Source organism: Geotrypetes seraphini, chromosome 8 (genome assembly GCF_902459505.1).
Source record: "Geotrypetes seraphini chromosome 8, aGeoSer1.1, whole genome shotgun sequence".
In the NCBI taxonomy this organism is placed as follows: Eukaryota; Metazoa; Chordata; class Amphibia; order Gymnophiona; family Dermophiidae; genus Geotrypetes; species Geotrypetes seraphini.
In genome coordinates, this window is record NC_047091.1 from 187,558,985 (window position 1) to 187,802,777 (window position 243,793).

The window sequence follows — 243,793 nt, forward strand, 5'->3', positions numbered from 1 at the left end:
CCAGTATCTAACTCTATCCTCGTCCCTCAGTCTAGCATGTGCCCTTTTTTCTTTCTCTTCCCCACTTTCTTCCAGTGTCTGCTTCCCCTCTCCCTCACACTTCCATTCAGTGGCTGTCCCTCCTCTCCCCCACACTTCCATTCAGTGTCTGTCCCTCTCTCTACCCCTTCCATCTACTGTTCACCTTCTGTTTCACCCCTTCCAGTCATTGCCCTCTCTGCCCTTTCCATCCAATGTCTGCTTTCTCTCTCTTCCATACATCTTCCTTCTTTCTATGCTCCTTTCATAACTATCTATCCTGTGCCCCTTCTCTCCTTTGTACATGATTGATTTCAGCTCTGCCACCTCTCCATTTTTTCTCTCTGTCACCAACCCATCCCCTATACTCTGGCATCTCTATCTTCTCCTTTCTTTCCTTCGCACCCCACAGTCTGGTATCTGCCCTTCCCTGATTCTCTGGCATTTCTCTCCTTTCCTTCCATCTTTCCCTCCCCCTCCATGCTCCGAGATCTCCCCCTTCCTTTTCCCTTAGTCTGGCATACCTTCCTCCTTCCCTCCAAGCCCTGGCATCTCCTTTCATTCCGTCCCTCATCTTCCTTCTCCCTCCAGCTGGGTACAGCAACACTCTCCCCTGCAGCTCTGGACTTCCCCACACCTGCTCCCCCCAAATTGCCAATGCTTCGGTTACTCTTCTTTCTTCCTCCCTCCCCCCAACGCAGGACCCTGTGGCACCATCAGCTCTTAGTCCCTCTAACACCGGCCCTGCAGCTCCGGACTTTCCCATACCTGCTCTCCCCCCTCCCCCCCCGATCGCTATTATTTTAAACGTTATGGCAGCCGCGGCGCTGTATCCATCGAAGGAGACATCTAACCTCGGCCTGCCCCGGAACTCTTCCTGCAACAGCAACTTCCTGTTCCCGCCTAGGCGGCGGTGCCTGCAGGAAGAGTTCCGGGACAGGCCGAGGTTAGAAGTCTCCTTCGATGGATACAGCGCCGCGGCTGCCTAACATTTAAAATAATAGCGATCGGGGGGGGGGGGGGAGAAGGTGTGGGGAAGTCCGGAGATGCAGGGCCGGCGTTAGAGGCAGTGAGAACAGCCGGCTGTGCACCCCCCCAAGGCGTGCACTCGGGGCGGACCGCCCCCCCCCCCTCCCCTTGGTACGCCACTGGTTATTGGAACAACTTTTGGGAAGTTAATAATCTGCAGATTATATCTCCTTATGGAATTTTCCAACATTTCTTTTTTGAAATGTAAACTCGCACTATCTTTAACCCAGGTTAAAGCTTGCGCTACCAAAGTTTTCATCCGAATTTCCAAATCATCAGATTTATTTTCCAAAGTTGTTACTTTATTTTTAAGTTCCAGATTTTCTGAAAGTACCTTAATGCACTGATTGGAAAGTTGCTGTATTTGGTTCCCCAGTGAGACTTGTATATTATCGATAGCACTCCAAATTGATTACCTTATATCTCTGTAGGGGAAAAAACTCAGTTCTAGGAGCCCCTGTTGCAACCAAATTACCTGTAGCTACAGCAGCTACCATAGAAGTTTCATGAGCCGGCCGTGCTCCTCCCACCAATCGCTGTGATGACAAATCAAACAGCTCCTCCTGCCTCAGACCAGAGTCGGATCTTCCGCTCTGCTTAACCAGCAGGAGCATGTCCCAGGCTAATGCTTCTTCTGCTGCGCGTGGGGCGGGTTGGTGGACTGCGCTCATCCGGGGACAGAGTGGCACTCTGTTATTCCTATGGCTACGAAGGCTACGTGACATGTCTCCTCAAGTCTGCTTGCTTGCTATCCTGACCGTTGGAGAAACCAAGAACAGTAAAACCAGGGGTGTCTGAGTCGTAGTTAAGGAATCTGTTTCCTGCAGAAATTCAGCTTCTGTAACCGTGAACTCAGCAGTTCTCACCCTATATAAGAAACAGGACTTTCCAACAGAATCAAAATCCATCTTGTTGCAACTGCAACTGTGATCTTCCCATCTATCAATTGAAAGGGATTCCCGATTGTGAGGAGTGGTGATGCCCATGATTGCGGTGAAGTTATTCTCTTTTTATATTTATATATTGTGACATTTCCGCTCCCCGAGACGGTCATGTCAGAGTGAAACCCCGGTCTCAGTCTCTTACTCGAGACCAGACTCTCACTGAGAAGTATCAGGAAGAGGATCCTGAAAGCCTAGCTGCCTATCCTGAGCCTTCTAGCCTAGAGCAGTGCCCTGAGGATAGGTTAACTGCCCGGCCCAGAAAAGCTTCCAGTCACACTAAGGGATTTAATCAAGCTCCCAGTGATATTCTGCCCTGTAGCCTGAGGGGGAGCCCAAGAACACACAAGCTAGGCACACGATCACCCAGTGTAGGGCGTGGCCCTAAGCCTGTTAAGCAGCTCTCCAGAGCATTAAAGGAGGCTGCCCAAGAGAGTCTGGGGGGGAGAGTTCTCCGGGCCAGGAGAAGGCCAGACCTCACTCCAGAGCCAATGGAGTGTGAGGCTCCAATGCCTCAGGAACCAGCAGAGCAGCTGGAGACACCAGAAAGCATGGACCTGGATGAAGGGTGTATGCTGGAGACCGATATGGAAGAAGCCATGGATGTGGGCTTGGCAACTTTCCACTAAACACTACAGGTACAAGGCTGTACACGAATAATAGTGGAGAGGAGTTTTGGGAAGAACTGTTTTGATTGTTTGTGCTGTAAAAACAAGCTTAGAGCAGTGCTGCACCAGCTTGATTGGATTGCTACATTGCAGCTGTGCAGGAGCTCAAGAGAAGCCCAAGGACTGTGAGCTAATCAGGGCTGGAAATTTAGGAGCCTGCAGTAAGGCTTCAGTTTTTGTCTTTTGTTTTTGGCTTAAAGTTTACTTTATATGCAAGACTGTAAATACCTGGTGAAGAACTTTGGACTGTGTTGGTTAGTAAGCCCAGGACCCCAGCTCAAGGCTGGATAAGTGCTTAAGAGACTAATTGTTCAGTGTTTTCCAGAGCCTGGGTGATCAGGCAGAGCAAGCACTAAAACCTGGACTGGAAGTATAACTGATAGCAAGCTTGCTGTGCTTTCACTGGACTGGGGTGAAAGTTAAAAGGCTTTTTGTTTTCTGTTTTCTTTCTTTTTGCCTTGTTTGGGGAGAAAGGAAACTTGGACTATGATAATGGATGATATGATTTATGTGACAAGTGATTAATTAAACTTTGCACAGTATTTTGTTCAACTTGACTCACGGTGCTTTATTTTTAGCAAAGCCCAAAATAGTGAGACACCAGTGAGGTCTCCCCCTTTGGGAGCCACGTCAGGAGTGTGCTACCCTCTACCGGAGGTCTTCTGAACTGTACCAAGACCCCGGCAGGTGACAAAATGGTGGCAGCGGTGGGATTTTGAGCACACTCTACTGGTGGTTTCAAGTTTGAACCTATAAAGGAAAAAAAAAAAAAAAACGAAATTTTGCAGTTTTTTTTTTTTTTGCTTCATAATTTTTCTTTTGGAGTGTTCCCGTGACGCAGGACGACGCTGCCGGAACCACGCCCGGCTATACTTCTGAGGGACCACCGGAAGGACCAGACCAGAAGGAAGTGCCTGAGTCGGGAGTAACAGGACGTACAAGCACAGCCAGAACGACTGGAGGCCAAGGAGGCCTATTTACCAAAGGCGCAGACTCGTCAGTACCTCAGGTAAAGAGTACCTAGGGAGGGGACTGACGAGGATACGAGAGGTATCGGTTAAGATACTCCTCGGGGTTAAAACAAAGAGGGATAGTTTACTCTCTCTGGTGAGACCGCACTTGGGTTTCCTTTTTTGTGTTTGTCTTTTTACACAGGTCGGAGGATGGACCCACAGCAATTCCTAGCGGTGCTGGCGCAAGAAAGACGTCAACATTCAGAGGACATACAGAACCTGATAAAAGCGAATCAGGAGATGTGGCATTCTGGACAGCAAGCCGCGAGGCGGCAACATGATGAAATTCTATTGGCCATGGGCGAGCAGGCCAATGTCTGGGCGCAGACATTACACCCTATGGTGACCAACCCAGGCGCAGCGAATCCGCCGGGTCCTCCGGCGCAGCCCATGGTAGGACAAATTCCATTACACACATTGAATTTGTGCAAAATTTCTCCTGGGGACGCGCCTGATGAATTTTTAAACGCCTTCGAGCGTATTGCAACAGCAGCCGGATGGCCCCCTGATCAGTGGGCCGTGCGTCTGTTGCCTTGCCTGGCCGGGGAAACTCTATCTGCCTTTCAGACTCTCAGTCCTGAGCAAGCTAGTAATTATGCCACAGTAAGAACACACATCTTAGATTACCTAGGATATACCTGTGAGCACTACCGACAGAAGTTTAGAGCCACGCAGTTACTAACGAAAGAAAGACCCAAAGCGTTGGTACAGAGGCTGTCAAAACTGGCAGAAAGGTGGCTACAGCCTCACCTGTCGGATCCTAGAGCCCTCTTTGCGGAGGTGGTGAGAGAGCAGGTCCTCGAAGCAGTCCCCAAAGATTTGAGGGGATGGATCCGCAGGCAAGGCTGTCAGACTTTACCAGAGGTAGTGGAGGCAGCCGAAGCCTTCATAGATGCTCAGAACTCTTTTGAGGAAGGAAAAGCTGATAGGCCCAGTAGAGGGGAAACATGGAGAGAACAGCCTCCATGGTCCAAGTCACTGGATTCCCAGAATTCCTCCCAGAGGAAACCACAACCCAGTACTCCTAGGAAGACAGGGCAGGATACGAGCCTCCGGTGCTTCAAGTGTGGGAAGCAGGGGCATACCCAGCGATATTGTCGGGAGAAAAGAGACCTCGTAGTGTGCAGGGCCTCTGGGTTAAACCAGACCGGACCTTACCAGGTGCCCATCTTGATAGCTGGGAAAAGGGTTCAAGCTCTAGTGGATACTGGTGCCGAACAATCTGTGATTTCACGCAGACTGTGGAAACAGATTGGTAAGGCAGGCCATCCTAGGGAAGGGCCCGAATCCGTCTTCCTTGCCTGTATACATGGGGACTCCCGGGAATACCCTCTCCACCAAATGCTCATAGAGACGAAGAGGGGAAGTTGGGACATGAAGGTAGCGGTGGTGGACTTTTCACCATATCCAGTAGTACTAGGGAAGGACTGGGCAGGCCTAGCCCAACAGGTCGCCCAAGCTGGAGAGGCGGTGCGTGAACCCCTGCACAAGCAGAAATGGGTGATGGGGGCTAGAGTGGTACGAAACCAGTCCCAAGGTTACTCATGGGGGAGGAGAGAGAGTACCCGGGGGCCAAGTACGAATTGGAAACCGGTGATAAGATGGGCTCCCTTATCTGATAAGGCCCATATTCCTACAAGGGCTTATGACGGTGCCGCAGGGTACGATTTGTACGCCGCCCAAGAACAGGTAGTCCCAGCGCAAAACCGGGCACTGATTAATACAGACATACAGGTGTCCTCGCCACCGGGCTCTTACTTGAGGATAGCGCCGAGGTCAGGGTTAGCTCTACGGCACGCTATTGATGTGGCCGCAGGGGTGGTTGACCCGGACTATAGGGGTAACTTAGCCGTGTTGCTAGTTAACCAGAGCAATACTGACTATAAGATCTGCCCCGGAGACCGAATCGCACAAATGATTTGTGAGCGCATTTGGCACCCGAAATTGACAAAATATAAAGAACTTCCCGATACTCAAAGGGGAGGAAAAGGGTTCGGATCCTCAGATAAAGGGCAAGCAGGGGAGTCCCAGCCACCGGGGAAAGGGAAACAAACTGAACAGGACCAAACTCTCCGGGAAGAGATAAAATCCTTACGAGAGGAACTGGAGAAACTAAAGGCAGGTCAGAATCAGGCAAGCCCACAGATAATTACACCCGAAACAGCTAGCAACCAGGCCAGTTCAACAGGAGCGGAGGTAGAGAAGTTACAAAAAGACCTCGCTCAAATGTATGGGCAAGTGCAGCAAGTAAGGAAACAGCTACAGGAGGAACAAACTCGCGGCCAAGATATGTTGGTGAGGCTTAAAAAAACGGAAGAGCTTAAAGACCGTCTAGCGGGAAAAGACACAGAGGCTCAGTTGCTGGCCAAACAAAATGAGGCAGGTCTCGAACGGTGGGAACGCCACTTCGGAAAGATGGCGGAGTCACTGGACGAAGCAAGTGAGGATATGGACAAGCTACAGCAACAGGTTAATGCCCTTCGGGAAAAAGAGTTAGGGGAAGTCAGACAGGCAGTGTCCGCCCTGGCTCAGAGAATGGACGTGTTGGAGGAGTCGGGTGGGGAGACTAGCCCAGGGGTACAGGCAGGGTATGAAACTCCAGTACTGCAGTGGCCCGACGATTTCATGGATCCTGACCCATTACCTACTAATCAGGGGAAGAAGTTTAATAAAACCCGTAGGCGGTATTGATGTACTAGCTAAGCTTAACGCCAATGTGGACGTTCTGTCTAGAATGTACGAGACACCCCAGCAGAAGCCTCAGACTAGGCAGCCTTTAAGTGAGGGGGTATGTGACATTTCCGCTCCCCGAGACGGTCATGTCAGAGTGAAACCCCGGTCTCAGTCTCTTACTCGAGACCAGACTCTCACTGAGAAGTATCAGGAAGAGGATCCTGAAAGCCTAGCTGCCTATCCTGAGCCTTCTAGCCTAGAGCAGTGCCCTGAGGATAGGTTAACTGCCCGGCCCAGAAAAGCTTCCAGTCACACTAAGGGATTTAATCAAGCTCCCAGTGATATTCTGCCCTGTAGCCTGAGGGGGAGCCCAAGAACACACAAGCTAGGCACACGATCACCCAGTGTAGGGCGTGGCCCTAAGCCTGTTAAGCAGCTCTCCAGAGCATTAAAGGAGGCTGCCCAAGAGAGTCTGGGGGGGAGAGTTCTCCGGGCCAGGAGAAGGCCAGACCTCACTCCAGAGCCAATGGAGTGTGAGGCTCCAATGCCTCAGGAACCAGCAGAGCAGCTGGAGACACCAGAAAGCATGGACCTGGATGAAGGGTGTATGCTGGAGACCGATATGGAAGAAGCCATGGATGTGGGCTTGGCAACTTTCCACTAAACACTACAGGTACAAGGCTGTACACGAATAATAGTGGAGAGGAGTTTTGGGAAGAACTGTTTTGATTGTTTGTGCTGTAAAAACAAGCTTAGAGCAGTGCTGCACCAGCTTGATTGGATTGCTACATTGCAGCTGTGCAGGAGCTCAAGAGAAGCCCAAGGACTGTGAGCTAATCAGGGCTGGAAATTTAGGAGCCTGCAGTAAGGCTTCAGTTTTTGTCTTTTGTTTTTGGCTTAAAGTTTACTTTATATGCAAGACTGTAAATACCTGGTGAAGAACTTTGGACTGTGTTGGTTAGTAAGCCCAGGACCCCAGCTCAAGGCTGGATAAGTGCTTAAGAGACTAATTGTTCAGTGTTTTCCAGAGCCTGGGTGATCAGGCAGAGCAAGCACTAAAACCTGGACTGGAAGTATAACTGATAGCAAGCTTGCTGTGCTTTCACTGGACTGGGGTGAAAGTTAAAAGGCTTTTTGTTTTCTGTTTTCTTTCTTTTTGCCTTGTTTGGGGAGAAAGGAAACTTGGACTATGATAATGGATGATATGATTTATGTGACAAGTGATTAATTAAACTTTGCACAGTATTTTGTTCAACTTGACTCACGGTGCTTTATTTTTAGCAAAGCCCAAAATAGTGAGACACCAGTGAGGTCTCCCCCTTTGGGAGCCACGTCAGGAGTGTGCTACCCTCTACCGGAGGTCTTCTGAACTGTACCAAGACCCCGGCAGGTGACAATATATATATGTATATAAAGTATAATAAAGGGTTATTGTCTATGCATTTATATTGTCTGTGTGCTTTTCTGAGTGTCACTAATCATCCCATTTGACAGAAATAAATGGCAGAACACACCCTCAAAAGAAAACTCCTGTGCTCGTTCTCCAGCCGAGGAGGTCCCCGGTTGTGGTGTTCGCGAGCTATGCTCGATGAAGACGTCCATTGGGCCAGTCTGCAGCATAGTTTCGTCCGAGAACACCCGGATCTTTGATTTCCTCTTTACCATCAGGTAAATAAGCAAAAACTCTGAGATCTACCACGACGGCATCTCTCCGAGGACCGAGGACCACCATCTTGGTCAAGCTCCGCCCATTAAGGCTATTCTTATGTATGAAAGAGACAGTGTATGCAAATCAATCTCATGTATATTCATTATGGATATCCTAAGACCTGACTGGCAAGGGGGTAGGCGAGGACCAACTTGAGAAACTCTGTTCTACCATACCACTCTTTAACTTTTTGGCAGAGGCTAGAACTGCCATGCCAGTAACTCCTATTAAACTAAACTAAATCTTAAGTTTATATACCGCATCCTCTCCACAATTGTAGAACTCGGCACGGGTTACAAGAGCTTAATATAAGAAGGAATAGCATAATGGGGTTGGAGATTGAGTACAGGGGGTAAGAGAGGATTACATTTTTGTGAAAAGCCTAGTTTTCAGGTGCTTATGAAATAGTTGGAAGGAGCCCAAGTTCCGTAGCGGGGCAGTGAGATTATTCCAAAGCCCTGTGATTCTGAAGAAGAGAGATTTACCCAATATTCCCGCATAGAGGATACCTTTTAGCGAGGGGAAGGATAGTTTGAGTTTTTAGGTGGGCCTTTGGTGTCAGGACTCGAGGAGTTCCAAGATAGTGGGATTAGGGGAGGGAGGATGCCGTGTAGGATCTTATAAGCTAGGCAGGCGCATTTGAAATGAACCTTGGACCAGTTCTGGATTTCCGATTTAAAAAAAATGATGTGGTAGCTGTACTGGTCCATTTTAAATGTAATGTACAGAAATAAAACACAATCCTATATAATAAAAGGCTAACTCGCGCATGCGCAGTCCTATTTTCGTGTTCCGTGCGCTGTAGGTCTGTGGCCGAAGGAGTGCGCATGCGCGCGAATACGTCACCACCCGATCGCCTCCACAAGCCGGACCGCAGCCAGACGACGTTATCCGTTTCTCCTGTCGCCGCCGCCGATCTCCGTTTCTCCTTTGCCGCCCACCCCCTTCTCTTCCCGCGGGTCCGAATGGCGATTCAAGCAGCGTGTACATCAGTCTCCACACGCTGCTTCGGGCCCTTCTACTGCCCTGATTTGCTCTGCCGCGTCTCTGATGATGTCATCAGGGACGTGCCAGAGTAAATCAGGGCAGAAGGGCCCGAAGCAGCGTGTGGAGACTGATGTACACGCTGCTGGAATCACCACCTTTGTAGTCCGGCCCGCGGGAAGGGGAAGGGACAGGGGCGGGTAGAGGAAACGCTAATGCTGCTGCACAGGGAACTGGTGGGGGGGGGGGGGGAGGGAAATGGAGGGGAAGGGAATGCTGCTTTGGACGGACAGACAGACAGAGAGAGGAAGGGAAACACAAAGAAAATAAGAAAGACACAGGGGCAGGTGCACAGGGAACTGGTGTGGGGGGAGGGGGATGGAATGCTGCTTTGGACAGACAGACAGAGGGAGGAAGGGAGACAGAAAGGAAAGAAGAAAGACACAGGGTCAGGGAGATACACAGAAAGACAGACAGGCAAAGGGGGCCAGGGACAGAGACAGACAGAAAGGACAGCGGGAGCCGCGTCAGGAGGGGTGCGGGATGCGGCAGTGGGAACTTTTCCAATGGGTGCAACTGGGCAGCTGTCGGGAACCTCTGATCAGGGGCAGAGCAAGGTAAGAGTATCATAGGGATAAGAAGGAGGAGGGAGGATAAAAAAGGAAGGGATGCCTACTGCTGGACAGGGGGAGAAGGAAAGAGATGCTGATGGACAGGGGAGGTGAAGAAAAAATAACGGAGGACTAATGTTGGACAGGGGGAGAAGGAAAGAGGTGCTGCTGGACAGGGGGGAGGTAAAACAAAGGGAGAAGGGCTGCTGCTGCATAAGGAGAGCAGTGAAGGGGTGGTGGTGGACACAGTGGAGGTAAAAGGAAGGGAAAATGGACAGGGGGAGCAGGCAAGGGGTGGTGATGGACAGCCAAGGAAAAAGAAAGGCAGAAAAAGAAAGCGGCTAAGGAGAGAGAGAGAAAAAAAGACAGACACACACACATATGTTCTAGCACCCGTTAATCTAACGGGCTTAAAGACTAGTAAAGGAAATAATACCTTTTTTAAAATTGGACTAATAATCACATCAGTTGGACAACACTTCAGCAAACCAGAACACTGCATCAATGACTTTTTATGGTGAACATACTAAAAGGAAATTTTAAGACAATTCAAGAACTAAGGGCTAGATTCACTAAGCCCACCAATCGTATATCGACCCAATTCACTAACCTCTGTGCCAATCATCCTCCAATCCAATCCGATCTGTGCATGCAAATGAAGGGGAACGGCATGCAAAGTAGGAAGGACACGATTCACACAATTTCAGGAACACCGACTAGGCTGGCCGATCCAAAAACAAGCGACTGCTGAGGACTAGTCGCTTGTGCAAAAACCCTGCTCTTTGCCCCGATTCTCCTGTTCTTGCCGCCCTGCTCTCTGCGCCGACTCTAACCCCGTTTTAAACCCGCAGATTAAACCACGGGCTCGCAAAAGTTTCCAGCTCTTTATTAAAAAAATAAAATAAAAGTTTCCAGCTCTTCCTTCGCGGTGAGCATGCGCAGACCATCTACAGGCAAAGAAGATGGTCTGCGCATGCATCAGGATCGCTCTCCAGCGATCTGTGCGATTGGTGGGAGGTGTGTCTCCAATCGCCTCCATTTGCATGAGGACGCGTTGAGAATTCGTCGGCCTGCCACAGATCGCACATGATCGGGCAGGTGAGTGAATCTAGCCCTAAGAGCTTTGAAATCAAAATGATACAATATTTTGACACTCACCAGACAGGGCTTAAAGACTTTGGGTTTTTATTGCACTACAAACCACAAAATTATACTTCTTTGTCCTCTTCTTATCACCCATCCCACCTCCTGGAATGCTTTTATGTTTTGTTTTATTTGTTTATTTAATTTTTTTTCTATCGTGTTCTCCACAATGAAGTCAGAACGGGTTACAGGTTACGGGTTACATAGAATACAGTCAAGACAGATTACAGTTGGATTTACAAACCAATATGTTCATCTTAACTTGATCAATATAGAGGATCTAGTTCCAATATACAGTAGTACCTCGGTTTACGAGTGCACCGGATTGCGAGTGTTTTGCAAGACGAGCAAAACATTTGCAAAATCGATGCCTCGGAAACTGAGCTTGGCTCGATTTACAAGCACCCCCCCTGCGATCTGGCACCCTTCCCCCCGGTGCGATCCGGCACTTCCCTCGACACGATTGGGCACCCGCCTGATGCGATCTGGCACTCCCCCACCACTTCATACCGTCATCTGGGCACTGGCACCGGCATGTCCTGTGCTTGGTGCCATTGCTTGAAGATCGGCCTCCTCTTCTGCTGGGCCTTGAGCATCTGCGCAAGCTCAAGGCCTGCGAGTAACGTGAACTTGCAGGCCTTGAGCATGCGCAGATGCTCAAGGCCCAGCAGAAGAGGAGGCCGATCTTCGGGCACCGGCGCCAAGCACAGGACATGCTAGTGCCCAGATGACGGTATGAAGCGGCCGGGGGGGGGGGGGGTGCCCAATTGCAGCGGGAGGGTGTCCAATTGTGGCGGGGGGTGGTGGTGCCGGATTGCGGTGGGTGAGTGCCCAATTGCAGCGGGGGGGGAGGGTGTGCTGGATTGCAGCGGGGGGTGCCCAATCGCGGCGGGGGGGAGGGTGCCGGATTACAGGGGGGGCCTTCGGGGGGAGTAATGCCGGTTCTCGTGGGGGGGGGGGGAATGTATCAAAGCGAGTTTCCATTATTTCCTATGGGGAAACTCGCTTTGATAAATGAGCATTTTGGATTATGAGCATGCTTCTGGAACGGATTATGCTCATAATCCAAGGTACCACTGTACATTTCTTCATTGTTATTTATAAAGTTATATACATTTCTTTCTTCATTGCTACTCATATAGCAATAGGCAAGGGATTAGGTGAAGAGGTAAGTTTTTATTGCTTTCCTAAAGTTCAGGAATCCTTTGATCTGCAGGGGTAGTTGATTTTACTTACACGAGTATGTACTGATATTTGTCAACATTTGCTTATTTCTGATCAGAAGAAGAAGGGTTGCCTTTGAAAGCTAATAAAAATTAATGCCTGTACTACCTTATTCTTTTGTTTTATTTCTATATATTACCTGATAAAAAAAAACTTTTTTGTTGTACACGATCCTTTAATCAAAATCCTTGCGACCAGGCATATTTCAGTTCTTGGAACTTTTCGGATTTTGGAACGGTAATGTTAAGTCAGAAAAAGACAGACCATAAGACAATAACATTGTCACCAAACTTTTTTATTCAAAATTAGGGAAATATTTAAGCACTTCAAACACAAACATATCCCAAACTATGGGACTGGAGCAATACCTTCAAACATCAATGAAGTGCCAAATTTTGGGTTTTGGAATTCTGGATAAAGGATCTTGTACCTTTATTAGCGGAACTACAGCACTGATTTTAGAGGCTCAATGAGATGTATAACGACCACACTACTTTTGGGATGCCCCAAAGAGTCTCCCTCCTAGAACTGGGTAACCTGGCAGCTCTAACACTTTCTTTCCCTGTGCTGTACTGTGGCTCTCCAGTACTTAGGGGGTCAATGTTTACATTTCAAGGTTTCAAAGTTTTATTAAAATTTGATTTAATCGCTGAAATAATTTCTAAGTGAGGTTACAATATAAAAAAAAAATGCCATTAACAATACCATTAATACTTACAAAAAGAAAACAAAGAAACATCAACTAATAATTGGCATATAGTACTCCCCCGATATTTGTGGGGATTCCATTCCAGGAACCCCTGCGAATCTTGAAAAACCGCAAATACGGCTTTCAGCGGGGGAGACAGGAGAGGGCAGCCGGAGTGCCGGCGAGTGAAGGAAATCACTCGCGGTATGCTTCAACTGCCTCTTCCTGCACTAAAGTTGGGCCTCACCAATCAGGAGCTGCTTTGACATGCACTATGGTATAGTATACCGCGAGTGATTTCTTTCACTTGCCGGTGCTCCGGCTGCCCTCTCCTGCCCGGTCATTCTCGGTCGGAAAATACCGTGAATGACTGGGACCGCGAATCGCCAACCGTGAATGACCAGGGGAGCACTGTATTAAAAAGGGATAAATGAGATTGACAGATGGGAGACAAAAGGAAATAGAGTTAGAAATAGAATTAGGATAGGAACGAAAGACAAATAAGGAAAACCCCCCCAAAAGGAAAGGGCTGGTTGCTCCCCTCCCCACCAGCATCAGCACATCAGAAGCACCCTGGGGTTTTGAGATTCTAGCTCATTTTTCAGTGCCTCGCCAATATGCTACTGGTTCCCTTCCCTATTTTAAGTATTATAAGTATAAGAGAATGAATACGGAATGTTTAAGGTTTAGTAATACTTTTAATAGGGCGTGGAGCCCAATGACTGCATTTGTTGCATCGTAATAATTGTCATGTATCTCTCTTTTTATTAGATTTCTTTACACATCCAGGGGTGGGGGATGGGAAATGTATTTTGATTATTAAAATTACTTGATTATAATATTGTAATAACATGTCTTCTTGTATTAATAATTGGGAGGAGGGGGAGAAAATGATTGTTTTATGTATTAATTGTGTATTTAATAGTGCGTTTTATGCAGTGTTTATGTTCAATTAATTGTATTGTAAACTGTCAAAGTTTGAAAATCAATAAAGATTTAAAAAAAAACAAAAAACAAAAACCCCAACTCAGAATTATGTTATGACACGTTTTAAATGAGGCACTAAAAATAAATAGCAGGGCGAAGGATCTCTGAAGGGCCTTTGGGGAAGGCGTTCGGGTGGGGGCGGGGCTTCTGCACCTGGCCAATCACAACTGGGTGGAGAAGGCCAGGAAGGAATTCAGCTTCCGCCTACCGTAAACCACCCAATGAGAACCCGCCTCACCGGAGCACGGTGCATCCTGGGAGCTGTAGTCCAGCTGCAGCAAGGGCCCAACCCGCTCTTTTTCACCGCCCGCCACACAGGCGCGAGCGGGGTGACACGTTCGAAGCGACGGCGATGGCCGGGGAAGGCCCCCTCGAGGAGTTCCGCAGGCAGTGGCGGGCAGAGCTGAGCGCGTCGGCCGCTGGGTCGTCAGGGCAACGGCGCGGGCGCGCGAAAAGAAAGCGGCGCGAGGCCGAGCTGGCGGGCGACGGGTCCCCGCGGGACCCCCGCGGCTATTTCGAGCTGGCCGAAGGCCTGCTGCAGGGTCGCGGCCTGTCGTGGGAGAGAGGCCGCGGGAGCCCGGCGACGGCCAAGGCTGCGGCCCCGAGTTTGGTGGAGCAACTCATCAGCGACTTGGTACGCCTTTGCCTCCTTTTATGGGATTGAAAGCGCTGGACAGCATCAGGCACTACAAATCCCACACTGCTTTGCGTTTCTAGCCGGACCTGGGGATTTTCTCCATGAATATGCATGAGATCACACAAAAAAGCTGGACAGTCGACTCCACCTAAGTCAGGGATCTCAAAGTCCCTCCTTGAGGGCCGCAATCCAGTCAGGTTTTCAGAATTTCCCCAATGAATATGCATGAGATCTATTTGCATGCGCTGCTTTCAATGCATATTCATTGGGGAAATCTTGAAAACCCGAGTGGATTGCTGCCCTCAAGGAGGGACTTTGAGACCCCTGACCTAAGTGCACCTCGGTTATTCGCACCCTTTTTTACATTAAAGTCCATGGACGCAAACTCCGGATATTTGCAATTCGGATAAGCGCACGGTCCGCTTACGTTCACTTGGGTTCAGACTGCGAATGGCTAGGCTTCACACAGCACCTTAAGCGCTGGGACGGCTGGGAAAGTCACTTCTCCGCTTCCTCTCAAGCTGTACGTTAGTCTCCAGCAACCCAGGCGCCATTGAGCTGGCTTAACTACAGCCCCTCCTCCCCACCACCTGGAACTTTTTGGGGTATGGCGGTATATAAGAATACAAATTATTATTATTAAGTGTACATCCCATTTAAGCCAGGGATCTCAAAGTCCCTCCTTGAGAGCCGCAATCCAGTCGGGTTTTCAGAATTTCCCCAATGAATATGCATTGAAAGCAGTGTATGCACATAGATCTCATGCATATTCATTAGGGAAATCCTGAAAACCCGACTGGTTTGCGGCCCTCAAGGAGGGACTTTGAGACCCCTGATTTAAGCGCACATGGTGACCCGGTCCGAGGGGTGTGCATTTAAGCGGAGTCGACTGCATAAGAAATATTTTCATTTATTTAACCAATCTTTATACATAATCATTACACCATGCTCTATAAATAATTCAGTCGACACCAGATGCTGCACAGTGTAATATGTTTTATTTTGTCATGTCTTATTGTAAATTATGTTATCTCTGTCCTGTCTCAACCATATTGTGAATGTACCTTGTAACCCATTCTGGGCTCCTGTGGGAGGACAGGCTAAATAATTGAGCCCATAAATAAACAAATATCCATTTAACATTATTATTTATAAATACTTATATAGAGAGCTACGGCCTCTTTTACAAAGCCGCACAACAAAAGCCCCAAAGCCCTTTAAATCTCTATGGGCTTTGGGGCTGTTAGCGCACCTTTGTAAAACAGGTGGCTAGAGTCCCCATCCTAATTATAATGACTAAAATAAATGTCCTGCACTGTTCTCCCCAGAAATATTTTCCAGCCGGGTGGCATGAAAACGTAGCCGGGTGGGGCAGGACGGGGAAATTTGGTGGTGGGGAAAATTAAATGTGTACTATTTCTATTAGTTAATTATTATTTTCCAGTGCTCAATATCACTTCCTTTTTAAGATTTCACACTTGTGCCAGAATATTTTTACTAAATTTAAGAAGTATCCAATTCTAGAAGTGAATAATTAGATATTTGCCCTCTTTCAAATGGTATAGAAGTTTAAAAAAGGGAAATGCGTTAATGAAGTCATTAGGTCATTTATTTCTGCATGAATTTAAATAACTGAAAAAAGAGATAAATATAACTCATCCAGTCATACAAGAAATGGCTCTACAACACCTCTAACCATGTTTTGATCACTAGGTTCCTTCCTGAGGCCTCACTGAGGATATGAAATAGATGCGATCCCCACTTCCAGACCTCTTCCACATAATTTATGGAAGTGTTACTGAGCCTTGAAGGAGACATGTGTGATTGCAGTACAGCAAAATAAAAAAGTAGAAGATAAAGATCAAAGTGAGAGCTAGGGCAAAACAGTTTAGGTAAAGATGCAGGTAATAATTAGCAATGTATTAAAAATATTTTATTTTTATTTGCTTATAATGTCATTTGAAAGCTGGTTGATGTTAACACAACTTTAATTCTTTGTAGTGTGTGTGTGGGGAGGAACAACATCTACATTAACAGTAAAGTTAGAATAGGGTTATTAAATCCAGTGGCGTACTTAGTATATATGACAGCCAGTGCTGATCATTTTTTAACAACCCCCTCCTCTATATAAAAAAGATATTTTTAGTAATAATCCATGAGTTACACAACAATGGTGCACCTAGGAAAAGGCAGCATCTTAAACACTGCAGTGAGCACTAGAACACCAACACACGCATTGTAAAACTAAACAAGCCAGATCCTGCACAGTCAATTGATCCTGTACAGTCGATGCTAACAGAAAGCCATGTCCTTTTCATACACACAGAACAGAGATACACCCTCGCCTAATATGGAATAATCACAAACTAAAAATAGAAATATGTAGACAAAAGTTAAACTGAACCGCCAAGAAACCAGACTCTGCATACAGTGCAACACCACAACAACAGTAATACATGTCCTCTAATACTGTGCAAAATATAAAGGCAGTAGATGTAAATTTGAAAAAACTGCTTCATAACAATCATCACTTTACAAATTAATTAATAGAAATAAAACAAATAATGAGAAATAAGAAAATACCATTTTATTGGACTAATCCATTTTTCAATTAGCTTTCAGACCAGTGGTCCATCTTGCCTAGCAGTTCGCTCACGCGGTGGCCCTTAGGTCAAAGACCAGTGCTCTAAATGAGTCCAGCCTCGCCCGCTTACGTTCCAGTTTAGCAGGAACTTGTCCATCTTTGTCTTGAATCTCTTGAGGGCGTTTTCCCCTATAACAGACTCCGGAAGAGGGTTCCAGTTGTCTAGTGCACCTTAGTAAAAGGAGCCCTAAGTAATGTAATTAATGTAATGTAATTTATTTCTTATATACCGCTAAACTCCGTTAGGATTCTAAGCGGTTTACAGAAAAATAGACAATAGGGTGCATTAAAATTATAAGTAAAATAGGTACTTAGAAATTCCCTTACTGTCCCGAAGGCTCACAATCTAACTAAAGTACCTGGAAAAATGACAATTAGTAGAGTAATGAAGAAATAAAATAGAGAATAGATGAGAAAAATAAGAAAATAAGACTACAATGATCTAAAGGACTTTGAAAGGTTGAAAAAAGAAGGGAGATAAGAATAGATGCAGAGGGAGAACCGTTGAAGTAATAGAATTCTGGGGAAATTTGAATGATAAAATAAAATAAAATAAGTGGTAAAACAATAAGTGAGATTAAAAAATATATCATAAACTAAAAAGAATTGAAAATAAAATCAAAACAGTCAAAACTGAAGTCCAGCTTGAATGGGCCCCTGAGCCAACCGTTGGTCCGATGGCCGGACTGCAGCCCTCCTCTGTCGGCTCTCCCCTGCTGGAATGGGGGAGGAGCGAAGACAGTGTCGGGTGTCCCGCTGGAACGGGCCCCCAAGCCGACCGTTGGTCCGATGACCGGACTGCAGCTCTCCTCCATTGGCTCTCCTCTGCTGGAATGGGGGAGGAGCGAAGACAGTGTCGGGTGTCCCGCTGGAACGGGCCCCCAAGCCGACCGTTGGTCCGATGACCGGACTGCAGCCCTCCTCCGTCGGCTCTCCCCTGCTGGAATGGGGGAGCAGCGAAGACAGTGTCGGGTGTCCCGCTGGAACGGGCCCCCAAGCCGACCGTTGGTCCGATGACCGGACTGCAGCCCTCCTCCATTGGCTCTCCTCTGCTGGAATGGGGGAGGAGCGAAGACTGTGTCGGGTGCCCCGCTGGAACGGGCCCCCAGCCGACCGTTGGACCGATGGCCGGACTGCAGCCCTCCTCTGTCGGCTCTCCCCTGCTGGAATGGGGGAGGAGTGAAGACAATGTCGGGTGCCCCGCTGGAACGGGCCTCCGAGCTGACCGTTGGTCCGATGGCCGGACTGCAGCCCTCCTCCGTCGGCTCTCCCCTGCTGGAATGGGAGAGGAGCGAAGACAGTGTCGGGTGCCCTGCTGGAACGGGCCCCCGAGCCGACCGTTGGTCCGATGGCCGGACTGCAGCCCTCCTCCGTCGGCTCTCCCCTGCTGGAATGGTGTTAGATGGTGTTGCAGGGTTTGGTTTTGGTCTTTTGCTTTTCCCATCTGTAGCAAATACAGTATCCAATGTAAGTTGTTTTCTTGAAGCCATCTGAAATCACTTTAGTTAAACTGAAGGGATTAAATAGTTATAAAATCTTTAGTGAGAATGTCCAGGGAGAGGAGCTCTGCACTCAAACTGCCATCCTCCTCGCCTCCAAGTTCCAAGTTAAGTATGCATAGGGGTGCCAGTGTTGGCAACTTAGGAAGGAGCGGCCAACTGTTGAACTGAATGCAGGAGTGTCTGGCACTTTTGGGGAGATCTTCAGCTGCTAGAGCTTGAGGATCCCCACTAGCTCAGGTACTTAGAATTTATTTTGAGAAGTTTGAGTCTTGGGACAGGGGTGGTGAGTACATATTTTTGGGCCCATCCAAAATCCACATTCTGACTCTGCTATTGTTAATAACAGCTCTACCTACAAAAAGGCAGCAGCACCCTAGAATACCAGTATACTTCCTCCTTCAAAAAAAGAACAAGTCAGATTGCTACAGATCCTTACACTGAAAGTAAAACTAATAGAATGCCTCACAGAAGCCACCTGCAAGGAGAGTACCATACCTTGGTCACATGCACAAAAAATAGACCCTCAAGAGATATTAATCAAGGGACCACATATCAATAATGGAGATATAACGGCAAAAAATGAACTGGAATTTTCAAAATGTCAAGACTTGCTTGAGGAACAGAAACTGAAAATTTAAAATATCAAAGATATGCATTTGCCAAAACTGACACATTCCAATTAAATTCAGAATAAATATTGATTGTTCCATTTGCTTTGGTCCCAGTGTCTTCTGTTTTTCTCTTGTCCAGATCTTCTATCCATTTTCACATTTTATCTTTCTCCATCTTCCCTCTGTGTTCCTTATACATCTCCCCTCTGTCCCTTTCTGTTCTCTATAAATCAACAACGGATGGGAATGGAGATCTGTATATATATATCTCATAACCATCAAAAACTGCTGCCCTTTGTTAGTTCAAGACTAATGTAAATACTGGAGAGAAAATAATCTCAGAATCCCAGCAAACAATCCAATCAGGATAAATTTAAGTCTGCTGTAGATCGGGTTCCAGTTTCTATCATCGATCAAAAAACTCTCCAGCTCTTTCAAGCTATATTTTTGTCTTTTAAACTTTTTATGTAGATTATTTTTAAATTGTGTAATTTTTGAAACTGGTACACAATTCTTAAGTCATAAACTTAAAGACTTATCTTAAGCAACGCCAATGAATGGCCTCTGCTGCTCGGTGGAGTAATTTACTGTTCTCTGCTTCCCCAACGGGACCCGTTTCGCCCCTCCAACGGGGGGGGCTTTATCAAGGGTCTTCGCAGGAACTATCTATAAAATAATCCAATAAAATATCTTAAAGACAAGCAATAATGTCTACAAAAAATCATATCTTAAACACAGTTTCCATCTTATTAATCATTAATCTCTCACCACTAGTTTAAAGCTAAGCGCGGTGTCTCCTAGGCAACTCCTGCACTGACAGCAAAATCCACACCGCATGCGCTGGCATCTTTTTAATCATTCTGCTCTCAGAGAGCGTGCACGCTGGTGTTATGTAGTTGGCTCAACCACAAACAGTAAGTGAGAGATTCATGATTTATCCGTTTTCTCCATACTGTACCTTTCTTCCTTTTTATTGAAAGTGGTTTCTGCCTTCCTTGTCAAACAGGAAGTTTGTCTGCTTTTCCTACCGCAGGCTCGGAGCGAAAGGATTGGATCTTGCGCAAATTGGCTGTCAGGGGAGTCTTGCTCCACTGTTTGGAGAGGACTAATGTTTTCCGGCTGTATGATCACCTATTTATCCTGGCTGCTGCACCTCGCTGTGGCTAAGGCTTTGATTGCTCGGTGGATTTGAATGGCCATTTCCGTGACTTCCATCACCCACGGCAAGCAGTTGCCGATTTCGCTTAATGCCCACTTGACTGGAAGTGAGGCTGCATCGTGGGCAGAGTCGTGCAATTCATCCTGATGAACTTTGCAGGGCAGCTACTTGGTCCTCTCTTCATAATTTACCCGTTTTTTACCAAGGGGATGTGGTCGCTTTTTGGGACCTCGGTGTTGAGGGCAGGTTCTGTCCCTCCCTAGATGTTACCTTTGCTTTGTTACGTCACCTAGCATATGGAATCCAGAAGGGACGTAACAGAATGGAAGATTAGGTTTATACTTTCTATAATTTCTTTTCTGTTAGTTCCTGTAGGATTCCATACAACCCACCCTCCCTCTTTGTATACACTAAGTTGTTTGGAATAGCCTTCTTCTTTCTGCCTTGATGATTATCCTTACAGGCTTGAACGCTTTCCAGCCAGATGACAGATCCTGTGGGGAGTTTCTGTGAGTATGCATTACCGAAGGCCTTTCTGGGGTGCTCGTTTCCCACAGCAGGTTAGTTCTACATTGTTCCTCAATATTTCTGAGTTGCCTTTGTGCCAGTTTATCGCTTATTAATATATTGCAGAGCAATCCAGTTCAAGAATTACTTATGTTGCTGGGGATCCTCCCCCGAATCCCCTTGTCATTGATTTGTCCAGGTATGTTGCTTGGCTTTGGGACTTAGCTGGATATGTTTGCTAGCTCTCAGGCTAAGGGGGTGGAGCTTGTGGTCAGAAAAGTTTGTGGATTTCTGCAACTCCTGGATTGCGGGTTGGGATTGAACACCTAGCATATGGAATCTTTCAGAGACTAACAGATTATTGAAGTTATAAACCTAATCTTCCATTCTCATACAATAGGTGTATCATTCTGGTCAGTAGGGTATTCTCCCTATGCTCGCTAGCTGTGTAGAAGAAATGTGTTCCAGGTTTTCAACTTCTCCTCCTTCTCCAGAGGACTCTGCTGCCCCCTTCAGTTTTTCCTTTTACATGTGAGCCGGAAGGTGTCTTTCTGTTCTGCTCTATACATTATTATTTTCAGACTTTTTCTTGGTTTGTTTTTTTTTGCAGCTGTCGGTGCATCAAAGATCCCCAGTGCAGGAGAAAGCTCTCCTGCGTGGAGAATAAGCAGACTTGGGTCTGCAGCCATCAGGTTAATCTCTTGGGGACCTGTTTGGCCAGCCTGCTGAAACTTTGTGGAGTTTGGAGTCCTTCCCTCCCAGGTTCAGTTCATCTCTGCCTTCCTTCCAGCTGTCCCCTCCCTCCCTTACAGGTCCAGTTTCTCTCTGCTCCCCCCTTCTACCACCCCATTATAGGTCCAGTACTTTCCTTTCCTCTGCTGGTGCAGCACATCGCAGCTTCCTTTTCCTTCTCTTCCTAACTCCTGCTGGTGCTGCAGTGCACTTTGCTTTTGGCGCTTCACATAGGCCTTCTTTGGGGCCTGCTCTGTGCTGTGGCCCACCTAGCCCCAGAGCAGGCCTGTGTGAATCCCTTGAAAGTCCTGACCACACACCTCTGTTATTTTATCATCTTTTGCTGATTCTTCATTGAAGAAGCTTGTCAAAAATATTATGTTTTATTTCTATTTATTCCCTTTCTTTAGAATACTGTGGCTAATTCTGGATGCTATAGATATCTTCAAAAATATAGTGATAGATGGTCTAAATCACCTAGCATGACATCATCCACATGGTTGTCTGTCTAGTGGGAAAGGCCATGTGACATATTCTGATGCCCAGCACAGAAACGTAGGATCCGAGGAAACACTAAAGGCAGGTCTTGTCAGACAAATCTGATCAGTTTCCTTGACTGGGTGACTAGAAAATTGGATAGAGGATGTGCGCTAGATGTGGCACATTTAGATTTTATAGGCATATGAGTGCTCTAAGGATGGGCCCCAGAGTGACAAACTGGGTCAGGAACTGGTTGAGTGGAAGGCAACAGAGGGTACATAAGAACATAAGCATAAGAACATAAGCAATGCCTCCTCTGGGTCAGACCTATCGTGCCCAGCAGTCCGCTCACACGGCGGCCCAACAGGTCCAGGACCTGTGCAGTAATCCTCTATCTATACCCCTCTATCCCCTTTTCCAGCAGGAAATTGTCCAATCCTTTCTTGAACCCCAGTACTGTACTCTGCCCTATTACGCCCTCTGGAAGTGCATTTCAGGTGTCCATCACACGTTGGGTAAAGAAGAACTTCCTAGCATTTGTATTGAATCTGTCCCCTTTCAACTTTTCCGAATGCCCTCTTGTTCTTTTATTTTTCGAAAGTTTGAAGAATCTGTCCCTCTCTACTCTCTCTATGCCCTTCATGATCTTGTAAGTCTCTATCATATCCCCTCTAAGTCTCCTCTTCTCCAGGGAAAAGAGTCCCAGTTTCTCCAATCTCTCAGCGTATGAAAGGTTTTCCATACCTTTTATCAGACGTGTCACTGTCCTCTGAACCCTCTCGAGTATCGCAATATCCTTAAGGTGCAGCGACCAATATTGGACGCAGTACTCCAGATGCGGATGCACCATCGCCCGATACAATGGCAGGATAACTTCTTTCGTTCTGGTAATAATACCCTTCTTGATTATACCTAGCATTCTATTTGCTCTCTTAGCGGCTGCTGCGCACTGTGCCGTTGGCTTCATTGGGTAGTGGTCAATGGAGATTGCTCTGAGGAAAGGGATGCTCCCAATGGTGTGCCTCAAGGTTCAGTTTTTAAAAACATTTTTGTAAATGATATTGCTGAAGGGCTTACTGGTAAGATTTGACTCTTTGTGGATGATAAAATCTGCAATAGAATAGATACCCCTGATGGTGTGGAAAACATGAGGAAGGACCTAGTGAAGCTTGAGGAATAGTCTCAAATTTGGCAGCCAAGATTTAATGCTAAGAAATGCAAGGTCATGCATTTGGGCTGCAAAAAAATACAAGGGAACGGTACAAGTTAGGGGGAGAAGAACTTTTGTGCACAAAGGAAGTGTGGGACTTGGGTGTGATGATCTTAAGGTGGCCAAACAGGTTGAAAAGGTGTTCTCTCAGGGTTTCAGCAGCTGACATGAGTCCCAGTCAGGTCAGTGAACCCACTGTTTCCAAAGTCACACTGCAGACTTCAGCGCATACTAAAACTAAACTAAACTAAACCTTAAGTTTATATACCGCATTATCTCCACGGATGTGGAGCTCGGCACGGTTTACAAGAACTTAAAATATAGGAAGAGAAGGAAAAAAAAAGGTTTACATGAACTTATATATAGAAGAGAAAAGTAAGGGGGGGGATAGAATTACATTTTAGTGAAAATACATGTTTTCAGTTGCTTACGGAATAATTGGAGGGAGCCCAGGTACCGCAGTGGAGTAGTAAGGTCGTTCCAAAGACCTGTGATTCTGAAGAGAAGGGATTTTCCCAGTTTGCCTGCATAGCGAATACTGTGTAGAGAGGGGAAGGATAGTTTATACCTTTGGGAAGGTCTGGTAGAGTCAGGACTCGAGGAGTTATAAGATAGTGGGATTAAGGGAGGAAGGATGCCGTGAATGATCTTAAAAGCCAGGCAGGAGCATTTGAAATGGTTTCTGGAAATCACTGGGAGCCAGTGAAGTTTGGCTAGGAGTGGGGAGACATGGTCAGACTTGTGTTTTGCAAAGATCAACTTGGCTGCAGTATTCTGGATTAGCTGGAGTCTTTGAAGACTTTTTTTTTGATAGGCTTAAGTAGATGGCATTGCAGTAGTCTAGTTTGGAGAGGATGATGGATTGGACAAGGACGGCGAAATGTTGTTGGCGAAAATAGGATCTTACTTTCCTCAGCATGTGGAGGCTGAAAAAGCATGATTTAGCCAAGGAGTTGAGGTGGTCATTGAGGGAGAGAGTAGAATCGATAATGATGCCAAGGACCTTGCTTGAGAACTCAAGCTGCAGTGCAGCGCCTGAGGGTTGTGCAAAGATGGTGGGCAGGTGTTCTAATTTTGGGCCGAGCCAGAGTAATTTTGTTTTTGATTCATTCAATTTCATCTGTACTGAAAAGGACCAGGAATGGAGTCTCATCATGCAAGCTGTAATGTTCTCGTGGAGGTTGGTGAGGGTCTGGTCTGTCTCATACCCTGAAGAAAGCCACAGGATAAGGGTTGAAATGTCAGTATCTACCTGACAAAGAAGCAGCGAGACCTGGAAACTTGCAATAAGCAGGTTGAAAAGGTGATAGCAAAAGCTAGAAGTATTCTTGGGTATATAATAAGAGGAATGGCCAGTAGGAGAAAGGAGGTATTGATGCCCCTGTATAAAACTCTAGTAAGACCTCATTTAGAATATTGTATACAGTTCTGGAAACTGCACTTTCAAAAAGATTTAAACAGGATGGAGTTGGTCTAGAGCAGTGGTTCCCAACCCTGTCCTGGAGGAACACCAGGCCAATTGGGTTTTCAGGCTAGCCCTAATGAATATGCATGAAGCAAATTTGCATGCCTATCACTTCCATCATATGCAAATCTCTCTCATGCATATTCATTAGGGCCAGCCTGAAAACCCGATTGGCCTGGTGTTCCTCCAGGACAGGGTTGGGAATCACTGGTCTAGAGTAAGGTTACTAAAATGGTCGAGGTTGGTGGTCTATGTCATAAGGCGTTCGGAGACAGACTTTAAAAAAAATCTCAATGTGTATACTTTGGAGGAAGTTTAAATACCTACATGGCATAAATGCGTATGAGATGAGTCTCTTTCAATTGAAAGGAATCTCCAGAGTGAGAGGGCATGGGATTAAGTTAAGAGGTGACAGGCTCAGGAATAATCTAAGGAAATACTTTTTTACAGAAAGGATGGTAGATGTGTGGAATCGTCTCCGTTTGAGGTAGTGGAGGCAGACTGTCTGAATTTAAGAAAGCGTGAGACCAGCATGTGGGATCTCTTAGGTTGAAGAAGAGATAGTAAATGCTTTGGATGAGCAGGTTAGATGGGCCATTTGGCCTTTATATGATATCATGTTTCTGTGTTATTTTAGAACTGGGTTTTGAAGGAAAGCTTGGACCTAGGGAAAGGCTTAGCATTTAAAAAAAAAAAAAAAAATCTAGTTTTGAAGTTTGGGTTCTTAATTGAGCCCCTTTGGACATACAGTTTTCCAAATTCTGTGCTTTCATATTTTCTTTTGGAAAAAGACTTTTATATGTCACCCATGGGGGCCACTATGGTTTCTTCAGTGGCAAATCTTTTTATGCAGAAATTTGAAGAACTCTGAATCAAAAAATTGCCCATTCTCTGATTATATGCTGACCTGGTGGGTGAAAGCACAGTGCCAGACAGTATGACACAGGACCTACTCTTACTGGAACATTGGTCCACGACTTGGCAACTAAGTTTCAATGCCAAAAAGTGTAAGGTCATGCACCTTGGCAGCAGAAATCCATGCATATCTTACACCCTAAATGGTGAGACCTTAGCAAGGACTACAGCAGAATGAGACTTGGAGGTAATCATTAGTGAAGACATGAAGACGGCCAATCAAGTGGAGAAAGCTTCATCCAAGGCTAGACAAATGATGGGTTGTGTCCGTAGAAGTTTTGTCAGCCAGAAGCTGGAAGTCATAATGCCATTGTACAGATCCATGTGAGACCTCATCTGGAATATTGTGTACAGGAAGATAAAAATCCAGAGCCTGCAAAAGCTCCTTACACTATTCTCTCCGGTGCCAGTCCAGCCTCAGTATACTACGGCTCTGACAACCAGTACCGGTGCTGTTATAACAGAGCGCTCTACTGCGAGTCAATGCTCCACTTCCCAGCACCGCTCTTCTCCACGTCAATCTTCATCGATCAGACGCTCAGACTGAGTCTTAATGGTCCTGCAAAAGAAGGCGTTCTAAGTCCTCGATACTGGAACAACACTGATCAGGCAAGGTGTCTAGTAAACCGACTTGGTCACTGACTCTGGAACCGCGTCAATCAGGCAAGGTGTCCAGCAAGCAGAAGCACTCATAAACACGCCGGACCAGCACCAATCCAGAACCAAATCTCTGCTTCATGATTCCAAGTTGGTGGGTGATTCGGACCCAGCTCCATCTCTTTCGTCCACGGAAGCTGAACATCCTGAAGCAGATGACTCTCCTCACTGGCCCCCAATTCGTGACACTTCTCCTTCTGAAAAACTTTCTTTTTCAAAATTTATCAGGATGATGGGGAAAGATTTGAATATTCTACTGGAGGCTGACTCCAAATACAGCAAAGAGTTTCTCAAAACTCTGGATTATGACCAGCCTCCCAAATAATTTTTGAAGCTTCCTTTTCATGGCATCTTGCGGGAGACCTTCTATAAGAATTTAGAGTCACTCTTTCAGTACAGATTGCTCCTAGGAAGTTGGAGTCTCTATATAAAGTGATACCTCTCCTAGGTTTCAATAAACCTCAACTTCCCCATCAGTCTCTGGTGGTCAAACTGACCTTGAAGAAGTCTTCTTCCACAAATGTTTATACCTCTGTCCCTACAGGATGAGAAAGTTGGATTATGGACAAGTTTGGCAGGAGACGTTATCCAAATTCTATGTTGGCTAACAGGTCCATTAACTATAATTTCTATTTCTGCTATCTGAAGCATCTCATTAAGAAATTACCTGCTCATCAAAAGTACCTACCTACCTGTTTTCAGTAGATGCTCTCCCATGATTTCCAGCTGAGGAAGTTTGATACGCTCAGCTTATGATACCTTCGAGCTTACTTCCAGGGCTTCATCCATGTCAGTAGCCTTGAGGAGGTTGGCTTGGTTACGGGTTTCAGATATGGACATCATCAGGATTGTCTTGCCAACATTCCTTGCTTGGGTGATGAGCTTTTTGGAGACTCAACTGACACTGCCACCCAAAAGCTTTCAGCCCATGAGACCAGATGGGACACTCTAGTTAAACCTAAAAAGAAACCAGTCCCATCAAAATCTTTCAAGCCAACCTCTTCTTATCAGAGGAGATTTTCAGCAAAAGCTTCTGCTCCACCATGTCCTCAACAACGAAAGCAGAAGCAGAGGCAACAATGTCCTGATAAATCTCAGCCAGCTGCTCCAGCCAAGTCCAGCACAGAAAGGAAGTGGAACTCAGGTTGATCTACTATGCTCTCAAAGCTTTTCAACATCTTCTCGAGAATCAAGTCCTCTTGTTTTGCATGAACAATCAAGTAGCGATGTACTATATAAACAAGCAGGGAGGCACAGGTTCTCTCATTTGTCAGCAGGCTCAAAAGATTTGGCTCTGGGCAACCGCTCAATACAGCTACCCAAGAGCAGTCTACATTCAAGGGGAACAGAATTGCTTAGCGGACAAGCTCAGCACATAAGCCTTGGTAGTATGTCCCAGCATGGCAAATGCACCGCAGCCCATAGGAATTGAATTGGCTGCATCTCATTTGCCATGCGGGACTTGCTACAGCTGCTTTGCAAAAGGGGCCCTAAGGGGGAAATTTTATAAGAGGTGCATAAATAAATAGGCTCCTAAAGTTAAGTGCAAACTTAATTATTAAATTGGCTTTAATTATGAACTTTAATAAACTCATAATTGAAAAAGATAAAAATCAATTAGGTGATATATGCATGATTCTATAAAAGGTAGGTGCCTATTGCATAAGACATAGCAGTGCCTAACTTCAAAGTAGGCATGTTTAGGGGCAGAGAAGGACTTAGGCACTCAAGATGCCATTCTGAAGAGGCAAGCCTGCCAGCCAGAGGAAGTAAGCATCCCTCCTGCCAGGGATTGTTTTGCAGTTTGCGGCAGGAGGGAGTGGGCATCCCTCCAGCCGTGGACAGTGTGTACATGTGTGTGTGTGTGTGTGTGTGTGTGGTGAAAGGGGGGGGTGTTCAGGGGTAGCAGTGGAAGGGAGTCGGCATCTCTTCTGCTAGCTGAGTTGCGGTGAGGTTTGGGGGTTTCCTGCCATGGCCGTTCAGCTGATTGGGGCAGGGAGATTTCCTTGCTGCGATCAGTTTATTGCGGCCCTAGGGTGACACCTAGGGCCACTTAAGCTCACCTTCCGGGCAAAAATGATACCCACGCCCAGTTGGACAAGTTCCTGCTCAACAGGAAAGCACGCAGGTGAGTCTGGGCTCATTTAGAGCACTGGTCTTTGACCTAGGGGCCGCCGCGTGAGCGGACTGCTGGGCACGATGGACCACTGGTCTGATCCAGCAGCAGCAATTCTTATGTTCTTCTTATGCAATTCTTCAACCTCACGAATGGATGCTCAACTTGACAGTTCACTGCAGGCAATGTACAAGATGCAGGCAGGATTTATGGTACCAAATTAAAATGCAGTAATATAAAAACCTTTTTACCAACCAAGGGACCCGACACGGTCCATGTTTCGGACAGTACACCTTCGTCAGGGGTCCTTGGTAAATAAGGTATAAGATATACCGCAAAGAATAAGGGTAACAACAAATGCCTGTGTGTTCAATTCGCTAAGGGTCACTGCCAGAAGTGAAGCGCCTCAAAAAAATTACTGCATTTTAATTTGGTACAATAAATCCTGCCTGCATCTAGTACATTGCCTGCAGTTTTCTGTTGGTTTTTCCGTTTTGGTGATTTTTTACTGCAGCTTCAGTTGGATTTTTCTGTTGTTGCAACTTGACAGTTCTCCATCCAGTATTTGCTCAGTGGGGCAATCCTCAAGTGGACTTATTTGCGTCTCCTCTCAATAACAAGTTGCCCCAGTTCTGCTCCAGACTTTACTCACCTCACCGTCTGGAGGCGGATGCTTTTCTGCTGGACTGGACACGCAAGTTCCTCTATGCGTTTCCTTCTACTTCTCTCATTCTAAAGACTCTGTTCAGTGTCCAGCAGGAGTCCGCCACTATGATCCTCATAGCTCCTCGGTGGCTCAGGCAGCTTTGGTTCTCCCTTCTACTTCAACTCAGTTCCAGGGAGCCCAGTCCTCTGCCGATATTTCCTTCTCTTCTTATGCAGAGTCAAGGTGCATTACTACATCCCAACCTCCAGTCTCTACACCTGACAGCTTGGTATCTCTCGGGCTGAACACTGCTGATCTCCATGTTTCTCATCCAGTGAGACTCATTCTGGAAGCCTCCAGGAAACCAGCCACTCAACAATGTTACCAACAGAAGTGGCCCTGATTTTCCTTCTGGTGTCTTCAACATCGCTATGATCCATAATCCATTTCAGTTTCACTGGTACTGGATTATCTTCTCCATTTATCTGATTCTAGTCTTAGATCTATACCTCGGTGTTATCTACACCTCAGCACTATCATATCTTTTCACTATCCAATAGAGGGTAAACCTTCTTACTGCTCATCCTTTGGTTTCCAGATTCATGAAAGGACTTTTCAATGTGAAACCACCTCTCAAGCCTCCTCCAGTAGTCTGGGACCTTAATGTTGTTCTTTCCAGACTGATGAAGCCTCCTTTTGAACCAATGGCTACGGCTCATCTCAAGTATCTTACCTGGGAAGTAGTCTTTCTCATCTCTCTCACTTCTGCAAGGCAAGTCAGTGAGCTTCAAGCATTAGTAGCACTTTTCACACTGTTCTATCATGACAAAGTGGTTTTTCGCACACATCCAAAGTTTCTGCCAAAAGTTGTCTCCAAATTTCATCTCAATCAAGCGATTGTGCTTCCAGTGTTTTTTTCCCAAGCTTCACTCTCACTCAGGAGAAGCGGCTCTTCATACTCTGGATTGCAAGAGTGCTTTGACCCACTATCTCGACAGAACAAAGTCACACAGATCTTCTCCTCAACTTTTCATCTCCTTTGATCCTAATAAGTTGGGGCATCCAGTTTCCAAAAGAATGATTTCCAATTGGTTGGCATCTTGCATTTTGTTCTGTTACGCTCAGGCTGGACTACAACTGGAAAGTTGTGTCATAGCCCATAAAGTTAGAGCTATGGCAGCGTCTGAAGCTTTCCTTAGGTCCACCCCTATTGAGGGAATCTGCAAAGCTGTCACCTGGTCCTCGGTTCACACTTTCACCTCACATTACTGTCTGGAGTCTTTCTCTAGATGGGATGGGCACTTCGGCCAGTCTGTATTACAAAATTTGTTTTCCTAAAGGCCAACACTCCCACCATCCCATTCTGGTTAGCTTGGAGGTAACCCATGTGTGAGAATGTGCTGCCTGCTTGTCCTGGGATAAAGCACAGTTACTTACCGTAACAGGTGTTATCCAGGGACAGCAGGCAGCTATTCTCACAACCCACCCAACTCCCCTGGTTGGCATCTTAACTGGCTTATTTGAACTGAGGGACCGCGTGCCTATGTTGGGTGGGAAGGTACTCGCGCATGTGCGGTGCAGGCTGTTGCGAACTTTCTGAAAGTTTTAAAGTGGCGATGCACTTTTGAAGTGGTCCGGCTGGGTCTCCGTCAGTGATGTCACCCATGTGTGATATCTGCCTGCTGTCCCTGGATAACATCTGTTACGGTAAGTAACTGCGCTTTCTCAACAGTCTTTGGAACACACTCAGCTAGTTGGTATGCAAATTATTTCATGCATATTCATTGTGGAGATCCTGAAAACCAGACTGACTGGGTGTGCCCCAAGGTTTGGGTTGAAAAGTATTGGAGTAAGTAATGCTTTTGCTCAGCTGTTGACTCCAAGGTAGAACAAGATACTTTTGTGTTTATTAGATAGTCTTCAGGAATTTGTTGATCTGTAAAGGAAACAGACCTACTACTACTACTACTCTTAATTATTTCTAGAGCACTACCAGATATACGCAGCATTGTACAGAATCAGAAAAGAGACAGTCCCTGCTTGAAAGAGCTTACAATCTAAACAGACAAGACAGACAAACAAAATGCCAGGATGGGGATACAGCTATCTGGCTTTTAGAAAATTGTTAAAAACATATTTGTTTGACAAATTTTTCAACTAATGGATTGTGATTCACTGTGGATCTTTATTCTGTAAACCGCATAGAACTAAGGTATACAAGTATATTGTTGTTTTATGGTTAATCTGCTGACTAGGGTGGACAGAGGGAAGCAGGGTTATGGATTGAAGGCTAAATCAAAAAGATGGGTATTCAGTCTGCTTTTAAACAAGGAAAGGGGCAGGATGGACGAACTCAGGTAGTTTATTCCAAGCATACAGGGCAGCTAGATGAAATTAAGTATGGAATTGGCAGTGGAGGAGATGGGTAAAGATAAAAACAGCTTATCTGAGGAATGGAGTTCTTGGGGAGGCATTCAAGGAAAGATAAAAGAGGAGAGGTACTGAGGGGCTATGGCATGAACACACTTGTAGGTTAGTAACATGAGTTTCAACTTTATCCGGAGGCGGATAGGGAGCTAGTGAAGTGATTTAAGGAGAGGGGTAAAGTGAGTGTAGCAAGGTTGGCAGTAGATAAATCGTGTGGCTGAGTTTTGCACTGATTGCAGCAGGGAGAGGCGGTTCAGCAGGAGACCTGTTAGAAGTAAATTGCAGTAGTCTAAGCGTGAGTGTGGCCAAAGGTGCGGGTAGTATACTCAGGGAGGAAGGGCAAATTTTGGTGATGTAGAGATAGAAGTTTTAGCAGTTTGTTGGATGTGTGTAGAAAATGAGAGGTCAGAGTCGAAGATGACTCCAAGGTTGCAAGCAGAGGAGACTGAAATGATAATAGTATTATTTACAGAGATGGAGATGGAGAGGAGCAGCTCAGTCTTGGACATGTTTAGTTTCAGTTGGTGGTGAGACATCCAGGCCGCAATGTCTACTAGAGAGGCTGAGACTTTTTCTTGGACTTTAGGTGAAATTTCGGGTGTAGAGAGGTAGAGCTGAGAGTCATCAGCATAGTGGAAGCCATGGGAGGAGATCAGGGCACTGAGGGAAAAGGTGTAGAGAGAGAAAAGAAGAGGTCCTAAGACAGAACCCTGGGGTATGCCAACTGCTAGCAGGATATTAACAGAAGACCCACCAATGCATACACTAAAGGTGTGTTGGAAGAGTTAGGAGGCAAACCAGGAGAGGACAGATTTGCGGAATCCAAGCATATCAAGGAGTAAGCAGTGGTTAACAGTATCAAAGGTAATAGACAGTTCAAGAAGGATGAGGATTGAGTAAAGGCCCTTAGATCTGGCCATGAACATGTCACTGCAGACTTTGGTGGCCGTAAGTCTCTGTGGAGTGTTGGGGGTGAAAGCCTGATTATGGAGATCAAGAATCTGTTGAGATGAAAGGAAATCAAGGCAGTGATAGAGAACAGCACACTTGAGTAGCTTGGATAGGAATGGAAGAAGGGTGACAGAGTGATAATTGGACAGGCGGGTGGGGGGGGTCTAGCAAAGGTTTTTTGAGAAGCGGCTTAACCACCGCATGTTTGATGGCATTGGGGACAGTTGCAGTGGAAATGGGATAGGTTGAGGATATGGCAGATGGGAGGGATAACAGTAGATGAGATGGGGGTCAAGTAGAGGGGTGGAAATAAGGTCTGAAGGGCATGTAGTTAGCTTGGCTGACTCTTCTACTTTGTTTGAACTTGAGCTTGCAATCTATGAGGGAAGATAGGCTTATTTTCTTTCTTGAACCTGAACTATACAAATTAAGGTTGTTGCTGTCTTTAAACCATGGTCTGGCTGTGTGTTTAAAGGCTCAGGACACCAATGCTCACTCGTGCTATCACATACACCCTAAATCCCTGGTGGTGACCTGGCACTTATGTGTGCCTCTGAGCAGGTGCAGAAACTGGCACAGAGATATTTTAAAGTATACATGTATTCCCTTTGTAAAATGAGAATTACACTAATTATCTTAATCATGGTAGAGAGAGAAAAGGGAGACAGCAGAGAATCCTCTTTGGGCTGCAGCCTTCTTCAGCAATGGGTTTGTTGGACTCATATGTTGATGAAAAGGGCTTGCTGGATCAATATCAATTTGGTTTTAAACTTAAAACTGAGACTTTATTAGTGTCTGTTCTTGATGATATTAGTATTGTTATCCTTAGACAAGCAGGCAGCATATACTCACATGTGGGTGATGTCATCCGCGGAGCCCAGTACAGACAGTGGTAAAATGGTACTATCACTTTAAGATTTTAGCAAAGCTTCGAGACTGCCCGCATACGTAAATGCCTTTCTGCCTGACGCCAGCTAGTGAGGTCATTAGATTTTCATTTTCTGTGGAATGAAGACATATCTCAACTTTGTTTCCCTGAGTTTGCCTTTCCGCTTTATTTTTTCAGTTATCCTGTTATTTTACTTGTTCATTGGTTTTTATTCTCCACCTTATTTTTTAACTAAAAATAAATTTCATTGTCAAGGAGCCCGTGAGAACGGGCTACTGGGCTTGATGGACCATTGGTCTGACCCAGTAAGGCTGTTTTTAAAGCCTTTGCCCCTTACCGTCATCTCTTTCATTCTCTAAGAGATCCCACGTGCCAATGATCAGGCCTGGCTACTACCTGGGTAGCAGACCACCTGACGAAAGTATACTAGATACTATAGGCTAAGAGGTCTCATGTTGGGTGGCAGTGACAACAGTGGAGCCACACTGCACAGGAGAAGGCAATGGCAGAGCATTCCTGTACTCTGCTGTGAAACATTACAAGGTGGATTCCTCACTGTGTATGTTGCCATGAATTAGTGGCCAATTCAGTGGCATAATCCATCCGTCATCTTTTCATTGCTTCTCAATGCTTCTTAATCCAGAATTTTATGAGTTACCAGCTATGACTTCTGACCTGTCTTCACACATACTATTGACTGCTTCTTGGAGCAACTGGTCCGGGAACCGACAAGAGGGGGTGCTATTTTAGATTTGGTCCTTAGTGGAATGCAAGAAATAGTACGGGAGTTAACTGTGTTGGGTCCGCTGGGAAAGAGTGATCATAACGTGATCAAATTTGAGCTGATATCGGGAGTAACGTCGCAAAAGAAATCTACTGTAGGGGGCATTTAATTTTCGAAAGGGCGACTTTGATAAAATGAGGAAAATGATTGAAAAGAAGCTAAAAGGATCAGTTGCAAAGGTTAGGACTGTAAACCAGGCGTGGATGTTATTTAAAAATACCATCATGGAAGCCCAGACCAGATGTATTCCATGTATCAGCAAAGGTGGAAAGAAGAGGAAACGAGAACCAGCATGGTTAAAAGGTGAAGTGAAAGAGGCTATTAGAGCCAAAAAAACATCCTTTAAAGAATGGAAAAAGGATCCGAATGAAGAAAATAAGAAGAAACACAAGCACTGGCAAGTTAGATGCAAAGCATTGATAAAGACAATTAAGAAAGAATATGAAGAGAAACTTGCAAAAGAGGCAAAAACTCATAGTAATTTTTTTAGGTACATCAAAAGCAGAAAATCTGTGAAGGAATCTGTGGGACTGTTGGATGACCAAGGAGCGAAAGGGGTGCTCAGGGAGGATAAGGCCATAGCGGAAAGACTGAATGAATTCTTTGCTTCAGTGTTTATGGAAGATGCAAGAGATCTACTTGAACTGGAAATGGTTTTCAAGGGTGATGATGCGGAGGAACTGAAAGAAATCTCGGTGAATCTGGAAGATATACTGAGCCAAATTGATAAGTTAAAAAGTTATAAATCGCCAGGACTGGATGATATACATCCCAGGGTACTAAAAGAACTCAAACATGAAATTGCTGATCTGCTGATGTGATCTGTAACCTGTTGCTAAAATCGTCTGTAGTACCTGAAGATTGGAGGGTAGCCAATGTTACGCCAATTTTTAAAAAGGGCTCCAGGGGAGATCTGGGAAATTACAGATTGGTAAACCTCACTTCGGAGCTGGGCAAAATCTTGGAAACTATTATAAAAAATAAAATTGCGGAACATGTAGACAAACGTGATTTAATGAGACGGAGTCAGCATGGGATCAGCCGAGGGAGATCTTGCCTCACAAATTTGCTTGACATGTGGATAAATGTGAGCCGGTTGATACAAAATTTTAAAAACGGGAATTACATCCGACGTTTTGGCTCATAAGAACATAAGAATTGCCGCTGTTGGGTCAGATCAGTGGTCCATTGTGCCCAGCAGTCTGCTCCCGCGGCGGCCCCTAGGTCAAAGACCAGTGCCCTAACTTGAGTCTAGCTTTACCTGCGTACGTTCTGGTTCAGCAGAACTTGTATAACTTTGTCTTGAGGGTGTTTCCCCCTATAACAGCCTCCGGAAAAGCATTCCAGTTTTCTACTACTCTCTGGGTGAAGAAGAACTTCCTTACGTTTGTATGGAATCTATTCCCTTTTTAACTTTAGAGAGTGCCCTTTCATTCTTCCTACCTTGGAGAGGGTGAACAACCTGTCGTTGTCTACTAAGTCTATTCCCTTCATTATCTTGAATGTTTCGATCATGCTCCCTCTCAGTCTCCCCTTTTCAAGGGAGAAGAGGCCCAGTTTCTCTAATCTCTCACTGTACAGCAATTCCTCCAACCCCTTTACCATTTTAGTCGCTCTTGTCTGGACCCTTTCAAATAGTGCTGTGTCCTTCATGTACGGCGACCAGTGCTAGACGCAGTATTCCAGGTGGGGGTGTACCATGGCCCGATCTGTTTGTGATCCCCTTCTTAATCATTCCTAGCATTCTGTTCGCCCTTTTCGCCATGGGCTTCATCGACTTGTCGACCAGTACCCCCAAGTCCCTTTCTTGGGGGGTCTCTCCGAGTACTGCACTGGACATCCTGTATTCGTGTATAAGATTTTTGTTACCAGCATGCATCGCCTTACACTTATCCACATTAAACCTCATTTGCCATGTCGCAGCCCATTTCTAAAGCGTGTTTATGTCATTTTGCAGGTCCTTGCAATACTTCTGTGTCTTCACTACTCTGAATAACTTTGTATCGTCTTCAAATTTTATCACCTCACTCGTCGTACCAATTTCCAGGTCGTTTATAAATATGTTGAAGAGCATGGGTCCAAGCACCGAACCCTGTGGCACTCTACTTGTGATGCTTTTCCAGTCAGAGTATTGTCCATTTACCCCCACTCTCTGTTTACTATCCGCCAACCAGTTTTTAATCCATGGAAGTATTTCACCCTTGATTCCATGGTTTGCAATTTTTCAAAGTAGTTCATGCGGGACCTTGTCGAACACCCAATGTCAACCGGGTCACCCTTGTCTATCTGCCTGTTAACTCCCTCGAAGAAGTGCAGCAAGTTCGTCAAGCAAGATCTTCCTTTGCTGAAGTCATGCTGGCTGGTCCTCATCAGATTTTGTTGGTCAAGGTGGTCAATGATGCGGTCCTTTATCAGCGCCTTTACCATCTTTCCCGATACCGAGGTCAGACTCACTGGTCTGTAGTTTCCCGGATCTCCCCTCGAACCTTTCTTGAAGATTGGCGTAACATTCGCCACTTTCCAGTCTTCCAGAATCCTTCCTGATTTGATCGACAGATTGTCTATTAGTTGAAGCAGTTCAGCTATAACCCCTTTCAGTTCCTTGATTACCCTCAGATGGATGCTGTCCGGTCCAGGGGATTTGTCGTTTTTAAGCCTATCAATCTGCCTGCATACCTCTTCTAGACTGACTGTCATTCCAGTCAGTTTCCCGTCTTTGTTTCCTGCGTATAGCCTGTCGGCTTCCGGTATGTTGTGTATCTCCTCTTCGGTAAATAAAGATGCAAAAAATGTGTTCAGTTTGTTGGCGATGGCTTTGTCCTCCTTTAGCACTCCCTTTATTCCATGGTCATCCAACGGACCCATCGCTTCCTTTGCGGGTCGTTTCCCCTTAACATATCGAAAGAACGGCTTGAAGTTTTTTTGCCTCCTTGGCTATTTTTTCCTTGTAGTCTCTTTTGGCACCTGCTTTGATGTTGTTTGTGCTTTTTCCAGTTTTCATTCGTTTTTGACCTTTTCCATTCCTTAAACAAAGTTTTCTTGTCTCTGATTGCTTCCTTCACCTCTACAGTGGGCCACGCCGGTTCTTTGTTCTTTTTCCTCTTGGATCCCTTGTTGATACGTGGTATATATAGATTTTGCACCTCGGTGACTGTGTCCTTAAAAAGATTCCATATTTGCTCTAGTGTTTTTACAGTGCTTATCCTCTTCTTAATCTTCTTCCCCACCATGAGTCTCATCCCTTCGTAATTCCCTTTTCGGAAGTTCAGTGCTGTGGCCGTTGTTCTGGATCGATGTTTTGCCCCTGTGTCCAGGTTGAAGCGGATGATATTGTGATCACTGCTTCCCAGTGTCCCTTCTACTTCTATACTTTGTGCCGGACCAAACTACATCTCCTTGAAAATACTGCATCCCAGGCATATACATACATACAGTATATATTAATCATTTTCTGAAGCTTCATACAAGTGAGTTGATATTACTGCTCTTGTGTACTGGGCGGTAGATAAAGTTCTAGAATAGACTTGAATAGAATTGAACATATCCATGGTGCTATTTACTTATGTAGCTGCTTCTAAAACAACCTCCTTAGTCTTAGGATGTTATCCCTGTTTCTATTGTGAAATATTTTAAGATCTTCAAACTTACTTCCAGGGGATTATAGTTATGAGCTTAGTTGGGAGGGGAGTATTACAAATATGCTCCAGCTCATGTTTCTAATATATTCTTAGCCTCTTCTTAGGTAAGTATGTTCCTAAAGTTCTCTACTGATTTCTAGTTGTTTTACTGAATGTATGTAGCTTTTTTGGTAATTCATTAGAGGCTAGTTGACATTTCTTGATACATATCTTTTAATTTAGCAAATTCTGATCAGTGAAGCAAATGGAATGCTTTCCTTCAGAGAAAGCAAAGTTACTTTATTATAGTAGCCTCTAACGGTAATATTTTTATGGGTTATATAATGCATTCAGCTTCCCTCAGGGAGATGTACTTATTGTTCTCTTTGGGTGTAAACTTGTTTGGACTGTAAGGGTAGAAGCACTGAACAGATGGGAGCCTCTTAAGAGCTAGAGTCCTAAATTTATAGAAATTTAATCTTTGAAGGTTCATGAGAGCCTTGTGTAGTAGGTCTAATGAACCACTGTTATGAGTTCATGAAGATGCAATAAAGCGTTGATTATCTCTTTGAATATCAAAGTGAGGGAACTCTTCATAGCTGTACAAAGGCAATCAACATGAGCCTTCCTGGCTGCAAAAATGTCTCAAAAAATCTATTTTCTCCTAACAAGTTTAAGTTTCAAGTTTATTCAAGTTTATTCATATTATTTGATTAAACGCTTTCTCAAATTACAAAGCGTTGTACAAAAGGTAAAAATATGATTTTAAAGAAATCACATATACATAATTCGTTACCAGACTTACTTGGGGAATTTGCTTTTTAAAGCCACGGGAAACAATAGGAAAGAGGGGAGGAAATACAATTTTGAAGAAAAAGTACATAAAAGGGAAAGTACATAAGGAGGGTAAGAAGAAAAGGCTTGCTGGTGGGGATGGGGTCGAATAAGAAAGCTATTAAAATCTTAATTTGAAAATGGCTGAAATCGTAAGATATTACATTTAGGTTGGACATTATATTTTCAGTTAAAGGCTTCTTTAAAAAGAAGGCACTTTAAACTACTCTTAAATTTCTGCAAATCTTGTTCAAGTCTTATATATAAAGGAAGAGAATTCCAAATCATTGGAGCAGTTACGGAAAAAATAGAAGCACGGCGTGTTTCGATAATTTTCAAGGATGGAACATTAAGGGTAGACTGTGAAGTAGATCGAAGAACTCTCGATGAGCTCTGTGGAATCAAAAGCCTGTCTATAAATGCCGGAGCGTTGGTTTGTATGGTCTTGAAGACTAGAAGAGCTATTTTATATGTAATCCTATATGTTACTGGCAACCAGTGAGCTTTTTGCAGTAATGGTGTGACATGGTCAAATTTTCTTGAACCTGAAATTATCTTTATTGCTGTGCTCAACAATCAAAAAATACAAAGACGAGTAAACCTTTAGTCCCTTCATTTTGAATTTCTAAAAGCATCAATTCTGAAAACGAACCTAGCTGCACATAATTCCAAAAGTGGTAAATTGACCCTTAAAATCAGATAAGAGTTAGTTGAGGGGGGTGACCCGCACAAAGTCAACCGAAGGTACAAGGTGTTATTGTTGGGAGACAGGACCCTGCTCCCTGCAGGAGATTCAAGAGCATCGGAGGCTGTTTATTTGGATTGCTCTTAGGTTAGTTAAAAAAATGATAGTAATATTTTGGACCAATGTGGGACAACTTCAGCCAGAATCTGGGAGAAAGCAATGCACGCGACGGCAGAGTGGGAACTCAGGATGGTCATATAGAAACAGTACTATGCTCTATAGAGATACAGCAGAAATTTTTACATGGTTTCATTTGAGGCTATAGGGAACATCCACACACAATTTCATTCAATTTGGAGGAGGTTGAATGGGGATGATTTTTAATATTAAACCACTCTAAAACCGCTAACACACCTTAGGAGCCCTAAGTTTTGGTAACTATGACCTAACTGTATTAACTGTGCTGATCTACCTAGCAACTCTATTGAACATCTGCGTCAAAGTGCCCATTTCCTGGGTAACTGACCTAACCCGACCTTAGGCAGAATAGAATACCGGATTAACATAATCAATATTTGCATAATTTGTAGCTCTCTGGAAACTACGAACAATTAAGAAATATTTTGATACAGTTTCCTTCAGTCATTGATATTGAGTATTCTTGACTACTTGGGTGCCTATAAGAAAATTTTCAAAAAACTAAGGGCTCCTTTTAGAAAGCCGCGCTAGCGCACGCTAGCTGGAAATCTACCGCCTGCTCAAAAGGAGGCAGTAGCGGTTAGTGCGTACTACTCCGTGCGTTAAGGCCCTAGCGCGGCTTTGTAAAAGGAACCCTAAGAGTGGTTCAATTGATTTTTGGTTTGAAAAAATGGGAACATGTTACTACTCCCTATTACCAAAAATTGCATTGGTTACCGATAGAGGCCAGAGTTTTATTCAAATTTTCCTTCAATTACTCAAACAAGCCTACACGTAAAGTCCAGTTACTTACAGACCCTCCTGTCAAATTATGTCGCTTTAAGATATTTTTAGAGAGAACTCAAACTTTTCAGGCAGCTAAATTGAATACCTAGTTTGACAAAATTATGCTAGAAGTTCCATCTTACTATAATTTTAGAAAATTACTAAAAACACAACTATTTGATAAATTTGTAACTTAAGTATTCTAATGTTAATGCTTTTAATCTATAGGCATTATGTATCTTCTAGTAATAGCTTTTCTTGTACAGGTAGTCGTCGACTTACGACCGCAATTGGTTCCTTCCAACTGTTAGGTCGTAAGTGGATCAGGATGTAAGTCGGCCTATGTTAAATTAAGGCAAGAACATTAGACTGGGTAATATTTTAATCATCTTAAAGCAATCTGTTAACAACATTTTTTTTCTTCGGAGAGCGGAAGTCGCGTTGTAAGGTCAAACAGTCGTAACTTGGATAGGTCGTAAGTCGACGACTACCTGTATTGTAAATCGGCTGGATATTCAGCCTTGCTGTGAACCGCCTAGAACCTTTTACTGGTTTGGCGGTATACAAGAAATAAATTATTATTATTATTATTATTGCTATATAATACAGACATACAGTTATTATTTGCATATGCATTGCAAGCAGTTTTAATTCTTTGGTCTGCAAAGGATTTTTTAAAACTTAAGATTTAAAGGGTTGAAGACCTAATTGCATCTGCTTATTATGGCCAGATAGACCAATTTAGAAAGGGTTCCCTGCTGCTCATTTAAGACTCTCTTTTTCTTTAAAGTCTGTGGGAAAATGAGCAGAAAGCAAATTTAAAATTTCTTTGAAAAGAAATTTGTGATATTTTTTTTCATGTTTACTAACTCTAATGTCTGCTGGCTCCAAATGGGAAGAGAAATACTGTTGGTTACAGGCTTCATGACATTGTAATAGGCTTTTTTCCTTTTTGTAATTTTCTTTCCTTCAAAAGGAATTCTGTTAATTATTTTTAAGATTGCTTTGCATGCTATTAGGCTTTATTTATTTATTAGGATTTATGGACAGAGGTGTATTAGAATGATAGATTGGTATGAAACATGAAAATATACTTGATGATGCTTGGATCCCTGTGTTTCCTAGCTTAGTGAACAAGAAAAAAGGATGCTTCATAAACTTGCAAATGCTAATCTGACGAATTCAGAGCTCAACCAGTCATACATGTACGATAGAAAGGGTCCTTGGTTCCTTTCCTTACCTCTTTCCCCTTACTGCCTACATTTTATAGAAACCGCTTAGATCATAGGCGGTATATAAATTTTTTAAAATAAATTTGTTCAAAGCTTTTTTTTCTTTTTTTAAAATCTTATCTGTTTTGGATTATCACTATTTCTTCTACAAGGTTGTTAGTGGCATACAGTAAACATAACCCAGACCATTGTGTTGAAGATGGATGTAGCAGAGCATTATTCTCTGTATAAGGAGCATGATATTCCCCCCCCCCCCCACCTTAGTTCTGAACTGTCTCCAGCTTAGAGGAATTGGAATACATCTGTGCAGATGGTTAAATAAAGGGGGCAGGCAACTTCATTGGGAGCTACAGTGGAAGGGCTGCCATCTCTTACTAGTGAGGCTTGCCAGATTGTAGAGATATGATCCAGTTTTGCAGTTGTGACACTGGGCGGTTGCAGACTTGGCCTAGCACCAACAAGAATCTGAGGCTGGACTGGATAGCTTTCTGAATTAACAGTTGGCTCATGCTGCAGATAAAACCTTTGCTAGCATTTAGTGCCAGAGATCAGCAGCTGCTCATAGAAAGTCTCTGTGCTATTGGCTAGTGTCTCCTCCCAGCAGTAACAATAAAAATTGCCATACTAGGACAGAGTGAAGGCCCATCAAGCCCAGTATCCTGTTTCCAACAGTGGCCAACCCAGGTCCCAAGTATGAAGCTAGATCCCAAGCAGTAAAACAGATTTTATGCTGCTTATCCTAGGAATAAGCAGTGGATTTCCCCAAGCCATCTCAATAATGGCCTATGGACTTCTCTTTTAGCTAACTAATTTCACCACATTCTCCGGTAACGAATTCCAGAATTTACACGTTGTGTGGAGAAATATTTTCTCCAGTTTGTTTTAGATCTACTACTGAGTAGCTTCATCAGGTGCCCCCTAGTCCTAGGGTTAGATTCTCAAAACTCACCAGTAAAATCCAGCAGGTCGATATAGTGGCTAGAGTGGGGGCGATTTTTCTTTTACTGATGATTTTCAGTATAATAGCATGCAAATTATATGCATGCTGTTTGTGCAGAGAATTGCTGGTAAAGGTGGGGAGGAACTGTGCCTGGCACTTGCTCAGAAGAGTATTTGCTAGGTACAGCTCCTCCCTCCTGTCAAGGCTGCTCTCCCTGCCCCGATTAAAGGTGCTACAGGTCTCCTTGAGTCCTGCCAGCTTAGCTGATTGACTGTCAGGAAGAACAGCAGAAGGAAAAGTCACCCCTCCCAACGACGTCCCTTCTTGCCTGCTATTGTCTGTACCCCCTACCCAGAGAAGATTGGTAGGAGGGATGCCCACTCTCTGCTGGCCAACTGTTGGAATCCCCCAACAACATCTCACCCCCCCCCCCATGCCTTTAAGTTGAAGGACAGCAGGAGAGATGCCCATTCTCTCTGGCTGGCAGGCCCTGTTCTTCAAAATGGCAGACCTTCCCCTTCCCAGTGCATCCTAAAATGCATTAGGAGGGGCCTAAGGCCCTGATTGGCTCATACGGTTAAGTCCCCTCCCTATCCTCTCCCAGGGGAGGGGCCTTAGGCACCAGAGCCAATCAGGACTTTAGGCCCTTCCTAGGAGCTATAATTGACTAACTTTTAATTTTTATTGTGTCTATCAGCAAAATTTAGTTCAGCAGATGGTCAAAAATACATACAAGTGAGAGGGAGGTCAAAGATGTTTAAAAGGAAATTTTTCACTGCTACACCAGTCCAGACAAGTGGTTTATTCTCTATCCAGAAGATGGAGGCAGAGAACACTAAATTCTAATGATGGTTGTCATCAGTAGTATAAGCAGTGGTGCATCCTAGAACTAGCCAGTGTTTCTGTGCTTCCATCAGCAGAAGACAAATGCAATTAGAGATAGAAGTGTGGTAAACACTGATAGATTTTCAGAAGACTGAGTTCATGAGGAGCTAGCTAAACTAAAGGTGAACAAAGCAACGGGGCCAAAAGTTCTGTCAGCTCTGCTGGTTGACCTCTTTAGTGCTTCTCTAGAATCAGGAGTGGGACTGGAGAAGGGCGGATGTGCTCCCTCTTCACAAACATGGAAATAAGGAAAACGTATGGAACTACAGGCCGGTAGGTCTGACTTCTGTGGTAAGTAAATTAATAGAAACACTTTTAAAATAGAGAATAGTAACATTTCTGGAATCCAATGGATTACATGACTTGAGGCAACATAGATTCACTAGAGGCAGGTCTTGTCAGACAAATCTGATCAATTTTTTTGACTGGGTGACAGGAGAATGGGATAGAGGGAGTATGCTAGATGTGGTGTATCTAGATTTTAGCAAAGCCTTTGACAGTGTTCCACACAGGCATCTAATGAATAAACTGAGTGCCCTCATAATGGGCCACAGTGATGGTCTGGGTCAGGAACTGGTTGAGTGGAAGGTAACAGGAGGTAGTGGTCAACGGAGATCTCTCTGAGGAAAGGAATGTTACAATGGTGTGCCTCAAAGTTTGGTTCTTGGGTCTGTTTTTTTTAACATTTTTGTAAGCAATATTGCTGAAGGGTTGCCAGGTAAGATTTGCCTCTCTGTGAATGATAACAAAATCTGCAATAGAGTAGGCACCCCTGATGGTGTAAATAACATTAGGAAGGACCTAGTGAATCTTGAAATGCAAGGTCATACATTTGGGCTGCAAAAACCTGAGGCAATAGAACAGTTTTTAGGAGGTGAAAAACTTTTGTGCATGAAAGAAGAGTAGGACTTTGGTGTGATAGTATGTGATGATCTAAAGGTGGCCAAACAGCTTGAAAACGCGATGATGAAAGCTAGAAGGATGCTGACGTATGACCAGTGGGTAAAAGGAGGTATTGATGCCCTTGTATGAGATCTTGTTTAGAATATAACATAACATAACAGTTTATTTATATACCGCAGGACCGTGACGTTCTATGCGGTTTACAATGATTAAAAATGCTACAAATTGAGTAGAACTAACAAAGTTAGAGATTGGTGATTAACTGTTCTAGAGATCAATTGTTGTGGGAGATTGTGCAGTTCAGCTATCTAAGTACTTCCGGAACAGATATATTTTTAGGTGTTTCCTAAATTCCTCATAGTTATTAGCATGCATAAGTAATTGTTCCAGATCTTTTCCCCATAATGCAGCTTGATAAGAGAAAAGATGTTGATGATGTTTTTTAAAATTTACATCCTCTAATCGGTGGTGAGACAAACTTCAGGTGTGAGCTTCTCTTATGTACAATTCTGGAGATCACACCTTCAAAAAGATACGAGCGGGATGGAGTCGATCCAGAAAACTACTAAAATGGTCTTCATCATATGACGTATGGGGACAGATTTCCTCTTAAGAAAATTGGCCTAATACTTACTGCCTTAATTCAGCTCAGAGTTTATTCATTCAGAATTCAATGAAAACCATCATCAAAACATTCTGCTTATAAAGAACAGTTCATTTACCTACCTTCATACAGGCATTGTAAGCCAGACTACTTCAGATCAGTCCTCCTTCATCTAGCCTAATGGCTCAGAGAGAATAAAAAAAACCCTTTTAATCTTCAAGCCTTGCTTTAGCCATCACAGTTCCTAACATGTGACACTGAAGCTCTTCACTGGTTTTAACAACTGTGTAAAACCAGTGCATGGGATCTATCCACCCTTATTGATCTGCTTTTAAGGGTGTCAGGTCAAAACCGCGGAAGACAAAGGCACGCGCCGACAACTGAGCGCAGCGCGGAGGTGCGTGCCGAAGAAAATAACTGTTTTTAGGAGCTCCGACGGGGGTGTGTGGAGGGGGGAACCCCCCCACTTTACTTTATACAGATCGCACCGCGTTGTGGGGGCGTTGTGGGGGGTTTGGGGGGTTATAACCCCCCACATTTTACTGAAAACTTTACTTTTTCCCTAAAAACAGGGAAAAAGTTAAGTTTACAGTATAATGAGGGGGGGTTACAACCCCCCAAACCACCCACAACGCCACCGCGATCTGTATTAAGTAAAGTGGGGGGGGGCTCCCCAACGAAATCCCCCGGAGCCCCTAAAAACTGTCATTTTCTTCGGCGCGCGCCTCCGTCTTGCGCTCAGTTGTCGGCGCGTGCCTTTGTCTTCCGCGGTTTTGTCTATGAACCAGAACCCAAGTGTGTGAAGCACATCTAAAATATAAAGAGCAAAATGGGATAATTTATATTTTTGGGGAGGGATCTTAAAAGCGGTTCATAGACAAAACCGCGGAAGACAAAGGCGCGCGCCGACAACTGAGCGCAAGACGGAGGTGCACGCCGAAGAAAATGACAGTTTTTAGGGGCTCTGACGGGGGGTTTTGTTGGGGAGCCCCCCCACTTAATTGCCTAACTCTTCACTGTGATTCTGGCAACTAACAGTCTGAGACAGGCTTTGCTTTTCATTAGGAATCCAAAGAATAATTCCTCTTCAAACTTCTTTGCGTTCCTGTCTTCCTTAAACATAAAGCTCTCCTATAACATTTAGCTTCCCTTCACTTTGTTAAAGCAGTGCCTTAGCCAGTTAAGCAGTGTCCATTCCTACTTCCTCATTAGCAGCTAAATCTTCATTATTATTATTTCTACACCAGCTTAAGCCGTCTTCCACTTCCATGGCTTCCTCAAAGTCAGAATCTTCAGACAATTCCTCCCATTGCATCTCCCTATCAAAAGGGTCTACCTGGGCTTCAGGTTCAACAGGGTTCCGCTGTTTCCTTGGAACTGTGGTAGCACTCCTGCTCCCTCTTGGCTTGGCTACAGGCTGTTTTTGATGCTGCTCTCCTTTGCTGCTAAAGGAACCTTCCTTTTCTTTCCCTGCAATGTGATCAAGGTTAACCCCTGGTGTGACTCTCCCTTTGTTGGCTGCCTACTATTCATTGTAACTGCATTAGCTTTGGTGTTTAACCCTTCCTGACCTGTTTTACCTAGAGCAGCGATGGCGAACCTGTGGCACGCGAAGGCCTTGCAACTGGCATGCGGGAAGGTCCGCAATAGAGAGCTGCACGGGTTGCGGGGATCCCGTGGGGACGCCTCCGAGGGTCACGGGGTTCCTGCGGGGCTGGATGTACTAAGTCGCGCGGCTTTTCTCCCTACCTGCTCTGCTTGCAGCACAGAGCTGAACGGAAGTCTTCCCGACGTCAGCGCTGACGTCGGGAAGACTTCCGTTCGGCTCTGTGCTGCAGGCAGGGTAGGTAAGGAGGAGTAGCTCGAGTGGCTCGAGTGGCTACCAAGGGAGGGGGCGGTCTGCTCCGCCACGCCCCGGGTGCAGCACAGCCGGCCAGGTCCCCTTACTTTTGTGGAGCTAACCCGACCGACCGACCGACAACAGCCCTGGTCCGACAAACCTTCCTGCCCTTAACCGCGAATCTAAATTACCTTCTTACAGCAGCTGTAAGAAGGAAATTTAGATTCGCGGTTAAGGGCAGGGAGGTTTGTCAGACCGGGGCTGTTGTCGGTCTGTCGGTAGCGGAAGCGCCACAAAAGTAAGGGGACCTGGCCGGCTGTGCTGCACCCGGGGCGGGAGAGAAGGAGGGGGGAGAAGGACGCTGAAAGCACTGGGGAAGACAAAGGGGTGAAGAAGGACGCTGAAAGGCCATGGGGAAGACGGGGTGGGGGGGGGGGAAGGACACTGAAAACATTTGTGGAAGACAGAAGGGGGAGAAGGACGCTGACAGGACATGGGGAAGACGGGGGAGGGGAGAAGGACGCTGAAAGCACATGGGGAAGACAAAGGGGTGAAGAAGGACGCTGAAAGGCCATGGGGAAGACGGGGTGGGGGGGAAGGACACTGAAAGCATTTGTGGAAGACAGAAGGGGGAGAAGGATGCTGACAGGACATGGGGAAGACGGGGGGGAGAAGGACGCTGAAAGCACATGGGGAAGACAAAGGGGTGAAGAAGGACGCTGAAAGGCCATGGGGAAGATGGGGTGGGGGGGGAAGGACACTGAAAGCATTTGTGGAAGACAGAAGGGGGAGAAGGACGCTGACAGGACATGGGGAAGACGGGGGGGGAGAAGGACGCTGAAAACACATGGGGAAGACAAAGGGGTAGAGAAGGACGCTGAAAGGACATGGGGAAGATGGGGGGTGGGGTGGAGAAGGACGCTGAAAGGACATGGGGAAGATGGGGGGTGGGGTAGAGAAGGATGCTGAAAGGCCATGGGGAAGACAGAGGGGGGAGAAGGACGCTGACAGGACATGGGGAAGATGGGGGGGAGAAGGACGCTGAAAGGAAATGGGGAAGAGAGAGTGGGGAGAAGACGCTGGCAGGGAAGAAGACAGAGATGCCAGACTATGGGGGGAGCGGAGGGAAGAAGATGGGTGCCAGACCAATTTGGAAGGGGGGAGAAAGGGAGAGGCACAGTAACAGAGCAAATGGAAGACGCAGAAGGAAGAGAGACAGTGGATGGAAGGAACTGAATGAGAACATGAGGAAAGCAGAAACCAGGCAACAAAGGTATGAAAAGAATTCTATTTCTTTTTTTCTTTGCTTCAGGATAAAGTAGTATATTAGTTGTGTTGATAAAAATTTATAAACAAAAGAGGCTCTGGTAGAAACCCGTTTACAAAATGTGTATTCTTCCCAATTAATATTTCCAAATTAATAAAGTCTTTTTGCTTATTTGTAAATGGGTTTCTACCAGAGCCTTTAATTCAGTAGCATAATTAAATGAAATAACTATTTCTGAAGTTTATAGGGACGTGCGGGGACAGAGGGGAATTCTCACGGGGACGGAGGACATTCCTCGCGGGGACGGGTGGGGACGGAGGGATTCCTCACGGGGACGGGTGGGATTCCTCACGGGGACGGGTGGGGACGGGTGAGACTTTGGCGGGGACCGGTGGGATTTCTGTCCCCGCACAACTCTCTAGTCCGCAATTAAGATATGCGGCGCGGCGGGAGGCGAGTGTGCCGGTGTCTGCTTTGCAGCTCACCTGGCAACAGGGCCGGACTGGCCATTGGGAGGACCGGGCATTGTCCCTGTGGGCCGCGGCCCATCCTCCTGTGCTGGCTGCAGTCCTGTGAGTGGATGTTTAGCCTGCCTGTCTTCCCCTTAGTATCCTATGAGCCAAGCAGTGTGTGAGGGGGAAGTGGGGGGAGGAAGAGAAGCTTCACACTGAGTCTGTCACAGGAACTCAGTGAGGCTGTAGTGTGACTCCACATGTGACATCTGTAATCAGGAACAGTTCCTAGTGCTCCCATGCTAGAGAGGTGAGGATATGGGGGGATGTTAATGTGTCTAATAATGTGCTCCTCTGTAAAAATCTCTGTATCTTCCATGGGGGACATGCTAAATTCGAGGAAATAAAAAAGCTGCTTATGATGATTGCATAGAGAAGTTCAGTAAGCTGAGAGGAGGGCTGGGCTCTCTGTGAACAACCAACACACTAATCCTCTGCGCTGTACCTTATGGAAAACTCAATATAGCAAAAAACAGTAAAGTGTATATGTGGCCCTTCACAGTGCTTTTGTAAACATCATAATAAAATAACAAAGGCTCCAATAATGAAAAATAAAAGTCCTTTTCCCATACACTCAGGTTGCACAAGTCCGGTTTTCACCCGGACAGTATATTTTTTGACCAAAACGGATGTCTACAATTAGTAAAATTCCCCAATCACATATTTTTTTATGGGGACGGATTTGTATACAGCACTTCATTAGATTTTTTTTATTATACAAATTTTATCTTTTTGTAGACTTGAAGTCTTGAACAAAGAAAATGAGTACAGCAAAAAAAGCAAAAACAGATAGTGGAAGACCATTCCAAGAGGCCTGGACAGAGTACATATGGAGTGATTGAACGCAGTGGGAAAGCATTGTGTATTATGTGTAATGAAAGTGTTGTGTCTCGCACATCAAGTGTCAAACGTCACTTTGAGACCAACCATAACAGTGTTGCTGAACTTGGTTTAGCTCAAAGAAAAGAGTTCCTTGTAGGAAAATTAAAGAAATATCACTCCCAATCTCTTAGTTTTAGCAACTATCTTTCAAAAACTAATCATCTTACAGTTGCCAGCTTTCAAATTTCACTGTGCATGGCAAAACATGGTAAGCCCCTCTCTGATGGAGATTTTATCAAAAAGGCAATTTTGGCTGGGAGTAATTCACTCTTCCATGATTTCCAAAACAAGGATAAAATTGTGCAGCGCATCTCTGAGATGCCGCTAAGCAGAAATACTGCAAAAGATAGGGTTCTGCGAATGGCTGCTGATGTTAGTCAACAGCTTACTTGCGACTTACAAAAAGCACCCTTCTACTCTATGTGCTTGGATGAAAGTACAGATATTACTAACCATGCAAGACTAGCGCTCATTTTGCGTTATGCTACTGGTGACATCATGAGAGAAGAGCTGGTAAAACTGCTGTCTTTGCCTGGAAGAACAGAAGGGATAGATATCCACAATGCTGTGATGGAGGCTTTTTCATCACTAGCCATAAGTCCAGAAAAAGTACTTTCAGTTACTAGCGATGGAGCACCTAGCATGGTGGGGACAACATCAGGATTCATTCATTTCTTTGCTAAGGAAGCAAAACATCCACTGATTCAATTTCACTGCATAATACATCAAGAGGCTCTCTGCGCCAAAGAAAGCAGCAAAAAACTTGACGATGTCCTCAAAGATGTAACAAAAATGGTGAACTTCATCATGGCGCGTGCTCTTAATTTTCGACAATTTCAAGCCCTTCTTGATGAGGTTCGGGCACAATATAACACTTTACTGATGTACAATAATGTCCGGTGGCTGAGCAGAGGACGAGTGTTAGAGAGATTTGTGGCCTGCTTGGAAGAAGTTAGCCTATTTATGAACGAAAAGGGGGAAGACTATCCTCAACTCACCAATATGGCCTGGCTTACCAACCTCATGTTCTTTACAGATTTTACTAACCACTTTAATGTACTAAACAAAAAATTACAAGGCATGGGAAAAACAGCAGAAAGCATGTTTAGTGACATCAAAGCTTTTGAGAGAAAATTGCATGTTTTTGAAAAAGACCTTGAGAGTGGACAGCTAAAATATTTTCCCAACCTAAAAATACATTTGGATAATTCTACAACATTTGTGGACAGTCATAAAAAACACCAGGAAATCCACAAAGCATATTCCACCATTGTAGCTGAAGCAAAGGAGAATTTTAGTAAAAGATTTTCTCAGTTCCGTAAGATGGAGACAACCCTTTCATTTATAACTTCCCCAGAAAAGTCCACATTTGAAGATCTTGATCTTTCCTGCTTACAGTGGTTGGATATTCAAAATTTGGAAATGGAGCTACTGGAATTTCAAGAAAGCTCTATCTGGAAAAGTAAATTCAATGACCTGCGTGCGGCTCTTGAACGTATTGAGTGTGAAAGGGTGACAAATGAAATCACTGCTAGCAGTTCTGAAAATGAAATCCTAAAAGCGTGGAATTCTCTGCCAGACAATTTTAAGTCCATGAAAGCACTTGGGATTGCTCTTCTTACTTTGTTTGGGTCATCCTGTGCTTGTGAGCAGCTGTTTTCGGCTTTGAATCATATAAAATCTGATGCTAGAAACAGATTAACGGATGACACGAGTTCTGCATGTGTTGCTCTGAAATTAACGCACTATGAGCCAAGGATTGACAAGTTATCAGCATGCATGCAACAACAAAAATCACATTAATTTTTTTCAGAGCATGCCCAATGCATATGTTTACATGAAGCAGTGTTTTCAGTTTGCAGATAAGACACTTTCTAAGTTATTTAAATATTATTTAAAGATGTTATTTAAAAAAGGGACTTTACATGGCCCTGTTGTATTCCAATCTGGAATTTCCAATAAAAATGGTTGGTTTAATTGAAAGCTCTTTTGTTTTCTTTACATCATATTATTAGAAATGTAATGATTTAACTATTTTCTAATTTGATTGTAAATTTTACAAAAAAACATATATAGACTCTTTGGGAATACACACCGAGTCTTGACACAGTTAACAGTTTTAAAAAGTTTATCTTTTTTTTTACTCAGGATACATTTGACATGTTATGTGAATAATACATTTAAAATATATTGTGTAACTGAATCAAATTCTTCCTAAATTCATTAAATTGAATGAAATCATTAAAACATTACAAATTGCCAATAAATTGAAATGAAAACCAAAGGATTGTGAATCAAATTGATTCTCTGACAATACAAAGATTCCAACCTTTAAAAATGATGTTACATAGTTCAGGCAACTTTATAAAGAGTTTTTAGATACTAAAATCTTGTTATTAAGGTTTAATTGACGTGCTGGCACTTTGAGGAAATTCTTTGGTTTTGTGCGGCAGTTTGGGCACTCGGGCTCAAAAAGGTTAGCCATCACTGACCTAGAGTTTTCAGCCCTGATATAATGGGTTTGGATTTAGTTCTAGGAAATGATAAACAGATAGATTGCTGCTTAATACCCAACTGTGCAGTATTCTTAGGCACTTTCCTCTCCCTGAGTTCTAGCCTGAGTGGTGCATTTATTTGTATGCTGTGCAGCATCTGAGCACATCTGCAGGGTTTTATGTCTGTCACTGGCTTCTGTAGGATTTTGGAGGAAAGGTGGGAGAGGGGAGATATGATAGAGATGTTTAAATACCTACGTGGCATAAATGCACATGAGGCAAATCTTTGATTTGAAAGGAAGCTCCAGAATGAGAGGGCATAAGATGAAGTTAAGAGGTGATGAGCTCAGGAGTAATCTTAAGGAAATACTTTTTTATCCTAGGACAAGCAGGCAGCATATTCTCACATGTAGGTGATGTCATTCGTGGAGCCTGGTGCAGACAGTGAAAAATGCACCATCACTTTAAGCTTTGTGAAGCTTTGCAACCTCTGGAAAAAAAGGCAGCTGGATGTCAGGCAGTATTTGCGTGCGAGTGCCTTCCTGCCTGACATCAGCTTGTGGTTCCTCAATCCTTGGTTTTCCATGGAGCAAAGAAGTTGTATTTTTTTTGGACTCCATCCCAAATTGTGTTGCCTCCCTGTCAGCGTTTGTTTTTTCCTTTGTTGTTAGGTGCTATTGACTCATGCTCGAGTCCTAGCGACTTGATGAATTGCATATCTAAAAAGAAATCAGTTTTGTGCTAGTCCGGAAAGGTCCTTTAGACTTTGTTAATTTCTTGTTTTATTATAGCTTTCTTTGGTCTGTGTTAAAAAAAAATAAAATATATATATATATATATTTCTTTGCCTTTTTGTTCCCTCAATCAGGCCTTCAGGCCCCCCTTTTTCCCCTTCACTGTTTTATGTATTCAGTGTCAGCCATTGAACATAAGAATTGCCGCTGCTGGGTCAGACCAGTGGTCTATTGTGCCCAGCAGTCCGCTCACGCGGCGGCCCTTAGGTCAAAGACCAGTGCCCTAACTGAGACTAGCCTTACATGCATACGTTCTGGTTCAGCAGGAACTTGTCTAACTTTGTCTTGAATCCCTGGAGGGTGTTTTCCCCTATAACAGCCTCCGGAAGAGCGTTCCAGTTTTCTACCACTCTCTGGGTGAAGAAGAACTTCCTTACGTTCGTACGGAATCTATCCCCTTTCAACTTTAGAGAGTGCCCTCTCGTTCTCTCTACCTTGGAGAGGGTGAACAACCTGTCTTGATTGAAACATTCAAGATAATGAAGGGAATAGACTTAGTAGATAATGTCCCCTCTCAGTCTCCTCTTTTGACTTTGCCTCCAAGATTTTTCCTTCCATGTTGAAGCCTTCAAGCGGCTTTAAGAAGTGCTGTTGGTGCCAGTGCCCTAATTTCCATCACTCAACTGTATCCAGCAATAAAAGCTCTTTGCATTGACCATGGACTCCAGTGATAAATCCAAGCAATCGGAACCGGCGGTACCAGCATCGACGCCTCCATCAACATCGGATGGTGTTCCTCCATCAAGTAAACTGGCTAAGAAGCCATCCTTCAGATCCATCTCCTCTTTCTCCCAGACAAAGATCTTCTTCAGAAGGATTTTCATTTACCAAATATATCAAGCAGGTGGGAAAAGCTCTGCCTGTCAAATTGGAGTCAGACACAAAGCCCAGAGCAGAGCTCCTTCAGACTTTAGATTTTGATGAACTTCCTAAGGAGCTTGTTGTTGCTTTCTTCGCAATCTACTTAAGGAAGCACTCTTTAAGAACTGGGAGATACCTCTCTCTACTACTATAGCTCCTAGAAAGATTGACTCTCTTTACTGAATATAATCTTGTCCTGGATTTGATAAACCACAGTTGTCACATCTGTCTTTGCTGGTTGAACCCACTTTTTAAAAATCCTACAGCTCCAGGGTCTATGCCACTGCATAGTGAGGGCCGTAATATGGATAAGTTTGGACACCGTCTTTAACAGAACTCTATTAGCCCACAGAGTTGTCAATTACAACTTCTATTTGTCTTTTTATCTCAACTTTTTATCTTCTTATAAAGAAGTTGGCTGATTTTGAACAGTATATTCCATCTGACCGCCTGCAAGAGTTTCAGGAGACTACTTATGTTCTACTTCACTCTGCAAAACATCTCAGCAAGACAAATGATGCCTCTCATAGGTCACATGGCATCTACAGTTCATGTCACCCCCTTCGCACGACTTGATCTCAGATCAGCTCAGTCGACCCTAGCATCTCAGTGATCTCAGACCACTGATCCCTTCTCTCAAAAGATCAAAATCATCTCATCTCTTCATCAATCTCTTCAGTGGTGATTGAATCTGACAAATCTCTCCAGAGGATTGCTATTTCACATCCCTTCACATGACAAAGTACTCATGATAGACGCATCCATGTATGCTTGGGGCGCTCACCTAGATGGTTACCGGACTCGGGGAATGTGGTCTGCTCAAGAGAAGAAATTCCACATCAATCTCTTATAGCTGCGGGTAGTTCACAATGATCTCAAAACATTTAAGGATTGTATATCCAACCAAGTCCTCTTTATTCAGACAATCAAGTGGCAATGTACTATATCAACAAACAGGGAGGAACGGGCTTTTTCTCTGTGTCAAAAAGCTGAGCAAATTTGGAACTGGTCAATTCCTCGCAACATCTTTCTCAAAGTCTTATATGTGCAAGGTAAACAGAATGCCCTAGCTGACAATCTAATCAGATTTATCTGACCACATGAGTGGCCTCTCAACTCCAGTCTTGCGCCATATCTTCTCTCTTTGGGGGACTCCTTAGATAGATCTGTCTGTGTTTCCCCATAGCCACATGTTGTCTCAGTTCTGTTCCAGCCAGTACTCTCCTCATCATCTCGAAGCAGATGCATTTCTTCTATTTTGGATGAACAAGCTCCTCTATTTGTTTCTGCCATCCTTCTCATTCTGAAGATTTTAGTCAGGCTCAAACAAGAGTTAGCCACCAAAATCCCGATAGCTACTCGGTTGCCCAAACAACCTGGATTCTTCCTTCTACTTCAACTGAGTGCCAAAGTAACCATTATTTCTTCCTCTCTAGGAGATCCCACATACCTATCTCAAGTTCTGTCTCCACCACTTCTTCCGGGAGACTGTTCCGTGTATCTACCACCCTGTCTGTAAAAAAGTATTTCCTTAGATTACTCCTGAACCTATCACCTCTTAATTTCATCCTATGCCCTTTCATTTCAGTGCTTCCTTTCAAATGAAAGAGACTCGACTCATGTGCATTTATGCCATGTAGGTATTTAAATGTCTATCGTATCTCCCCTCTCCCGCCTTTCCTCCAAAGTATACATATTGAGATCTTTAAGTCTATCCCATACGCCTTATGATGAAGACCACGTCTTTGTAAATGATTGTGTATGTTGCATGTAAACCACCTTGGTTTTTAAGTAGGGTATACATTTTTAAAGAAATAAATGGGCAGTTGGTGAGTCTGCTTGCATTACAGCTTATTCTCAGGAAGTTTCTGTCTCTCTTTAGGTTGCAACTTGGCCTTCCAAGAGGTAGATTTGGGTATAGCTATTTTTCAGTGATGGTGCCACATGCTGGAGAAGGTGTATAGCAGCCACTTGTTTTGGTTGATGCATCAGGCGGGGTCTTTTCACTTTCTTCTCTGTATAAAGAGGGTTTGGTGAAGGGCTAGCCCTAAGTTTTTATCAAAGTATAAACGGTAATTTGGTGCCCCATGCTTTTTGCAGTTGGGGTAGGAGTTGTTCAGATTCCTATCCAATCTAGCCTAGTACTGCCTCAGTCGAGATTTAGGTTGCTCCTAAACACTTTGCCAGAGCTGTGGGATGTATCTCTGAAGACTTTGTCTTGGGGTCTTCTGTCTAGTTAGATGCAATTAGAGTTACATGGGAGCCCTCATTTTCTTTTTCAGCACATTGTATCTTGAGGGTGGTTCTGCCACGTTTGTCTAAAGATGTTTTGCCTTTTACTTAGTTTTTCCTCCAGTTTCAGGTGTATCAGGCAGGAGGGCCCATTATATTGTATATATTCATAGGATCTCTGCTTCTCAGTTCTATTCTCTTATTTCTCCACACTTCTGCCAAACTCAGAAATGGCAGTGTGTTGCTAGTACACCTCCCCACTAAAGGCTACCAAGTCATTTTTAAAGTCTCTGTGCCATGCTCAAAGCTTATTGTCCTTTCTCTTCACTTAAGACCTTGTAGTCATTCTTCTACAGCGTTCAACCTTGATTGTTGCTGTTAACCAGATTTGCCGCCAATATTTCAGCCATCATGCTGTGGCTTTCTTCAGGGTATGCTGTGAGGTCTGCAGTTTGTCTTTATATATAGTGGGTCCACTGACCTGAATGAGAACAGGGAGGTCTGCAGTTCTCAATCAGGTCAGTAGACTCACTATATATAAAGATAGATTGTAGACCTCGCAGCATACCCTAAAGAAAGCCACAGCATGATGGCTGAAATGTTGGTTTTACCTACCTAGACACGACAAGACCAAGACAACATGACAATCATGACACCAACAATGGAAGCTTTAAAGCAGACTGAAAGTCAGTGCAGTTCCTTTAAACACAGGCCTGTGCTCTGCGTCTCTCCCCTTTCTGACACAGGAATTCATGTGGGGAAAGGGGGAGAGGTGGCCTGGTGCCTCAGCACCCTGAGGTTGTGAATTCAATTCCAGCCTGTACCCTGTGACTCTAGGCGAGTTACTTAACCTTTCATTGCTCCAGGTACCACAGTTAGATTGTAAGCCTGGCAGGACAGACAGGGAAAATACTTCGAGTACCTGATTACCACTTTAGGTGAATCTCTTCATGAAAAGGCAATAAACAAACAAGTGGCATTGCTCTGGATTGAGTTTACTTTACAATTTTGCACCAGGTCCAGAAGAAGGGAGAGATGCTATATGTGGGAATAGAGAGTGGAAAGGGGGTTGCTGGCTTCTACTACATTATATCATTTGGTTAATGTACATTAGTTTCTTATAAGTTGGGTTTAATTGTTTGCTGTTTTTTTTTCCAGAATGAAATAAATGAGATTCCCTTCTTTGACATCCAGCTGCCTTATGAATTGGCACTACAGATATTCCAGTATCTGAACAGGGTGGAACTGGGAAGGTGTGCTCAGGTAAGAGCTGCTGCACACACATTACTTTGTCATAATCTTTCAACCAGCTGATTTGTTCTTCAGTCCAAATTGACTAAGATTGCATTGCTGTAATTTGGTCTGGCAGTTTTCCTTCTACTCCTTTGGGCTTCCAGCTCAGTTGAAACTTTCTTTGAGTCTTGGCATGCCATCATTTCTTGGGGATTTTCTCCTTTTTTTAATATTTCCCTCAATTCAGTTATAGCAGCTGAAGTCCTTGGCCAGGGAACACAAAATATGGCTTCTTCAAGAGTCCAGCTAATGTGGACCATAATTCAGCCACAAGGTGAATCTACTGGGTAATGGCTGAAAAATTCCTCTCTACCCCGACTGTGGCTCAGGCTCAAGAGGAACTGATTGGGCTGAAAGTAAACTATTCCTCCCCCCCCCGGTGGCAGAGCAGCGCCTGGGGCGGTGGTGTCCCTCCCCTGCCCCCTGCTATATGCGCACCCCCTTCCCTTTCCCTTTTTAACTTCTCCAACATGAGCAGCATGCTCACATCGGTGTCGGCTCACCCTTTGATGTCATTTTTAGACGCGGGTGCCGGAAGTGACGTCAGGAGAGAGCACCAATGCCGATACAGGCATCAACCTCGCGCTGGGATAGAAAGAAAGGTACAGGGAAGGCAAGGGGCGTATGCACGTGGCAAGGAGAGGAGCGGGGGAGGGAGGAGAGGAGGAGGGGTGCTTCACCCTTTGAAGATGGGCTCGGGACGAACTGCCCCCCCACCCCTTACTATGCCACTGCCCCCCCCAAAGAAGACACAGTATTCCTGGAATTTTGTACATAAATTATATGAATCACAGAACTATACTGAATTTTTTGTGCTTGATCTCTGGTCAGTGTTTTCTTTTCCTTGTGTAACCCTGGTATTAGAGTGTATGCCTAGGTGAGTGCCTAGCATTTGCCCTATGGGATGGGAACATAAGAATAACCATATTGAGGCCTAGATGCACTAAAAGGATCGGTAAGACCATGTGGGTCTGCTATGATCCAATTTTTGGGCTGATTTAGAAAGAGCTATTGACGTACTAAAATGTTTGCAGGCAAATAATTTACGTGGAGGTTCATCGTAATCCCCGACTCTCCCATCCAATTGATGGCTGTGAGAGCGACACTCACACATGCGCAGAGCTGGCAGGGGAAGCCTAAATAGCTGAGAGATAGGGGAAAGCCTCCTGCCACTTAGCTGTTCGTGGCAGGAGCCTTTATTTTTTATTTTTTAATGGGAACATATGCCATGTGTGTTACAAATGCACAATATCTGCCTCATTAAAAAAAAGAAGGAAAAATGCACCACCTCCCACTGATGACGGCCCTCCCTGACGCACCAGCACTGCGACGGTAGTGTCACAATTGCAGGCATTAGAGTGGATTGTCTAAACCAGGGCTGCCCAAGTCTGGTCCTCGAGATCTACTGGCAGGCCAGGTTTTCAGGATATCCACAATGAATATGCACGAGAGAGAGATTTGCATACCAAGAAGGCAGTGCAGGCAAATCTCTCTCATGCATATTCATTGTGAATATCCTGAAAACCTGGCCTGCCAGTAGATCTCGAGGACTGGACTTGGGCAGCCCTGGTCTAAACTAAACTAAAACTTAGCTTTGACTATTGGGTCTTTAGCCAGAAAGGAGCTCGACTCGGTTAACAGTAACTAAAAAGATACTGAAAAAAGTAACAATCAGAAAATATTAATATGACTGGTTTGGCAAATAAATTAGTTTTTAAAGATTTACAAAAAAGTTGAAAAGGACCAGAACCCCTTAAAATGAGAGGAAGTTTGTTCCATAGTTGAGAAAATTTGAAAACCAAGGATTAACTGAAATTCTTGACTTCTTTGATTCCTTTCACTGATTGTAATCCGTGGCTATGTTACATCTGCTGCGATATGTATTGTAACTCTTCACTGTTACTTGTAATCTACTCTTCTCCTGTAATGTAATTCTACTGGAAATGCCCAGATATCATCTTTATTGTAATCCGCCTAGAACCGCAAGGCACAGGCGGAATAGAAATCCCTAATGTAATGTAATGTAATGTAATGTAAGAAGAGCAATTTGATGCCCTCCTAGTCCTTGGAGTATCTGGGGCTTCTCTTTGTTACCAAGCAGGGTCATGTGTTTTTTTCCCGAAGCATGCAGACAGAAACTTCAACAGCAGATCAGAGCTCTTCTGGGCTGCCCGTTTCACACGGCCTGGCTGTATCTTCAGGTTTTGAGGTCCATGGCAGCCTCTTTGAAGATAGTTTCCTGGGCTTGAGCGCACATGTGCCCATTCCAGGAGTCCCTTCTCTTTCGGTGGTCTTTCAGATGCCACTCCTCTGGATGGAGCCAGCTCGCAGCAGCCTGACCTGTTGGCTTCTGGGGGAGGCTGTCCGTCAGGGCAGGCTTCTTCGGATATCAGAATGGATGACTCTCAAGATGTTTGCCAGCCTATTGAGTTCAGGTGCTCACTGCGGGGAATGATCCATTCAGGTGTAGTGGAATCATCGTCAGAAACATTGGTCTATCAATTGTCTGGAACTCAGGGCAATTCAGCTGGTGTTACTTGCTCTCCAGCCCATTCTAGTAGGAAAAGCAGTTTGGATATTCTCTGACAATGCCATAGCGGTGGTTTACATAAATTGTCAAGGTGGCACGAGAAGCGCTCCCTTAGGCGAGGAAACTCGCATGCTGTTTTGTTGGGCAGAAACTCATCTTCTGTCACTCTCAGTGGCCCATGTTGCCAGTGTCAACAATGTTCAGTCAGATTTCCTCAGCTGACAGACAGATTCTGGACCCAGGAGAATGGTCCTGCTTGTAGAAGGCATTTGGTCTGATTGTTCAGTGCTGGGATCAGCCTCAGCTGGACTTTATGGCTTCAGCAGAGAACTTGAAGGCACATTTCAGTTGAAGAACACATTTCGGAAGCCTAGGGTCGGATGTTTTGGTGCAGCTCTGGCCAGTTTGTGAACTCCTGTATGTGTTCCCTCCGTGGCTTCTGGTTGGTCGTGTAATCCGCCGTTTAGTGACGCATCCTAGCCTGGTGATTCTAGTGGCTCTGGATTTGCCTCGCCACCAGTGGTATGCGGATGTTGTAGATCTTCAGTGGGATGAGAAGCTCCGTCTCCCTCTTCATCGTTATCTTCTCAGTCAGGAACCAGTGCCTATGGAAAACCCACGGCCTTGATGAAGCAGGGCTATTCGGGGGTAATTATCTCGAAGAAACCCTCTACTATGGCTTCTTATGCCAAAGCCTGGAAGGCTTTCCAAAAGTGGTGTGCTAGGAATCAAGTGGATCCTGTGAAGTCTTCCTTCGGAGCTGGCAGTGGCCTTCCTGAAAGTTCAAGTTGCAAGCCTTTCGTGTTTTCGAGTTTGCAAAGGCACTAGTGTGCTTACTGCTCATCCAGATGTGACCAGGTTTATGAGGGAGTGCTTCATCTGCATTAGAGAATGGCACGGTGACAAAATTCATCACCGTTCCCGTCCCCGTGGATAACCGCAGGAAATAATCCCATGTCATATTTTAGTGTCTATTTCAACCTCAGTCCTTCTATACCAGCATTCTTCAAAGCAAAGCTTGAGGGTCAGTGGTTGTGGCCATTCATATTCTGATTCTTCCCTCGCTCCTTAAAGAATGATATGAAGATGTTTTCCCGCGGTTATCCGCGGGGACGGTAACGGTGATGAATTTTGTCACTGTGTCATTCTCTAGTCTGCATCCTCCCTTGCATCTTCCTTTCCCTTTGTGAAATCTTAACATCATTTTGCAGGGCCTTGGAGAGGACCCTTTTGAACCACTGAAGGATGCTGTACCTAATGATCAAGACTGTTTTTCTAGTCGCCATAGTCTTGGCATGGCATATTTTGGAGGTTCAGGCTCTTTCATGCAGGGAACCCTTTGTCCATATTTCAGATGTGGGTGTTTTCCTCCGTACTGTACCTTCCTTCTTACCGAAAGTGGTCTCGGGTTTCCATGTCAACCAGGAAGTTAGGTTGCCTGAGTTTCATAAGAACATAACATAAGAACATAAGAATTGCCGCTGCTGGGTCAGACCAGTGGTCCATCGTGCCCAGCAGTTTGCTCCTGTGGCGGCCCCTAGGTCAAAGACCAGTGCCCCAACTGAGACCAGCCCTACCTGCATACGTTCTGGTTCAGCAGGAACTTGTCTAACTTTGTTTTCCTCTATAACAGCCTCTGGAAGAGCGTTCCAGTTTTCCACCACTCTCTGGGTGAAGAAGAACTTCCTTACGTTTGTACGGAATCTATCCCCTTTTAACTTTAGAGAGTGCCCTCTCGTTCTCCGTATCTTGGAGAGAGTGAACAACCTGTCTTTATCTACTAAGTCTATTCCCTTCAGTGTCTTGAATGTTTCGATCATGTTCCCTCTGTCTCCTCTTTTCAAGGGAGAAGAGGCCCAGTTTCTCTAATCTCTCATTGTACTGCAACTCCTCCAGCCCTTAACCATTTTAGTCGCTCTTCTCTGGACCCTTTCGAGTAGTACCATGTCCTTCTTCATGTACGGCGACCAGTGCTGGACGCAGTATTCCTGGTGAGGACGTACCATGGTCTGATACAGCAGCATGATAACCTTCTCCGATCTGTTCGTGATCCCTTTCGTAGTCATTCCTAGCATTCTGTTCACCCTTTTCACCGCCGCCGTGCATTGCGCAGATGGCTTCATCGACTTATCAACCAGAACTCCCAAGTCTCTTTCCTGGGGGTCTCTCCAAGTACCGCCCCGGACATCCTGTATTCGTGTATAAGATTTTTTTACCGACATGCATCACCTTACACTTATCCACGTTGATCCTCATTTGCCATGTTGCAGCCCATTTCTCGAGCGTGTTTGTCACGTTGCAGATCTTCGCAATCCTCCTACGTCTTCACTATTCTGAATAACTTAGTATCGTCTGCAAACTTAATCACCTCACTCGTCGTGCCAATTTCCAGATTGTTTATAAATATGTTGAAGAGCATGGACCCAAGCACTGAACACTGTGGCACTCCACTGGTGACGCTTTTCCAGTCCCAGTATTGTCCATTTATTCCCACTCTCTTTTTCCTATCTGCCAGCCAGTTTTTAATCCACATGAGTATTTCACCTTAGATTCCATGGCTTGCAATTTTTCGAAGTAGTCGTTCATGCGGAACCTTATCGAACGCCTTCTGAAAATCCAGAAATACATTGTCAGCCGGGTCACCTTTATCTATCTGCCTCTTTACTCCCTTGAAGAAGTGCAACAAGTTTGTCAATAAAGATCTTCCTTTGCTGAAGCTGTGCTGGCTGGTCCTCATCAGATTTTGTTCGTCAAGGTGCTCAATGATGCGGTCCTGTATCAGCGCCTCTACCTTCTTTCCCGGTACTGAGGTCAGTCTTGCTGATCTGTAGTTTCCTGGATCACTCTTTGAACCTTTCTTGAAGATCGGCGTAACATTCGCCACCTTCCAGTCTTCCGGAATACTTCCTGATTTGATCGAAAGATTGTTTATTAGTTGAAGCAGTTCAGCTATAGCCCTTTCAGTTCCATGATTACCCTCGGATGGATGCCATCCGGTCCCAGGGATTTATTATTTTTAAGCCTATCAGTCTGCCTGCAGCATCTTCTAGACCAGTGTTCTCAAGCTCAAACCCTTTGCAGGGCCACATTTTTCGTTTTGTAGGTACTTGGAGGGCCTCAGAAAAAATAGTTAATGTCTCGTTAAAGAAATGACAATTTTGAATGAAGTAAAACTCTTTATAGTTTATAAATTTTTCCTTTTGGCAAAGTCTTAATAATAACAGTGTAATTTATAGCTAAAGAGACATATGATCAAGAAACTTTTATTTTACTTTTGTGATTATGATAAACATATTGAGGACCTCAAAATAGTACCTGGCGGGCCACGAGTTTGAGACCACTGTTCTAGACTGACCGTCAACCCTGTTAGTTTCCCATCTTTGTTTCCCGCATATAGCCTGTCGGCTTCCAGTATGTTGTGTATATCCTCTTCAATAAACACAGATTCAAAAAATGTGTTCAGTTTGTCGGCGATGGCTTTGTCCTCCTTTAACACTCCCTTTATTCTATGGTCATCCAACGGCTCCACCGCTTCCTTTGCGGGTCGTTTCCCCTTAATATATCATAAAAGGAGCCCTAAGTCATTCACAATATGATACTTGCTTATCTTTTACCAGAGGATGTTTTTCTAACCTGTTGATGTCCTGTATAGAAGCCAACTGATATAGCTGGCCAAAGGCTCCACTGTGTACTGCACTTTCTGCACCAGTTGAATTTCTAAAATACAAGAAATGATTGTTGCATGAAATGGTTAGATAATGAGGAAAACAAACAATGAAATGTGCCTTGTCCTTGAGTGGTATTGTTTGTAGAAAAATTGCTTGTGCTAAATGGAACATCCTGCTGCTTCATAGTGCTATTGAATGGGTTTTATATGAAGAGACCTTGAGATTTTAGTGAGATTGGGCTAGGTTTATGGAATTGGCATAATGAACTATGTGAGTGCCCTTGGAGAAAACCTTCTTGCTTAGTTATTCTGCCAAATTGCTGTTTGACAGACTAGGCGGACTGTAGAGTCCTTTTCAAATTCAATCTCTCCTCAAACACTCCTGGAGAATTTTGTTGAGATTCACCCTTGCTGCCCCTTGATCTGAATCTGCTCATTATCAGAGATGTTTTAGCACATGGTGTTATGGACGCCATAAACTATTTGCATTAAGTGGGTTCTCTAATTTTCTTTCTAAATTGGGGTACAACTTCCCACAGACACAATAGTATACTAAGTGGAAGAAAAGAGTAAAAGAACAAACTATGAGCTTTGGGGAAACATTGGGATTTAATTGTAGGGCAGTTGTGTCTCTTGAATTTCTTTGGTGCTCTTTATTCCAAGAATAACTGTCTTAACTGTATCTTAAAGGAGGCAAGTTATATGTTCTCAGTGAGGCTTTGAATCTATCGTTTTAACTCTTGTACAGAAGTTCGTTCTGGACACTACTAATTTCTTCTATCTTCCAACTAGTGTTTCTTGGATTGTGATAAAAAAGGTAACCAGGAAAAGTTAGACAGAAACGATGAAGTTAAAGGGAAATGAAAGAGAGAGGTTCATAGGATCAAAGAACATGTTTTATAGCAAGGCTGCTTAATCTTGTATCAAAATAATACTTTCTAGACCCGATTCTATATATGGTGCATAAAAAGTCGTCACCTGCATGATTCTGCAGTGTGTGCATACCTTTTATGTAATCGTACTAAGGCCCTGATTCTCCAAAAGTGCGTCCCGATTTTAGGCAGCTGTAGGCGTCCTACAGCTGTCTAATCAGCCAATCGGGATGCACGTTTTTTTAAAAAAATGCTCCCCAGGCAGGCCTGAAGGCACCTCCGGGAGCCTAGGGAGACCCGCAAGACGCCTAAGCTCGCTTAAGGGCCTTAGGCGAACCTAGGTGGCCCTACGCGTCTCCCTAGTAGAGGAAGAAACCTTAAAATGTAGGCCAGCAAAATGCTGGTCTACATTGTAAGTAGACGCAGCCGCTATACTTATCGCGGCAAGGGATCTCTCTGCCGCTATAAATATAGCGGGCCGCGGCCTGTCCGATCGGATGCCCCCCCCCCGACACTACCAACCGCCCCCCCCCGACATTACCGATCTCACTCCCACCCCGACACTAGCGATCGCTGGCAGGAGGTGTCCAATCCCCCCTGCCCGAAGACGCACCCCCCCCCCGCTAACAACCTCCAAACTAACCTGTTCTTCAGGCCAGACGGTTCTTGCCCGCCTCGTCGAAATGAGGCGGGCTTGCCCCTTCCCGGCCCATCCCCGCTAAATCTAAGGCCTGATTGGCCCAGGCTTCTAGAGCCTGGGCCAATCAGGCCTTAGGCTTCGGCGGGATGGGCCGGGAAGGGGTGAGCCCGCCTCATTTCGACGAGGCGGGCAAGAACCATCTGGCCTGAAGAACAGGTTAGTTTGGAGGTTTGGGGGTTGTTAGCGGGGGGGGTGCGTCTTCGGGCAGGAGGGATTGGACACCCTCCTGCCAGCGATTGCTAGTGTCGGGGTGGGAGGGAGATCAGTAATGTTGGGGGGGGGGGGGCGGTTGGTAGTGTCGGGGGGGGGGGGGGCGGTCGGTAGTGTTGGAGGGGGGGGCATCTGATCGGACAGGCCGCAGCTCGCTATACTTATAGCGGCAGAGAGATCCCTTGCTGCGATAAGTGTAGCGGCCCGTGTCTAATCTAACCCGATTCTCTAACCAGTGTCTGTAACATGGACGCCGGTTACAGAATCGGGGTTTTAGTGTAGGCCGATTCTGAATAGGACGCCTCTCCCGGGCATCCTATACAGAATCAGGGCCTAGGTGTCTTGCGGGCCTCGCCTTCAATATAGACGGCCTACCTGGGGAGCATTTTTTAAAAAAAACATGCATCCCGATTGGCTGATTAGACAGCTGTAGGACGCCTACAGCTGCCTAAAATCGGGTCGCACTTTTGGAGAATCAGGGCCTAAGTGCCAGTGTGTTGTATAACTTTTTAGGCCAGCTAAGAGCAGGCCTAGATGCTGTGCATAGTTGAGCGTGGATCATGCCGATCAGAATGTGCTGAGCATACCTTCCATCAAAAAAACCCTAATTTTTCCGTTGTAGCTCCAACTTTATGGAACGCCAGAAAATTCACTCGACAAATTCATGATTAAACTAAAAATGTTTTTATTCCAAGACGCATATCGTAGCATTTAAATATTTCTTCTCCAACAGCTGGCAAATTAAATATGAACCGCTTTTAAGAAGCGATTCCCTTTCCTGATCTTATACCCTCCCCCTCTCTTCCTAATGATGTAATTATTAACTTTCCCTTCCCCCTTGACCCTCAAGCTCATGTTCATAGTTGTAATTTGTCCATTTAATGGTCACATTTCCCCTCCCCTTATCATTTCGTTTTTAACAGGTGCTCGGCGATGGTCAGTATATTAAAATTAATCAACTTGAACTATAACAATGCGCATAACTTTTAGGAACGCCCGTGATCTGCTGACCACACCCCCTTTTCAAATTCACGTACTGCATCCTTTTTTTTATAGAGTTTTACTTTCCCAAGTTGTTTTGTGAGTAACTTTTAATGCTAATTACTGTTAACTGCCAATTATTAGCACCGATTAGGCAATTAAGATATGTGCGCAAATCGGCTGTGCTCACCAATTTCTTTGCACAACTTCAGGCGCCACAATAAGGGAAAAGTATATTTAGTAGGTAAGCAGCTTAGCCATAAGATATGTTCTGTTGGAAACCCTGAGTCTAAAAATATACCCTTTTCACTTTCTTTAAACTAAATGTTTCTATATTAATTTCTGGTTGACATTTACATTTTGGGCCTGATTCCATAAACTGTGCCCAACTCCTAGGCACCGTTGAGTGTAATTGTCAATCATCTGCTAAATACCATAGAATTATTGCATCTAATGCTGCCTAAGACATTGAATTTTTATGTGCACTATCATTTAGGCCAGAGTTTTCTTGGACTAAATGAGTGCACATAAGTTAAGCGCCTACTAGTGCCTGTCATACCATGCCCAGAATCTTCCCCTAACCATGCCTACTTGCTGGTAGACGCCTCAGTGTAGACACCTACCTTGAAGTGGTATACGTCTACCAAGTTAGGTGCCTACCAGCTAATTTAATTTCTTAAATTGATTGTTAACTTTTTTAATGGTGCTTTCAATTATCAACATCAGTTAAGCCAATTAAGAAAGTTAAGTTAGGCTCGGCGCCTAACCTTAGATATCATTTTAATCAGGGCCTTTGTGTTTAAAATTTGTGACTCTTAGTTTTTATATTGGTTGTCCAAATTATTATTATTTTATTTATATTTTCAAACAAAAATAACCAAGCATTCAATATCTTGTACAGAAAGTTAGATTAAGGTGATATGGATTTCAAGTCCAAAATAAGAAGTTAAACATAATAGAAGAATTAAAGTACTGTATCTTTTATTATCCCAGGACAAGCAGGCAGCCTATTCTCACATATGGGTGATGTCACCGACGGAGCCCGGATGCGGTCAGCCTCGCAAGCAGACTTGCTTGTAGAAACTTAGACGTTTCGAGTCAGCCACACCATGCGTGCGCGAGTGCCTTCCCGCCCAGGGCGAGTCTCATCAGTTCTCAGTTTTCCATGGAGCCGAAAACTTCGTCTTTGACTCTCCGCATTCAACTTTGTTACTTCGTGCCTTCTCTCACCGCAGTTTGCGTTATTTTCTTCACGAATCGCTGTTTTCTTTTATTTCTAGTTAAAAAAAAAAATTTATTTTCTTCCGTTTGACTGGTGGGGCAGGCCGCTCGGCCGCAGCCCAGGGGCTTCGACTTTGCTGCGGCTATTTTTCCTCCTATGTCCCAGCCAGCAATGGGCTTCAAGAAGTGTAGCCAGTACCAGCATGCGATTACCCTCAGAGACCCACACCGTCGGTGCCTTAATTGCCTTGGGCTGATCAACAGGCGTGATCCCAGAGGATTGGAAGCTAGCTAATGTTACACCCATCTTCAAAAAAGGATCGAGAGGTGATCTGGGGAACTACAGACCGGTAAGTTTGACTTCGGTTCTGGGGAAGATGGCAGAAGCGCTGGTAAAAGACAGCATCGATGAGCACCTAGAAAGAAATAAACTGATGAAAACAAGCCAACATGGCTTCTGCAAGGGAAGATCGTGCCTAACGAACTTATTGCACTTCTTTGAAGGAATTAACAAACAAATGGACAAAGGGGACCCCATAGACATCGTATACTTAGATTTCCAAAAAACCTTTCACAAGTTACCCCATGAATACCTACTAAGGAAACTGAAGAACCATGGGGTGGAAGGAGACTACATAGATGGATCAAAAATTGGTTGGCGGGTAGAAAGCAAAGGGTAGGAGTGAAGGGCCACTACTCTGACTGGAGGAGGATCACGAGTGGATCTCGAGGCAAGGCATTAGCGGATCAGCTATCTTTCTCTTCTTTTCTTCGTCAGATGGCTGCTGACTTGGACCTTCAGTTGGATGCTGGTTCTAAATACTCTAAGGAGTACCTCGAAGTCATGCATCTTCCTCAACCTCCTGCAGAGTCACTTAAGCTTCCCCTTCATAAGCTTTTGTCTCAGACTTTTACACGATGCCTGGAGCCTCCTTATGCAATTCCTGCTGTTCCAGGCAAGTTGGACTCCAGATATAAAACTCTACATTGCAAAGGATTTGAGAATTCGCAGTTGTCTCACCAGTCCCTGCTTGTGCTACCGTTCCTCCTGAAAGGGAAGGGAAAACCATGGACAAGTTTTTACGTCGCCTTTACCAAATTGCCATGATGTCCTCCAAAGTCCTCAATTATAATTTTTATTTTTGTCACTTATTTCAAGTTCCTCATTGATCTTCTTCCTAAATTTTTCTGCTATTTAGATACACAAATGCACTTCGAATTTCAAGAAGTCATAGCTACTCTGTCACAACTCAGATTATATCTTCTCCAGTCTTCTTATGATGCCTTTGAGTTGTCTGCCAGGGCGACTGCTTGTTCTGTAGCAATGCACCGCTTAGCCTGGCTTCGCACCATTGACATGGACCCTAATCTTCAGGAACGCTTGACTAATGTTCCTTGTGCAGGCAATTACCTCTTTGATGAATCTATCGAGGCAGCCACCAAGAAATTGTCTGAACATGAAAAATCCTTTGCTTCTATTGTCAGACCAAAGCCTAAGCCAGCTCCTGCCAAGCCTGCACGCCATTCTCCAATTTTCCAGAGGCGTTTTGCTTCAAGAGCGGCTCCTTACACTTGTCCGCCTCCCAAGAAACAGCAGAATCAGAAGCAACAGAAATCTCAACCTTCTGCTGCACCTAAGGCTGCGCAGCCTTTTTGACTGTTTAAAACAGAGCATAACCTCCACTGTTCTGTCTCTGTCCTCTCTTCCCCCCATTGGAGGTTGTCTCCATCATTTTTATCACCGATGGGAAACAATTACATCCGATCTCTGGGTGCTGTCAATCATCAGGGAAGGATTCTCTCTTCATTTCACTCAGGTTCCACCAGAGCTTCCTCCAAGAGAGTATCCTTCCAGTCCATCCCAAACCGCCCTTCTTCTTCAGGAAGCTCAAGCTCTGCTTCGTCTCCATGCCATTGAACCAGTTCCTTTGGAACAGCAGAACAGGGGGTATTACTCCCGTTACTTCCTTGTTCCGAAATGGGCGATCTGCGACCCATTCTGGATCTCAAGGCTCTCAACAAATATTTAGTCAAAGAAAAATTTTGCATGTTGTCCCTGTCGTCCCTTTATCCCCTTCTAGATCAGAACAACTGATTATGCTCTCTGGATCTCAAGGAGGCTTATACTCATATTCCCATTCATCCGGCCTCCTGTCAATATCTCAGATTTCGGGTGGGGAATCTGCATTATCAATACAGAGTGCTACCCTTTGGCCTGGCTTCATCTCCCAGAGTGTTCACCAAGTGCCTGGTGGTGGTAGCAGCAGCTCTAAGGAACCATGGTCTTCAGGCATTTATCTACCTAGACGACTGGCTCATCAAGGATGCCACATCTCAGGGGATTATTGTAGTGACCCAACAGACTACGTGGTTCCTACAAAGTTTGGGATTCGAAATCAACTTTCCCAAATCCCAACTTCAGCCCTCTCAGAATCTACAATTCATCGGAGTTGCTCTGGACACTATCCAACTCGGAGCATTCCTTCCGCAACAACGTCTGGAAGCTCTCCTTCAACTCTGTCAAGCAGTGTCTTCCCGCTCTTCAATCTCAGCAAGACACATAATGGTACTACTAGGTCACAAGCCAGTCTTCACTTCAGAATTTCTCAGTGGACCCTGGCATCTCAGTGGACACAGGCTTGCGATCCACTCTCTTGACACATTTCAATCACTCCTTCCTTGAGACAGTCTCCCCACTGGTGGATGCTCTCTTCCAATCTCGCCAGAGGCTTGCTGTTTCAAACACCCCCCTATCAGAAGGTCCTCACAACAGATTCCTCGACTTATGCTTGGGGCGCTCATCTCGATGGTCTCTGTACTCAAGACCAGTACAGATCGTCAGTCTCGCATCAATCTGGAACTCGGAGTGATTTTCAATGCTCTCAAAGCTTTTCAACATCTTCTTCACGACCAGGTAGTCCTCATTCGGATGGACAACCAAGTCGCCATGTACTATGTCAACAAACGGGGGAACGGGATCTCCCTCCCTTTGTCAAGAAGCTCTGAAGGTTTGGGACTGGGCAATCCGCCACAATACCTTCCTCAAAGCTGTCTACATCCAAGGAACGAAAAATTGCTTGGTGGACAATTTGAGTTGTCTTCTGCAACCTCACGAATGGACACTCAATTCCTCACCTCTTCATCACATTTTTTCGCAGTGGGGAACGCTTCAGATAGATCTCTTTGCAGCTCCCCACAACCACAAACTGCTCCAGTTCTGCTCCAGGATATATTCTCCTCATCGCCTCGAGGCAGATGCTTTCTTACTGGAATGGACGAATCTCTTCATATATGCATTTCCTCCATTCCCTCTCATTCTCAAGACTCTTGTCAAGTTGAAGAACGATCATGTCACCATGATTCTGATTGCTCCTCGGTGGCCGAGACAACCTTAGTACTCCCTTCTACTTCAACTCAGCAGCAGGGAGCCATATCTTCTACTAGTTTTTCCATTTCTGCTTACACAGAATCAGGGATCTCTGCTTCATCCCAACCTGCAGTCTCTGCACCTGACAGCTTTGTATCTCTCAACATAACTCCTCTTCAGTTTTCTCAATCTGTAAGAGGCTTCTAGACAATACTACCACCAAAAATGGACTAGATTTTCTACGTGGTGCATTTCTCAAGATAAGGAGCCTCAAGATTCCTACTTATCTTCTGTTCTGGATTATCTTTTGCACCTATCCACCTCTGGCCTCAAGTCTACATCGATCCGAGTCCATCTCGGTGCAATTGCTGCTTTCCATCAGCCTATTGAAGGGAAACCTCTCTCTGCTCATCCGGTGGTTTCCAGATTCATGAAAGGACTTTTTAATGTCAAACATCCTCTTAAACCGCCTCCTGTGGTTTGGGATGTCAGTGTTGTTCTTGCTCAATTGATGAAGCCTCCATTTTAAACCAATGTCTATGGCTCATCTGAAGTATCTCACTTGGAAAGTGAAGTTTCTCATCGCCCTCACTTCTGCTCGAAGAGTCAGTGAGCTGCAAGCTTTAGTTGCTGATCCACCTTTCACAGTTTTCCATCATGACAAGGTGGTCCTACGTACTCATCCTAAATTCTTATCTAAAGTGGTTTTAGAATTTCATCTCAATCAATCCATTGTACTTCCAGTGTTTTTTCCAAGACCTCATTCTCATCCTGGAGAATCAGCTCTTCATACTCTGGACTGTAAGCGTGCTTTGGCCTTCTACTTGGAACGCACCAAACCACACAGATCTGCTCCTCAACTTTTTGTCTCCTTCGATCCAAACAAGTTGGGACATCCAATCTCTAAGCGTACCATCTACAACTGGATGGCTGCTTGTATCTCTTTCTGCTATGCCCAGGCTGGACTACAACTACAGAGTCGAGTCACAGCTCACAAAGTCAGAGCCATGGCAGCTTCAGTAGCTTTCCTCAGATCTACACCTATTGAGGAAATTTGCAAAGCTGCTACCTGGTTCTCGGTTCATACTTTCACCTCTCACTATTGTCTGGATGTTTTCTCCAGACAGGATGGCTATTTTGGCCAGAGAGTATTACAAAATTTATTCTCCTAAGTTGCCAACTCTCCCACCATCCCATTCTGGTTAGCTTGGAGGTCACCCATATGTTGAGCATAGGCTGCCTGCTTGTCCTGGGATAAAGCACAGTTACTTACCATAACAGTTGTTATCCAGGGACAGCAGGCAGATATTCTCACAACCCATCCACCTCCCCTGGTTGGCTTCTCTGCTAGCTATCTGAATGAGGTGACTTGCCCTGCGCTGGGCAGGAAGGCACTCACGCATGCGCGGTGCGGTTGACTCGAAACTTCTAAGTTTTTACAAGCAAGTCTGCTTGTGAGGCTGTCCACATCCGGGCTCCATCGGTGACGTCACCCATATGTGAGAATAACTGCCTGCTGTCCCTGGATAACAACTGTTACGGTAAGTAACTGTGCTATCTATCTCGTCCTCAAATTTAACATCAGGATCCAAGATTAAATCAGAGTGATTATAAGGACAAAAAAGGCATTAAGAGTAATTAGGTAAACTGTAGTCTGCAGCTGGATGAAAGTCTTTTCTATTCTTTAGAGGCTGTTGTAATTTCTTCTTTTCCAAGACGTTTGAGAGATAGAAAACTAGACAACTGAGATGGTTCTAGGAAAACAGATTGAACCTTAGTTCAGAAAATTCCTTAAACAAGTTTAAAACACTTCTTAAGACATTCCTCTTTAAAGACACTTATCAAAATTCCAATTGAGTCCCCCAATAAAAACGGGAAAATAAAAACGCTCCCAGGAAGCGATACCCCATTTTTTCCTCTTGTTTTCTCCTCCCCTCATTTCATTTTTATTTATACAATGTAATTTAAAAACTTTCCCTTCCCTTTTCTTCCCTTTTGTCTCATACCCTTTGTAAGCAAGTCTTTGTTTCGATCTTATCCCCCAATTATCATTTAGATTTTCTATTGTCTCTTTTTTTTAATATATATAACTTTTCATTATTTTTTATTGTAAACTGACCAGATACTTGTGATGGTCGCTATATCAAAATATTAATAAACTTGAAACTATTATACACTTGCACGGAAACCTAAGGAAAAAGATTCCAATAATTGAGGTTACGGCCGGTCTTAATATCAAGAACTGTTGCCTCTTTTTTTGTGTTTCCTTAGAAACTTCAGGATAAATCTGGATTTTATGTCCCCAAAACTCTTTAAAATACATTCTTATAATCCATTCTTTATCAGGCAAAAGCGCCACTGAAATGTTGCTGGAGTAGCAACACTGTCATCTGAGGCTTCCAATAAATTGGTAATGTCCAATGGTATATCTTGTTGATTTATACTCTCTTGCCCTTTTTTCTTTGGAATATAGTACGCTCGAAGAAATGGAGGAATACACTGCTCAGGTGGGTCTATTTAATACTTCTTTAAAACTGAAATCGTACATATATGCAGATGACATTACAATCATCATTACCATAATCTCACTGACAAAAGAGACAGAACAATTCACCTCATCTATCCTCACTAGGGTAGAACAATGGACTACACAATTCAAACTAAAACTTAACCCAGAAAAAAACCAAGCTTTTCCTGGCAAGTCCCAACCACAAACTAATGAACCCCTCCTTGAAATTAAACGGGTTAACTTACCTAATCAACTCTACCATCAAAATTCTTGGAGTCATCCTAGACCGATCCCTGTCTTTTGCTTTGGCACCCTCTGGAAACTTCGTACCATCAAACACTATTTTGACTTCCTCTCTTTTCGATTGCTGGTTCAATCTCTAATCTTAAGCACCTTAGATTATTGCAATATCATATACTTGCAATATAATATACTTGGGTTCCTTTAAGAAAACCTGACTGAGAATCATTCAGAATGCTGCCGTCCATCTCATCTATGGTCTCAAAAAATCCGATCACGTAAGCCCGTATTACAGAAAACTACACTGGTTGCTGATGGAGGCAAGGGTCATCTTCAAGTTTGCCTGCCTCTGCTTCAAAACTATAACTAGTTCATCCCCAATCTACCTCTCCACTTGCACTCGTAATGGCTATCTGTTCGCCTTCCCCTCCCCGAAGGGCTGTATCTACAAGAGATTCCTTGATAGATCACTGTTATTTCAAGCAGGCAAATGGAATAAATGTCTAACCAACCTCATTTCCAATTCACCCTCCTACCAATCCTTCAGGAAATCAATTAAAACCTATCTCTTTGATAAATTCTTCTGACTTCTCCCTGCCTTGTAACATCTCTGAAACACTTCTGGATATACCTAACTACTCCCAGCTTACCAATGTAATTTGAATTTTTTCTCTGTAACATCGCTGTCTGTGTACAGTCTCTTCCTCTGTAAACCGCTCTGAACTTCTTGTGGTATTGCGGTATACAAAAATAAAGTTATTATTATTATTATTAAAATACCACTTAAACATAGCAATGGGAGTTATCATAGGTAATTGTGGAAAGTTCAGCAGATGTAAATTATTTGCACAGCTTTGATTTTCTAACATTTCTAACTTTTTCCTTAAATTAGAATTATCTATCATCAATGCTTCCTGAATCTTTTTTGTAGATGTTACATCTGTTGTTATATTTTGAGTTTCATTTTTGGATATAAGTAAATCTTGTTTTAAAGAAGAAATTTCCTCCTTTTGCTCCTTCTAATTAGTCTCAGTTAGGGTGCTGATCTTTGACCAGAGGGCCGCCACATGAGGAGACTGCTGGGCACGACGGACCACGGGTCTGACCCAGCAGCGGCAATTCTTATGTTCTTATGTTCCTAAGTTTATAACAAGGTCCCAGAGGGCGCTCAAGGTAACCGCAGAAGGTTTATTTATTGAGGCAAAAGCTCCAAGTGGCTCCAAAGATTCCACAGAGTATAGTGGTACCTCTAATTGATCTTGGTCCATCTCCATAATCGCCGTTCCCTCCTCAGGCAGCTTCCTGGGACTGAAAAAGTCCCCATCAGCACTCGACAGCAAGCCCTCTGTTGTAATGGCTTCGCAGGGCGAAAACATTGCCTCTTCGGATGTGTTCAGCTCTCATGGGGAGCTTGCTTGCTGGGGTTGTGGAGGTGGAACTCTGGTGTCGGGGCTCAGAGTAGCATCGAACCCAAGCAGTTCCGCCATGGCGTCACTCCCCGCCGGCATCTCCAGCGAGCGATTCCTTGGCATGATTGACTCACGTTGTAGTTGCTGCAGGATTTCATCAATAGTACCGATAGAAGGTAATCCGCCTAGAACTGCAAGGTACGGGCGGAATAGAAGTCACTAATGTAATGTAATGTACTTCCGAGCGTCGGGAGGCTCCGCCGACACTCTTTCCCTTCTTTTCGGCATAATGGATTCAAGCAAATCTCAGAAACAAGGTAAAGTTCTATGGCCTCTCCTCAGCTACAGGTTGCAACGGCCATCTTGGATCCCCCGGTTGTCTAAATTATTTAATAATTTTGTGTCTCCTCCCCGCTCTCCACCATCCAGTTAGGATTGTCATATCCCATCTTAGTGCAGACCACAGTAAAAAAAAAAAAATTTAACATCTTTTAACAGCTCATGTTCAGTATATAGTAATGTTGGATTTTATGCATATATCCAAGTTTCCAAGTTTTGTTTTTTTTTTTGTTTTTTTTTAAATTTCAAATTTTCTTTTTATTAAGAAAAGAAGTATACAAAGAAGTAAACCACAATCCGAATACAAAGAATCAGGAACAAAGTAAAACACCAGACTAGAGGGTCTACCGCGTGGTTTCTGTGCGGAGACAAAAGATACTCAGCAAAAGCCAAGAAGAACCCACCCCCCAAACCCCCCATCCAACCCTACTCCACACCCCCCCAAGCACTCCAGTGTCAGAAATTCAGAAGGGCACTTCGGGCACCCGGAGACAAATTGTCCCAGACCGGAGCCCAAACCACTCGGAATTTCCTCCATTGACCAGGGCCACTCTTTTTAGTATCCAAATATTCATACTTCAGCAAAGTAAACAGTTCATTTTTCCACATTGTGAGGGTAGGCACCTCGGCCTGCCTCCATAACAAGAGGATACATTTACGAGATAACAAAAAAGCCTTCTTCAGCAACAGGGAATTACCCCTAGAAAGTCCCAAAGAGGTAAAGTGATAAAAAAGGAAAACCTTCGCTCCAAGGGGAAGTCGTTTCTTTAAGATCGTCTGTAGATGAAGGCCAACAAAAGACCAGAAGGTTTGTATTCTGTCACAGGACCAAAACATATGCAACAAACCAGCAGGGGCAGCACGGCATTTAGGGCATTCAGCATGAGTTGCAATAACAGCCACCAAGGCCTTATATGGGGAAATGTAAAGTTTCCAAGTTTATTGAAAATTTGTTAATCCGCTTATCAGAAATTCTAAGCGGTATATAGAGTTTTAAAATTAAGGCATTACATAAAATAAAACAAATAGACATACAAAAAACTAAAATAAATCAAACAGACATACTTGAAGGACAAAAAGGGAAAGAGGGGGGAACTACATCCGTTATAGGACACAAGAACAATGAAGGGAGGGAACCCATTTGTAAAAAGTTGTAATAGAAATCCACTATTTAAACATTATAAGTCAAAGGTGTCCTTGAATAAGAAATTTTTCAAATTAGCTTTGAAACGCTCTGGTGCAAATTTGATGGAAAAGATATTCATGTGCATTGCATTAATATTAATGAAGGGATCAATGGCAGATGTTGTGCGTTTGATCGCAGGGATCTTATGGGGGTGTAAGGAATGAGAAGCCTATCTATAAATTCAGGGGCATTGGATGCTCGCACTTTAAAGGTTAGAAGAAGGATCTTGTAAGTAATCCTGTGTGAGATTGGAAGTAGAGAATGACATGGTGGTAGTTACTCGCGGGTAACCCGCTGAAACGGTGTGTTTGTGTGTGTGTGTGTGGGGGGGGTAGTGCTCACTGTGGGCACGGGACAAGGCCATCCACTGCCCCGTGGAGCGGTGAATGGCCTTGTCCCCGCAGTTAAGGGAGGGAAGGCACATGGTCACCTCTTACCTCCAGCCAAATCTATCTCCCTCCCCCCCCTTAACTTTGTGGCTCTTTAGAAAAGAAACTGAAGCCGGTGAAGCCTGCCTGTGCCACCCTACAGTCGCGTGTGGGCAGAAGCTTCTCTGACGTAACTTCCGGTTTTGTCAGAGGACAAGCTTCCGCCCACACACACAAAACTGCAAGGCATCTGTTTCTTTTCTAAAGCGCCGCAAAGGTAAGGGTGAGGGAAATAGATTTGGCTGGAGGGAGCGAAGGGGCCGCACGCAGCCTTCCCTCCCTTAAGTTTCTTTACGCTGCAAAGGTAAGGGGGGAAGGAGGGAGATTCTGGGCTTCTGAAGGGCGGTGAGGTGGCGAGAGGGAAGGGTGGATGACTAAGGGGACGGGGCGGTGAAGGGGACGGTGGTCCAGTGACGGGGACAGATTTTTTCCCCTGTGTCATTCTCTAATTGGAAGCCAATGTGCATTCATCAGGAGTGGTGTTACGTGGCCGAATTTCTTTGCTTTTGTAATCAGTTTAATTCCCGTATTTTGCACAATTTGCAGACGTCTCATTTCTTTTTGTGTAATACCTTTATAAAATGAATTTCAATAGTTTAGCTTTGAAATAAGAAGAGAATGTATTAGGATGTTTATTGAAGTTTGTTCAAAAAGATTTGTCAGAATGTATCATGCGCAGCCTATAAAAACTGTTTTTAACAACAGCACTGATCAGATCATGGTAGGTTAATTTATTGTCAAAGATGACGCCTGAAATTATAGTCAATGTTACTGTTTGTAAAGGAATGGATTTAAGATGGATGGGGTAGAAAGGGATAAACCAGCAGTCTCAAACTCAAACCCTTTGCAGGGCCACATTTTGGATTTGGAGGGCCGCAGAAAAAATAGTTAATGTCTTATTAAAGAAATGACAACTTTGCATGAGATAAAACTCGTTATAGTAACTATAACGAGTTTTACCTCATGCAAAGTTAGAAACATAGAAAATGGCGGCAGAAAAGGGCCATAGCCCACCAAGTCTGCCCATTCCAAGTATCCGCCCCCCTGAATTCACTCCCTTAAAGATCCCACGTGAGTATCCCATTTTCTCTTAAAATCCGTCACGCTGCTGGCCTCAATCACCTGCAGTGGGAGTCTGTTCCAATGATCCACTACTCTTTCGGTGAAGAAGTACTTTCTGGAGTCGCTATGAAACTTCCCTCCCCTGATTTTCAGCGGGTGCCTTCTGGTGGTCGAGGGTCCCATGAGACAGAAGATATCATCTTACGACTCGATACGACCCGTGTTGTACTTATATGTTTCAATCATGTCTCCCCTCTCATATAGTTGTAATATAGTTTATAAATCTTTCCTTAATTGCTTCTGATAATTTCAGCTATGCACAGCTGAAAGCAGTGCAACTTGCAGAAAATGAAAAACTATCAAAGTATCAACTGCAAGAGACAAGATTTTGGATCAACTATTTTGAGACCCTCGGTATTATAAAGAATGATTCTTTATGGAAAACTTGTGCCTTAAGTGTCCTGCGGTCGCGTCCGCAACCGCCTTCAGCTCTCACCTCCTCCATCACTGGACACACGCACAAGCTGCACTGCCTCCAAGGGTTACCTTATGTTCTGGCGTTGCCCGCCTCACTGCTGTAACCTCACGCAAGCGATTTCCTGCGTCAGCACATGATTGGACTCCACCTCACAATTGCGTAAAGATGCAGGAAAGTGCTTGCGTGAAGTTACGACTGCATGACACTTAAGGCACAAGTTTTCTATAAAGAATCGTTCTTTATAATACCGAGGGCCTCAAACTAGTACCTTTCGGGCTGCATGCGGCACATGGGCCACAAGTTTGAGACCACTGGGATAAACCTTCTTTACATGGAACATTCACTTTTTCAGTAACTTCACTTTAATTTCCTTGTTTCCTGGGAGAGCTTTCATGTTGGCAGAAGTGTTACAGATGATATCACTTGCTGGATCTGGTTTGTCCATGTTGGCAGTAAAGTTCTTAATGACCTCATGCATACTGTACGGGCCAATTTATAATGATAACAATTCTAGATTGCTGCTTTCTGCTTCAAATATATATGTTCACTAGATTAAGCAGAAGCAATATTTCTATAATGTTCTGTTGTAAAGCTCAAGCACAAGGTGGCTTAGAATTCAATATACTTGCATGTGTACAACACAAAGATGTACGATTTGCATGTGAATTCCTTTCTAAAGTTCTGTTTTCATTATAATGTAGTACACCTCTTGGGCTACTGTGTTTGTTCATTTATATGCACACGTATTGAGAACCTAAGAATTGCCATCCTGGGACAAACCGAAGGTCCATCAAGTCTAGTATCCTGTTTTTAACACTAGCCAACCCAGGTCCCAAGTACCTAGCTAGATCCCAAGTAGTAAAACAAATTTTATATTACTTATCCTACCGTGTTTCCCCAAAAATAAGACACTCTCTTATATTAATTTTGGGCCCCAAAAAAGCACTAGTTCTTATTTTGGGGGTAGGTCTTATTTTTTTCATGTACAATTATCTCTCCTTTCTTCTCCTCCACCCCAATTCTTCCTCTTTCCTTTCTCTCCCCCACATGTGCAGCATCTTTCCTCCCCTCTTACCCATCCCCTTGTGCCTTCCTTCTGCAGCATCTTTCTATCCTTCCCTCCCTCCCATCCTTTGTGCAGCAGAACCCTTGCACTTCTTCAATCCCTCCCTTCCTCCCATCCCCCCGTGCAGCATCTTTCTATCCCCCCCTTGCACAGCTGAACCCCCGCTGACCCTTCCATCTCTCCCTCTGATCTGAACCCCGCCAACTGCGAGACTGATATACCAGCAAACGAGCACACGGAATGCCCTGGCGGGAGAAGGCCACAAAGCAACCTGATTAGATTGCTGCTGATGCTGCCGTTTGCAAGGTATATCAGTCTTGCGGTTGGCGGTGTTCTAATGGGAGGGAAGATGGAAGTATCAGCAGGGGGGGTGTGGGGGGGAAGCACTGCTGCCGGTGACTAGGGCTTATTTTGGGGGTAGGTCTTATTTTTTTCATGTACAATTATCTCTCCTTTCTTCTCCTCCACCCCAATTCTTCCTCTTTCCTTTCTCTCCCCCACATGTGCAGCATCTTTCCTCCCCTCTTACCCATCCCCTTGTGCCTTCCTTCTGCAGCATCTTTCTATCCTTCCCTCCCTCCCATCCTTTGTGCAGCAGAACCCTTGCACTTCTTCAATCCCTCCCTTCCTCCCGTGCAGCATCTTTCTATCCCCCCCTTGCGCAGCCGAACCCCCGCTGACCCTTCCATTTCTCCCTCCGATCTGAACCCCGCCAACTGCGAGACTGATATACCAGCAAACGAGCACACAGAATGCCCTGGCTGGAGAAGGCCACAAAGCAACCTGATTAGGTTGCTGCTGATGCTGCCGTTTGCAAGGTATATCAGTCTTGCTGTCGGCGGCGTTCTAATGGGAGGGAGAGATGGAAGTATCAGCAGGGGGGGGGGCATGGTGGGGGGAAGCCCAGAAATAGCTAAGAAGAAAAATAAAAAAAATGAAAAAACTTTTTAAATTGAATCAGGTTGGGCAGACTGGATGGACCATTCGGGTCTTTATCTGCCGTCATCTACTATGTTACTATGTTACTATGTAAGCACTGCTGCCGGTGACTAGGGCTTATTTTGGGGGTAGGACTTGTATTAAGACCTACCCCAAAAATCATGCTAGGGCTTATTTTCCCAAGTCATCTCAATAATGGCCTATGGACTTCTCTCTTAGGAAATCCAAATCTTTTTTAAACCCCACTAAAGCTAACTGATTTCACCACATTGTCTAGCAATGAATTTCAAAAGTTTAAATACACGTTGTGTGAAGAAATATTTTCTCCAGTTTGTTTTAAATCTATACTTAGTAGCTTCATTGCACGCCCCCAAATCCTAGTATTTTTGGAAAGAGTGAACAAGTGATTCACATCTACCCTTTCCACTCCACCTTTAACATATCACCCCTAAGCTGACTCTTCTCTAAGCTGAAGAGCCCTAGCCGCTTTAGCCTTTCCTCATAGGGAAGTCGTCCCATTTCTTTTATCATTTTCGTCGCCCTTCTCTGTACCGTTTCTAATTCTGCTCTATCTTTTTTGAGATACGGTGACCAGAATTGCACGATACCATAGAGCAATACATGGGTATTATAATATTTTCAACTTTGCTTTCTGGATAATTCCTAGCGTTCTATTTGCTTTCTTAGCCGCCGCTGTCACACATTGAGCTGAGGGTTTCAAAGTATTCTTAACAATAATACCTCGATCCTTTTTCTTGATGTGTGCATTGTGATCATGTCTACATAACCAGCTTGTGGTATATCTAACTCTCTTCTAATTTTCTTTAATAGTTTTGCTCTGCTTTACTAATCTTTTCCCTCTCCTTTAATTATTTTCTCCCTCTTATCCTTCTGCTACCTTCTCCCATTACACCTGTAGCAATTCACACCTTACTTCTCCTCCCTGTACCTGCTTTTTAACTCATTCAGTTATGTATTTATGTAAACATTTATATTCTGCATATCCTGCAATTCTGTGCGGAATACAATAATACATCCACAAAGTAAAAGATATACGGTAAATAACAAATTACAACATTAGCATACTAATTATGTTACATAAAATAATAAAGAAAACAAACAAACCAAAGAGGGAGCCAGAACAGCTGCACTCATTTCTGGTCCTGAAGCTTACATAAGAATAGTTATACTGGGCCAGGCCAATGGTCTACCTAGTCCAGTATCCTATTTCCACAGGAAAGTGGATTGTTTTTACAGCTGCAGATGGCCATTCCGGAAGTACTGGATTGGACTTCTTAGTTCAGCCGTGGCCAGAAAAGGAACTCTTATACATGTTTCCCCTGTGGTCCATGATAGGCCGCATAATCTGCAGGATTGTAAACCACCCAAGAGCAGTAGTCTTTGTAGCCCTAGATTGGCTGTCACGGCCTTGGTAGGTAGATCTGATTCATCTACAGAGGGACATGTGTCTCTGGCTCATAGTACATCCAGAGCTACTGGCTCAAGAACCAGTTGCCTTAGAAGAACCAGAATGCTTTGGTTTTATGGCATGGCTCTTGAGTGCACGGAGTTAAAGCACAAGGGATTTTCAGGAGTAGTTATTACTACTCTCCTTAGAGCAGGGGTGTCAAAGTCTCTCTTCGAGGGCCGCAATCCAGTTGGGTTTTCAGGATTTCCCCAATGAATATGCATGAGATCTATTTGCATGCACTGCTTTCATTGTATGCTAATAGATCTCATGCATATTCATTGGGGAAATCCTGAAAACCTGACTGGATTGCGGCCCTCGAGGAGGAACTTTGACACCTCTGCCTTAGAGCCAGGAAGCCAACCACAATCTCAGCTTATGCTAAGGCCTGGGAAATGTTTCAGCACTGGTGTGTTAAAGACAAGGTGGAACTGCTGTGAGCTTTAATCTCAGTGGTGCTAGCATTTCTCCAAAATGAAAAGGAACTAGCAGTCAGTTCTCTTAAAGTACAAGTGGCAAGTATTTTGTGTTTCAGAGTCTGATTTAATGTCTTCTTGGCCTATCATCCAGTTATAGCTAGGTTGTGTTTGCCAGTTCGTTGGTCTGCTCCATCGTGGAACCTTAACATTGTCCTAAAGGGCCTGAACAAGGCCCAGTATGAGCCTTTATAGTGGGCATATTTGATGGACCTCTTGGTGAAGACAGCCTTCTTAGTAGCTATCAGCAAGAAGAGTTTTGGAGTTGCAGGTGCTTTCCTGCAGAGAATCTTTTCTCAAGACATCGGATGTAAGGATTTTCCTGTGCATGGTGCCTTCCTTTTTGCCAAAGGTAGTTTTAGCTTTCCACGTCAATCAAGAGGTACGATTACTGGCATTTTTCTTAGTTTTTTTCTTAGTTTTATTATTGTTTGATTGAACGCTTTTAAAATTTCAAAGCGTTTTACATAAATAAAATAAAGTGGACTTACTTATACAATTACAATTCATATAAACAAACTGGGAAACAACTTTAGACAAGAAGACAGCTGATAACAATGGGAAGGTGGGGAGGAAATACAATATTTGTTAAAAGATTACATAAAAGGGAAACACATTGGGGAGATAAGGGGAAAAATGAGAGACCGAAAGGATGTCTAGAAAAATGAGAATTTGTAATCTGTCAATTAAAGGCTTCTTTAAAAAGAAGACATTTAAGGTTCTTTTTGAATATTTTTAAATCTTGTTCTAATCTTAAATACAAAGGAAGAGAGTTCCATAACATTGGTGCCGTAACGGAGAAAATTGAAGCACGGCGGGTTCCAATAATTTTTAAAGAGGGGACATTTAAAGTACATTGTGAAGATGATCTGAGAGTTCTAGAAGAACTGTATGGGATCAAGAGCCTATCTATGAAAGCCGGAGTATTGGATTTTAATGTCTTAAAGACTAAAAGAGCTATTTTGTAAGTAATCCTATAAGAAATTGGCAACCAATGAGCACTTTGAAGTAAGGGTGTAACGTGATCAAATTTTTTGGAACCTGAGATAATCTTTATTGCGGTATTTTGAACGAGTTGAAGACGCCTTATATCCTTTTGGTAAACTCCTTTTAATAAGGAGTTACAATAATCCAATTTTGAGATAACTAATGAGTGGATCAGTGTATTAAGAGAAAATGAATCAAGAAGGGGAGCAAGTGAACGGATCATTCTTAATCTGTAAAAACAGTTTTTAACCGTTGCACTGATATGTCCTCGAAAAGTAAGATTGTTATCTATTAAAACCCCCAAGATTTTAGTATTAGTGGTCTGAATGAGGGGTTTATTATCAATTATAATTGGACTTGTAAGTTGAACTCCTTCTTTCTCTGAAAAGAGTACAGTTGTGGTTTTATTAATACTTAAGGAAAGTTGATTATTGTTTAACCATTCGTGAATTTTTGCTAACTTCTTATTAATTTCTGTTATGTCTTGCAAACTATTGGGGTCAATGGTGTGCAGGAGTTGGAAGTCATCTGCATAGGCATATACTGTGAAGCCTATGGATTGACATAGTGTTAATAATGGGGCCAAATAAATATTAAACAATAATGGTGAAAGTATGGACCCTTGTGGTATTCCATAATTATTTTTTTGATTAGGCCTAGAAAAGGAATTTTTAAAGAAAACATTGGAAGATCTATCTGTAAAGTAAGAACGGAACCATTCGTATACTTGATCTGTGAGACCTATAGAAGAAAGGCGATGAAGTAATAAACAATGATCAATTGTATCGAATGCAGCAGCTAAGTCAAGAGATATGAGAATAACAGATTTATGTTGATCCAGAAAATAGTGAATAGTTGTAACCAGGCCTAATAATGAATGTTCAGTCGAATGATTTTTACGAAATCCTGTTTGATTAGGGTGTAGTACCTGAGTTTTGTCAATGAATTCTGATAATTGTTGAAATACTACTTTTTCAGTGATTTTGGCTAAGAATGGAAGACTCGAAATTGGACGATAGTTAGAGCAGTCGGACAAACTGGTTTTGGTATCCTTGATAATAGGAAGTAGAACAGAATGCTTCCAATCCGTTGGAACTGATGAGGTGGACAGACTTGTATGTATAATTTGAAGGATAGCTGGACCAAATACAGAGAAGTAACGTTTGAGAAGAAAAGGTGGAAAGGGTTCAGATATAGACCCTTTAAGTTTTAGACCTTGAAAAAGCTGTTTTATTTCTGTTAAAGATGGAAGGGTAAAGTTGGAACAAGTGGCATGTAGGGACCTGGTTTTTAATTTTTGATCTTCATCTAAATCTAAATCTAAATTATCCGTTAAGTCTTTGGGTGAAGATGCACTGGCATTATTAGTTATGTTTGCTCTTATTGATATTATTTTGTTATAGAAAAAGTTGGCTAAACCGTTAGCAGAGGGGGTATCAGTTGAGGAAATAATAGGTTTATGTTTAAAAATTGTAAGTTGTTTTAACATTTTAAAAAGCGCTGAGGAGTTCTTTGTCATAGAGATTTTATGCATGTAATATTGTTTTTTTGTTTTATTGATCATTTCACGGTAATGATATGACTGTTGTTTATAAGTGTCTTGATTGATTTGAGTTGGATTTTTATGCCATTTACGTTCAATTGATCGCAGCTGTCGTTTTAATAAAGCAAGGGAAGAATTATACCAGGGGTTTTTCTGCTTCTTAGGAGTGATAGTTAGCAATTTTATAGGAGCTATTTTGTCAAGAAGTGATTGACAATTATTATTCCACATGAATAGTTGATCATTTATTGATAAAGATTTAAAGTTGTCTAAATCAATTATTGGTGAAGTGATTTGAGAATCATCTATTTTTTGAAACTCTCTTATCTTAACTACTTTAGTTGATTGTGGTAAATCGTGGTTATGATTTAGTTCTAAAACTGTTTGAATAATGCTATGATCCGACCATGGAACTTTTAAGGTTTCAGGTTCTGAAAAATTAGGAAATAGTTCCTCTGGAGTAAAAATCATATCTAAAGTATGACCTTTTAGATGAGTTGTTCCTGTTTTTAATGGCTTAAGGCTAAGATCACTTGTATGGAGAAGAAAATCTGAAGTATATGGATTAGATATTTCGTCCAAATGGAGATTAAAATCCCCCAATAGAATTGGAAATGTTGATGTAGTGACAAAATTTGAAACAATTGATAATAGTTGAAAAAAAGTAGATTGATTAATGGGTGGTGGGTTGTATAATAAAAGTAGCTTAATATTAGGGTTTGTTCTAATTTTAAATTGAATGTATTCTATTGTTTCTATGGCTTGAGTTATTTCCACAACTAATGATAGATTAGATCTATAAATGACAGCAAGACCACCACCCTTTTTGTTTTTACGATGGTTAAAACAAAAGTTGTAGTTTGGAGGGGTAGCGTAAGAGAGATAGGCTTCCTCACCTTCTGATAGCCAGGTTTCCACAATGCAGAGAAGATCGTATTGTTGGTGACTTACAAGATCTTTGATGATATGATGTTTTGACCGTAGGGATCTAACGTTAATTAAGCCTATTTTTAGAGAACTGAAAGAGGAGGGATAAGTTCTTTTAGGTAAGATAGAACTAAATATCCACTCTACAGGGTCAGAAAATAAATGGTAAAGTTCTGCGGTTGCTGGATGTGCGGAGAGTAATACTTTGGTATCTCAAGGACACTAATGAGTTTCATCTCTTTGATCATTTATTCATGCTCACCAGTCAAGCTAAACTGGGCAAGCTGGCATCTAAGGTTACTTTCTCTAGATGGATGTGCATAGCCATCGAGTCAGCTTGCATTACCTACAGGAAACAGACGCCGATATCTTTGAGAGCACATTCAAACAGAGGCCTGAATGATTCCACTTGAGGAGATTTATAGGGTGGCTACCTGGTCCACTCTTTGTGATTTTACAAAGTTCTACAGAGTGCACATAATATCGAGAACGGATGCAGCCTTTGGGTCCTCAGTGTTGAAGACAGGCTCATCAATCCCATCCTAGGCTCTAGGGACTGCTTTGGTAGTTCCCCTTGTCCAGAATGACAAACCTGTTTGCAGTAGAAAGAAAGATTAGGTTCTTACCTCATGTGACAGGGTGAAATTCCTGTCACTAGCCAGCAGACGAGAGTCTGAGCAGCAGAAAGAAGGAACTAATTTGCAAATGATCCTGCAAAGGCCCCTGGAATCTGTCCACTCACCTTGAGTGAAGTAAGGTGCTGAAAAGGACAGTTCCCAACCTAAGAGCTGAGAAAAGCAGAAGCTCCTTTGGGAGCCAAGCGACTCTCAAGGGGAGGAATGTTGGCCTAACCCTTGGTAAGCCTAATAGGCCATCCTCCCCAGTAGAGCTTAAATTCCAAGGGTGGCTCAAGCTTGATGACTGGCAGGGGGCCTGGTGGAATTGTGTAAGTGACCAGGAGAGTAAGCAATAGGAGATCGGGAAAGTCCTCAGGACATGAGTCTGAGAAAAGATGACTGAGGGACTGGAAGAGTCTTCAGTGTATGAGTCCGGGAAAAGATGCCTAAACAACTGAAAGCAGGCCTTAATGGAGTAGTCGGAGGGCCCGGTAGAGCTTGCAGCCAGGAAGTACTCAAGCTTGATAACTGGCAGAGGGACTTTTGAAGAGTATCTAGGACCCATAGGGACCAAAGAGTAAGGAACTAGCGGCGGCCTCACAAGAAGCAGGAAGAGTTTGAGCTGTAAGGATTAGGGGGTCTGGCAAGTGACCGGCAGAGGGACTAGTGGCAACTGACAGAGAGACAGATAAATGGTACCGGGAGCTAGCAGAAGACTTACTAGGAAGCAGCCTGATAGACCCTGAAAATATTGGCCAAGGGTGACTGGTGAGTGACCAGTGCAGGGACTGGTGCCAACTGGCGGAGAAACCAGTAAATGGTATCGGAAGTTGCCAGAAGACCCGGAGGACCAGTGAAGGTCAAGGAGGACCTGAAGAAGGAGGACTTGGTGGAGACCAAGAAGTGCCTTGAGGGACGTGATCACGTGTTTTAGAAATGTTTTAACTATTATTGTTGTTGTTTTAACAGTAGCTGGGGACAGGTGTGTGATGGCTAATGATCGATCATACCTCGATTATCTTCTTTCTTGTAAATAGGTGTGTTATTCTGGAACCCCGCCCTGTGCTTCATACAACTTGTCTGCTTACTGAGTACTATCTTAAACAAAAATGATAGTTTCTAGTCTGAAATTTTCAGGCCAATCAGATTTAAGGGGTACAAACACTTATGTAATTGTAAAAAAGAGAAACAAACGTCATATGTTGGGGAATGTATGAGCTCCATAAATAATAAGTTTGCAGTTGTTTTACACTGCTGTTTTTATTGGTTCACATTGTTCATAAATAGTGTTTAGTATACTTATTGCAGAGCAGAATAGACCTGTGTTATCGGGGAGCGTCCCCACACCCCTCCTCCTTATATTCTGTTTTGAGGGCTTTTGCTTTGGTACAAACTGAAGGGGGCAGCACATTCCACTGAGGAAGGAAGAGTTGAAAACTATAATTGATACCTTCTGCAAACTTGTGTATTTACAGTGCAAGAAAGATATTATTGAGGTAAGAACCTAATTTTTCTTTCTTTCATTTATTTATTTATTTAAAATATTTATACCCCGCTTGAAACCAAGTGGCTCACAATAAAAAAGAAAGCCAACATACATAGTATTATAAGATATCTATATAATTCTTAAGACATTCTGTTTCATTTTTTTTAAAAAGTATTTTGACACAATATTCCTTCTAAAATCCATTACCTGAGTGTTTAAATCATTTGTATTGGCATAAAACGCTGAAAAATGCAAAATTCCACAAAATGTAAAACCGAAGGTCAGAATCAAAAGGGGTACATGTGTTGAGTGAATTGTATCAAAAATTTAATTTTTAAATGTCCAAATCATGAGAGAAACAAAAATCCCCAACAAACCCACCATGCATTCCAATGACATCAGTGATGCCACTGCATTCTCCCAGCACCTATTAGGAGAGAGTGTAGAGTAGTGGTTAGAACTGAGTGAGGTTGTGGGTTCAAAACCTGCGCTGCTCCTTGGGACACTGGGCAAGTCAGCTAATCCTCTACTGCCCCAGGTACATTAGATAGATTGTGAGCCCACCGGGACAGACAGGGAAAATGCTTGAAGTATCTGGATGTAAACCGCTTTGTGTGGTTATAAAGCTACAAGTCCCAAACCCTTTCCCATTATATTACAAGATTAGATAGATAGGTTGCCTAGAGTCGCAAGGAGTTGCAGTAGGAATCAAGTTCATTCCCCCTAGTTCACTGGCCACTGCACTAACCACTCTTCCACTGCTTCCCTGTTCCAAAGGAACTTATATCTAAGTTTTTGTACCTGAAGTAATAGAGGTTTCCAAGTTTATTAGTTTTTAATATCCCGACCATCAAACGAATGTCTGGCCGGTTAACAGTAAAATTTAAAAAGGTAGATATAAATGGAGTGAACATAAATGACAAAGACTACACTGACTAGAAAGTGGGGGTAAAAGGGAAGGAAGGGGAAAAGTTACATAATTTAGATGAAAAGGAGAAAGTGGGGTCAAGGGCATAAGGAATGTCAGTGGGATTTGAACCTTTGGCTCTCTGGTTTACAGCTATTGCTCTCAATGAGGAGAGTGTGGTGCAGTGGTTAAAGCTACAGCTTCAGCACCCTGAGGTTGTGGGTTCAGGGTGACCCTGAGCAAGCCACTTAATCCCCCCATTGCCCCAGGTACATTAGATAGAGTGTGAGCCCACCAGGACCGACAGGGGAAAATGCTTGAGTACCTGAATAAATCCATGTAAACCATTCTGAGCTCCTTGGGAGAATGGTATAGAAAACTGAACAAACAGTGTGAAAAGTTTCAGCCTCTGATAACCAAAGCTGGTATTGTGACATCATAATGCCTGATTCCACCAATAAGAGCCAACCTCATCAGTGATGTCACAATGGCTGGATTGTCCTACACTTGGTTCACTTTGACTACATTTTGATTTCTAGAGTGGGACAGTGGTTAAAACTATAGCTTCAGCACCCTGAGGTTGTAAGTTCAAATCCCACACTGCTCCTTGTGACCCTGGGCAAGTCACTTAATCCCCCCATTGCCCCAGGTACATTAGAGAGATTGTGAGCCCGCCGGGACAGACAGGGGAAAATGCTTGAGGACCTGAATAAATCCATGTAAACCATTCTGAGCTCCTTAGGAGAATGGTATAGAAAACTGAACAAACAGTGTGAAAAGTTTCAGCCTCTGATAACCAAAGCTGGTATTGTGACATCATAATGCCCGATTCCACCAATAAGAGCCAACCTCATCAGTGATGTCACAATGGCTGGATTGTCCTACACTTGGTTCACTTTGATTTCTAGAGTGGGACAGTGGTTAAAACTACAGCCTCAGCACCCTGAGGTTGTGAGTTCAAATCCCACGCTGCTCCCTGTGACCCTGGGCAAGTCACTTAATCCCCCCATTGCCCCAGGTACATTAGATAGAGTGTGAGCCCACCGGGACAGATAGGGAAAAATGCTTCAGTACCTGAATAAATTAATGTAAACCGTTCTGAGCTGCCCTGGGAGAACGGTATAGAAAATTGAAAAAAAAAAAATAAATGAGAGTTGAGATCAAAATATTTTTTTCTTTTTGTTCATCTGCTCTGAGATCAATCAATGCTAATCTAGACAGATATCAAGTGGCATTGTTTTAGGTGGATAAGCAACAGGGTGCAGGCTCCCTTCAGCTGGGTTGGAAGGTCGCTTGGATATGGAACTTTGTTTTTGATAGAAATGCAAATCGGCCAGTGGACAGTGTCAGTGCAATTGTTCAGCCTAAAAAATAGTATTTAAATTCCCAAATTTTCCAAGACTGGCATCACCACTGAGAAAGCGCTGTCTATTCCAGTGCATTATTCTCACCAACAATGTCGATTACTGCTGCTCTTTAACTCTTTTAATTTATTGTATTGCATAGTTTAATGGGTGAGAAGACACCGTAGATATACTTCCTGTATGCTGAGGTGGTGTGTTTTAAGCTTATGGATATAGGACCAAATTCTATATACTCTCTGTTGCCCAAACCTCAGCACTTGGCGCTTATTCTATAAACTGCCTCCAGAATTAAGATTTCTCAACAGAAATCAGAAAGACTAATATAAAAATATAGCAAGTTTTTGGTTGCAATTATTGTTGCTTTAAGTGGTGCAATCAGGTATTAAGTTTAGGGGGCAATTACTTTTTTACATGGCTGTTATGGGTCTTGGCTAACTTTGTTCCTTAAATGAAGTAATAATTAAAAACTATACATTTCCCTTTGTCTAATACAGTGGTCTCAAACTCGCGGCCCGGGGGCCACATGCGGCCTGCCAGGTACTATTTTGAGGCCCTCGGTATATTTATCATAATCACAAAAGTAAAATAAAACAGTTTCTTGATCATATGTCTCTTTAGCTATAAATTACAATATTATGATTAAGACTTAGCCAAAAGGAAAAATGTATAAACTATAAAGAGTTTTACCTCCTGCAAAATTGTCATTTCTTTATTAAGACATTAACTATTTTTTCTGTGGCCCTCCAAGGACCTACAAATCAAAAATGTGGCCCTGCAAAGGGTTTGAGTTTGAGACCACTGGTCTAATACGATATTACATTTTGCCTAAAGATCAGCAACCATTCATTGTGACAGACACAATAATAGTAGAAATCAGGAGGCGTGGAGGAGCAAAAAAGTTGTACATTAAGACCGAGATGCATTTGGAAGCAAAGTACTGGATAGAAGTTGGGATTTAAGGGAATTTCTAGGATTCCTAATGGAAGAGAACAAACAGGTTGCTATCGAGTTAGGCTTCAGCTGTTTGGGCAGATGTATGTCTGGGTCCAGTACCGGAACAGTTCAGTTATGTGCTGGTCTTGTATGTGCTTAACTTGTGTTGCTTGGTCACTTATTTTTATAAACATTAAGCAGTGACACAAAAGGGACAGAAAATGCTGGAAAAAGAAATCTTACCTCCTTCACAAAGCATCTGAACAGCATTCTAGTACTTTTGTGCTTTTTTTGAACATGCAAATTTTAGCAGAGATAAAATTGACTGAAAGCCAGTGACTGATTTTTACACACCATCTCACAGTGGTGCTGTAAAGTGAAATGCTGGAGATTGTTTTATTAGAGACTTCTTGCAGCTGCGGCTCACTCAGTGGGGCTTTTACTGGCTCACTTCTTGCCAACTCTAGTACATTAAGGGATATCTACATTAAAGATCCTTTGGAAAATTGAAGCTAATAACTGACATTGCAGAATTTTATCTAATTTGATTTAGAACTAAACAAGATTCTTGATAAGATTTCTCTTTACATCTTGAATATTTGTCTTTATGGGCCTGAATGCTTTGGCAGGCTACGCTAATAAGGTCAATTAAAGATTATAGGTATTTTTGATGTGTAGGCCTGCAGTTCTGGGGGGGGGGGGTCCCATTATGCCTAGTGTTCTGGTTTTAGACAAGTATTACGGTAGTTTTCTAGCTCTGCAGAACAGGGAAGATGTTGTTGGGTTTTTTTTTTAATAGATAATTCTGATAATAATATAAAGTTGATTCCCCGTGTTTTAAGAACATAAGAATTGCCATCTCCGGATCAGACCCTGGGTCCATCAAGTCCGGTGATCTGCACACGTGGAGGCCCCACCAGGTGTACCCTGGCATAGTTTTAGTCCCCATATCACTGTATGCTTCTCAAGGGAGATGTGCATCTAATTTACCCTTAAATCCTAGAACGGTGGATTCTGCAATTACTTCCTCTAGGAGAGCATTCCAGGTGTCCACCACTCGCTGTGTGAAACAGAACTTCCTGATATTCGTCCTAGACCTGTCCCCCCTCAGCTTCAGTCTATGTCCTCTTGTCCGTGTCACACTGGACATTGTAAATAACTGCTTTCCCTGCTTTATTGTGAGAAGTGACTTAAATTTGAAAGCTGCTGCTTAGATGCTTTCACTACAGTAGAATCCCAATTAACCGGTACTCAAGCAACTGACACTCACCCAACTAGCAAAAAAAAAAAAAAAAATCACCAGCAAAATTTAAAAAAAAATCCTCCCTTTAGTTCCCAAAGTAATAGCAGCAGCAGCAGTCCTGACCCACCAACCCCCCTCCCTCTAGCCCCAAAGCAGCAGCATTCTTGACCCGCCAACCTCCTCCCTCTAGTCCCAAAGCAGCAGTGGTCCTGCCCCTCCAATCTCCCTCCCTTTAGCCCTAAAGCAGCATCAGTTCTGACCCACCAACTCTCCCCTCCCTCTAGCCCGAAAGCAGCAGTGGTCCTTACCCGCCAACCTCCCTCTAGCCCGAAAGCAGCAGCAGTCCTGACCCGCTAACCCCCCTCCCTCTAGCCACAAAGCAGCAGTGGTCCTGACCCGCCAATCTTTCTCCCTTTAGCCCAGCAGCAGTTCTGACCTGCCAACCCTCACCTCCCTCTAGCCCGAAGAAGCAGTAGCAGCAGTCTTTACCCTCCAACCCCTTCTCCCTTCATCCATTCCTGAAGCAGCAGCAGCAATCCTGACCCCCCCCCCCCCATTCCTCCCTCCTTTACCTGAAGCAGCAGTGGCAGCCGGTCAGCAGAGGACATGGCAGAGGAAAGGCACTGCCGGATATGGCCGTGAGCAGCCTGTTTACAGCGCTGCCTCTGCTGACCGGCGGCTGCTGCTGCTGTTTCAGGTAAGTGAGGGGAGGCCAGACCCAGGAGGGAAGGCAAACTAGAAGTGGGTGGGTGTGGGGAGGGTCCAGCAGGGTGAAGGGCAGGGGAGGAGAGATATTTTGATGCTGGACCCATAAGTGTGTGTGTGTGGGGGGGGGGGGGGGGTGCTGGGCGGGGCAGAATGTGACCCGGACCAGAAAGGAGAGAGGGAAGAAAGGATCAGATGTTGGACCTACAAGTAGGGGTGGGGAGATGATAGAGAGAGGAAGTGAGTAAGGTGGGAAGGGAGACAAAACTGTTTGTAGTTATCTGGCATCTGCCAATCTCCTCACTATTCCATCTTTAAAACATATTAATACTATGCGATTTAATATCTTCTCTATTACCGCACCCTCCCTCGAATTCCACACCAAATTATCTAGGAGAAGAAACAACCCTAAACCAATTCAAATCAAAATTGAAAACACATGGATAGATGAGCAGGGAAGACATGGAAAAGTAGATAGATTTTGAGAAGAAAGTAGAAAAATGGAACAAAGTTGAATGTTAAAAGCTAATTCTAAAGATGGATGTATGGTAGAAAGTGAAAGAGAGAAAAACAGCAAATGGATAAGGTGGTCCTGGATACACAGTTGAGCACAAACAGAAGGAAGTGCAGCCAGAGACTGGTAAAAGATGGTTTGAAAACCAAAATCACCAGACAACAAAGGTAAGGAGAGGTGGTGGAGATGAAGATGGTGATGGAGTTCAAAAAAGCGTGGGATGAACACAGAGGATCTAGAATCAGAAAATAATAGTAAATATTGAAGAACTAAGGCCAGTACTGCGCTGACTTGCATGGTCTGTGTCTGTATATGGCCATTTGGTGGAGGATGGGTTGGGGAGGGCTTCAATGGCTAGGACGGTATAGATGGGCTGGAGGGAGCTTTGACAGAGACTTCAGTAGTTGGAACCTAAGAACAGGACCAGGCATTGTTTTGGATTCTTGCCCAGAAATAGCTAAGAAAAAAAAACCCAAATACAAATTTTTAGATTGAATCAGGTTGGGCAGACTGGATGGACCATTCGGGTCTTTTATCTGCTGTCATTTACTATGTTACCATCAATCTATGATTGAATTGTGCCAGTTCTGAGAATTTACATCTGCTATCTATATTTTGCACTGTTAAGGAAGAAATTGATTTGTTTCTTTCTCTGGGGTTGTACTGGATGCAGAGTCTTGCATCTTAGGGTTTCGTTTGTATATATTAGTACTTTTAATTTGTGGTCCTGTATTTGCATAGGGGTTATCTGTGTTCTGGTAGGAATGAATGTTGAAAAGCATACAGTGAACATAAGAATTGCCGCTGCTCTGTCAGACCAGTGGTCCATCATGCCCAGCGGTTCGCTCACGCGGCGGCCCTCTGGTCAAAGACCAGCACCCTAACTGAGACTAGTCCTACCAGTGTACGTCCTTGTTCATTATAAACTTGTCTAACTTTGTCTTGAATCACTGGAGGGTGTTTTCCCCTATGACAGACTCCGGAAGAGCGTTCCAGTTTTCTACCACTCTCTGGGTGAAGAACTTCCTTACGTTTGTACGGAATCTATCCCCTTTCAACTTTAGAGAGTGCCCTCTCGTTCTCCCTACCTTGGAGAGGGTAAATAATCCATCTTTATCTGCTAAGTCTATTCCCTTCAGTATTTTGAATGTTTCAATCATGTCCCCTCTCAATCTCATCTGCTCGAGGGAGAAAAGGCCCACTTTCTCTAATCTTTCACTGTACAGCAACTCCTCCAACCCCTTAACAATCTTAGTTGCTCTTCTCTGGACCCTTTCAAGTAGTACAGTGTGCTTTGTGTAGTTTAATTTTGTGGTTAACCATTATGTGTTGTTAATAACATTATATTGTGTGTACTGTATATATGAAAAATGAATGGAAAAAATAGTACATTACAATTAGTACTATTATGGGGGTGGGGTCTGGGGCGGAGCTTTCAGGCCCCACCAAACAAAAAAGCTTTCCGCTGCCTATACCTAGAATGACTATTTGAATAAAGTTGGGATTAAGTATGATAACATCTATGAGGTGAAAATAACCAGGTGAATTGCTGGAATGGTGTCTCAGGGTGAGGAAGGATCTATACTTCTTAATAAAAAAATTTGGCTTGTAAATTAGCCTGTGTGTTAGATTTCAGCCCCTTATGTGATTGAGTTTGACATCCTTGATCTTGAGGACCCAGAGATTTGGGAGTGGCTGTAGGGGAGGAGGAGGCCACTACATCCTTTTTAGGATGTGTTTTTTTCTCTTTTGTACAAGTCTCTGGACTGAAAGTTTCTTATGCACAGTCTAAATGTAGACATTTCTGCTTTCTAATGTCAGTACATTCATTTATCACAGGATAAGCAGGCAGCATATTCTCACTTATGGGCGACATCATGGGAGATTTTGCCTATGAGGCACTGCAAAACCAGGGCACGATGGACAGTGTGGAGGTACTGTAGTCGACTCTGAAATCTACCCTGCAAGAAGCAACCAACCTCTACATAAAAACCGTGAGTAAAGGACGGAGAAATAATAGTCCCCAGTGGTTCTCGACAAAGATCTCAGAACTAGTAAAGCAAAAGAAAAAAGCATTTGTATCCTACAAACAATCACAACGACCGGAAGATAAAGAAACCTATCTGGTAAAATCTAGAACTGTTAAAAAAACAGTTAAGGATGCCAAACTCCGGATGGAAGAAAATATAGCTAGGCAGGTTAAAAAAGGGGATAAATCCTTTTTCAAGTATGTTAGTGACAGAAGAAAGAACACAGATGGGATTGTGTGCCTAAGGAAACCAGACGGTAACTTTGTAGACTCGGACTCAGATAAAGCCGAACTACTCAATAGCTATTTCTGCTCAGTCTTTACCTGTGAGGCACCGAGATCCGGACCGCAACTACAGACAAGGGGGTGCTCGGAGGACCCATTCTGGGATTTTGAATTTACTGGGAGCAACGTCTACCACGAGCTATCGAAGCTAAAAGTGAACAAAGCCATGGGACCGGATAATCTACACCCCAGAGTACTTTGGGAATTGAGAAATGTCCTGGCAGAGCCGTTAGCCGCGCTTTTCAATCTTTCCCTAAGCAAGGGAAAAGTCCCCTTGGACTGGAAAACTGCTAATGTCATTCCGCTCCACAAAAAAGAATGCAGGTCAGAGGCAGAAAATTACAGACCGGTGAATCTCACATCAATAGTGTGTAAACTTATGGAAACGTTGATTAAAAACAAATTGGATACGATTCTGGATGACAAAAGACTGAGGGGATCCCCATCAGCATGGATTTACGAAGGGAAGGTCTTGTCAATCCAATCTGATAAGCTTCTTTGGGTAATGAAACAACTGGATGGGGGAGAGTCCCTGGATATTGTGTATTTAAACTTCAGTAAGGCTTTTGATAGTGTCCCACACCATAGTTTATTAAACAAGATGAATGCGTTGGGACTAGGAGAAATATTGACTGCGTGGGTTAAAGACTGGCTTAGTGGTAGACTTCAAAGGGTGGTAGTAAATGGTACTCCCTCAGAAACGTCGGAAGTGACCAGTGGAGTGCCGCAGGGCTTGGTCTTGGGTCCGATACTATTTAATATATTTGTAAGGGATCTGCCTCAGGGACTTCGAGGTAAAATTACACTATTTGCCGATGACACTAAGCTATGCAACGTTGTGGGCAGTGCAAGCGTGCCTGACACTATGACGCAGGACCTACGTTTACTGGAACAATGGTCTAATACTTGGCAACTGAGTTTTAATGCCAAAAAGTGTAAGGTTATGCATCTTGGTAGAGGTAACCCCTGCAGAACATACACCCTAAATGGTGAAAACCTAACAAGAACTGTCGCAGAACGGGACCTGGGTGTAATCATTAGTGAAGATATGAAAACTGACAATCAGGTGCAGAAAGCTTCAGCCAAGGCTAGACAAATGCTGAGTTGCATCCGAAGAAGTTTTATCAGCCGAAAGCCTGAAGTTATAATGCCGTTGTACAGGTCCATGGTGAGACCTCATCTGGAGTACTGTGTTCAGTTTTGGAGGCCTCATTATCAAAAGGATGTGAAGAGAATGGAGTCGGTTCAGCGAATGGCCACCAAGATGGTCTCAGGACTTAAGGATCTCCCATATGAAGAACGTCTAAGCAGGCTGCAGTTATATTCTTTCGAAGAACACAGAGAGAGGGGAGACATGATAGAGACATTCAAATATCTCACGGGCCATATTGAGGTGGAGGAAGATATCTTTTTCCTTATGGGTCCCATGGCAACAAGAGGGCATCCACTCAAACTCAAGGGTGAGAGATTTCATGGTGACATCAGAAAATATTTCTTCACCGAAAGGGTGGTTGATCGATGGAATGGTCTTCCATGTCAGGTAGTTGAGGCCAGCAACGCGCTCGACTTCAAGGGACGATGGGATAAACATGTGGGTTTGCTCCGGGGAAATGCTTAGAAGGAGGGTTCTTGTTGAGGGAGGGTTCTTTGAGTGGGCAGACTTGTTGGGCCGTTGGCCCTTTTCTGCCGTCATACTCTATGTTTCTATGTTTCTATCATCCACGGAGCCGAGGTAGGGACAGCTGCAAAAGTGCATTGGCACTTTAAGATCTTTAGAAAGTTCGTAATTGACCTCTCTGCACGAGTGTCTTCCTGCCAACATCTAAGGCAGGGGTGTCAAAGTCCCTCCTCGAGGGCTGCAATCCAGTCGGGTTTTCAGGATTTCCCCAATGAATATGCATGAGATCTATTTGCGTGGACTGCTTTCATTGTATGTCAATAGATCTCATGCATATTCATTGGGGAAATCCTGAAAACCCGACTGGATTGCGGCCCTCGAGGAGGGACTTTGACACCCCTGATCTAAGGCTTCAATTTCCAGATGGATCTGCATAGCTATTTTGTCTGACTACAACATTAGCTGTGGCAAACAGACTTCCGCCCTGTCAGATATCAATTTAGCCTGCTTCCCGTCTCAGATAGTTTTGTGTGTCTCCAAATGCTTCCCTTGCAGCAGCCAAGAATATGTAGATTATTTTTTGCTTGTCTAGCCAGTACAGTAAGTGATGGAATAAGTCAATATGGCAAAGTCCATGGGAGAGCCCACGAAGGGCGTTCAATAATTATCTATCTCAGTAGGAAAGAAAAGAGTTTTCCAAAAATTTTTGTTTTATTTTTCAATATGGTCCCCTGATAGATCCATATACTTCATCCACTTTTTCTGCAATGACTTTAACCCCTTTGAAAAGAATTCTTCTGTTTGACCTTCAAATCAGGACATCACAGCTTCCATGTCGTCTTCATCACTTGAAAACTGCTGTCCACGGAGAGATTTCTTTAACACTCGGAACAGGAAATAATCCACGAGAGCCAGGTCAGGACTGTAGAGTTGTTGATGGTTCAGCTGCTGAAACCCACATGATTGTTGATTGACTCACGTGAAACATATTCTCCATGGTTATGATTGTTTTGTGTAACATGAACTCTAGAAGCAAAAGTCCTTTATCATCCCAGAAGACAATTGCCTTGACTCTCTAGCCCACTTGAACTGCTTGCTTCAAAATTTTACTTTATAGGATGATGGGGCAGACTCACCATAAACTGCAGTCATGTGTTCATGGATCTCCCTGGTCTTTTGTAAGAAGTTTTATCACTGAACAGGGCTCCAAATCTAGCAGTTTCTGACTTGATTCACACAAGGACTCTCTTAACATCCTGTCCCTTGGAATGTTAGATTCACAGTGAGCCTCAACTGTTCACGAGTAACCTTGAGACATGTCACAACATGTGAAAACCAAAACCACCTGTAGAAATCAAACCATTGTTTAGCATAAGGGGGAAAAAAACCTCAGAGGCCTTAAAAAAACCCACAATGCTACTTAGATTTTGGCATTTGAAGCAGGTCATGTCTCAATCACTAGTTATAAATATAATTTTAAGTGCTCAGTGCAATATAAATTCAATAAAGATAGTCCCAATATTCAAAAGTGATATCTTTTAATAATCATGGTCTGGATTATGTCATTTAATAATAACCGTTGATACCTTTCTTGGTTTAAATAGTTGTAGTTCAGGAAAGTCTGTTCTTTTAGTCATGTGTATTTCTCTCATGTTACTGTTTAGGTAAGCAAAACTTGGAAAGTTCTTGCAGAAGATGAAGTCCTTTGGTACCGGGTGTGCAAACAAGAGGGCTACTTGCTTGACGCCACGATCTCAGATTGTTCTTGCTGGAAGCAGGTGCTTCAGGACTGCCTCATAAAAGAGAACACTTTACGAACCAACTGGAAGGTAAACCACAGTTCAATTAACCTACATCATGTTCAAAATATGAATAATTATTATTTATTTATATGCCGCAATACCAGGGAGGTACTAAGCAGCTCACAGCATGAAAAAAACAATACAGACATTTCGATAAAATTGATCAAAATGGAAGTTGCAAACCATGCAGGTAAGAAACGTAGAAATAAAATGCAATAATGTTAAAATGAAAAGAAAAAGACAAAGACATTATGATATCAGCCTATTAAATAATTGAGTCTTTAGTAATTTCCTAAAATCTAAGTAAGAAGAGGCTTCTAACATTATTTTTCCGAGCCATATATTCATTTTAGCGGCCTGAAAAGTTTTCTCAAGGAACCTCTTCTGTGTCTTGTAGTACTTGACATTTCTATTTGTTATTTATGACTTTAATATTCTCTTACATGGATATTTTTCTGTTCCTTACATAATACTTATATTGCTTATGCTGATACCATATATACCACTATTACTACTGCTAAATATCTGTGTTTCTCCCACCCCCACCTCCTCCAGTGTCACACCACTGCTTATAGAACTACACTGGTTATTGATAGTTTGAATTCTATTTTTTTCTATGCTGTTTAATAATAATAATGATAATAATAATAATAATAACTTTATTCTTATATACCGCCATACCCATCGAGTTCTAGGCGGTTTACAACAATTAACAAATGATCTGCCTTGACAAGCTTATTTACAACATGTTACAAGCAGATTTACAAACAAATTACCTGCAGATTTACAGTAGATTACAACAATTTTCAATTTACAATAGTCAGCAATGAAGTTACCACAATTTACAGTAGTCTGCAATGAAAGGAAGATGTACAACAGTTTAACTGAAAATTGTGGATTAGATCGAACTAGACAAGGGAAGTGGAGAGAGGGTCAAGGGGGAATCAGGTGTGGGAGGAAGGGGTTGGGGGTGGGGCCGGGGTTATGTGAGGTGAAGGGATTAAATAGGAGTCGTGTTTGTTGAATAGGTAAGTTTTTAGTAGTTTTCTGAAGGCAAGGTAAGTGGGGGCCTCGAGTATCATCTGGGCCAGCCATGGGTTCAACTTGGCTGCTTGGAAGGCGAAAGTTCTTTCGAGGGATCTTCTGAGAAGGCAGTGTTTTGGCGAGGGGAAGGCGAACAGTTGAATTCTGCGAGCTGTCCTGTTGTTGCAGTAAAGGTTGAAGTGGGTATTTATGTAACTTGGGGAAGAACCGTTAACCGATTTGTAACAAAAGCATGCAAATTTAAAGAGAACTCTAGATTCTACTGGCAGCCAGTGCAGTTGGTGATAGAATGGAGTGACATGTTCCCATTTCTTTAGGCCAAAAATGAGGCGCACTGCGGTATTTTGAATTATTTTTAATCTCCTGGTAGTTTTCTTTGTAGCGTTAAGGAAGATGATGTTGCAGTAGTCGAGAATGCTGAGGATGGAGGATTGTACGAGTAGGCGGAATGCAGTGTCGTTGAAGTATTTTTTTATGGTGCGAAGTTTCCAGAGTGCCGAGAAGCTTTTTCTAGCGATGATGTCGGTATGGTTTTCTAGGGATAGGTTTTTGTCCAGCTTGACTCCCAGAATTTTTATGGTCGGGTCGAGGGGGAAGGTCTTTCCTTTTAGTTGAATTGTGGTTTCCTTGATTTTATCTTTGGGGGAGGCTAAGAAGAATTTTGATTTGTCGGGGTTTAATTTCAGTCTGAATGAAAGCATCCAGAGCTCTATCTGGTTGAAAATGTTTGAAGTGTGTTCAAGTAGTTCTTGAGAAAAGTTGGTTAGTGGGATGGCTATTGTGATATCGTCTGCATAAATAAAGAATTTGAGATTTAGGTTGTGTAAGAGTTTACCTAGGGAGGCTAGGTATACGTTGAATAGGATGGGGGAGAGGGGGGAGCCCTGCGGGACCCCACAGGTGTTGTCCCAGCAGTAAGAGAAAGAGTTATTCATGAATACCTTGTATGATCTGTTTTGTAGGAAACCCTGAAACCAGTTAAGGACCTGGTCTGAGATGCCAATGTGAGCTAGGCATTCAAGGAGAATGGTGTGGTCGACCAGGTCAAAAGCACTGCTCAGGTCGAGTTGTATGATCAGGGCACTTGAGCTTTGACTGAAGAGCGTGTGGAGGTGGTCTAGAAGGGAGGCTATGACGGTTTCAGTGCTATGGTCCGCGCGAAAGCCTGCTTGGTTGTCACATAGAATGTTGAATTTTTCGAGGTATTCGGAAAGTTCCGCCTTTACCATCCCTTCCGCTATTTTGGTAAATAGGGGGATGCTGGCGACCGGTCTATAGTTAGATGGGGAGTTAGGTGGTTCTTTCGCGTTTTTTAGAATTGGGGTGATCATTATATGACCTTGCTCGGAAGGGAAGTTTCCTGTGGATAGTAGGTGATTAACCCATGTCATCATTTTTGCTTTAAAGTGGGGGAGGGGGGGCAGTTTTCATGATATTTGGAGGGCATGTGTCCAGGTGGCAATAGGAGTGTGTATACTTGTTGTAGTAATGTAGTAATACTTGTTGTAGTTTAGCATTTAAAACGCTATACGGTGATGTCCCTAATAGCTTCCCCAGATTTACTGAACCTGATCCTATCATTCCAAAGAAGGGAAATTGGTAAAACTGGAAGACATAAATTGAGGTTGCGGGGGTAGTGGATGCCTGGAAGGCCCTCCCAAGGGAGGTGGTGGAGAGTAAAATGGCGATAGAATTCAAAGAAGTAGTTGGAACCTAAGCACAGTGAGTCGTTGGCCCAGAAGAAACAAAGAAAAAAAGACACGTTAATCATGACATTGTAATGCATGTAATTAAAGGGCAGACTGGATGGACCATTCAGGTCTCATTTACTGTGTTACAAGACATCTCAGAGCAAATCATTCAACCACCAAATAGCAAAAGTGTGGAACTCACTTTCCATGGTAATTTGCAGAACCACAAAAAACATGTTTTTTAAAGAAATCCCTACCAGGGGTTCAAAGAGACTCAGACTAATAATACGAGTCATCCAAAACAAAGACAATGATAGTGGCCAACTGTCATCGTTAATATATTACTTCAGACTTTGTAACATGTTTAACTCTATAACCCACCTAGAACTCTAATTAATGAGGATTCTGCAGGGTATAAGATGACACATAATATACCCAGCCACTCAGCTTTTCAGGATATCCACAGTGAATTTGCAAATCTACCTCATGCATATTCATTGTGGATATCCCGAAAACCTGACTGACTGGTGTACCTCGAGGAATGGATTGAGAAACAGTAGTATAGAGTCAAGGCATATGCAGCATTGTACAGATACATGAGAAAGAGTCCCTATTCCATAGTGCTTATAATTTAGACCCGTGGTTCCCAACCCTGTCCTGGAGGACCACCAGGCCAGTCGGGTTTTTAGGATAGCCCTAATAATAATAATAATAACTTTATTTTTGTATACCGCAGTACCATGGCAGTTCAGAGCGGTTTACAGGGGAAGAGACTGTACATTTACAGCAATGAAACAAAAAAGACAGCATTGTTACATACAAGACAGTGATAATACAATATTTGCATGCCTGACACCTCCATTATATGCAGATCTCTCTCATGCATATTTATTAGGGCTATCCTGAAAACCCGACTGGCCTGGTGGTCCTCCAGGACAAGGTTGGGAACCACTGATTTAGACCACAGATGGACATTGAGGACAGGGTCACTATAGCAAGTCAGAGATCTTTGTCTTTTGAAGTCAGAAAAGCAATAGGAAGCTCTGTCTGGATTTACTGCAAAGATGCCCATAAGACTATTTGATTCTGCTCCTTCAGTTTGATCAGCATTTTCTTTTTCTTCTTCTTTCCTCCTTTTTATCCTTCAGCAGGTAAATAGGATGCACTGAGGTATATAATAGAAACTACATTTTTATTATAAGGGCAAATAGAGCAAACCAACTTCAGTTAGGGAAGGCAATCACAATGAAGATTATAAAGAGTAGGAGCAATGAAGTTGAAGTTTCAGTGACTTGGAGAGAAGAAAGAGCAAAGTTGGTGGAGATTCAGGAAGTGATAGCACCAGAGTAGGATTACTACTGCTACTTACCGTTTCTATAGCAGTGCTGTATGCAAAACTTATAACAGAGCTTACAATCTTTTCAAGGCAAGCAAGACAAATAAGGGATTAGAAAATTATTTATTGTGGGAATGATTAAAACAAACATGAATACTGAAAAGGTGGATAAGGGTCTAAAAATCTTCAGGTTGTGAGATCATTACCTGCTATTCCTATAGGTTCCCCTCCTAAACAATACTACCCGCTATGGAATTCTAGTTTTCACTGGTTCCTTCTCATGGTCTTCATTTGATATTCCAACATTATATTCTGTCTCTCTCCCTGATCCTCAGTCACATGAGACATTCTGTAGTGAAGACATGGGATTCCATACGTTAGCTGTTAACTTCCCACTAGCTGCAAATCTGCAGAAGGGTACCACTTTAAATCTCTCAACTCCTCCCCTTTTGCAGTGGAGAACAGCTCCCTCTTCAGTTTTTTCTTTTGCAAGCAAACTCAGAAGGTATGCTCTGATTTGCTTTGCTTCTTTTTGTTATTTTTGGATATTTTTGCTGTGGGCTTTCAGATTTTTTTTCTGTGTGGCATTGGTGCTTGGAGGTTCCTTTCTTGGGCTTACTCTGTCTGGGAAAGGTCAAGGTCTCACATAGATTGACTGCTGCTCCCAGGCCAATCTCATTGACTACCTGAGGAGCCAACCTGCTTTGTGTCCCTTTGGGAGCTCAGGGACAATTCCCCTGGGAGCTGCTTGCTTTATGATTTATCAGAGGTTTGAGCACAGGCTGCAAACTTTCTCTCCCCTTAGCGTTGCAAGAACTTTGGGGGTAGGAGCCTGTTGATGAGGTCTGTGCAACTGGCAACTAGAAGATCTTCTATGACAGACTTGTGCTGAAACGATCCCTGAGGCAGAAATCCTTTCTCTGCAGGCAGACTGATTTAAGCTGACAGGCACCAGAGGCCACAGTGAGTACTCCTATTATTCCCTATTGGTGGGGGTCAAATAAATTCAGTTTCAGGGTTTCTGGGGTTAGGGCTAGATTCCCCCACCTCCAAAACCCCTAAATCACTATTTTTTATTTGTTGGTTTAACTTCAACAGACCATTTTTGGCGCACATTTTCTGGTGGCAGCTATCTTTGATTTTTTTTTTCTAAATTGTATTTTCTGCTTCAAAACCCCTTGTTTTACCTAGGAACCATCAGTAATAGATGCTCCAGGTCAGCCTAGCCCCAATTACTGTGTTTTTGGGACAAATGTACTGGATAATGTGCATCTGTGATACATTTTCTGTGGGGTGTGGGAGTAAGGGGTGGGAGCTTTAGGCTCAGCCTCTAATTATTCCTTCAGGGCATTTGAACCCCCAAAAGCATGGAAAGCATGGTCTGCGGGGAAGAGATCTTGCTCAGAGATCTCAAGTAACAAGGGGGTGAAACACAAGCACGTGGTGGCAGAGGAGAACTTGATTCCCCAGTCTGGGGCCTTACAGGGGCCTTCAGGGCCTCTGGTGCAAGGCTTTTATGACTTTGTTAGTCTTTTATGGAAAGCCTAGATTTAAGAGGTCCAAGAAGCTCTTCGCTGCCTACAGGTGCGCTGTCTCCTCTTCAGGGGGGATCCTGCTCCAAAGCAGGCATCTCCACCTCAAACCACACTGACTCCCAGAGTCTGTGACCCTTCGGAGCAGAACTAGGATGATTGGAAGTCTTTTGTGGATGATTTGGGTCTCTTTCGAGGTCCTGAAGTCAGGAGACAGGAGTGGCTGTAGATGATCCCTCAGTGCGTCACCTTTTCAAATCAGCTTCCGTTTCTCATGTCATTTCTGAGACACTGTCTGCATTGAAACTTGAAGCCCAGCAGCCTTCCACCTGTCAATGCTCCATTATGAGTGGCAATAATGCACAGACGTCCTTTTTTCTTGCTCATCTGGACATCACTACCTTAAGTCACTGACCAAGGGGAGTCACCTGAAGGCTCTCTGAAGGTGGCCAATGCTAGTCTAAGCTCTGTCCTATGGCTCCAGACTTGCAACAGCCAAACGTGGATTCCGCAGTAGCGCAAATGACCAAGCACATCTCTCTTCCTAGTGAGGGAGGAGTGATGCTGAAGGACGCAAAGGACCATAAGGTGAAGTGTTGGCTTTGGGTATCAAAGCTGCAGCAGCTGCTTCCTTCGTGGTACGGGCCTGTCATACCAGATTGGATTTATTTTTCATCTGGGGTTTTATTTATACACTAGTTTTTTAGCCCATTACATTAACGGAGCTAGAATAGATATATATAGGAATTTTTCTTTCTTTCTTTCTGTCTTTCTTTCTCTCTCTCCCTGCCCCCTTTCTTTCTTTATGTCTGTCTTCTCTCCCTGGCCCCCTATAGGTCTGTCTTTCCTGCCTGTTGTCTGTCTGCATTTATTTCTTTCTGTCTATCCCCCTGTCCAGTAGGAACCCTTCCCTGCTCCCCCCTGTCCATAGCCCTCTCCCTTCCTTTTACCTCCCCCCTGTGCAACAGCAGTATTTCTCTTCCTCCCCCAACCCCTCCCGCTTCCCTGGTCTTTCTTCTCCCTCATTCCCTCTGTCTCCCCAAAAGGGTGCTGCTGCAGCATTCCCTCCGTGGTCTCACACTGCCATCGGCAGCGTTTCTCATTCCCCTCCCCCTTCCCAGGTCTCACACAGCCATTAGCAGCGCAGCATTCACAATTTGCTGCTCCTGCTTGCTTCGGGCCTTCGTCGCTGCCGGGCCCCACCTACTTTCTGTTTCTACGAAGGCAGGACCCGGAAGCGACGAAGGCCTGAAGCAAGCAGGAGCAACGAGTTGAAGCCTCCCTCTCTGCCCTATATTCATTGAATGCCACCCTAGCCAGGAAGTGACTATGGCCATGCTCCGGGGGTTCTAACACTGTGCTTGCCGGCTTTGCTTCTCCTCCCTCCCCCTGTCTCTGGTTTCGAAGGAACAGGGTCGGGAAGGCAGCAAGCACAGCGTAGTCAGAAGTCAGCTGGCGTCAGAGATCAGGAAATCAGCTGAGGCAGGCACTGCACATGCGCGGGCACGGCGCCACGGATCACGGACCAACCAACTTTGAAGTGGGCAAGCGCGCTAAGGGAATTATTATAGCGGATATTCAATCGTTTCTATAAAGCAGTTTGAAATCTCAGTGAATCTAGAAGATGTAGTAAGCCAAATCGACAAGTTAAAAAGTGATAAATCATTTGGACCAGATGGTATACATCCCAGGGTACTAAAAGAACTCAAACATGAAATTGCTGACCTGATGTTAGTTATCTGTAACCTGTCGCTAAAATCGTCTGTAGAATCTGAAGAATGGAGAGTGGCCAATGTTATACCAATTTTTAAAAAGGACTCATAAGAACATAAGAAATGCTTCTGCTGGGTCAGACCAGAGGTCCATCGCGCCCAACAGTCCGCTCACACGGGGGCCCATCAGGTCCAGGACATGTACAGTAATTCTCTATCTATACCCTTCAATCCCCTTTTCCTTCAGGAAATTATCTAATCCCTTTTTGAAACCCAGTAGCGTACTTTGTCCTATCACACCCTCTGGAAGCATATTCCAGGTGTCAACCACCCTTTGGATGAAGAAGAACTTCCTAGCATTGGTTCTGAATCTGTCCCCTCTTAATTTTTCCGAATGCCTTCTCGTTCTTGTAGTTTTCGAGAGTTTGAAGAATATGTCCCTATCCACTTTCTCTATGCCCTTCATGATCTTGTACATCTCTATCATGTCCCCTATAAGCCTCCGCTTCTCCAGGGAAAAGAGCCCTAGTTTCTCTAATCTTTCAGCATATGAAAGGTTTTCAATACCTTTTATCAATCGCGTTGCTCTTTTCTTTTCTGAACCCTCTCGAGTATTGCCTTATCCTTCTTAAGGTACGGCTCCAGGGAAAATCTGGGAAATTGCAAACTGATAACCCTGACTTCAGTGCCATGCAAAATGGTGGAAGCAATTATAAAAAAATAAAATTGTGGAACACGTAGACAAACATGATTTAATGAGACAGAATCAGCATGGGTTCAGCCAAGGGAGATTTTGCCTCACCAATTTGCTTGACTTCTTTGAAGGTGTGAATAAACATGTGGATAAAGGTGAACTGGTTAATGTAGTGTATCTAGATTTTCAGAAAGCTTTTGACAAAGTTCCTCAAGAGAGGCTTCTGAGTAAATTAAAGAGTCATAGGATAGGTAGCAAAGTTCAGTTGTAGATTAGGAATTGGTTATCTGATAGAAAACAGAAGGTAGGGTTAAATGGTCATTTTTCTCAGTGGAGGAGAGTAAACAATGGAGTGCCACAGGGATCTGTACTGGGACCGGTGCTTTTTAACTTATTTGTAAATGATCTGGAAATTGGAACAATGTGTGAGGTGATTAAATTTGCAGATGATGACATTAAACTGTTCAAAATTGTTAAAATGCATGCGGATTGTGAAAAATTGCAGGCAGACCTTAGAAAATTGGAAGACTGGGCATCCAAGTGGCAGATTAAATTTAATGTGGACAAATGCAAAGTGATGCACATTGGGAAGAATAACCCAGGTCATAGTTACTAGAAACTAGGGTCCATCTTGGAGATTAGCGCCCAAGAAAAAGATCTGGGTGTCATTGTAGAAAATACCATGAAACCTTTCACTCAATGTGTTGCGGCGGCCAAAAAAGCAAACAAGATGCTAGAAATTATTTAAATGGGGATGGTTTACAACACTAATGTTATAATGCCTCTGTAAAGCTCCATGATGCAACCTCATTTTGAGTATTGCATTCAGTTCTGGTCAAAAAAGATATAGCGGCACTAGAAAAGGTTCAAAGAAGAGCGATCAAGATGATAAAGGGGATGGAACTCCTCTCGTATGAGAAAAGACTAAAGAGATTAGGGCTCTTCAGCTTGGAAAAGAGACAGCTGAGGAGAGATATGATTGAAGTCTTCACCTGTGAGGCACCGGGACACGGACTACAGTAGAAGGCAAAACAAATTGCAGAAGACCCGTTTCAGAATTTTGAGTTCAAGTTTATTAGGATTTATATACCGCCTATCAAGGTTATCTAAGCGGTTTTTACAATCAGATACTCAAGCATTTTCCCTATCTGTCCCGGTGGGCTCACAATCTATCTAACGTACCTGGGGCTATGGAGGATTAAGTGACTTGCCCAGGGTCACAAGGAGCAGCGCGGGGTTTGAACCCACAACCCCAGGGTGCTGAGGCTGTAGATCCAACCACTGCGCCACAGACTCCTCCACACACTTCACACCTGAAGACGTCTACAGCGAGCTGACAAGGCTCAAGGAGAACAAGGCCATGGGACCGGACAATTTACACCCAAGAGTGCTTAGAGAATTGAGAGATGTTCTGGCGGAACCGTTGGCCGTGCTCTTCAATCTCTCACTAAGCACGGGGAAAGTTCCGTTGGACTGGAAAACAGCCAACGTCATTCCTCTGCATAAAAAGGGTTGCAAGGCTGAGGCTGCGAGCTATAGACCGGTGAGTCTCACTTCAATAGTGTGTAAACTCATGGAAACACTAATTAAGCATAAATTAGATACGGTCTTGAATGAGGGGAATCTCCGGGACCCCAATCAACATGGATTCACCAAGGGTAGGTCCTGCCAGTCCAATCTTATCAGCTTCTTTGACTGGGTAACAAGAAGGCTGGACTCGGGAGAGTCCTTAGACGTCGTATACCTTGACTTCAGCAAGGCTTTTGACAGCGTCCCACACTGCAGACTGCTGAACAAGATGGAATCGATGGGGTTAGGAGTAACACTAACTGCATGGGTTAAAGATTGGCTAAGTGGCAGACTTCAGAGGGTGATGGTTAACGGTACCCTCTCTAAAACGTCGAAAGTGACCAGCGGAGTGCCGCAGGGCTCAGTCCTGGGTCCACTCCTCTTTAACATATTCATTAGGGATTTGACTCAAGGGCTTCAAGGTAAGGTAACCTTATTCACTGATGACGCCAAACTATGCAATATCGTAAATGGCTACAATCTGCAGGATACTATGGAACAGGACCTCCGTGCTTTAGAAAGTTGGTCCTCTATCTGGCAGCTGGGCTTCAGCGCCAAGAAATGTAAGGTCATGCATCTCGGAAATGGAAATCCATGCAGAACTTACACCTTGAATGGAGAAACTTTGACCAAGACTACGGCAGAACGAGACTTGGGAGTGATCATCAGTGCAGACATGAAGACTGCCACTCAAGTGGAGAAGGCTTCATCTAAGGCACGGCAGATGATGGGTTGTATCAAGAGAAGTTTTGTCAACAGGAAGCCTGAGGTCATGATGCCATTATATAGAACCATGGTGAGACCTCATCTAGAATACTGTGTGCAATTTTGGAGGCCACATTACCGTAAAGATGTGCTCAGAATTGAGTCGGTTCAGCGGATGGCCACCAGGATGGTCTCGGGGCTAAAGGGTCTCTCGTACGAAGAAAGACTGAACAAATTGCTGCTCTGTACTCTCGAGGAGCGTAGGGAGAGGGGAGACATGATTGAGACATTTAAGTACATCACGGGACGGGTCGAGGTGGAAGATGATATCTTTTTTCTCAAAGGCCCTCGAACACAAGAGGACATCCGCTCAAACTCAGGGGAGGGAAGTTTCGTGGAGACGTCAGGAAGTACTTCTTCACGGAACGAGTGATAGAGCATTGGAACAAGCTTCCAGTACAGGTGATCGAGGCCCGCAGTATCCCAGACTTCAAGAATAAATGGGATACCTATGTGGGATCACTGCGAGGGTCATACCAATGAATAAGATCGCTAGGATATAGACTTAATAGAGCAGGTCAGTAGAGTTAAGGGGGCCAGTAGACTTAAAAGGGGGTCAATGGTATGGGCAGACTTGATGGGCTGTAGCTCTTATCTGCCGTCATCTTTCTATGTTTCTGTGAAGTCTACAAAATCCTGAGTGGAGTAGAACGGGTACAAGTGGATCAATTTTTCACTCGGTCAAAAATTATAAAGACTGGGGGACACTCAATGAAGTTACAGGGAAATACTATTAAAACCAATAGGAGGAAATATTTTCTCACTCAGAGACTAGTTATGCTCTGGAACGCGTTGCCAGAGGTTGTGGTAAAAGCGGATAGTGTAGCTGGTTTTTAGAAAAGTTTGGACAAGTTCCTGGAGGAAAAGTCAGTAGTCTGTTATTGAGAAAGACATGGGGGAAGCCACTTCTTGCCCTGGATTGCTACTCCTTGGGTTTTGGCCAGGTACTAGTGACCTGCATTGGTAGTAAAAAAGGAGATGACTGTATTAGGAGTTTGCTTGGATAGTTGGAAAAACAAATATTGAAAACAATTTGGTCAGAATATATGCAGTTGCAATTGTTATACAGATTAAAACCTATGCTACCAGCATTCGACTTTCGTAGGGTGGATTATTGCAATACAGGATTGATTATTGGTGTCTCAAGAAAGACTCGCATAATCCCAGTGCTGAAGCAATTGCATTGGTTACCCATTCAGCAAAGAGTTCGCTTGAAGATTCTTTCAACTATACATCAGATTTTTTTATCATGTTTATCCAGTTGTTTTACAAGGAATTTTTGAAATTTATCAGCCTAGAAGGTGTCTGAGATCAGAAATAGTGTGGAACTGAGCTTAGATAGTAAGATGTCAATCTTGGTGCTAAGCTTTGGAATGTGTTGCCTGGAATTTTGTGATAATGTTAAGAAAATGCTGAAAAATCATTTGTGTTCGTTTTTTTTATGAGAGCTATTCTGCAATTGTGTCTGTCTGTGGTGTTTAACTGATCATAATTTTTGTAAACCGTATAGTTAAAATAAATAGTCTCTGAAAAAGAACGTGCTTGAGTAAAGAGAGAATGATGCAGACATAGTGCCAGGAATTTCATATCATTTCTTTATGATTTTTCAGAACCGAATTGGTGCTGTGAGCCAGTTGCAGTACGACCTGGGGAAAGTTCTCTGTGACGTCCATTCTTTTGATGGCGTTGTTATTGCTGGGTAAGTAATGTGGCGTTGACTTTGCGATCATTTTGCACATGGAAGATGGATGAGCTGAATTTGAGCTCCGTCCAAGAGAAGTGTTCTTCTGGACTCCTTTGTTCTTTTAAGATTATTAGGATGTAGATGTCTATTATTAATGATTATTGATGATTATATTAAGATTCTTAAAGCATTTTATGCATGTATGTGAATTTATTAGATCATATGAGTAATTTATTTAATATACTGATAAATGTATGAATAATCGTAGTGTTGAAGGTGGGTATAGTTGAATCCACTATGTGTTTTTGAATGTTCTTTTTCTCTCAGGGACTTTGTTTTCTTTCTATAACAAACATTTATATCATGAATGGTTTTTGGCCACAGTAAGTCAATAATTACTTAGCGGAAGAGCATATATAAGGTGTTTTTTAAAATTAGAATTCACTTTTAATATACTGTGGAACCTTGGTTTGCGAACATAATTTGTCCCAGAAGCTCGTAAACCAAAGTGCTCATATATCAAAACGAGTTTCACCATACAAAGTAAGGGAAACTTGGATGATTCGTTCCACATCCCAAAAAGACACCCCCCTCCACATCCCCCAAGGCCACTGATGCGCTTCCACCCCACCACATCCCAAAAAGACACACACATCCCCCCCCCAAGGCTACTGGTGCGCTTCCACCCCATCCCATCCCAAAAAGACCATCTCCCAAGGCCACTGATGCGCTTCCACCCCATCCCATCCCAAAAAGACCATCTCCCAAGGCCACTGATGCGCTTCCACCCCACCCCATCCCAAAAAGACCCTCCATCCCCCAAGGCCACTGATGCGCTTCCACCCCACCACATCCCAAAAAGACCCCCCCCCATCCCCCAAAGCCACTGATGCGCTTCCACCCCACCACATCCCAAAAAGACACACACATCCCCCCCCCAAGGCTACTGGTGCGCTTCCACCCCATCCCATCCCAAAAAGACCATCTCCCAAGGCCACTGATGCGCTTCCACCCCATCCCATCCCAAAAAGACCATCTCCCAAGGCCACTGATGCGCTTCCACCCCACCCCATCCCAAAAAGACCCTCCATCCCCCAAGGCCACTGATGCGCTTCCACCCCACCACATCCCAAAAAGACCCCCCCCATCCCCCAAAGCCACTGATGCGCTTCCACCCCACCACATCCCAAAAAGATACACACATTTCCTCCCCCCCACCCGAGGCCACTGGCGCGCTTCCACCCCACCTCATCCCAAAAAGACCCTCCATCTCCCAAGGCCACTGATGCGCTTCCACCCCACCACATCCCAAAAATACACCCCCCCCCCCGCGGCCAGTAGTGCGCTTCCACCACACCCCACCCATGGGAACCAGCTTCGCCCTCTTGTGGCCCAAACCCTTACCTTGAGCGGACAGGACACCGGCATGCAGCACTAACCCACAGGACATGCCGGTGCCGAAAGAGCCTGCTGTGCCTGTCGCTGATCTCTGCTGGGCTGCTGCGGGTCCTTGAGCATCTGCGCATGTTCAAGGCCTTCTGGCTACCACTCTCTCCGAGATTCTCCATGGATGACATCACCCACATGTGAGAATATCTACCTGCTCTTCCCAGATAACACCTGTTACGGTAAGTAGTGAAGACACAGAAGGATTGAGAAGACCTGCAACGTGACATAAACACGCTCGAGGAATGGGCCGCGACATGGCAAATGAGGTTTAAGGTGCCATTTCCACTTCTGGAAACAGTCCTTAAACACATCTTCAGGAATCGCCAAAAGTTGCTGTGTCGGATTTTGCTTTATGTCTTCAACAGTGTTGAATCATTTTCCTTTCAGCCTGGATTTAAGTTTAGGAACAAGAAGTCAGCAGGAGCCAAGTCAGGAGAATAAGGTGACTGGGGAAGAGCTGTCATCGCATTTTTGCGCAACATTCGTGAATTTTGATGCATTAAAAACACCTTCCATGACTTGTTACATGTTCCCCATAAGCCACTTTCAACATTTCATAAGTTTCTGTAGCGGTCTTACCCAATTTAAAACAGAACTTCACACTGTAGCGTTGCTCATCAAGGTCGCACATGATGAAAAATAGCTGATCACTAAAACATACTTTCACAAAAACTGCTGTAGCTCGGAGAGGAAAACAGATATCAATAAACAGAAAAAATACATAGTAACATAGTAGATGACGGCAGATAAAGACCCGAATGGTCCATCCAGTCTGCCCAACCTGATTCAATTAAAATTTTTTTTTTTTTTTTTAATTTTTTTTCTTCTTAGCTATTTCTGGGCAAGAATCCAAAGCTTTACCCGGTACTGTGCTTGGGTTCCAACTGCCAAAATCTCTGTTAAGACTTACTCTAGCCCATCTACACCCTCCCAGCCATTGAAGCCCTCCCCTGCCCATCCTCCACCAAACGGCCATACACAGACACAGACCATGCAAGTCTGCCCAGTAACTGGCCTAGTTCAATATTTAATATTATTTTCTGATTCTAAATCTTCTGTGTTCATCCCACGCTTCTTTGAACTCAGTCACAGTTTTACTCTCCACCACCTCTCTCGGGAGCGCATTCCAGGCATCCACCACCCTCTCCGTAAAGTAGAATTTCCTAACATTGCCCCTGAATCTACCACCCCTCAACCTCATATTATGTCCTCTGGTTTTACCATTTTCCTTTCTCTGGAAAAGATTTTGTTTTACGTTAATACCCTTCAAGTATTTGAACGTCTGAATCATATCTCCCCTGTCTCTCCTTTCTTCTAGGGTATACATATTCAGGGCTTCCAGTCTCTCCTCAAACGTCTTCTGGCGCAAGCCTCCTATCATTTTCGTCGCCCTCCTCTGGACCGCCTCAAGTCTTCTTACGTCTTTCGCCAGATACGGTCTCCAAAACTGAACACAATACTCCTAGTGGGGCCTCACCAATGACCTGTACAGGGGCATCAACACCTTCTTCCTTCTACTGACTACGCCTCTCTTTATACAGCCCAGCATCCTTCTGGCAGCAGCCACTGCCTTGTCACACTGTTTTTTCGCCTTTAGATCTTCGGACACTATCACCCCAAGGTCCCTCTCCCCGTCCGTGCATATCAGCTTCTCTCCTCCCAGCATATACAGTTCCTTCCTATTATTAATCCCCAAATGCATTACTCTGCATTTCTTTGCATTGAATTTTAGTTGCCAGGCATTAGACCATTCCTCTAACTTTTGCAGATTCTTTTTCATATTTTCCACTCCCTCTTCGGTGTCTACTCTGTTACAAATCTTGGTATCATCTGCAAAAAGGCACACTTTTCCTTCTAACCCTTCAGCAATGTTACTCACATACATATTGAACAGGATTGGCCCCAGCACCGAACCCTGAGGGACTCCACTAGTCATCTTTCCTTCCTTCGAGCGACTTCCATTAACCACCACCCTCTGGCGTCTGTCCGACAGCCAGTTTCTGACCCAGTTCACCACTTTGGGTCCTAACTTCAGCCCTTCAAGTTTGTTCAACAGCCTCTTATGAGGAACTGTATCAAAGGCTTTGCTGAAATCCAAGTAAATTACATCTAGCATATGTCCTCGATCCAGCTCTCTGGTCACCCAATCAAAAAATTCAATCAGGTTCGTTTGGCACGATTTACCTTTTGTAAAGCCATGTTGTCTCGGATCCTGTAACCCATTAGATTCAAGGAAATACACTATCCTTTCTTTCAGCAACACTTCCATTATTTTTCCAACAACTGAAGTGAGGCTCACCGGCCTGTAGTTTCCTGCTTCATCCCTGTGACCACTTTTATGAATAGGGACCACATCCGCTCTCCTCCAATCCCCAGGAATCACTCCCGTCTCCAGAGATTTGTTGAACAAGTCTTTAATAGGACTCGCCAGAACCTCTCTGAGCTCCCTTAGTATCCTGGGATGGATCCCGTCTTGTCCCATCGCTTTGTCCACCTTCAGTTTTTCAAGTTGCTCATAAATACCCTCCTCCGTGAACGGCGCAGAATCTACTCCATTTTCTCGTGTAACTTTGCCAGACAATCTCGGTCCTTCTCCAGGATTTTCTTCTGTGAACACAGAACAAAAGTATTTGTTTAGCACATTTGCTTTCTCCTCATTACTCTCCACATATTTGTTCCCAGCATCTTTTAGCCTAGCAATTCCATTTTTTATCTTCCTCCTTTCACTAATATATCTGAAAAAATTTTTATCTCCCTTTTTTACATTTTTAGCCATTTGTTCTTCCGCCTGTGCCTTCGCCAAACGTATCTCTCTCTTGGCTTCTTTCAGTTTCACCCTGTAGTCCTTTCTGCTCTCCTCTTCTTGGGTTTTTTTATATTTCATGAACGCCAACTCTTTCGCCTTTATTTTCTCAGCCACTAGGTTGGAGAACCATATCGGCTTCCTTTTTCTCTTGTTTTTATTGATTTTCTTCACATAAAGGTCCGTAGCCATTTTTATCGCTCCTTTCAGCTTAGACCACTGTCTTTCCACTTCTCTTATGTCCTCCCATCCTAACAGCTCTTTCTTCAGGTACTTTCCCATTGCATTAAAGTCCGTACGTTTGAAATCTAGAACTTTAAGTATCGTGCGGCCGCTCTCCACTTTAGCCGTTATATCAAACCAAACCGTTTGATGATCGCTACTACCCAGGTGAGCACCCACTCGAACATTAGAGATACTCTCTCCATTTGTGAGGACCAGATCCAATATCGCTTTTTCCCTTGTGGGTTCCTTCACCATTTGTCTGAGCAGAGCCTCTTGAAAGGCATCCACAATCTCCCTACTTCTTTCCGATTCCGCAGACGGAACATTCCAGTCCGCATCTGGCAGGTTGAAATCTCCCAACAGCAGAACCTCCTCTTTCCTTCCAAACTTTTGGATATCCACAATCAGATCCTTATCAATTTGCTGCGATTGAGTCGGAGGTCTGTAGACTACACCCACGTAGATAGAAGTTCCATCTTCTCTTTTCAGAGCAATCCATATCGCTTCTTCCTCTCCCCAGGTCCCTTGCATTTCGGTCGCTTGGATATTGATCTTTACATAGAGAGCTACTCCTCCACCTTGAGGTTACTTGTGAGGTTTCAAGCTACTTATTGCTGCTGAGCATGTCTGAAAAGAACTTCCCGTTGGTGCACAATTCAAACTGTCCTCAAACTTTTTGAACGACCTCGTATTTATTCTGGGCTTTCAGGAAGGTGTTTTTTAATAACATCTACGCCTGGTGTAAATTTTTGACCTTTGCAACTGTTCCTCTAAGGTTTTTTTGCCATTCTTCCCTTGTTATCCTAGTCTCCCTTTTTGTAAAGTTAAATGCTATTTATTGGATTGGACTTTCCTGTGTGAACTTATTCCATATCAAATCTGATTATGTTATGATCACTGTTATCAAGTGGCCCCAGCACCATTACCTAAGAGCTACGTCTAGAATTGCTTCTTTGTCTTGGGTGAATGATGGGCTTCTTTCCTATCTACACGATGGCGTTCTTTTCCTTCAAAATTTTAGATTGCATTACATTAGTGATTTATATTCCGCCTAACCTTGTAAGCTGGACATTATTACCAGAGGAGGTAGAGGATAAAGAACAAGTTACAGAAACAGAGAAAAATGCGATACTGTGTTAAGTTGTTTCTGGTTACAGGCATAGTAATAAATTTTGGTTCTGTGTTAAGTTATCCTGACAAATTTTCTGAACAGTATAGTTTTTATTTCCCTTCAGTAGGTTTTGTAATCTGGTGTTCTTATCAGCAGGTTGGAGAGGTAACATAGTAGATGACGGCAGATAAAGACCCGAATGGTCCATCTAGTCTGCCCAACCTGTTGGATTTTTTTTTTTTCTTCTTCTCCTCCTTAGCTGTTTCTGGGCAAACATCTAAAGCTCTGCCCGGTACTGTTCTTAGGTTCTGACTACTGAAGTCTCCGTCAAAGCTCACTCCAATCCATCTACACCAGGGATCTCAAAGTCCCTCTTTGAGGGCTGCAATCCAGTTGGGTTTTCAGGATTTCCCCAATGAATATGCTTTGAAAGCAGTGCATGCACATAACATAGAAACATAGAATATGACGGCAGAAAAAGGCTATAGTCCATCAAGTCTGCCCACTCTAATGACCCACCCCCCTGTCTTTACTCCCTTAGAGATCCCACGTGAATGTCCCATTTTCTCTTAAAATCTGACACGCTGCTGGCCTCAATCACCTGCAGAGGTAGACTGTTCCAATGATCGACCACCCTTTCTGTGAAGAAGTATTTCCTGGAATCACCACAAAATTTCCCTCCCCTGATTTTCAGCGGATGCCCTCTGGTGGTCGAAGGACCTATAGGACAGAAGATATCATCTTCCACCTTGATACGGCCCGTAACATATTTGATCTCATGCATATTCATTGGGGAAATCCTGACAACCCGACTGGATTGCGGCCCTTAAGGAGGGACTTTGAGACCCCTGATCTACACCCTCCCAGCCCATCCTTCCCCAAACGGCCATATACAGACACAGACCATACAAGTCTGCCCAGTACTGGCCTTAGTACTTCAATATTTACTATTATTTTCTGATTCTAGATTCTCTGTGTTCATCCCACGCTTCTTTGAACTCTGTCACCATTTTCCTCTCCACCACCTCTCTCGGGAGCGCATTCCAGGCATCCACCACCCTCTCCGTAAAGAAGAATTTCCTTACATTGCTCTTGAGTCTCCCACCCCTCAACCTCAAATTATGTCCTCTGCCTGTGTTGCTAGTAAGCCATCGTACATTTTTTTGCGCAGAGTGCCCTTGAATAGGCGGTGAGTAAACGGTGACTGGGTTCTTCTTTGTTTGGTTGAGTTGTTCCAGATGAGGAGTTTCTTCAGGTATGTGGGGGCAGCACCATTTAGGGCTTTGTGTAGCAGGCATAATATTCATGCTTGCATTGGGAGCCAGTGTGAATCTAGGTATTCTGTGGTGATGTAGTCATATTTGCTTAGTGAGTAGATCAGTCTGAGGGCTGTGTTTTGAAAGGTCTGTAATTGTTTTATCATGCCAGCGGAGAATGGTAGGGAGAGGACATTGCAGTAGTCTAGAATACCCAGGATTAGGGACAGAACTAGGAATTGGGATTGTTCCCTGTCAAAGTATTTTCGAATTTGTCATAGGTTGCGCATTACTGTGAAGGATTTCTGGATGGTCTCGTTTATTTGTAGTTACATGGTGCAACATCTGTCTATCATCACCTGAAAAATTTTTAGGGCAGGTTATATGGGATATTTGATAGTGTTTATTTCTATTTCTGTAGTGGTTGGAGTTTTGTCTTTTTCAAGTAGTAGGAATGTTGTTTTGTCTGTGTTCATTTTTAGTTTGTGGTCTGTCATCCATTTTTCAAGTGTTTCTAAAGTTTTTTAGCAGTTTTTTTAGTATAGATGAGTGTTGATTGGTCGAAAGGTAGGAGAATGGTAATATCATCTGCGTAGCTGTGTGATGTAATGCCTAAGTGGTCTAGACTGGTGCTGAGGGAGGTGACGTAATCCGTTTAGTTCTGTCCTGTACAGTTGCAATGGTATAATAAATGTAAAATGAATAAATAGACTGGCTCCACAGCAGCTCTAGCCAATGCAAGGATCAGAAGATGGCACTGCATTTACTCGTAGCGATTCTGGAAAGGTCTCTAGAAGGTTAAACATAAATACTAATCCGATCTAATCTCTAAACATTAGCTATTTTACAAAGTGTGAATCAAGATAATTATGTTATTTCAAAAGCCTATGTGTGGTGCAGTGGTTAGAGCTCCAGCCTCAGCACTATGAGGTTGTGGGTTCAAATCCCACGCTGCTTCTTGTGACACTGGGCAAGTCACGTAATCCCCCATTGCCCCAGGCACATTACATAGAAACATAGAAAAAGACGGCAGATAAGGGCCGCGGCCCATCTAGTCTGCCCACCCCAATGACCCTCCCCTATTTATCCCTGTGCAGAGATCCCACGTGACGATCCCATTTCTTCTTAAAATCAGGCACGCTGCTTGCCTCGATCACCTGAAGTGGAAGTCTATTCCAGCGATCAACCACTCTTTCGGTGAAAAAGTATTTCCTGGTGTCGCCGTGCCATTTCCCGCCCCTGATTTTCCATGGATGACCTCTTGTCGCCGTCGGACCTTTGAAAAAGAAGATATCTTCTTCTACCTCGATATGGCCCGTGAGGTATTTGAACGTCTCGATCATGTCTCCCCTCTCTCTGCGTTCCTCGAGTGAGTATAGCCGTAATTTATCCATTAGATGGAGTGTGAGATAGGGGAAAATGCTTGAGTACCTGAATGTAGTATATAAATCCTAAAAATAAATAAATAAACTTTCCAACCTGATTTTGTCCATTAGCTGCTTTGTTAATTATTTCTGAAAAGTCATTTTTAAAAACTGCTTATTTTCAGTTAATAAAGAACAGCTGGAGCATATACAAATATCTGTGACCATCCTACATAGATGTGACCCCCCCCCCATCCCCATCCTAAAACCTTTCTCTTTACATTGATACTACACTCTTCACAAATGTATTCTGTTCTTCTCTTGACTATTCAGTGTCTTCCTCACCACCTCTATTCTATAATTCGCTGACCATCCAGCCCCTTTGATGTAAAATGCTTAAGACTATACTGTAACCTATTTGTAACCTGTAAACACTGATTACTCAGTGACTTCCTACCTGTTCTCGCCTTGTAATTCGCTGATTGTACAGCTCTCTTTCATTGTAAACCGCCTAGAAGTCGCAAGATTATGGCGGTATAGAAAAAATAAAGTTATTTTTATTATTACTTTTGTAAATCTAATAGCATGCCCGCAGGTGCAGTCCCACCCCACTCTGCCTCCTGGAACGCCTCTTCTCATCTTGGATAAGAATATGCATGGAATAATGTAATTATATATCAAATCTGAGCAGTTGTATGAGCTATTTCTGTGCTTAGGCTTCTATTTCATGCACAGAAATGGCTTTCAAAATTATCCCCTTTGTTGTTTGAAACAATCCCTACATTAGCCACAATTTCTGTTTACAAATATTGTAACTAGCTAGAAGGAAAATAGTGAATCCTTCTATCCTTCCCCTCCCCCCCCTTTCCACGCTTACTTATTCCTTGCCTGGCTGCTGAGCTTAACAATTATTTTTCTTCATTCAAAGTATTTAGAGTTATTTGATGATGCTATGCACATTTATTGGCAGTCTCAAATAGTTTGGAAAAAATCCAGTTAAATATGTACTATTGCTTTATCACAGATAGGAGCAGCTTCTCCACATCTGACCCCTGAGATTCCCTGAAGATGGCAAATATTGATTTTGGTGCAACCTGAGCTGTGTCATAGCAGGCTCCTAACATCTCTACGTTCTAAGAGTGCCTTACATTTACGGCCAAAGATTAGCTAATTGAACCTTGGCTGTGTATGGAACATCTTTTGTTTATCATTAAACTTTTATCACCCAGTTACGATGCTTGTTTTCTGGGTCAGACCTTGAATTCCTTTTCATTTGAGACAGCGATGTCTGCGGTTACCTCACTCTAATCAATTTTGTATACACACCAGCCTTTCTATAGTTACATCTCTCCAAGGATATTCTTAAAGACATATAATCTTTTATTATGGTATGTGCTTGTTGCTTACAACTGTGATTTTTCTCTTGTAATCAGATGGGGGAATGGGATGACGATCCTCTGATTCTTTGTTAAAGTCTTGTCAGTTATAAAATATAACAATTCTAAACCTAAACTAGGCAGGCTAAACTTTGGCATGCTTTCTTCAGTAATGCTTTAGTTCTGTTTTGTATAAATACAGTTAAGTGGCCAAACCATGTTCATCAGTAGACCTTAAGATCCCACCTGACTTTCTTGACATCACATACAGTCTCTGTCATCACCACCTCTACCGAGAGACTGTTCCATGCATCTACCACTCTTTCTGTAAAAATGTATTTCCTTAGATTACTCCTGAGCCTATCACCTTTTAACTTTATCCTATGAAAGAGACGATTCTTGTGCCAGATGATGGTCCTGCATCAACTAGACTATTGCAACTCTGCCTACCTTGGCATCAACACTACTCTTATCCACAAACTGCAACTAATCCAGAACACAGCCGTTAGACTAATCTACAAATTAAAGAAATTAGATTCAATCACAACCTTCATCAGGCAACTACATTGGCTCCCAATATCATCCCGAATAATTTTCAAATCATCATGTATCCTACACCAGATTCTTTTTTTTTTTTAAACATATTTTTATTGATTGAAAGTGAAAAAAGTCACAACCAGACATAATACAAAATGTATGTCAGGAGTGTGAAAACAAATACAAAAGATAAGCATCAAGAATAATAACATCAATCCCCTCAACCGAAGCCCCCCAGGATCTCAGAAGAACAATTGAACAAAACAGAGCAAAGCTCGGCCCGTCCAGGGGAAGCCCAATATTACAAGAAAGTATGGTAAAACAAGACATCAAGTGTCGCAGCCTTTCACCATTTTGTATTTAAGCCTCCCCAAAAAGGACCAACTACTACACTCACCACCACACTCACACCAACAGCCATTCCCTGCAACAGAACATACATACCCCCAAACAAACCAGAACCCCCCCTCCCAGCCCATCCCCAAGGTACCAGCGGGAGTGGGGCTCAACATGAACGAATTACTGACCCAAGAAGAGAAGAAAGAAAGGAGGGGAAGAAAAAGAGAAAAAAGAAAGAAAAAAAGAAGAAGAGGAGGGAGGAGAGTATGGCTGTGCAAGGACACCCCCTACATGCTGTTACCAACTCCCACAGTCGCTCCCACAAGCGAACGTACTGCCGCTTAGCCAGATGCGGAGACCTAGCATAAGACCAAATCTCAAGCCGGGCCAACTACAGGAGTCTACTCATCCACTGAGGCACCAGAGGCGAGTCCTCTGACATCCAGTAAGTCAAGATCAGTTTGTTAACAAGAAGAATAACGTGTTAGAAGAAACGGCACTGGGGGTTAGTAAAACCCTGATCCTGGAGGGAGGTCTGCAAACCCAGTAGGAGGAACTCAAAGTCCCACTCAACCGTGCGGCTCACGGGCGCTCTCCAGAAGGGGAAGTGCCTCCTGTCAAATACTCAGTGTGGGACATTCCAGGAAGGAGTGAATATAAGTGCTGGCCTGACACTTGCACTTAACGCAAAGGTCACTGTCCCAAAGCCCCAAACGCGCCCCCCCTCTGTTTAGTAAAGTAGGCTCGGTGAAGGATCTTAAACTGAAGTTCCTGGATTTAATATAGGAGTAAAGGGTCTGGAAGCAGGCCAAAAATTGCGGCTCGGGGAGGTCATGCCCCAGGTCCAACTCCCACCGGGATCTCAATGGTGTAAGCACAGATAGGGAGATAGAAGATTTCAGTAAACGATACCAGTGGGCTAGAGTGTTAGCTGATGCTGGAGTTGCTGAGAAAAGGACATCCAAGCGCCCCTTGTCCCAGACCCCCACCCGGCCCCGGTGTTCAATATCCCAGTAGTGTCGAAGTTGGAAGTAGGAGAATAGATAATGAGAGGGGAGACCTCACTTATCCCTGATCTGTTGAAAAGAAGGGAAACCCTCGGGACTCAACTCAAGCAGTTGTTCCATAGCCACACAACCCCAAGCCGCCCAATCCCAAAACACTGTCCGGCCCCAGCCCAGCAGAAACTGGGAGTTACCATCAAAGTGCAAGAAAAGAGAGATCTCTGGATGCAGGCCCTGAATATGCCGCCACCACCGCCAGGCCATCTGGAACGGTCGAAGAAATCGAAAACAAGGCTGGTACCGCCTCTTGGGGTCCTCTTGGAAGTGAAGCAGATTCAGAAATTGAAAGGGAGAACTCCATCCCACCAGCCAGTCCAAAGGGGAGTAGCGAGTGCACCCGGTGTAGCCTTCGTGGATCCATCATAAAAGCACGGCTACATTATACAGCCAAAGATCTGGGACATTGAGACTACCCAAACATTTATCCAAGGTGAGTTTAAGCAGCCCGATCCACGGAGCCCTAGATCTCCAAATAAAGCGAGAGACAGCAGTTTTGAATGAAAGTTCGTCTTGATGCCGAAGCCAGAGTGGCATAGTTTGCAGAGGGTACAAGATTTTTGGGACCATAACCACCCTCCCCAGAATGCCCAGCGGTAACTCCTGCCATGCCTGGCAGAGCTTCCCAATAGCCGCAAGTGGTCATTTAATGTTGGCGTTGTAAAGAGTAGCTAGGTCAGTACTAAGGAAGATACCCAAATAGCGCATAGGTTTAGTCGTAGGGGGGATAGGCATCAAAGCATGGCAAGGTGCCAGGGGACCACCCCCCAACGATAGAAGTTCTGACTTGCTACAGTTAACTTGCAGACCAGACAGTGCTCCAAAAGCTTTGATCACGTCCAAAGCTCTATGCAAGTGAGGAGTGACCTGGACTAAATAGAGTAAGATGTCATCAGCAAAGAGACTGATTTTACACTCTTGACCCCCGACCTGAATCCCCCGGATATCCTCATCCTGCTGAATCTTAGCAGCCAGAGGCTCAATGGCTAGGAGAAAGAGAAGCGGATACAGGGGACAACCCTGTCGCGTACCCCTCTGTAGCCCAAAGTCTACTGTAAGTCCCCCATTAATCAGGAGGTGTGCCCTAGAGTTAGTATACAAAGCAGTCACCCAGGCCAAAAAGGAGCCCTGAAAACCGCCCTGACCTAAAACCCAAAAGAGGTATTCCCAAGATATGCTATCGAATACCTTCTCCGTGAATAAAACCCGCTACCGCCTCCAAACCTCCCCGGTCAGACCGAGCATGAATAGCACCCAGGACCTTCAGCAAATTCATAGAGGCATAGCGCCCCGGCACAAAGCCAATTTGGTCAGTGTGGATAAGGGCAGGGAGAAAGCTGTTCAATCGCCTCGCCAGTGTCATAGCCAAGAGTTTAATATCCTGGTCCAGGAGGGAAATAGGCCTAAAGGAGCCCACCAAATCCGGGTCCTTACCGGGCTTGGGGATCAAGATTATATGGGCCATATTATCCGGGAAGGCACCCCCCTCCGCTGTCACACCATTATACATCTCACACAAGGGCTGTGCTACCAGGTCTGGGAGAATCCGATAATATTCCGGGCCAAACCCGTCCGGCCCAGTCGCCTTTGTTAACTTGAGAGACTTAATGGAAGCCCTCAATTCCTCCTCGGAGACAGGCTGACTCAGGAAAGCAGCCTGATTGGCGTCCAGCTGCGGCACTTGGAGATCCTGGATAAAAGTATCCTGGGCATCCCTATCCAGCGGCCTCCGTCCATAAAGGGCTTCGTAGTACTAGACAAACTGATCAGCTATCTGCCTCTCCCCCTCGTGCCGATTCCCCTTGGTATCACGAATAGCAGTGATAATTTGCTATTTTTTAAAAGGGCGAACCAGGTTGGCCCTACACCAGATTCTATATGGAAACTCAGCAGCCCCTCTCATCCAATTATTCTCTACTGTTTGGTCGACATCAAAAAGAATCCTTAACAGAATCCAACTAAACCTGCCATTCACAAAATACCTTCACTACAAGCAAATTTTCCAGTGGCGTACCTAGGGTATGTGGCACCCGGGGCCCATCATTTTTTGACACCCCCCCCCCCCCTCATGGAAAAATTTTTTTTTTTTTTTTTTTTTTTGCAATAACCATGAAATGGAATAAATGGTCAGAATAGAAACAGGCAGTGAAAATTTTCTTTTATTGAACCTCATTTATGTAACCATTATTCCAAACATAATATAACATAAATTATGTCGGAATTGTCATGACATCAGAAGTACATATGGAGTAGTTGCAGGTGATGCTTGGGACAGTTCTGATTATGTTAGTTTGGTTTTATGTGTTTTTTGAATAGAAGGGTTTTTATTTCTTTTTTTAAGGTTTTGTAGTTTGTGGTCGAGGTCAATAGGTTGTAGAGTTGGGGGTCAAGTGTTGCAGCTCGAATGGCTAGGAGGATGTCGAACAGTTTTTTTCTTTTGACGTTTTTGGTTGGAGGGTGTGTGAATGGTGCGTGAGTTCTCCTATGTCTGTTTGAAGTGGATTGAATTATTTAGCTGAAGAAATTAGTTACCCCCCCATTCCACACACATTAATTCTCTTCCATTTTTGTTCCCATTATAAAAAAACACTGATAATTTCCCAGGAAAAAAATACATTAAAATAAGAAGTGAAAACAAAGGCCCCTACAGATGAGAACATAACATAAGAATAGCCTAACTGGGTCACACCAATGGTCCATCATGCCCAGTAGCCCATTCTCATGGTAGCCAATAGTGCTGCCCGATTCAGAGAAAAATATTTCATTCGATTCGATTCACCCTGTTGAATCGATTTTTCGATTAGATTCACTGTTAATGACACCGCTTTTTAAGTTTAAACAAAGTATAACAATAAATTTCACAACAACAATAAATTTCACAAAGTACTTAAAAAAAAAAAATCACATTTTTCCATTAAAGCAGTTCTGGAGACATTTGCTTGAACAGTCTTTTTTCCCAGTCCATAAGCAAGCAATATGAAAAAGATTTCCTTAATTATCTACTCAAACATTTTTGCTATTTACTTTCATTGTACCTAGACTATTATTCAGTAGAAAAAATTTAGTTTGCTCAATCAAGCAGAACATTCACTCATAGAAGTCCAATGTCCACACAGGATTTGATTGAACAAACCATATTTTTTCTACTGAATAATAGTTTAGGTATACTGAATAGCAAAAATGTTAAAGCCACACAGAAAAGCAGTAAAAGTCAATAGGTTCTCCAAGTGGGAACAACCTGATGTCTCAGCACTTGAGGAAAAGACCACGTAATAATGTTTATAAGATAAATCATATAAATGATTATACTGAAGCAGGGTGTCCTCAGCGTGAGAGGTAAGCGAGAGGAGAGAATTCTCCAGTGCTTTACACAATAAGGCTCCTCTGCCTGCAGTGCACACCATCATAGGACACCTCAGGTGTGCTCAAATTAATCAATGTGATAAATTAAACAGTGATAAACAATTGGTCAATCACAAGAGTGCAAGATCAAACAGGTTGTTCCCACTCAGAGAACCTATTGACTTTACTGCTTTTCTGTGTGAGTAGATAATTAAGCAAATTTCTGATAGCCTACAGAACTGATTCTCACCTTCCATCCCCAGCCCCCAAGACTTACCAGACCCCCCCTGCCGATGAATTTACTTACTGCCTGAACTGGATATTAAATCGTGGGGAAGAGAGGAGAAATGCGGGGAAAGAGCCAGCCAAAACTAGTATTTGTTGCTGCTGAGTGCACCAATCCAGGGCAAGCAGACGCTTCCCCCATGTCTTAATAACAGACAATGGACTTTTCCTCCAGGAATTTGTCCAAACCTTTCTTAAAACCAGCTACGCTATCTACTTTTAACATAACTTCTGGCCACTTCATTTTTAAGCTTAGATCTTTCCTTCCAAACAGAGACCTTGCTAGATGTCAAATACAGCACAAGGTAACTTCACATGGACTTAACTGTGCAGGAAATGAATCTCCTCATACACCCACCATATAGTGCAAAAATGTGCAAAGGTCTGTTTTTTTCTTTCGATCACTACATAGCCTAATGCCACACAAGCAGCGCTGTTACAAACATATTCTGAAGGTCAATGCTAAGGTTGACAAAGTTTCCTTCCTTGGACCAGAAGGAGATACTGACAAACCACTGGAAGAGATTCTAAAACAACTACCCAGAAATAACACCCAAAGACCCACTCAGTGTGTGATCCAGTTGAGTGGAGTGGACTAACTGGGGGTGGAAATGGGCCCAGAGTTTGCTCAGCAGAATTTCCCAGACTACCTCTTCCTCTCAACACACTGACATGCTACCACCACCACCAACACTAGGAACACCTCACCGAGTATGCCAGCAATGCTTATAAACTTTATAAAACACATTATTATATTTTCTTATAAAGCATATATTTTAACTGAACTCAGCCTTGCCATTCACAAAAATAGAAAAGTTCCCATTTCAAGCTGTCTCATGTACACTTTTCAAATTTAACATATTGTAATCACAAAACAGAAAATAAAATTATTTTTTCTACCTTTTGTTCTCTGATCAATATTCAAATCTTGTTGGTCCCAGGCTCTTGTTGTCTTGCTTGCCAGGGTCTCCTTTCTCCGTGCTAACCATCCGTCTGCCATCTCTGTTCTCCCCTTCCGTTTCCCTTCCCTCTCCCGGAGATCTGGCATCTTTCCTTTTTTTTGTCTCCATCCACAGATTCACCTTTTCTCAACTCCCTACCACCCCAGGATCCACCATCTCTCCCTTTCTGTTCCCAACTATCCTCCTATCCAGTATCTCTATCCCCCCTCCACACCATCCCCTGTTTCCAAGTTCTCTCCCTTTCTGTTCCTTCCCTCCCTAAATCCCATTATGCACCATCTCTCTCCCACTCCTCTGTTTTTAGACCCATTATTTCTAACCCCCAAAGTCTGGCATATGCACGTATCTTTGAACCCCCCCTTCCCTCTCTCCCTCTGTGTACTTTTACACCAGGACCCCCCTCCCCCGAAGGTCTGTCCCCCCTCAGAAGGGCTACACCCCACCCCTGAAGACCTGCACCCCCCGAAGGACTTTACCTCCCACCCGAAGGTCTGTCCCCCTCTGAACGCCTAAACCCCACCCCTGAAGGCCTGCACCCTCCCCGAAGGATTGTACCCCCCACCCGAAGGTCTGTCCCCCCTGAAGGCCTGCACCCATCCCGAAGGCCTGCACCCACCCCGAATGCCTGCACCCACCCCGAAGGCCTGCACCCACCCCGAAGGCCTGCACCCCCGAAGGCCTGTCCCCCCCCCCCTTGAAGGCCTGACCCCCCCTTGAAGGCCTGCCTGCTTGTCCCCCCTTGAAGGCCTATCCCCCCTTAAAGGTCTGCCTGTCCCACCCCCTTGTAGGCCTGTCCCCCCTTAAAGGTCTGCCTGTCCCACCCCCTTGTAGGCCTGTCCCCCCCTTGAAGGCCTGACCCCCCCTTGAAGGCCTGCCTGCTTGTCCCCCCTTGAAGGCCTGTCCCCCCCTTGAAGGTTGGCACCCCCCCAAAGGCCTGCACCCCCTTGAAGGCCTGTCCCACCCCCTTGTAGGCCTGTCCCCCCCTTGAAGGCCTGCCTGCTTGTCCCCCCTTGCAGGCCTGTCCCCCCCCCTTGAAGGCCTGCACCCCCCCTTGAAGGTTGGCACCCCCCCAAAGGCCTGCACCCCCTTGAAGGCCTGTCCCACCACCTTGTAGGCCTGTCCCCCCCTTGAAGGCCTGCCTGCCTGTCCCCCCCTTGAAGGCCTGCCCCCCCTTGAAGGTCTGCACCCCCCCCCGAAGGCCTGCACCCCCCCCAAAGGCCTGTCCCCCCACTTGAAGGCCTGCCTGCCTGTCCCCCCCTTGAAGGCCTGCACCCCCTTGAAGGTCGGCCCCCCCCCCTGAAGGCATGCACCCCCCCCTGAAGGCCTGTCCCCCCTTGAAGGCCTGTCCCCCCCCCTTGTAGGCCTGCACCCCCTTGTAGGCCTGTCCCCCCCCCTTGTAGGCCTGTCCCCCCCTTGAAGGCCTGCCTGCCTGTCCCCCCCTTGAAGGCCTGCACCCCCTTGAAGGTCTGCACCCCCCCCCCGAAGACCTGCACCCCCCCTTGAAGGCCTGCCTGCCTGCCTGTCACCCCCCTCCCCCTTGAAAGTCTGCCTGCCCGCCCGCCCGCCCCACCCTGAAGGCCTGATGCCCCGACCCACCCCGAAGGACCATTCGCCCCCCTGGCCTCCCCGCACTACCTATGAAGCAGCCGCAGCAGGATCGCGACGTCAGCTATCTTTGCGCTGCTTAGGAGCTGCTTCCTGCGCCGGGCTACCTTAAGCTACTGCCCCCCCCACGCCCGAAGGACCGCTCGCCCCACTGACCTTCCAGCACACCTATGAAGCAGCCCGCAGCAGGATCGCGACGTCAGCAATCCCTCAGCTGCTTGGGCGCTGCTTCCTGCGCCGCGGTCCCGCCCCCTCCTCTGACGTCAGAGGAGGGACGGGACCGCGGCGCAGGAAGCAGCGCCCAAGCAGCTGAGGGATTGCTGACGTCGCGATCCTGCTGCGGGCTGCTTCATAGGTGTGCTGGAAGGTCAGTGGGGCGAGCGGTCCTTCGGGCGTGGGGGGGGACTGAGCGGCAAGGCCGGGAACACCCCCTCAGGGCTGGTACCCGGGGCGGCCCGCCCCCCCCCGCCCCCCCCCTAGGTACGCCACTGAAATTTTCCACTCTATGTTAACTTATCCGGGTGTAAAAACCTGGAATGACCTACCTGAAGCTATCAGGAGAGAGACAAACTACACCACATTCAGAAAAAAACCTGAAGACTCATCTCTTTGACAATTAACTGTCTTAGTTTCTGTATAGCTCCCCCTACTTCTATGTTCACTCCTCTAGCTTCTCCATACTCCCTTCCCCCTCTACTTTTCCTTCTCTTTGATCTGTCATCTTGAGCCTTGTATAGGTATGTGCGACTCACAAATGGAAGATTAGATTAGATTAGATTACATCATGTAGATATTTAAATGTCTCTATCATATCTTCCCTCTCCCGCCTTTCTTCCAAAGTATACATATTGAGATCTTTAAGTCTGTCCCATAGACCTTATGATGAAGACCACATACCATTTTAGTAGCCTTCCTCTGGACAGACTCCATCCTTTTTATATTTTTTTGAAGGTGTGACCTCCAGATTGTACACAATATTCTAAATGAGGTCTCAACAGTCTTATACAGGGGTATCAATACCTCCTTTTTCCTACTGGCCATACCTCTCCCTATGCACCCTAAAATCCTCCTAGCTTTCGCTGTCACCATTTCAACCTATTTGGCCACCTTAACATCATCACATACAATCACATCCAAGTCCCACTCTTCTGTCGTGCACATAAGTTCTTCACCCCCTAAACTGTACCGTTCCCTTGGGTTTTTGCAGCCCAAATGCATGACCTTGCATTTCTTAGCAATAAATTTTAGATGCCAAATTTCAGACCATTCTTTGCCAGGTCTTTCTTCATGTTACTCACACCAATCTGGGTGTCTACTCTATTGCAGATTTTTGTATCATCTGCAAAGAGGCAAATCTTACCTTATAGCCCTGCAGCAATATCGTTTATAAAAATGTTATAAAGAAGAGGCCCAAGAACAGAATCTTCAGGCACACCACTAGTAACATCCCTTTCCTCAGAGCGATCTCCATTGATCACTACCCTCAGTCGCCTTCCACTCAACCAGTTCTTGACCCAGCCCATCACTTTGGACCCATCCCGCGGGCACTCACTTTATTTTTTTTGATGTCTGTGTGGAACACTGTCAAAGGCTTTGCTAAAATCTAAATACAGTCAAACCTCAGTTTGCGAGTAACGCGGTTTGCGAGTATTTTGCAAAATGAGCAAAACACTTCAACAAACTTTTGTCTCGCAAATTGAGAACTGTCCCGATAAACAAACTCTTACAGCTGCAGGCAGCACTGCTTCAAGGAGACGCCTCTTCCGTCCGCCAACCTTCCGCAACAAGTGCCTTCTGTACCACGTTGGAGAACCCCCACGTAGTCGAGTGCCGTCCCACATGCGCATTATGTATAAACACACACAATGTCGATGACGCATTCATTGACATTGTGCGTGCTTATACGTAACATGCTTATGGAATGGCGCTCAGCTAGGTGGGCTCCGGGGTTCTCCAATGTGGTGCGAAAGGCACTTGGTGCAGAAGACTGGCGGACGGAAGAGGCATCTCCCTGAAGCAGTGCTGCCTGCAGCTATACAGGGACCTGTAGGAAAGAGGAGAGAGAAGGGAAGGGAAAGAGAAGATGCTGAACCAAGGAGTTGAAGGAAGTGAAATACTGAACATAGCAAAGGGAGGGAGGAAAGAGAACAAAAGACATATTGTTGTAAGGGAGTATGAGAAGGGAGAAGCTGGACGCAGGGAGATATATGAAAAAAAGGTGAGATCCTGGAGAGTGTATTAAGAAAAGACAGAAGGAAACAGAAACCAGAACCTGAGATCAACATGATTTGAAAAATAAAATGACCAGACAACAAAATGTAGGAAAACATTTATTTTCTATTTTGTGATTAGAATATATCAGATTTGAAATATATATCCTACCAGATATAGCTAGGGACCCCAAAGCCCACTAACAGGCTATGTCTTTTTCAGCTTCCAGTGGCCAGTTGCCCTAGTTGCATTACCCTAACACTATTTGTGCCATATGTGACTGCAGTATTTTGTTAGCATGATTTTTCTTTGTAGCATTCTGTAGTAATTTGGCTTGTTCAGTTTTCTTGATAGTGGAGGGGATATTTGTGAGCGGGAGGGGTGACAAGGTTTTGTTGGCCTTTGTTTTGTATTATATGTGATTTATAAAATGACAATTGTACAGAATATTCAATATAAAATCATAACTATTCAGGGCTTGTGCGGATGGATCAGACAGTTTGTGGGGATGGGGACTGAACTCACGGGAACGGGGACAAATTTTTCCCCGTGACATTCTCTAGTCGGTAATACCGATCTAGTTCTGGCATGCAATGTTAGGCCATCGATCGGATGGCTGGTTTTAATATTAATTATCTCATTTGCATGCCAGAATCAGAGAATGTACGACCACATAGAAAACCATGTGGCGAGGAGCCATTTTCAGCATCGGGTCAGAAAATTCCATCAGTACATGATCAGATGGTTTTGGCTCTATATTATCCCCTTTACTGTTCAATATTTACTTGGCTCCCCTTTTAACTCTCTGTCAATCGATTGGATTTATCGTGTATGCTTATGCCGACGACCTTCAAGCCACAACGATATTACCATTATTAATCAAAAACTAGCCAAAATTCACGATTGGCTAAATGCCAACATGCTTTCTTTAAGCATCTCTAAGACTAGCACTGTTCTTTTCTCATGGAAAGAAGGGGGTACAATTAACTGCCCCAATTTCAATTTGTGTGTCTGGGAGGGAATGCATGGATGGGAGAACATCGCAGGGGAGGAGACATAGGCATCCTGGGACTGTCGGCCAGAAGAAGCCCTTTCTGGATACGTCAATCGCTCCTCCTAAACTTACTTGCTCCACTTCATCACTGACGCTGACCCATTCTGCTTCTATTCCTTTCTCTCCTCTCTTCTACCTTCCAAAGTATTTAGATCAATGCTGTCTTGTTAAAATGTTTATTTTATTTTTATTTTTCCTCTAACTCTACTTTTCACTTCTCTATTACCCTCCAGGTACTTTAGTTAGATTGTGAGCCTTCGGGACAGGAAGGGAATTTTCCAAGTACCTTTCTTATTTCTAATCTTAATGTATATTTTCTGTAAACCGCTTAGAACCTAACGGATGTAGCGGTATATAAGAAATAAATTACATTACATTACATTACATAATATACCTCTTACACCAACCACTACTATCAAAATTCTTGGCGTCCTTATAGACAATAAACTTACATTTCGTCCACAAATGAGTGCAGTGGTTAAAAATTGCTTTTATAAGCTGAGGATGATTAGATCATTGGTCCCCCTTTTTGATGCTAATTCCCTTAACGTGTTAATCTACTCCCTTGTAATATCCAAAATGGATTATTGCAATTCCTTATTAAAAGGGATATGCCTAAAAGATATAAAACGTCTTCAACTTATCCAAAACACAGCCATTAAGATTATTTCAGGATCTAATAAATTTGATCACGTAACCCCACTGGTTGCCTGTTATACATAGGATAACATATAAAATTGCTCTTCTGACTTTTAAAACTATACAAACTAAAGCCCCAGCTTTCATAGACAGACTTTTGATTCCGTACGACCCTCCGAGAGCCCTCAGATCAACTTCACAGCAGACCCTTAATGTTCCCTCTTTGAAAATATCGGTACTCGTCGTACCTTTATCTTTTCAGTGAACGCCCCAATGACCTGGAATGCTCTTCCTCTATACTTAAGATCTGAACAAAATCTGCAAAAGTTCAAAAGCAGTTTAAAGTGTTTTCTTTTTAAAGATGCCTTTAACTGACAATATGATATATATTTACCTTAACAGTGTCTAAAATTTCTCTCTTTTTCAGTTTCCTAGCAATTCTTCACCTTCCCTACTCCCTCTTGTATTTCCCTTCTGTGTACCTTTTCTATAAATATTGTAATTCTCCCCCCTTTCCTATTGTTTTCTGTAGCTTAAGCATGTTAGTCAGCCCAAGAATTATTATTAGTCATGTATGTCTAATTGGTCTACAGTTTGTCTACTTGTTGTTTTTAAATTTTTTATGTACAACGCTTTGTACCTTCGGATAAGTGTTTTATCAAAAACTTGAATAAACTTGAAACTTGCATCTAACCCTGGGTTGGGAGTGATTTTGTTTTGCTAGGATATGTTCAACACAAATAGTATGCAAATTAAATGCATGCTATTTAGAAACATAGAAGATGACAGCAGATAAGAGCCATAGCCCATCAGGTCTGCCCACTCTACTGACCCACCCCCAAGTCTACTATCCTAGGGATCCACTCCTGGTGACAGGTTCCCTTGGCTTAACCCTCTAAGGGATCCCACATGGGCATCCCATTTGCTGTTAAATTCTTGCACGCTGTTTGCCTCGATCACTTGCACCAGGAGCTCTTTCCAAGGATCAACCACTCTCTCGGTGAAGAAATATTTCCTGGTGTCGCCATGAAATTTCCCGCCCCTGAGTTTGAGCAGATGCCCTCTTGTGGCTGAGGGTCCTTTGAGAAAGAGAATCTCTTCTTCCATCTTGATATGGCCGGTAATATACTTAAACGTCTCGATCATGTCTCCTCTCTCCCTATGTTCCTCAAGTGAGTACAGCTGCAAATTTTTCAGCCTTTCCTCGTACGATAGATCCTTGAGCCCCGAGACCATCCTGGTGGCCATCCGTTGCACCGACTCTACTCTCAGCACATCTTTTCGGTAGTGTGGCCTCCAGAATTGCACACAGTATTCCAAATGAGTAGCCTTGTAAAAGAGGGAGGAACTGTGCCTGGGGCCTGCGCAGAAGAGCTAAATGTTTGGCATAGCTCTTCCACACAGGCCCAGTACAACTCCCAAACAAAGACTTCTGAGGTTGCCACAGGAAAAGAGCTGCTGCTCTTTGAGCACACAACCCTTAGTGGTTAGAGCAGTTGTCTCAGCACCCTGAGGTTGTGGATTTGATCCTGGGTAAGTTTTAAAGTGATTTGAATGCAGCTGTTGTGCCTAACAGCTGCTTTCTGACCATAGATATGTGATATACACTCACGTAACAGACACACAAACCTGCTACTGGCAGCTCCAGACCTGCCAGTAAATTTTCTCCAGTAAGAGGTAGACATTCCCTTTTGTGCTTCACAAGGAGTACTCATTTTAAAACTAATGAGTTCCTTGTAATGCATAAAAAGCCCTCCCAATTCCTCTAGATCAGTGCCTAACCATGAAAGACCAGGTGGACTCCATAATCAGAAAGGGTTTTTTCACTCTCTGGAAACTGAGATCCGTTAAATCATATTTTGATACGTCAGCATTCAGAATCCTGGTACAATCCCTTGTACAAAGTCAACTCGACTACTGCAACATCGCCTATTTAACAATTTCCCCAAAAAACATGCGATGTCTGCAGCTTGTGCAAAATGCAGCGGTCAGACTTATCTTCAGGTTAAAGAAGTCTGATCACGTAACTCCTTATTACCGGCAGAAGCACGCGTAAAGTTTAAGTTCGCCTGCTTTTGCTTCAAAGTACTCTATGGTCTAGCCCCTAAATACCTAACAGACCTTTTCACCTTCTCCACCAACAAACACAAGAGAATCTCACACTTGAACTTCGTTTCCCCCCCAGTCAGAGGTTGCAAAGGAAAAAAACACCACGAACACCTTCTCTCTCATCAAGCAGCATTATGGGGCAAAGACCTAAAACAATTGCTCTCGCCCTCCACTTACGAGGAATTCAGGAAGCGCCTAAAAACATACCAATTCCTGAAGTACCTGGACAACTGACCCACACTCCACTCTTAACAACGGTTTTCTTGACCTATTTCTCACTCATTTTGTACCTCTTGTAATCTTTTGTAAACCGCATAGAACTTCACGGTATTGCGGTATATAAACTGTTATTATTATTATCATCCGAGGCTGAGCTGTCTTGCAAGTAAGACTGGCCACAACCAGTTTTGCATTGCAAGCTTTCGAGCATCGGGGCTTTAGTTTGACCCTTGCGGGGAATCATAGTGGCTGTAATGGTGACACCTAGTTAGGAGCTAAAAATGTAGGGTTTTGGAAAGAATCATTTTGCATGGACCCTAGCCAAGGACTGTTGCTGCAAAAGCTGAATTAAAGTAAGTTGGGAAGGAATTAAAATAGGGCTTTCTCCCCACCCCATAAAGCCCAGAGTAATTGTGAATGAAGATTCATAGTGCCAGATCCCAGACCTGGTTCTGATTTATCCTGGAAGCCTAAAGGAGCAGGATGAAACTGCAAGGTCAAAAAAAGAAAAGAAATATCACAGTATAGGTTCAGACAGGTTAAAACAAAACAGGAGGTTCCTGTTACACTGCCCACTTAATTTAGTGGCAATGCCACCTTTGGAAAAACAAAGTTCTCTGGTGAAACAAGGAGAAATTGAACACTTTTTCTCAGTGGGAGACCCAGAATATCAGTTTGTCCAACCATTAAGCTATTAGTTTACAAAAAGCTTTTATGAAATACCCAGGAGTGTGCAGCTCCATTATAGATGCATCTTATTCACAGAGATGTCTCAAACTGTGTGCCTCTAACTACAGTACTTAAAAAGAAATGCTAATATTCCAGACAAGCAGCTCTTGAAAGAATGCTTTTAATTGTATTCATTTTTTTCTACACTTCTGAAGAAGAGCCTTGAGCTTTAATTCTGAGCTGCTAGGAATAGAGTGAAGCTCATCAAATTGTGCAAATCTTTTCTGAACTTCCCAAAGAATCCTCAATTGGTATTTATCGAGCCATCAGAAGCAGCACCCCAAATACACAAGGTATTGATTTCAGGGGCTATATTGCCGCTAGTGCTTCCTCATAGGCTCCTATACCAATTCATCATTGTATTTTGTGTTTTATAATATTTTATAGTCGCTAAATCTCTATTTTTGTGTTTATAATTTATAAATATCAAATTATGATGCTTGAATAAATAGTATTGAAAATTTCATAGGACTTATCTTTTAAAGTCCTGGTTCAGAATGAGCTGATACCAAGAACAGTTAGCCGCCAACGCCGACATGCATGTTTCGTGCAATAATACTTCTTCAGGGCATGGCAAAATTATTTTAAACATGGCGGGCATCAACGCTGATCCAGCGAGGAATAGAGTGAAGGCAGTGGCCTATGATCTATGTCCTCACAACCACTAATACTACTATTTATCATTTCTATAATGCTACTAGACACGTGCAGCACTACAGATCTCCATGTGTTGATTCTAATTTGGATGTGTGTCTTAGCCTTTTGTTGTCTTGTTTGTAGGTTACAAAGATTGCTGTCTTGGAAGTTAGTGAGTTACAGGATTGTAAACAACGTGGAAAATTCTTCTAGCTATAAAACTAATACTGTGGGATTGAGTTGAGAAACAAAATCAATTAGCAGATGACAGACGCAATAGATGAGATTCTACAAATGGTGCAGAAACATTAGCACTGGACAAACTCAGCGCTAACCACCATTCGATAAAGGGGGCTCCAGGATAGATTAGCGCTTAGAACTGATTCCTAACTTTAGGCCTTCTAAAACATAGTGTTAGCGCCTAATTTTCGGGAGTGAGCATTCAAATCATAGTATTTTAAAACAGTGGTTCTTAACCCTGTCCTGGAGGACCACCAGCCAGTCGGGTTTTCAGGATAGCAGATCTGCATTCCTATCATCTTCATTACATGCAAATCTCTTTCATGCATATTCATTAGGGATATCCTGGCTGGTGGTCCTCCAGGACAGGATTAAGAACCACTGTTTTATAACATCTAGGAATGTCCCTGATTTGCCTGCATTCTTCCCATGTCCACACCCCTTTTGAAAATATGCTACGAAAGTCAGGCATTGTTGTAGAGCAAATCCAAATTGGTGTCAAGTCCAATTATTGATTGTTTATGCTGTGTTAACTGATTGTGTTCGCATCTGCCCATCATATACAAATTTGCATGCCTAAGTTTTGATGATCTATAAAGGAAAAGACCTCAGAGATCCATGCCATATTCTCATTTTTGTGCTCTAGTTGAACAATTGGTTCTGTAAAACATCGTGATATTCTTCAAGGTGATGGTTTTCAACCATAGGTCTGAAGAGACTGTTTCTGTATCACAGTTTTCAGAAAAAGCATAGACCAAAATATTTTTTTCACACTTAGTTTCCCTATTTCCTAATTTTTATGATATCAAAGAATATGTTCTACATGTGAATAATTTTAAAAAACAATTTCAATAAGTCAAAGATTATCTGAGAGGTGGTATGCCTGGAAAGTAGTCAAATAAACACACAAAGATGGAGACCTCCTATGTTTAAAATAGCTGATGCCACTAAGGATGATTTAATAACATTCATATTACAATATCGGAGTGGAGCTAATGCTTAAGAACATAAGCATTGCCCCTGCCGAGTCAGACCAGGGGTCCGCTCCCACGGCTGCTCCCCAGATCCATGACCTGTAAGTGCTCCTTACCTAATATGTTTATACCCTATTTATTTAATATCCTGTAAGTAACCCTCTATCTGTACCCTGCTATCCCCTTCTCTTTCAGGAAGTCATCCAGTCCCTTTTTGAACCCCAATATTGTACTCTGTCCTATCATCTCTCCTGGAAGTGCATTCCAGGTGTCTACCACCCTCTGAGTGAAGAAGAACTTCCTAACATTCATTTTGAATCTGCCTCTCTCAATTTTTCTGAATGACCTCTTGTTTTTGTTGTCCCCGCTAGTGTGAAGAATCTGTCCCTCTCCACCTTCTCTATGCCTTTCATGATTTTATAAGTCTCTATCATGTCCCCTCTAAGTCTCCGCTTTTCCAGGATAAAGAGCCCCAGCTTGTCCAACCTTTTGGCATATGAAAGGTTCTCCATGCCCTTTATCATCCTTGTTGCTCTCCTCTGGACCCTCTCGAGTATCGCCATATCCTTCTTAAGGTACGGCGACCAGTATTGGACGCAGTACTCCAGGTGTGGGCGCACCATCGCTCAATACAGCGGCAGGATAACTTCCTTCGTTCTGGTCATGATACCCTTTTTGATAATGACCAACATTCTGTTCGCTTTCTTTGAGGCCGCTGCACATTACGCCGCCGGCTTCATTGTTTTATCCACTAATACCCCCAAGTCTTTTTCTAGGCAGCCTTCCCCCCAGTACCCTCCCTCTCATCGTATAGCTGTACATTGGGTTCCCCTTCCCCACATGCAAGACTTTACATTTCTCTACATTGAAGCTCATCCATCTTTTTGCCCACTCACTCAGTTTGTTCAGGTCTCTCTGCAGTTCTTTGCATTCCTCAATAGTTCTGACCCTGCTGGAGAGTTTTGTGTCGTCTGCGAATTTGATAACTTTGCACTTCGTCCCCCTTTCCAGGTCATTGATGAATATATTGAACAGCAATGACCCCTGTGGGACACCACTCGGGATATCCTATTGGTGCTTGATATTTTTTTCTGAAAAATATTTGTGCATTGCCTACCGCCATGGGAAAAAATCTTAGCGCAGTTAAGCCCAGCAGTATTGAAAGATAAAGACTAGACTGGTGGGGCTGACACTCAGTCATTCTTGCATTAACTGGCAGATTTGCCATATCCTTGTGTCATTAGTTTTAATTAATCCATATGATCATAAACAACATTTTTGTGACATCAATGTGTGATACTGATTGTGGTGTTTGTTGCATATTGTATGCCCATGTGATAAAATGGGTGTATATAACAATATTAACTTCAGTTATTTTATCCACTTAGAATTTTCAGATTTCAAAGGGATAAATGTACACATTATTATAAAAAAATGATGCATCTCTTCTAATTTCTCCTTTGAATATTTGTCATTTGTGTTTTGCAGAAACACTAATTGTACAACCATCAACACTGAAGTCCAAACGCTTACTAACAATGCAGTTGTTAAATCAGTTTCTTAATTGGTTGCGCGTAATTGTCATTAGGTATCTACGAAGACATCTGAGGCTCTGGAGAGAGAATGCAGTCTTCTCCCCTTCATTCAACATTTATTTTGGCTGCCTTCACCTAATGTGCTTTTTGAAATTAGAATTTGCATAGCATCTAATTTTCCATTATTTTTTTAGTGCCTCTTCAGTGGCACTCTGTTAGAACAATGACCAGCTCCCACATCTAGTGTTGTTTCTACAAGGCTTATAGTTGTACTGCCTTATGGTTTTGAGGTAGCAGCTGGGTGACTGCTGAAGTGGGATATGATTTTGCACTCTTCCTTTAAGCTTAAATACATTTGGATACAACCATGATTCCTCCTATGATACTTACAAGTTAAGAAAAGAATTGCATTCGCTTTGGAAGTAAAAGACTGCAGCTCTATTATACTTTATATACATTCTTAAAACATGTTCTTACACCTTACACCATCTCTAGGTAAAACATGTAGTTTTAACTTCCATTTGCCCAGGAGAAAACAGCAAATATCTTCTGACAGTCCATTCAAACTCTCATTTTAAATGATTGGTCATTTACAGCCAGGCCAAGGATCCCTCAATTCCTATTAACCTAGGTAAATGTGGACACTGAGGGGATCGGCAAGAACGTGTGGCTCTGCTCCGATCCGATTTTTTGGCCTATTCAAAAAGAGCTATTGATCCACTAAAAAGTTTGCATGCAAATGATCCATGCGGAGGTTTGTCGTAATCCCCAACTCTCCCATCCGATTGATGGCTGTGAGAGCGACTCTCACACATTCGCAGCGCCGGCAGGGGAAACCTGAACAGCTGAGAGATGGGGGAAAGCCTGCTGCCACTCAGCTGGTCGGGGCAGGAAACTTTTTTTTTTTTTTTAAATGGGCAGTGGAGATGCCTTAGGTGTCTGAGCCAATCAGGACCTTAGGCCCCTTTTTGTATATTACATGATGCACTGAGGAAGGAAGGCCCACCATTTAGGATCGGTGGGCCTTGAAGGAGGAGGGATCGTGCTTCCAACGGAGGCCCCTGTGTAACAACACTGGATATTAGGGAGCCAGCTGTGAAGTTTCTTCCCCTGACACCTAGTTCCTATGAAGAATCCAGAGCGCTTTGCTCTTATTGGATGGCTCTTGAGTGGCCCTAACTTGTAAAGGTTACTTGGTGGTTTTCGTTACAACTTCTTAGAGCAAAGAAGCCTGTGACATTTGCGGCTTATGCGAAGACCTTGAAGGCCTTCCAGTTATGGTGTATCAAGGAGTAAATAGAGCCTGAGAGGGCATCCTGGTGATTCCAGCATTTCTACAAGCTGGTCTTGAAAAAGGCCTAGCGGTTTTGTCTCTCAAGGTACAGGTCTCTTGTACTTTAGGGTTTGGAAAAGCATACAGTCAGTAGTCTCTCATCCAGACATCACTTGGTATTTGAGGGGGGCATTCAAATTGCGTCCCCCACTGCTTAGGCTGTTTCCATCTTGGAACTTTAATGTTGTTCTAAAGGGCCTCTCTTGGGCTCCATATGAGCCCCTGTCGGACATGTTCATCTGGATCTTAAAAAAATTACAGAGAGACACACAGGACTATACCCAGGGGGTTGTGTACCCCTGGTTGAACCAACAGAGTGATCAACAGACCACAGGAGGTACTACAGCAAAAAAAATCTCAGTCCAACAATTATCAAGGTTTCTTGGATGATAACCAAAGATCAGCTAGTGGCAGTGATTCAAGATCTCAATCCAGAGACAGGAATTTTTTAGGCCAACAGAACAGGCAAGGCCAATGGACTTGCTGACGCAGAGGACGAGGCAGAATACAGTACAATCAACAGAACTGTCCGCAGACACGGTCAAGCAGTCCCAAGATGTTTTAGTTACCAACATCTCTGGGCTTTTTCTCCCTGAAGACCAAATCAATCTCCTCAATAAGGGTCTATCCTTTGTGCATATAGTCAAATACGATCCTTTTAAAACCAGATGTGATCTAGCACGCATTATACGGAACCTGCAAATAAATTTCATTTTTCTAGGAATATTTCCGAGTCAGATGGATCTATATTACGTTCCAAATCTTCTTGGACTCCTCTGGGACCTATTGATCCTTATATAGCTACTTTTTGAGATTTGGTATTGACGGACTTGAGAAATATTGAGTCTAATCATCGAAAGAAATCTTTTATCAATATGACTTCTGTGGAATCTCAAGCCTTACAATCTTTACAGTAAGCTCATAGATTGATCATCAAACCGGCGGACAAAGGCGGTTCTATAGTGATTCAAAATAGAGAACAATATCAATCTGAAGTCTTGCGCCAACTAAATGATCCTCAAAGTTATATTCGCCTTGATGATGATCCCACCAAAATACTTCAGCTTGAGATAAGCAAGGTGGTTCAGAAAGCTCTGGCATCTGGGATGATCACTAAGACTGAAAGCCGCTTCCTTCAAATCTCGCATCCCAGAATTCCAGTTTTTTATACAGTGCCTAAAATCCATAAGACTCTTAGATCCTCTCCTGGTAGACCTATTGTTTCTCTTAAAAATACAATACTAGAACCATTGTCTCAATTTTTGGATCACTTTCTTCAACCTTATGTGGGAAAATCTAGATCTTATATTAAGGACACTACGGATTTTCTTTGCAAATTACAAACTTTACAATTACCCACTTCTAAAGTTTGGCTTGCTACCTTGGATGTGGTGGCCTTATATACTAGTATTCCCCAAGAGCAAGCTCTGAGTATTGTCCAAAGAACTTTGGACCAACGGGATCTCCCATGCAGAGTGGCCACTTCCTTTTTGATGAATCTGGCTTATTTGGTTCTCACTAAGAATTATTTTAGGTTTGATTGCTCCTTTTATCAACAATCTCAAGGAGTTGAAATGGACACTATAGCTGTCCCAAGTATAGCAAACCTTTTTATGTCAAAATTTGAAGAAGACTTTCTGTATTCTAATCCTCAATTCTGTCATGTGTTGGGCTGGATGCGTTTTTCTTTGTTTGGACTGATTCTAATGAACAACTTTTAAATTTTGACAACTGGCTCAATTCTCTTACCCAGTATTTACGGTTTACCATGACTAGTCACAAACATCTTATTACATTTTTGGACACCAATGTAATCTTGGAGAATGGGCAATTACTTACAAGTCTACTGAGAGGAATAATCTCTTGTCCTTTTTGAGTAGCCACCCAAGACATTTGAAGGCTGCTATTCCCATTGGACAATTTCTATGTATTAGGCAGATTTGCACCTCAGATGAGGAATTCAAGCAAGAAGCTAAACTTTTACAAAACAGATTTTTGGCCAGAGGTTATCCCAGAAATGTTATCAATAAAGCCTACCTTAAAGCATGGCATGCGAATCGGGATTTAATGCTGACTGGTACTAGTAAAGAAATGTCCACCAATCAAATTTGTGTATTATCCCATTCCATTCAGTCTTCAGAAGTAGCTGCGAGCATTAGGTCTCACTGGCACGTGTTACAGTTCCATCCAGTTTTTAAAGAAAACCCTTGCATTGCCTTTACTCGAGGTAAGAATCTTTCTGAGCACCTAGTTTCCTCTGATTTTCAAGTCAAGCCCCAGTATTCTAGGGGCACTGGATACCATGCTCCGTGTGGCAAATGTTCTGTGTGTGATATATCTTTCTTAGGCAACCAGTGGGTCCATCCCATCACCAGGAAAATCTATCAACTTAGATCTAACACTACATGCGAGTCTAAGTATGTGGTTTATGTGATTTCCTGTCCTTGTGATCTTATATATTAGGACTAGGTTAATTGAACACCGTACTGCTCCAATGGTTACCCACAGTATTATTTATCAACATGATTTTTCTTAGTTAAGATGGTATATTTTGGAACAAGTTTCTTCATTCTTTAATGGAGATAAAAACACTTACCTTCTCAGACGAGAGAATTTTGGATATTTTATCTTCAGTCTTATTTCCCTAAGGGACTCAATGAAAATGTGGATAGATGCTTTACTAACTAACTTTCCCTTGATAGTTCCTAGTTTCTGGTGGTTTTTTCGGATCTTCCCTATTTATTTTTTCTCCTCCCCCCTCTTTTTTTATTTTTTTTAAAAATTATTCATATGTTTTTAACTTGTGTTCGCTGTGACGCTTCCTTCCAAGATTTTGTATATCTTTTTGACGTCATTACGTTATTTTGTGCGCTGTTCTCGTTGGTTCTCCAGGGCGTTCTTAAACTCCTGAGAAGCCATTACAAATTTCTAGCTCTCCTGCAGCGATTGTTCAATTTCTCCACGCTTTGGAAATTAGAACTGACAGATTTGAATAGTTTTCTGCCGTATCTAATTTAAGTATCTTCCGCTCCTGACGAAGACGACGAAACAGAGCTCTGTCGAGTGGCAGTACCTTTTTCATACAGGATTGAGCTAAGTACTCCTCGAGTGGCAGTACCTTTTGAAATAGGATTGGCTAAGTACTTTCTTGTGCATTACAGTTCCTGATGAGAATGTCTCACGAATGACGTGGCATTATGAACTGTTTGTAGAAAGATGAATTGTAATGAATTATTATGAGGAATATATGAATTGTTTATGAATATATGAATATATGAATATATGAATTGAAATATGAATGTTTTGTAGGACTTTTACTTCTTCACTTTTTGATCTTTTGCATATTTTTCTTAGCACTATTTACATTGTAATCATATGTGGGTTTTTGAATATCTATTTATTTATATATGTTTTCATGAATTTTTCGATGATTCAAGCATTTAGGGGTTTTTCATGTATTACTCTGTTTATAGCAATTATTCCACGGTTCTTATTAATATTTTTGAAATATTCTCATGCACTTTACAGCCTATTTATGCGATTTTACTTATTTATTAGGGTATCTTGAGGGGTTTCTTTATATCAGAGTGTATTTTTTATCAATTTCGCTAGCTTGCAATATTTGTAGCACTTTGCACTTTATACTATAATTGTTATTGTGTATTAATAAGGCAGGGTCTATATAGTTTAGGTTAATTTTCCTCCTCGGTATGACTGTTTGATCTTGATCTATTTAGCACCTTATTATTTTTTTGCATGGTTTGCACACTCAGGACTAAATGATGTATGAGGCCGTGCTCATTTAGACTTATGTCTGGTGCTGGTCACCCATGAGTTGCCGCCTGAGCTCAAATCCCTCATTTACACTTTGAGAGCTCATACTGATGTCCGTTTATTTATAGTATTTAAGAATAGGTTTTCATTTTCCAAGGCCAAACACTCTCCTTGATGATTGAATCAGTTAAGCCAATTATAGATTGCATCTTATGGTTAAAGCCATGTTTTTGGTTGCCATAGTCTTGGTGAAGAGGATTTCAGGGTTACAGGTCCTCTCCAGTAGACTACCTTTCTTCCGGTGTACGGAGTCTGGTGTTTCTCTTTAGATGGTACCTTCCTTTCTACTGAAGGTGGTTCTGCCTTTCATGTCAATCAGGACATCCATGTACCTGCTTTTTGGGTTCGGCGAAACAGGATTGAATTTTGTGGAGGCTGGATGTTCATAGAGCCCTACTTCATTATCTGGAGAGGACTAATGATTCCCAGCTCTCCAACCACCTTTTTGTGCTGACCAGCCAATTGAGACAAGGTAAGCCAGCTTCGATTGCCAAACAGATTCACATGGCAATTTCATCTTCCAACATTGCCTGCAGTAAACAGCCCCCTATCTCACATTTGACTAGAGATGAGACTGCTTCCTAGTTGGAGTCCTGGGCTGTTCAATTTCATGAAATTTGTAGAGCAGTTACTTGGTCTACTCTCTACACTTTTACGAGGTTCTACAGAGTGGCTTGAGAAGATGCCGATTTTGGGTCCTCGGTATTGAAGGCAGGCTCATCTGTTCCTCCCTGGACATCTGGTACTGCTTTGTTATGTCAGCTATGGTACAGAATCCTAAGTCTTCACTACTGAATGAAAGATTAGGTTCTTATCTTGCTAATCTTCTTTCTAATAGAAGACCTATTCTGTACGGCCCACCCTGTGCTGATTTGTGATTCGCTTGATTCCTGCCTCGGACGTTGCTGGTGTCCATCTTTGGGACCTCTTCTCCTGTAACTAAGATTTAACAGAGATGAACTACAAGAATGTGAAGGCTCCTTTTCCCTTTCTACTTCGGGGGGGGGGGGGGGGGGGTTATGGCTCTTACTAGTTGCACTTAGCAGGTTTGTTCCTAGCTACTCATGTGCGTACTTTATTGTTCCATATTAAATTGTTAATTGTTATTAATTATTGTTCTTCCTCCTTTAACCCTCCTTTCTTGGAATTCTGTAAGATCTGACATTACCAGATCTACTCAAAAATTTAAATTGTCCTTTCCTACATTGAAAGGCAAAGGGTGGGAGTGAAGGGCCACCACTCTGACTGGAGGAGGGTCACGGTACTCGGACCGCTGCTGTTCAATGTATTTATAAATGATCTAGAAACAGGGATGAAGTGTGAGGTAATAAAATTTGCAGACGACACCAAACTATTTAGTGGAGTTAGGACTAAAGAGAACTATGAAGATTTACAAAGGGACCTGAACAAACTAGGAAAGGGGGTGAAAAGATGGCAGATGAAGTTTAATGTAGAGAACTGTAAAGTCTTGCATGTAGGAAACAAAAACCCGATGTACAGCTATACGATGGGAGGGCTGGTGATGGGTGAAAGTAGCCTAGAAAAGGACTTGGGGGTACTGGTGGACAAGACAATGAAGCCGTCGGCACAGTGCACAGCGGCCTCTAAGAAGGCGAACAGGATGCTAGGTATTACCAAGAAAAGTATTACAACCAGAACGAAAGAAGTTATCCTGCCATTGTATTGGGCGATGGTGTGCCAGCATCTGGAGTACTGCGTCCAATATTGGTTGCCGTACCTTAAGAAGGAAATGGCGATACTCGAGAGGGTCCAGAAAAGAGCGACACAATTGACAAAAGGTATGAAAACCTTTGATATGCTGAAAGATTGGAGAAACTGGGGCTCTTTTCCCTGGAAAAGCGGAGATTTAGAGGAGACATGATAGAGACTTACAAGATCATGAAGGGCATTGAGAAAGTGGAGAGGGACAGATTCTTCAAACTTTCGAAAACTACAAGAACGAGAGGGCATTCGGAAAAATTAAAAGGGGACAGATTCAGAACCAATGCTAGGAAGTTCTTCTTCACCCAAATGGTGGTGGATACCTGGAATGCGCTTCCAGAGGGTGTGATAGGACAGAGTACGGTTTTGGGGTTCAGGAAGGGATTAGATAATTTCCTGAAGGAAAAGGATATAGATAGAGGATTACTATACAGGTCCTAGTCCTGATGGGCTACTGCGTGAGCGGACTGCTGGGCACGATGGACCTCTGGTCTGACCCAGCAGAGGCACTGCTCATGTTCTTATGGAAGTATCTACTTTTCAAAATTACTGAGTTGTGGATTAATTTTCCTATTCAACTGCACGATCTGGGCTCTTTCCAACCATTTTGAAAATATCTGAAAACTTGGCTATTTTCAAAGTTGTAAATCCCGCTCCTCTCAATAGTATTCCAAATCCATATTGTATCTGCTCTCCTTTCTAATTTCTTGTAAACCGTGCTGGGCTCTACTGTTATAGAGAAGATGCAGTATATAAGCCTAAGGTTTAGTTTAGTTTCTAATCTAATCTAATCTTTGGTTTATAGACCGGGTCATCTCCCAGTGGAGCTCAACTCGGTTCACATATAATTAAGACTAGAGTACATAGCAGAAAACATAGGTGAAGGAAGAACTAATTAAAAACTAAAGTACATAAGAAAAGCATAAGAAAAATAACTATAATATTATCATTTAATTTAAAAATTGCGAGAACAACAAAGTTTTCAGGAATTTACGAAATAATTGCAGCTGGCCTAAAAGCCTAATGGAGTCGGGAAGTTCATTCCAGATCTCTACAAAGTTGAACATAAAAGATCGACTGAGCTTCCCAGCAGATTTAATTCTTTTAAAGGAAGGGAAGGCTAACTTATATCTTTGTGTGTTTCTCAAATGGCAAAGTCTAAGGGTATTCCAACATAAGGATCAAATATTCCATAGAGAAGCTTGAAGATTATGCATGCGCATTTAAACTGGATCCTAAAGCAAACTGGGAGCCAGTGAAGCTTTATCAACAAAGGGGAAACATGATCATACTTTCGTTTCCCAAAAATGAGCTTAGCTGCAGTATTCTGTATTAACTGAAGTCATTTTAGACTGCTCTGTTTAATGCCCAGATAAACTGAATTACAATAATCTAGCTGAGAAAGCCCAGTGGATTGTACCAATACTGAGAAATGCTCTTGATGGAATAGTGATCTGACCTTCCTCAACATGCACAGACTAAAAAAACACTTTCTTGTCAAGGAATTTATCTGTTCATGAAATGTAAGTGATGAGTCCAAGACGACACCCAGGACTCTAGATGAAAAATCTATATGTAATGCGATACCTGTTTTTAATGTAACAGAGAAAGGGAGGTTTTCTAATTTTGGCCCAATCCAAAGCAATTTGGTTTTGGCAGCGTTCAGTTTCATTTGAATAGACAAAGCCCACAGTTAAAATTTAGAAATGCAGGTTGTTAAGATCAGGATCAACTTCTAATAAAATGAAAATATCATCTGCATAGGTAAATATAGTCTCTGCTGATGAAAGGCAAAAATTTTTCAGAATTAAACAAGATTGGTGACAGCTGGATTTCCAAGTGGAGGAAGTCTCACCCTCCAAATATACCTGATAAGATCGCTGGGGAAGTTCCCCATGCCCCTTCTTCTCTTTCAGTGAAGTTCAATTGCTCTGGTACTAACTGAATGTTCTCCACTGCAGAAGGGGAGGCATTCAGAGTTTTTGAGTGACATCCTTCTGTAGATTCAGGACTAATGGGAAGCAACAGCTTCTAGAATCCTAACAGAAAGAAGATTAGCAAGGTAAGAACCTAATCTTTTATGCTAAATCTTTGTTTGCTCACCCTTTTTGGAGTTTCTTCAACATGTTCATCTGAGTTTGCTGTTACTAATACCACAACATATCACTTATATAGCACTGAAAGGCATACGCATTTATAGACAGTCCCTGCTCAGAAGAGCTTGCAATCTAACTTGGACAGGCAGACATGACATATAGGGTTGAGTCCCACAAGTTGGAATGGATATATTATGCTGGAATATGTGGTAGCATATAAAAATGTTTATCTTAACTCAATAAGTGCTTCTGACTCGTACAAGCATTTTCATTTTTTTGTTTGTGCAAGTGTTACTATTAAAATCTGACTGTAGAGAATCATAAAGACATAAATGTGCCATGCTCATTTAGACTAAAACTTTATTAAGTCCAGCATCCTGTTTCCAGCAGAGATTAATTAAGTTCGTTAAGGAATGCTTTGCAGATGCAAAAAGTAGATCCATTGCTTTTTGCTCATGGTCTTTCCTCTTAGTTTATCTGAATCCTTTTTAAACTCAGGTGTACCAACTTCCTTGAATATATTCAACAGCAACTTCATGAGACTGCCATGGGAGGTCCCAGCAGTCTCATGAGGTTGCCTTGTGAGGTCCCAGCAGACATTCTGGCTGAGGAACCTGTGAGGGCACGAGCGACTGGTGATTACTCTTGTCTAAAAGAATCTATGAATAATAATAATAATTTATTTCTTATATACCGCTATACCGTGAAGTTTGAAGCGGTAGACCATCAGGATGTTTAAAGATAGGTCTGGTGAGGGTTTTTTTGTGGTGGTAGGACAGAAGGGTTGGGATCAAATGGCCAACCATTCCAGGAAGACTTTCCCTCTTCCAGAGAGTTGATGGTAGAGGAGAGTGATAGTTTCAGTTTCAGCTGAAAATACACATGTATTTTCAGCTGAAACCTGAATCCAGATTTTGGGTTGGTTTTCGTGTTGAATCTGAAACTGAAATTCATTTGGTCTCTAACTTGGTAGTCTAGTGGCTTTTTCTAGGCAAGAGGGTTCCACAGTTGCTCTTGAACCCACAAATTCTTCATCTAAAATGACAGCCAGGACTTTCCATGGCAGTCTCATGAGCCTGTCACAGGAGTTCCTGGCAGCCATTTTGGGACTGGAAGCAGTGTAAGCAGGAGTGACTGGAGATTGCTCCTGCTTATGCTGCTTCCAGTCCCAAGATGGATGCTGGGACCTCCTGCTTCAGTCTCACGAGGCTGCCGTGAAAAGTCCTAGCAGCCATTTTGGCTGAGGATCCTGCAGGGGCAAAAACAACTGAGGATTGTTCGTGCCTAGATGAAACTATTAGTCCACCAGGCCATTTAAACCAAAGGTAGGCCCTGGGAGGGCAGAAGGATTGGCTGGCCATCTGGCCCTTTCTGAAAGGGGTGGTGATGTGGCATCAGCTGGCCCGGGTGGACCTTTGAGGTGCCATTTTGAGTTTCGATTCCAGCTGAAACTGAGTGACAAATTTCAGCTGCGAATTTAGTTTTGTCCAGAACCAAAACCACCGGTTTCAGTCGGCCTCTAAAATGCTCCTAAACTAGCATAATTTCTGGGCTGTTCCAAGCAAACATTTAGAAGAAACAGCTCTTGTTGATTTTTACCAAAGAGTAGATTTAATATTTAAATCTTTTCTAATACTCCAGACTTGTGCCTTTCCTTCTTGTTTTCATTTCAGCTGAACACTGTACTTCTCTTCCAGATACACATCAGGAGATGTGCGGCTATGGGACACTCGCAGCTGTAATTATACTGCCCCCATATTGGAATCAACACAGGACACCTTTGAACTTGGATGTCTGCCACAGGTCTCCTTTGTGAAAATAAACAAGTCTCTGGCTGTAGCAGCTTACGAGAACGGTAACTAACTAGAATGCTTTTCCCTGTTTAAAAATAACATGCACATACAACTTTTCAAAGATGAAACAGCTATGGCTAGCTTTTAAAAATCTGTGATTTCCTGTATACATATCTGCTTATCTCTATGTGACAGAGTTGGCTAGCAACTCTAAGTTCATTAGCAGACATTGAAATATTGCACCGATTAATTCTCCTAGGTTTTTTGCCCAGGGATTTAGTACCAGGCTCAAGAAGAGCCGAACCATTCTGAGCAAATTAAATTGTTTGCCATAAAACATTAATATACTGAAATTTTATTTTTTTCTGTGCAATTAGAATCACATGAAGTAATAAGGGGGAAATATGAAGAAATGTAAAAGACAAATGAACTGGCTGGGGAGTAGTTTTGTAACAGGTCTTTTAGCTGTAAATGGTACAGTTAGGTGCTAGGAAAATCTGCTCTAAACAAGTATTCTACAAAAGGCATTCTGTCCAGCGTGTCCTTTGCAGGATACTAATTTAGTGCGGAAACCTAGTGTAAACGCTGGTGCTCAACGTAAATGACAATATTCGATAACTGTGCCTAATGTCTGGGAACGCGCTTGATGGAGTGGTTCAGGTAGACATGAATCGCTTGTTTACTTTTCCAAAAATACTGGGTCTAGGGGGACATGCAATTAACCCCCCTTTTACAAAACCACACAAGAGGTTTACTGAATGCTCTAAACTCTCTGAGTATCGGAGTCTAGCCCAAGATACAATAATTTGAAAGAATCAAAAATTGGAAATAATCCTTAAGCCTCCTCAAGATTCTCAGTATCAAGATGTATGCGTAAACTTATCAACATTATCATTAGAGTAAATGAAATGAGGGCAAATAAAGACTTGAATGGTCCATCCAGTCTGCCCAACCATACATGCTCTACAATTAAATCATTTACTTTTAAATGGTTCTTTTTCTTAGATATTCTTGGGCCAGAAACCCAGAGCCCTGCCTGGTAGTGTGCTTAGGTTTTATCTACTGGAGTTCCGTCAAAGCTCACTCCGGCCAATCTTAACCATCCCAGCCATCAAAGCTTCCCCAGCCCGCTCTCAACTGAATGTTCATATACTGGACACAGATCATGCAAGCCTGTCCAGTACTGGCCTTAGTTCCTTCAATATGTTTCTAGGCATTTGAACTAGAAGGTGGGGGTGGCGTATACGGTATATGAAATACAATTATGGAGGCTATTCCCAGCAAAACAAGATGTGATGGTAAAATAGGTAGTAATATAAACAATATTAGTAACTCACTTCTTAGCAATGTAACAGGAAGTGGAACTAAACATAAACGAAAAACAAGGTTCCCATTGAAAGATAGATGACCACAAAAGCTCTAAGCAACAAAGTTTTTGATCTGCAAGCCCTGATGTTAGATGAAGACCTGGATATTGTTACTATCACAGAGACATGGTTCAGTGACTTGCATGGATGGGATGTAAACATACCGGGATATAATCTTTTTAGGAAGGACAGAGATGGTCAAAGAGGTGGAGGAGTAGCTCTCTATGTAAAGATCGCTATACAAGCGACTGAAATGCAGGGGACCTGGGGAGAGGAAGAAGCAATATGAATCATTTTGAAAAGAGAAGAAGAAACTTCTATCTAAGTGGGTGTGGTCTACAGACCTCCAACTCAATCGCAGCAAATCGATAAAGATCTCATTGTGGATATCCAAAAGTTTGGAAAGAAAGTGGAGGTGCTGCTGTTGGGTGGCTTCAGTCTGTCGGATATGGACTGGAACGTTCCATCTGTGGAATCGGAAAGAAGTAGGGAGATTGTGGATGCCTTTCAAGAGGCTCTACTCAGACAAATGGTGACAGAACCCACAAGGGAAAAGTGATAATAGATCTGGTCCTCACAAATGGGGAGAGTATCTCTAATGTTTGAGTGGTACCCACCTTGGAAAAAGCGATCATCAAACTGTTTGGTTTGATATAACAGCTAAAGTGGAGGGCAGCCACACAAAACTCAAAGTCTTAGATTTCAAACGTACAGACTTTAGTAAAATGGGAGCATACATGAAGAAAGTGCTATTAGGATGGGAAGACATAAGGGAAGTGGAAAAAGCAATAAAAATGGCTACTGACTTTTATGTGAGGAAAATAAATCAAAACAAGAGAAAAAGGAAACCGAAATGGTTCTCTAAATATGTGGCAGAGAAAATAAAGGCAAAAGAGCTGGCGTTCATGAAATATAAAAATATCCAAGAAGAGGAGTGCAGAAAGGACTACCAGATAAAACTGAAAGAAGCTAAGAGAGAGATACGTCCTGACGAAAGCACAAGCGAAAGAGAAAATGGCTAGCAATGTAAAAAAGTGATCCGAGGGATTCATCCGAATCCCACAGACCAGCCTGGGTCCCCAAGCATCTAGTGACACGGTGTAGGATCTTAAACTGCATTTCCTGAAGGTAGGCATTTCGGGAACTATGAGTAACAGATGCAAAGCATTCCAGAAGGAAACTCTCAGAGATCTCTTCTCCATAAAGATACTAGGTGTAACTCTGGATCAATGCCTAACCATGAAAGACCAAGTAGATTCCTTAATCAGAAAGGGATTTTTCACTCTCTGGAAACTCAGATCCCTTAAAGCTTATTTTGTTACATCCAATCCCTCGTACAAAGCCTGCTTGACTACTGTAACATCGCCTATTTGGCAATTTCCCAAAAAAATATGCGATGCCTACAACTGTTGTAGAATAAGAACATAAGAAATGCCTCCGCTGGGTCAGACCTGAGGTCCATCGCGCCCAGCAGTCCGCTCACGCGGCGGCCCATTAGGTCCAGGACCTGTGCAGTAATCTTTTATCTATACCCCTCTATCCCCTTTTCCAGCAGGAAATTGTCCAATCCTTTCTTAAACCCCAGTACCGTTCGCTGCCCTATAACGTCCTCTGGAAGCGCATTCCAGGTGTCCACCACACGTTGGGTAAAGAAGAACTTCCTAGCATTCGTTTTGAATCTGTCCCCTTTCAACTTTTCCGAATGCCCTCTTGTTTTTTTATGTTCTGAAAGTTTGAAGAATCTGTCCCTCTCTACTCTCTCTATGCCCTTCATGATCTTGTAAGTCTCTATCATATCCCCTCTAAGTCTTCTCTTCTCCAGGGAAAAGAGACCCAGTTTCTCCAATCTCTCAGCATATGAAAGGCCTTCCATCCCCTTTATCAGTCGTGTCGCTCTCCTCTGAACTCTCTCGAGTAACACCATATCCTTCTTAAGGTATGGTGACCAATACTGGACGCAGAATGCGGCAGTCAGACTAATCTTTGGACTAAAAAAATTTGACCACGTGACACCCTACTACCGGCAGCTACATTGGCTGCCGATGAAGGCATGCGTAAAGTTCAAATTTGCCTGTTTCTGCTTTAAAGCATTACACGGACTTGCCCCCAAATACATTACTGACCTTTTCTCCTTCTCAACCAACAGACACAAGAGAAGTTCACATTCCAACTTCGTTTCCCCCCCAGTGAGAGGTTGCAAACTGAAAAAACACCATGAATTCCTTCTCTCACACCAAGCAGCATCATGGGGTAAAGATCTAGAACAATTACTTTCGCCCTCTACTTATGAGGAATTTAGGAAACGTCTAAAAACACACCTGTTCCTAAAACATCTTGACAACTGATCCACTTATCTCTTTCCTCTCAATAGCGACTTACTGTCTTTTTGATCACTTTTCTCCTCAACAATGAATTTCCTGTCTAATTACTTCTCTTTCTTCTTCCCCTCTTGAAGTCAGTCAATTTGTACCTTTGCTTAATCTTTTGTAAACCACATAGAACTTCACGGTATTGCGGTATATAAGCTGTTATTATTATTATTATTTCCCCCCAAGTCCTGAGACCATGTGTTGGCCAAAGAAGCCAGAAAAGGTGTGGCCCTCTCCGCCCACCCCAACCTATACCAGGTAGAGACAAAGTTGGCGTAAGCGGGAAAATGTAGAAAATAGAAATCAATCTTAAGAAAAGTTCCTCCCTGAGGCAACATCCTGAGTTTGCTAGGATAATAATGATGTAATTGTAAGTAAGAGAAAAAGAGTTGGCGCGGTATCCCCCACTGTCTCGTAAGGGTGTCCTGTGTATGGAACACCCCTGCCTCCAAGCCCTCCATGCAATGGCCTAAATAACAACCTCCTTGAAACCAGTCCTCCAACTTATCATTCCCCCCTATCCCCGGCGGGAAAAGTGGATTATCAAGCACTGGAGCCATTGCCAAGTTACCCCCCCCCCACACACACACACACATCTTCTCCGCCACGCTTTACGCAGTGCATCCAGCCAGATCTTGCAACCCGAGGGAACTCCCTCATCCACACACCCTGGGAAATATAAGCCAAAACACTACAAGGGTGAAGCCAAGAATCTAGAAACTCCCTTGGAGCAAAGCGGGTACTGTTTGTATGTGCTTCATGTATCCATCAGAATAGCGTGACCACTTTGTTTAGCCTTAGATCTGGTAAGCCCAATCCACCCCTGTCCAGTCCCAGGGTCAATGTAGAGTAACTAATACATGCTCTGCGCGATCTCCATATAAAGGAGCCTATAATAGAACAAAATAATCACTCGTGATTGTTCCGAATCCAGAAAGGGAGCATCTGCATAGGATACAAGAGTTTGGGTAAAAAGACCAACTTAACTAGGGCTATTCTTCTGAAAAGCAACAAGGGCAAATAGCCCCAGCGGCTGCAGTAGTTACAAAAACTTTCTATCTTAGCAACTATATTTCTCTGGTACACTTGCCCCCAATCTGCATGCAAAAACACCCCAAAATATTTTAAGTCTGAAGTAGTCCAATGAAGAGGGAAGGCCGCCAGTGCTCGGGATGTTCAAAGACAAGTAACCATAGTAACATAGTAGATGACAGCAGATAAAGACCCGAATGGCCCATCCAGTCTTCCAACCTGATTTAATTTAATTTTTTTTAAATTTTGTTTTTAATTTTGTTTTTCTTCTTAGCTATTTCTTGTCAAGAATCCAAAGCTCTACCCGGTACTATGCTTGGGCTCCAACTGCTGAAGTCTCCGTCAAAGCTCACTTCAGCCCATCCATACCCTCCCAGCCATTGAAGCCGTTCCCAGCCCATCCTCAACTGAATGGTCATATACTTGACACAGACCGTGCAAGTCTGCCCAGTACTGCCCTTAGTTCTTCAATATTTACTATTATTTTCTGATTCTAAATCGTCTGTGTTCATCCCACGCTTCTTTGAACTCTGTCACTGTTTTCCTCTTCACCACCTCTCTCGGGAGCGCATTCCAGGCATCCACCACCCTCTCCGTAAAGTAGAATTTCCTAACATTGCCCCTGAATCTACCACCCCTCAACCTCAAATTATGTCCTCTGGTTTTACCATTTTCCTTTCTCTGGAAAAGATTTTGTTCTACGTTAATACCCTTTAAGTATTTGAATGTCTGAATCATATCTCCCCTGTCTCTCCTTTCCTCTAGGGTATACATATTCAGGGCTTCCAGTCTCTCCTCATACGTCTTCTGGCGCAAGCCTCCTATCATTTTTGTCGCCCTCCTCTGGACCGCCTCAAGTCTTCTTACGTCTTTCGCCAGATACGGTCTCCAAAACTGAACACAATACTCCAAGTGGGGCCTCACCAATGACCTGTACAGGGACATCAACACCTTCTTCCTTCTACTGACTACACCTCTCTTTATATAGCCCAGTATCCTTCTGGCAGCAACCACCGGCCTGTCACACTGTTTTTTCGCCTTTAGATCTTCAGACACTATCACCCCAAGGTCCCTCTCCCCGTCCGTGCATATCAGCCTCTCACCTCCCAGCATATACGGTTCCTTCCGATTATTAATTCCCAAATGCATTACTCTGCATTTCTTTGTATTGAATTTTAGTTGCCAGATATTAGACCATTCCTCTAAGTTTTGCAGATCCTTTTTCATATTTTCCACTCCCTGTTCGTTGTCTACTCTGTTACAAATCTTGGTATCATCCGCAAAAAGGCACACTTTTCCTTCTAACTCTTTAGCAATGTCACTCACAAACATATTGCACAGGATCGGCCCTAGCACCGATTCCTGAGGGACTCTGCTACTCATCTTTCCTTCCTCTAAGCAGATAGTTTGTTCCAGTCTACATCGGGCATATTGAAGTCTCCCAATAGTACAGTGTCTCCACGCAGAGTGATGGTCTCGATGTCTTCGATCAATTTTTTGTCTATGTCATCCTGTTGTCTTGGAGGTCTGTATATACCACACCAAGATACAGGCATTTGTCATTTCCCCTGGCCAGGTTCACCCAGAGGGATTCCCCGGTATATTTGATCTCTGTGAGTTTGGTAACTTTGATGTCCTCTTTGATGTACAGTGCTACCCCTCCTCCAGTTTTGTCTTCTCTGTCTCAACGGAGCAAGTTATATCCTGGTATAACCATATCCCACCCATGGGAGTCCGTGAACCAGGTTTCAGATATTGCCACTATATCTAGGTCGGCATTCCTTATTTCCGTTTCTAATTCCAGGATTTTATTGCCTAAACTGTGGGCATTGACGTACATAGCCCTCCATACACTGAGTGTGCTCGGTCTCCATGGGGATTTTCCCGTTTGAGTTAGTTTGCCCTCTGCAGTTTTGTCTGCAATGTGAGTGCTTGCCTCCGATTCGGAAATGGGGTGGCTACTCACCCCACCAGAAAGGTTACTTACCACATCGTGATGAGAGTGGGTACCCTCCCCCAACTCACCTAGTTTAAAGCCCTTCGGAGCAGGTGGGCCAGTCGTCGTCCAAAGAGGTTCCTTCCTCTTCTGGTCAGGTGAAGAGGAAGGAATGTCTTTGGACGACGACTGTGCTAGGGTTGCTGACCATATTGAAATCTCCCGCCATAATAACCTGATAAATAGAAAAAGACAAAATAGTCCCCAAAAGCTTTGAAAAGAAAGAATATATATCGGGGGCATAAATGTTGCACAAAAGAACATTGCGGCCTTGTAGTGCCCCAGCCAGAAGCACATATTGGCCCTCAGGGTCTGAGATAATTTTGTGGGCTTCAAAGGCCAGGGCTTTCTGGATGAGAATAGCTTGAGCATGTTCTCTTTTTAAGTAGGAGGGGACCTTTGTCCGTTTGACTGGGGAGTTGATACCTGCAACATTCGGAGTGAGGAATACAGTTTCAGCCAGGGTCTAGATCAGTGGTCTCAAACTTAAACCCTTTGCAGGGCCACTTTTTGGATTTGTAGATACTTGGAGAGCCTCAGGAAAAATAGTTAATGTCTTATTAAAGAAATGACAGTTTTGCACGAGGTAAAACTCTTTGGGCCTGTATTACAAAGCCACACTACCGGCTGCTACGCGGTAACGGCACCGAAACCCATATAGATTTAAAGGGCTTTGGGGCTGTTTATAGTTTATAAATCTTGAGGGCCTCAAAATAGTACCTGGCAGGTCGCATGTGGCCCCCAGGCCGCGAGTTTGAGACCACTGGTCTAGATGTAGACAAGCACTACATGATGAGAAATGGGCAAATAAAAGAAAGCCCCATGAGGTCCCCCAGCTAGGCCCCACCAGGCAGCAATAGTGTAGAGGAAGGAAGACCCTCCTGCAGAGGAAGCCTATTCAACACCCCCCCCCCCCCCACTCAACAGATTCTCCACCCATCTTCCAGCCAGTACCCACTTCTATACGACACACACTCCTCTCACTCCACAACACTCTCCCTTCCATACTCATAGTCATTCCGACCCCCCTTGCCCCCCAGCCACCACATAAAAAACATTCCCCAAAGGCCCAGCCCTCCTCCCCTACTTAGCACAAAAGTAAAATATATATCAAAGCAGCATTGAAAGTACACAATGTAATTCAGATCCTGCAACATCAACAAGATAACAAACTCAGCAGGGCAGCAAAGAAAAAAGGCATGAGCCCCCAAGGTCCCCCCCTTGCCCCCTGCTCAGCAGGAGACACAGGCTCCAACCAGGCCATGGATGCACAGGTGGACCCCACAGTTTATGACACAGGTCCCTGGATCAAGGGGAGTGATACCCTCCAGCCCCTGTCAGGCATCTGCAGCTGTAGCCAGGAGACATATAGGGTAAAAACCTAAGGCCACCATCCATGTGAAAAGTTTAGGGCCACCCCAAACCGCTGCAGAGATTCCCCCTGATTATGGACTGCTGCTGCAACAGGCAGATTGCAGTAACCACCAATAAAGAAACCAGGCAAAGTTAAATGGTGCCAAAAAGAGAAAACAGTAACGTGACAGGGCCATATGATTGATACACACAAAAAACACCTCTAGGTGACATGCTATTGTTAAAGAGTAGTAACAATAGTAATCTTTTTTTTTTTTTTTTCTTTATTCATTTTATAACTTACATCAAGTGTACAGTAAATATCAAACAATTATAGTACAACATCACTTGAAAATCTACAATATCATACAACAAGAAGATTTAACCCCCACCCCCCCTCCCAAATCCATATACAACTAAAATATACCATATGAAAATTATATCTTATGTCATTCATAAATCTATTATTAGTGGAAAACCAAGAATCCCCCTCCCCACCCCAAATCCACAGGAGTATTAAAATTGGGAAAAGTGTAAATTATTCATTATAATACTTTAATAATGGTCTCCACACATCCTTAAATTTATTATAGTAAGCAAGGATCTCCAGCTAATCATGAAGAGTAACCAACAAGCAGACTATCATCGGTCTCATTAGTCTCAAAGGAAAAGTTGTTCTTAACAAAAATTTTTTTAGAGTTTCCTTAAACTATTGATTGCACAAATGTTCAATATATTAGTTGCCCTATATTAGTTCAGTTTTCCTTATCAACAAATCTTTATTTAAAGCAATACTTAGCTTGGGCGAAATTTCTCTACCCAGCCACATCCATCCGGAGACGGTAATGCCGACGGAGGATCTCCGTTTCACCCTAAATTCATTAATTAGGGCTTCTTCAGGAAGTTAAGGCTTATGGATGAAAACGACTTCCAACTTTTTTCTTTCGGGTCGACTACAACAAACCACTACACAACTTTCCTTCGCCAGCGCCTCGCCCCCTTCTGACGCAACTCAGTAACCTCACTTCAGCACTATAATTTCCTGTCTCTCCCTCTTAAGGCCAGCCCTACTGATTCCCCTAGCTCCATAGTTTAACTTGAACGCTAGCAGATTCCCAACCTTTAGTATTCTCATTCTCCTGTTTTCTATTCCCCAATTGCCAATTTTGACTTCGCTCTTCACATCCTTTGACCTGAGTTTGACTATGTAATCCAAATAAAAGGCTCGATTAAGTCTATAATTTCAGAATTCACTGAGAGAATCTTTTTGAAGGTAAAACAGTGTTAGCAAAGAGAACAAAATAAAAGGTACAAATGCTTGACATTATCCTAAGAGAGCTGAATTTCTTTTTAGGACAACGGTGAAAGAATATTCTGGCTTCCACACTCCATAAATAGACCTCAGCAGGTTCCTAAGGCTCAACATGACAGACCCAGGGTCACTTTACTGGGAGATTATAGTTTAGATGTGTCGTTGGGATATCAGAGAAATGAAATGGCCCAGCAAACTTCAGCTGTACAGTTGCAGCTGCCAAAGCTAGTAAATATCAGCATGGGTACCACCACAGAGGATTTGCAAACGAGGACGAAGTGAAAATTATGCTGGGCAAGAAGGGAAAATAGGAAGCATCTACTCGTCGCTTCTCCAAACCCAGTATGAACACCAAACACACACCTGAGGCAGTGAGATTTGGCAACTTAATGCACAGTTGTGATTTTTTTGAATTCCAACCTACTGGCTTAATACTTTGTCTGCCTTGTTTGCCTGTTGTCAGCACTGGCATGGCTCCAGTTTGATTTTACCACTAATTGTGTTGCCTGTTACCACATAGAAATGAATCAAATAAAAAATGCTTTTCTTGAAGCATTCGATAAAGCAGGCGAGCAGTCTGTGTAATGAGCAGATGCTCCTAATGCAGGGATAGGCTGGACCTTGCCAGGACTCCATCTGCTCCATGCTTGCATGGCGTTGGCTAAATGCCACAGCTACTGGGACAAGCAGGTTTTTTGAATTCCCTCCATGTTCCCTGGATTTGTGTATGAAAAGTTTTCTCCTCCAAGTCGTCTTTTCTTCGTGCCATCTTAAAATCTGGGATCAACAAAATATTTAGGATTATCTAATGCATTTACTAAAACTAGAAATTCCATTCAAAAACAGTTTCCTAAATCAAGGGCTCCTTTTACAAAGCCACGCTGGCGTTATTAACGCATGCACCGGATTAGTGCACGCTAGCCGGAAATCTACCACCTGCTCAAAAGGAGGCAGTAGCGGTTAACGTGTGCGGCAATTTAGCACTTTAAGGCCCTAGCGCGGCTTTGTAAAAGGAGCCCCAAGTGTTGGCAACAACAAATATGTAGAATGTTTTGATTTAGAGCAAATTGGTAGACCTTTGTGGCCATCGTATTTGACATTTGGCAAAATCCAAATAGATTTTCTTCTTTGAAGCCTTTGAAAGCTATGTGTTTGGGTGTCCAACTTGCGGCCGTGTAAAGTATTCAAATCGGGTTCAAGCGCAATTATTTTACAACTGGATTTGAATAGTGCTTTTGACTTAGTTGACCATGATATATTACTAGCATGCTTGAGGGTATGGAATTGGTTTTGAGGATTTTTGAAAAATAGGTGCTGGTCAATCCTCTACCAGATGAGTAAATGAAAGTGGAGTTCCTCATGGTTCACCACTTTCTCCAACTTTATTTAATGTTTACTTAGCACCTTTATGTTATTTATTACATAGTTTACAGGTAAAATTTTATGTTTACGCAGATGACATTTCAATACTCATTCCTTTAACTGAAATCACTTCAGAAGTGTTAAATTATATATATTTTATTCATACACAAGTGGAAATTTGGACATCTACATTTAGATTGAAATTAAATCTGGACAAATCAAAATTCTTTCTAGCTAGTCCTAATGAAAAATGACTGAAACAACTTTACTTTTAAACGGTCAATCTTATTCAATATCTCCTAAGCTGAAAACTTTAGGGGTTATTTTAGATCGGTCCTTATCTTTTAAGGCCCATACAGATTCTCTGGTTAAGAGATGTTTTATTCTCCTTTGGAAACTGCGTACTATTAGGAAATATTTTGATTTTATATCATTCAATCTTCAATCCTTTCAATATTGGATTATTGTAATGTTATTTATCTGGGATCGTATAAAAGAACTACTAGCCTCCTAAAAATCATACAAAATACAGTACAGCTATTCGATTGATTTTGGGATAGAGGATTACCGCACAGGTCCTGGACCTGTTGGGCCGCCGCTGTGAGCGGACTGCTGGGCACGATGGACCTCGGGTCTGCCCCAGCGGAGGCATTGCTTATGTTCTTATGTTCTTATATCAGTATATATTATTAAAAGCTTCACTGGCTACCGTTTGAGGCTAGAGTGTTATTTAAATTTGGATGCATTTGTTTTAAAGTTTTATTTGGCTTACCGCCAGAATACCTTGTTTCTCATTTTAGTTTTTTTATTTCTAAGAAAAATATTCGTAGATCTGGTTGGTTTTATTTCCCTTCAGCAAATGCATGTCGTTACAAAAAAATTTTGGATAGGACCTTCGCATTCCAAGCAGGATTAATGAATTCATGTTTGAATCTTCTCGTTTCTCCATTTCTTACTTACTATCAGTTTCGAAAAGATCTTAAAACCCACTTATTTAAACCATATAATACACATTACTGATTTTCATATTATCACATAGTTATATTGTACTTTTAATCTTTTTATCTATACTTATTATAGGTTATATTGTGTTTTTTTTTTATTCATTAGTTTTAATGCTTGTATTAGTTACTTAGAATTTTATTATGTATGATGTTATTATTATATTGTATGCTGAGTACCTATTGTGTAAACCACTATGAACTGCTGGTTAGGCAGTATATAAAAATAAATTATTATTATTATTATTTTGTGCGGCCCCGGTTGAGGGCGATGCAGTGTTTTCCTCTGCTGCCTCCGGGTGTTTACCGTTTTTCCGGCTCCCTCCTCTGTCTTACTGCGGCCCAAGGAAGCAAAAGGTTGGACACTCATGCTTTAAGTCAATCAAACCATTGTTTTAAAACTGATCCATCTTTTGTTCTAAAGAAACTGGGACCCGACACTGTCCTAATGAGAAATAAGGGATTATTACATGTTGAATAGATCTGATGCATAGGGAAGAGGTGTGCGCTACAGATATGCTCAGTGGTGTAAATGAAATTTTAAGTGTGAGACCAGTATTAGTATAAATGTTTGTGCAATGTATAACGTGAGTGTGATAATAGGCACCATCTGAGGTGTTTGGGGAGCGAGATGATAGGATGAACTAGTGCGGGTGATGATGACATGCGCAGCCTGGCATGGATGGTTGTGACGTGAAATTGGTGCACATAAAAGCTTACAATTAGTGCACATTAGGCATAATATCAGTGCACATAAGAAGTGATTTAGTCAACAAAGGTCATGCAGATGACAAAACATCTTCTAATGAAGCATCATAATATGCGATGACATAAGAACGGGAGTCTCTTGTTGGACTTACATACCAAGGTTTTACTTTAGAGGGAACGAAGTGGAGCACAAGAACGTGCAGAAAAGTCCCTTGAAAGGAAAAGTAAAATGTGTCTGCGAAAATTGAAAGAAATGCGACCAAACCACTTATGAGTTTATAAAAATCCTAAGATATAAAACATGTACCAGAAAAAAATTAAAAATAGAGGATTAAAATCCTAGTGATCATGCGCTTATTTTGCAAGGTTAGAAAGCAAGGAAGCACTGGCTGCAAGCATAATCTAGGAAGCAGCAAACATCAAGCTTAAAATAGACAGAATTAAAAAAGCAAAATATCAAAACAAGGTGCATCAACAATACGTTTACTAAACTAAACTAAACTAAACTAAACCTTAGGTTTGTATACCGCATCATCTCCGCAAGCGCAGAGCTCGGCACGGTTTACAGAGGTTAGGAGGAAAGGAACTACAAAGATGGATATAGGAGAGGGAATAAGAAGATAGGGAGGGAACAGGGTACTAGAGAACGAGGGGTGATTAGATTTTTGAAAAGAGCCAAGTTTTCAGATGTTTACGGAAGGATTGGAAGGAGCTGACATTTCTGAGCGGGGATGAGAGGTTGTTCCAGAGTTCTGTGGTTCTAAAAGGGAGGGATGTTCCAAGTTTTCCTGCGCGGGATATACCTTTTGTAGATGGGAAAGATAGTTTCAGTTTTTGGGAGGATCTAGAGGAGAGTGGGTTGGAGGAATTCCAAAGGAGTGGGATAACGGGGGGTAGGATGCCATGTAGAATCTTGAAGGATAAGCAGGCACATTTGTAGAGGACTCTGGAGTATACTGGGAGCCAGTGAAGCTTGGAGAGGAGAGGGGAGACGTGATCAAACTTGCCTTTTGTGAAAATAAGCTTGGCCGCGGCGTTCTGAATTAGTTGAAGTCTGTGGAGGTTTTTCTTAGTTAGGCATATATAGAGGGAGTTGCAGTAGTCCAGTCTGGAGAGGATGGTGGATTGAACGAGGATGGCGAAATGAGAATGGTGAAAGTAGGATCTTACTTTCCTCAACATATGGAGGCTAAAGAAGCATTTTTTTACCAGGGAGTTGAGGTGATCACTGAAGGAGAGGGAGGAGTCTAGGACGAAGCCTAGGACTTTGCTTGAAAACTCAAGCTGGAGAGTGGGGCCGGAAGGTAGTGGAATGGAGGAGGGTAAATGGTCTGAAATAGGGCCGAGCCAAAGTAGTTTTGTTTTGGACTCATTTAGTTTCATTTGTACAGATTGGGCCCAGGATTGGAGGTTCGTAATACAAGAGGATATGTTTTCAGTGAGGTTAGAGAGGTTCAAGTCGGTCTCGAGGAGGATGAGGATGTCGTCAGCGTAGGAGTAGAGAGTTTCTAGGGGGGATAGATGAAGTAGTTTCAGAGAGGACATGTAGATGTTGAAAAGGATAGGGGAGAGGGGTGAGCCTTGCGGGACTCCACATTTCGGCTTCCAGGGGGGGGATGAGGTACCGTTTGTATTAACGGTGTAGGAGCGGAAGCGTAGGAATTTCGAGAACCAGTCTAGGACAGTGGAGCTTATGCCTATTTCGGAGAGTTGGAAGATTAGGATGTCGTGGTGAACGACATCGAAGGCTGCGGAGAGGTCGAATTGAAGAAGAACAGCAGATTTGTTACGCGAGTGGAGTTGTTGCACTTTAGAGATTAGTGAGGCCAAGAGGGATTCGGTGCTGAAGTTGGGTCTGAAGCCGAATTGGTGGGGTAGGAGGATAGAGAATCTTTCTAGGTAGGAAGAGAGTTGGGTGGATATGATAGATTCTAATAGCTTGGTTAGGAGAGGGATATTTGCTATAGGGCGGTAATTTGATGGAATGGAGGGATCAAGGTCGGCCTTTTTCAGTAAAGGGGACAATGAAACCAGGATCAAAAGGGAACAACAATCTGGCATCTCGAAATAAATATATCCAAGATAACTGGCTGTGATGACCAAGCCCAATACTGCACGATAATATTCGGGATTCAAATAAAGTGTATACCTGACCTGGTAACCAACCCGGAACAAGAGTGTAGTACTGGGACAATATAGGAAAAAAGGATTTCTGAAAACATGCTGGCTGGTTTGTGAGGGAGGCATAGCAGTGCCCGATGTTCCAAGGGTCATGAGGAAACCACTGCTCATACCCAAGTACGAAACGCCAAAGTCACTGGAAGGTCCCATTTGAAAAGTTTGACAAGTAACTAACAAATAAAAGTTAGTAAATCAGCCATTTTACTTACTGGCTTGAGGGTAAATTATCTTATCACAACCATATTAGTCATGTAGTCAAAACCACTTTTTATAGGTTACATCAAATTCGTTCTATATCTAAATTCTTATGTTCAAAATCTCTAAATATTCTAGTTCACTCACTAGTCATTTCTAAAATTGACTACTGTAATGCTCTGTTTAAAGGACTTTCTCAAAAGAAATGAGACGTCTGCAAATTATTCAGAATGCCTCAATTAAACTCATTACGAAAGCCAAAAAATTCGATCACCTCTCTCCCTTACTTGAGAAAGCTCATTGGCTTCCTGTCACTCACCGCATTATGTATAAACTATGCCTTCTCACTTTTAAATCTCTGGCATCTAAAACCCCAGTCTTTATTTATAGGGTTTTAATTCCGTACACATCGCCTAGACTTCTGAGGTCAAGTGACCAAAATTTGTTGGTCATTCCCTCTCTTAAAGTAATTAACACAAGGCGGCAGACTATTTTTTCTGTCACGGCTCCTCAATCTTGGAATTCTCTTCCAATTCACCTAAGAGATGAAAAGAATCTTGGAATATTTAAGAGTAAATTAAAGAGTCTTCTTTTTCAAGATGCATTCAATGTTTAATTGAACAGCTTTTGGCTCTGAAATTTTTTTTTTCTTTTACTACTTCTATCATTTTTTATTCCCCATCCTATTGTTTTTACCTTAATTGTTCTGCTTTTATATCTAAATTGTATATCTAAATTGTTTTCCTCTTGTTTCTTTTTTTATCAATGTATGTCTATCTTAATTTATTATGTATTAGTAGCTACGAAACTTGTTGTTTATATTTGTAATTTTAATCATTATTATGTATCAGTAGCTATGATACATTTCTTTTAAGTTTGTCTCCCCTTATTTTGTATTTTTGTAATTTTATTACTTTGTACATCGCTTAGAATTCAGAATAAGCGATTAATCAAATGTTATAATAAACTTGAAACTTGGTAGTCACCGTAGAGAAAATTGTAGACAAAGTGAAGAGCACTCATGTTATACATTGCACAAACATTCATACTCACACTAGTCTCACACTTCAAATTTCATTTGCAACATTGAGCATATCTATAGTGCACACCTCTTCTCTGTGCATCAGATCTATTCAACATGTATAATCCCTTATTTCTCATTAGGACCCCTGAGGAAGATGTTGTAATCGAAACATGGACCGTGTCTGGTCCCGATTTCTTTAGAACTAAAGGTGGTTCATTTTTTAAAACAATGGTGTGATTGACTCAATAAAGTTGTCCTTGCTGGGATTCCAGGCTTCTGCTCTCTCCTGGTTTTCTTTCTATCTCTCTCGTCGTACCTTTAGTGTATGTTACGATGGATCCTCCTCCGCTGCCTATTGGCATACCCCAAGGCTGTGTCCTGGGCCCTCTCCTCTTTTCCATATATACCCACTCTCTTGGTACACTGATCTCCTCTCATGGTTTTCAATATCACCTCTATGCTGACGACGCCCAGATCTACTTCTCCACACCAGATATCTCTACAGGAGTTCAGACCCGAATTTCAGCCTGCCTGTCTGACATTGCCACCTGGATGCCTCACCATATGGCTAAAACTGAACTCCTTATCTTTCTGCCTAAACTCACTTCCCCCCTCTCGCCGTTCTCTATTTCTGTGGATAACACTATCCTCCTCCCTGTCTCGTCAGCTTGCAACCATGAAGTGATCTTTGACTCCTCTCTCTCCTTCTCTGCTCAGATCCAACAAACCGTCAAATCCTGTCGCTTCCTCCTCTATAATATTGCCGAAATCCATCCTCTTCTCGCTGAACACACTACCAAAACCCTTATCCACGCTCTCATCACCTCGCGCTTAGACTACTGCAACGTACATCTCTCAGGCCTTTCGCTCACCCATCTCTCACCTCTTCAATCCATTCAATTCATATTCCGTGAAAGCCGCTATTCTCACATTACCCCTCTCCTCAAGTCACTTCATTGGCTCCCCATCCATTTCCGAATACAGTTTAAACTCCTCTTGCTGACTTACAAGTGTATTCACTCTGAAACCCACCAATATCTCTCCTCAGGTATCTCCCCCTATGCTTCCCCCCCCCCCCCGTGATCTCCGCTCATCGGGCAAGCCAGCATGTTATCTGTACCCTTCTTTTCCACTGCCAGCTCCAGACTCCGTCCCTTCTTTCTTGCAGCATCGTATGCCTGGAACAGGCTGCCTGAATCAATATGTCATGCTCCATCCCTGGCAGTGTTCAAATCCAAGCTAAAGACCCACTTTTTTGAAACTACCTTCATCTCTTAACTCCCACTCACTGCTGTCAGATACCTATCATTTCCTCTACCATAATCTCCCCAACCCTGAAATGTCCTGTCTAAATCAGACTGTAAGCTCTTCTGAGCAGGGACTGTTAAAATGTACAGCATTGCATATGCCTTTCAGCGCTATAGAAATAACAAGTAGTAGTAGTAGCAGCATCAAATACATCTGTTCTGCAGTTTTCTTCTTTGTTTTTTCTTTGTTGTAAAGAGCATAATGGAAAATTTGACAGCAATAAGTACTTAGAAGTCTTATAACCAAAAGCTTTAAGTGAATGGAGGCATGAAGGGAAAGGAGCAGATACCCCATAACCCTTAAGGTTTTTAGGATTCTGCTTCGTCTTTTGCACCGCAGATTAAGGTGGTTGTGTCAAAGGCATTTTTCAAGTTACACCTATTGAGAAGGGTGAAGGATTATATTTCTGCTGCTATACTGACTCCTGTGTTTGATTATTGTTATTCTCTGTATCTTAGTTTGCCTAATTATGTGATTCAGGCATTATAATTGGCACAGAATGCTGCTGCACAGCTAATTGTGAATGCTTCTAAATCGGAACATATTACGCCTATTTTGCGTGATTTGCACTGGTTACCAATTCCAACTCATAAACAGTTCAAAGTGTTGTGTCTTATTTTCAAACTGTTGAGTTATAATGCATCTGGTATCTTTGTTTCAGAGATACCATCCTCTATGTTCGTTATACTCTAAGAACCAATTGTTACTTGAAATTCAGTCTTTTAAATCTGTTCCTTATTTGATTAATCAGCTTTCTGTGTTATCGATTCAGGGAGCTTATTTGTGGAATGCATTATCTGTTGAAGTTAGAAAAAGAGTAAAGACAAATTTGTTTTTTCAACTTTATCATAGAAACATAGAAAACGATGGCAGAAAATGTCTATAGCCCACCAAGTCTGCCCATTCCAAGTACCCACCCCCCTGAATTCACTCCCCTAGAGATCCTACGTGAGTATCCCATTTTCTCTTAAAATCTGATACGCTGCTGGCTCGATCACCTGCAGAGGGAGTTTGTTCCAATGATCCACCACTCTTTCGGTGAAGAAGTACTTTCTGGAGTCGATATGAAACTTCCCTTCCCTGATTTTCAGCAGATGCCCTCTGGTGGTCGAGGGTCCCGTGAGACAGAAGATATCATCTTCCGACTCGATACATCCCGTGATGTATTTAAACGTTTCAATCATGTCTCCTCTCTCTCTTCGTTCCTAAAGTGAGTACAGCTGCAATTTATTCAGTCTTTCTTCATACGTGAGATCCTTGAGCCCCAAGACCATCCTGGTGGCCATTCGCTGGACTGACTCGATTCTCAGCACATCCTTCCGGTAATGTGGTCTCCAGAATTGAACACAATACTCCAAATGAGGCCTCACCATGGATCTGTATAACGGCATCATGACTTCAGGTCTTCTGCTGATGAAACCCCTACGGTTACGACCCATCATTTGTCTTGCCCTAGAGGAAGCCTTTTCCACTTGATTGGCAGCCTTCATGTCATCACTAATGATCACCCCTAGATCACGTTCTGCCGTGGTCCTGACCAAGGTCTCACCATTTAGTACATAAGTTCTGTGTGGGTTTTTCTTACCCAGGTGCATTACCTTACATTTTTTAGCATTGAAGCCCAGCTGCCAAGTTGCTGACCATCGTTCCAGTAGCAGTAGGTCCTGTGTCATATTATCAGGTAAAATGCTTTTACCTACTATGTTGCAAAGTTTGGCGTCGTCGGCGAACAGTGATACCCTTCCTCTAAGTCCTTGCGTCATATCTCTTATGAACAAGTTGAAAATAATCTGGCCCAAGACCGAGCCCTGCGGCACTCCACTGATCATGTCTGACATTTTGGATGGGGTACCGTTTACCACCACCCTCTGAAGCCTACCGCTCAGCCAATCCCCAACCCATGTAGTTAGAGTGTCCCCTAATCCTATCGATCTCAGCTTGTTCAAAGCTTTACTGAAGTCCAAAGCTTTACTGAAGTCTATATATACCACATCCAGTGACTCTCCGGCATCCAGTTGTCTAGTAACCCAGTCAAAAAAGCTGATTAGGTTAGATTGGCAGGATCTACCCTGGGTGAATCCGTGTTGGTGGGGGTCACGTAGGTTTTCCTCATCTAGGATTGTGTTAAGATTCTGTTTGATCAGTGTTTCCATGAGTTTGCACACTATAGACGTGAGACTCACTGGTCTGTAGTTTGCTGTCTCTGCCCTGCAGCCCTTTTTGTGGAGTGGGATTACGTTGGTGGTTTTCCAATCCAAGGGGACTCTTCCTGTGCGTAGGGAAAGATTGAAAAGCACAGATAATGGTTCCGCCAGGACTTCACTTAACTCCCTAAGCACCCTGGGGTGTAGGTTGTCCGGTCCCATGGCTTTGTTTACTTTGAGTCTTGATAGTTCGTAGTAGACGCTACTGGGCGTAAACTCAAAATCTTGAAACGGGTCTTTCTGGCTGTCTCCCGTCTGAAGCTGTGGACCAGCTCCCAGCGCTTCACAGGTGAAGACTGAGCAGAAGTATTCGTTTAGTAGTTCTGCCTTGGAAGAATCTGATTCTGCAAAGTTACCATCCGATTGCTTCAGGCGTTCTATCCCATCTTTGTTTCTTTTCCTGTCACTAATATAGCTAAAGAAAGATTTATCCCCTTTCTTAATGTTCTGTGCTAGATCTTCCTCCATTCGGAGTTTGGCCTCTCTGACTACTTTTTTGACAGCTTTAGATCTGTCCAGATAGTCTTCTTTCGCCTCCTGTTTTCCTAAATGTTTGTAGGTGATAAATGCTTCTTTTTTCTTTTTAACTAGGTCCGAGATTTCATTGATATCATTGACTCTTACTCTATGATCTTATTACTGCTTTGTTTATTGTGATTGTATTGTACGTTTTGATTTTATTATTTTTCCTAGGACTAGCAGGCAGCATATTCTCACATATGGGTAACGTCATCCATGGAGCCCGGTACGGATGATCTGATAAGTGAACTGTCACTTTAAGTTTGCAGAACTTCGCAACTGCCCACACTGTGTATGCACGAGTGCCTTCCTGCCCACTGAGGCGCGATGCTCCATGGAGCAAAGAAGTTTGTTTTTTTCCTGAACTTTGTTCAGTTTTTTACTTGCCTTCCCACTTCGTGTCTTTTTTCTCTATATATTTTCTTTTTACTTTTTCTATGTTTCTTTTTATCAGTTCAGGGTTCTTTTTTTTAAAAAAACCCATCAACTTTCCATCAAGGTACTCCCCCTGTCTTAGTGGCAGGGGGCTCATGGTGTTATGTAGAGTTATTGACTTTCTTCAGGTTGATAGCTTTTTGGTTCACATCGTTTTCTTTTTCTTCATTTACGCTTTTCTTTTATCTAGAGTAGTTTTACAGCGCTTTCATAGAAGGTGCCAAGTCTTCACAGCCATCAACATCACAGGACATACCAGTATTGGGGAAACCTGCTAAGAAGCCGTCCGCTTCCCAACAAGCGTCACTAGTCTATACAGCAACGAGTCAGTCGATGCAGACCAAACAGCAATGCCACCGCTCCTGAGCTTTGCAGGTTGTCTCATCTCCAAGGTGTGCTTCCTCGTCGAGGTCACCCACACTGAGGCAACCTGCTGCACCATTGGTACTGAATGTTTAGCCTTCGGTACCGGTGCCCTCATTTTGGAAAAGACTCGAGTTTTTCCAGAGGGATCTGGGTAGTGTATTCAAGCTGCTGCCGATGACAAAGCCTATTCACTTGGTACTGGCCCAGCTTGTGCATAGTGTTATGAGGCTTGAAGGTACCAATGCCAGCTGTTCGGTGGAGCATCAGTGACCTCCTGTGAGGCATCATCATTCCTCTTCTCGACGCCGCTCAACATCCAGTTATTGTTCATTGTATCATTGTTCCAGATCATCTCATCAATGTTCATCTTCGAGACATTGATATTTTTTGGGTCTGAATTTCAGAACCAGTGTTCTTCTCCTGCGTGGTCCCAATCCGCCTCCACGTTGTCTCTCAGTGGCGTTGCTCCTTTGGACACATCCTCACTTCGCCCGGTTACTCTGCTTGTGCTGCCTGACTGAGGGATCTTGATGCGGATGACTTGCTTGCTGACCCCTTATTTGCAGGTGCAACTCTTCCCGGGGTGGAAGATCAGGGACTGTGTGCTAGAAATCCTGTGATTATTGGAGTGCGGCTTTGTCAGACCTTATTTCTGCATCTTTGCAGGTGTTCATTTTGGTCACTCAGCCAGCTCCATCCACCTCTTCCTCCTGGCTTTGTGGTATGTGCTTGTAGCCTGCAACCTTCCCCTGGCACCCTGATATGAGCTCTGAGAATTGCATTTGCTATGTCATGCTGGTATCCTCTGGCACAGGAGTGCTTTTGGATCAGTCTGGGGTGGTTTTCTTTTGTGGCGCAGGTAGCTAAATGCACCTCTCTCCCCAGTGTGGGTGGTGTAGTATTAGAGGATATGCAGGATCGCCATGTGGATGTGGTCCTCAGGAAACTCTTTGATGCAGCTACTTAGGCAAAGTCTTCTGTCTTCATTATTACCATTCAGTTTAGTGGGACAGATCCGAAAGCAGGGCCGATGGGAGCTGAGTGCTGGAAGAGGCAAAGGGTAAAAGGTGATGGGGAGAGATCTTGGATGGCGGTGGGGAGAGAGTTGAGGTGTTGGAGGAAAGAGGAGAGAGAATATGCTGGATGGAGGGGGAAACGGAAAAAGGAATTAGTCAGAAGAATGAAAATAAAGGGGGAAGGGAGAGAGAGAGAGAAGATGCTGGAAGGGGGAGAGAGGGGAGAGTTAGCAAAAATCTGGAGACTAATAGGATGAAAGAGGTGGAAAGCTGTAAGTAGAAGCAGATAGAGATGGAGGAAAACTGAAAAGGTTAAAGTCAGAGACAAATGTAGGAGAGGAAGTGAAGAAGACAGGAAGGAGAGAAAGGGAAGAGAGACTGAAGACATTGGAAAGAAAATTAAGAAAAGAAGCAGAAACTGGGATAAACATAAATAAAATAGCCAGACAACAAAGGTAGAAAAAATATATATGTATTTTTTTAATTTCATAAACAGAAAATGCAGTTTTACAGTAAATTTACACAGCTTTGTTTTTATTTTCCAGTGTAGAGTGCTGTTTCTATGTCTCTTTCTCTGGTGTTGCACTGCATACAGCGCATGGCTTCTTGAGGTTTAAGTTAAATTTTTGCCTGCATTTATTATTTTATTTAAAAATGTATATACCGCTTACAAATCTAAGCAGTTTATGTTTGTGGTTGCTTGTAGTTGTGTTTTCCTATGTAGGGGCCATGTTTTGAATATATTAGCTTTGGGATATATGTTTAGTGACTTACGAGATAGCTGAAAGAGAGGGAGGGAGGGAGGGTGAGAAGTCTTCATAGATTGGCTCACCATGGTAACCCAAACTTCTAACTTCGGTTTATATTCGAGTCAACCTTTTTCCCCTTTTTGGGGGGAAAACAGATTGGTTTATATTTGAGTGTGCACATTATATTGCATATTACATTAAGGGAAAAAAATAAAGGAGTGGAAAACATTCTTTGGTACTTTAAAAGTAGAATGCATTGTCGAGGGATGATACCAGTTCAGTAGTTATTTACCTTTCACACTATTAACATAATTACCATTATGCAAAGAAGTAATTTTGGAAAGTTGTGCTCTGAGCCCTGATGGCTCCACTGGGACAGTTTTTCTCAGGACTTATCTTTTTGATGGAAGCCTAATTGTAGTTTTGGCTTTGTGCACACAAACTGAAGCAGCTAATTGTTTAGGCAAATAGCAGATTAATTTAAATATGCATTGCTAATAAAAAGAAAATGGTATCCATTATATGCCTCATTCCCAGGCTGAGGAATATAAATATTCCATGGGAGTGCCATTAGGCAGAGAGGGCTCCAGAAACATGTGCATTACTTCACAGTGGCAATGCTTTCTAGATATCAAATAATCCTTTACAAAAGTGGGCATAAATCAGTTTAAACTCATTTAAATACCATTTGCACAGTACACTGTTTCATTACCACACTTTCATTAGTCTCATTGAGATGAGTACGCTACAGCTGGTTTAGGTTTCTCTTATCTGTGCTCTTCCGAAAATCCACTTCAGTCTTTTTGGGGAGTAATTTCAAAATTGCGTGCAGTATTCTCCCCAGAAATTTTTTACAGCCGGGTGGCATGAAAAAGTAGCCGGGTGGGGCGAGATGGGGAAATTTGGTGGTGGGGAAAATTAACCCCCTCTTTTACTAAGGTGTGCTAGTGTTTTTAGCGTGCACAAACCCCCGCACTATGCAGGAAAACTAACACCAGCTCAATGCTAGCGTTAGCGTCTAGCGCGCACGGCAATTCTGCACGTGCTAAGCGCACGCTAAAACCGCTATCGCAGCTTAGTAAAAAGAGCCCTAAATGTTTACTATTTTTATTAGTTAATTATTATTATTTTCCAATGCTCAATATGACTTCCATTTTTAAGGTTTGACACTTGTGCCAGAATATTTTTACTAAATTTAAGAAGTATCCAATTCTAGAAGGGAATTAGATATTTGCCCTCTTTCAAATGGTATAGAGGTTTAAAAAAGGGAAATGCGTTAATGAAGTCATTAGGTTCAATCTAGCCATTTATTTCTGTATGAATTTAAACAACTAAAAAAAAAGATAAATATAGCTCATCCAGTCATACAGGAAATGGCTCTACAGCACCTCTAATAATGTTTTGATCACTAGGTTCCTTCCTGAGGTCTCACTGAGGATATGAAATAGATGCGATCCCCACTTCCAGACCTCTTCCACATAATTTATGAAGAGGTATTACTAAGCCTTGAAGGAGACCTGTGTGATTGATCTTTATCTGCTACTTTTTTGCTGTACACTTCCCCCTCCGTATTCGCAGGGGTTAGGGGCAGAGCCGGCCTGCGAATATTAAAAACCCATGAATAATATTCGGACCGGTTCTGCCCCTATCCCCTGCTTTCCCCAGCTATTTTAAGCCCTGAAAGCCCCCCCCCTTAAGCCTTACCTGGTGGTCTAGCGGGTTTTCAGGCAGGAGTGATCTTCCAACGCTCCTGCCCCGTGCAGATCGCTCACAGGAAATGGCTGCCTTGAGCTCCCATAGTCTCTCAAGCCATTTCCTGTGAGCGATCTGCACGGAGCAAGAGCGTGGGAAGATCGTTCCTGCCCCCAAAACCCCCTAGATCACCAGGTAAGGCTTAAGGGAATGCTTTCAGGGCTTAAAATAGCCTGAAAATGAAAATGCATTTTTTGGTATAAAACCACGAATAAGCGAATCCGTAGATACGGAATTCGCGAATACGGAGGGGGAAGTGTGGTGCAAAGTGAGAGCTAGGGCAAAAACAGTTTAGGTAAAGAAGCAGGTAATAATTAGCAATGTATTAAAAATATTTTATTTTTATTTGCTTTCCAACCTGGCCCTCCTTGTCCAGATATAAAAAACCAAGTTGCCCTGTTAGTCAAGTGGTTACCCCCTCCTCCCCACTACTGATCTTTTCCCCCTTTCCCTGATATTAAAAAATAAAAAAAGCCCAGATGATCTATTGGCTCTTCCTCTTGACCCAAACCAACACACCCTTCCCTGATATAAAAAAAATGCTTTGCCAACTCCCTCTTACTTTTCCACCAGTTCCCCCCAAACAATGACCCTTATATGGCAAATTGACCCTGCTTATTGCATTGCACCACCATTTTGCAGCTGATTGTGTTAGAAGTAGGAATGAGTGGGCATCATTCCTCCCTTGTTTGAGGTAGGTTGAGGGGGCCTAGGCTTGAGGTTGCAGAATGGATGGGGGGGGGTCCTACTAGGCTACCAAGGAATTTTTTTTTTTTGGAATAGAGAATTTGTTTGGGGGGGGGGTAGAAGGAGACACTACACCAGATATTTTCTCAGGTTCAGGATGAGAAGAGGAGTTTCTCATATGGAAAAAGGGGTGAGTGCTGCTTACACCAGAGATATGTTTGAGGGGGCACAGAAAGACATGTCAAAATAAGGCTATAGCGGGAAGACTGAATGAATTCTTTGCTTCGCTCTTTATGGAAGAAGATGTAACAGATCTACCTGAATCAGAAATGGTTTTGAAGGGTGCTGATGCGGAGGAACTGAAAGAAATCTCGGTGAATCTGGAAGATGTACTAAGCCAAATCAACAAGTTAAAAAGTGATAAATCGCCAGGACCCCCAGCGTACTAAAAGAACTCAAACATGAAATTGCTGACCAGCTGTTAGTGATCTGTAACCTGTCGCTAAAATCATCTGTAGTACTGAAGATTGGAAGGTGGCCAATGTTACGCCAATTTTTAAAAAGGGGAGATCTGGGAAATTACAGACTGGTAAGTTTGACTTCAGTGCCGGGCAAAATGGTGGAAACAATTAAAAAAAAAAAAAAATCGTAGAACACGTAGACAAACATGATTTAATGAGACGGGAGTCAGCATGGGTGCAGCCAAGGGAGATCTTGCCTCACAAATTTTTTTGACTTCTTTGAAGGTGTGAATAAACATGTGGATAAAGGTGAGCCGGTTGATATAGTGTATCTAGATTTTCAGAAAGCTTTTCATAAAGTTCTTCTCGAGAGGCTCCTGAGAAAATTAAAGTGTCATGGGATATGTGGCAAAGTTCAGTTGTGGATTAGGAATTGGTTATTGGATAGAAAATAAAGGGTAGGGTTAAATGGTCATTTTTCTCAATGGAGGAGAGTAAACAGTGGAGTGCCACAGGGGTCTGTACTAGGATCGGTGCTATTTAACTTATTTATAAATGATCTGGAAATTGGAATGACGAGTGAGGTGATTAAATTTGCAGATGACACTAAACTGTTCAAAGTTGTTAAAACGCATGCGGATTGTGAAAAATTGCAGGCGGACCTTAAGAAATTGGAAGCCAGGGCGTCCAAATGGCAGATGAAATTTAATGTTGACAAATGCAAAGTGATGCACATTGGGAAGAATAACCTGAATCACAGTTACCAGATGCTAGGATCCACCTTGGGGATTAACGCCCAAGAAAAGGATCTGGGTATCATCGTAGAAAATATGATGAAATCTTCTACACAATGTGCAACGGCGGCCAAAAAAGCAAACAGGATGCTAGGAATTATTTACAATGGGATGGTTAACAAAACTAAGAATATTATAATGCCCATGTATCGCTCCATGGTGTGTCCTCATCTGGAGTATTGCATTCAATTCTGGTCTCCTTATCTCAAGAAAGATATAGTGGCGCTAGAAAAGGTTCAAAGAAGAATGACCAAGATGATAAAGGGGATGGAACTCCTCTCGTATGAGGAAAGACTAAAATGGTTAGGGCTCTTCAGCTTGGAAAAGAGACAGCTGAGGGGAGATATGATTGAAGCCTAAAAATTCCTGAGTGGATCAATTTTTCACTCCATCAAAAATTACAAAGACTAGGGGATACTCGATGAAGTTACAGAGAAATACTTTTAAAACCAATAGGAGGAAATTTTTTTTCACTCAGAGAATAGTTAAGCTCTGGAACGCGTTGTCAGAGGTTGTGGTAAGAGTGGATAGTGTAGCTGGTTTTAAGAAAGGTTTGGACAGTTTCCTGGAGGAAAAGTCAGTAGTCTGTTATTGAGAAAGACATGGGGGAAGCCACTGCTTGCCCTGGATCAGTAGCATGGAATGTTGCTACTCTTTGGGTTTTGGCCAGGTACTAATGACCTGGGTTGGCCACCGTGAGAATGGGTTACTAGGCTTGATTGACCATTGGTCTGACCCAGTAAGGCTATTCTTATATTCTAAAATGGGTGGGGGGGATGTTATCTCAGGTCATCAGATTGATGGGGGGGGTGTGTGTGAAAGACCAATGCATGCCATAGCATGGCTTGTGTTTTATTTTAAAGCACCACACTTGGCAAGACTTTATGGTATCTTGTATGCACTAACTAACCCTCCTACTACTTATCACTTATATAGCGCTGAAAGGCACTGTACATTTTGACATTTAAAGACAGTCCCTGCTCGGAAGAGCCTACAATCTAATTTGGACAGACAGACACGACATATGGGGTTGGGGATGCAGAACCCAAGGTGAGAGGAGTTAGGAGTCAAAAGCACTCTTGAAGATGTGAGCTTTTAACTGGACCTTGAACACTGCCAGAGACAGAGCCCGCCGCAGGGATTCGAGCAGCTTGTTCTAAGCATATGGCGCAGCAAAGCAGAAAGGACAGTCTGGAACTGGTAGTTGAAGAGAAGGGCACAGACAGGAGGGACTTACCAGCTGAGCGGAGCTCACAGGGGGGAGGGATCATAGGGGGAAGTAAGTGAAGAGATATAGTGAGGGGCAGCTGAGTGAGTGTATTATTTCTGCCTCAGCCAAGACATCAATAACAGCAGACTCCATTGCTAATCATTTCTCTACTCCTTTAGTAATCCTCCCCCACTCAGAATCACACATGCTTTAACAATATAAGAGATCCTTTGAGTCCAGTCCTGGAATAGAATACCACACTGTCTAGTAGATTTTCTACCTGTAATCTCAGCAACCAAATTACATATCTTAATATAAAAATAATTCTGTTCCACATGATCCCATTCCTTCATATTATATCAAACATTTCTCTAATACACTTTAATCAATATTTCTGTAGTACACTTAAACCATATCTTCACACTAGATCGCTACTAGTCTTAAAAATGGCCAATTTCTGTCAGTTTAGAAGCATACATTGATTCCCCCCAAATTTAAGGATCCAACTGTTAGACTCTCTAATCCTGCCAATAAGAACATAAAAATCGATATACTGCGACAGACCGAAGGAAACAGAAGGGTAAATATGAACATAAGAATAATCTTACTGGGTAAGACCAAAGGTCCATCAAGCCTAGTAGCCCATTCTCATGGTGCCCAATCCAGGTCACTGGTACCTGGCCAAAACCCAAAGAGTAGTAACATTACATGCTTGTTAGGATGAGATGATATGGCACACACCTTATCCCAAATGGCTAGATGTAGTACAGGGTAGCAAGAGTGGAGGCCTAAGTGGATAGAAGTGGCCTCAGGTATTACCCTGATGAACACTGGAAGGCAAATGAAGATGAGCTCCAAACCTTCCCAGTGCCTGGCAAGCAGTTGGATGAAGCATGGGTAATAGAAGCAGAAGAGCGAAGGAAGTGGGATGGGACAATGGACCTCCCACCAATCCAAACAAAACCAACACAAAAGGACCACACTCTGGAGATTTTTCATTTTGTTGAGCCAAATTGTGCATTCACACGTGTAAAACATCGTCCTTTTGTGTAAAAGACTTTAGTTTTCAGTACCCCTAATGCAGGCATGTCTTTCACACTGAAATACAGTAGTATGTTGGGTCTTGATTGTTTTATTTGGACATTAATAAACAACTTTACAATATCCTGTTGGCTCCTTTTGATCCATTGTCTTGTTTGGATTGGCAGAAGGTCCATTGTCCCATCCCACTTCCTTCGCTCTCCTGCTTTGTATGCATTGGTTTGCTTTCTGCTGGACTCTTTGTGGTTCCTAGTAGAAGCAGAAGGCAGAGTGGGTTGGGCCCAACCCAGGGCCTAAGAATATATTCTGGAGAACCCTGGGAAGAATATGGAGTTGGTCTGGAAACCCACATAACATTCCTGTCTAATAGAAGATAACTTTGATAAAACTTCTCTAATTTTAATTTTAAAGGTCAATAATAAGTGACACTTCTTAATGTAGGAGTAGCTCCTATCTCTATAAATGTTATCTATAATTTCAGCAGCATTATCTGGATAATGCCATTGAAAATCTGTATAGACCATTTCAGAACTATTCGGGTAGTGCATGGGTGGTCTGGAGATAGAGCCTGGGCAGAATTTCCAGTTTCCTACTTAGCAATGATGTTCAGTATGCTAACCAAGGAACTATTTAGACAGCCAGATCAGTTTATATTCTTTTCTCTATTTTCAAGACTCAACTTCAAACCATCACAGTAAATCACATATAGAGTCTTGCTTAGCTTATTTATCTTACAGACCTCAGTGGTACCAGATAAAGACAGAACAGCAAAACGCTGTCAACTTTATCCAGGAATTTACACAGGTACCAGTTTGAATATTGCTGGTACCCAAATAACTGCCAGTTGGTAACTTATACCTGGACATTCAGCAAAGGTATCTGGGTATGACCTGGTACACACTATCTGGAATTCAACATTGACTGGCATTTTAAATATTTTGGGTAAGATTGCAAGGATGGCCCATATAATCTACTCTGTTATGCCCATTGAGGTCATTCTGTTGTCAGGATTTGTTCTAGTTCCCTGTCACTCTGTTTATCTGCATCAGCCACCATGACTGTCTTTTCAGCATCCAATTTTAGAGGAGGTAAGAAGAGGGCAGGTGTGTTAACTTTTGAAGTCCTAAGAATAATCTGATCCAATACAGTTGTAAATTAATAACAATCACTTTTGGTGTGTTTTCTCTTTGGAGGCACTATTGATGTTTGGAGCTTGCTAGTTGGAAGGGAACCTGTTCACCACTACCAGCACAACCAAAGAATACAAGCTTTGGCACTTGGATCTTACACTACAGCCATTGCAAGTGCTTCTGGTTTCCAAGTCAGAGTGGAATGCCCTGATGATAAAGGCTACTGGCAATCCTTGGCACACTTTGAAGTCCAAAAGCTGGTAAGTCAGTGACTTTGTTACCTGTTTAATTATGGTTTATTGTTCAAATTCATAGAAACATAGAAACATAGAAAGATGACGGCAGAAAAGGGCTACAGCCCACCAAGTCTGCCCACTCTACTGACCCACCCCATTAAGTCTGAGTGCTAATGACCCAGCTCCTTAACTCGACCCTCGCAGGGATCCCACGTGGATGTCCCATTTATTCTTAAAGTCGAGCACGCTGGTGGCTCTGATCACCTGCTCCGGAAGTTTGTTCCACTGATCCACCACCCTTTCTGTGAAGAAATACTTCCTGGTGTCACCACTAAATTTCCCTCCTCTGAGTTTGAGCGGGTGCCCCCTTGTGACCGAGGGTCCCTTGGGAAAGAATATGTCATTTTCCACCTCGACACGACCTGTGACGTACTTAAATGTCTCTATCATGTCACCCCTTTCCCTGCGCTCTTCTAGAGTATAGAGCTGCAATTTGCCCAGTCTTTCTTCGTATGAGAGACCCTTGAGTCCGGAGACCATTCTAGTGGCCATCCGCTGGACTGACTCAGCTCGAAGCACATCTTTACGGTAATGTGGCCTCCAGAATTGCACACAGTATTCCAGATGAGGTCTCACCATGGTTCTGTAAAGTGGCATTATGACTTCAGGTTTGCGGCTAACGAAGCTTCTATTGATACATCCCATCATTTGCCTTGCCTTGGATGAGGCCTTCTCTACCTGTTTGGCAGCCTTCATGTCTGCACTGATGATTACTCCCAAGTCCCGTTCTTCTGAAGTCATAGCTAGTGTTTCTCCATTCAAGGTGTATGTTCTGCATGGATTTCTGCTGCCGAGATGCATGACCTTACACTTCTTAGCATTGAAGCCCAGCTGCCATATCGAGGACCAGTTTTCCAACGTAAGCAGATCCTGCGTCATACTATCCTGCAGATTGCTTTCACTTACTATATTACATAGTTTGGCGTCATCAGCGAATAGAGTTACTTTACCCTGAAGCCCTCGGGTCAAGTCCCTTATGAATATGTTGAAAAGGGATGGTCCCAGGACTGAGCCCTACGGCACTCCGCTGGTCACCTCTGAAGTCTCAGAGAGGGTGCCGTTGACCATCACCCTCTGAAGTCTTCCACTCAGCCAATCATTGACCCATGCAGTTAGTTTCTCACCTAACCCCATCGATTTCATCTTGTTTAATAGTCTACGGTGTGGGACACTGTCAAAAGCTTTACTGAAATCCAAGTACACTATGTCCAGAGACTCTCCCGAGTCTAGCTTTCCTGTCACCCAATCAAAGAAGCTGATAAGATTGGATTGGCATGACCTGCCCCTAGTGAATCCTGCTGCTGTGTTTTATATTATTTAAATATTTGTTACATTTGATTACTTGCTCATCAGGAAGTTTGAAGCAAAGTAAAATGTGAAATATTTCTATATATAAAAACTTCTTAATCCCTTATTTCTCACCCTCATAATACCAGCTGAGTCAAACCAAGGTCAACTGAGCCCTGCATCCTTTGGCAGTAGCCAATCCAAGTCTTAAATTAAAAAGTAGATAACGAGGAGTCACGTGACGCTGTAAGCACGGGCAGACGGCTACTGCCTGTGCTCCCGGGCCCCGAGTCTACTTTTGCTGCTTCTGAAAATGGAATCTATGATCACAGATACCACGAGACACACCACAGAACTTCCTCTCTGACGTTAGAATTGACGTCGGGTGGTGAAAGTTGGTTGGTCCTGTGGGGAAGGGAAGCAGGGAGAGCTTAGAACTCGGCGCCGGCCTGTTCCCCAATGGCGGCAGTGGCAGCCTATTCCCCGGTAGCGGTGGCAGCATGTTCCCCAATGGCAGTGGCTTTGGGGAGGGCAGGCAGAAAGAAAGAAAGAAAAGTGGGGGACAGGGAGACAGAAAGAAAGAAGGGAGACAGACAGAAAGGGGGCATGGAGAGAGAAAGAAAGAAATGGGGCACAGAGAGAGAGAGATAGAGAGAAAGACAGACATACAGAAAGAAAGGGGGCATGGAGAGAGACAGAAAAAGTTGGGAGAAGGAATGAGGTCTGGAGTAGAAGAAGCATACAGGAGGCTGAAAGAAGGGAAGAAATATTGGATGCGCAGTCAGAAGAAGAAAGTGCAACCAGAGACTGATGAAATTACCAGACAACAAAGGTAGGAAAAATTATTTTATTTTCAATTTAGTGATCATAATGTGTCCGTTTTGAGAATTTATATATGCTGTCTATATTTTGCACTATGGCCCCCTTTTACTAAACCACAATAGCGGTTTTTAGCGCAGGGAGCCTATGAGCGTCGAGAGCAGCATGGGGCATTCAGCGCAGCTTCCTGTATTAAAAACCACTATCGCGGTTTAGTAAAAAGGGAGGTGGTATTTTTGTCTATTTTTGTATAGTTGTTACTGAGGTAACATTGCATAAAGTCATTTGCCTTGACCTCTTTGAAAACTCATGGAATATAAATGATAATTAACATTTTCTCTGCGTACAGTGTGCTTTGTGTTTTTAAAATTTTATTGTTGGTAGATCATTTTGACTGGCCACAAAGGTAAGGGGGAGGGAGGGGAGCTGCTGAAAGACATCTAGTAATCCTTGCAGGCTTGACTGTGCAGGGAATTATTTTTGTAAAATCATGTGACTGGCATTATTTAGACTTTAATTTATATGAATGAATAGAATGAAAATGATATAAAATTACTTGCTTGTTTTTATGTGCGTGCGCTGAAGGGAAGTGGGGAGAAGACGCTGATTTATAAATTGACAATTGTACAGAATATTGATTCTTTTTATACTTTAATATAATAAGTTCAGTATAAAAAGTATTCGAGGTTTGTGTGGATGAGATCAGATGATTTGTGGGGATGGGGACACATTTTTTCCCCCTGTCATTCTCTAGGCTCTGCCACGAATCGATTTTGACTACGTGCAGGTGAGCGGGATGTCAGTCGAGTTGACGTAGTCATCATAGCGCAAGCGGGCACGGGGTATGGCTCTCAAAAAAAATCTTAATCGTTGTACTGCTGATTTTGGCTCTTTTGACCAATGAGTTTGCCGACCACTGGTCTAACCCAATATGGTTATTCTTATGTACAGAAGAAAGGATGGCTACAAATTAAAACAAAACTTAAGTGACCTCAAGGTGAGCTTTGAGAACAACTTCAGAGGTTAGGAAGTGAGGTCAATGGTGGTCCAGGCTTCCATAGTCTGTGCCTCTCAATTGGCAAGGAAAGAGAGAGAGAGAGAGACGGATTAAGTCGGTGTATATCACATACTAAGTATATGCTATGATTGCAGGTGCTGCCTATCTATGGGGAGAGGGGTAGAATCGTAAAGTTGATATTGACAATAATTGAGGCTAGTTAGTGGTTGAAAGAAATAATCTCACGGTATTATGGCTATATGAGGCTAGTATTTAATGATGAGTCTAACCTATGCAAAGTGGAATAATCATCCAGGCTTTACCACATCCTCTAGCAGCAGATTCAACATTTTTTCACTCTAACCCCTTCCTTTACAAAGCCACGCTAGCATTTTTAGCGCCAGCCACCGCGATAACAGCTTGAATGTTCACAGGAATTCTACGAGTGCGGGAGCTATTACCACGGCAGCCAGCACTAAAAACGCTAGCGCAGCTTTCTAAAGGAAGGGGTAAATGTCTAAAACAGTTTTGAAACACTGAGTAAAAGTGGGTAAATAATGAATCATTGGAGTGTCCTCTTGTTTTTTGTGTTTGAAAGGTAAAACAATCATGACCTAGTGAAATGGTTGGACATATGTTTGCTTCTACCCTTCTTTCCAACAGCAGAACTCAGAATTAAAAACACAAACAGTTTGAAAAGCCTTTCTAAATGAAATGAAAATAGGAATAATTTTTGTGTGCTGTTGCAGGTGAACTTCCTTCAAATTGTTCCAGACACTGGCAGAAATCCTATAACAGTTGGTGCTGCTGAAGAGATAGTTTATGTCCTGAAAGCAGGAGAGTCCGACACTGTCCTTCATTCTGTCTATGGTCATCCAGTCACAAGTTTGGATGTTTCTACCAATCAAGCCGTTTTTGGCATCAAAAGCGTTGGCTGGTTAATAAATGAAGGAAACAAGGTATTAAAGAGAGGTTTCTAATAGCTAAATTTGGTTCTACTTCTCTTTTCCACTGAAACTTACTAATATTAAAAAAAATTATCTTATTAATTGTATTAAAATACACAAACCCCAGTGAAATCCTGGTTTAGAGAGGCAAGAAAAGTAATAGTGCGCTTGGCTTTCACGAGTGAATGTCCTCATATTAAAGCATTCCCTGTCCTTGACTGCTTTCACTTGTATTTCCTAATTTACTTCTGAAGTATTTAGCATCAGACAGTGGGTAGTACACATCTTAATCAGAGCAATGTGGTTGTGAATGAAGTGATCCAGATGGTAAGGGTGTGTTTGAGAAAGGCGCCTGCTTGGCACTGCTCTGACAATTGATATAACGCTGGAAATTAATTACTAACGTCGACTAATATAATTATTCCCCATACACAAATGAAACGTTTAAAACTGTTCCTGTAGGACTGATAGCTTTCACTCTGAGGATGGGCTGGGGAGGGCTTCAGTGGCTCGGAGGGTGTAGATGGGCTGGAGTCAGTTTTGACGGAGGTTTTGGCAGTTGGAACCCAAGCACAGTACCGGGTAGAGCTTTGGATTCGAAGAAGAAAAAAAAAAAATTAAATTGAATCAGGTTGGGCAGATTGGATGGACTATTTGGGTCTTTATCTGCCGTCATCTACTATGTTACTAGGATTTTCAGATTTTTCTCCATATATCCACATCGCTACCTTGATTAAGCTCATTTTATTCATGAAAGCTGTTTTGGAGCTGGTAAGGCACATTCTATCAGGAGTATGGCCTCCTCTGGACGAGGTTAGGTGATCTCCCTTGAAGAGATTTGTAGAGCAGCTACTTGGTCCACTCAGCACACGTTTGCTAAATTTTACAGAGTGGATATGATGGCAAGACAGTCCCCCCCACCCTAGCTTTTTGGGAATGCTTTTGTACATCCCACATGTCTAGAATCACTCACCTATTGCACTAGAAAAAGAGATTATGTTTTTTGGCGGTTTATTGTTCTAATGTTTCTTTTTTAGAAACATAGAAACACAATGGCAGATAAACAAATGGTCCATCCAGTCTGCTCATCCACAGTAACCATTATCTCTTCCTCTCTCTCTCTCTCTCTGAGAGATCCCACGTGCCTATCCCAGACCCTTTTGAATCCAGACACAGTCTCTGTCTCTACCACCTCTTCCAGGAGATTGTTCCACGCATCTACCACCTTTTCTGTAAAAAAAAGTATTTCCTCAGATTACTCCTGAGCCCATCACCTCTTAACTTCATCCTATGCCCTCTCATTGCAGAGTTTCCTTTCAAATGAAAGAGACTCAACTCATGCGAATTTACATCACATAGGTATTTAAACATCTCTCAAGTAGGGAAGAAGGGGAAAATGATAGGTTGGTCTCACCAGACAGCTTGAACAACTCCCAATTTCTGGAATCTTCTAAAGATTTGATATCTAAACATGCTACATTATTGGTAACTTTTAAATCTGAGATGGAAAAACAACAAATTCTTAAATTGTACTTTGTAAATAAGAAAGCACTGTTTTGTGGACAACAATTGAATATTTTTCCGGATGTGTCCAGACAGACAGAATTTCGGAGAAGGCAATTTCTACAGCTTAAACCTCAAGTTTTGGCTGAGGGAGCTGCATTTTTCCTAAAATTTCCTTGCAAGTGCCTTGTAACATACGGGAATGATAAATTTATTTGTGTAGATCCATTACAGTTGGAAAACTTCTTAAAAGATAAACCTGTGAAGAAAGTTTCAGATACTAATTTGGTTGAAGATAAAAACATGACATATTTGATTGAGGCCTATTTTGCCTGCCAGGAATACTCTATTTTGTTTTAATTTGTTTCTCATTATATAACTAACATGTAGTAGTATTTGGTTCCATTAATGTGGACTGAAATTGATGTTCATTTTTGGCTGATTAGATTTGTTTTGTATTTGACATTGTTTATTTTCCTGTATTTTGTTATCTTTTAGTAACAAAACTCAATAAAGAAGAAAAAATCAGTAATAACAATTTATCCCAACCAGTTTCAAAAATGTTACTCACCAGCAGTGGGTTTTACCTAGAAGACTGAAACACAACAAAAACAAAAAGAAGACCCAATATTCCGATCAAAACAAAGAAAGCTGTGGATGTGGATATTCACAAAGAACAAATCATCTTCCAGAACATCCACGGTTTTTTTTGTTTTTACCTAGAAGATCCACATTATTCAAAAAGGGTGGAGAAAAAGCCTCAAAAATAATCATTTTCACGCAGCAATCACGGGTGATTTCAAGCTGGCGTTTCTGTTGTCATTGGCAAAAGACTCACACCCGTATAAATGTCCGGATCGAACAAGGAGATTATCCTAATGTTGTGCAAATCAATATTGAAGATCAGATCAGTTTTAAATTGAGAAAAAAAAGCAAAAGAGAGCAAAAATAGCAAAAGAAAAAGTAGGGAAATATAAGATTTAGCTCTGACGCATAGTGCCCAATGCTAGAGCTGCATTGCACTTCTCATGGGCATTAGTTTTATTAATAATAATAATAATAATAATAATAACTTGATTCTTCTATACCGCCATAGTCGTGAGATTTCTAGGCGGTTTACATTGAATAGGGCTGGACAGTCAGCGAGTTACAATATGCAGAGATAAGAGAAATACAACATGCAGAACAAATTTTAGTCTTATACGCAGGGGTGGACATGTTAGAAATAATAGAATTTGATTTAGTGTTGGTGTAGTTACTGTTTAGGTGATATATCTGTCGAATAAGGCAGTTTTTATGGCTTTTCTAAAGGCGTCATAGGTCAGTCTTGCTCCATTGATGTAGTTGTCTAACCAGTGTTGTTGTGTGTTTGCTTCGTACTTAAAAGTTCTATCCAGAAAGGTTTTGTATTTACAGCCGGTCATGCTTGGGTATGCAAATAGATTGCAGTTTCTGGTTTGTCTTGTAGGGTTGTACAGTACGAAGTGAGGTAGCAGGTAGGTAGGAGCTAGTCCCCAAACCAGCTTGAAACATATGCAGGAGAACTTGAATATTATTTGCGTCTCCATTGGCAGCCAGTGAAGCAGTTTGTAGTAGCGGAACACCGTCAATATCAGCGTGAGAGCTCAATGAAATTCTCCAACAAGGCCTTGTTTCACCAACACATGGCTTCTTCAGGGATTCTCATATCAATCCTTCATCCCAATTGTGCACAACAGCACAGGCAGACTCCACTCTAAGAAATAGCAGGCTTCAGATCCATTTCCAGTTTCTCTACTTCCGGTGGATGACATCATCAAGATTAGTAAAAAGCATACCATTCCATTTTCTGATTAAGACCCGATGGCCACAGTGTATTCTGGAAAAATATCCAACACTGTTCATGTTGATAAAGTTGTCTTTTCACATTACCCCTAGTTGAAATGGAATGTTCCAATACAACACATTTAAATTCGGAAAATTGATGTTTCATCTGAACACAATGCCATGTTAGTAAATCCATTTCTTATGTGTGATATGAGACCGATGTTCATATGGCCTGGTTTTAAACCATCTTGAAGTATGACCAATGTAGGTAAGATCACAGGGGCATACAATTCCATATGCAACCCTTTTAGTTTCACATGTGGTATAAGTATTTAATGGTATAGGGATACGACCTGGAAGATTAACCACTGTCCCTTCTTGCATGTTTTCACAAACAGTACATTTACCACAACGAAAATGACCCACCCTCCTGTCCTTAGGAGTTGTCCAAACATCTTTCTTACAAAGTTTATTATTTAAATTCAGGTTCCTGGAAAAAGCAATCGACATTTTGAAAGCAATTCTTTCATTGAAGCATAGGCCAAATTCTCTTAATTTTCCTCCCCAAATTTTGTGCAATGGAAGAGAGTTGTAGAATGCAGTCTATTAAATTGTCTTGCAAATCCTTCTCTCAATATTCCTATAATTGTTCTCGAGAGCTATATTTTGCTCTATGAAAAGATTTTTGTATCACTTGATGAGGATTCCCTCTTTCCAAGTTTATTGTAAATTTGATTGAATGGTTATCAAATACTAAGCGTTTTACAACAATAAAATAGGGGTAAGAACAAAATTAAAATCAATAATGATAAACAGACCAACACAAAACACAAAATAAACGTACTAAGAACGAGCAGAAGAGGGGAGAGAACTACAATAAATACAGGAAAGAGAACGTATGTGGGAGAAAAAAATTCTTTAGTGGAATGGCAAATACATTCCATTCCATTGGTGTCTTCTATCCCGCCAACACCTTTCAGTTCTAGGCGGTTTACAACAAGAGTTGGCCTGGGCATTTCCAGGGAGAATACATTACATTACATTACATTAGTGATTTATATTCCGCTTGTGCCTTGCGGTTCTAAGCGGGTTACAATTTATAAGACTGGACATTTCCAGTAGCGGTGCAGTACATAGATTCAAGAATGTGTCAGGATACAATTGTTAATCTGGGTTTTTCGGAGGAACTTGAAAGCTAATAGTAGATTGTGATAAGTTGTTGTGATGAGTAGATATAATAAAGTCAGGATTCTGGTAGGTTGTTGTGATGAATAGAAATAATAAAAGTCAGGGTTCTGATGTATTGCGATGGTGGTGGTCATGAGAGTATTTTCTATTGTTGTTGAGGGGTTATGATGATGGGAAGTGTTTTTTGAAGAGATAAGTTTTGATTTCTTTTCGGAATATTTTGATGTCTGTTGAATTTATCAGTAGATTGTTGATGGTGGGATCAATCTTTGCTGCTTGTGTCGCTAAAAGGCTGTCGTATATTTTCTTTCGTCTTGTTCCGTTGAGAGGGGGGTGAATGAATAGGCTCCGAGTTCTCCTTAATCTATGAGATAGGTTACGGTGTAATCTGTTGTTTAGGTATATGGGTGCTGTTCCGTGTGTTACTTTGTATAGTAGACAGTAGAATTTGAACTGGGATCTTGCTTTTATTGGTAGCCAGTGTGAGTCTAGGTATGCGTTTGTGATGTGGTCATATTTGCCAAGGGAGTAGATGAGTCTGAGGGCCGTGTTCTGAACCGACTGCAGTTGCCTTAACATATAGTTTGGGCAGGACAAGTAGAGGCTGTTGCAATAATCTAACATACTTAGTACCAGGGATTGTACCAATAACTTGTATTGATCTTTGTTGAAGTATTTTCTTATTTTTCTCAGATTACGCATAGTGAAGAATGCTCTTTGGATGATTTTGTGGATATGAGACTGCATTGTGCAATTTCTGTCAAGTTGTATTCCCAGGATTTTGAGTGTGTTTTGCATTGGGTACTTGATTGTATTTAATTCTAGTTCAGTGAAAGATGGTTTTTTTTTCCATCTCTAGAAGGAGGAATTTGGTTTTTTCCGTGTTCAGTTTTAGTTTATGACTTGACATCCATTTTTCTACCGTTTCCATTATTATTTTCACGTGGTTTGTGGGTAAGGGGTCTTGACTGTTTAATGGGAGGATGATAGTTATGTCATCCGCGTAGCTGAATGATACTGTGTTTAGGGCGTCTAGGGTTATGCCGAGGGATGCTATGAAGAGGTTGAATAATATTGGTGATAATGGTGATCCTTGTGGTACTCCGCATGGGTTTGACCATGGATCGGATATGGTTAATAGATGTAGAATGCGTCAGGGTCTGTGGAGGGTCGATCGGGTTTAGTTAGATCACTTGATAAATTTCTTGACTAAAAAAGTTTTAAGTTCTTTCCTTAACGTTTTGTAGTTGGGCAGATTGGAGATACGTCTGTATAAAAAACAAATTGAGAAGTTGGAGGATTATTTTTCATAGTACTTGGATCTGAGTAGAGAAGTAGAGAGAGGTTGCAAGCTGACCAGTCAAGTGGAAGGAGAAATCTAGAATGGGGGGGAGGGGAGATGTGTGTTTAGATGGAAAGGAGCTCGGTCTTAGCACCAGAAAAGCTCTCTGAGTTGATCTCAATTGGCAGCTTGGCATATACCAGCTTAATTTCCTGGCCAAATAGCCAAACATAACTTAAATCTCATCCTGGCTTAAACTGGCAACCAGTGCAACATAATATTCAGTGTATATTATGCAAAATCCTATTGTGAACTGCACTGAATCCTAGTTGAAACTTGTGGTATAGAAGAAAAATGTACGGTATGGTATATTATGGTCCTCCTATATAGGTCCTATTATATATCAAATTGTCATTTTGCACCCACACTTTGCAATTCTATCACAGTATTTGTTATTGAAATCTATTCTAGTCTGAAATGTGCTTTACAAAAATTAGATGTGTTCACTCGCAGTCTGTTGACTGTGTGTTTGAAATACCTAGTTTGCTTTTTTAATCCAAAACTGCGTATCAGAGGTGGCAATGAGATGATAAAATTGTCATGCTCATGTTTTGAGATTGTTTTTAGTTCTGGATGCCTAGAAATCCTTTTCAACAAACACACCAAAAGGTTAAATTAATACACGTTATAATGCCCAATCATCATGGCTTCAACCTTTCATAAGCATTCATAATTCTGTTAACCTTAAAACCAAATTAATTCTTTCATTCAACCCCTAGATTAATTTATTTGGCAGGTATAAATAGAATAAAACTTTTGTTCCACACAAGTCATTATACAGTATGGGGCTCATAATCGAAAGAGAAAAACGTCCAAAAATCAGCCTAAGTCGGCACTTGGATGAACATTTCTCAAAAACGTCCAAGTGCCGATAATAAAAACGGGTTTTGGGCATATTTCTAAATGACCTAGGCCTTCATAGTGCCACTCAACGTCCACAGTTAATCGGGGCGTTTCGGGAGGCTTGTCAAGGGCGGGAATTGGGTGGGATGTGGGCCGGCTTAGACTTAGTCATACAGCATGTATAACCGAAAGTTTAACAACAGAGCCTAGACGGAACTTGGACGTTGTGACTTAGACCATGTAAAACATGGTCTAAGTCTCAAAAACCCACCTAAACTCACCAGATAAGCACTTCAAACACATAACACAGACCCACACCACCCCCATAAGAAATATATTCACAACTTTAAATTTCAACCTCCAGACCATTATCACCTGGCCGCCTGGCATAGGAAAGCCTAGTCGTCCAGCCCAGTCATTTTGGAGGTGGGTTAGGGACCCATGCAGAGGAGGACCCATGCCCGTAAGCCCCTGTAATCACTGCATTGATACTGAAACATGTGCACTCCCTTATACACCCCCAAAACCCTGCAGCTATGAGGGCTATTGGGGTGGTAGATAAGTGGGTCTAGGGGATTCTGGAGGTGGTTTGTGGGGCTCACCGTCACCTATAAGGGAACTGTAGTGAGGAGAAGCCATGGCACCCTTTTTGTGAAGTTCACAGCAGTGTCCTGTAAGGTACCCCACTATTTAGGTGCCATGTCTGAGTGTTCAGTCCATCACTTTTCAGACTCCTCCCATGTCCAACAGGACTTGTTCTAGGCATTTTGGACTTGGACGGAAAGTTGCACGGAAATGTGGTATAAAGATGGATGATTTAGCGGTTTGGACGATCTGATCGGCAGGACGTATAATTAGACGATTTTCAAAAGTAAACAAAAGTTGGACGTCTCTTTTGAAAATGTGTCTTAGGCTCTTTTTAACTTTGGACGACTTGCGAGATGGACGTAAACGGACTTAGACGTCCCTTTCGATTATGCCCCCTCCACGTTCTTTCAGTATCTGGGAAGACCTATTATAGAGTAATAATTGAATCAATGAAATTACTGGCTATTATGCAGTATAACTACTCCACCTGAGATGGAAAGTTTGTGTGCCAGCATCCATTCACCTTTGGGAAAGCATGAAGGTCGATTTGCTTTGTATTTGCAGGCATCATTTTATTACTTAGCCCTTCTCAATGACTTGTATCTGCAAGATAGTCTTTCTGGCTTATTGTCAAAAATTACATCATATTGGAGTAAACTGCTTTTAAATCAAACATCCATTATTCATGTATATTAAACTGCTTTTTTGTTATCTTTTTTTTACTGACTGTCCTGTGTGTGATTTACTTTTCATTTTGACTTGTAGGACTCTGATCCTTTCTCATTTAGGTACTCTCTTTAAATCTTAGCTCATATGTAAAGTGATAGGGGTAGCACATTTGCTAGTGAACACTATCATTTAAGCAGGACCAAAATCACTGCTGTCTGTAAGCTGGCCATTTGTCTGTGAGAAATAGGTTGGTAGCCTATGTACTAGTGAACAGTTGTTGCGGTGCAAGAGCACATGAGTCCTGAACCAGTAGGTTGTGTACCTTCACCCGCGAGGGAATTCAGTAGACATCATCTACTTTTTCAGCTCCGCCTCCTTGTGTCACCAGGCATTGCCCTATCTTCTAAGTTTTTCTCTTCTGCAAGTGAGGTGAGAAGATGGATTTTTATTTGCTCTGCTTCTGAAATTTTAATTTATCCTAGGACAAGCAGTATGTCAGCAAAATGCTTGGTGGTAGCGGCTACAATCTTCTGCTCATGCGGGTTTCATGCATTTCACTATCTAGACAACTGATTAATCAAGGCCTCATCACAGCAAGCTTAGCATTCTATCAAATCCACAGTTTGTCTATTAGAACTACAGTACTAGGATTTGCAGTCAGCTACCAGAAATCACATCTCTAACCATCTCAGAACTTGAAGTTCATAAGAGCTCTTTTGGATACAATGCAAGCTTGAGCTTTTCTACCTCAGCAGAGAGTTGACAAACTTATCTGCCTTTGCCAGAAAGTTTCCTCCCTACCATGCATTCCAGCACATCGGATGCGAAATCTGCTATGGCACATAGCATCGACTGCACATCATTCCGTTCTCACGTCTACATCCCAGAGTGCCTCAATGGAATCTCTCCTCCCGGTCTCTTTCTCAATCAATACAGGTGACCTCAGAACTTCACCAGTACCTCCAGTGGTGGAGGCTTCCATCCAATCTCTCCAGAAGCTGGGGAGCCCACCTCGATGGCCTACACACCCAAGGTGTCTGGACTTCTCACAAGAAAACTCTCCACATCAATCTCTTGGAGCTGTTAGCAATTCGCAGTACTCTCTGCTCCTTCCAGCATTTGCATCTTTCTGGAGCTGGGCCCAGAGGGGTCAATATTCAAAGTAATTTAACCGCTAATTTTCAGTTACAAACTAGAACCAAACTAAAAATCAGCTATTTGTGGGGGCATTCCAAGGGCGGCGTCAAGATTTGGCCGGTTAAGTGCCAATATTAAAGGAACACAAAATAAAGCACAAAAGGCCTTCAAATACTAGCTAAAATAGTGCTTTAATTAAAAGACCTGATATGGGTCATGATTCGGCATCTCCGCCTGCATCAGGGGTCCAAAACAGCTAAGAGAAGAGTGCTTATTCACCACAGATATCCAAAATAAAACAGCGATTTAAATAAGCTTGCTCGTTCGAACCACCAAATAACTCGAAACAAAATTCTCCAACGTCTGACGCTCAGCTAAACAAACTGCATCACTTATCATGAATTATAGGCGTTTTAGAATAATCAAAAGGGGAAACAACAAAGAATAACTGAACAAGACATAATACTGACAATAAAAACAAAAGGCAAGTAGGGAGAACTACAATATTTAAAAGTAAAGCGGACATAGAAGGAGAACCACAAAGGGGGGGAGGGGAGAGCTGTAAGGTGACGGAAGCAAAATTGCATGAGCAGTGGTTTTTGGTGCAGTTTGTTTAGCTGAGCTTCAGACATCGTTGGAGTCTCTTAGCCGTTTTGGACCCCTGAGGCGGACAGAGATGCCAAAACATAGCCCGTATCGAGTCTCTTAATTAAAGCACTGTTTTATCTAGTATTTGAAGGCCCTTTGTGCTTTATTTTGTGTTTCTTTATTATTTATTTATAACATTTTCAATAATTACATCCCACAGAACTTCTGTGATAAAAGGAATATTATAACAAAAATTAATCATTACAATTGAAATAATAAACTCATCATTTAGTCCACAATAAAAGGAAATATGATCCAAGATGGAAAATAAATTCAGATACATATCTTCATGCTTGATCATCTTCCCCCAAGCCCTCAATGCCATACTATCTTAGGTACTGTCCCTGTTATCTTTGAGAAACGGATTTGAATACAACAGGATAAAAACCTTTTAGGATATCCATAGTGAATGTGCATGAAAGAAGTTTGCATATGCTGGAACCTAGTGCCTGCAAATCTCTCATACACACAAAGTCTCAACCTTATTAAAATCGCATCCCTGGCTACCAGTTAAGCAAAGAATCATTCATAGAACTGCTTTTAACCTTTAAGGCTTTCCATTTCAGGGTTCCAGATCATTATGTATGACTATGCCGTATTGTCCATTCTTCCAGGCCCATCTTGAGATGAGAAAGCACAGAGCATTTTATATTTCACAGCTCCATTTACCTGGGACATAACATGCTTTCTTTTAAAGATTTCAAAGTAGCAATAAAGACTCCTACAAAACTCCACATTTGACCATTTATTTTCTCTCTGTCCCCTCAATTTTTTTTGTGTGTGTGTGTTTGTGGTTTTTACTTTCATTCTTTTATCTGTTCTAGTTTTATAAACCGCTTAGTTCTGTTTTGCAGTTTTTAGCAGTATAGTAAATCTGAAGTAAATCACTGTGCATATCCCAAAAGCCAGTCTGAATAGGTCTATCTTTAGAAATGCTGGCAAACATTACTTTAAGTAAGGAATACTGAATGATGCAAGGTGGAGCAGGAGTCAAATCTAGCAATTGCCTGAGTCCCTCTTCTGATTGACTTGAGAATCTACCAACCAGCCTGTTACACTCTCTCTGCAATCAAGAAAATAAACTGGATTAAAGAGACCTTAGTGACAGATATAGAAACTGACAGAGCAGATATCATAACTTAAAAAGATGGGACTCATGCGCCCCTGCGCTTAGGATCATGAACAAATATTCTTTTAGCTCAGATAAATGAGTCATATGCCAGATCGATTCAGAATAATAATAAAGAGTTGGAACTGAATGATGCATGGGCTTTCGAAACTTAGATTGTAAACCTATATCGGCAGGAAAGTAACCCATATACCTCACCGTAATTTGCCTTGAACACAGATTTAAAAGAAACAAGTAATAAATTCAAAAAGCAAATCCAAAGAGACCAGGCATTTCACATTTTAGTCTTCTGTGCATACATTATATGCTTCAATCGATTCTTGATTATTTTCAGATTCCGTATTCAGCTTGTTGAGTTTTATTGGGCGAACATCATCTGACCATAGTGTGATACTGCTTAAACTGTTGGAGGTGATGGCTGGATGACAACGCACCCTAATAAAATTAAACTAAAAATAGATCCTTCTTAAAATAACCTGTAATTCATGAAAAACTAACGGGAACATAAACAAGTGAAGTGAACATCTCTATGGTATGAAATGCTGCAAACAGTTTTAATGGGTGTATTTGCAATGACATTGATGGCGAAGAAATGATGGAAGTGCAAAAACAATAACTCGTAAGGAAAAAGGAACTAGTATTGCAACAGAGTAGCAGGCTGCCAGTATGTATCTTCCTATGCAGTTGATGGAAGAACATTCTGAGTTGAATAGTTGACGATGGTCAGCGTTTTGATGACTGGCACCAGCATTAGATCCACACCAGCATTAGATCCACACCAGCATTAATTGGGCACCAGCATTAATTTTCAGGATGTCCGGTGCTATACTCGGAGAGAGCCCCCAGGAAAGAGACTTGGGAGTACTTGTAGACAAGTCAATGAAACCGTCTGCACAATGCGTGGCAGCGGCGAAAAGGGGATCACAAACAGATCTGAAAAGGTTATCATGCCATTGTACCAGGCCATGGTACGCCCCCACCTGGAATACTACGTCCAACACTGGTCGCCGTACATGAAAAAGGACAAAATACTACTCGAAAGGATCCAGAGAAGAGCAACAAAAATGGTTTAGGGGCTGGAGGAGTTGCCGTACAATGAGAGGCTAGAGAAACTGGGCCTCTTCTCCCTTGAAAAGAGGAGACTGAGAGGGGACATGATCGAAACATTCAAGATATTGAAAGGAATTGACTTAATAGAGAAAGAGAGATTGTTCACCCTCTCCAAGGTGAAGAGAACTCGCTAAAAGTTAAAAGGGAATAGATGCCGTACAAACGTAAGAAAGTTCTTCTTCACCCAGAGAGTGGTAGAAATCTGGAACGCTCTTCTGGAGGCTGCTATAGAGGAAAGCACCCTTCAGAGATTCAAGAAAAAGTTGGATAAGTTCCTCTTGGAACAGAACATACTCAGGTAAGGCTAGACTCAAATAGGGCACTGGTCTTTGACCTGGGGGCCGCTGCGTCAGTGGACTGCGGAGCACGATGGACACTGGTCAACCCAGCAGCGGCAAATCTTATGTTCTTACTTAACCAGCTATAGGGACTTGGCTTGGCCACAGTTTGAAACATGATACTGGGCTTGATGGACCTTCAGACTGTCCCCATATGGCAATTCTTACTGGATTGGATTTATTGCATTTGATATACCGCTTGAACATAGGTATTAAGTGGTTTACAATACTAAATATAGGCATTGCGCTACTCTCTCTGTCCCGAACGGGCTCACAGTCTAATTAAGCATGCAAAATAAGACATCACTAACATTATGGAGATATATAATAAGAGGGAGGAATGGAAAGTAAAGAACATCGAAGGCAAAGAAAAAATAACCCTCAAGATCCAAGAAAATGAGTATTATAGTTACATTATAAGGAAAGATAGAATAGTTAAACTAACAATCTAAATTTATATATATATCAATAACAGTACAATGAGAAAGATTAAAAATTAAACAGTTTATAGTTCTGAGTTTCACTCCAGTGCCTCAATTTATTATCCAAGAAAAGCTAGCTTCACATACAATATTTAGCTAGAGACGTTCGTTAATGGACTTTCGTTTGTTTATCCATTTATATCGCACCCTTACCCAGGTATTAAGTGTTACAAACTTACATACAGAACATCAAAATTACATACACCATCAACAAGAAATGCAAACCATAAAATACATAGACGAGCAGCACCTTATTATCATCTTCTCCTTTTCATTAATAACATAGGGCTCCTTTTACGAAGGTGTGCTAAGCATTTTAGCGCACACACCGGATTAGTGTGCGCTAGCCGAAAATCTATTGCCTGCTCAAAAGGAGGCGGTAGCGGCTAGTGCATGCGGCAATTTCGAGCACACTATTCCGCGAGTTAAGGTCCTAGCGCGGCTTTGTAAAAGGAGCCCATAGTCTCAAACCTTTATGTCGTCTGGCAAAAAAGATGTCGCTTCAACAGGTTTTTAAAGTTCTGTATATTCTGTACTTTGGATGGATCCAGAGTGAAGATGAAAGAGAATAAGTTTCAATAGTTCCCTGAAGGAGCCATAAGATATTCCCTCAAAGAAGGCCTTCGACAAAGTACCTCACGAAAGACTGCTTAGGAAGCTGTGGAGCCACGGGTGCAGGGTGATGTCCACCGATGGATCAAACACTGGCTGGCAGGCAGGAAACAGAGGGTTGGAGTAAAGGGCCATTACTTAGACTGGCAATGGGTCACGAGCGGAGTTCCACAGGGGTCGGTGCTGGGACCGCTCCTTTTCAATATATTTATCAATGACCTGGAGACGGGGACGAAATGTGAGGTTATTAAATTTGCTGATGACACCAAACTCTGCAGCAGGGTTAGAAACATGGAAGACTGCGAAGACCTGCAAAGAGACCTAGCGAGACTGGAAGAGTGGACAAAAAAGTGGCAGATGAGTTTTAACATAGAGAAATGCAAGGTCATGCATGTAGGGAAAAAGAACCCGATGTTCAGCTACAAAAAGGGGGGGATCTCTGCTAGAGGTGAGCAACCTTGAAAGAGACCTGGGGGTGATGGTGGACACAACATTGAAAGCATCAGCACAATGTGCGACAGCCTCAAAGAAAGCGAACAGAATGTTGGGTATCATTAAAAAGGGTATCACGACCAGGACGAAGGAAGTCATCATGCCGCTATATCGTGCAATGGTGCGCCCACATCTGGAGTACTGTGTCCAGTACTGGTCGCCGTACCTCAAGAAGGATATGGCAGTACTTGAGGGGGGTCAAGAGGAGAGCAACTAAACTGGTAAATGGTATGGAAAACTTTTCATACGCTGACAGGTTGAAAATGCTGGGGCTGTTCTCCCTGGAAAAGCGGAGACTTAGAGGAGACATGATAGAAACCTTCAAAATCCTGAGGGGCATAGAGAAGGTGGACAGGGACAGATTCTTCAGACTGTGGGGAACCACAAGTACAAGGGGGCACTCGGAGAAATTGAGAGGGGACAGGTTTAGAACAAATGCGAGGAAGTTATTTTTTACCCAGAGGGTGGTGGACACATGGAACGCGCTTCCGGAGGTTGTGATAGGCCAGAGCACATTACAGGGGTTCAAGGAAGGTTTAGATAGGTTCCTAAAGGATGAGGGGATTGAGGGTTACAGATAGATGTAGAGGTAGGTTATAGAAATGGTCAGGAACCACTTCACAGGTCATAGGCCTGATGGGCCACCGCGGGAGCGGACCGCTGGGCGCGATGGACCTCTGGTCTGACCCAGTAGTGGCAACTTCTTATGTTCTTAAGTATGGTATTCCATATGAGAAGGCTCTTTTCTTTGTTACCGCATAACAATAGAACTGATTTTTATATGGTCTTATTTATTTGATTAATCTGGCCATTTAAGTGCTAATTACATGTACTTTGTTTCCCTCTACACTTCTCCCTCAGTATTCGCGGGTTTACTACTTGCGACTTCGATTATTCACGGTTTTTGTCTTGATGGCTCCTCCCCCAAATGACATCATCCCAGAGTGCTGATAAAAAGTTTGGTGCTTTTTTCCCAGTAAACAAGAGACAAAGAAATAGACCGCAGTCGGTCTCTCCGCAGCCACAGATGAAGTGCTGGTAAATCTTCTGGCAACAGTCGCCCGGGTTGAGATCTGAAAGTGGGAAGTGTGGAGTGTGAGAGCTGTCACCACAGCCTGCCTGCGTTTCTTTAAGGGACAGATCGACGGAAGTGCTGCTCCCTCAGCCAGTGTGACAGAAAGAAGAAACCCGAAGCGTCCCCAATCACCTCTACATCCCAGCTGCCACAGAACCTAAGATATCCCAGACTTTTCCTGTCTCGTTATTTGTTATCACCTTGACGTAATTGCCCGGGGAGGCTTTGAAAGGAAAATAAATGGAGGATGTGGGGGGAGATGTGCTTTTATCTGTATCTCTAGAGCGATAATCGCATTCTAGAAAAGTGAGAGGATGTAACTTAGTTCTGAGTCTGGGCAAGTACATAGAAAAAGTTATTTGCGATTTTTCCATATTCGCGGGTTGGCTCTGTCCCTAACCCCCGCAAATACGGAGGGAGAAGTGTAGACTGTGTTCTATAAATAAATAATAATAAGCACCTGAATGAATTGCCCAATGGAAAACTGACCTTGAAGCTTAAAATTTTAATTTAGATTGAGTTTTTCTTTCTTAGGTTGGCTTAAAGTCCTGAATGATAGACTGACGGCATTTTTGTTCCTTATTTTAGGTTACAATCATTTTTCCTGCCTAGTGGCATACCAGTATCGTCAGTGAACACTGTCAGATTCAGCCAAGTAGTGCGCTGAAAAGAATTAATGTAATGCATGGCCTTAAACAAAAGAAACCTTTGCGACATGAATTATTAATATCTTTAGTCCGGGGCAATCCAATAAAATGAAGTCCCATTTGCTCAGCCTTATTAAGAGTGAAGGCAGAGTGAGAGAGAAATGGAAAGTGTCATTAAGGGACTTGAAACATGCAAAGCGATACCTCTGGGATGGATAATGCCCTTTGTAATCTCTGTGGTCTTTAACCAAATAGAACAGCAGGATATTTGTGGCTCATTGAATTGTGATGTGTTGATTCTTATCCACAACCTTGACCACTTACGATGTGAGAACTATAATTGCTGGCTTGTTTTATGTTTGTAAAAGTAATTTCTATAGCTCTAGTAGATATATGCAGCGCTTTACATCAAAACACAGAAGAGACAGTCCCTGCTCAAAAGAGCTTACAATCTAGTCAAGACAGGCAAACTGGGCAAGAAGGTGCATGAATACACAGTGCTCAGGTGGGGGAATTACAGCTTAGGAGGTGGGTTGGAGTTTGGAATTGAAAGCATCCCCAAAGAAGTGGTCTCTGAGTCTAGATTTGAAAACTGCCAGAGATGGAGCCTGACATATTGAGTCAAACAGTTTGTTCCAGGCATATGTTACAATAAGGTAGAAGGGACTGAGTCTGGAGTTAGCTGTAGAGGAGAAGGGTACAGATAAGAGAGACATCTGATAAGCGGAGTGCCTGAGGAGAGAGGAGAGACACTGTAGGTCAGTAAGAGGAGTTTGGATTATATGCAGAAATGGATAGGGAGCCAATGAAGTGCCTTGAGGAGAAGAGTAATGTGGGCATAGTGATGTTGACAGAATAGGAGGCATCCAGCAGAGTTCTGAACAGATTGAAGGGGAGAGAGATGGTTTAATGGAAGGCCAGTGAGAAGCAGGTTGCACTAGTTTAGGCGAGAGGTGATGAGGGTATGGATAAGGGTCTTGGCAGTGTGCTCAGAAAGGAAAGGTCTGATTTTAGCGACATTGCAGTCTATTGGATATGTGAAGAGAAGGAGAGAGAGGAATCGAAGATTACCCCAAGGTTGAGGGTACTGTTCACAGAAACTAAGAACAGGGGAAGAGGAGAGTCAGGTTTAGGTGGAAAGATAAGGAGCTCAGTCTTGGCCATGTTTAATTTTGGATGGTGGCGAGTAGGTTGAAACCCAGGACTGAATGTCTGTGGCAGGGGTAGGGCACTCCGATCCTCGAGAGCCGTATTCCAGTTGGGTTTTCAGGATTTCCCCAATGAATATGCATTGAAAGAAGTGCATGCACATAGATCTCATGCATATTCATAGGGGAAATCCTGAAAACCCAGCTGGAATACGGCTCTCGAGGACCGGAGTTTCCTACCCCTGGTCTGTGGAGATCTGTGCATCGTTGTCATAGAGGTGATACTGACAGCCATGGGAGGAGATTAGAGCACCAAGGGAAGAAGTGTAGATGGAAAAAAGAAGTGGTATCGGGACAAAGACCTGAGGTCACTGACTGACCGCAGGATGGTGGTGGAGGAGATCGGCGGCAATGGAAATCTGTTCCTTGCCACTTTTTAATCACTTATTTTACATTATTCTAGACTATTTATAGTTTGTTCCCCTTCCTTTTGTTTTGGTCCCTCTTTCCCTCTCTTTCTCTCTATATAAATTGTATTTCTACCTATTTCCATCCTGTATCGGTAAGTTAATATTTGTCAGTGCGTTTGATTGATTGTAGCATTGTTTGTTATTTGTTTCTAATGTACGTTCTTATTATAGTTTCAAGTTGTTCGGGCAGGGGGTGCCAGTTCATGTGGGGGGGGGCCTTTGTGAAAGGGGGAGGAGCAGCGCCAAGTGAGTTTCCATTATTTCGCTTTGATATACGAGTATTTTGGTTTACGAGCATGCTTCTGGAACGAATTATGCTCGTAAACCAAGGTTCCACTGTATTTAACAGGTGGTATGTGTATATGTTAATATAGATCCAGAGAGAGACTATAACAGATGGTGTATTTACTAACTTACCAATCTGATTGGTTGATCACACCTTGGTGTTTGTGAATGTTTCCCTCTGTCTTCTGGAAATAAATCCCATCAATTTGATAATGCCCAGACCTTCTTGCACAGTTGACTGAAAATCCTGCACCAGAGCAGTAGTGCCAAACCATAAAAGTAGTGCAACAAGGTTTTTAACATATTTTAAACTTAGATTATATTATCAATAAATAAACCCCTGCCCTCCTTTTCAACTTGAAAGCCACAGTGCAGGAAGAGAAGCAAGCATGATTGCTTCATCAAAACTGAGTAGCCAGGGATTTGGGCAGCACTAAGTATATATCCATGGGGTCAGTAACCTTTGGTGTCCATTATGCCATTGTAACTGTATGCCGTGACCCAAGAGTGTAAAGTAACATGCATTATGGTAGTATAACGCATCCTGAGACTTCATTCCCTGTTTGCCCTTTAACACAAGTTCTTATGTCAACTCTTTGGTTTTCTTTTATGAAATAAGCTGAAGGCAATGAAAGTAAAACGTACACACTTGATAGCTTCTGTAATGTCTATATTTTTTTACTAGTGTTTAAGCCCGTTAGATTAACGGGTGCTAGAATAGATGTGCAGACTTAACAGTTAAAAAAATTTACTGAAAACTTACCTTGGCTGCTGGCTGGCTGTCTTTCTTTCTCTCTGTCTCTCTGGCCCCTGTCTGTCATTCTTTCTTTTTTCTCTCTCTCTCTTTAGCTGCTGTCTGTATGTCTTTCATTCTTTCTTTTTTTCTCTCTCTCTTTGGCTGCTGTCTGTATATTACATTACATTACATTACATTAGGGATTTCTATTCCGCCTGTGCCTTGCGGTTCTAGGCGGATTACAATAAAGGTGATATCTGGGCGTTTCCAGTAGAATTACATTACAGGAGAAGAGATAATTACAGTTTATATTGAAGAATTATAGTACATTCAATATCACAGGAGATGTTACATAGCAACTGAGTCAATTTACTACTGGTGGAGAATAAGGAATTACAATATGTTCTAGATTACAAAAGATGTTACATGAGCTGAGTCAAGTTTCTTCGGATGGAGAGTAGCATCATATGCCTATAAGCGGAGGTGTAATTATTGTTTTGATGATTGCATGATATTGGTTAATTAATGTTGATGATATGGACGGTAGGGGTGTTTAGTTTGGGTTGGATAAAGAGATTCTATTCCCAAGGAATTGATTGGGAACTCATTAGATGGCGGTTTAGATTGATGGGAGATATTTTTTGAACAGTAGTGTTTTTATTTCTTTTCGGAACTCTTTTATGTCTGTAATTTCGATCAGTAATTTTGAGATGTCGGAGTCAATATTAGCTGCCTGTGTCCCTAGTAGGTTGTCATAAAGTTTCTTACGTCGAGTACCATTGAGAGGAGGGTAGGTGAAAATGTTCTGTGTTCTCCTTCTTCTGGATAAGAGATAGTAGTGAAAACGGTTGTTTAGGTAGCTGGGTGCCGCGCCATGGGTTACTTTGAATAGGAGACAGTAGAATTTGAATTGTGTTCTTGCTTTTATTGGTAGCCAGTGAGATTCTAAGTATGCTTTGGTAATATGGTCGTATTTGCTGAGTGAGTATATGAGTCTGAGGGCTGTGTTCTGGACGGTCTGTAGTTTTTTTATTGTGTTGATTGGGCAAGGTAGATAAAGGCTATTGCAGTAGTCTACCATACTTAGCACGAGGGATTGGACAATGATCCTGAATTGGTCTTTATTAAAGAATTTTCTTATTTTTCTCAGATTCCGCATTGTGAAGAATGCTTTTTGGATGATTTTATGGATTTGTGTTTGCATAGTGCAGCATCTGTCTAGTTGTATTCCCAGGATTTTGAGGGAACTCTGTATTGGGTACTTGATTGAGTTTACTTCCAGTTCTGTTAGGGATGGTTTTTTGTCCTTCTCTGTCTTTCTTTCTGTCTGTCTCTCTAGCCCCCTGTCTGTCATTCTTTCTTTCTCTCTCTCTCCTTGACCGCTGTCTGTCTGTCTTTTTTTTTCCTTTCTCTCTCTCTCCTTGGCTTCTGTCTGTCTCTCTGTCCCCCTCTCTGTCTGTCATTCTTTCTTTTTCACTCTCTCTCTTTGTCTGCTGTCTGTATGTCTGTCTTTCTTTCTGTCTGTCTCTCTAGCACCCTGTCTGTCTGTCAGTCATTCTTTCTTTCTCTCTCTCTCTCTCCTTGACCGCTGTCTGTCTGTCTTTTTTTTTTTTCCTTTCTCTTTCTCTCCTTGGCTTCTGTCTGTCTTTATTTTTGTCTGTCTCTCTGTCCCCCTTTCTGTCTGTCATTCTTTCTTTTTCACTCTCTCTCTTTGTCTGCTGTCTGTATGTCTGTCCTTCTTTCTGTCTGTCTCTCTAGCACCCTGTCTGTCTGTCATTCTTTCTTTCTCCTTGGCCACTGTCTGTCAGTCTGGGTTTTTTTTTTTCTTTCTCTCTTTCTCCTTGGCCGTCGTCTGTCAGTCTGGTGGGGTTTTTTTTTTTCCTTTCTCTCTCCTTAACCGCTGTCTGTCTGTCTTTTTTTTTTTTCTTTCTCTCTCTCTCCCTGGCCCCCTGACTGCCTGTCTGTATTTCTCTGTCTCTTCGTGGCCCCCTTCTGTCTACTCCCCCCTCCCAAGAGCAAAGCATGGTTGCTGTCTGCCCCCAGCACACCCCTCCCCCCAAAGCAGCCCCCTTTCCCTCTCCCTCTCCACTTCCCTGAGCAGTAGCAGGTTTTTTAGTAGCATGGTAATTTTTACCTTGTGGCAGCCACTGGACACCCTCCTGCCATTTCTCTAAGCCAGTGGTAGGCAATTCGGTCCTCGAGAGCCGGAGCCAGGTCAGGTTTTCAGGATATCCACAATAAATATGCATGAGATAGATTTGCATCTCAAGGAGGCAGTGCATGCAAATCAATCTCATACATATTCATTGTGGATATGCTGAAAACCTGACCTGGCTCCGGCTCTTGAGGACTGGAATTGCCTACCCCTGGTATAGGATATACTTCAATAAATATGATTTTATTTTAGATTTCTATGTGCAACCTTATGTTTTCAAACGTATGACGTGTTCAGTACCATTCCAACTGCAGTACCATTCTGTCTCAGGAAGTAGGTACATATAATCAAAACATTTCTTATATACAACATTTTAAATGTTTTATAATCCCAGAACCACCTAGTAGCTCACTGGCAAGTGTTATGCTTTTCTCTGGAGAACTTGGTTTGATTCCCAGGATCTGATACTATTCTCGAGGACAGGTCAACTAGGGAATGTCATGAAGGCTCCTGCAGGGAAGAATTGTTAATCACTTAATAGTGACACCTAGTGGCCAGACTCAAGTTTAACATATTGTTTTTAAAGAAGAGCAGTCTTTGTTTAGTGTTTAACATTAGTTAAAATATAGCTAGAAAAAAGTAGCCCTATGGGGCATATTTTTTGCAAAGATCTTTTCAGCCAGGCAGTTAGAAACTGTTCTTTTGTTTAGTTATCTTTCAGTTAAACAACAGTACATGATTAAAGGAAAAAGTCAAAAGGTCAGGATCAATGCAGCTAACAAAAAGGTAACCCAGACCTCAACTTCTCCTTGTCCTGAAGAGCTGTTGAGGGGAAGAAAAACTCCATTGGAATATCTTTCCTGCTGGCTTGGGCGCCAGGAGGTTATTTCATTGTCCTTCTCTTTATTACTTCAGTACTCTGCTTTTTAAGCAAAGTCAGTTTAGGCAATAGTGTAGCCTTCAGAGTTTCTGTTAGCATTTTTATATAAAAAGTGTTTTAGTGTAGATTAGTATTTTAGGTTGCCTTTCAGAGCATAAGATATGTTCTGTAACGAAGACACAGAATTCTGTCCCATACCTGTTGCTTCTCATTAGTGGTGAATCTGCAGAAGGGTGTCACTCAAAAACTCTGAACTCCTCCCCTTCTGCAGTGGAGAACAGCGCCCTCTTTAGGGAACTCAGGTGTGTTCTGATCTACTCTGCTTTCTTTTCTTAGTTTCAGATAATTTTGGCCATCAGTTCTCGACATAGGTTTTTTGTTTTTTTTTCTATGGGAACAGATGTGTGTATGTATAACACACACACATCTGGCCCATAAAAGAAAAGTTGAGTGACACCCCTCTCCACCCTCTCCTGCTGCTGCGAACCCACCTCCCTCACACCGAGCCAAACTGCACCCTCTGCAGGATCCCTCCTCCCCACACTTCAATAAAAATCGTCAGGAGAGATGCCCTTCCTGGCACCGTGAACGGACCCCCGAACAGACCACCCCCTTCCCCACTTTACCAAAAATCAGCAGGAGGGATGCCCACTTCCTCCTGCCATCGGATGTCCACCCCCACCTCCTGCGAACCTTCCCCATCCTCTAAATTATGATGACAGCAGGAGGGATGCCTGCTTTTTTTTCCATGGCACAGATATTTTGTGTGTATTACACATGTAAAATATCTGTCCCATGAAAAAAAATCCCCCAACACCGCAACGGCCCTCCCCAATGACCTCCGACAATTGCGCACTCCCCCTCCCCTGACAATTGTAGCGACCCACCCAAACCTCAAAAAGATGGTAGAAGGGATGCCGACTCCCTCTTGCCATGAAGGGACCTCCCCCCTCCATCCCAAAAAAAAATGGCAGGCGGGATGCCCACTCCCTCCTGCCTACATATTCTTCCCCCCCCCCCGAAGAAAAAAGGCAGGAGGGATGCCCACTCCCTCCTGCCACCGGAGGCCCCTGCCCGTACCTATGTGGTTGGGAGCAGGAGGTACTGAAAACAACTCCGGCTCCTTCCCGATGACACTGGACCTTAGACCCCTCCCCTCCAGTTGCACATGAAGTGGAATCCTTCTTTCTCACACCAGCACCGCAACCATGCATTGACTGCTTGCAGCTCCGTCTGCCTCTTCTCGTCGGCCCTGGATACCGGCAAGATCTCCGAGAACACTACCCTCTGCGTTCTAGTCTTCAGCTTCCTTCCTAGCATCCGGAACTGGTCCTTCAGTACTTCCCTGTTGTAGTTCCTATTGCTCACGTTGTTTGTCCCCATATGGATCACCACCACCGTATCTTCTTCTTCCACGCTATCGACGATCCTGTCGATTTGGCTCACTATGTCTTCTACCTTGGCTCCCAGTAGACAGGTCACCAGCCGATCCTGTCTTCCTCCCGCTATGTGGCTGTCGACTTGTCTGATGATGGAGTCCCCTACAACAATTGCTGTCCTCTCCATCTTCTCTTGCTTCTCTAGCCACAGGTCCATGTCCCTGGTATATGTCCATCTCTCCAGCCATAGGTCCGTGTTCTCTGTGCACTTCTATCTTCCCTCATCCTGGCGTTGGCTTGCATCGGACTCATCTTCTTGTGGGTTCCCTCAGCTGTTTCCAGATCTCGCTGCTGTGTCTCCCATTTCTTCCTTGTGGCCGTCCTCCAGATGGTCCTCACTCTTTGTAGGTGTATCTCGGCAGTTCCACTGTTGCTGGTGATTTTCCACGGCCTCCCTGTATGCCTCCTCGATGAACTTCTCTAACTCCCGGACTTCTTCCTCGATGGTTTCCTCTGTCTTGATGTTCTCTGCATCCCTGTCCTCCTCCTCCACTGCTTGAAGTGCTTCCAGTTCCAGTATTCTACCCTCCAGGAGCCTGACAGCCCAACCTACTTGAACAACCGCCTCATCCAAACCACCTCAATCAGACATAGAAAAACACACACCCCATTCACACACCCCTCGATCAAAGAAGTAAAACGGAAAAAACTATACGACGGCCTCCTGGCCACTCAAGCAGCTAAACTAGATAACCAAATCTCCAATCTACTGATAACGACACCAGACTACAAGATGTTCAGAAAAGAAATAAAAACTACATTCTTCAAGAAATTCCTGAAATAGCCCTAACTTCAAACTTACCGTCCTTCCCCCCTCCCTCTTCTCGCCACACAGAAACTACATAACCTACTCTTTACCTCTCTAGAAAGGACAAATGTTCTTCCATTGTAACCCTCCATTTTTTATCTCTTTTGTAATCCGCCTTGAACCGCAAGGTAATGGCGGAATAGAAATCTCTAATGTAATGTAATACATAAGACCGCCTCCCAGAGGGGAGGTAGTCGTACATATGGCAGACGGTGCAGAAAACTGGGTAACTCAGCTTCCTGCTTCTGTCTGCTGCTTCCATTGCTGCCCGCTTGCCGGTCTGCTGTGGCTGTCCTCTGTGAATGCTGTGGCTGTTCTCTGTGTCTGCTGCGTTTGCCCTCTGCTCTCCTTGCTTGTTTGTATGTCCTCTGTGACTGCTGCAGTTTCCCTTATTCTCTTTTGCAGTGACTCATCCCTTCTCAAGGCCCTTCGCAAAGGCACTCTCGCTAAGGCGAGCACCTTTAACGCTCGCCTTTGACGTGCGCCGAACAGCTGAGCGCCGTTGGCCCCTTCTCTTAATGGGGAGCTCCGGTAGATGACGGGGGTGGGCAGAGCATTTCATTGTTAGCCAGGTCTGCCTTAAAGAGTCCAAATGAAATAGAACATCTTGAAAATTTGTGTTTAAGTTTGGGGAAATTAAAAAGTACTGTCTATTCCAATAGAGACCCAAGTATGTTAACCAAACACTCACACAGACAGAATAAACTCAGTACATATATAAATATTGAATGTTGAGCTTCCACCCAATAGTCATCATACCCCCCAAAAAATTTGCAACTATTCTATGCACTATTTCAAACTCCTAAAAAAATAAAAAAAAGAAGTGGAGAAAAAGACCTCAGTTAAGCTTCATGGGTCTAAAAAACTCCACTCCTTATTATTAACAAAAATGTGTATGACTGATGTTGGAGAGAAAGCTCAAAAAGTATAATAGCCGTCAAAAAGATTGAAAGCATTGACACTAGAAGCAAAAAGGTGCTCAGCTCTGTCAATAGTAATTTTTCATTCCAAAGTCCACATTTGCTGCAAATAAGCGCTGCAAGTTCCCCTCAAATTAAAAGGTCCCATTTCTATTTTATATAGATTTCTTAGTAAACTGGAATTTTACAAATATAAATACATGTCTATGTGGGAAGATGATGTGGGGTTTGAGTTAACTCGTAATGAATAGAAGAGGATTTTTCAAGAAGTCCAAGAAAATGCCTATAAAGTTCTTACATGTTGGTTCTATACCCCAGATAAACTCAAAACCATGTTTCCTAATACTGTAACAGATGTATGTTGGCGATGTTTACAAGAAAAGGGATCCTTTTATCACATTTGGTGGTCCTGTGGGAAACTTCAGCACTTTTGGTCTATAATAAGTGACTTTTTTTTTTTTTTTTATAATTCTTTATTCATTTTCATATTTTACATGAAGTGTACAAAATATTGAGTTACATCTAATGAATACACAATATCACTTTTATATCTATTACATAATATTCTGAACAAATTTTTTTTATCCCCTCTCCCACCCCCCACCCTTCAAGTACTTTCCAATCACCTTATACATATTGTATACCATATTATAACATGTTATGTAAAATTATTTTCACTACCCCCCCCTCCATGTGTGCCATAAAGAAGACAAGAAAAAGAAGAAAAGAAGAAGATAAATCCTACTATTCATTCAGTACAATACTTTGTCAATGGCCCCCATATTTTTATAAATTTATAAATTATAATAAGTGACTTATATGAGAGTGGTACTAGGGGGTGCCCTTCCCATTGGACCCTAAAGCCTATTTGCTGGGCTTGCATAGTAAAAGAAGTCGCAGATGGTAAGTGTGCCTAAAGTGTAATAGTGGCCAAGTGGAAACAATCTTGTGGTCCTACGCTTCAGGGCTGTCTCCTTAAATTACAACAATTGGCAGAACTGGAAAAGTTGACAGATAGACACCATGATTGGTATGATTTGACACAGGAAATATGGATCAATTAGATTTGATTCTGAATCATTGAGATAAAGGGTTGGTGCAACGTAGCTATTGTTTATGGAATTTCTTCTCAGATTGTTTATATAGGTAGTTGAATAAGCTTTCTTTTGATACTTTGCACTTCTGACTGATCAGGGTGAGGGAGGTGGGGGGGTTGGATCATATGAAGGGCCATTCTCTATTTTGTTGATTATTATTTAGTATACAATGCTTGTTGTCTAGGAATTTATGGAAAAATGACAAAAATTTTAAAAAAATTATTGATTACAAAATTTGCTTTGAAAATTGTCTTCCTTTTACAGTGGATTTGATTTAAATCAAATTGATTTGAATCACTAGTCAAAAAAATTTGATTTAAATCATGTCCATGACATTGTGAATAGATTAATGGAATTCATTTACCAAAAAAATGTAAACATTGCATGAATATACAGCCTCATGCTATATAATTAAAAACTAATCCTTAGATCAAGACAAATAACTTTTGGAATATAATGTAAGAACATAAGAACTGCCATCTCCGGATCAGACCCATCGAGTCCGGCGATCCGCACACGCGGAGGCCCAGTCAGGTATACACCTGATGTAGTTTTAGTCACCCATATCCCTCTATGCCTCTCGTAAGGAGATGTGCATCTAATTTGCCTTTGAATCCCAGCACAGTGGATTCCTTAATAACCTCCTTTGGGAGAGCATTCCAGGCGTCTACCACTCGCTGCGTAAAGCAGAACTTCCTGACATTTGTCCTGGACTTGTCCCCCCTTAGCTTCAAACCATGTCCTCTTGTCCGTGTCGCGTTGGACAATGTAAATAATTTATTTTCCTGCTCTATTTTATGCCTTTCAGCATTTTGAACGTCTCGATCATGTCCCCTCGCAGCCTCCTCTTCTCAAGGGAGAACAGTCCCAGTTTCTTGAGTTGTTCCTCATATTCCAAGTTCTCCATACCTCTTAATAACTTCGTTGCTCGTCTCTGCACCCTCTCCAGCAGTTTTATATCCTTCTTTAGGTTGGGAGACCAATGTTGGACACAGTATTCCAAGCGTGGTCTGACCATTGCTCTATAAAGCGGCATTATGACTTTCTCCGATCTACTCGTGATTCCTTTCTTTATCATGCCTAACATTCTGTTTGCTTTCTTTGCCGCTGCCGCGCATTGTGCCGACGGCTTCAGGGTCCTATCTATCAGTACACCCAGGTCCTTTTCTTGTTCGCTCTTACCCAGAGTTGCGCCTGACATTCTATACTTGTGTTCCTTATTCTTACTACCTAAATGCATTACTTTGCATTTCTCCACGTTGAACTTCATCTGTCATTGCTCTGCCCATTTCTCTAACTGATACAAGTCGCTCTGGAATTCCTCGCTATCCTCCTGCGATCTGATTGCCCGGCATAGCTTTGTGTCGTCTGCAAACTTAATGATCTCACTGGATATTCCGTCTTCCAGGTCATTGATATAAATATTAAATAGGATCGGCCCAAGCACTGAGCCCTGGGGCACACCACTAGTCACTTTCTCCCAGTCTGAGAACTTCCCATTTATGCCCACTCTCTGCTTTCTGTTTTCCAGCCATTTGCCTATCCACCTTTGTATATCTCCCTCTATTCCATGGCTTTGTAGTTTCCTGAGAAGTCTTTCATGTGGAACTTTGTTGAATGCTTTCTGGAAGTCCAAATATATTATGTCCACCGGCATTCCACTATCAATTTGCTTGTTCACGGTCTCAAAAAATTGAAGTAAATTCGTTAAACATGATTTCCCTTTCCTGAACCCATGTTGACTGGGTTTCATCAAGTCGTGTGTATCTAGGTGCTGGACTATGCTATCCTTGATCAGTGCTTCAACCATCTTTCCAGGGACAGACGTAAGGCTCACAGGTCTGTAGTTGCCCGGTTCCCCTCTCGATCCTTTTTTGAAAATTGGCGTGACATTCGCTATCTTCCAGTCCTCTGGTATCTGTCCAGCTCTGATTGTCAGATTGGCAAGTTTTTGCAATAGCTCTCCGATTTTAACCTTCAATTCCTTTAAAACTCTCGGGTGAATTCCATCCAGTCCAGGGGATTTGTCACTTTTAAGTTTGTCGATCTGGTAGTATATCTGGTCCAACTCCACTTCAACTGTGGTGAGGCTGTCTTCTATTACTCCACTAAACACTTTCATTGCTTCTGGTATTTTAGTGGTATCCTCCTCCGTAAAGATGGACGCAAAGAAGGAATTTAGTTTGTCTGCAATTTGTTTATCTTCCTTGATGTACCCTTTTCTTCCCTGGTCATCCAGGGGTCCCACCGCCTCTTTTGCGGGTTTTTTTCCCTTTCACGTATCTAAAGAAGGGTTTGAAGTTTTTGGCCTCTTGCGCTATTTTTTCCTCATAGTCCTTTTTGGCATCCCTCACCGCCTTGTGACATTTCTTCTGATCATCTTTATGTTTTTTCCATGCTTCGGTTGTTTTCATGTGTTTCCATTTTTTGAAAGAGTCCTTCTTTTCCTTTATGGCTTCCCTCACCTGTCTGGTAAGCCATGCCGGTTCTCCCTTACCTTTTGTTCTCCCCTCTTTGGAGATCCTCGGAATGTGGAGATTTTGTGCTTCTGTGATAGTATTTTTCAGTAGGGACCATGCCTGGTCTACCGTTTCAAGTTTGTCCACCTTTTTCTTGAGTCGTTGTTTCACCATGGCTCTCATGCGATCGTATTTGCCCTTTTTAAAGTTAAAGGTTTTGGTTAAGGTTTTGGCACGTTTTCTATTCCCGATGTCAAGCTTAAAGTTGATCACATTGTGGTCGCTCGTCCCCAGCGGTACCGTAACTTCTACTTCTTTTGTCGGTCCCGTGAGGCCATATAGTACCAAGTCCAGGGTGGCATTGCCTCTTGTCGGTTCTTTTACCATTTGTTCCAGGAAGCAATCCCCTAGCACCTCCAGGAACTTGGCCTCCTTGCCGCAGTTGGAGGTTCCTAGTTTCCAGTCTATCCTCGGGAAATTGAAGTCTCCCAATATTATTACATTGCCCGTCTTGCATTCTTGTTTGATTTCCTCTATCATTTCTGAGTCAGTTTCCTCCGCCTGTCCTGGGGGACGATAGTAAAGGCCAATTTTCGTGTCTGCGCTGTTTTGGCCAGGAATCTTGACCCAGAGGGACTCTAGCTTCTCTTTCGTTTCCATCGTAGCCACTTCAACAGATTCTATTCCTTCCTGAACATATTTTTTATTTAGAAAAAATCCAATTGAAATTTTAAAAAAATCATTGATTTTTATCTAACCTCTTCTTAGTGACCATGATGGTGCTTTTGTTGCTAATCACTTGAAACTATTAATAGTATGTTTTTCTTTAATTGCAGATACAAGTGTACAGCCTACAAACCTGTCAGTGTTTAACAACATTGGGCAACTCTGCTGGAGATTTCACTTGCATCAACCTAAAGGACAGTCCTCCAAACATGCTGGTCACTGGCAATAAAGATCGGAGGTGTGTGCAAACAAGTGCTTTTTATGATGTTGGTTTTCAAGGACATGATTTAGAAATGTGCAGATCAGGAGTAAGATATAAATCAATGAGCTTTCTGAAATTCAAGATACACTACATCAACCGGCTCTTTATCCACATGTTTATTCCCACTAGACACAGTTAATTTAGTCTTTGCTGTCATTCGGTGGATGCAGTTGGTATGCAGTCTGGTAAGAATGCTTTTAAATGTTTGTTTTCATCATAGAAACATAGAAACATTGAAATTGACGGCAGATAAGGGCCACGGCCCATCCAGTCTGCCCACCCTAATGACCCTCCCCTGCCTTTACCCTGCGAATAGATCCCACGTGTCGATCCCATTTGGCCTTAAAATCAGGCACGCTGCTGGCCTCAATCACCTGAAGTGGAAGACCATTCCAGCGATCAACCACCCTTTCGGTGAAAAAGAATTTCCTGGTGTCACCACGCAGTTTCCCGCCTCTGATTTTCCACAGATGTCCTCTTGTTGCCGTGGGACCCTTGAAAAAGAAGATATCCTCCTCTGCATCGATGCGGCCTGTGAGATACTTGAACGTCTCGATCATGTCTCCCCTCTCTCTGCGCTCCTCGAGCGAGTATAGCTGTAATTTATCTAACCGTTCTTCGTACGGGAGATCCTTCAGTCCCGAGACCATCCGGGTGGCCATTCTCTGGACCGATTCCAGCCTCAGCACATCCTTACGGTAATGCGGCCTCCAGAATTGCACACAGTATTCCAGGTGGGGTCTCACCATGGATCTATACAAAGGCATAATGACTTCAGGCTTACGGCTGACGAAACCCCTGCGTATGCAACCTATGATTTGTCTTGCCTTGGAAGAAGCTTGCTCCACTTGATTGGCAGCCTTCATGTCCTCACTGACGATCACCCCTAAGTCTCGTTCTGCTACCGTTCTTGTTAGGATCTCGCCATTAAGGGTATAAGTCCTGCATGGATTTTGGGTACCCAGGTGCATAACTTTGCATTTTTTGGCATTGAAGCTGAGCTGCCATGTCTTAGACCAGTTCTCTAGTAAGAGTAAATCGTGCATCATATTGTCGGGCATTGAATTTTTATCCATTGTGCTTTTGCCCACTACATTGCTTAGTTTGGTGTCATCGGCAAATAATGTTATCTTACCTCGGAGCCCTTCTGCCAAGTCCCTTATAAAGATATTGAATAGTATCGGGCCCAAGACAGAGCCCTGGGGCACTCCGCTGATCACCTCCGTCATTTCAGAGGGGGTGCCGTTCACCAATACCCTTTGAACCCTACCTCTAAGCCAGTTCCCAACCCACTTCGTCAATGTGTCGCCTAATCCTATGGAACTCATCTTGCTTAACAACCTGCGATGAGGTACGCTATCGAATGCCTTGCTAAAGTCCAGGTATACGATGTCCAGGGACTCTCCAACATCCAGCTTCCCCGTCACCCAGTCAAAGAAGCTGATCAGGTTGGATTGGCAGGATCTCCCCTTAGTAAATCCATGTTGACGGGGATCCCGTAGGTTCTCTTCATTCATTATCGTATCTAATTTCTGACAAAATTTTTTTTTTTTTTTTTTTTTTAATTTATTTATAAATTTCAAATTAACAAATCAAGATAAATCTTGTACAGAAAGTGATTACATCAAAAGAACAAATGAAACCTCATAAATTTACATAGAAATCAAGTTTTTGTATAATCTCTCAAGTCCACAATTATGATCCATGATGTAAATTAAACGGAATTAAACATAGAACTATTATTAAAGATAAGTGGTACGTGGTTAACTGAAATTCAGGCGCCTTATGTCTTGAAGCCCTCATTCTTTCCCCTTTTCCAGGCGGGACAAGGAGAGAAGGGCCGTCAACTGGTTTGGTTCAAAGAAAACATATTTCTGAGAATTATATTGAACTTGCAAGGATGGCGAAGATAGAAAGTTCCCCCAAGAGCCAAAACTCCAGGTTTTAATAGTAGAAACTCCTTTCTACGTCTTTGTGTGTCTCTTGCCAAATCTGGGAACATCTGTATCTTAAGATCAAGAAACTTTTTTTCCTTATTTTTGAAGAATAGTCTCAAAAGCCAATTCTTATCTAGCGTAATAGCCAGGGTCACAATCAATGTAGCAGGTATTGCAATTTCTTTATCAGATAGTTCAAGTAAAGCTGAGACATCAATTGGTCCCTGAGTTTTTTCTTGAAGATCCTGATTTTTATTAGGCAAATAGACCTGGGTGAAAGGAGGTAATGAATCTTCCGGTACTTCCAATATCTCCAGCACATACCTTTTTAACATTTCTCTTGGAGTCACTGTTGAAATTCGTGGAAAGTTAATCGATCTTAAATTATTATTCCTAGAGAAATTTTCAAATGTCTCTATCTTCCTTCTTAAATTTATGTTGTCCTTAATTAAAGTGTCCTGAAGCAGCTTGGAAGATTTAAGTTGATCTTTAATACACTGGATATCTAGTTTCGATTCTCCCAAGTCTTGTTTTATCTGCAGAACTTCTTTCTCTTGAATTTTTATTTTCCCCTCTATTTGAAGATGATTACGATTTACTGTTCTAGTCAAATTGGCAATCAAATCCCACAAAGCCTCCAGTGTGACTTCTTGGGGCTTTACAAGATTAAAAGTTTGCAAGTTTAATAGTGGTAGATTAGGCTCACCAGCTTCAGGAACCTCTCCTCTCTGTTCCTCCTGTATCGGGGTTAACCCCAGCGTTGTCACATCCTCATACACACTCAGGCTCCGCTGCAGTCCATGTGAGCCTGAGTCGATGTTCATCTCGCCGTTCCCTGCAGCCTCTGGGAGGGAGCTCACGCCGACTTCCGGCTGTCTCCCCACTCCCGGGGAACTGGCGGCTCGAGGGTTGGGAGGAGGGATTCTCACGTCGGGGCTCAACGAGATCTCATGAGCCCGAAGAGACGCCTCGAGTCCGTTGCTAGGAAGCGTCTCAGCCGGGGGCGACACCGACGCTCCAATGATGCCCTGCATCCGTCGCAGCAAATCTTCAATATTGCCAGAGGAGGCTAATCCGGGACGCCGCGGGGCCGAAGAAGCTCCCTTTCCCCTCCTTTTTGGCATGGCTAAAGTTCCACAGCGCTGAAACGCCCGAAGAAAAACTTCTCAAAGGTAAAGATTTGCGGGCGGTTGCTCAGTGCTCCACCACCGCGGCCATCTTGGATCATCGTGTTTTTTTTCCTGACAAAATTTTAGTAGATGTGTCTGAGTTACCTTTTCTGGTACTAAATTAAAACAGCCTCTGGGATAAAGCCTTGCTGATGAGAAATAAGGGGCTATTTGCCACATAGTGCCAAGTGGGTATTTCAGAACAGTACAGTGTCCCTCAGGTAACGAAAAATATATATATATATATTTCCAGATGAACAGAATCCAACTTCCATTTAGTTAATTATCAGTTTTTTCTGCAGGACCCTCAGAGTCCAGTTTTTGCCCCTTTTTGGGCTAATTATCTGTGTAGTCTGATCCAGAGCCCCCAGAGAAATATGGTATGGCAAAAATCCAGTTCCTAATAGCTATTCTTTCCCTGTGCTGTGGATCAGGCTGCAGGTGCTGGTCTGGTTCTGTGGTAGAGTATCAGATTGTAAGGCGGGTACTTTCCACTGCCAAATCCCAGGCTTCTGTCCCACCAGTAGAGCAGGTTGCAAAAATAATTTAATTTTCTTTTTTTTTAAGGCAAAAGCATAAATAGAGTACCTAATTCTCTTTTTTTAAATTGTAAGAGAAGAAAAGTTTACATTTCTCATGTCCTTATTCAGAAGCAGAACTGGTGGTTTCATCAAATGCTACCTTGAAAAAAAACCAGTTATTTCTAGATTAGCATTACAACAAAATTATTTCACTTTTTCAAATTATTCATCCATCTATTAGAAAAAACGAAAGCACCAACACAATGCTCTTAACCTTTTGCTTTGTATTGGGGAGGAAATGAAGTTCTTAAAACCTTTAAAAAGTTGGTCAGTGCTTGGTAGTACAGTTATACAACAGGTTTTTTTTCCTTTCAGAAATAAATGTTGCAATAATCTAAGGCAGGGGTGTCCAACCTTTTGGCTTTCCTGGGCTGCATTGGCCCAAAAATTTTTTTCTGGGGCCGCACAAACACTAGCCGATGAGCAAAAAAAAAAAGGTTGAGCAGGTCCCAAATCTGCAATCACTAATATAGAAGATGTATATATCTAATAATAAACCTTCATTAAAGGGACACTGTGGAGAGGAACCCAAAAAAGCAGTAATACTTACCCTGACTGAGTGATCCACCTAGTGCACCTCTGACAGTGGAAGCAGCCACAGGCTTCCATATCCCCACTCTGAAGAGCAGGGATGCGTGCTCCTGGTACTCCCATTACAGCTACGGTGAGCCTCTTCAGAGGTGAGCCTCATCAGAGCGGGGATGCTAAGTCAGCTGTCAGCAGCGCACATGGAGGATCGTTTAATCAGGGTAAATATTACTGCTTTTTTGGGCCTCCCACTTTGAGCTTAGACTCCCTCAAAATGAATATCTTCCCTGCTGTAGCTAGTAGGGATCCCCAAGCCTCACCAACTGACGGCCACCTCCTCCCCCTCCAACTTCCCAAGTTCTACAGCTGGCAGCAATATTGCAGAGCTGCCTCCTTCCCCCCTTGGCTTTCATGCATGCATAAAGCAGTGGCAGCTTGAGGATATTGCCATTAGCTGCAAAGCTTGGAGTGTTTGAGTTGCCAGACTGTAGGAAGATGTCTTCAGTTGGCAGGGCTTGGGAATCCCCACTAACTCAAGTATTTATAAATTGCACTCAGGCGGGGAGAAACATTGGTGCCCATCCACTAATTTTGGGCACCAGTACCTTCCCCAAATCAGCTGTATATGACTACACCACTGAATACAAAAATAATTGTGATGCACATATCCCAAAGCTAACGTATTCCAGTTAATAAATTCAAAATAAAACAATTTTTTCTACCTTATTATCTGGATGTTTTGTTTTTCCATCATCTTGGTCCCAGTTTCTCTTTCTGCTTTTTCTCTATCTTCAACTAATTCTCTTTCCAGTGTCTGCTGTCCATTTTTTTTCTCCTCTTCTGTCATTCCATTTCCTTCTTATGCCTATCTTCAACGTATTGATTTTCCCCTTTCAGCTTTCTTTAACTTTTTCTTTTCTGCCTCTGTCCACTCAAATCTTGCCTTCTTTCTCACCCTTCTTCTTTTTAAATGTTCAGCTACCTCTCAATTCTCCATCTTCTCTCAGTCCCTAGCTCTCCCATTTCCCATCTCACTCCTTTCCCAGCCTCTTATTCCCTTCTATCTACTCTCCATTACCACATTTCTATCACTGTACTCACTGCTCTCTCACTCATTAGAAAATGTACGTCATGATTGGCTAGTTAGAGAGTGGTAGGACACCTACCGACGCCTACAATCGGGACACCGTTTATAGAATATGGCCCTCAGTGAATACCAACCTACATTTTTGCTGTGCCCTTCAATACCCCTAATATTTAAATCCATTTGTTTCTCTATAGGGAAAACGGGCCACACCAGTTCAGTTAAATCTTCAGGGCAACCAAAGCATATTCCAATATCGTAGAGTATTTTTTTATTATGCCCTGCCATTGTTTGACACTGAATAATATTAAAAACTGCCTTATTGTCTAGTGCCTATGGTAACTAGATAACTCCAGTTTTTGTCATAATATGGAAATTTCTATACCAAAATCCGAAAATTAGGCAACATGAAATGAATACACATCTTTTTTAAATTGCAAATGGGCTTGAAACTCAAAGATTCAAGTCTAAAATTACTTATTGGCAGAATAAATATATAACTTATACAATAATGTTGTAGTGATCTTTATAATTAAGGTGAACTTTTTCCCATTCAGAGTGAGAGTTTACGACTTACGTGACAACAGCAAGCCTGTTTCTTCCTTCTATGCCCACCAGCTTGGTGTCTCGGCTGTCTACATGGATGACTGGAAGGTAGTCAGTGGAGGAGAAGAAGGATTGGTCTGTGTATGGGATCAGCGAATGGGCACCAAACTCTGGGAGATGCATGCCAGGTAATGTTTAAGTACCATTAAACCTTCGACTCCAACTCCTTTTTTTTTATCTTTCTTTATTTTCTTTATTTATTATCCACTTATAAAAACTAAGTGGCTTGCAATAAAAACATTCATAAGCATAAAATGAACAAATAACAATTATCTATACATAAACCATATCATAAAAAGGCCTCTCTTAAACTATTCCTGTTCATCTGAATGCAAAAATCAATATTTCGACCAAACGTAAAAACAAACAAAAAAAAAGTGTTTTCAGCAATTTTCAAAATTGTAACACGTTTTTACACAAATGTATCGTTCTAGGAATCTCATTCTACAACACAGGTCCAGCCTACAGAGAAGGAGGATTTAGCAGTACTTACATGCTTTGTTGTTGTTGTTAGGTGCCATCGACTCATGTTCGAATCCTAGCGACTTGATGAATTTTGGATCTAAAAAGAAATCGATTTTGTACTAGTCATCCCCATGGTTGTTTTCAACGTCTCCATCCATCTGATTGCAGGTCGCCCTCTTCGCCTGGTTCTCAGTCAACTTGATTATTGTAATATCGTTCATTTTGCTGGAGCTCAAAAAATCTCCAAAGATTATGCAAAGTACAGAATGCAGCGGTTAGACTGATTTTTGATTTGAAGAAGCACGATCATGTCACCTATTTCTATCATCAATTGCATGGCCTCCCAGTTGAAGCATGATGTATTTGCTTTAAGGCACTAACAGGTTTGATTCCAGAGTATCTTATGGAATCTTTCATCATTACAAATTCCAAACATTCCAGGAAATCTCATGCATTATTTTCGTTTCCATATGCAAAGGGATGTAAATATAAAAAATTCCAGGAGCGTCTATTGTCCTTTCAGGCAGCTTAGTGGATTAGGGACCTGACTCATATATTCACATTTTCTAACTCCTACCAATAGCTTCGGCACACTCTAAAAATGCATCTCTTCATAGAATCTTTTGGACGTTAGACACCTGTTTATTCATTTGTATTTTTAATCTTTTGTGAACCGCACAGAACATAACAGTATTTGCGATATACAAGTGAGTTTTTATGTTATGTTTATGTTCCTTAGATCAGTGGTTCCCAACCCTGTCCTGGAGGACCACCAGCCAGTCAGGTTTTCAGGATAGCTGTAATGAATATGCAGGGAACAGATTTGCATGCCTGTCACCTCCATTATATGCAAATCTCTCTCATGCATATTCATTAGGGCTATCCCCAAAACCCGACTGGTTGGTGTCCTCCAGGATAGGGTTGGGAACCACTGCCTTAGATCTTCCCAAACATAATGTCCTTCTCCAGTGATCTCTCTCTTTGGATGGTGTAACCAAAATAAGACAGTCATAACGTCATCATTTGGGCTTCGAGTGACATAGCCGGTTTGATATCTCTTCCAGAATCGATTTGTTAGTTCTTCTGGTGGTCCATGGTGGTTCCTTCTCCAACACCAAAGCTCAAATGAGTCAATCTTTCTGTCTTGTTTCTGTAGTGTCCAGCTTTTGCATCTGTAACTGACCACTGAGAAAATGAGTGCGTGGACAAGTCTGATCTTCGTTTGAAGTGTTACCTCCTTGCCTTTGAATACTTTGTCAAGAGCCTTCATTGAAGAGTGACCAAGTGCTATTCTACAGAGTATTTCCTCCCTGCTAGTTGCTTCTTTATTTACAAAAGAGCCCAGGAGAGTGAAATCCTTTACAACTTCTATCAACTTCAAGCTCATAATCGTCATCTTCGTCTTGTTTATATTCAGTTCTAATCCCATGTTATGACTTTCAACTTTGACTTTTCTTAGTAGATACAGCACGTCTTCTTTGCTGATGGTCATGAGCGTTATATCATCTGCATAGCGCAGGTTGTTTATATTTCAGCCACCAACTTTGAAACCAACCCTCTCTTATTCCAAATTTGCTTTTCTGAAGATGGTTTCACCATACAGGTTGAACAGGTAAGGTGACAAGATGCACCCTTGCCTGATGCCACGTTTTATTGAAAACCAATCAGTGTTGCCGTATTCAGTTCTCACTGCAGCTTCTTGATTTTTATACAGTATATGCTCTTTATCAGCTAAGTTATGTGTAATACTGAATACGAGTATTTTTTATGAATAAAGGTCTGATTGCTGTCAACCGCTTCCCTCCTTACATGTATTAATGTATTAGTAGTGAATGTTATGTTTGTCAGTTTTTAAAATTTTATTCAATTTTTGAACTTATGTAAATCGCATTGGATTTGGACTATGCGAAGTAATCAAATAAATGAAAGAAACTTGAAACTTGATACTTTTTGAACAGCTCTCGTATTTGTAAAATAACGTATTTAAAAAGATCAAAACTCTGGTTAGTGACATTGTCTTTGTATACTTCCCATGGGCTGCAGTTGCCCACCCCTGCCTTGGATAGTTTTTGGACATGGCAAGACTGAAATATTTCTTTCAACTCCTATACTATTTTGTATGGAAATGTCGCTGTGGGGTTTTTTTTTTGCCACTAGATGGTGATATAGGAAATAAACTACAGCTATTAGACTTATAAAAGCAAAAGTAGAACTTCTAATCATATTTCTTGGGGATAAAAAACTAGACTTGCTTTGTTTTATGGTCTGTTAATACCATACTAAATAAGCAAATAATTGATGCAGTTACATGAGCTTGTAAATGAAAATTTGTCAGAAACATCATATGATTTAGGCTATTTTGGACTGAATTTTGCTACCTATCCCATGACTCTTTAATTTACTCAGGAACCTTTCGTGAGGAACTTTGTCAAAAGCTTTCTGAAAATCTATATACACTACATCAACTGGCTCACCTTTATCCACATGTTTGTTCACACCTACAAAGAAGTCAAGCAAATTGGTGAGGCAAGATCTCCCTTGAATGAACCCATGCTGACTCCGTCTCATTAAATCATGTTTGTCTATGTGCTCCACAATTTTATTTTTTATAATTGTTTCCAATATACTAGAAAACAAATCACTCCATTTGATCAGCACACACCAACACCACAAAAAGTATTTTTAGGTGAAAGGAAAGCCTCAGACACGAAGAGGTGTTCCTACTCTCTTCCACCCAAGCATCACTGGCAAAAAACTTTCACATATAACTTTTTTACTGGCAGACGGGAGCCTAAAAATAGTCAAAACTAACTAGAAAAAACAAGATTTTTCTGAGCTATGGATGGTCACGTTGGACGTCCTCATTGTATACTGTCATCCCTTAAGAAGAGGCCTTGACCATTTTGGCCTAAGTCTTGGAACAGAGCCCTACCCCTGTTAGGGTTCTTATGGATTTTCTGATTGAATTTGTATGTCTGTCCATGTGCGAGAATTTCTTTTTGTATGATGGGAGATACTACAAACAAACATCTGATGTTGCCATGGGGGCCACTAATCTTTTTATGTTGAATTTTGAAGAACAATGGTTGAATCAATACCCTCACTTTTCTAAAGTTCATCCATGGATGCGCTATATTGATGATATTTTTTTCTTTTGGAGTGAGAACCGTGCTTCTTTGCTCAGTTTTGTGGATTGGCTTAACCAGTGCCATCTGAAGATCAAATTTTCAGCGCAAGTCAGTACCACTCGGTTGACTTTTTTGGATGTTGAAGTGTGCAGGGTCAATAATGTCCTGACCAGTAAAGTACACCATAAACCGACTGACAGGAACACCACTCTACATTTTGATAGTTTTCACCATCCCAATCTCAAACAGAGTCTCCCTTTCTCGCAGTTCCTTCGTTACAGAAGGATCTGTTCATCTCGTGAGGAGTTCAAGAGACAATCTAAAGCTTTGTCCAAACATTTTCTGGACAGGGGTTAGAAACATAGAAACTGACGGCAGAAAAGGACCACAGCCCATCTAGTCTGCCCACACCAATGACCCACCCTTACCTACCTCTATGAAGAGATCCCATGTGCCAATCCCATTTTTTCTTAAAATCTGGCACGCTGCTGGCCTCAACTACCTGCAATGGAAGATCATGTATATTCAATCACTCTTTCGGTGAAGAAATATTTTCTGGTGTCCCCATAAAATTTCCCACCCTTGAGTTTCAGTGGATGCCTTCTCGTTGCCGTGGGCCCCCTGAGAAAAAAGATATCTTCTTCCACCTCGATACGGCCCGTGACATATTTGAATGTCTCGATCATGTCTCCCCTCTCTCTGCGTTCCTCGAGTGAGTATAGCTGCAACTTATCCAGCTATACTCTTCTGTGGTTCGCAAGACTTATAAGCATGCCTTGTATGCCAATCGTGACCTTTTACTTTTGGACACCACTCCTCGGCCCAGTGATAAGAATATGACTACGTATGTACTAAGCTACAGTACTAAAGTCCATCAAGTTAGGAGGAGCATTCTTAAGCACTGGAGCTTGGCCAAGATGTTGCCTGCTTTTTCAACACATGCTGTACGTTTTGCCTATAAAAGAACTCAAAATCTCAAACAAATGCTGAGTCCCACTTTGCCATGCAGCAGGAGTGGGAATAGAGGGGTCATAGGATCATATGGTCCCTGTTGCAAGTGCATAAATTATGACATCATGATCATCTGCAGTGAATTTGTTAACCCAGGAGATGGGCAGCACTGATCATGTTGTGTACTGCATTGTCTGTCCCTGCAGATTGATTGATGAATTGCGCTTAAATGAACACAGAAGCACATTGAAGAGAGGGGTTGTTTCTGCCCCGATGGTGCAGCATTTCAGCACCCATGGTCATGATTTTTTCCAATTACAGTGTGTAGTGTTGGACCATATTCCTAGTCATCCGCAGGGTGGTAATAGAAGACTCCAGCTCCAGAGAAGAGAACAACGCTGGATTTATAAGCTCTGGGCTGTGCAACCCTACGGATTAAACAGCAATATTGATTGATTCTATTTGTATTAATTTTCTCAGTTTTGTCTTCTATTCTCTGAGCTGCCCTCAGAGAATTCTCTGTATTTGACAGTTCTGTGATTGTTGTTTTGTTTCCCCCTGCCTTGATAGCTAGTTTTTTCATCCGTGTGACTGGTCATGTGCCATGTTACCAGACTGGTGCCTTTGAAAGTGTGGTAGCAAGCAGGAGTTTGACTCTGTGAATCATGAGTAAAGGAAAGCAGTTTTTGTTGCTTTCATCTGCAGAAGGTATCTGAACATGTTTTGATTATAGTTTTGTATTATTGCAGGATAGTCCGGAGCATTGGTGTCACGGCCCTGAAGGAGTGGCTTAAAAGCCATGAAACAATCGTCGGCCTGGCTCTTTCCTAACTAGCTTGTTTTTTCTAGTTAGTTTTGACTATTTTCAGGCTCCCACCTGCCAGTAATAAGTTATATGCGATGTGATGTTTGGGTGGAAGAGAGTGGGAACACCTCTCCGTGTCTGAGGCTTTTCTTTCGCCTTAAAATACTTTTGGTGGCGTTGGTGTGTACTGATCAAATGGAGTGATTTGTTTTTTAGTATATTGTATATTTTCCCTCCATTCCTCTTTTTTTTGCTATTTATAATTATTTCCACCATTTTGCCTGGCACTGAAGTCAAGCTTACTGGTCTGTAATTTCCCGGATCTCCCCTGGAACCCTTTAAAAAAATTGACGTAGTATTGGCCACCCTCTAATCATCAGATAGTACAGACGATTTTAGCAACAGGTTACAGATCACTAGCAGCAGGTCAGCAATTTCATGTTTGAGTTCTTTTAGTACCCTGGAATGTATACTATCCGGTCCAAGTGATTTATCACTTTTTAACTTGTCGATTTGGCTTAGTACATCTTCCAGATTCACCGAGATTTCTTTCAGTTCCTCCGCATCATCCCCCTTGAAAACCATTTCCGATGTTTTAATCTTCCGTAAAGACCGAAGCAAAGAATTCATTCAGTCTCTCTGCTATGGCCTTATCCTCCCTGGGCGCCCCTTTTGCTTCTTGATCATCTAGCGGTCTCACGGATTCCCTCACTGGTTTTCTGCTTTTGATGTACATTAAAAAATTGTTATGGTTTTTTGCCTCGTTGGCAAGTTTCTTTTCATATTGTTTCTTAGCTTGCTTTATCAATGCTTTGCATCTAACTCAGATTCCCATGTGTTGGAGAATCATTATCAGTTCTCAGTGCTTCCCTTGGTCTAGCAACAGCAACCCGAACTTTCACCAAGGTTATGGTGATAGTGGTGGATGCTCATCTCCGCAGATTACTGTAATATAATATACATGGGATCCCAAAAAAAGCTTCAAAAAAGACTGAGACTTATGCAAAATACGGCAGTCCATTTAATTTTGGGGCTGAAAAAACAAGACCATATTACTTCATCCTATAAACAATTGCATTGGCTGCCTTTTGAGGACAGAGTACTGTTTAAGTTTGGTTGCACCAGTTTTAAAGTACTGTTTGGTAGAAACATAGAAACATAGAAATTGACGGCAGAAAAGGGCCATAGCCCATCGAGTCTGCCCATACCAATGATTCACTCCCTGATTCTTACTCTCCTAGAGATCCCACATGAATATCCCATTTTCTCTTGAATTCTAACACGCTGCTGGCCTCAATCACCCGCTGAGGCAGCTCGTTCCAATGATCGACCACCCTTTCGGTGAAGAAGTACTTCCTAGCATCACCCCGAAATTTCCCTCCCCTGATTTTTAGCGAGTGTCCTCTGGTTACCGAGGGCCCTGTAAGACTGAAGATATCATCTTTCACCTCTATACGCCCAGTAATATACTTAAAGGTCTCTATCATGTCCCCTCTCTCTCTTCGCTCCTCCAGTGAGTACATTCGCAGTTTTTTTAACCTTTCTTTATACGTGAGATCCTAATTACCTGTCTCTGTTTTGAAAGATATAAACCTAAAAAAATAACTCGAGGGCAATACTTATTTGTGTTCCCGATTATTAAGCCTTGTCGTTACAAGAGATTCTTTGATAAATACTAAGTGGAGTGGAATGAGTAGATGTGAATTGCTTGTTTACTCTTTCCAAAAATACTAGGACTAAGGGGAATGCTATGAAGCTACTAAGTAGTAAATTTAAAACAAACTGGAGAAAATATTTCTTCATTCAATATGTAATTAAACTCTGGAATTTGTTGTCGGAGAATGTAGTGAAAGCAGTTAGTTTAGCAGGGTTTTAAAAAGGTGTGGATAATGTCCTAAAACAGAAGTCCATAAGCCATTATTAAGATGGATTAGGAGAAATCTATTGCTTATTTCTAGGATTCAGTCTGTTTTACTTTGGATTGGTCACTGTTGGAAACAGAATACGTGACTTGATGGACCTTCAGTCTGTCCCAATATGGCAACTCTTATACTCTTTTCAGCTCTCAAGGGCACCCACCATCTCTTATAAGAAGTACAGGATATTTGATTCAAAAAAGGCTGCACAATTTTCCCAAGAAATATCACTAGAAGAAGAATGCTTTGCCCAAAATGTCATTGAGTGCACCACAGCAAACAATGTCCATGAGTTCTATAAGAAAGACTGAATCTTACCCTCAAAATGGTCCCTTTTTGCCTTCTGCATTTCACCTGAACACAGTGTGGCCTTCACCTTCCACTCACAACCCTGCCTTTTCAACACCTCTTCAACTGTCTATGTTCCTGCTTTTGCAACTGAATGGAGATAACTGAGACCCCATGCTTGGAGGGGCCAAAAGATCATAAGTACCTGATGTCCCTCAGTTCCATTCAGCCACAATTCTCCATCAGAAGGTGTTGATATAGGTGGGATTGGAAAGAGGGGTTTCCCCTTGGCCTTTGTACCTACCCTTGCAGCAGGCACTACACTTTTCATAGCCATATGTCTTCATCTTGCACAATATGGAGTACACATCGGTATGTTTGCCTGAAAACAACATCCCCTTGTAATTTAGATGTGGTCAGCATCACCACATGTAAATAGTCTCTTTATAAAATGGCTTTTTACATGTCTATACTAATCTACATATGAAAAAACTGCACTTTACACTTGGGGATACTTTGGTTTGGCTATAAAACTGGAAAATTTGAAGGAGTTCATATCTTCTTTATGTGTTTACCTGGAAATCTGCCTATATAAGAAGGAATGGATAATGTTTAGAACAGCGGGCTGAGAACCAAGGAAGTCACCTTTCCCACTGGCACTCCTTGTCACCTTGAGAAAGAGCATTACAGCTCCATTGTCCTGTATGCAAATTTAAGACCCTCTTTACTATGCCATATCAACAGCCAATTAGCATTTATTAATTGTTAAGAAAGATGTGCATTACTTGCAAATAACACTTTCTTGCCCTGCTGTTTTGTACGTCTGCTTGAACGTGAGCGTGTAACTTGGTTGCTGGCCTTCTACTGTATGTAAACTTGTAACCCGTTCTGGGCTCTTTGGGGAGGACGAGCTAGAAAATCGACTAAATAAATATATAAAATTGTAGCCAATGTACATTAGATGATAATGAACTGACCCACATTCAAAGCAGCTCATAATTCTGCAAAGTGAATAACATAGCTTATGCTAAACTTCACAAGCTCAAAGGGCCTTCAAGTTCCAGGAGATTCTAATGATGGTTGCCTGGAACTTGAAGGCCCCTTGTGCTTTTTTTTTTTTTTTTTTTGCTGCCTCATGGTTTGTACTTTGAGTTCCTCTCTTTAAAGCTGCCTTATTCATGAAAAGTGGTCTTTATCATAAAACATATGGGGGCAGACTTAAAGTTCTCAATATTTCTCCCAGGAACATCGGCCTACAAACATGTGAGGCAGAGCTCCCAGGGATCTAGTTAAAAAACCCCATCCTAGACCAAAAAAAAAGCACTCCTCTTCACTCTCCCAATCACACAACTATCAGGTGGGGAAAGTGATAACCCCTGCCTGAGTCCATCAGGGTATAGACCTATTTGCCCCTTGTAGCATCATTTTGACTAAGATCACCTGGGGATTTCTCTCCCCCTCACCAGAGATTCTCTTGAAAGTGTTGCTGGAAGGGAATGGGAATAGCCTGGAGTATGATGCGGTATATAAACCCAAGATTTAGATTAGATTAGATTAGATTAGTATGCCTCCACTTTTTGTTGTTAAGGGTTGAGGCTTACAATTGCAGATCTTTTTATATGCTGACAGAGAAGGGGTGGGGGGCTGGGAGGGAGTTGTCATTTAAACACTTTCCCCATCAGGGTGGTGGAGAACCTTTATTTATTTTCCTAGACCAGCCTAAGATAGAGCCTCACTATAGCCAGAAACGCATAGTCTTCCTTGTTGCAGAAATAATAGTAAACTTTATTTTTCTATACTGCTATATTATGAGTTCTAAATGGTTTACTTGAAGAAAATCAGCGAATCATATAAATGCATATCATAAATACAATATTAAAACAATTAAGATATAAATTTATCAAACAATGCTTTTCTAAAAGCATGATACGATTGAGCTTGAGGAATTAGGGAACTCTACCAGGTATTTATTTTACTAGCCTGGAATGCTAAAGTTTGATCAAAAAATCTTGTGTAATGACAAGCTTTAGGTGATGGAAATGGAAACCAGTAAGATTTGCGTGTATTCACGTTAGTTCTATGAAACTCAAAATGAGAAACAAGATAAGCTGGAGCTAAACCAAATAGTACTTTAAAGCAGATATAGTCAAATTTAAATAAAACTCTTGCCTCAAACAGCAACTAGTGGAAACAGCCTAGATGCAGTGGAAAAATGGATGGAAGACCACAAACTGAAACTAAACTCAGATAAAACAAAATTCCTTCTGCTCAAGAAGGCCAAAATTCCCACCATTACAGAACTGGAAATTAAGAATACCAAATACCCAATACAGCCCGAACTCAAACTCCTAGAAATAACAATAGACAGATGCTGCACAATGCAATCCCAAATCAATCAGACATCCCAGAAAGCTTTTTTAATTATGAGAAATCTACGTAAAATAAGAAAATTCTTCGATCCAGAGCAATTCAGGCTAATTGTCCAATCCCTAGTCTTAGGTCTACTGGACTATTGCAATTCCCTCTATCTACCTTGTCCTGCCAACTCCAGACTATACAAAACACCGCCCTCAGACTGATCTACTCCCTGAGGAAATATGATCACATCACCACAGCCTTCCTAGACTCTCACTGGCTACCAATACAACCCCTGGTACTCGGCCGAACTTCACCTAATAAAACAACAATTACGGGCTCTAGAACGAAAATGGCGAAAAAAAATTAAACAAATACTAACCATCAAATTTATAAGGATAATATCAAATTCTACAAAGAAAAGATTAACCAAGCAAAATCAAAATACTACTCGAAAAAAATAGAAAAGGCAAAAAATCCTTCTACACTATACAAAATCTTAAAAACAATAGAGTCAAAAAATAATATAAACAATACTCCACAAAAATCAATCCTCAAAGCCCAAGATCTAGCAGATGCATTTAACCAAAAGATCATTAAAATTCGTCATTCTTTCGTCAACAACATAGCTAATAACTTCTCCAATTCCGATCAGTTCAAAATTATACCAACAGCATGCTGTTCTAACTTTAAGATACCGACAATTCAGGATATAGAGTCACTCTTTAAACAGACTAACCTAAAAGGTTCACACTTAGATAATATCCCTCCTTTTTATTTAAAAAAATTTTTCTCGCACTTTGGGCCATTTATTCTCTCTCTCATTCAGACCAGTTTAAACCAAGCCATAGTTCCATCTCAATGGAAAAATGCAATTATTACTCCAATCCTTAAAAATCAAAAAATCAGTATCAACGAACTTTCTAATTACCGCCCAATAGCTAACTTGCCATTTCTAGCCAAACTAACAGAAAAACTAGTCTTTAATCAACTGTCTGACTTTATAGAAAAGACAAATGTTCTACATCCAAACCAGACAGGATTCCGTAAATTTCATAGCACTGAATATTCCTTGATAGGTCTTACATCTAATATTCAATACTTTCTAGACCATCAAAAATCAGTTATTCTATTCTCTTTAGATATTTCAGCAGCTTTTGATACAATAGATCATAGTTTACTTTTAAAAAGACTAGAAGAAATTGGCGTAAAAGAAAATGTACTTTCTTGGTTTAATTCTTATCTTACTAACCGAACTTCGTCTGTAAGATTTAATAACGAACAATCCTCTACCTATTCCTCTTCGTTTGGAATCCCCCAAGGTTCCATATTATCACCTTTACTCTTCAATATCTTTCTTTCCCCTCTGCTAAGTATCTGCCAATCTATAGGTTTTATTCCATATTCATATGCAGACGACATACAACTGATTCATCCTTTGGATCCAGGAAACACTTCAGAAATCATATCCATTAACCACAAACTTGAAATAGTACAAACCTGGCTTACTACTAATAAATTAGCACTAAATATTGATAAAACAAAAATGTTATTTGCCTGGAAAAACAATGTGACTCTTTCTAATCCTTTCATTCTTAATAACACCTCTCTTAATTTAGTTTCATCAGTCAAGATTCTAGGAGTAATAATTGACGATAAAATGACATATCACCAGCATATCTCATCCATAGTAAAAAATTGTTTTTTCAAATTAAGGCTTATTCGTTCCATAGCAAAATTTCTCAAACAATCCTCTATTAAGATTCTTATACATTCTTTAGTTATATCAAAACTTGATTACTGTAATGCTCTCCTTCTCAATATTGCTCAAAAAGAAAAAAGAAGATTACAATTAATTCAAAATACGGCTATCAAACTGATATATAACGCAAAAAAATATGATCACGTCACACCTTTATTCATGGATGCCCATTGGCTTCCAATTAGTCATAGAATCTCTTATAAAATAATTTTACTAATCTTCAAAACATTAATAACAGGCGAACCTTCTTTTATATTTAGATATTTAACTCCATACCATACCCAACGTTCGCTCCGCTCTTCTGCACAAAATCTTCTTTCGATACCTTCTTTGAAAGTGATCGGAACACGAAGAGCTGATATGTTTACAGTTATGGGGCCCCAATGGTGGAATGCCCTACCTCAATACATCAGAATAGAAAAAGATATTATTAAATTTAAAAAACTTTTGAAGTCATTTTTTTTCAACGACGTTTTTAACTTCTGATACCATCTTTTCCTTTGAATAATTATTTTTAATATTTGCAAAATACTATCCGTTGCCAGTGAAAACATTTATGTACCCTTCCCCTGTGTTTCTTTTCTTTTTCTATCTATTAACTATACACAAGATTGTAACTTTTCCCCTCTTTTTCCATTCTAAATCATGTATGTTAATTTGTTTTAATTTTGTTTAATGTTACATGTTTTTATCTTATTGATTGTTTTGGGATTATGTACATCGCCTAGTAAACTTTAATAGGCGATTAATCAAACATCCAAATAAACTTGAAACTTGAATTCAGATTCTACTGTCTATTATTCAAAGCATTAAACGGCTCTGCCCTCTCCTACCTAAACAACCGCTTAAATCAGATCCTCACCACAAGACAAAGAAGAACCCTGACCCCTTTTGCCTTCCCTCCGCTCAAGGGCACTCAGCGCAAAAAGATGTTTGACAACCTTCTGGCGACGCAAGCAGCAAAACTTAACCACTCCATCTCCAACCTGCTGGCGGCAACGGGCGACCTCAAAACATTTCGAAAAGAAATCAGAACCCAGCTTTTCAAAAAATTTATCCAGACATCTTAACATCCCCCCTTCCCCCTCCTCCCAGATAAATTCCCCTCCCAAAGCCTCCACTTAGGTAATCTCTTCCTCCTCAAAACACCAACCAAAAAAACAGAAATGTAATGTTATCTTATTTGTAACCTATTTGTTATATTACCTAGAAATGTACAGTCATCTTACTATCAAAAAAAAAAATATATATATTGTAACTTCACTGGAAATGTCTAGTCAGCTCTTTTGTAATCTGCCTTGAACTGCAAGGTATAGGCGGAATAGAAGTCACTAATGTAATGTAATATAGTGAAGCTGTCTATAATAAAAGCTAAAATGGTCGTATTTTTTCAGACCGAAGATCAAATGAACCGCTGAGTTTTGTATTCTTCTTCATCTGTTAAGAATTTTTTTATGAGATCCCAAATAAAGGACAGACAGGACTGAAGACTGAACCAATAGCCTAGATCAAAATATTTCTTAATCGTGCGCAGTTTCCAAAGGACAGAAAAACATTTCTTTATCATTAGATTTGTCTGATCGTCTAAGGTAAGATGACGATCTTAAACAACACCTAATATTTTAATAGTATTAGATATCGGGAAATTATGTCCATTAAGATGAAGTACATTTTCATTGATATTATCATTTGGACAGGCTAAAAAGAATTTTGTGTTTTCGGGGTTAAGTTTAAGTTTAAAGTTAATGGTCCATTTCTCTATTTGTGCCAGAATTACTGAAATCTGATGTTTTATATCTGCCGTAAATGACATCATTGAGATAAGTATAGTAATATTGTCGGCATAGATGTAAAATTTAACTTTCAATGCAACTAGGTAAATGTTAAACAAGGTTGGTGATAATGGAGAACCTTGTGGGACCCCACAAGGATTACTCCAAGAAAAATAATATTTACCAGCCATTGTGAGGATAGTGAGCCCTGCAATAAAGTAGCATTCAAACTGCAGGTTAGTAAATTAGCCTGTGAGTTTGTAAGTTCTTTGTGAAAGAGAATTACCTGTTTATAGCTTAGATTTGGAAAGGTATTTCATTAAATCAAAATTCCCAAAATTTTTCTTGAGCTGGAGAGACATAAGTTATTTTGCTCTCTCAGTTAACCGAAGAACACTGTTATGAATGTTAACAAATGCTTTCCTCTTTTGTAGACACCCTGTTCGGCATATCTGGTTTAATGCGCACACCCTAGTCACAGCAAATATCCCAAATGAAAAAAATCCCCATGGTGCCAGCATTATGGATGATGACCTAACTGCTCATCGCAGGTAAATCATAGAGTGTAGCAGTTTGGCCCCCTAGTGGTAGTACTGCAAGATTACTGCAAAGGGGTCAAATGGTATGATTTTGATTCTGACAGTTTAGAGGGCAGGAGCAATGAGGGGTTTGCTCCTGCCCCCTACCACTAGACAGGGATTTTGATGGATGATCTGAAGGGTTGTGTTCAAGGAGATAGAGAGTCTTTGCTGGGGGGAAGGAGAGAGTCTTGGGCTGTCTGTTTTGCAGTTTGTGCTGATCAATGGAGAAGTACAATATTTCCAGCCCCTTTGAGATGGTTCCTGGGAGCATCAGGCTGCTCATTAGTGGCCTTTACAGTGTTCTTTGCAGGAACAATAACACTAAGGGCTCCTTTTACAAAGGTGCGTTAGGGCCTTAACGCGTGGAATAGCACGCGCGCTAGCCGCTACCGCCTCCTCTTTAGCAGGCGATAGTTTTTCGGGTAGCGCAGTCTAATCCGGTGCGTGCGCTAAAAATGCTAGCCCACCTTTGTAAAAGGAGCCCTAAGAGCTCACATTTTTTTCAAGAATAATATAACTTGCAAATTTTAACAGAAGTTGAATTATTCATTTAACATAGCAACCGAGAAAATAATGGCTTATAAAGACCATAAAGTGTATCCATTTATACCAGGGGTAGGGAACTCCGATCCTCGAGAGCCGTATTCCAGTTGGGTTTTCAGGATTTCCCCAATGAATATGCATTGAAAACAATGCATGAAAATAGATCTCATGCATATTCATTGGGGAAATCCTGAAAACCCGACTGGAATACGACTCTCAAGGACCGGAGTTCCCTACCCCTGATTTATACCAACAAGCTTCTAAGTTCTCTTATTCTTTTTTCCTCCTTAGAGATCATCTGTGCTTATCCTATGCATTCTTGAATTCAGATAGTCTTCTAGGAAGCTATTCTATACATCTAAAAATAAATATTTTGTTTGATTTTTCCTTAGTCTATCCCCTTTTACCTTCTTCCTATGCCTTCTCATTCCAGAACTTCTTTTTATTTTTGAAAATAATTTTTATTCAGCAATTCAAGATCGAAAAGAAACCCAATAGCAGCCACTATTAATGGTACAGCATCAACCGTAATAAACCATAATGACCTGCCTCAATAATGAAGCTCATTATTTAGATAAATACCCTCTCTCTTCAATAAATACCCTACCCAAAACTCACCCTACAACTCCCCAAAAATCTGCCCCCCAAACCCCCACCCTACCCTATATAATAACCAGGACACTTCACAGGGATCCAATGAACAATTTATATACAACAAGACATCATTAAATGTTTAGGATTCTGCTTCAAGCCAGAGGGGTAAGGGTATTTAGAAAGGTTCCATGTTGATTGAAATTGCATGCACTGTAAGGAAGTCACTGATACTTTACAGCACTTCAGAGCAAGTAGATGAATGGCCACACAAGCAGCGAGACTAGACCACTAACTCTCCGCTTTGCTGATAACGACCCCAACCTACAGAACATTCAGAAAAGAAATAAAAACAATCCTATTCCAAAAAACCCTACTATCCAACAATTCCTTGAAATCAACCTAACACCATCACTATTCTCAAAACAATTTAATGCCACAAGAACCACCTCACCTCTTTGAACCAACCCCACGATTCTCAAATTCCTCTGGAAATGGCCAGATATAACTTTTTTGTAATCCGCCTTGAACTGCAAGGTAACGGCGGAATAGAAATCACTAATGTAATGTAATGTAATATATGAGCACCACAATTGTTTTGTGGGTGCTTCAGAAGAAATCCAAAGAAAGAAGGGTACTGGTTAATGAATTCGCTCAGAGGGAAAGGTGAGTAGTGTAGTCCCTCAGGGATCGATACTGGGGCCGATCCTGTTCAATATGTTTGTGATTGACATTGCTGAAGTGTTAGAAGGAAAAGTTTGCCTTTTTGCGGATTATACCAAGATTTGTAATAGAGTAAACACCAAGGAGGGAGTGTAAAGCATGAAAATGATCTGCAAGTTGAATGGTCTAATATCTGGCAACTAAAATTCAATGCAAAGAAGTGCAGAGAAATGCATTTGTGGATTAGAAATCGGAAGGAGCCATATGTGCTGGGAGATGAGAGACTGATATGCACAGATGGGGAGAGGGACCTTGGGGTGATAGTGTCTGAAGATCTAAAGGCAAAGAAACAGTCTGACAAGGTGGTGGCTGTTGCCAGAAGGATGATAGGCTGTATAGAGAGAGGAGTGACCAGTAGAAGAAAGAAGGGGTTGATGCCCCTGTACAAGTCGATGGTGAGGTCCCACTTGGAGTATTGTGCTCAATTTTGGAGACCGTATCTGGCGAAAGACATAAAAAAAATTGAAGCGGTCCAGAGGAAGGCGACTGGCGAAGCACATAAAAAGATTTGAAGCGGTCCAGAGGAAGGCGACAAAAATGGTAGGAGGTTTGTGCCAGAAGACGTATGAGAAGAGACTGGAAGCCCTGAATATGTATACCCTAGAGGAAAGACGGGACAGGGGAGATATGATTCAGACATTAAAATACTTCAAAGGTATTAATGTAGAACATAATCTATTCCAGAGAAAGGAAAATGGTAAAACCAGAGGGCATAATCAGAGGTTGAGGGGTGGTAGATTCAAGAGCAATGTTAGGAAATTCTTCTTTAAGGGGAGGGTGGTTGATGCGTGGAATGTACTCCTGAGGGAGGTGGTGGAGAAGAAAAGGGTGATAGTTCAAACAAGCGTGGGATGAACACAGAGGATCTCTAATCAGAAAATAATGGGTCTACATTGAAGGAACTAAGGCCAGTGCTGGTCAGGCTTGTACCGTCTGTGTCCCATATATGGACATTCAGTTGAGGACGGGCTGGGGAGGGTTTCAATGGTTAAGATGGGCTGGAGTGAGCTTTGATGGAGACTCCAGTAGATGGAACCTAAGCACACTGGCTCTGGGTTTCTGGCCCAGTATTATCTAAGAAAAAGAACCATTTAAACTAAATTAATTTATGGAGCTTGCATGGTTGGGCAGACTGGATAGACCACTTGGGTCTTTATCTGCCGTCATTTACTATGTTACTAACCCAGGACAAGCTGGCAGCATATTCTCACAGATGGGTGACGTCATCCACGGAGCCCGATATGGACAGTGCAAAAGTGTATTGTCACTTTAACTTCCTAGAAGTTTCAAGACTGCCCATACCGCGCATGCATGAGTGCTTTCCCACCCAACTCCAGATTATGGATTTATTAGTTCTTATTTTTCTACAGAGCTAAGAAGATTTGTGTCTTTGGAGTTTCTCCAATTGTTCTATTTTTTTCTCCTTTTTTGAGCCTTCCCGTTTCATTTTTCTTATTATATTTTTCTTTAACATTCCTTTAATTTCTCAGAGTTTTGTTCAAAAAGTTTTACTTTTTCATTTTTTGGCTTTTAGCCCCCATTCAGCCAGATTTCCGGCTGGTGGCATTGACTCTTTTTTGGTCACAAAATTACTCAACCTTTAGAGGTAAAATTGATTTCTTCGTTCTCGCATCAGCATTTCTTTTCCCTCAATGTCTGGCTTCTTTCGGCTTTAAATGATGTTCTCGGTGCACTAGGGCCCTGTCAGTCACTGATCCGCACAATTAGATGGCCCAATGTGGGGAAGAGGTTGCGCAGCTTCAGGTCTATTGTGTGGAGAAAGAGGAGGCAGACTCTGGATAGAAGTAGGGGTGAGAGAGAAGCAGACGCCAGAAGGAAGTGGGGACAAGAGAGAGGAGAGCAGACACCAGAAGGAAGTGGGGACAAGAGAGAGGGGAGCAGACACTGGAAAGAAGTGGGGGGACAAGAGAGAGGGGAGCAGACGCTGAAAGGGAGAGGGGAGCAGATGCTGTAAGGAAGTGGGGACAAGAGAGAGGGGAGCAGATGCTGGAAGGAAGTAGGGACAAGAGAGAGGGGAGAAGATGCTGGAAGGAAGTGGGGAGGAGAGAAAGGAGAGCAGATGCTGGAATGAAGTGGGGAGGATAGAGGAGAACAGATGCTGGATGGAAGTGGGAAGGAGAGGGAGGGTACATACTGGATAGAAGGAGGGAATAAAGAAAAAAAGGCACATGTTAGATTGGAGGAAGAGGATAGATACTGGAAGGGTTGAGAGAAAGAGGTGGCAAGCTGTAGGTAGACACAATGAAGAGGGAAAGTGAGGACTGAATAATAAGAAAGAATTAAATCTAGACAGAAGCAGAAATTAAATTGAGAAGGAAGACCAGGGAAGAAAAAGAAAATAAGAAGGGAAAAGGAGAGAAGAGAGAGATGCCAGAGCATGAGAGGAGGGGGGAGGAGACAGATTCCAGATCTGAGAGGAGAAAAGGAAGAGAGAGAGATGATAAGGTAATAGGAGGCTGGAGAAGGCATGAGATGGGAAATGGGAGAGCTAGAGCATGAGAAAGGAAGAAGGAAAATTGGTAATTAGCTGAAAAGTAAAAAGGACAAGGGTGAAATTTTGAGAGGTCGTAGAGGCAGAAAAGTTAAAAAGGGCAGGAAGAGCTAAAAAGGAAAGATTGGCAACCACTTATCAGAAGAAACAGGAAAGCAAAAGAGACAAAATGGGACCAACATGATGGAAAAATAAAATGTGCAAACAAAGAGTAGAAAAAAGTGTGTTATTACCTGGATATGTGCATCACAGATATTTGTATGGTGATCAGTGGCTTACCAGACAGCTGGTGAGGGGTGGGGGTGGGCAGTGGGCCTGAGCAGTGGCATAGGAAGGGTGAGCACCCCCTCCACACAAGTGCGCCCTTCCCTTTTCCACTTCTCTAGAGTGAGCAGCATGCCCACATTAGCATCAGCTTGCCTTTTGATATCACTTCCTAGGCGTGGGTCCCGGAAGTGACATCAGAGAGAGCACTGATGCCAATGCAGGCAGCATTCTCACGCTAGGGAAGTAAAAAAGGTACAGGGGAAGGTAAGGGGCGCCCGTGCGTGGCAAGGAGAGGAGCAGTGGGAGGGGGTGGAGAAGAGTAGGAAGACCGCACCTGGGGCAGACCCAAAGTGGGTGGGCACTAAATTTTCTTCCCACCATGCCGCATGCCTCCTACCAAATGCAAAATATAAAGCTCTGCCTGCTGAAGATCTCTTCCTCCAGGTCTTCAATCTTTGCTGCTGATGGCAACTCAGAGATACTGGTGCTAGCTGCAGAGTTTAGAGATTACTGGCTGCCAGACTGGAGGAAGTGGCCTTCAACTGGCTGGGTTTGGGGGATCCCACCAGCCACAGCAAGGGAAATGGCCTGGGATCCCCCTGTGTTCAATATAGAAAGAAATGCAGATCTGCTTTGATTTCTCTTGCTGAGTTTAATTTCTTGGGGTTCCCACTTTCATTTGTATTTCTGATCCCTTGTTCTGTATTTGGTAAAAGTCTGTCTGTGTTTTGTGTGTAAGGAAGTGATTTAAAGTTGTTTTATGTGTGGTAGTCAAGTTTCAAGTTTTATTAAAATTTATTATCCCGTTTTTTTCATATTTATAAGCGGCTTACATTTAAGATAATTGTAAAAAAAGGGGAATACAAACTCTAATCATTAGAAGACAATATTAGACTTACATAAATATTAGATGAAGTAGACAGAGAAGGTAGGTACATAGAGGAAACGATGATTACATCTGTTTTGGTGCGAGAGTCAGAGTGTGATAGGTTATAGATCAAACGCGTCCTTAACTAGAAATGATTTGAACTTGTCAAGTAATGGGAGGTGGGGCTATGTACAGCACTGCATACGCCTTTCAGCACTATAGAAATAGTAAACAGTAGTAGTAGGGTGCAGAGAAGAGAGGGGATCAGGGGGCCCCCCTTAATTTCTGCCCTGAGCCCTACCTTGTCTAAAACTGGCTCTGAGGATATGATATCTCCTTTCAAATCCAGTTTTGCGGTTTCCCAGAACAATATTGGGTTATCTGTGTGCTGGTCATTGGGTATCATTCAAATAGGTTTATGATCTGAGATTTCCAGGGGGGAAATTGTAAGCTTTGCTTTTCTCATATTATCCCTTATTTTATGTATTTATTTTTAATTTCTGTAAACTGTGCCGAGCTCGGTTTAGTTTACTTTAGTTTGGAAAGAATAGATATTGACCGTCAGTTGACCATAGCCACACACTGTAAAGATTTCCTTCTAAGATTCACTATTTGAGAATGAGAAAAACACCTCTCCCATCCAATGATGCTGTGGTTTTAAACATTCAGCATCTGTTAACCTTGTTTCCTGTAAACAGACTATGTCTAATTTGTGTCTGTTGACAGCGACCAAGATTTTGGCTCTTTATAATAATAATAATAACTTTATTTTTGTATACCGCCATACCCCGAAGAGTTCTAGGCGGTTCACATCAATTAAATAGAGTTACAAGTGGTTCACATCAATTAGACAGAGTAACAGCGGTTCAAGACCAGCTTGATCAGAGTTGCCAGGGGACAGCAGTACCTCCCACATGCCAGGATACTAACCTGTTAATAGCTAGAACTTACAATAATGAGACAAACTATGCCACCAATCCATCCATGTTCTGACCCAAAAGCCTAGCCTCCTCCAGGGCAATTCATAAGATCTAGTTGAATTACTCAGCCCTGGTCATCTTTCTAGAGAATGACATGGGGACAAATTTGGCCCCATCCCTGCAGGAACTCAATTTCCCCATCCTGTCCCTGCCTTAACTACACAAGGATGATTTTAAAGTGTTTGAGGTTTGTGCAGATGAGGACGGAGCTTAGGCATTGGTGGAATGAGGCATTATAACATCACAATCTGAGCTCTAGAATGTTGCTACTTAGGATTTTAAAGGGTTTGAGGCTTGTGCAGGTGAGGACGGAGCTTAGGCATTGGTGGAATGAGGCATTATGACATCACAATCTGAGCTCTAGAATGTTGCTACTTAGGATTTTAAAGGGTTTGAGGCTTGTGCAGGTGAGGACGGAGCTTAGGCATTGGTGGAATGAGGCATTATGACATCACAATCTCAGCTCTAGAATGTTGCTACTTAGGATTTGAAAGTGTTTGAGGCTTGTGCAGGTGAGGATGGCGCTTAGGCATTGGTGGAATGAGGCATTATGACATCACAATCTGAGCTCTAGAATGTTATCACTTATGATTTTAAAGTGTTTGAGGCTTGTGCAGATGAGGGTGGAGCTTAAGCATTGGTGGAATGAGGCATTATGACATCACAATCTCAGCTCTAGAATGTTGCTACTTAGGATTTGAAAATGTCTGAGGTTTATGCAGATGAGGGCAGAGCTCAGGCATTGGTGGAATGAGGCATTATGACATCACAATCTGAGCTCTAGAATGTTGCTACTTAGGATGTTAAAGTGTTTGAGGCTTGTGCAGATAAGGACGGAGCTTGCAGGAATGGAACAAGAAAAGAATTTGCAAGGAAGGGACTGGAAAATAAGTTCCCGCGGGGACCGGGAAAAATTTGTCCCTGTGTCATTCTCTACAATACATCTTTCATCACCCATCTTTGATCCCATACACTCTCTGACTGGCCCCTCCTCCACCCATCTATTACCCAGACTATCCCCCCAGCCCTCCCCATTATCCACCCTGCAGTTCCTTTTTCCTGCCCAAAACTGTACAAACCCCCAAGATCACACAGTCAATGGAATTGAAAGAGGTCCTGTGCCTTTATGCCACAGAGGTATTGAAAAGTCTTCTCTCTCCTCTCCTACCTTTCTTCCAAACTATACAGTATGTTGAAGTCTGCCCTCATTTACTTTATTAGGAAGTCTGAAGGGAGTTATCAAAGCTTACTGATTCTAATGTTTACTGACTTCTCCTTTAAGTGTAAAAATTCCTGAATATAATAGGCTTAAAATAGACATCTTATAAACTAGGGTCCTTACTATACAATATATTTGTTTATAACCTCTCACTTTTTTTTTTTTTTTTTTTGGAACCTCCAGACACCGTGGAATAATCTGTGCCTACGAATTTTCAGTGGACCAGTTGGCTACAGAGAGCATACTTCCGATCTGTCGTTCTACCTACAATGAAACGACTGGATACAGCTATAACATTGGTTTGGTGGTTCCATATGACAAGCTTTAGAATATTTTCTGCCATAATTTGCATAGTTGCATATTTTGCCTACATATAGCAACACTGGAAGAGGAGTGATGAGACACGTGCAGCTGGAAAATGACTGGACAAAGCCAGATATGTCAGTTGGCGTTGATGAAATCTCAAGTGGATGCTGCCAAATATGAATTCATAGGGCTGACCCTTGGGAAGACTCGAGAGAAGGACCTGAGTGCAAAGTGTTGCATGAGTTGCAGGGAGGGTGAAGGAGAGGAAGAAATATCCTCGAAAAGCAGGATATTCTGCATGGACTGATGCTCGGACACATAAACCAGGAAAGAGGATCCGGTGAAATGAAGCACCAGAAGATCTGTTCATTATGCATGTAGATTTACCACAGATGGGAACAAGTCTGACTTGTTTCTCTAAACTAACCATGTTAAAAACACACATGCTGCTAATATATTTTATACATAGACTGTTCTGTTTAAAGAATTTGATTACGAGTTGCTTAGCATTGGCGGAATGAGTTTTAATAATCCAGTTTTTCTTTTGATTTTAATTGGAGTTGTAATTACTTGTTTTTCCAAATCAGAATGTAGGACGAGTTACAGTTCAGATACTGAAGTTAGTTTTCTGCACAAAGAGGCTTAGAGTGTAATAGACTCGTTTACTAAAGTGTGGTAAGGTTTGCAGCTACAAAAAATTAACACATGGTAACTGCAGAGCTTGAGGGGTAACTGATGGGGGGTGGCCAGTGTCAGCAAAGTGTAGACATTTTCTGCATGTTAAGTGTTTTGCCAATATTGCAGTTGCATTGTTGGTAATACCCAAACAGCCAACCCCCCCCCCCCCTCATACTCCACTGAGACTGCTCTGGCATGCTTAGTAATGCTACTCACTCTCCTCAGCTCTTAACAAGGATCCCTGATCACCCTCCCTTACTTGAGCACTAAGGTTCAAATGGTGTCCTCTAGTGGTAGTCTTACAGAAGAACTGCTAGGGGTCAAGACTGCTAGCAGTCAGAAGTACTATTTTAAACTTAGGCCCTCAATGGAGCAGGAGCAATTGAGAATTGCTTCTGCTTTTCCTAGATACCAGGAATCCCCTTTAAGAAATGGGAGGGTGTCAGGATGTGGGGAGTGTTGTTGCTGCACCAGCCACAGAAGGGCATCTCCAATAGCATGAATTAACTTACCACCTCTTCTTTAGAATTGGCGGAATTGGGCAGGAGGAGAGGCGGCAGCAATGCTTACAACAGCCCAGCAGATATACTGATGGCCTACTGGAAAAAAGGAAGTGTGGCATTATGAAACAAGGTCTGGAGTTTTCATCCGTTTGAGGCTATGAGGTCATGCTTCATGGACTAGATATACACAGAATAAGAGGCTGGAAGTTTGGCTAGATAATAGCACTATGGACAAATCTGATTTGGGAGGGGGCTGATGGGAATAGGGGGAAAGATGAGAAACAGAGATGTCTTGATGAAAATTATTGAAGGCAGGTATGATATATAAAGAAAATATATATATCATTCCAAGTTTGTAGGTTGTAATTGTTAAAATTTCAATTAAAGATGTTAGAAAAATATAAAAGATACCACCTCAGTCAAAAGCACATCTAAATAAATGTTTTTCAAATTCTTTTTATGAATTTCCTTAAATCATGCTTAGTTTACAAGTTATTCAGCAAACTATTCCAAAGATGTGGAGCCTTTTGTGATTTCTGGGATCACAAAGTCTGAGCTAGAACATGATCCTATAATTGCTTATGGAAATAAGTTGGAACTTGTGAAGAATGGGTTTTAAATACAAGCAAAAGAACTTTGTATTGGAAAGTAATGGAGATGAAACCAAGCTGGTAAAACATGATCATAAGAATATCCTTATTGGATCAGACCAATGGTCCTTGTAGCCTAGTATCTCGTCTTCACAGAGGCCAATCCAAGTCACCCAACGAGTAGTAGCATTCCATGCCACCGATGGCTTCTCCCATGTCTGCCTCAACAGCAGTTTATGGACTTGTCCAAACCTTTTTTTTTTAAACCAGCTACATTAACTGCTCTCACCACATCCTCTGGCAATGCATTCCAGAGCTTAACTATTCTCTGAGTGAAAAAATATTTCCTCTTATTGGTTTTAAAACTATTACTCTGTAACTTTGAATGTCCACTAGTCTTTTTTGAGCTAAGGAGACCAGAACTGAACACAATACTCAAGGTAAGGGGTTCACCATGGAGCGATACAAAAGCATTATAACGTTCTTAGTCTTGTTTACCATCCCTTTTCTAATAATTCCTAGCATCTTGTTTGCTTTTTTGGCTGCCGCCACACATTGGGCGGAAGGTTTCAATCTATTGTCCACGATGGCATCCAGATCTTTTTCATGAGCACTGATCCCCAAAGTGGACCCTAGCATCCGATACCAATGATTTGGATTATTCTTCCCAATGTGCATCACTTTGCATTTGTCCACATTAAATTTCATCTGCCATTTGGATGCCCAGTCTTCCATTTTTCTAAGGTGTGCCTGCAATTTTTCACAAACTGCATGCGTATTTGCAATTTTGAACAGGTAGGGGGGATCTGGCTGGACTAGAGGGGGGTCTGGCTGAGCTGGGAGGAGTCCTACTGGGGTAAGGGGTGGGGATCCAGTTGGCCTGGAGGAGTGGGGATCCAGCGGCTGCCTACCTTTTGGGGATGGGAGTGTCCGGCAGGAGGGACTGGGCATCCTTCCTGCCAACGAACGTTTGAGGGGGTGTCCGGCAGGAGGGATTAGGCATCCCTCTTGCCAGAAATGTTTGGGGGGGTGTCTGGTATGAGGGATAGGGCATCCCTCCTGCCGGCAATCTTTGTGGGGTTTGTGGGGGATGTCCGGCAGGAGAGACTGGCATCCTTCCTGCCAATGAACGTTTGAGGGGGTGTCCGGCAGGAGTGATTAGGCATCCCTCCTGCCGGCAATCTTTGTGGGGTTTATGGGGGGTGTCTGGCAGGAGGGATTGGGCATCCTTCCTGCTGGCGATGTTTTCGGGGTTCATGGGGGTGTCCAACAGGAGAGATCAGGCATCCTTCCTGCCGGCAATTTTTTTTGGGGGGGGTCCCTGATTCTCTAACCTGCACT

The 243,793-nt window shown here is 42.7% G+C and overlaps 2 protein-coding genes across 2 annotated transcripts; both read left to right on the forward strand.

Moving 5' to 3' along the window:
* The first annotated feature begins 4,808 nt into the window (after positions 1–4,808).
* Positions 4,809–6,675, forward strand: LOC117365388. The gene has a single exon (XM_033955783.1). The coding sequence runs from the start codon at positions 5,011–5,013 to the stop codon at positions 6,358–6,360; it is 1,350 nt and encodes a 449-aa protein (XP_033811674.1). The 5' UTR covers positions 4,809–5,010; the 3' UTR covers positions 6,361–6,675.
* Positions 6,676–13,956: 7,281 nt separating this feature from the next.
* Positions 13,957–241,152, forward strand: LOC117365387 (F-box/WD repeat-containing protein 8-like). The gene is made up of 11 exons (XM_033955782.1): positions 13,957–14,321; positions 56,724–56,828; positions 98,829–98,993; positions 110,920–111,008; positions 149,737–149,894; positions 179,468–179,664; positions 183,553–183,762; positions 212,593–212,720; positions 218,601–218,777; positions 232,526–232,642; positions 240,559–241,152. The coding sequence occupies exons 1-11, from the start codon at positions 14,040–14,042 to the stop codon at positions 240,701–240,703; spliced, it is 1,773 nt and encodes a 590-aa protein (XP_033811673.1). The 5' UTR covers positions 13,957–14,039; the 3' UTR covers positions 240,704–241,152.
* The last annotated feature ends 2,641 nt before the right edge of the window (positions 241,153–243,793 follow it).

Excerpts from the sequence above, each read along its gene's own strand:
- LOC117365388 (XM_033955783.1), top strand. The coding sequence starts at position 5,011 with ATGCTCATAGAGACGAAGAGGGGAAGTTGGGACATGAAGGTAGCGGTG.
- LOC117365387 (XM_033955782.1), top strand. The coding sequence starts at position 14,040 with ATGGCCGGGGAAGGCCCCCTCGAGGAGTTCCGCAGGCAGTGGCGGGCA. Across the intron at positions 183,763-212,592 it reads TAATAAATGAAGGAAACAAG|ATACAAGTGTACAGCCTACA; the intron begins GTATTAAAGAGA and ends CTTTAATTGCAG. Across the intron at positions 232,643-240,558 it reads GACCTAACTGCTCATCGCAG|ACACCGTGGAATAATCTGTG; the intron begins GTAAATCATAGA and ends TGGAACCTCCAG.